The following is a 287,212-nucleotide window of genomic DNA, read 5'->3' on the forward strand; positions in this document are numbered from 1 at the left end:
CCCAACAAGGTGGGAGGGGTGGAAAGCTGTGGGGAAATCATTAAGACCACTGTGCAAGGGCTCAGCACAGAGCTAAATATAGCCCTTATCTCTGCTCCCAAAAGATAAGAGCCTGTGTCCACAGCCCGCCACAATGCCCTGCCCTGACTTCCACCTACCTTTGCTTTGGAGGCAAACTGCAGGCAGCAGTTGTGAAACACGGTGTCCTGCTCAAGGCAAACAGAGCTTTTATCAGAGGCCAGAAACACACCCCAGTCACCTCGCATGCATACCTCCAAAGCCTGCACAGCTCCAACGCTGACCCCCACCACCCTCAGCGCCTCTGCAGTGCTAAGCAGCCAGCAGCTTGCACAGGGAGCTCACAGCAGGGCAGAGCAATGTGCACAAGTCAGGCTGGGGGCTTCCCAGTGTTGGGGCTCATCCATTGATCTTCCACCAGGATCTCTCTGGGAAATCCCTTTTCAATATCCCGCGATCAGCAACGCTGAGCGGGGCTGTGCCGACTCTGCCTGGAGAGGGTGAGGAAGCAGTGGAGAAGACCCACGGGCCCTTTTGGGTCTCTGTCCATTGCTGCTGGGCGAATCCGGGCATGGTGCCACTCATCCCTGCTGCATACCCACTGTACGCTCAGCACATAAAATATTGATCTACAGTGTCCTGCAGTGGATGTATCTCCCAGCTCCTTTAAAACTTACCACTGCCTTTATCTAAAAGCAGAAACCCGTGAGGCTAAAGCAATGTTTTTCCCCCCTCAACAAAAACCCTTTATGCCTTGCAGAGTAATAAGTTTAACAAACGGCAGCTTGCAGCAGGAAGTCTCTGGGTGTAACAATAGCTGTGTGTGCTTCCACGAGTTAATTAAAACCAAATGGCGACACTTCGATCCTACTTTTATGCGCTGGAAAGGAGGCAAGAGAGAGCAACATTGCTCACAGCTGTCAGAGGCTAGATATTTTGGGGAAATAGAGGGAAGTGCTGTTTACCCCCAACTTTGTGATGGGATCAAGGTAGGCGCGCCGTCCCCACCTCACAGGAGGCTTTACAGCCCAGCTCCCCAACCTGGCCGGCCTCCTGCAAGGCGAGGAGGTGTCTGTCAGGGCACCGGATCACCCGATGGACATTTTTCAGTGTCAGCAACACCTCCCAGCTCTCTGCGTGTGCCTGCTTGGGATGGGCCAGTTGGGTCCTACTGATGGTTTTTCCTAACGTCGCCTAACTCATCTCAAGAGACGACTGTCTCACGCCTCTGGGAAGGTCATTTTTTCCACTCCGCGCCACAAACATCGCCAGGAAAGAGGATTTGGGAGCGCATCCTCTGGAGATTTCTGCCTAGCGCCAGCACAGCCCGGAGCCGCGGCCACAGGGACGCGGCCGTGTGCGCGCCCACCCCGTCCCCGCACACCGAAACACCCCGGGCCGAGCCAGCCGAGGGGACGGCTCCCCGAGAAGCCCTTCTCTCCGCCGGGAGCCCGGCCGCCCCCCGGCCGCCCCTCACGGGCCCCTCGGCGCCATGGCCCCGGCCGCGCTCCCATTGGCCGCGGCGCGGGCCGGGCGGGCGGCCGGGGAGGGGCCGCGCGGCGCCGCCGTCTTAAGGCAGCGGGGCCGGGGGCGGCCCGGGGGTAGCGGCGGCGGCTGGGGAGCGGCCTCATGCACTGCGCCAGGTACGGGCCCTCGGGGGCTCCCCCCTCGGCTCCCCGGCAGCCTGTAACGGGGAGCTAAGCGGGCTGCGGTGGGTTTGGGGGAGCGCGGCGGGTGGCAGCAGGGGTGGCACGCAGGTAGATGTCTGCGGGAGCTGGGCTGTGTCCTAGGGGCGGCTCAGACTTTTCTGATAGCCAGGGAGCTTGCACAGCAGCAGGTAACGCCTTAAGTCTTCTAGCAGCTGGCGCGTTGGACACTTGGAGGGGGGGGCAGCGGAGGGAGCCTGTGTAAAAATAGCGCTGGAGGCAGAGCGGGGGCAGCTGGGGGGCTTGGTGAAATGCGGGTGTAAATAGCTCCTCGTGCTCTGACCTGCTTTGCCTTCCTGAAAGTGAAGGGGGTAAGAGTGAGCAGGGGCATCTGGAGAGGGTAAAGTTGGGAGAGCACATTCAGAATTCGGTCTGCCCCTTCCTTTTTGAAGGGGAAAGGAACCAGCCCCTGTCACCTGCCCCTTGCTGCCTGCTTCCCAGAGCTCCCCTTGCTGTGTGAGCTTCCCAAGCCACTTCCATGCTCCCAGCTTCAAAGCGTAAGTTCCAGGCTGCCAGTGCTAGCCCTGAAAGCGAAGACTTGTGAATGGGGTCTGGGGATCAGCAGGCTCCAAGTGAAGAGCAGAAAGGTGTCTGGGGTGTGAAACAAGCTGAAAGGGGCAGTTCGTAAATATAGGTAGCTCAATCCGATGGTAGGTAGGTAGAGGGCTCTTACTGCAGCCCTGAAGCTTGGAAAAAGCTCCAAGTAATGCAAATCGGGCTGGATATTTCATGCCTCTGCCTTCTGAGCATTTGGGAGTTACTGACGCTTGTGAGGGAACCCAGGTTTTCAGCAGCTGTGGGAATTTCCTTGACTAAAAGGACACAGCTAAGTAACGCAGATGAGAGAGGAGCATTGGAAGCTGCCTTATTTTAAAGGAGGAAGTGACCTACATAAAGTGTGCGTGAGAAACTTGCTGAAACTAGGAAGAGCCGAGCGGGATGGTGTTAGCAGACAGGTGGATCAGCCGACTGTCCTATCCAGCTGCCCTTGAGCTTCAAAGAAGGCTCGAGGAGGAAATGCAGAAGGGGTTAGCTGGTGGGTGTGTTGGGAAGCCAGCCTCGCACATGGGCATCAGCTTGCTCAGAGCACTTGCTGAATGGATGCTGTGAAAGACTGCTCTGAGCTGCTCTGTTGGTGTTACGGGGTGGGGGAGTTAAAGCACTGAACTGGAGAGTGGCTCTGTTGCTTTTTCTTGGCCCAGGGACAGCTATCAAGTACTAGAGCTGGCTGTGCTTGGTTTTGGCAGCACGAGCTCTGGTGCAGCATGCGGTCAGCAGCCGCTGCTACTGCTGCTGGCTCACAGGAGTCTGCACAGTGGAAGTAGCTTTGGAGAATGGTCTGCAGCCTCATGGGGAAGGTACACTAAGGGAATATTCTGGCTCTAAGGCACAGGTGAGCTGTGCCGCACCCCTGGGGGAACAGTCTGGATGCTAGAGGAAGAGATACCATGGTGGAAGGGCACACAGTCTGCCCCTCTGGGGGCCAAGGACTTGTTTCCAAAGGTTCCTTCTGCCTCGAGTAGGTAAGCTGGTTGTGGCTGAGCCCTGTGGTTATACTGATGTTTCCTTGGGGCTCAGCACAAGTGCTGTGGAGGCTTAAGGTATGAAAGTAAAACCTCCTGGCCTGTCTGAGCTGGCCTCTATTTTAAAATACTGTAGAGGGAAGGAAGCTGCTCCTCTGTAGGTGCAACGTCAGCTAAGTCTGCACAAGTCTGCACCCTTCTGCTTTATCCAGCTGTTGCCATCCTTGCAATACCACGTGGGCATTTCTTGATGGAGCAGTTAGAGCAATTCTTGGAGGTGGTGATGAACCAAGTATGCAGCTCAATCCAATGAGTGATTTTTTTTTTTCAGCCTCTTAACGTACGTGACATTTGGGGTTCTATAAAACCCAAGGTGAGCTGCATACAGCAGCTTGTGACCACATGAGCTCCTGCCCCTATGAAGTCGTCAGATGCAATGGGGAGAATTTTTGGTGGAGGGAGGGGAGGGCAGCAGGAATACTGCTTTATGTGGCACTGGAATTTGATAATCTCTGGGTTTTGTGGACATAAGCAGGACTGAGACGTGGATTTTGCTTTGGGTTAAAAAATGTTCTAGAGCCTGCTATTGCAAGCCTAGTAGGGCAGTGTCTGTATGTCTTCACATGGTAGCTCTAGCAATTGGAGGTGAACTTGTTCTTCAAGGGCACAACAGACTAAGGTCCAGACAGTTCTGCTGCAGCACACTTCCTAACATGCCTGTAAATTATGCTGTGCAGATATCCAACTCTTATGAAGCTTGAGGGACTTGTGGGGGTGATGGAAACTAAGTGTCTTTGGGATGGATGGGGAAAAGTGGCGTAGCAACTGTCTGACAAGTCATTAAAATGCCTCTCTAAAATAAACTGACCCTTTTTCTCATCTTCCAGAGTATTAGACTATTTTCCTCACAAACAAGCGATGGCTGTGGATGTAGCAATGCAGCTGTACCTGTGCTCTTCACCCCTGCGAAGAGAGAGGTGTGCCTGCAAAATTGCTCCAAAGCCAAACAAGCCATTGCGGCCATGCATCCAGCTGAACAGCAAGGCGGTGCTGACTGGACCAGAAGAGGCAGCAAACTCCTTCACACACAACAAAGTGAAGAAGAAGGTGTCGTTTGCGGACAGTAGAGGCTTTGCTCTGACGATGGTGAAGGTGTTCTCAGAGTTCGATGATCCCCTCGATATTCCTTTCAACATCACCGAGCTGATTGACAACATTGTGGGTCTGACAACGGTGGAGAGGGACAGCTTTGTCCTGGATTTTGTTCAGCCTTCTGCGGACTACCTGGACTTCAGAAACCGTCTCCAGACGGACTGTGTGTGCCTTGAAAACTGTATGTTGAAGGAGCGGTCTGTTGTGGGCACAGTGAAAGTGAAGAATCTGGCTTTTGAAAAGAGCGTGAGGATCAGGATGACATTTGACACCTGGAAAAACTTTGTAGACTACCCATGCCAGTATGTCAAGGATACATATGGAGGGTCAGATCGGGACACGTTTTCCTTTGACATCAGCTTGCCTGAGGGAATTCAATCCCACGAAAGAGTCGAGTTTGCCATCTCCTTTGAGTGTAATGGCAAAGTGTACTGGGACAGCAACAGAGGCACAAACTACCGGATCATACGGTCGGAACTGAAGTCTGCCCAGGAAGCCATTTGCCCCCCGCGTGGCCCTGACTTTGGCAGTGCCTTTGACCAGTTCGGGAGCCCTCGCTGTTCCTATGGCCTGTTCCCTGAGTGGCCGAGCTATTCAGGCTACGAGAAGTTGGGGCCTTACTATTGACCTGAAGGCAAAGTTCTGACTGTTGCTGGCGTGTCTGCAGGCCTGGGAGCCCATCTGAATATGCGTTGAAAGGTGGAAGAAGTGAGGCTCCACGGAGCTCCACATAAGCCTCCCAGCGAAAGCGCAGTGCTCTGCTGGCGTCTGGCTTATAAATCAGGGACACACCTCTGGTGTAATGGGCTGCCTTCCCTGCCTGAAGTCAGATAACTGGCTCTCCAGATGCCCAAAGGAACGGGAGACGTTGCTTGCCTGTCTGTTCAGTGCTGCTACTCCTTCCTCTTCTGTAAAGCTGCTACTCTCCAGGGAAACACTACAGTGCTTGTATTGTCTGCCTAAGCTACCTAGTGATGGCTGGCTTGTGTTGCTTGCTAGTTATTTTTTTTTTTCAGAATATGTTCTAGTATATATAATTTTTTTAAAGTGTGCTGTACTTCAGCTGCGGGGTTCTCCTTGCAAAGCTGGCCTGTGCCTGTCAGGAAATTAGGAAGTGGTTGGCTTGTGGGGAGCAGTCATCTTCTCATGCGCTTCCTCATGCGAGGTCCTTTCTGCTCGAGGCAGGAAGGGTATTTTTGGAAGTGAAAATACAACTGATGGTAAGAGATGTAACTTGCAGCCTGCTGTATTAGGAGACATATGTGCCTGTGGGAGAGAATCTGATATGCTTAGTCACCAGTTTTATCAGCTGATCTTGAAAAGCTTTCCTCATATGCTCGATGTTACCAAAAATAGAGATTAGCTGTAGCTGTGTGGTGCTTGTAACACAGCAGTGGGTTGACAGTTCTGACTGCCTTCTTTAAAACCTTCCCATCTTTCAATCACAAGTGACCAATGATGCTTTTTTCCCCTCGATGGACATCTGAAATCAGCTCCTGGCCTTGCTGGGCCCCGAGAATGCAAGTACTTCCTTCTGTGAACTGTATGGCAGAGTTTTGCTCAGCCTAGGGTGGCTGGGGCCCTGGGGCTGTGCTCAGGTGCTGTGGGAGCTAAACGCAGAGCGCAGCGACTCTGCCACGTCCCGTTAAGAAAAAGTGACCGTAATGTGCCTACTGTGGTGGAAGTGCCTTGACTGAGAACGTGGTGGCATGCGTGGTCTCAGCAAGGGTTTGAGATAAACAGGCTTTGGAGGTGATGCTGCCTCTTTTTATGATCCAGTGGTTTGTTACTCCGTGCCACGGACTACTTGGTAGCTAATGGAGTGGTGGGGCTCACCCGCAAGGATGCTGTGGCTGTGCTGGAAGGACGTTAACATGCTGTACTGCCCTCACTGCTCTAGTAGCTGCTGCCGTTTCAACCCGTGAGTGCCCAAGCTTTGTGCTGTGCTCACCGTAAGAAGATGAGGTGGCCAGCTTGTGTGGTGCTAACAGCCTCACAAGGCTTCTTGCGTTACTAGTTGGGCAGAAAATCTTAATCCCTCATCTCAAAGGGAGGGTGCTGAATAGTTAGTAGACATAGAGGTCAAGGGAATCTTACTTTTCCTAGTGCATAAGCTTTATAAGACTTTGGGGTGTCTATAGTAGCCTCCGGATGGCTGGAGAGTGGGCTAGACTACTCATTAACTTTCTAAACCTAGCTTTTAGTTCTGGAGACTACTGCATAAATTACTTCAGCTGTTTTACCCTAACCTGGAAGAGATACAATGATAGCTGTCGGATGCTGGAAGGAACAGAAGAGCTTGCAGGAAGAATAGCCAGCTTTCAACTGCTGCCTTCTCAGAACCTGACATCAGAGCCTGTTATCACTCTGATCGCTCATTCCAGGTGGTAAATCTGCTTGCTAGCCCAGAGCTCATCAGGTTTGGTTCCTCTCTTCAAATAGCTTCCTGAGTCAGCTCTTCTAGCCTGTGTCTGGTGTCTCTTGGAGGGACTGTTGCCTAGCTTGGTTCGAACCTGTTTTTAAACTTAAGTCTGAGTGACACTGTTTTTTTTCTTTTTTTGACTTAGTGTACGATGTTAATGCTGTAAGACACTGTAGAGAAGTCGTGCTCTCCTGGCGTGCTCTCATGCCTACAGAGGGCAGTTTGTGGGCTGAAACAAGGCATGTATGTTTGGGTGCTGCGGATGGTGGTATCTCCTTTGGGGCCTGTGTGCTTTCAGGCTGTGGAAGCGGTGTGCTTAGGGAATAGAATGGAAGATAAGCTAGAAGAGCAATACCGTAAGTAAAAGCTAGGCTGGGAACTGACTATTTGACCAATAGTAGTTCAAAAATACTACTTGTGGCCTTTCCCCTCTTCCCTTTCTCCGTTGCCAATGTGAACATAGAGGTAAGGGGTTGCTCTCCTCACTCTATGCCTGGAAGTGCCTTGTGGGTTTTGTGCATGTTTGTTTTTAAAAGATATTTTTGTACACAACATTCAAGTGGAAAATGCACTTTATAATTGCAATGTAATGAGTCTTTTAAAACCGTGGTTCTGTTTTTATCTGATTGTTAAAATAAAGGTGAAACAATGTTAGCTGTGTGCCTTGCTGTCTTATTTAAATACCCGTGGGGCTAGGGAGGTGGTTTGGACACGAGACCAGCTTCCTGCAAGCAGCGTTGGCAGGGAGGAGCACACGTCCGCAATGGACTCAGCTGCCTGAAGCAGGAAGGAGCTTGGTTATTCACACAGCCTTCCTGCCAACACAAACGCTTCCAGAGAATGCTCTGCAGCAGAGGAGAGGAGCCAAGCTTTTGTAGGGGTAGTGGCTGGAGCCCTGGCAGTGCAGTGACATGACGCTCCTTCCTGGCAGCAGTCTGCTTTGCTAGCTCAAGTGCAGGTTATGTCCCAGGTGCTGGAGGCTCGTTCCCTTCTGGAAGGGAAACTGCACTCCCAAATGTATCAGTTTAGGCTAACAGTAACAGAGATGTGAGGCTGTTTCCAGGTTCCCTCTGATCTTAGATATGCTGTGGAGTTTCCCCACTAACCAGGGTGTTCCTGAACTGCTCTTTACCCTGCTTACAGTAGCAGGAACAGCCTTTTCAGGTTTTTCTGCATTTATTTCAGGTCACCCTCTGCCGAAGTTCAGTCCTTCCCCCTCCACCTGTCCTCATCTGGGATTTCTCTGCCTGGCTACTGATGTGTGAGGGATGCTGGGATGTGTGTTGTGCTAGGAGGGTCGGGCTCTGTTCTTAAAGCAAGATCAGAAGGAATGTAGAACCTTCAGCTCCAACCTAGTTCTGCCTGTTGTCACTGCAATGTGCTGTTATCCTGCACTGGCAGGCAATTTTCCCTCTGCAGAAAGGGAACAACTAGTGTAATGCCACACAGGGCCAGGTTTCACCTGTCTTTGACCAGGTCTTGGTGACTTCCTTAAGTGTTGAATTTTAAGCAATCAGCTCTGGGGCTCTGGGTGGCCTCTGCTGTTCATCTATCAGGTAAGAAAGAAAGCTGGGGGGAGGGAATAACAGCACAACACAACCTTTGTGAGGGCTGGCAGGCAGTATTTCCTGTCCTGCCATGAAGCCTTGCAGAGTGAGCTTAGCCCCTGTTCTGTACAGAAGTAGTCTGAGGCTATTTTGGAGCCTCCTGCTTTCACAAGAGGAACTCTCTTTCCTGGGTGCCTTGCTCTCTACAGCAGCTGGGTAAAGCAAAGCTTTTGGTTTCTCAGGTTCCTTCCCCAGTCTTGGCATCACAAAAACAAATGCTGACAAGGTGAGACGCAAGATGTTTGATCAATTTTTAAGGCTGCTCTCTGCTACAGGGGAATAAGAAGCCTGCATGCACCCAGGAAGATGGGTGTAAGCCATTGGCTCAAATATCACCCTGACATTGACATCACCCTGATATTGCACACTATTTCCTGCTGGTCATGTTGCTTATCTCATCATCAAAGGTGCTTCAAGTTTTAAATGTTTTTTTTACTAGCACTGTCCTATTAATCAAGCACACAGCACGGGTCTCCTTTTCAAAAAACCATCCATTTTTTTCCTGGTTTCGGGGGGGGAAAAAACTCTTAAAAATATTTTTGCCCTGCCCCAGTGTGTCAGCAGGTGATTCAGGTCAGTGCTGCTTTTGCATTTGAACGTGCACCCAGGCTTATGAGTGAGGTGACCACAGTCAGACGTTTCCTGTAAGTTTTGTGGCTGAAAACCTCATGTGACAGTTTCTGCTTCAGAGATAAGGAAGTCCGAGCTAACCCTGCTGACATCTGGGGGAGGTGAGGAGACGTTAGAAAGGCCAAAAAAGAGCTCTTGTCCAGGTGGTGTTTGCTAGAGAACGTAGACACGGGGACTGCTGCGTTTATAAAGCCCTTGGTGGCAGGTGTGATTGTGCATTTGCTGTTAAAACATACGGGGAAAACATATGCAGATTTCTTAGAGTGCTTCTGGGCATCGTCTCACACACACACAGCCTGTCCTCTGAGGCTCCCAAACCCCTGCATCCTTGGGGTTTTCTGTGCCACCTCTTAACAGAGATAATTAAGCTGGGAAGTCACGTTGCTCTTGGCTGACAGTGGCCTTGAGAAGGCCGGGTTTCCGGAATATATTCCCTGTGGACCAGTCTATAAAGGAGAGGTCCATATCCAGCTCCCTTTGCCAAGCACGTTCTCCCCCTGGCCCAGGGATGCTGCCCTACAGGGGAACAGCTCTGCTGAACCGCTGCCACCAGGGCAGCCCTATTTACAGGACATCAGATTGCAGTGTCTAGATGCAGTTATATCAGCAGGACGTGGGATCTCTGCACCACATCCTGGCAGAACGTGGTCAAAAATGTTTAAGAAGATCGTCAAAAGTAGGTCCAAGCAAAGGGCATGACTGCATTTGCTGCTCGGGGCTGGTGACAGGCTGAAAAAGCTCTTTCTGAGGCTGCTTGTGTGCTGAAGAAGGTCCTTGAGTTCAGCTTTCAGCTTAGCCTGCGGACCCAGTCAATCAGAAGTTGAGGCTCTGCTGCTAACTGCACCAGGCATCAGTGCTGCTCTCCTCTGTTCTCCCTCGCTTACTGTGACACTCTTTCCAGAACAAGCACCCCACACCAAGTACGAGGGTAACGTTGGTTTTACAGTGTCTTCCCCAAGCCCGAATGTGGTCTGGACTCAGGAAGGGCAATTGTGAGCAGCGAGAGGAGGTCACGTTAAGGACCCAGCTCTCAGGAGCACCCTGCACCCCTGGGAATGGCACAGAGCTTTCCCAGAAAGACAGCAGCTCAGGGCTGGGCTGTAGATCACCCAAACTATCCCGTTGTTTCCACAGACGTGCTCTGACTGGGACATTTGGCTGGCTCTAACGCAGTAAAACCTATTTATGCCCACGTTGCTTTTTGATAGAGCTTTGGGCTGACGGCCCTGGCCAGCAAGGTTCTGCCACACCGGGAAGCTGCCCAGCCTGTCTCTGTCCTCCCCCTTGGAGGGGTGGCGTGCCAGACAGTTGGCTGTGTTTATAGACTTGTTATTGACATTTACACGACATCTAAAAAAAAGGAAAAGAGTGTCTTTGTTGGGAAATAATTGCAGCTGGCACGTTCCTTTGGTACAGTTAAGTCCGAGTACTCACCAAGGAGCAGTTAAATACTTGGACTCCTGGAACAGGGATACAGACAAGCCCTCCACTGATGCATTAGTCACAGATCTCTCTGCTCTGCTGCTGCTATGTAGTCTTTTACCTATAAAGAGAAGTACAGAGGAGGAAAGGCCCATGAGAAATATGCTCAAAAGAGCGTAAGAAGACAGTGAAATATTCAGGGTATCTCTATAAATGTTTTCATAGCTCCCAGCTATTTCTGGTGTGGGGGTCTTTTTGAGACCACGGTGAACTCTTTATGTTTAATGAATTCTGATGTGGAGAGATCTCGGGATGTCTCCTGCTCACAGATGGTTCAGGTTGCTGAAAGCCTCATCCATGTGGATGTTGATGACCCCAGTGATGGAGATGCCACCCAATTTCTGTGCCCTGTCCTTGGCCTGCAGTGCTCTCCTGGGAAAAATACATGGTCCTCACAAATCAAGGGGACTCTGGGCAACATTGCAGTCTTGTCAAAGTACCTGTTCGTTCCAGCCTCCCACCGGATTCAGGACATATGGATGCGAAAGGACAAGGCAAGTGGCCACAGAGCAAAAATATTTCAGAGCAGGAAAGTACTACCCCATAGTCTGCTCCAAGACAGAACATACAGCAGGGTCCTTACCATTTCCCAAGGCATCCCGCAGCAAAGGTTAGAGCCCCGTTCCCCATACAATTGCTAGAAAGCCCTGCTGTCAAGCTGAAGACAATCCACCTTCCAAAAATACCCATCAGGGTCAACCTGAGCAAAGCAGAGCCCTTGGTTTCACAGGGCCGAAGCAGGATGAAGACAGCTGCCATGCACTGACCAACACCCCCCGACACCCCCTTCCCAGTGAGCACAATGTTCACAGCAATCCCCTTCGGCCCCGGTTTCCTTCCTAGCACTCAGTAACTATCAGTAGGGAGCTCATGATCTGCTGTGCTTGCCATCTTTACGGTCCCTGGCAGAACAAAGCAGTAGCATTACCAGCAGGAGTTTTATTCCTAGGTGTTTGTGCAGTGACACTCCAGTGCTATGGAGACAGCCCTTTTTGTACAGGAAGAAATATAACAGCCCTCTCCAGCCCCACTCAGGGTTTTATGACAATTCCCTTTTCCCACAGTGTTCCCGTGGACACCTGACAGGTGCTGGTTCTGCATTTCTCTACTTGCTGTGATTAATCGGCTTCTGGGCGGCTGTCAGAAACGCAGAGTGTTTCTTCCTCCAGGAACTCAGCTGAACGTCTCCTCGATGGTATTGCAAGTACCACCAGCGTAGCTCCAGGTGATGTGGTGACAAGGACAACGAGTGGCACCTTCAATCCCTCACTCAACAGCACACTCGGTCATTGAGGCAGGAGTTGGACGAGGTTGAAACTGGTGTCCCTCCTGGGCTGAGAACTACCACAGCCCAGCACTGCTTTCTCCATGAAGCCATCTCCAAGCAGTTAACTCCCACCAGGAGGCAAGCTAAAAATAAATAAATCTGTTGAACCCTCCACTCCTCCGAGGAAGCTTCTGCAGGAGAACTTCGCTCCAGAGACCAAAACAATTCTCACTTGAATGCTTTATAGCCGTGCAGGCAATTTAGCAGGCATGTACTAACTTTTAAGTCAACAAGAGTTCTTAGACAACGAATGAGTCTGCACGCAAATCCTTCGGTGCTTCTAAATGTCCTGCTATAGCAGCCCAGCGCTGGTAAACAGTGAGCCACAAAGACAGCAGGGAGGCACTTGGTGGGGGTTGATACCAGGATGACTGAGCATTTTAATCGTTTTTTCCCTTTTTTAGTTCTGATATTACCGAAAGGAAACACAGCTTTTGTTCAAGCAAGTTGTCTTCTGAGCATTATTTCTGCTTATAGGAAACTAGGAAGGAAAGCAGAGAAATGGCCCTCTGAAGACAGAGCGACATGTCAGCAAGGAAAGAAGGTCTCTGAGGGCCTCGTCTTAGCCACAGTGATGCTGCGGGATGTGTTTGTGGTCTGGGTGAGGAGACCAGGAGCTTGCACTGGCCATCCTCCTGTGAGGTGGAGAAAGTGGTCTCACATTGAATGGGCTGGGACAAGACCCTCGTGCTGTGTTACACAGCTGGGTGTCAGAAATGATATGTGAGCACTCACTCTTCTGTGTGCTCAAAGTGTTAAGTCCATAAAAACTGCAGCTGCGGTTTGTCAGCTTGAGAAAACCCTGCCTCGGGATGATAGAGTGGCAGCCAGCCTGCACCATGAGCCAAGCTGAGCCATCGTGGGCTCTCAGGTTCCCTCTATCTAAATGCAGCAAGGATCACACGGCGTGAAAACACTGCTTGGCTGCCCAGACACTGCAGACGTACAGCCATGCTGCAGAAGGTGCAGATCCTGTGAGCATCCCTAAGCTCACTGTCAGCTTGAGCCATGCTTTTTCTGGGGCTGGGGATGGGCTGCAGGTCAGCCCTGACTGACCCTCTGATCGGTGACTGCCGGGCTTCTCCCGCTCAGTAGTCCCTTTGCTGAAATGGGGACGCAAAGACCATCTGATGCAGATCTTCTCGTGTCAGCCAGCTCCTTACAACAAAGCCCCACCAGAGATGACAGGCAGCTTCCCCCATCACGGACGGGTAGGAAAAGCAAAGAGAAAGAAGGCCTCAGCTCAGCTTCCTGACAAAACGAGAGCTGCACCAGTCTGAGAAAAGCACCCATCTGGCAGGACCCCGAAGCTCCACCTTGAGGGGATTTGCATTTCTGACGCTCAGTCTGCCTGCCTGAGAGAATACCCTTGCAGGAGAGGCTGCAAGCAGAGAGACTTGTAACCCGGTCCCGTAACTTACTCTAAATAAGACACCACCCAACTCCTGCTGTAGCCAAACCAAAGAAAGGCTCTTTTCTTCTGAAATGCACCGGAGGTCATAAGCTGGCTTGTCTGGTGTTGTTTTTCAGCTCTTCTGCTTGTGTTCATGCTTGGCTGTGTCTCCCTTTGCAAATTCCACAAGTGGATCGCCTTTGTTTTCTTAATGATATGAAGAAGGAAGAAGTTGGGATATGGCCTTACAGGGAAATAAAAGGAAAAAAAAGGAGATGTAATTTATTGTATCTTGCACCGACTGGGCACTGAGAACAACTGGGAGCTTCAAAACCATCCGAACCTCCATCAGCAGCAGGATTTTGCAAGGTACGGATGACCCAGCAAGGGGAACGGCTGAACAGTGACCAAGGAGGGTTCCCAGATGCAGTGCAGACCCCAAGATAAAGGAGACTGCTAAATCTGAAGCCCAGGGAGACGCCCAGAACTCAAGTATTCCCATCGATTGGAGGGAGTGATCACCTCACAGGCGGAGCCGCCCCGCGGCCTAGCAGATCAAGCTGTAACTGCAGCCCCGGGGAACCAGACTGCTCCAGACTGGCGCGGTTATTGAGTTGTGGGGATGAATAATCACCCAAACAGCTTTCTCCAGGAAATGCAGGGAAGAAATGTCACCAACCACGCGAAAATTGAGGCCATATGTTTCTAGAATGCCCTTTGAAAGGCATGTGCTTAATGAAGCTGGAGTGAGTTCAAGCGCAGATCCCCAGCACAGCAGTTCCTTCTCTGGTCCGAGGGACTCTCCAAGCTCTCTTCTTCGGAAAAAGGAGAACGCTGGAAAGAACAGATGCTAGAGAACTGCCCACTCCATCTGTCCGCAAAAGCAGCTCCTCCGTGGCAGCACCATCGCCTTCCACTTGGCAGGTGCTGACTGGACCGGAGCCGTAAGACAGGCTCTATTTTCTATGGGTCAGAAGAAGCGGTCACCTGGAACTACCACGTAGCCCTTAACAGAAGACACTTTGCTATCCATTTTAGCTGCTGATCTGAGAGCACAGAGGTGCCAGCCCCTGTTCTCTGTGCTTCATTCCCCGAAGAAGCAGGGTGAGCATCGCTTTTTCTTCCATGAGGCCAGATCTTCTTCCTCCGTGCAGTTTCAGGGAAATATGGGTTCTTTCACATCCTGAGAGCTAGCATTTCCCAGCCCTTGGGAGGCCTGTCCCTCGTTGTCTGTCTCTCTGTGTGCCATTAATGGAACTACATGCATTTGTGCCGGAGCCTCAGTGGTGCTTTGGCTGGTTACCCCATCCCGAACAGCCCTGGCTACAGCTCCCACTGCTCCCGAGGGCACGTACCAAAGGCTGGGAAACTGGGAGAAGGCAGAGCGAGCCCTAATCAAGCAAGACGGCTAGTTATTACCGAGCTGTTATTTCTACTGCAAGAAACCCTGGAGCTGCAAAACTGCTTGCCTCATGTATGTTCATTAGCAGCACGGATAAGAGCAGCATTGATGGCAGACTATAATTAGATCTCTGGGACCTTTCTGGGCTGCCTTTCTTTGGCATTGTGCTACTTTGAAAGCACTTCCAATTTCTCATCTCATTCTTTATTTTTTTTTCTTTTTTTTTTTCTTTTTAAATTCTTTTCTGAATGATTGGGATGGCATTTCCCTATTCAGCAGACTTGGGGCAGTTCCTATTATTTTCTCCATTGTGGCTTGCAGAGCTCTCCCCAGCTTGGTGCCGCAAGACCCACACCACGGAGCAAGAAAAAGCTGCATTGTTTGACTGCCCCTGGTCCCTTGGGCTGTGGACTTGGCCTGGCTGCAGTTCTCTTCTTAGCACTGCATTGCTAACCTGCCACGCAAGCCTCCTTGCTTCAGTTAAGATGCCAGGACGCAGTTTTGTGGGCATCTTCCTCTGATGATGACTGTGATTTTCTTGGAATCGCTTTCTTAGCATATTCTGCTCAGCCAGCCTGGAGCAATCCCAGAAGAGCTGAGCGCAGAAAGCCAGCTCGAAGCACATACTCTTGGCACGGTGGCCTACATGGAAATTATTACTCCTCCTTTGCAGTGCTGGAAAACAAACTCAGCATCATCTCCGTGAAAACAGGAGAGGAAGAGCCAAGGGAAAGACCCGCAGCACAAAAGCCAGGTGTTCACATATCAGCACTGCTTGTGGCAAGGTAGACCCAGGGGCCTCCCTGCTTTTGGCCTCCCCTGTGCTGAAGGAGGGTATCTGAGGGAGTGTGTTTGTCCACCTGGTTTTGAACACAAGTCCAAACCGACTGAAGTTAAAGCATATTTTTTGAGAGGGGCTCTCTTTGAGGTCAGAAGCTCACTCAAGACAAAACATTTTGAGGAAGAACTTTTTTTTGACTTCCTACATTCTCATCAGAATCACCGATCTCACGCTGATGTGCTACCTGAAGTAGATTTACTGAGTGCCTGCCTCTTTCCAATAACTTGAGGCAGCGATACAAACTCTAACCCCCACAACGTAAGTTGATCACGCTGTTTTCTGCAGTGTCAACACGTATATTATCCTGCTGCTTGTGCTTCAAAGCAACGTGAATTTTGAGAAGCAATTTTACTTCCATTCCATAGCCTCCCTTTTGCTTCCCTTCCTCTTCCCTAATCCTAGATTGCTTTTCTGCTGGTTGAAAGTTACAGCAGTTTAAATTTAAAGCTCTGCGCTGAGAAATGACTTTGTGAAACTACGCGTGCTTACACACGACATTTGTTCCCTGTGCGAGATCCAAGCCAGATCTTCGGAGGTCCGTGGCTCTCATATGGCTTTACTGGTTGTTACTCCTCTGAACGCGAGAAGAACCAGTCTAGCAGAGGGAGCAGGTGTTTTATTCTGGGTGATTTTCTAATTACCTATCAGTTGTGCACATGCGAACCACAGTACCTGAAGATGCAGCAAAAGGGTATCATTGGCAGCGCATGGCCTGGCTGTAGCTGGGACGTTTGGTTATATAAGCAAGAGGTGAAAAATAAATTACAAGCTTGAGCTTCAGAGCCCAGCACAGGTTCTGACCCACCTCGCACTGATTAGCAGACAAAAATTGGAGATCCAGATCTCCATCTGCATGTATAGCAGGAAGACCTTCTCTAAACTAGGCAGTATGATTCTAGTGTCCCCGCTGACTTTCAATATGTAGTTGATTTTTGACCCACACTTGCCTTTTGGTACCCAACTCTTCATCTCCCTTGTAGGTCTTACATGTTGTCTACAGCAGCTTGTAATAAACCAGGCATGGCAATGCCGGCAGAAGTACCTAAGCTGTAGGACAGGAACATTTCCAACTAGCACGGGTTAAAGACAGGTTCCCTCTCTCCCAAAACGACCATGGGTTTTCAGCAAATCCACTCGGAAGAAAGAAGAACCATCCACAACCATTTCTGGCCCGTGGCATTTGACAAGACACTGCACAGTTTGCGCTGGAGTCAAAGTCCATTAGCGCAGCAACAAAAAGCCAGCAGCACCTGACTTTCTAATGTAACCTGATCCCACAATTTAATGTCCACACTGTGAATTATTAACAGCGTTCCACCCAGCGCCTTATCACGGGGAGGCTGGAAATAATCACCTCCTTTCAAGGGCAAGTTCAGTTGCCTTTGTCTGACCTAGATTCTATAATTTCCCCCCTGCCCCCACCTGAGCATTATTTACATTTTCAAATAGACACGCTTAACACGTGGATTACCACCCTTCCATGAAAGGATGGACAAGGGAGTGAAGGTCACTGCTCCCTGTCTTTTGGAAACGGACAAATTGAAAGGGAGGCAGAAAGGGTGTGCATTTTCTGTGTTGTTTTTTAATACGGTTTGGCACTGAAAATGCACATGCTGGAAAAGAAATTGAATGTTGAGAGGATACTAAGATGGAGACTAATTTGTGGGGTTGAGAAAGACAAGACATTTCAAGGGCCCCATCGCCCTCCCAGCCTCCTGTCCGCTGCCTCACTTTCCCACTGCTGAAAACAGTGAAACCCACTGCTGGTAGAGGAACCCATCACACCACCCTCACTTCTATCAGGGCTGATCCATGCCCCAAATTTCTCCCGAGATTTCTCACGTCCAAGTGGTACCTGGGCAGCTGGATGCTCTTGCTGCCGGTGCAGGCTGAGCAGCAAGCCATGCCGTGACGTGAGAAACGTGACAGCTATGCTGCGCAAGGACCTGGCTTCTTGCCTGATAATTGGCTCAAAGAAGAAGGAAAAAAAAAATGTTTGCAAGAGTATCGTGGAGAGACATCAAGACGGGGCTATTAATAACAGGCGAGACATAACCTGCAGGCCACACCAAGGACGTGTCATAGGGCCTCTTGGTGAGGCCAGCCTCTGGTATGTGCCTGAGTGGGGAGGTAAATGCAACCCTCACTCTTGTGGACCTGCAGCTACTCAACCTTTACACTGAATATCGTGGCGCTTTGTGATGTTCTTGGGAAACACCCCAGGAGTGCTTCTCCCATTTACCAATGACATTCACTCTGTCCTGTGCCCATCCCTACCACTGTGAAGGATACCACAATAGGCAGGCATCACCCTTAATCCTCACTCAGCTGAGCTGCCATACCTAGAAACAGTCTACAATAGTCCTTAGCTCTCTCTTGGCCATTGCTAACCAAAACAACCCATTGGCAGCTCTCATGTGGCAGCGCTGAGGGTGTTACAGGAGCATACAGAGGCTCCGTGTCCAGCCAAAGTGGGCTGTAAATCCATCAGACAGCAAGCTGTGCTTGCCTCTGTGACATGTGAATCCTATCCCTGGTGATCACATACATTATGCTGGGAATGTGCCTGCCCAACCCCTGCAGCTGCTCAGTGCCATGGAAGTCCCTCCATCCACAGGACTGCCAATGCAGATACTTTTTCCCCTGAATATACTGCATTTATTTGTAGCACCTCAAGAATTTTCCTTGCTTTGTTTTCTGGCCACCTTCCTAGGTTTTTTTTGCAAGGCAATTTGGGTTGTTATTTCATGCCAGGCTACAAATCATGGAAAGTTATTGCTTGAGCTACAATGGGGTCTTCACTTGCCACTGAGATGTGCTGTCTAAAACTCCGCTTTGTACAACCCATATTTATATACAACCCTGTGGCATACAGACCACAGGCCATCTTTCTGAGGGATCCAATCTGCTATCAATCACCTCACTGACCTCAAGTGATACTATACTGAGCACAAACCATTCCTCCACGGAGTCTGAGTGTCTCCCTTTCCTGCCAGCACCACGCAGAGACAATGGCGTGTTCCTACTCAGCAGTATTTTCTCTTCTATAAACCACAACTGGCTTCTAGTTTACAGCAACGAAAGCAGATCTCTTTATTTCGCTGTTTTACTAGGAAATAAAATTATTTCTTAGTATTTACCAAAAAAATCCTTCCCAGGTTTCTTTATGACCAGGAACGGGAGGAAGATGCTGCTCTAGTTTCACCTCCTTGAGGAAGTGTTGGGAGTACAGTTAAAGAGCAAAGCCTGACACAGTTAAACGAGAGCAGTGGTCAGGTTGCTTTCAAGACCAAATACATCAGCCTACAGAGCCTGCTGTGCCTCCTGGACACTAACCTCCCCGAGAATAGCTCTTGAGGCCAGCCTCTCACTTCCCATGGGGTAGCCCCCTGGGAAAGCCAAACTGCCTGCATGGGAACCATCTACCAGGCCAGTTCCCAGAGTAACTCCCTCCCCATGTCCACCAGGCCTCTCAGACCGGTGGGCAGAGACCTGCAAAAGCCTCAGTTGCACGTGCAAACCAAATCCTCTCATCAGAGTGAAAGCAGGGATGGCCTCAGGTGTGAGACCACCAAATGTCACCCCAAATGCTCACTGCTGAGACAAGATGCTCCACACAGGGCAGACACCCAAGGGCACAGTTAAATACATCTCCCTTTATCGAAAGGAGATGGGAAGAGACAGGCCAATGATCTGGGAGGGCCTAAAAGCCATGCAGAGTGTCAGGAAGGGCAGCCTGGGAGAGAAGGCTGACATGGAAAGGTAGATAAACCCAATCCTGTTCCTTGTCAGTGGCTTTGCTTGCCCCTCCTGCTACTTGCAATACACAACCACCAGGCAAGTAGCTAGTCAGAGAGTGGGTCTGCCTTTGGGCTGGAGGAGGAGGAGAGAGGGATCTGGAGAAGGATGCAGAGCCCAAAGGCCAGAAATGCAGGTGATGATGTCCCAGCAACACTGAATGGGGATGATGGGAGACTGAGAGTTCCCAGCCTGAAGGAAACCACAGTGGGGAGGCCTTTTCCATCTGTATTACCTGCCCTCACAGATCTGAGGACCTAACAGCAGGATCCTCCTGGACCACCATGGTCATCCTGCTCCACCATAGTGCTCCAAATTAGAGGAGAGCAAGGAACTAGTGAGAGCTTACTCCCCCGCCAAAGACAGGGGAGGAACCTCAAAATTGAGGCAGGATGCACATTTCTCATCCACACAGCAAGCAGCTCTGCCCCACATATTCCCCTGAGGAAAGGAGGAGAAAAATGTGTGTTACGCCCTGACCAGAAGCCAGCCAGCAGCTCCCAGCCAGATCGGTCATAAAACTGCAAAACAGCCTTGTCATTTAGCCAAGCCATACTTTGTTCCTGTGGAAATAATTCAGTAAAGCGTACGCAACACCAATCAGAAGGCCCATGGGAAACACCCCTAAAGACAGGTATAAAGTTCTGTCAAAGTTTCTTCCAGGATAGGTTAAGAACACCTTCTAAGATCATAGAACCATAGAATATCCTGAGTTGGAAGGGACCCACAAAAATCATTGAGTCCAGCTCCTGGCTCCACATAAGACCCCTCAAAAATCAAACCGTATTTCTGAGAGCGTTACGATCACAAATGGCCGATCACTGCAGTGAAATTTTGTAATGCAGCTATTTCTCCAGATGTCTGGATTCACTTTCACTTTTACTTTCCATACTGTTTTGAGGTAAGGAACAAATGAAAACTCTGTAGTTTTCTTGGCACAAGCAAATCGCTCCCAACACGGTGTTTGAACTTACCCTGAAGGAGGTCTGAGTGTCTGCAGGGAATGTTGCCAGTAGAAGGCACAGCTATGGTTTTCACCCCACTGAAACCCAACCACTTGATTTAGGCCTTCTGTTTGCCCTTCAAGGAGGCTTTTAACAAAAAAGAAGGCTTGGTACAGAAAACAACAACTCTACTGCACTGGAGTCAGAGGCTTCCTTGACTCACAGCATTGGCAGAGCTGGACTTCAGAGTTGGACGCAGGCCACGGGGACCTTAAAATCCCAGTGAGGTTTGAGCCATGCTGTCTGGAAAGGCTCTCCGCTGGGCTCTGAGCCTGCTGCTCATTGCTAACTCGGGACAGGGTTATTACCATGTATTGGCTCTAAACATTTTCTCTGTTTAGAGCAGTCATATTTTCTCCAGTTGTTGCAAGAGCCTTTCCTCTGCTGTTAACCCTTCCAACAGGGACAGTCGAGAACGTGCAGGATATCTGTCCTCCCCATTGGTGTGAATCCCACATTTCCTTGGTTTCTCCCAGGAGGAGATGGAGAGAAGACAGCTCTCCTTCGTACTCCCTCTCTTGCATGGGCTAAGGAGTACACGTGCCTGTTATTCCTTCCTCTGAGATAACATGAACAGAGTCCATCAAAGGTACAGGTTGCCTGCAGCAGCCACTCTGCCTTTGGCAATGTCAGGTTAGTGATGCTACTGAAGCACTGAAATCATTGCCTTGTGTGGAGGTAACTAACTCCGATCCACACCATGGCGAGGACAGATCCGAAGAAGTTATTCAGTGATCAGTGTTGAGGCTGGGAGATGATAAACCTACAAGCTGGCAGTGACTCTAAGACAGAGAAGTACAGCGCCAAGTTAACACAACGCCCCAGGGCTCTGTGTGTGGATGAGGAACAGATAGGACTACACGTCCGCAGGCTCTGAAGACCAGGGACCATGGCGGCCCTCCTGGCCTCTGGCGTCGCACACACTCAGAACAGAGGCCCACCCTACAGAAGGGCCACACCAGGAGCCCTCACACCAGGCAATCTCCACGCTGCTTTCCACCCAGCAGCCACCACCACACGTGCTGGCAGCCGGCCCCTCTGTGCTTCGTTTGGATTAAATTGTTTCGGCTCGTGTTCTGGGACAGCCCATGGCTATGCAGGGACAGTACAGCAGAGGGAGGCCTCCTGGCCCCAGGGGTGAGGCAGGCTGCTTACCCAAGCTGTAATGCACGGCCTACTAGGTACCACCACCATCCTGTCCGACTGACAGCTTTTACACAGCCTGGGATCGGTTATTTACTTTTGCATTTAGGGAGAAAACCTTTTAATTTCATGTCCCCATGTAACAATGAAGTACGAAGGCCATGCTGAGAGAGAAAGCAGGCCAAGGAGCTGAGGTGGTACCAGGGAAACCTAGAAAGGCAGGGGAAGTGACGTCTCCCACGAGGTGAGGAAGAAATGGCATCTCTCTTAAGCAAGGTCATGAGATTGAGAAAGCAGCCTCTGAAGGCATGAAAGAATATGTGCAGCTGGACCTTGGTGTAGAGGAGCCAATGCTCCTACAGACAGCAGAAGCCCAACACTGAAAGGAGTTGGCAAACTGGCAACCCTCTGAGGTTAGCAACCCCTTTGAGCTATCCCAGAGAACCTCAAAGGATTTTGGAATGAAAAAAGTAGTTAGCAGATCAAGGGGTCTGGAAAGAGAAACAAGCAGTGCAGCCTTTTGTATGAATGGCTTCAGTGGCTGAATGCCAACAGAACAATAGAGAAACCAGTGACAGAGAAGAGGGAAATTTGGGCACCTGCCCAAGCTACTGAGGAGCAGGTATGTGATAGAAAGATCAGTCCTACAAAGCTCTAAGGCCCAGCACTGCTTCTCTGCATTTGTTCTTTCAGTGAGGTGTATGCAGGATGGAGAAACCAGGCACCTAGCCTAGCCCACACTGATGGGTCTGAATGTGACTGCAGAGGAATGCTGTGAAGCAAAAGCACGCACAAGATATTAAGGCCACAGTGGACATTTTGGTTATGATCACCAGGTTTTAAGCCTGTTGGCAAGGTTTCCAGACATTCAGTTTTCCCGTGAAGTCATCTGACAGACCAGGTCTGGAGCCAGAACCTCACCATCTTCCATATAGGGAATTAAACCTTGTGTGATTCCACTCCCCCCGCTCCCTACATTTCAAAATGCTGTTTAAAAATAGGATGTTTCTGAGTTCAGCCTAGTGAAAACCATAGGAACAGTTGCTACTCAAAACAGTGTTGCCACGAGTTGTGTATACCGAAAGACTGTAAAACGAATGCAGAAACCCAGTGACCTCAGGAGAGGTAAAAATGGCTGCAAAAGGAACCCTTTGCAATTCAAAGGATTCACTTCCTTAGCTGGTGCCTGCCAAAGGAGATGAACGCTTTTTAATTATTCAGCCCCCCCCCCCCCCCCCAAGTCATTAAGTATACTAGTAACAAGTTAGCTGAAGTCCTAACATCTTTTTTTTTTTTTTTTTTGATGCACATATTACATTTCCTTTCAAAAATATCTTCGCCATGCAAATGAGCAAAAGCCAGCAGTGTTTGATTGGGTCTTTGAATGTTTGGCTTATGTGCATTTTAGGAGAGAGAGAAGTATGCAAACATGGGAACAGAGCCAGCACTTGCAAAATTCATGAGAAAAATTACAGTGTCTGCTTCTGTGGAAGCACTGGCTCTGATGCATTTATAATTACACAAGCAACCAACAGAAAATAGAAGTATGCAGGATGGCCACTTGCACATAGCTGTCTTTCCCTTCTTCCTCCAGAAGCACAGGGACATCAGGTCTGAGCAGTTTCTTGGCCTCTGATACTGTATGACCAGATCAAGACAGGTGAATAAGTCATCTGCAGTCTATCCATCAGCCAGAGCCAACTCAGTGAAAGAGAGCTCCTATGGAGGTCAGAAGTCTGCAGGAGGGAGGAAACTGGTGCAGTAGGCGTTCAGTCTGCTGCAGCAGAAAACACCCATTGCAGCTTCTCCAACAAAGAAATGGAGGCTAAGCATGCCAATAGAGGGAGTCCTCCTCTCTGGACTTCACAGTCCACCTGATGGTGCAGGACCACTGATGATGAGAGCTTCCCTATCACTGATGGCCCCTGAGAGTGGACAAGCCAGGCAGAGAGATCAATGACATTCATGTTGCTCCATGCCACGTGGCCAGGCAGTCCATCCCAGCAGTTTAGAGCTCATTTCCAGGACAGAGACAGAGGAGGAAACAGGTTCTTCAGGTCCCAGTGCCAAGTCTGAGATGATGTGACCTACTGCCACAGCCCCACAGTGACTGTAGGTGAACACCAGGTAGCAACACCATATTCAAGCATACCAATATGGGATATAGTGAGGCTGTTGTAGCCCTGCTTTGGTCCACTGTAAGGCACTAAGATCATACAACTCATCTCTTTCCCTTAGATTCTATCACAAGACCCTGCAGAATCAGCTACGCCTGCAGATGATGGTATGCCCAAGGTATAAGGCCAGTGACTTGCCTCTGGCAGAACAGGCGCTCTCCACTCTCAACTCTTGACAAGTTAAGCAAAGTGGCCTTGCTGTCTTTTGTCTACCTAAAGACCTCTTCTATGTTGCTGGGAGGACAAGCAAAGTACAGATCATCTTCGAGTCAGCTACTTGGCTCCAGACAAGCCATGTAAAACTGAACCCAGAACAAGAGCAACGCACCAGGAACTGGAAGGCCTTCCCAAGAAGAAAAAAGGCTCTCAGAAGTGTTCAGAAATATATACAGCCTTATATATACAGGCTATACAGCCTTAAAGCCTTGTGTTGTATGGCAACACAAAGAAAAGAATTTCTGTCCAGAATTAAGTTTCCTCTTCAAACACATAAGAGGGACTGGCCCTGAATTTCTCAACAACATTGAAACTCAAAGCTTCCTTCTTGGTTGTTATTTTCTGTTAAGCACAAACCTTAAACTAGGTGTGCTTCCAGCAGTGCATGTATTAATTATTGCATCTGGCTTAAGTGTCGGATAATCATTATGAAAATGCCTACAGTCGTGTAAGTGTCCATTGGAACCTATTTTCTGAACATTACTGTGCTCAGCTGTGGAGGTATTAGCATTTTTCATCCTCCACTGCTAGCTGTGCTTGTCACTCCACATGAAGTTGTCTAAACTCACCTGGTCAACAGTTTTTTCCAGTCCGAGCTGGAAAAAAGGACATCTGAAAATGTTCTCTGCATGATGGAGGGTCTCATCCTGAGAAAGGTCATTGTAAAATACAAACAGCAAAGAACAGGGGACTCTTGTTTGAGCATGCACAATGTGGAAATCTACCCTCAGCTAATTCTTATAAAGTAAACAATCTAAAACACAATGTCTCTGCAAAACTAGTACACATCAGGGAACTGCAAATACCTGAAAATTGGAATAACATGTTGAGTAAACCCTACTTTGGTACCTTCTTATATTTCTCTGGCTAGAGAACAAGAAAACTTTCTATATAAGAATAAATCAATAATTCACTATCTCAGTAGTACCCAGACAGATTGAGAGTCTGTTACAACAAACATTGGCAAGTTTAGAAAAGAACCTAGGGCTAAAAAAAAAACCAAAACCCAACAACAACAAAAAAAAAACACTAACAACTTGGGGAAAACAACTATGGTGCTTTTTTGCTTTTTTTTAGGATCCTCAGGAATAGCTGAAAGTTAAAACCGACATGAGCATCTCATGAGGTAGTACTTATGGCTGTGCACACCCTCCTGGGTTTATTTATTTATTTCCAGAACTGGCTTCCAACTGGGTTTACTTGGGAAATATTTGTCCTGCTCATCTCTGACTGCTTGTGTGGTCCTGGAAATGGAACTTGGGATCACCTTGCACCCCTAAAATGGGGTCTGGATACAGACACCAAGCAAAAGTGTTAAGTTCAGTGCTTTGCCTCAACCCTTTCCTCAGTTTTTGCTTCTCTCAGAGCATATTCAGACTCTGCCTGCCTGATGTGACATTTTCCCAGGTGTCAGGATCTCATAAGCACCTTGAGTAAAAATTTCCCCACACCCTTCCTCTCCCCTACAGTCATGGCTCAAGAGAAAGGTATGTCTCTGTCCATCATATGTACAGAAACCAACCAGTCCAAGGACTGTTCCCACCTTCTTGCTGAGGAGTGTTGTTTTTTTTTGTTTGTTTGTTTGTTTTGACAAATTATTATTTTGGGGGCCTATTTACATATAATATCTGCTCACTCCTCACTCCTGTTTTTTGACATCTTCCTTATGGAGGCCCCCAAAATGGACACAGTGCTCCTGATACAACCCTACAGACATCAAGCAGAGGGGAACCAATCATTTCCCTGCTCCCATAACCTGGGTGGAAGCTGAGGACTAAAGACACAAATCTCCATAATATCAAGGATAATTTTGGCTCATCCAAAAAATGGAGTGAAGCCAGATGAACACCATCTAGAATGTGCTTAGAGGTGAAGTTATCCTGAGAGGCCATGGATCCCTGGGATTTTGGCCTGTGCGCAGGGTTTAGTCAGTAGCAAAGGTGTATCTGGGTTTTTAGTTTTTGCTAGAATTATATTTGCATATTATCTATTCAGAAGTCCCTTTCTTTCCAACTTTGTGAAATCTTATTTTCTGAGTCCCTTCACTCCCTGGAGAGTCCCTTTCCTACTGAGACTGCCAGTACTATCTATTCTCCTGGGGAAACTGGATGCCTGTGGCCTGGACAGGTACACTCTTCTCTGGGTCAGGAACTGGCTGGAGGGCCGTGCCCAGCGGGTTTTGGTTAATGGAGTTAAGTGCAGCTGGCGTCCCGTTACAAGTGGTGTCCCCCAGGGGTCGGTACTGGGGCCTATCTTGTTTAATATCGTTACTGATGATTTGGATGAGGAAATTGAATGTACCCTCAGTAAGTTTGCAGATGACACCAAGTTGGGAGGTAGTGTTGATCTGCCTGAGGGTAAGGTGACCCTTCAGAGGGATCTGGATAGGCTGGACTGCTGGGCTGAGGCGAATGGGATGAGGTTTTACAAGGCCAAGTGCCGGGTCCTGCACTTTGGCCACAACTCCATGCAACACTATGGGCTTGGGGCAGAATGGCTAGAAGACTGTGAAGAGAAAAGGGACCAGGGAGCACTGGTCGATGCTCACCTGAACATGAGCCAGCAGTGTGCCCAGGTGGCCAAGAAGGCCAACGGCATCCTGGTTTGTGTCAGGAATAGTGCAGCCAGCAGGAGCAGGGAGGTGATCGTCCCCCTGTGCTCTGCTCTGGTGAGGCCGCACCTCGAGCACTGTGTTCAGCTTTGGGCCCCTCACTACAAGAAGGACATCGAGGCCCTGAAGAGTGCCCAGAGAAGGGCTACGAAGCTGGTGCAGGGCCTGGAGCACAAGTCCTGTGAGGAGCGGCTGAGGGAGCTGGGGGTGTTTGGTCTGGAGAAGAGGAGGCTCAGGGGAGACCTCATTGCTCCCTGCAACTGCCTGAAGGGAGGTTGTGATGAGGACAGGGTCAGCCTCTTCTCTCAGATAACTAATGATAAGACTTGAGGAAATGGCCACAAGTTGGGCCTGGGGAGATTTAGATTAGATATCAGGAAAATCTTTTTCTCTCAAAGAGTGGTCAGGCGCTGGAACAGCCTGCCCAGGGAGGTGGTGGTGTCACCGTCCCTCGCGGTGTTCAAGAAGCACCTGGATGAGGTGCTACGAGATGTGATTTAGTAGCTTAGTGGGTAGTATTGGTGATAGGAGGGCGGTTGGAGTAGGTGATCTTGTAGGTCCTTTCCAACCCCGTGTTTCTATGATTCTATGATTCTACTGTGGTTGAGATGAACTGGAATGAAACCTACAGCTCTGTGGAGAGAGGGTGTCCTACAGCCATCAGAAAAGACAGAGGGGGAGACGTTACCCACAGAAACATCTACAGAATTCAGAGTCCAAGAACCGGCTGCCAGCCAAGCTCTCCAGGGACCCTGAATGAAAACTACTACCAATGGTAAGATGCTGATGGGGAAAAAAAAGCGTGCTGTCATGCTGAACTTTGGGAAAGTGTCTCAGGTGGCAGCCTGAAGCCAGCACCCCATCCCAGCTCTATTTTCAGTCTCCTCTAGAATAATATTGGCTACTTTACAAGTTTGGTATTGACACAAAATTTGTTCCCGATATGCCAGGTAAATGGGGATCAGTTTGCCACGATGCTGTCACACAAGGTCAGAGTCACCTGTGAAATAGCGCAGGCCCCAGGCCAAACACAGAGACAAGGCAACAATAGCATTAGCTGCCTAACCCAGAAAGCCTTTGACTGCAGCATTATTACCTAAATTTAAGGGTAGCAGGACTGGTTGAATTATTCATTGCAAGCAAACGCTCTGGCAAACCTTAGCCTTAGTTGTGCTAGCTGTTAACAGACTGTGGGCAAACTGCCTTTTTGTTTACTGATCTGTTTGTTATGCAGAAACATACGAGCTGCTCATGCAAAACGCTTTTCATGCATAGCACAGTTCAGCCTAGGAGCTGTCTGCCAGTCCTCTACTTCCGCAGCTCCCTGCTCATGAGCTGTGCTGTGTCACAAAGACAACGTGTCCCTGCTGCCTGTAGTACCAGGACATCCCACCTGTGAGTAGAGAGTGGTGCAGCCCAGGGAGGAGGAGGATTCTGCCTGTGAATTGTGTGGGTAGATTTCACTGTCCTTTTTTTTGCAGATGCTTATGCATTTATTTCCTTGTACCCATTTTCCATGCTTGTTTGCCTCCAGAAGGTTATCCTGTTTCTCCAGTGCTTTATTTTTTATTTTTTATTTTTTTTGGCCTGTCTGGGGCAGCAGACTGTCTCCTGAGTTCACTGTTAGATGAAATGCACTGTCCTACTCACAGCCACTGCTCTGTTCCTTTCTGCCTTCAACAATCTCACAGCCATTTCCAACTCTCCTGGCTAAAAATCAAAACAAAGCACACCCAAAGCTTGTGGAGGAGGCTGGTGCTGTGCTATCAGTGCTTCAGGTACATCCCTTTGGAGCCTTGTGCTGCTATTTTCACAGGCAGAGCTCTGTTATCAGGGACAGCAGTTAGCACAGAAAAACTACTTGCTGGCAAGGGAAAGTAAGTCTCTTTTTTTTTTTGGTATTTTTCTTTTTGTAACAGAGGGACAGTTCTCTTACCAACCCCTTTCACCTACACTCAGCTATAGCAGTGTCTTGCAACGTTGGGTTCGGTATCCAGCACGCTAGCACCTACACTTGTGCATACACAGCTGGACAGAAAGCAGCTCTGTCCTGCTCTTGCAGGAAGTGCTTTTTCATATTCTACCAGAGGAAAGCAGACAACAGTCTCAGGCTTTGTACCTTGTACAGAAAACCACAGAAATTTAGCAGGTTTAGCAGGTAAAAGTTGTCCTGAGGGACAACAGCACCTAACCCTGAAAGCACCAAGATGCAGAATCTGAAATTAAACATTTTGCTCTAAAAAGCTGAAGAGCTGTAACTCCTTCATTCCAGCTTCAATACTTGCACCACACCACTACAAAACAAAACCAAACCAAAAACAAACAAACAAAAAAATCACTCTTTCCTCACTTCATCAAGTGCTTCAGAGATTTTTTCCCAGCTCTGAAACTGTTCAAGACTAAACATCAAAGGCTAACCACCCTAATGTGCAATTGAGTTCTTGGCAAGTAATTTATTTGCCACAAATATCAGCTCCTTCGCCACTCCTGTGCAAACAGGAAGCATAACAGGAGGTGATCCCAACCTTAACAATGATACAGCAGCTGTCACCATTCATTTTCACTTAAGTGAATAAAAAAGAAAGGGAAAAAAAAACCCACAACACAAATACGAGGTCTAGCTGTCTTCCTCCTATGCTTTTTGGGAAGGCTAAGCAGCTCTGAGCGAGCAAAGCAAACTAATGTCATCATTGCTCAAAGCCTTTGGTGTTTGTGAGGTGGTGCCTTGGCCTCACAATTCCAATCCTCCTCCTGGCTACTTAAAATACCCATCTCTCCAGCAAAGGGTGTTTGGAAGCTAGTATGCTGCGCTGGTGAGCAGCACAGCTTCTCCCTTGCAGCAAAGGCCAACAGGATAATTCATCCTCAGGAGGTACTTGTCTCTTCCTGTTCAGCTGACTGGGCTGTGGGTTTTCTCTCGCGGCATCGTTCTAGTGCCCACACACATCTGAGCAATAGCGCTACTGGAGATATCTCGAGCCTCCAATCTGGCCTCCGGGCGTTGCTTCAGGACACAGAAGGACTCCTGCAGGTCCCATACGGTATGTGCAGGCTTTGTGCAGGTAGCTCACATACTGTAAGGACCAGACAGCTATGTTTAGATACCTAAATCTTTCCCATAGCAGGCCCTACAGATCTCATACCTAAGGAGCATAAGATAGGGTGAATTGTATGTTGTTTGTGCTAACTTCTTCTGAGTAAGAAGAAATAAAGTGGAACTGGAGATAGGACTGGGGTGAAAACTAGATATCTACGGAAAACCCAGCAAGCAGGGAACATTTCTAATCAAAATGAATCCTTCTTTTTCTTTGACAAAACAACCTCCTACTTGATCCTCATTTGCCAACTAAGCTCTGCCCAAAAATACACAGTTCATCTTGCTTCCTTGAGAGATTCTGTAGAGTATGTCTAGAAGGAATCATGGACTCCTTTTCTGTTTCAACACCTGTCATTTGAGGTTGCAGCCTGCAGAGCGGATCACCAAACCTGTTTTGAACCAGGACACTGGAGACCTCTGCAATCCTTTGAGCATGATGTTGTATTCGTAGAGCCTGGAAGGATGTCTCTTGCTGGATACTTTTCAGGCCATCTGTACATGACACTTGCCCACCAGACCTCCCTGCAATACTCACAAACCTTACCTGAGATCTAGTTTCTTCTGGATGTTCCTCAAGGAACTCTTCATTGGTAGCTGACTGCTTAAAGTTATTTGACTTCCCGTAAGAGAATGACTTTCTCTGAACAAAATTTAAGTTAGACTTCTGCAAAGTCAGCTGTACGTTATGGAAAATACTCTTCTTGCTCTGCCTCTGTAAATAATCAGAAAGAGGCTTCTCTAATTCGCAGCACCGTCTGCCATAGGTGGTCTGGATCACCATCGCCATTCTCCATCTTCGGAATGCAGAGTTCCTTTGAATGGCATTTTCTTTAACAGCACAGAGGTTATACCAATTCATCAAAAGTGGTATCTCACAGTCCCAACAACTGGAGTTTGTCACTAGGCAGGAAGCTTCCTGGCACTGAAGTGAGTCAGATCTGTTTTAAATGCATGTGAAAAAGAAAACCAGAAACGATGCTCCAGCAAGTGAGGAAATTCTCCCATCTGAGCAGGCAGGTACCTCTGTATCATCACCCTCAGCAAAGACATAAGCAGTGAACTGAAAAGTGGAAGGGACATCCTGTTGTGAGCAAGAAAGGTAGGAGGGAAATAGGGAACAGCTGCAGCCCTTGAGAACCAGTGGTCAAAAAGATCATACACTGCACATGCGTAATGTATCCCAGATTCCACATATCATCCTCATGGACAGGAGATGCACAGAAAAAAACAACACGTACTGGATCAGTTGCAAAAGGAGAAGCATCACTCAGTATTTATCTGAGACAGCTCACACTTCTTTAGTCTGTACAGTTTGTAGTGCTGTTTCCCTTTCCAATCTCCTCCCATCTCAGCCTTCTCTCACCCCCTCATTACCTCCAAGTCTTGACCTTTTCTGCTTGCTGCCACATCCTTGCATAAATATTTTCTATGGAAATATTTCACATGCAGACAGAATCAACCAAGCGCAGAGTTGTTCATTTACTCTCAGCCAAATTGCTCCATTAAACAATTAAAAAAAAATTCCCCTGTCAGTGTCAATCAGTATCCACCAAACTGGACAGGACTCTTGGTTAAAGGACAGGAAGAAGGCATTTCTGTTTGCTGCCTGAAAGGGAGCTAAATCTTAAGCTGTGACAACGATTCCATTTGCATCTTAAAAGAGCATCTTCTGAGGATCACTCATTTTGGAAGCCTTGATCCAACCAACACTTGCAAGAACACCATCTCCCAGCCTAAACTATCTCAACCTGTGCCACCTTGTTCTGTGCTAATAACAGCACCATCGCTGGGATTGCTTGACAAAAGCAGCTGGTGAGGCTGATATGGGTTCTCCAGAGTTCTGCTGTGCTCTCTCTGAAACGCTGAAGTTACTTTGCTTTGTACACGACTACCACACCAACATCTTGCTCCTTACTCAGTTTGTCATTTATCACACGCTGCTGTACTCAGCAGCACAAAAGCACACATACTCAGTACCTCAGTTTCTTCTACAGCATTTCCAGTTTCCAAATCCTCCTGAAATTATATGTGCACATCACTTCTTTTCCCAATCCTTCAAATAGCCAGCTTTCAAAATGTTTTTAAAAAGTTACAGATGATATTTTTCCCTCTTTCAAGGCCAAAGCAAGAACAGAAGTTTTCCACGCCTGAAGGCTAATGACAATCTGTCAGAAAAAAAAAGGCACGTGAATAGGCTTACTCACTGAATCTTGTAAAGCATTCCTGTACTAGCCCCCACACAGCAGATCTGAAGAGTTTGAGGAGGGTCTGAAGGAGAAACGTGGCAGTGTGGCCTTGGCAGATTAGCCCGGGAAACAAAGCAAATGCACAGCTGAAAGAAAATGTTTCCAATGTTCTCAGACATGCCAGCAGGCACCAAATCGATTCTCTAGGACAGAGCATAAGGTTGCTCGATTTCTTTTACAGCCACGCTCCACCCAGTATTCTCATCTCAAATTCCCCTTATCTGCAGGGCTGCCTGTTTACTGAAGGCTGGCAAGTGTGGTGGGTGACCCGCTCTGGGGTTTTATTCCCAGCAGAACACAGGCTGACTTTCCAGACTAATGCATATCAAGAAACTGTGTTAGTAGGAAAGAACAGCCCTCTATCAATATTTTCTGAAGAGTAAAGCTGGTCCAACAGCTCTATCTGCGGCCAGAAATGCGTGGAAAATTGCCTTTAAACTAAGTTATAGTTAAGCTATAACACCCTCTTGTACGAGGCATTAGGCATCTCAAAAAGCCTGTTCTCAAAGTTCTCCCCTCTTTTTAGGTCTCTGTCATCTTCTTCCATGTCTGCATAAACGTAAATTAATACAAAATGTCCAGTAGTGTTTAAGTAAAGAAAAGGTGGCTTCCTCAGTCTCAGAATGCTGGCTGCTGTGCCGGACCATAAATTCCATATAAAGTGTTTTTATCCCGATCAAAGCACGCACAGTTCAACTACTTGTCAATTTAAACTATGAAATAGTGTGAAATAAAAAAAAAAGGGACATTCCACAGCAGGGAGACTTCGAAACACACTGTTTGCAGCCATCAGTAAAAATAAGCAATGCCCAAGCACCATGTTTGCTAGACGTTTAGCTGCCTGTAAAGGTGTGTCACGCTTCTTGGCCAGGCTGCTGTCCAGAACCAGCACCCCGTCCCAAAGCTGAATGTAAGCACTGATGAGGCAATCCCGGCTTATTGGGACATCTCTGGCTCACAGAGGTCCATTTGGCTGTGTGCGCTCTTTAAAAATCCACATAGTTGTAACAGGAAACGTAAAGGAGGTCAGAATCATCTGCAAGTGTTTTACCAGTGCAAGGTTATTACTACCAAAATTTTTTCAAATGGAAAAAATAAAAGTAATTAAAAAAATAGCAAGCACTTAGACAGGATAGTAGGCAAAAATCACTATTCATCTGTGCAACAACATTTATTCTGACAATGGGATTCCTAGGTACAGTCTGAACAAGTGCTTCTGTCTGCCAGGGTGTGCTGTGACAGGGATATTTCGTTGCTGTTCAGCGACCCACGCTAAGACTTGCACAGGACAGCACAGCACAGATGGGTGCAAGGGAAAGACAGGACTGTGCAGAAGATGAAAGCCCAGTTTATGTGAACACAGGGGAGAACAGTTATCCACTCGCAGGAGTTAAGATAGCAGGAGCAGGGCAGTACTGCCCACAGGGCGCCCCCGAACTATCTGCCTGCAGATTTGCTGCCCGGGCCGTGCAATCACATCTGAAACCAGAACACCCCCACAAGTCACCTCTGCCATAAAGAGGCTTCCAAGGCTCTTGTTACTCATTTGGAAAAGCCTTTCCTAAGTGCAATGCCATCACGCTCCTTTAATTTAAGGAGCACTTTCACAAAGCTACTTCAGGCTTTTCTCCCCAAGCACAAAACCCTCGTTTAAAGAACTCCGGGGCAAAAGCAGTCAGTCAGCGTCAGAGGCTGTGGACACAGACCGAACGAGGAGGAGCCCAACAGAGAAGTAACTTCTCATCCTCCAAAGTCCTGGCTGTGTGTGCAGATCATTAACCCACGAAGCAGGAAGGTCTTCTAAGACGAAGCGCTAGCTGGCTCCCCGTTACGACTCCTCAGCTAGGCCGCAGCCAAGTCCAAGGCAGAGCAGAAGCAGGCGCTTACTGCAGCAGGATGGTGCTCTACACATCTAGCCCGTTCCCAAAGGCTCCAGCTACCATCTGTGTGTCCTGACACCTGCCCCCCACAGGTAAGACCTCCAATTTCTTTTTAATGAGACTATTTTTCCTGTGAAACCTTTAAGCTGTGGTGAAAAAACACTGCCTCCGCACACACGCTGAACAGGCCAAGACTGCAAGGAAGTACCAGGAGTTCTTCGAGAGCACGAGAGCATCAGATCGAGGTAAGCTGAAGCTTTTACCTATTTCCGCTGCTGGGAGCAGCCCTCCTCCTCACTGCTATGTTAATCTCTGACAAAATCCGGAAACAGCAATGGCTACCTTATTGTTAGACAAGCACAGACAGGAGCACTTCCTATGGACAACTGACTTGCTGTGACTTGTCCCTGCAGCCATACCTTACCGGCAGGTTCATCGGAGATTACAAACTATTGTGACCTCTTCTTCTGCATGCAGCTAGTAATATTTACTCAGACGGTGGCGATGAGACAGAGGTTATTACTCTTTAATCTTTCTGAGAAACCTTTTTTCCCCTCTAACACAACCCCAAGATTCTGTGAATCCCTCTCACATTCATACGTGCTTATTAAGAAATCTACTTAAAAGCACGTTCTTGTTGAAATGTCTGTAACAAGTTTGCCAGTCTGCAGTAGTAGTGGAGTTGCTCAAGAACAGCTCCTGAAATGTGAAATTTAAACAACAACCAAGCAACCAAACAACCAAACAACCAAAAAAGCCTCCTAATACCATCAGCAGGATAACGTCTGCATGTTTTGTTTTGTTTTTCCTGCATAAAAAGGAAATTGTTTCTTACAGTTGTCAATTAATTTTTCCAGCATGACTCATTGAGAGCAGCCCTGCAGAGAAGGACTTGGGACTTCTGGTGGATGAAAAGCTCAACACGAGCCAGCAGTGCGCGCTTGCAGCCCAGAAGGCCAGCTGCATCCTGGGCTGCATCAGCAGAGAAGAGGCCAGCAGGTGGAGGGAGGGGATTGTCCTCTACTCTGCCCTTGCGAGGCCCCACCTCGAGTACTGCGTCCACGTCTGGGGCCACCAGCACAAGGAGGGTGTGGAGCTGTTAAGAGTGGGTCCAGAGGAGGGCCACAAGAATAGTCAGAGGGCTGGAGCACCTCTCCTATGAAGAAAGGCTGAGAGAGCTGGGGATGTTCAGCCTGGAGAAGAGAAGGCTCCGGGGAGACCTTATAGCAGCCTTTCAATACTTAAAGGGGTCTTACAAAAAGGATAGTGAGGGACTCTTTACTCAGGTAGATAATGACAGGATATGAGAGAATGGTCTTAAACTAAAAGAGGATAGATTTAGACTAGACATTAGGAGGAAATTCTTCACTCAGGGGGTGGTGAGGCACCGGCACAGGCTGCCCAGAGAAGCTGTGGATGCCCCATCCCTGAAGGTGCTCAAGGCCAGGCTGGATGGGCCCTGGGCAACCTGGCCTTAGTGGGTGGCATCCCTGGCCACAGCAGTGGGGTTGAAGATAGATGATCTTTGGGGTCCCGTCCAACCCAAGCCATTCTGATTCTGTAACTTCCCCAATAGATACGAATATTCACAAGAGCAGAGAGACGCCCAGCAAGGTTCTCCTCTGCACGCATAAGTGAAACCTGAAAAAATGTTTGTCTGCAACACAAACATCACTACTAAAATCACCCTACCACTTTTTATGATTTACTTATTTATTATTATTATAATTATTTACTCAAATGTCTCCTTTGCCTTTAGTATAAGAGCATCCAGGAAAACATATCGTCTGAAGTGTTGTGAACTAGGTGCATTCATGAAATTTGAGCCACCTAACCACGGTAATGTTGCTAGTACACCAGAAAAGACTGATCATGGGCCATGCTGAGACCTCCAAGATGGTCAAAGTCATGTTTTATGGAATGAATTCAGTACCTTATGTTTTAAAATATACCAACTTATTTTAATACAACTGTTTACATTTCAAATAAACAAACAAACATTGATAAACTTCATTTTAAAAATCACAGAATCAAACATTCTGCAATTCTATGAAATTTTTTAATTAGTTTACAGTCAGACATTAATATAGTTTCGGTTTAAAAAATGTCTGGAATTATTCTACTAATTTCTGCAACTCTGTTAAAAAAAACTACTCCGGCAATAAATAGAAAGCAATCTAATATTTAACCCTTATTTCAAAATATCATTCTGAAGTTATTTAACAAAAATAAACAATTCTGGACTTAATGTAAAATTACAATAGCTTTTCACTTAGGAAAGCTGTAGTATAATCCGTAACAAATAATTCTTTCATTGGACTGTGAGCGTGGTTACAGACCTGTAAATAAGACTAGTGATAAAGTCTGTGACACTGCCAGTCTCCTGAAGGGAGATTTGCTGAGCTAGACTCATTTTTATCATAAAGAACCTTTACCACGGAAATTCAGAGACAAAAGAAATTACTATGTTTTTTCACAATTCCAGAAGAGAATATTATCTCTACAGTGAACAAATACATAATCAACAGTTTGTAGCGAATACAGGACTAGAATTAAGTGGTCAAGAGTAAGTGTATCAGAGATTTTATCTTTCTGAAAATACATCAAGTATTCCTACAGAAAGAGGAAAATGTGAAGTTCAACAAAAGGCTACAGGTAAAACAAATATTCACTTAGAAAAAAAAATGAACGTCATTCTAAAGTAGCTGTCCCCAGGTGCCCACAACAGTGCCTGTAGCTATGAGTGGAAAGAAAACTGCTTTCTTCCTACAAATCATTGGAGAATTGACCGGTATTTGTCTCTCTTACATGAATTTATAAGAACATTTTCAGGTTACCACTGAAACAGTTGACAGAAGAACAAGGGGAACCAAGAGGAGGTTGACTAGACAAGCAGTAAATGTCCTAAACAAACAAGGCTTTATTATGAATTATTAGTTCTGCTTCCTTAACATAAGCAGCAGAAAAAAATAAAAAAGAATTATAATACAGGGATACCAAACAACCTTTTTTTTTTTGACCAAGAGCAATAAAAATTCTGCTTTTCAGAACAAGCCATTCTAATGCAAAGCTGATCACATTAAAGTTGTACTTTGTCATAGCCCACTGAGATAAAGTAAATGAACGGTTTGGCCACATTTGAGTATCATGTTATCTGGGGCCTAGGAGGAAAGCAGAGGAAGTTGTTAATAATTAGATGTGACCTTCACTAATAAAACTATATATACACCTTCCAACGTTAGATTTCAGATAAAGGCATAGTTCTATGGTAGCAGAGGTAGGAGAAGGTACCAAAAATAGCTGAGCAAGTCTCTAACTATGAATGAGAAGCTTCTTGCTTTGCTTTAAACAACAACCATGTAACAGAATTTTGAACTTGGTTTGAACTTACTTTTATTTCACTTCATTTTTAAGTCAAAATAGATGACAAATGTTTAAATAGGCTGTCCTTCATTTGATTTAGCTTGAGTGTAGCAGGCACAGGAAATATGATCCTCAAAGTGAAGTCCCAAAGCAACTCCTCTTTTTAAATACGGGTTAAAAAAATTAATGCCATACTGCATGAACGAATTTTTTATTCAACACACAGCTCCTATAATTGATGTGGTCAAAGACAAGCATATCCTTAAATTTAAAAAAAAAAAAAGAAAAAAAAGAAAGAAACCCACACTACTTCTCTACTGCTTTAGAATTGATGAACATGCTCCCATTTCTCAAAAAATGCTTTGTGAAAAGCAATTATCAGCAGGAATCCTAATGAGATTGCCTTATCAGCAGAGGCCAGCCCAGCCAATCTTTATTTCAGCTCTTCTAGCAACATCTTGTTTGGATGCAATGAATAATGATATACTAGATATCATTATAGTATGGAATAATGAATAAATACTACCCACAAGCTGGTGTGGAACAGTAGTACACACGCCTAATCGATCTTTGCATGTGTTTAAATTCCATGTCCTTAAAAGCTTACCACTTTGCCTGGATTTTGCATATCAGCCTTATTACTAGAAAAGGTGCAAAAACAAATAACAACAACAAAAAAAATCATCAGTATAAAAAAAAGTTGTAACACAGGCTTCAAAAAGCTTCCATACTCCTTTTTTGAACAAAGACCATTAATTAAAGTGCCTTCAGGTTCTGAATTGCAGACAGATTTGCAGAGGTTACTGTTTGATAAGCTGTTAACAACCTGTAGTGGGTGTCTGAGAGCAGTTCCTAATGCAGAACCCGTGAACTGTTAGTTTCTGTAACGGGGCATCTGTGGAGCAGGGGCTCCCTCTAAGGGGGCTGAAGAGGAGACTGTCATGAGCTGTCCTGCGTGCATTTTCTCATTCACTCGCAGTTCACAGCCATCCTGCAGCATCCTTATAGCTATCCTTGCAATGTTTTTAGAGTCGTCAAGTCCACTGTGAGGCCTCCCGTCATAGGTCATCCCCAGCTTTTCGAGCATGATTGTCAGCTTGGTCTGGTTCCTAGGAACCTGATGGAGAAAGCAAACCACATTTAAGAATTAGGTTCTGTACCAAGTCTTTTTAATCTAACACGCTGCAAAATAAACAGATGCAGATGTTAAGTACCACACATTACTTTCATGTTGCCTGTTGTTGGATCACTAACGATTTCACTTCAAAGCACCTTGCTGAGACAGACACTCGTTTTTATAGTGGAGATGTAGTCAACAGGAGCTTGTCTAGACTCAGAACCATTTCAAGAGCTTCTTGCCATGACAAGCACCAGCTCAAGATGTGCCAACACTGGCAACGGTGGAAGTCGTGGTCCAGCAAGGTTTAACGAGACTTATAAAGAAGGAATTACCAAAGTGGTGTAGCAGAGGGAATCAGACTCGTTTTCTTTTGCATTCTAAGGGATTAAGAAGCATCAGGATCCTGATTCTTACTGACCCCAAATTTCTGAACAGATTGGCAACACCAATACTTGCCCGTGTCTACACAGATGAACTACATCTCTTATTAAATGCCAACCTCCTTTTTCCTGAGGTTATATTAAACATAACAAATCCCTTCAAGAGAAGATTGCCAGCCAGGTCCAAATCATATTCAGAGAAATGGTTTAGCTATGCTGACTGACTAGTAATTCACCAGAATCTCCAATAACCCACTTCATGGCAATCTGACAGTGACGGAAAGCAGCAATAAGATCCAGCACTGAACCAGTGTCACTTTTCTCTTGACAATTTGATGCAACTGTAGATAGGTCCTAATCTCTTCCTGTCCCCATTACTCTGTGAAAAGAGGAGATATCCGACCGTAGTGACGCAACTTTGTTTTGTATTACATGAAAACAGGAAACGATAATTGCAAAATCAATACAGGCTCTTTTCAGCTACTTTAAGATCCAAGAGCACCAGTATGACATTTTAGATAATCCTTCATGCAACAATGAACACATCTCCTGCTTCTTAAAAGCAAGACTAAAATTAAAATGCAGTAGATGATACCATTTTCAATTAGTAAAATGAGACGTGGGCATGAATGACATTAGAAAATTAGGCTCTAGGCAACTAGATTAAGTTACACTATTTTTATACCACACACGTAACAATCACAGGTACAACAGGACATTCAAGATAAACAAAAATTTCCTGCAAGAGAAAGCAATTATCCATACAAACCTTATAGAAGTTCCCATATGATTTGCGAATATTGATCCACTTTTTGGCAAACGAAGGGTATTTAATACGGCTAACACGGCACTGGATATTCAAAAATTTACTCATATCCCAAGATCTTAAAATATCAAAAGAAAAAAAGAGAAAGACATTAATAATGAATAATTCATATACTCTCTATCCCACCTATTGCACATCTGAAACACAAAATGATGTCTTTTCTTTCGTGTCAGTAGAAGGAAAACTGCTTAGATTAGGAAAAGCTGTCTGCAGTCATGGAAAGGAATCTTTTAGCATGAAATTCTTAATGATAGGGAAAACAAATAGCAAAAGGAGCAACATTTTCACTAAATGGTTTCAGGATGGTTGAAACAAAAAATAGCATGCCAACTTCCTCAGCTACCACATTAACTCCAAGATAGCCAATATATCAGAGGCTTATACAGTCCTTGCAGAAGGAAATTACAACTTAAATTTCCCCGATTGCTCAGGTATGCATACATTTATCTCCATAACTGATGATATTGAAACAAGACCGTAATTCGTTTTAGAAGAACCAGACCTTTCTGGAAAGAAGATGAAGTTGTAACCCTACACACTTCTAGCTTTCCTTCCTGAAAGAAAGCACCCCAACAAGTTTGTAAGCTTCAAGTTAGAGTAAAGCCATTTTTCCCCTCTCCTGAAGCCATCTGCACAATCTCACTGCACGTATTTTCTCAAGGGGACTCCCCTTGAGAATTCCAGACACGTTCTAAACCCATTAATATAACTAGTCTTATACCAGTTTTGCCTTAATGTTGTCTTTTTAAAAATTTACTATTGCTTCCAAAGAAGCCAAAAGGGCCTGTGATTGATGGCCATTGTCCAAATCTTGAGGAATTCTGAAAAAAGAAGAGGGGCTGTGGCCAAAATAATTTTTTCACTTGGTAAATTGGACTTATTATAGGTTTTGTCGTGTATTCATTCATCTCTTATGAAGACTTTTTCAAACCACTCATGTCATAGGCTAGAATATTTATCTGTGTTTTACTTGAGGAAAGTGTTATGGAGTCACAGTAAGATTCCCCATGCTCTTTTTTCATAAGCTCCGGTTTTCTTTCAGGGTTTCTCTCTCTTCAGTTCAACACAGTCATTACAGCAGTGTCTTGTTCATCCAGCCTAGCAGAAGACTTACTCCAGGCAAAGAACAGACATCTCAATGTGAAAACGTATCATTCACCGCAACAAGGCATATACACTTTGAAGCATAACCAACATCAAGCAAAGACCAAGGTGGAAAAGTAGCAGTTCAAGGACTAGCCAACTCCTCACGCACATGGGCTGTCAGAGACACAGTCCTCTAGGTCAACACACAAAGCTTTCCAACTAGTCATTTCTCCCTGACTGATAAGCAGCATAATCCATTACTGCTCTCTGATGAAATATGCAGAATGTATTAACAGTAATACTAATACACACAGGATACAAATCAACCACCACAGCAACCTCAGCCTCTGGAGAGCATGGAAGCTGGTTAGAACCGAAATTGCAAAATGTCACTTCCAGGTATTACGTGCAATATGAAAACTAGGTGGAAACAGAGAATTGCAACAACAAGAAAGGATAAAAAGTCTACTCAATGTCATTTAGTTGCGTACAGAAACCTGGAAAAGAAACAGTGCCATCTAATGGACTTAAGCTTCATTTCAAACTGCTCAGTTTAGCTTTCCTGACTTACTTGAAAGCTAAAATTGTAATATAAAAATGGCAAAATGGCAGCGTCACAATCCACTTTTAACAATAGTGTATACATAATTTTGCAGCTTTAGAGTGTGCTGAAGGTTACATAAGGACATACCCATCTGTCAACATGCAATAGCTGTACTTTGTTCCCAGTTCTCGCTGCCTCATCCACTCTATGACGTTCTGTAGAACTTGAGGAAATGTATCAGCTTTATCAATGACATCCTAATAGAACAAAGAAAGCAAAAGCAAGGAACACTTAAAAAAAAAAAACAACAACAACAACAAAACCCCACAAAAAACAACCAACAAACCCTCACAACATGAAGTGTGAGAATTATACTGGTATATAGGCTGTATACCAGGATTATACTAAATCACTCACTAGAGTTGGCTTCACAATAATCTTAGAAACAGACTACACATTAAAATAAGTGGGTAAGGGGACAGATTCTTCTGAACTGGAAAAACAAAAGCACCACAAAAGCACCACTAAAGAGCCAGACCTCAAATGGCATCTATAAAAGTAAATAGATGTCCTGATTTCAGCTAGGATAGAGTTAGTTTTCCTCCTAGCAGCTGGTATGGTGCTGTGTTTTGGATTTAGGATGAGAGTAATGCTGATAACACACTGATGTTTTAGTTGTTGCAGAGCAGTGCTTACACTAAGCCAAGGACTTTTCAGCTTCTCACACTGCCCTGTGAGTGAGGAAGCTGGGGGTGCAACGGAAGCTGGAAGGGGACAGACCCAGGACGGCTGACCCCAACTGGCCAAAATGTATTACAAAATGAATGCTTTTCCCTACAGCTCCTAAAATGCATGAGTGACCAGCTAAGTGAAATCAATTCCAGGGTAACAGTTGGGAGAGGGCAAAAGAAACAAGGATTACGTAAATAATCTTCCAGAAAGATACAACACAAGTCTGAAAATATCAACACACCTCTTTTTTTTTCATTTTTCCCCCAAAGAAAAGAAAAAGTAGAAATTACCTGGGTGATTCCTGTCAGACCAATACAGAAATTTGAAAGTTTGGGATTGACCTCTGGCTTCACATACTGCTGAAACGTATCCTCCTGTTACAAGAGAGTCAAACGGTGAGCAGCAGCCCGCTAGGTAGCCCGCAATGCAACTTCTTTGGCTTGCCCAGAGCTCAAAAGGCAATAGCAGCTACTTGCCCTGCTGGAGGCAAAAAGGACTGCACACCTCCCCAGCTAAAGCGAGCATCCTGACTGGCATCATGAGATTCCCAGGGGGATGGACGGATGGCTTGTCAACTGGGACAGCCAGTAGGCACCACTGAGCAGGGATGTGGATGCAGGAAGGGAGAAGGACAGACTTCAATAAAGAGGAGGATGTGATAAAAGGAGAGCATGAATTAAAAAAGAAAAAAAAAAAGCTGCTTCCCACTACTCTACAGGTAGCAAAACATTCTTGGTAATCTGCACAATCATCTTTCCGCAGTTAGAGGCATGCATGCAGCTATAATCTCATGTTGCATCGCAATAATTACTGGAAACCCTCCTCCTCTTAAAACTTCCTGGTAAATGTACCATTTATCAGAGGAATCTGCAGTTTCTCCATTTCACAGAGTCATAGTTACAGTTAGATAGCAGGTTAGGTTTTTCCTAAAAGAAAGATGTACAGGAATAGAGCACTTATGAGGCTGCAAAATTTCTACAGAGTATTTTTAAATCTGGGTTAGGCAGCTGCCAATCTATAAAGTAGGCTGCAGGAACAGTCTAACTTGCTGAGAAGCTGAGCTCACTGAACCCTCCTTTCTAGAATTCTGCATTAGTCTCCTCATTGCCCCAGAGGAGACCACAGACCGTCCTAATTCTTGTTTATGATGAATCTCCAAAGTCTTGAAAATAGCTTTGTGGATCTTAAAGAACGTAGAGGAGGAGAGGGAAAAAAAAAAGACACAAAACCAAAAAAAGACTGAGAAACTGAAAGTTCCCTCCTATCAGTAGAGGGAACAGTAGAGGATTGATCTTTTCCAGCTTCTTTTAGAAAAGTTAGTTTTGCTTGTAAGAGGCTCAGAGGATAGGTCTTTAAGAAAAAAAGTGTTATTTTTAATGAAGCTCAAAATCTACCTAAAAACTACTCTAGACTTTCTGAAGCAAAGTTACATTAAAGAACAGCATACTGACACAGTAATTAGATCACTTACTATTTCCAGGGTATGTGTGTTCAGTAAGACAACAGGAAACTCAATTATTTCATGTACGAATTCAGGTGGGTTTCCTTCTTCACAGGTTGCTTCAAAGTCAACAACGCAGATATAGTCATAGTAGCTGTCTGAATTAAGAGCTTCCTTCTGCATCAGCTTCTGTTTCTTGTAATAATTCTTCAGTCTCTTCTTCAGCACATCTTTTACTCCTCTAAATAGAGGACGAGAGTAACTAAGATTAATTATACTTTTGTTTAATCATTTATTTCACTGTTGTAGCACTGAAGCTATATTCAACATTCAAAAGCTTACTGTCTATAACCTGATTTTAAGCACCAACGCCTATGAAGTCTGAATTCGACTTTACTCTTGGAAGAAGTTATTTTTGAAGTTTTACATTGCAAGTGAAATGACAGCAGCAGCGTTGTAGCAAGCGATATTGTTAGAAAAGCAGTCCACTGATCCGCAATGAAAAACTGGAATCAGACTATTAAACTTGAGTTTGAGAACATCAGCCTCTCCTGCAAGCACCAAACTCTCTTTTCCGTTTTGGTTTGTTCTTCTAGTTTAATTCAATAACAGTACGAAAGCTGACGGAAGTCAGAATTACTTTTTTTTTCCCATCTAACTTATAATAAAATAAGTTGAAAGAGGTGATGATCTACCAGCAAAATAACCTCAGAGGAAAGGATGATGCGCGGCCATCTGCTCAGCTCTCTCTGTTAGGGGTGATGCTCCATTTGTTTACATGCAAGACGTATTCTGATCAACTTAGTTGAATTAATTGACTAAGAAACCACTAAGTCTAACTTAATAAAACAAAACAAAACACATATTTAAATCTTTCCGCATTTACAACTGAATAAAAAACATAAATAGAAAATTAATAACCTAGGAGGAAACCACAAACACGTCATTTGCTATTTGATTTCTGCTTGGTAATTTTAGAACAGAATAAATGCTGAATAGCCGTACAAATCCAGTCTGCTTCACTATAAATTTTATCACATAACGGTAAATAATTTCCTCCTGAGAAGCCAAATTCATTTAATTAAAGGAGGAATTAGAAAAAGTCATTCAGCTAGCACATTAGAAGACAGACAGGGTGGAGGTGGCAGGCTGCACTTCCCGTGCACAGCTCCTCCCCTGCCTTTTTGCTTTCCAAATGAATCTCTGCTCCTTCTGTCTTTTTTGTCTGGGCATTATTTCTCCTAGTTTTCATCTTCTCTGGAAAGCTCGACTTTTCCCTCCAGCCTTATTCCATTGCATCCTTTGTACTCCTCCTGCCTTTAGAGCATCCTAGCTCCAACTTCTGACTTTGCTGACTCCCAAATACCACCGCTACTCCCTTATTACTGTTGCCAACAGAAACACACTTTGTTTTTCCCAGCTGACTTCCGTATTTCCTATGCAGCAGGAACCACTCTCTATAAGCCTAGCCCCTTCCTCTTCCTCCTCCCTGAGCACAAGCTCAGCTTATCGTACATTCACCTACTCCCAGTATTCTCTCACACCCTGTCAGATTAGCAAGCAGCCCACCTAAGCCTAACTGTTCTCTGCATTGATGACATTCCCAGACCTACCACGACAGAGGTTTTAGCCAATATCACTATCACAGCCATACTGGTAAATAAGATTGTTTTTGAAGAGGGCTTCTCCCTGCTCCAGGTTTGCAGTGCCGTCCGAGAACCCATGCCGTTCTCCAGACCTGCCTTTCCCCCTTGTACAAACACGTGGCGAGGTGTGACTTAGTTACACATTTCTTCATGTCTGCATGACCAGTTGAGGCACATTTGAGACCACGTTAACAGTATCACATCCGCTAACCCTACAAGGAAAGCTCCATCGAGACCGCACATAGAACACCTAGGGGTTGATGGCATGTCTCCTTTTCACTTTGTGGCGCGTGTTTAAACTTAAAATAATCATGCTCAAGGGTAAATCAGAAGGGCTGAGACTTGGCCTGACCTGGTTTCAAGTTTGAACTCTGCAAGTTTATTTCTAAGCTCGTCTCGGGTCATTCTGTTGATGTAGCCATTGGTCATGGCGATTTCCTTGTACACGGGGTCGCTGAAGTCACTCTGACTGGAAGCTGGGCTTTTCCCCTTCGTTCCTTGATCGCCCACCCCGCTGTGCTGCTTGCCCTGGGAGGAAAAAAAGATCTGAAAGTCAAAACGGATGGTGGATTTTATGCATAGCTTTGGTATGTAAACACATTAAAACACCGCACCGTTCCACTCGTGACCAAACCGAGTGCTTAACTAGCTTATAGAGAGGTAAAAAAAAAAAAATATTAACATCGAGGCCTGCCGCCCGGGCGCCCGAATCACCACAACGGCAGCGCGGCGGGGCGGGCTCCGCGCATGCGCCATGTTGGGTGGCGGCAGCGGCCGCACCGCCCGCCCCGACCGGCCCCGGCCCCGGCCCCGTCCCCCCGGCCCGGGGCTCACCGGCGGGCGGGCGGCGGGCGGCGGCTGCGGGCGGGCGGGCTGCGGGCGGTTCTCCTTCTGCTCCTCCTGCTGCTCCTCCATGGCGGCGGCGGCGGCGGCGGCGGGGCCCGGGGAGGCGGGCGGAGCGGCGGGGCCGCCCCCGGGGCGGGGAGAGCGGGTGAGGCGCGGCCCCGCTCCCGTCTGCCAGCCCCTGAGGGGAGCGGGGGCGGCCTCAAATCCTGTCAGGCTGTGGGGTGCCGCCGGCCCTTCGCCTTGGTGCTCCGAACGGTAGCAACGCGGTAACAACGCGACCTGCTGGCCTCACAAACGTGGCATGCCCTAAACCCAAGAGATAAAAAGCTTCCCCAGAAGTTTCTTCACAGGATTACCGGATGGTTGAGGTTGGAAGGGACCTCGGGGTGTCACCTAGCCCAACTTCCCTGCTCAAGCAGGCTCACCTCTATCAGGTTGCCCAGGACCACATCCCAGGTGGCTTTTGAAGATCTCCAAGGAGGATCTTGAAGATCTCCACAGCTTCTCTGGGCAAGGTGTTGCAGTGCACCGTCACCCACACGTCACAGAAATCCTTCCCGATGTTCAGACAGAACCTCCTGTGCTCCAGTTCGTGCCCACCGGCTCTTGTCCCAGCACCGAGCACCACCTAAAAGAGCCTGGCTCTGTCCTCTTTGCGCCCTCCCTTTAGGTATTGATGGTGACAAGATCCCCCCAGAGCCTCCTTTTCTCCAGGCTGAACAGCCCCGGCTCCCTCAGCCTTTCCCCACAGAAGATGTGCTCCAGTCCCTTCATCATCTTTGTGGCCCTACACCAGACTCTTTCCAGCAACCCCGTATCTGTCCTGTACTGCGGGGCCCAAACTGGACTAGGCACCCCAGATGCAGCCTCACCAATGCTCAGCAGAGTGGATACATCACCTCTCTTGACCTGCTGGCAACAGATTGCCTAATGCAGCCCAGCTTTACCATTAGCCACTTTAGTGGCACGTTGCTGACTCAATGCCTTGTTGGAGTGGGCAATAGTACACAGATATTAAACCAAACAAGGGACTCCATGCTCATAGATTCATTGAAACAGGTCAGGTTGTCAGCTCAACTCCAAATCTCTTGATGATTTCACGAGTTATTTGCTAGCAATGCTTCTAAAAGCTCTGGCTCAATTCAGGAACAGGGATGTGGTGAAGAAACCCAGCAGCCCTGATGCAATGCCTTAACCTGCAGCCTGGTGCATGGACAGGAGAAACTCACGAGGAGATCCAACCAGAGCAGAAGCTAGGCATCAGTCTGATGGGGACTGATGTTGGCCAGACCCTGTGCATATGGCCACCCTGTAAGAGCCAACGATCCTGACGGGTACAAAAGGCTTGTCCAAACACTAGTTCACTGTCAGCTATAAAGGGGAGTCCCAGAATCCTAGGGAGGGCATGTTGGCTGGCATCCCTCATCCACTCTGATCCTGGCCAGACCCTACGGGCACACAAATCTTGGTGATTACAAGAGCACGTGTGTGAGTGGAAACAACTGAAACCTGCAAAAGAATGTGAAAGAGAGTAAAATGCACTTGTCAACCTACGGCTGTAAGGAAAGCCACCCAGATAGAAAGCCCACCCAAACGGTTTTGCTGCATTAGCCACCAGCAGAAGTAACAGCATCGTTTCCCGGTAGCATCAGCCAGGCCCCACCTCCAGGCAGGCCTGGGCACATTTACTGAGAAAGCCAAAAAACGTTTTTGAGCATTTGCAGTCAAACCTACTGCCAGAAGCCTGCAGGAGAGCGTAACAAAGGCTCCTGGGGGCTTGGCAGTGACACATATGCTCCAAAGTCCTTTTGAGATCCCTACTTTTTTTTTCTTTTGTTTTTTAAAGACACTGCTTGTCTTGACCAACCAATATGTGCTTTCTGTACAACAAGGAAGAGCAGATATCCCTATTGCTCTGGTGTTTGCAACCAGCAAAGCAGGTTTGAAAGCCAGTGTTGGTGGCAGGGTGCGGGGACAATGGGATTCCACCTGGCCCCATGCCCTGGCTGCACAGGGAGCATCTCACATCAATGCAGAGCTGCTCCCAGCACCACTCGCATACCCAGCGGGGATTACTGGGCACCTAGGGGTGCGGGCCCAGGGCCCCACCACAGGGATCATGCAGATTCCTGTTGGCACTGCTGGCTTACCCAGTCATGCATTGTCTGGGGCATGGCTGCAGGAGAGGCACGGGAAACATGAGCTCCTTCTGCAACGCAGCACCTCCATGCCTGATGCTGCACACATACATGCTTGCTCTCCTCTAGATATCCCAAATCAAGCTGCCTGGCCCACCAGGCATTAGGGCTCCTAATGCTTCTCATGGCTTATTCCAGCCAAGAAGCCACCTCACCTTCTATAGCCCCCAAACCTCCCTGCAGTCAGCCAGTGCTGTCAGCTCTGCCACAGAAGGGAAAGATGCTTATAGTTCTTTATTCACCACAGGGACCACAGACAATTCTGGACAGGAGTTTACAACAAATGGTTTTATGCTTCCCTCTCATTGGGCTGCAACCTTAAGACAATAATGAGAACAGGAGCTAGCTGACAGCTCCTTACTCCCTGTAAAGTGGAACTCCACTCTAGCACTGATGAGTAGCTCCCTTCCACATCAAAAAATAAAAGCAAAGCTACAATTAATCCCAGACCCTTCCAGAGGCAGGGCCCAACGAGGCACCGGAAGAGAAGAAAACAAATCAAACAGCTGACCTCTCCTTGAGATTTAGATCACTTTTATTTTCAGTCATTTTGGTGAGGATGTGTGGGCGTGTGGGCGTGGTGCATGTACATCTGGGCATGCATGTGTGTGTGTGCAGAGTCCTGCCCAGGTATGTAAATCATATGAATACCTGCAATTGTAGTTCATGAACTGAGCCATGAAGCATGTGATGAGTGCTACACTGAGGCCTGTTCGCTCGCCTCTTCTTGTGCTTATTGCAGTGCAGCATCTCCATCTCCCCCCCATTGCCCTTCCACGGATGGCAGCCCAAGATCCCAACCAAAGGCTGCTGGGGGAGGCGAGCTGAGCTCCAGGATTCCCTCACCTCACTTAGTCTGTCCAGAACATCATCAGTTCCCTTTAACAAAGCCAATTCTGTCCCTTTGCAGCGAGGGACCTCTACTACTCTGACAAACTTTAACCAGGTCAGAGGAACAAAGGGACGGGAACAGGACAGGGACCCCGTGTAGTGTCCAGTGCTACAGCACAGCTAAATGCTTCTCAGGATGCTGCAAGGGAGATGGCGTGTTTCCATAGCCCCCGGCCTCTTCCGTTTGATTTTAGAGACTGCAAGGTAGGTTAAATCCTGATTTGGTCTCTCTTTCTGTTTTGCTTTAAAGCTGAATCCCCAAAAGTCAGAGCAGAGACAGAATGCAGAAAGGAAATTAGTCAAACCCGTCCTAGCCTTGTGGCAGGTTGGAACCAATCTTACGTCTACGACCTTTTTGCCTTTAGCACAGTTAAAGCAGAGGTAAGCCGCCATCCAGGATCTTCTGCTGTTGTCAGAGGCCTCCAAGTACTCCCGCAAGCCCTAAGAAGAGCTAGGTATGCAGCATCACCCTTTGGGCTCTACCTCAACGTATTTGTGTGCTGCTTAGGGACATGCAATTTCTCCTGTGTTACACAGACCCAGCAGAAGGCACAGCTGCTGTTGTGGGAGTTTCACTTGGACGGATGCAGGTTTGAATCCCACATCTTGCTTCAAAAGTGTAACACGAGGCACTCCGGGACACGCTCCAGCTGCTGGAAGTCGTACAGCTCTGCTTCCAAACCTGTATGTACCAGTTTCAGTAGGAAATCAACTGGTCGGCAAGCAAGAGATCTGCAAACCAATGAGCAAAACCAGCAAGCAGTCCGCTCAAGTCAAGCGAGCATCTAGTACCAGGAGATTCCCCTCCTATTCCAAAGGGGTCAAAAGTCACTGTCAGCTCCACAGAGAGACAACTGATACCCCAAGTCCTTCCTACCCTCTTCATAACAAACTTTCAGGAAAGGCTGCAGGGTGCTCCACAACGGCCTTAGCCATTTCTAACAGTTCAGTAACTCTCCGAGCAGGGACAAGAACAGAGTAGGAATACGTGCTCTGAACTGCATGTCTCTGCTCTTAGGGCAGCACCTTTAAGCCCTCTTTCCTTGTGGTTTGACTCATGAAAAATGACAGATCCTTCAAGCATACAGGGCACTCATCCCTGGGGCTCAGGGATGTTACGTGGGGTCTAGGAGAGGGGAGCTCAGCAAAGGGACACTGCGTGCAAAGGATCCCAGGACGCATCCTTAAAAGAGAGCAAACAGCAAAACCCAAAGGGCTAGCAGCCACTTGGCACGGTTCTCCTGCACAGATCTCTTACCTGACAGTTGCAAATGGGAGACATTTTTGAGCTGCATAGAAAATTAAATGGCTTTTGCATATTTAAAAAAATACAAACGAAAACACGGTCACACCAGTTACTGAACAGTGGGCGGATGAGCGATCACGACTTCACATTAAATAGACCCTACTAGACTGATCTCTGTACTGCCGTACTCCCGGCGTCATGGCTTCAGCGCACAGCAGCCCGAGTGCCGGCAAAGGCCGGGTAGTGCCGTGCTCCTGCTGAGGTGGCACTGCCCCAGCAGGAGGGCCGCAGTCCCAAGGAGTAGGCGCTACGACAGCTGCTCTGTCCTCTTGCTCCTTCGACACTCGTGCACCCCGCACCAGACGGGCGCGCTGGGAAACGGGCCTCCGGCTGGAAAAGGATTCCGGGTGGTGATTTCTTTGCAACGTGGATTCCATGCAACAGCACAGCAACAAATTACTATTTTCTTCCTACGGAGGACAGAAAGAGAGGTGAGTAGCGGCAAAGAGCAGAAGACGACCTCCCAGCACGGGAAGCGACAGCACAGAATGCTCTAACCATACGGGGCTCTCCGTGTTTCACTGGCAGCAAAACAGGACCAGAGAGTTTCCTAGCATTATTCTGAGCACCGTTCGGAGAGATTTCACTCGTCTCCCGTGCCATCTGGCCACCACAGGCAGTTCCCAGTGGGTTCAGCTACGGCAATCAACCCATGCTTCTTGCTGACACAAAGGTTCGAATGCCCGTTGCCAGACGTGGCAGGTCAACACATCAAACCCGAGCCCAGGCTCTCTCCCTAGCTGGAACAATACCCAGAAAAGACACTAAGGTGACTGAGCTGCAAACTTTTATTTGGCAGCTTTCCACCCTGAAGTTAGGAACAATGGCTTTCTTTTTTTTTTTTTTTTTTTTAACCACCTGGCTCCTGCAGTCTCCCACTAGAACGGATTCTGCCCTGCATTTCCCCGTGTTAACTCCCTGCCCAAGGGGCTATTTGCAGCCTCGCACTCAATGCCAATATTTTAAGGACCAGAAGCCAGGGAAACGTCACCTGTGCAAGAGCAGCAGATCCCAAGGGGCTACCTGTCAGTGTCCCACACTACTGCCAGGGACCACCTGACGATCAGTATCAACCACCCCAGCTGTGGGAGAAAGGGCCTCTGGCCCCATACCTCCCGTCACAACCCCAAGGGTGAAGAGCTGCACACTAACACAAGCATTTGTAGTTCCCCGTCTCTCAGACCTCCTCCAGCGTTTTACAGAGGGATTCTATCTCTGGAAATGCCTGCAGGCAGCAGGACACACGCTGCGTCACTAGATCTCTGCACAAAGATGCCTGGGTGGCTTGGCGAGAAGGACCTAGATCTAGGTGTCTGCTGCTCTAGTGGCCACAATGCACGGGAAGCGCCACGACTGCAACTCCAGAGCATCCAGCCACTGCAGGGCATGAACTTGAACTGCTGGGGGCTAGCGATCAGCGAAAAATGGCAGGTGACAGGAGCACGCTGCCTGCTCTTCCATCCCTGCGTCACGCAGCACACCCTTACCACACCGTGGCGCGGCATTTGTGAACACAGACGGCAGGAAACATTTCCCAGGTTGCTTCTCCTCCTGCTCTCTGCAGGCCACTGCCCAAGCGTGCCGTGTGGGACACAGCCAAGTGTTTTGGACTGAAGCAATTTTAAAGGCTTCGCAAAACCAACCCCCTCCCCCACAAAGCCTTGGCCAACTGCCACGGAACTCACTTGTCCAGGAACAAATCCAGGGAATCCTGCTACAGCTCATTTCAAGAGACTTCCCTCCAGGCAGGTCTGAATTAAATGGTATCAAGAACATTTTTTTACATTCATCATGAGATCCAAATGGGTTTTCAACACACAATCAGTGGGTCCACAGAATCCTATCCCCAGCGCTTTCCCTTGGGCCGGTGGCCCTGCCATCTGCAGCAATCCTTTTGCTTCATGTCTCATTGCCGTCCCCAACTTCCAGGTGATTGTGTCCGCTCCAGCCACGAGGTCCCCAGCAGGGAGCTACCCCAGCCCCGCAGCATCTCGGAGTCCAAAGTCCCATTGTTCCCCATCGGCATGCAACTCCACAACCGGAGAGATGGGAACAGTGTAGAGCATCAGCCACGTTCTTCCCAGCGGAAAACCTTTGGCACCAGTACTGATGATTTATCTAGAGAAGTAAAGGACAGAGAAACAGTAATGAGGCAAGCGCGGCAGGGTTCATAATGCTTGTGACGAATAACTCGAGACACACAATTTTTTTTTAGGCTTCTAAATACGGAGGGTGGGATCTTTAAAAGTAAGACGGGCCTTTTTGAGAACACGAGTTTCCTTGCCAGCAAACTGCGAAACTGGGACACAGCCGTTAGACACTGGGGAGGTCGGGATGGAGGACAGGAGGACAAGCCACAGACATGACGCTGACACGAGACTGAAACACTGCAACCTGGGGTCAGAAACATGCTGTGTCAAGCACACACACAGGGGGACCAGAAGCATAAGCGATTGTGGCCTGTGGCTTGGAAGCTGCCAGTCAAGGCAGTGACCTTCTCTCCTGACCCAAGTGGGCACTTCAGGGTCGCTGTAAGGCAGAATTCAACAATCACTCCTCACCCAAGCTGCTCTCAAGCACGATGAGCTCATTTTGGGGTGGGAGGGTACTGAGCAGAGAGAACAGCATCCAAAGCTACTTTCAGATACTAAAGTGAAAGTAACAGGCATCCACGTGCAGCACAGCAGCAGCAAGGTTTTCAGCTTCTTTCTTTAAGCTACCTGCCAAATTCCCTTGCGCCACTCCAAGGAGAGCAGGACTTCGCTGCATGTCTGTTTTGCAAGAAAACCTATGCATCAACAAGCCAGAGTACTGCCCAGCTTATGAGTGTTGCTCCACATTTGTTCCCACCACAACACAGGCCTGTTTTCCGCTCTGTGAGGCGAAGGACATACCGGCTTTTTGGTACACAGGAGGACGGGGCCTCTGTCCAGAGGGACATCACAACGTTGTGAGGCTGAGCCAAGAGCAGTGCTTGTTCAGCAAGGACAAATGCATAGCCCTACATCTAGGACAGGACAACCCCACAGACCACCACGGGCTTAGGGCCGACTGGCTAGAGACCTAGTGGAGAACGTGTTGAAGCTAGCAGTGCATCTTTGCGGTGGCGAAGGCCAAACCGAATTAAAGACAACTCAGACTGGACGTAAGTAAAAAAGCTCTGCCCAAGGAGAACAGCTTAACTTCAGAGCCCAGAGAGGTGGTGGCACTTCCGTCCTTGGCAGTCATCAACCCTCACCTATACAAGGTCCCAAGCAACTTGACCCAGCTGTGGGGGTGGCCCTGCGTGGAGCGGGGACTGGATAGAGACCTCCAAATATTCCTTCCTACTTGTCCATGGCTGTTATTACCTCCTTATCTGTCCTGCCCACCGTGCATGTCTCGCATCTGCCACGGCACAGCTCAGGGAACACCTCAGCCCACTTTACTCTGACTGTGACCCTTTAAGCAAGCTGTCTACATCCACAAATAATTAAAACTGTCCCTGGGCTGTGGAGCTGTTACCCTCCAAACAAACCCTTAGTGAGGACATGTTTTAGGCTTTCCGGTGTGTACTGACAGGGGAACGGGGGTCTGCTTTCAAGGCTCACTTGGAACAAGGGCTGATCACAGTAGGAGTGGGGGGGTAAACCAAGGCAACATTAACTCGCTCGCTGCCGTTCTTGGGACAGATGATCTCCGTCAATCCCTCTGGTCTTGGCTGACTCAGCAGTTCTCCTGTGAACAAACGAAGAGAATGAAAACATTTAAGGACTGGCAAGGCAGTGTTTGCCAGACATCCTTTCCGCATGCCCTTCCCCTTCTCCCCACCAAATAAACGTCCACGATCAATGCAAACGAGCGCCGTATGAGGGTTAAGCAGTCCTGTAACCCAAGCAGGTCTCATCCACGTAACCATGGGGAACGTCCTGGTGATTACGGCCTGGAGACGTGCTGCTCCACAGAAAAGTAACATCTGCCACCTTTCCTGTCTTTGCTTTGAATCGCCCCACGCAGACTGGAGAGCTCCTCAGGGATTCACAGCATCTAGACGGAGCCTAATGAGGTGGTGGTTTTTAGCAGTGGGTGTTTTAATTAGGCTTTAGGCAGATGGGATCCAGAAGCCTACCGTCAAGCTGCGCGCAAGAGAGGACACTGACCTGTAGCATCAGCAGGGTAATTGTCAGGCAGATAAATCTACAGATACGAGTCTCATTGTTCAGGTCTGCATCCTACAGCCGTCCACACCCACGAGGCTACCTAACAACCAGCTGTCCTCCAGTTCCAGCAGAAGGTTGCTGCACAGACCCTGCCGCGACCACCTTTGGTACACACCGGAAAGCACTGGCAGGTGTTATTTTTGCAACTCTTTCAATGCTCTTCCTTTAAGGAAGTCTAGGGAGGACCTCAAGCCAGCCACAGACAAGCATGCGTGACCTTTTAAAAACCCTTACGTTATCTCTTGTTTTAGCCCCAGCCAACCCTAACCATTGTGGCTGTGTAGCTGCTGACTCCAGCACTGCAATTTCTGAGCTGTCCCTCTTGGAGCTACCTAGGAGCTGGAGAGATCCTGCCATCCTGATACAGCTGAGCAGCCGCAGCGCGTATCCTTCAGCTGCCAGAAGTGTCTGAAAGCAGGTAAAAATACACAAGAGGATTCCCCTCTCCTTGGGCACACTTGTGACAGCTGCTGTGGGATTGCTGTTATTTCCTGTCGGGGCTCGGGGCCACCCTATACTCTGCTGAGCGTGCAAACCCCAGCTCCCAGCCATCACCTGTAACGTTATCCCAGCTCTGTGAGGCCGTGGCAGCGGGGGGGCCCTCACGGCACACGGTCTTCCTCTGCCAACCGAGCTGCGTCGGCTGTTACTCGAGTGCCGAGTTGGCAGCTCCCCACTGCTGGCACCCTTACAGCACGTAGCCCAGGTCGAGACGCGGGTCAGCACAGTGAGACGGGAAAGCCAGGTGCCGAGATGTGCCCCGCTCCAAGAAATGCTCTGAAACGCTCACATTTCCTTCCCGCTTCTCGTCTGAACCGTAAGCAGGCTGCAGTCATAAGCCCACACAGGACTGTCTATACCCTTCAGCTGAGCAGCTACCACGAGCTGTCCCCACTACAGGTGAAGCAGACCTGCACCTCCTTGCTTTTCAGAAAGCAGCACTTGGTATTGTCAAAGCAGAGAGGAGGGTTTGGCAGGAAACAAACACAGGCACAGCTCCTCTTAAGAGAGGAGCCGCCTGGGAGGCTGACAGTTCTGGCTTACCCCCACGGTCTGCAGCTTGAATTCCCGCTTGGTGTGCCTGCCTACCCTCGTCTCACACCCACGCTCAAACCTGAAGCGGGAGAGCAGGTTTTAAGCCACCCAGACACGTCTCCCAAAACAGAAGAATCGTGACAGTATTTGCAATTCAAAATTAAATCTGCACGGCAGCGTCCTCAATTACGTGAGCTGTCACGCACTGTGAGCAGCGCCGGGTCCCGCCGAGCATGGAAAGCACAGGGCTCCCTGTCCCAGTCACTGCCGGGTGTCCAACCCCAGGCTGATATCCCACATGCTGTATTACTGACATTACTAAAAACACAGGCGCCGAAAGGCGAGTCACGAAATCAGGCACCATTACATGCTTTAAAGGCAGGGCTAATACCCATCAGAGCTTACACCAGACGAGTGAAGTGAGACTGGTCTGGCTGCTTGAGCCTTGGCTCCCGTTTCCATCTCCCCGTTTCAGGGATCCTTAGAGGGAGATTTCTCAAGCAGAAGATATTACTTCAGGGTTAAACATGTGCCTGATTTGCAGGCAAGCCCTTCCCCTCAGCTCCTCAGTCAACTGTCCTTTTCTTCATGGTTTCAATTCCCCCTGTAAGTAGCAACTGAGGCTGCCGTGAACCTCCGTGTGCTTTGTGCTAACGCAAACTTCACCAGCCCAAGCTGTGAGCCCGAGAAACCCACCAGTGAGAAAATACAGACTCCGCTCCAAGGAGGTGGGTATGCAACGAATGCACAATTTCTTCCCCTTCCAATCCAAGGATTTTCCCTGTCCCACTGCCCACCCCCTACAGCATTCTCGTTCCCTTGTCTCGGCAGATTGCCATCTTTGCTGCGCGAGCTCATCACAGTGCTAAATCAGGCACAGCTATCTAAACTATGCTCCAGATCGCTACTAAGCAAAAGTGCAGTACAAATCCCACCTCGACAGGTAATCAGCAGAGCTGCAACAAACTAGAACTGAGACTCTGCTTGGATGCAGCTCCCCAGGTCCAGAATCTTTTGGAGCTTTCAGAAATGTTCATTCCTATTCAGACATCATTTGAACTGCAGAAGATTAGAAATAAAAGTCTTCAGGCTTGCAGCAGGGAGGAAAAGAACAAATTAAAGGAAGTACTGCACTGACACAAAAGAAAAAGCCAAGTCTTCCGCACGTGGGGGTGTTTGCTTGGTTTAACTGTAAGGTTAAGTGTAGCTGGAGCAGTCCGTGACTCCAGGGCTGCAGCACATTACGTATTTTGATTGCACATTCCTTATAAGCACGTCACTGATTTTACTGGACGCCTCAGTTCTGCCTGCCCCCTCTGAAAGGCTGCCCTGCGACAGCACATTAACCAACCACGAAGCTTATTCTCATCTCACCGTGGTCTGTTTTAGCATTAATTTCCACAGAAGACGCTTCTTTGCTGCTTCTCGGTCTGCAGTGGCACATACGGCTCAGAGGAGCTGCATCTGTCCCACGGCCACCCTCCTGGTATTTTGGGACAGGAGGAGGTCTCCACAGCTGGTTGAAACGTGCCGGGCAGCACGTTAAGTGTGAGGCACAAACGTAACTTGCTGTCCACACAGGACACACGGGAGACACTTCCGCTGTCTGCTGTCATCCATGCTTTTCTGTGTTCTGGGGCCTAGGCACAATTTTTGGTCAGACACAAAGTCAGGCCCATGATTCTTCCTGCCCTTGCTTGGCTGGGGTTTGGAGAGGGAAGCCTCCCTCAGAGCCCTTGCCAGCAATCAGGCCACGCATGCCGCAAAGCACACTTCGCTGGCCTTTAGGAAATACCCGTGAAATGCCAGATAGCCCTGACGAATCAGGGGGTTAGGAGGGAAGCTGACAGTAAGAAAAGTGAGTACTTGCAAGAGTGTTCAGTTACCCGGTGCTGGCAGCCAGACGAGACAGGCTGTAAGACTGCTTGGCTGCCTAACAGGCAGAAGGGTTTTGCAGACAGGGGAGGAAAATCCCACGAAGGCCATTTGCCTTCTGTTGCACTTTCCACACAGTTCCCGGTGCCACGGGCACGCTAAGTGGCACCAGGTTCCCTGTTCACGTGTCAGCCACCTACAGCAAGGGCACAGAGCTGAGGGAGTGCTCCAGCCTGCCAGGCCACATCCTTGCCCCCAGAGCTGCCGGAAGGACACGTTTGCACAGCACCAACCTGACGGTATTTCTCGTTTTCATGGTGTCAGTCAGGATCTAGGCTCCACAGGGACAAGCCAGTAATGGATGAGCAGGATCCTGGCCCTCCCTGGCTGCGTGGTGCTGCTCACATCCTTCTCTCTCTCCAGTCTGCTTGGGACCTAGATATATCAGCCGTGCCTCACGACAGGGGCACGAAACAGGCAAAACCAAGCTGTTCCTATATCCTGCCCTGCCTCGGCACTGTCCACCTCACTCCACTGCACGCCACAGAACTGCTACAGCCATATATCCACTCAGGGACTGCCCGCTAAAAAAATGCTGCTCTCCATTGGTATGAATTTTTAACACGTGCCTCAAAGCGCCGTCTACAACTCAGGCACAAAAATATTCCCCAGAAAGTCAGAACGCTACACCGCCCTTCATTTATTGCCAGGGCCCTGAGCAGCCTCATCTACACGTCGAGGTGGCCCTGGGTTGGATGGAGACCTCCAAGAGAAGATTTCATTCTCTTCTCACTTCAGCCACGAACACAACAGGGGTTGAAAGCACAGAGATCACAGAAGGGAGAAGAGCAAAGTCCACAGTACGAACAGAAGGCTCCACGAGCCTCACACTGCAGTCCTGTTTGTAGGAGCTTAAAACAAAACAAAACCAAAACCAAAACCAGCACGTGAAGGTGCCCCAGTAGAGACACCACTGTGGGAAAACCAAGAGAGAAGAAAGCTCGGTTGTAAGCTCCGGTCACAACAGCTGGCTGGTGAGCAGAGCCACCCGTCAGGTGAAGCATGCGCTCAGGAACAGTCAGCCTGGGACTAAATGTTTTTAAAGGAAGAAAGGGAGGGCTGGAAAACAAAAAGCAAAGCTTGCTCTGCAAACGCGGAGTAGGACAGCAGGCCTGTCACAAAGCAAAGGAGCAACACACACACACATCCCCCAGCCCAGAGAAAAGGGCATGGGGAACAAGGAAGAAGGTGAAGCTTTAAAAAAATGTGCAGCCATGGGCCTCTCAGCCAAAAATCTATCTCTAGACTTCACAGCTCTGGCTATGGACACATACACGGCTCACCATGAACATTTACTGCAGCTGGCTGTGCAGGAAGGTACCTGACCAAGGCTCCTAATTCACCACCTCCCATTTTAGCCATTCAGAAAAGACAAGAGGTCAACAGACACCAGCTAGAGAGCTGGAGGCTTAAGAGGGGTAAATACCTTCCTCCTTCCCCAGCTAGTGACCGTCAGCCAGTGCTTAGCCCCCCGCTGTCACAGCAGCAGAGGATGCTGACACAACCCAGTGGTTGCAAAAGCTCTGGGGAAGCCTTTGGCACTGGACCGAGCGTACCCTGGGTGGAGAGCTTGGGTGGAATGCGTTTCAGAGGCTTCACTCAGCAGGTAAATGAAAGTCATTATTCAAAATGCCAGTTTGCATCTCATTTACATCGCAGTAGTTTCCCTGACATGAGTTATGTGAACTCATCCCCTGCTAATGCTTCCAAGCAAAGCATTCCCAAGCAAAGTGCAAAGTTTCCAAGTACGAAACTTAGAAAATATTATGTTTGTCCCAAAACATCATTTACTAATCTTTTCCTCAGGCCCACAGAAATTAATCATAGTTAGAGCTGAAATTCAATAAAAGAAACAACAAAAAAGAGTTCCAAACCCAGACTATTCAGTACTTCTTATCACCATACTCACAAACCAGAACGGAGAGAGCAGCAGTAAATCATCAAAATAACTGCATCAAAATAGCCATCAGGAACAGCCAGGAAGGCGTGAGCCCTTCCATCTCCTTCTGACAGCACGAAACAAGCAGCTCAGAGAAATGAAGGATGGCTGGCACCTACCTAATTCCTGAGTCCGCACGGGTAGCTGAGCTACCCATCAGGCACAAGAAATCTCTCTGCTCTTCCTGCATCTCACTGCTCACAGAGAGCATTTCTGCAAAGTCCCGTTGTCATCTCAGTAACAGATGGGCCGTGAGGAGAGGAGGCTGTGATTTTTGATGTGAACATGACGACGTTTCTCTGCTCTGTCCCGCCAATCTGTTTCAAACAGTATTTCAGCACGAGTAGCCTTCCTCGCCCAGCTTCATCCTCACCTGTCCTGTCAGGCACTCAGTCCTTGCACTTGGACACCTACCTGGGCAATTTGCTCTAGGGAACCTGCTTTGGCAGGGGGGTTGGGCCCGATGATCTCTCAAGGTCCCTTCCAATGCCTACAATTCTGTGATTTCCCAGTGCAGTGGGGCTGGGGGTAGCCGCTAGGAAGTGGCCAGAGGTGACAAGTAAACAGGACAGCACCAAAAGCTCAGGAAAACAAGAGCAGGCGCTTGGGAAAAGCTGAAACAGAAAATAAGGAATCCGCCGAATTTTGCTGCCCTTCTAATATCTGCCCTAAAAAGCATCTTGCAATCAGCAGGCTGCAACACAGCATTTTCAGATGACTGCAATATGAAGTCATGAAAAATTGATTTGCCTCATTAACATTTTAGGGCCTTATTAGCTAGAACGAAATTGATCGTCAAGGCATTTTAAGGGCAAGTCACAGCACAATGAGCTCAGCATGAATTATCCTCAGCCCGGAACAGAAAGAGGTCTGTCACTGAGTAACCAAGTCCAGAACCTACCTTTTGGCTATTTTTAATTCCACCCGTCCAACCGTATCTGCCACAAACACTTCCTCGTTCTGCCAAGGCGAGGGACCGGCTGGAGAGCAAGCTGCAGACAGCCCCGGTCTGTCTGCTCTCACCCAGTAACAGCAAGGCTCTGCAGAGCATCCACCTGGATACCAGACACCTTTTGAAATCAGTAATCCCAACGCTATTACTCCCTATCACGGAGGAGATGCTGAACTTCCCCTCTCAACCAGACGACTAGCATGCCATACGTACAACTCAAGGGGAAAAAAGGGGAAGAGGAAGGAGAGAAAAGAGCCTGAAAGAGCTCTTGAAGCCGTTCCTATGATAAAAAGTAGCTAACAGGCATGGTTCTCCAAGGTTGGTAGGGAGCTACCAACACCGGTCAGCGTTCCACTAACTCTGGCTGTGTTTGGGTCACAAAACGTTAGAAGCTGGCAACGTGAAAAGCCAGCTCCTGGAAGGGACCTGGGTGGTGGGAGGCTTACCAGGCCCAGCTCTGTGAACTGCCAGCAGCTGGTAAGGCAGAAGCAGGTCGCAGTCTGATCAGCTGCTAAATTTAGAGGAGAATTAGGTGACGCCAGAGGACATTTTTCCTTGCAATGCTTTGGAAATGGCACTGCACCCAGAAACGGGATCGTTTTTCTGCGTGCTCCAACACAAGGACTAGGAAACATCAACTACCGTGAGGTGGACTCAGAGAAAACCAAAGGACGTGGTTCAACACCCACCAAAGACTGCAGAGCTCCCTGCTGCGTTTTGCTGCAGATTTTGTAATCCGGGGTTACTAAAGAGGGCTCACAAGGAAAACACTTCAGACAAGTTTTCCACTCAGCTGGCTTGTTCCTTCCCCACAGGTTGCCCACACGTGCCACGGGTGAAGGTAGGATCCTGGCTGTGCAGTTTGTCTGCTGGAACAAGCGTTCAGCAAAGCCCAGCTGCTGAGTGAAACACCTACAGTTTTCCTTGGGGTAGGCTTTTACACGCCACCACAATGTGGTTTTTTCATCATTATTACGATTTTAACATTTACCTGCCTTTTGCCAGACAAGAGCAAACCAAACACACGTGCAAGACGTATGTACCCGTGTAGCCCAACAGTTTTTCCTGAGATTAAGTAAACTTCTCCCCGATAAAAGTACTTGGCTCCATCAGTTAGCCTTGCCGTAGCGCCGTTCCAAGGCATCAGTGTGTTAGTAAGCTCAATTGGAGGGAGCTGAGTTTTCAAACCTGCATGGCAAGTATCCTTTTCCAGATCATTTAAGGTGAGATGCATGCACAATATTCCTCTGGAAAGCTACTCTGGTCACTCTAGAGCTTTCCTCGCATACCATTCAGCAGGAAAATCACGGAGTCTGCTTAAGCAAAGGAATAAATTCTTTCGGCATCATTGACTGGTCTAAGGAAAAGTCTAATCACCTTAAATCCCTTTCAGGCTCAAATGGTAGATCCTATAAGTCTTTACTTGTTAATTGCACCAACGCAAACTCATGTTTAGATGAAGGAGGGAAGTCCCATTTTTAATCAATTAACTTGACTTTCTCTTGAAGCCACTCTACTGTGGAATTTGATCTATGGATGTACATCACAACGTTTATTCTAGATTTGTTCTCAGCTTGAACAAAATGCCTCCTTGCTGCTTCTTCTACAAAGTCATCCAATCTCTGCTAGTTATTAACTAATTAGTTATTAACTGTACGCTGACCACAGCTACGACTTAGCTGAGTAGGATCCTGCGGGATCACAGAAGCTTCCCTAATAATGAGGGCATCAGCTCTAACTTGCTTTTCTGCATATATATTTTCCCCTCTACACCAAAGTTTCTTCAGTATGTCCTTAGGTCCAGTGTTTCTTCCTGGTAAGACAGACCATGGCGCAGATTTGGCTGTACACTTGAAGCTACGTGGCTGAAATCAGAGCACCAAGACCAGCGGCCAGCTCTCCTTTTGGTCTTACAGGTTAGGGCTGGTGTTGGCTATAAAGCACTGCTGGTGCACGTGGCAATGCCCAAAGCACCACTCTAAAAACATCAGAGCCTAGATTTCGCTAGGCGAATGGAAGTGGAGAATAGACCTATTAAAAAAAAATAATAAATTTTCCCCATCCATTTGATTCCAAGTATTTCTGTTATTACCAAAACTGCTGTCTTTGAAGTCTCAGCGAGCTGCTGGATTTGCACTGCTCAATGGTCAGGAACAAAGCGCTGTCTGTCCTTTTACTATTAAGAGCTTTACAAAACCTTTTTCTACTTGTCCCCTTCTCCAGAGAGAATGAGAACTGATCTTTTTTTTTTTTTTCCAGCAAAACCCCAGCATTTCCAATCATTTAACCACCTGAACCCTCCTGCTTCCTAACACTCAAACAGGTGACAACTAACAGTTATATATCAAGGCAGTAACTAGCTTTTGCTTAAAAACACATTTTCCCCATGTGAAATTGCTTATTTATGGACTTTTGCTTATTGCTTTTGCTTATTTATGGACTTAACATTACAGATTGTTTTACTACCTCTGCTGAAAGCAATTCTTGGTAGTTTTTATTCTGCCGTTGGAACATCTTCCAAAAAGATAAGTCATGCGAGTTCAGAAACACTGGCTTTGCTACTTCACTCCTGCTGCGTTCATTGCCTGCTAAATGCCATCTGGTCTTGGGTTCTCAGGGCCCAAAAATAAACTGCAGCATCCTCCTTTGCTACTTAAAAAACATTTCTCCCATGGCAGTCACGTTTGCTACTGAAACAGGAGGGAGCTCTGGGGGCTGTGAAGAACTCATCGACCTCCCAGGGAAGCAACAGCATTGCCAGGAAAACATTTCACACCTCCAGAGACCTCAGAAGAGAGGACAAGCAGGACTGGAAAAGCAGGACACTTGCTCTGAAACGCCGTCCAGTGCTCAAGTTCAGGCTCTAACCAGGCTCGCTCGGAGGGGAGGTGAAGCAGATAGAGCAGCTCAAGATAAGGCCTCTGCAGATAATCAGGCAAACCGCTGGCACACAGAAGGAAGAGACGACAAGTTTCGGAGTTGCTCAGAAGCCATGTGTTGGTTTAGTCCACTTTCCACAGGGCAATGGCACAGCCACAGCCAAAGAAGTAAGAGCAACCACACACAAACTCACACAAAGCACTGTTACAAGAAAAGCAAAGGCCGTCCCTCCTTGGATTTTCTTGCAAAAGGGAGTTTAAAGGAGGGAGCACTAGCCTGACTAGGTTAGAGGCTTTCTTTCCTTCTACAACCAACGAAAGTTTGTTCCATAGGGGAAAAATGCAGAGAAAAAACAGACACAGCGGCTGCTCCTATTTGCACACATGAGGATTTTTCAGGCTCGGTGACGGTGGAAACGTGTCCCACATTTCTGGGCTTTGCTACTACCTGCAGCAGCCAGAGGCACCCAGGACCCCTGTCAGTGACCTTGTTGTTCCCCCACATCTCAGCCTCCTGCATTTTTCTTAAACACACAACCCAGGAGGACAGCCCTCCAAGCAAGGCGAAGCTTTATTAAAAATGACTGCTGATTCAAAATGAGTTTTAAATCCTTTTGTAACGATGACCGGATTAACTGCATCTCGCAGCGTTATGCAACTGGGGATAGAGCAGCACCCAGCAAGCAGCACTAAGTGCCATCCCCAACGGGGCCACAGCTCCGCAGCCCCAGCATTCACCTGCAGCACTTGTAGGGACGGGGCTTGCTGCAGGCACCCCACGGGAGCAGAATCGCCTGCAAGTCTTGCATGACGCAGAATAGAAGGATTTAATTCTTCTTGTATAGAAGAAGGTGTTTTTGTGACCTAGCTTTCAGCCAGAGGTGCTGTTTCAGTGTAATGCTTCAGTCACATACTATCAAAAAGGCTGGTAAGGGTGACAAACCTCTGACCTGGACCCTGGCCACGGGCCTGGCAGGGAACACACGACACAGCATTGCGCCATTACCAGCAGCGAGCTGGAGGCTGGGCACGGACCAAACTCCAAGTGCCTCCACCCAAGCATCCAGCCTGCCCCCAGGGGAGGCTCAGCTCCCTCTCACCAAGCACACCCAGCCACACTTGCAACTGTTGGCTTTTAAAGGAAGCACGTTTCAGCACCTGAGAAGCGCAGTGCCAACAACCCACGTCACCCATGCAGAGCCAGACTACGTGTTACCCAAACCACAGCATCATCATGCCCACCTCAGCAAAAAGGTGGATTTTTATGTATTTTTTAAACCAGATCCCAATGCGAATCACTAACTTGAGCACCGTCTCACCTTGTTTGGCAACATTTTCCTAACATCGTGTTCTGCTTCATTGCAGGCGCTCCAAAACATGCATATGTGTATGAACATCATGCGCTAGGCTCCCTGTTGCTGTAGATGAAAGATATGGTTTATTTTAAAGAAGCACAAGTAGCAAGTTAAAAATAAGAGGCAAGAAGCTTCGTAGTAGCTTTCTTGTTACAAAAAGAAGAGAAAGCTACTTTTTTCAGCTCCCAAAAGGAAGGTTCCCAAACTTCTCTTTCATCCAGAAAACTCTTTACTTTGACTAAGCCTTTGAGGGACAAAGGCACTGCTTGGGAAAAGGCCCACATAAGGCTCCGTTCCTGATCATTTATTTCAGCATCTCACCCTAGGAGGTTCCAAGCTGACCATAGCAGGCATTTGCCGAGTTGAACCACACAAGCATCAGTTAAGATCTTCCCCAAATCCAACAACAATCACACCAGCGCCTGAAGGACTCCCTCTGGGCACACGCGTGTTCCTCTGGGAAATTACAGGCTTCTCGCTTACTGAGGTTGGCGTGAAATTGTCACCAGGGCAAGATCACAGGCTTCCCCTTCTCCAGTGCGAGTGAGACTCCCTGCCCCAAGCTCCTTGCAGCACAAATTCCAGTACAAAGACCTGACTGGACCTGTTGGTGAGGCCAAAGCACACACAGATTTCATGCCCCATGTAGCCCTCTGGCACTGTCACAGAGTTGAGCAAAAGTATCTGGAGATGCCTGAAGTTCCAAAGTGAGGCTCCTATCAGCTCCATTTTCAGTCACATCTGTCCACTGAAAGCTTTAAAAAAAGTATGAAATAAATTCTTGCTCAGCTGAAGTCTGGGATACTGTAGCCAGAAAGTGACAGCATCTCTTACAGAATCATGGAATATCCCGAGCTGGAAGGGACCCGTAAGGATCATCGAGTCCAACCACTGGCACCACACAGATCTACCCCAAAATTCAGACCTATGACTAAGAGCACAGTCCAAACGCTTCTCAAACTCCAACAGGCTTGGTGCCGTGACTGCGTCCCTGGGGAGCCTGTTCCAGTGCGCGACAGCCCTCTCAGTGAAGAACCTCTTGCTGATATCCAGCCTGAACCTCCCCTGTCACAGCCTGACACCATTCCCTCGGGTCCTGTCACTGGTCACTAAAGAGAACAGATCGGCGCCTGCCCCTCCACTGCCCCTCGTGAGGAAGCTGTAGGCCGCCATGAGGTCTCCCCTCAGCCTCCTCTTTCCAGGCTGAACAGGCCAAGTGACCTCAGCCGCTCCTTGTTTAAAAGAGAGTTTAAAAGCTTGAATTCTTGAATCCTTATAACCTTCATGACACCGAGAGCTCCAGGTGCCCCAGCGGGGCACGATTCCAGCAGTGCATTGTCAAGCCTGGAGTGGCTCAGTCCTGTTCTGTCACGGGGGAAACTGGAAGGACATCTGTGAAGGAAACTGAGAAACCACAGGCATGCCTGAACTCCCATCGTGCATAGTCACGTCCCTGCCTTGGAGACAGGGAAACACCATTTTCCCTATGCTGTCCTCCTAGAACACGAGTGGGGTGGAGGGGGTGCCTTAAAATCCACCACACAGGCACCCACTAAAGCTCCAAGCTGCTGAAAAAAGTTAACTGCTATCGGAGGGAAGGGCTTTTTAGCAGAGCCCCAGAGCAAAGGGCAAGGTGGAGAGATGGGATGTGCGAGGGCTAAGCGGGACGACCACGCAGCCCTGCACGGCGCTTGGTACGAGCTCAGCGTGAGCAGACCGCCCTCAGAGGCCCGGCACTGCAGCATATGTGCACCACTTTACAGAAACCCACCCAAAATAGATTTAAGCTGTTCCGTGGTAAAAATAACGGCGACCAAGAAATGTTGTGTCAGATGACAAGAAAGGGAAGCTCCTGTGGATAGATTTCCTAAATTTAGCCACTTTGATGGATAAAAAACTCATTTGGACTTGAGTTTTCCATATCCAGCGTGCACACTGTTCTCTTAAATAAGGATGTCAAAATCTCACTCAGACGAAGAAAGAGTCTGTTCAAAGGGAAGATGCAGAGAAACAGGGAGCTAAAAATTCCTCCGGTTACGTAACGTGTCTGTCCAGGCCTGGTGCTGGGTGCAGGCTGCCTGCTTTGGAAACCCGCCACCACACACCCAGCAGTCCTGCTGGAAAAACCCAACTGCACCCAGCCAGAGGGCAAGAAGCACCGCTCAGACGGGAGAGGAAGCACACACACGACCCTCTGTCTCTTCCTCTCTTTGCTGCAGCACAGCGTTATCTACAGGAAACTACTCCAGCGGGGGTGCCCTGGCAGCCTGTTTGCTCCTCTGTGGGGACGGAGCACGCTGGCTTCCTGAAGATAAGGCCGAGAGGAGGCTTCCCCAGGAAAGCCAACCTGTCCAAAGGGCTTTTTGGGGACTACTTTGAGCCAGCACTGCCCATCCCAGCTTCGCTGCCTGCTCCTGGAGGCTGCTCGGCGATGTGGTGGTGCGGGATGTTGTCACCCATAAAGCTGAACAGCAGGATGGAGGCTTGCTGGCTCGCCGTTCACATTATTCACACCAGCATGCAGTGCTCTTCAAAACCACTTTGGGTCCGCTCCACTGAGTGATGGCTCCACACAGCTTTTGCTCCAGTTTGTATTTACAATTCCCCATGCCCTTGGGCAACTGCTGGGTGAGTCTGCCGTCTGCAGCATACCTTCCACCCTACAGACCTGCTGTGTGTTGAGCAGCTCAGCTGTCCCCTTAAAGTCTCTCCTGCTCCAGCTCCTTTGGGTCCCATCATGACTAAGACTCCCTGCTAGGGAAGGGCATTGCAAAACAAATATATTGGGCATAAATACCCTGAAACATTCCCTGTCATAGCCTGCAATAAGTACAGCTGCACCTCACCGTCAGCTGAGGACACAATCCTGAAGCGTGCCATGGTCAGGAATTCGACAGACAGCAAAGGTATTTTTCCCTGTAGTGTAGCAGAGAAGGAGGATGTGGATAGAGGCCAGCAAGTTCTACACACAGCATAAACACACAGGGAGAGCGTGGAGGGTGGAAAGACATCGACATCAGGATGGTCAACACAAGGTGCCTGCTTTTCAGAGTGGATCACAATTCGTAGCCATTATCCCATGTTTGGGTCCATCACTCCTGCTTGATCGTGGTTTATCTGAGAATTTTCACGACAGCAACGAAAACACAGCCATTCGGATAAAGGCAACAGGAACGCTTACAGTAAAAGGCTGATGTCAGGCTGAAACTCTCGGACAGAGCTCCCTGTTCCCATCCACCACGCTGCGCACTCTGTGTCTGTATATTTCAGCTCTGCACAGTGCTACCTCCTTGCTTTGTAACATCGTTATTATTCAGGGAAAACTGCTTGCCGTCCATACCTGACCACTTCATCTCAATAACAGGCCCCACTGAGAGGAGGAAGATATTAAATGTTCAGCAACAGGGCTCCACAACACCTCGAGATGCAACAGGACGCTGCACCACGCAACACTCACGGGCCGTTTTGAAGTCCTGCTGTGCCCACTGCACTGCTTCAGAAGCTACACGACTGAGACGCTCGTTTCTCCTGTTGCAGGAAGCCTACTCGCCACTTGTTGACCATACTAGCTGTGAGGGTATTTGTTTTGGGGGAAGTCTGGGACAAATCAGCCTCTCCAGCAGACCTGTGCTGACAGCCTTGCACCGACACACAGGCAACAAAAGCACTGCACACGTCTTTCAATACCAAGACACAATCACTGTGCTCGCTTTCAACGTTATTCCACTGTGTGGCTTCACACGGCAGAAACAGCAACTAGATAAATGGGAGGCGAATTAGTCAAACATCTCCGTCCCAAGCCAACCTCTGCAGATTTTGGTGCTGTAGAAACCACGCCGGATTCATTTTTCCAGGGAGCTCATCAACAACCCAACCCTGCTACAGGGCAGAACGTGCCCCTTATCGTAGGGCACTGCTCGCTCTGTAGTGCTGGACGCTGTAGAGGAAAATGTGCAGAGGACATGTCCTGTGAGGAATTCAACACACAGAAATTGTACAGTCACTACACATGGATCATTCAAGAGAGAAGTCTTGAGCGAAGTGGGCCAGGATCTTGTACTCCATTAGGACAAAACCCTACAATATTGATTTTATCATAAAAACGATTCTTCCTGGGCTATGCAAGCATCACCTCCAAGTCACCAGGTGGGAAAACCAGACAAATAGGGTCAAGGGTTTGAGATCCAGCCTTGGTTTGTTCTGAAGGTTACCCGCCTCTACGATTCAGTTGAATCTGATCCTCTGATCTTCACACAGTGCTAAGTCTGACTTCCTCGCAGAAGTGCCTAGCTCATCCCAAAGCTGTTGCGTGGTTCACGCAGAACATGCCACGCTGAATGGTCAATTCAAAGAAACCAACGTCACCTTGTGAAGCCTGGAGGTCCTAACCCAGTGTCATGCCCACCCCAAGGAGCCCAGGCTCCAGCTGACACTGCTAAATAGGCGCACTCTGTACGCCTTTGGGGGGGGGAGATGGGAGAAACACAGAGCTCTTGAAAACGATCACTGGTAGGAAGATGAAAAGTGGGGGCAAAACCAAAACCCACACGTGAAATTAGGGTTACGTACTAGACCACAACCGGCACAAGCAGCTCAGAGCAACGATGAGCTCCATACACAGCCCACAGGCAGGCTGCCCCTAACCACAGCGCTGCGAGATGCCGCTGACCGCTTTGGCAACCCTATCAGCGCGCTCAGCACCAAGCCTCAGCCAAGAAAATACCACAAGTACAACACGACTTCAGCCTCCTCGGGCACAGCCAGAAACCCTCAAAGACACTGCAGCTGAACACCTCGAGTGAAATTCAACTACTGCTTCTCGCGGGTTCTCCCCAAGCCAACCAGCCCGGGAGCACATCACGGGTCTTGCATCCGTGAAGAGCTGACCGCATCTGGCACCAGCCAGCACTGCTCACTGCCACACCCGCCCACAGCTGTAAGGCCAGTAAACGTGCCACGGCCAAGGAGAGGTGGGTTACGGGCCCCACTCAGCTTTATCCTGATCATACAAGTGACAATGTCCAATGTCTACGCTGCAGGGAAGACTTGCCCCTCTGATTCAATCGTGCCACGCCACTCCACCGAAGCTGCACCCTTCAGAGAAGCGTGACAGCCCAAATAGATGTAGCATCTACTTTGAAAATAAGGCAAAGCGAGACTCCACCCTCAAATGGGGACAAGGAAAGGCTGCCAAATGCTAACATCATGCTCTGTAACAAGGAGGTACTGCTCTACAGTTGTTGGTACAAAAGCCCAGCTGCTTATAATTTAATTAAAAGAACAATTAGACACCTGACATGAGCCTTTCATTGAGCAGCTCAAATTGTGGAGCATCTTCCGAACCCTTCTGAGAAAACCAGTCCCACCTGCTCCCTCCTCGCTTTGCACAGCACTTGAGAGCGTGACACATCATGCAGGCTCTGGCCTTGCCATCTCGTGACTCCAGCCCAGCCACCAAGGGAGCTCACCCTTGCTTTTGATCCTGCTGCAAGGATGTCAGGCATGGTTCACTCTGGGTCAACACCCGAAGGGAGGGCGCAAAGAGGACAGAGCCACGCTCTTTTAGGTGGTGCCCGGTGCCAGGACAAGAGCCGATGGGCACGAACTGCAGCACAGGAGGTTCTGTCTGAACATCGGGAAGGATTTCTGTGACGTGTGGGTAACGGTGCACTGCAACACCTTGCCCAGAGAAGCTGTGGAGATCTTCAAGATCCTCCTTGGAGATCTTCAAAAGCCACCTGGAGGTGGTCCTGGGCAACCTGATAGAGGTGAGCCTGCTTGAGCAGGGAGGTTGGGCGAGGTGACACCCAGAGGTCCCTTCCAACCTCAACCATTCTGCAACTCTGATGTCCTCTCTGTATTGATAACTTACAACAGGGTCAGCAAGGCAGATGGCACTTCCCTCCCACAGGAGAGCTCCTGCTAAAACTCAGCTTGTCTTGCTCGTTACAGCATTGTGTCATTTTTCTGCAGCAGACACAGCCCTTGGCTTTCTTGTACCTGTGTTCATACAGGCGATTTCAGAGGCAGGAATAAAAAAAAGCCACTGGTCAAACACGATTGCCCTCCCACCCCAAGTGGACATCAGACATGAGCACACCTTGTGCAGAATGCAGCTCGGAAGAACCTGAAGCAGCCCTGACCAGCCCGGTGCAGAACAAGGTCCCCCCACCCATCTTTTTATCCAACATCACCCACCACCTCTTCACACACTCCTGGGGGACTCTCAGAGAAGCAAATGGGCTTTTACAAGTCTCTGGCCCAACCAAGGTTGGCAGAATTCACCCCTCAACCCAAACCACCACACAGAAATCAGCTAGCTCCCTGGTAGCCAGTTGTTACGCTGCTCCTGGATCTCTTTCCACCCTGCAGTAAGCGTGCACGCGTGTCTTGTCTAACTTCACGGACAGGCCAGCTAGAAATCCACTGCTCTGCAGCCCCTTTAAAAACCTCTGCTGCAGCAGCAGCACAACAGTTAGCAGGCGCAAACAAGTCAAGCTTCGAAAGCCCACTCACGCTTTGTTCGCCCAAACAAAGCACACGTGGCTACTACTAGACAGGAGGAAACCCTCCGTCCTCACCCTAAGTCACTTAATAGATTATGTGACATTAACCTAAAAACCCTTCAGTCCAGAAGCTAAAAGACCATCACATACAAAAACACAGCATTTCCCAGCTAAACCGAGGTCTCGCTGTCTTGGAAACAATTCTCGTTGGTCACTCCATGCAGGGATGGGTCTTTCTTAGCCTGGAAGGCATCCATTTATTTACATACAGTGCAAACAAACAAAAAAAAAAGGTAAAAAAAGCAAAAACATTCAGCACACCACTTACTGGACAAGCAGATGACTGCAGCCTCAAAGCACACAGATTCCAGCTCGGATGCCAATTCAGTTACTGATTCACTCAGCCACAAAACCGTTTCAAACAAGAAGACTTCCTTAAAAGGACCCTGCCAAGTCATTTTAAAACAAGCTTTATTTCGCATTTTTTTGCGATAAACACTCAGGAGACCGAATCCAGAATCTCAATTCTTATTAACCATCACTGTGCACACGCTAGCTTGTTCTTGGAGAATTTCTGCATGTTAAACAATGAAATCACAGTGTGCACACGCAGGCTCGAGAGGGCAGGGAGGCAGAGGAAAAGCAAGGATTACCCCACAACTCTTGAACACCCGAGTCCCCTCCTTGAAACGGATTCCAAGGAAAATTTTGGATGCCCAAATAACACGCCACCAGTTTCATGCAGGACGGCACGGATTGCACAACCAGACGCACAGCCAGGGTGAACTTCCATTTTTGAGCACAAATCTGGCAGCGTCTCCACAGAAATATTTCCCTTATTAAGGTCAACGGGCTGCAAAGCAGTTCCTTAACGCAGCCATAAAAAAAGACCACGGCCCCATTTAAGAATTAGCAGCACTGTAACTACCAGGGATTTCCACTGGAAGAGCTTGGAAGGAAGCACAGGAACCTCCATCGCCACGCATTTTCGTAACACGAGAACCACCCCTTGTCCTACGCGCTGCCACAAATGACACCGGCCGTGATTCACGCACAGAAGAGCGAGCTGTGCAGCACGACTTCAACTTACACACACCTTCTGTTCAACAAAACAAGGAGAAAAAACTCCTCAGCTGCACGATTCCCATTTAGAGCTCCCGGCCAGCCTTCTATTCACAGAGCAGACAGAGGCACCATTGGCCAAGGGGTGTTTGGAGGCCTGGCGTGCTACCCCGCGCTCCCAGGCTGAGCGATGGACTCATCACCAGTGCCTCACCTTCCCAGCACACCAGTGCCACCTCCCAGGGGGAAGGAGACCTTTCCCACCCCAAGGGAAGGCAGTACAACACAGCCAGATCCTCAGGAAAACACCCTTCAGTTCCAGCTCTCCTATCACACGTCCGGGCCTGCTCTGATTTTCGTGGGTTGGCAAAGATGCCAACTGTCCTTGTGCATGGGCTGGCTCCCCTTCACATTTTGCTTTTAAACATCATCTATTCTACGTGGAGAGAAGCAAACAGCATCTCATTTTCACGACCCGGAGGAAAAAAATAATAAAGAAACTCAAAACAGACCCAGTTATTCACACTTGCCTACGAACCAATTTCAGCACCACTGCTTACTTGACTCAGATCACGCTCTGGCTCCCCCACGATTTCAGGATACCTGTAAATAAAGGGTGCTTCAACATACTTCCAATGCGGGGTGGTAAGGGCCGTGTGTGTACAGAAAACGCACGCTTGCAGAGCACTGCTTACAGCTCAGAGTAGCTGTTCATTTCACACAGACATACGCACCAAAGCACCTTTCCCACAGCTCCAGCAAACTCCAGAGCAAACCCAGAGGGGCAGGAGGACCCAGGTTAGAAGGCATTTTTTGTTAGGAGAGAGAGGAAGGAGAAGAATTTTTAAGAAAACCAGCTGACAGATGCACAGTCCGTGAAACCCTTCTAGGTGAGGCACTGAAACCAAGATGGAGTATCCCTCTTTTCAGGGAGGAACGCCTCCTGCCAGAGTCGGGGGGCTCTCATCCAAGAGAGGGCTTTTTATCCAGGGCTATAAAGACCAACACAGCCATTGTCTACCGGCAGGAGCTTTCCTGCATTCACGGAGGCCGCACTGCAGGCCGCGTTTTGGGGGCAGGAGGGAGGACACCAAGGGACTTTTAGGCATCTCTGTGTGTTTACAAATGGCTCCAAAGAAGCTGCAGGGTAAAGGGAGTTCGGAAAAAAACGCCAAGCCACTCCAGGAAATCAAAATCAGGACAGGACAGGGCCTTCTCAACAGTGAGGTGGCCAATGCTCAGGGCCAGAACCCAAAAATCAGAGAGAAAAGACCTGGCCAAAGGGGGACATAACACCCCCCTCATCTCAGAATAGGGTTATTTTAAGCCTGTCTCCTTGGAGCTACCCTAATATTTTCTCTTATGACTCAAGTCACCAGGAAAGGGAGCTAGAGAAGAGGAGGTTAAAAAAATATAAAATTAAAGCAAGCTCAGATTAACAGCACGAAAATCCCTTGAAGAAGGTGCAAAGAACCAGAAGAGACGGCAGGAAAGAGGGGTTTCGCCTTACCTGGAAAAGTGTGCGGGTTTGGTGACCCTCTTTTAAGGCACTTTGAACAGAGGACGTGCACAGTGTAGTACAGGCCCGGCCACTCTTGGAGCAGGACATTCAGTTCTTCCACTAACGGGGTAATAGCTTGCCAGGCCGTCCAGATATTTGGTAGGGACGCGTGGCTAGCAATAGACAGAGTATCTGGCTGTAGAGCCCCCCTGGCGGGCCGGTAGCTCACCACCACAGGCACCTTTCCCCGGTAGGCATAGATCTGGTACTTGCCATCCGACCGCTGAACCACGTGGCTGTTGATCTGAACGCTGTAGCGTGCGAACAAGCCGGGCGGGAAAATGAACGGAAAGCTGTACTCGATCTGCAGCTGCTCGACCACAAACGACTGCCCGCTCAGGTTGGCACCGTTGATCCACGCCTCTGCGTGGGGCACCTCGTTTTTCACGTAGCAGGGGAACTTGTACCAAGCAGCAGCACCATTTAGGGGCTTGCATTTGGGTTTGTTGACACAGTAACAGAGCCCCATCTTCTCCAGCAGCTCCAGGATGAGCTGCAGATCCTCCCGGCTCTGGATGTGGGGCTTAAGGAGGAGGCGGATAACGTGGGCGGGGAGGAGGCCATGCAGCAAGAAGCCCTCCACGTAGTGATGGAGCTGAGTGGCCCTCAGCTCGTCGATGTGGGTGTCACTGAGCAGTTTCTGGAGCAGCACGGTGGCATCCTGCTGGCAGAAAACATTGAGGATGTCAATAAGCCGCGGCAGGTTGTGGAACACGTACTCCCGCAACGTGAGGTGCTCCTCAAAGTAGAGCAGCTTCCCACTCTCGTGCAGGTAGGACAGGGCACTCTGGAGCCGATCCTCTGTCAGGCCCGCCTGCAAGCCCAACCGGGCAGAGTCCCACCAGCTAAGCCACAGCTGCTGAGCTTGCGGCTGGAAGTGCAGCTCCTCCAGCACTTGCCAGGATTTGGGCAAGACCCGGTGCAGGTTTGGGAAGATATCGCGGTGCTCGGCCACCGAGAGGAGCTTGTCCCGCAGGCGACGCACCTGGCAGCGGTCCCGGCAGCTGAAAGGCAGCACCGGGGAGAGGATCTGCGGGCGGTGGTTGAGAAGGTACTGGAACTGAGCTTTTTTCCGCCTCAAGTTCTTGTCCGAGACCCCATAAAAGGCAGTGTGAGGACTGGAGCAGCGCAGGTCAAAGTCCTGTCCCAGAGCCTCATCCACCTGCTGGACCAAGCTCTGGAGGCCCTCAGCATCCCTCTTCTCCTGCTGAGCGATCTGGTGGTGGATGTCCAGGCACTTCTCCTCCAGCTCCCGCTCCGCACAGAGGTCAGCGTGGGTTCCCACCATACACACCACAGCATGGGGCACCTTGGAACCGAGCCAGTGCAAGAAGTAGCCCACAGAGGGGTAGAAGCGCTGAGGGACGTAGGCACTCAGATTCACCACCAGCACGTACAAGGCTCCAGGAGACAGGAAGAAAGACTGGATCACGTCATAGCTCGGGTCTCCCGCCAGCTCATACACAATGAACGTCAGGCCCCTCTCCGCATCCGCTGTCCAGTCCATCACCTCGATGCCCTTGCTGCCGGACAGTCCCAGTCCTGATGGTACCTGGGAGGCATCCAGCGACGGTGCAGGGCACGGCGTTTCTCCTTTCCCTCGGTGGGAGGGAACATGAGAAGGAACGTCCTGCTGCTCAACGGGGAAGTGTTCTGGCTGTTGCACAGCAGGCACTCGCACTGAGGAAGAGTCCTCCAGGAAGGGGCAGCACACAACTGGCACTCTCCCAACGTCCTGCTGCTGCCCGGGGCAACCTCTGGGCTGGGTGTTGCCTGCATCCAGGCTCCCCAGGTCCTCCTTCTGCCCATCCTCCTCCATGAGGCATCGCCTCAGCAGGGTCTTGCCCGCATCCTTTGGGCCCATGAGGACCAGCTTGAGGCGGGGCTTGAGGGCAGGCTGGGAGTGGGCCAGCTCCTGCTGGTAGGCTGCAATGTAGGGGATGCCTTTCATACAGACCTCGTAGGGAGGCTGGATGAGGGGATTGTCTTTGATTTTCCACAGGGTGACACGGGAGAGCTGCCCAAAGCCCTCGGGCAGGATGGCAATCTGGTTGCCTTGCAGGACCAGCTCCTCCAGGCTGTGGAGGAGCACGATGGAGTCAGGCAGGTAGCGGATGCGGTTGTTGTCCAGCCAGAGGGTGCGCAGCTGGCGGAGCTGGCAGAGGTGAGAAGGCAGCACAGTGAGCTGGTTGCGGCTCAAGTAGAGCTCCTCCAGCCCCGGCAGCGCCAAGATGGCAGCAGGGAACTCCCCCAGCAGGTTGGAGGAAAGGTTCAGCATCTTGAGCCGCTGCAGGCCGCCGAAGCCAGCGGGCAGCGCCCGCAGCTGGTTGCCGTCCAGCATGAGGCTCTCGAGGGCGCCCAGCTGGCAGAGGCCCTCGGGCAGGGCCGCCAGCCCGGTGCCGCTCAGCCAGAGGATCTTGAGGCGGTGCAGGGCAGCGATGCCCTCGGGCAGGGCCCCGAGGTGGCGGTTGCCGGAGCAGTCGAGCTCCTCCAGGGCGGCGAGCTCCAGGAGCGGCGCGGGGAAGGAGGGCAGCTGGTTGTGGTCCACGTCGAGGGCGCGCAGGTGCCGCAGGCGCCCCAGGCCCTCGGGCAGGCGCCGCAGGCGGTTGAAGCTGAGGTCGAGCTCCTCGAGGCGGCCCAGCTCGGCGAGGCGGGCGGGCAGCCCGCTGCCCTCCGCTCCCAGCTCGTTGTGGCTGAGGCTGAGCTTGCGCAGGCCCCGCAGCCCCGCCAGCGCCCCGCCGTCGCCCAGGCCCCGCAGGCGGTTGTGGCTGAGGTCGAGCTCGGCCAGGCGGCCCAGGTGGCGCAGGGCGGCGGCGGGCAGGCGGCACAGCCGGTTGCGCCGCAGGCTCAGCACCCGCAGCCCGCTCAGGGCGGCGCCCACCTCCTCGGGCAGCTCCTCCAGCCCCCGCCCGCTCAGGTTCAGCGCCTCCAGCTCCCCCAGCGCGGAGGCCGGCGGCGGGCGGCGCGGCCCGGCGGTGGCGGCGGCGGCGGGGGGCTGCGGGGGCCCCCCCGGCGGCCCCGCGTCCGGCTCGGGCTCCGGCTCGGGCTCGTCCCGCAGCTTCCGTGCGCGCAGGGCGGCCTCACGCCACAGCCGCGCCGCCTTCGGGGGCTCCGTCTGCGCCATGGCCGGGGCACCGGCACCGGGAGCGGGCCCCCGCCCGCCCTACCTGCCGCCGCCGCCGCTGCTGCTCGCCATGGGCGCGGCCCCCGCCGCCGCAGCGGGCTCGGGGCTCCTCGGGGCTCCCCGCGGCTCCGCGCCGGCACTGCCCCAGCGCCGCCCCTGCACGTAGCCGGGGCGGGGACACGGGCACGGACCGCCCCGCCGCCGGGCAGGGTGCGCTGGGGCCGGGCTGGGCCCTGGGGACTGCGGGCCCTGGAGCCCCTGCGATGGAGTCGCCGCGGCAGGGCTGCCCCGGTGTCCCTGCTGTGCTCCAGCAGCGTCGGCTCGCAAAGCCTAGGTCATCCCTGGCGATTCCTTGGGGTAACAGCAAAACACCCGGTGCTGCTGGTGTCTGCGGCGTTTCTGCACCAAGCGAAAGGTGTTTTGTTTTTTTTCATCCAGCCCTGCAAACAAACAACAACAACCAAAGTTAACCTTCCTTTTCCGTTAAAGTGTCTTTCTGTATTGGAAGCCTGTGACCCCGTAGTTATTCAGGGTAACTCTGCCATGCTCCCGTCAGGCTTTGTTTCCTTCGGTGCACACATCTGGCCAGATCCTAAATGCTGCTTCCATGTCCTCAGCTGAGCTTTGCTCCTACAGCCCAGAGAAATACGCCCGGGAATTTCCACCATGGCTACGGGGGGGGAAAACAAAGGTGTTTTATAGCGGAGCAGGCAGGCAGACTCGGAGGCTGTGAGCACTCAGGTCTCCTGAGTCGTGAGACCTTGCCCTTACAAGCGCCAGTGGTGCTCCATGCCCAAATGTCCCGAGGTTTTGAAACGGTGCTGTCTTGGGAGGACTGCAGGGATGCTGCTCGCCTTTGTAGGGACAAAATTCGCTCAATTATGGCCGGCAGCGTGAGGGACAATAAAAAAGGCTTTTTAAAGTATATTAACAGGAAAAGGAGGACCAGAGCAAACATTGGTCTGATGCTTGATGAGGGCCTCACAAACAGGGACGCAGACAAAGCAGAGACGCGATTCTGTGATTCTGTTTAATGCGTTTTTCACCTCTGCCTTCAACACCAGCGATGGGCTCTGAGCAAATGTGCTGATGATACCAAACTGGGAGGAGCTGTTGACTCTGATGAGGGTGGAAAGGCCTTGCAGAGAGATCTGGGCAGACCGGAGAGCTGGGCGATCACCAACCGCATGAAGTTTAACAAGAGCAAGTGCCGGGTCCTGCACCTGGGACGGGGCAACCCTGGCTACACGTACAGACTGGGCGACGAGACGCTGGAGAGCAGCCCTGCAGAGAGGGATCTGGGGGCTGTGGCTGACAGCAAGCTGAACACCAGCCAGCTCTGCGCCCCGGCACCCGCCCTCGGGCCACCCCCGACCCCCGGCCCCAGCCCCCGGCCCCGGCTCCCTTCCGCCACGGGCCCGGCGCAGGCGGAAGCCGCCGCCGTTGCCACGGTGAGGGGGGCCGGGGCGGGGCGGAGGAGGCCGGGGCGGGGCGGGGCGGAGGAGGCCGAAGATGGCGGCGCCGCCGCGGCGCTCGCAGCACCACCACCACCACCACCACCACCCGCCGCTGCCGCCGCCGCCCGGCCCGGCCTCCCCGCCGCCGCCGCCGCTCGCCGCCTCGCCGCCGCGCAGCCCCAGCCTGGCGCCGGCCGAGCTGGCGGCCGCCGTGCAGCGGCACAGCCTGGCGGGCCCCGAGGGCGAGGCCCCGCTGGACGCCGAGCGGCCTCCGGCACCGGAGGGCCCCGAGGGAGCGGGTGCCGCCGCGCCGGGCCCGCCGGCCGGCTCGAGCAGCAGCTCGGCCTCCTCCTCCTCGTCGTCGTCCTCCGCCTCCTCCTCGTCCTCCTCCGTGGCGTCGAGCCCGGCGGCGGAGAGCCCCGAGGCGGCGAGCGGGGCCTTCCGCGAGCTGCTGGAGGCCTGCCGCAATGGGGACGTGACGCGCGTCAAGCGCCTGGTGGACACCGGCAACGTGAACGCCAAGGACATGGCCGGCCGCAAGTCCACGCCGCTCCACTTCGCCGCCGGTGGGTGCCCGGCGGGGCCGGGACAGCCGCTGGGGCGGGGCAGGGAGGGGGCCGCCGCCCGCACAGCCTCCCCGAGCACCTTCCCGGCCTCCCGGGGGGTGTGAGGGGGGTTGCGTGGGCTAAAAGCACTGATACGTTCCTCCGCGTTTGGCACACAGGCCCTAAACTATAGCGTGTGCGCTCTGGGAGCGAGGAGCAAGCTCAGGGCACAGCTGGCTTGAAGTCAAGGATCCCATCTGTCTTCTCTGGAAAGTTAAGGACTGCTGCAATTCAGCTAGGTTTGTCAGGAGTCGTAGTCCACACCTCGTAATTTCTAACTTTTCTTTTTGGTTGGGTGTCCCTGCTGGCTGATCTTGCCTGCTCTGAGCTGGGTGAGATGAAGTGGGACAGCTGAACTCGATGATAACGTTACAGATACATCCAAGGAGATACTGTGTTCCTTGGCGTAGAGAAGAGGTGTCTCGTTAGAAATAGCATCATAAAACAAGCCAACAGCGAGGTTCAACAGTTCACCTCAACTGGAAGGAAACGTAGCTTCCTAGCAAGCGTCCCTGTCATGGGTTAGTTTATAAAGAGAACGTGGAGAAGAGAGTTTATAAAGAGAACATTTTGCGTAGGGACTGCTCTTCAGTGGAGGCACAGCGTGAGCTAAGTCCCCGATAAAAATAAATCAGGGAAGATGTCTTAAATCATCAGTCATAACTCAGGACTTGCACAATACCTGGGTCTGTGGTCAGACAGAAGGCTTTCTGACACGTGCCACAGTGCTACTGGACTGGAACTTACGTGGCAAGGGGCACAGAGCTTGTTTGAGCTTTTAAGTGGTATTCTGTTATGTATGAATCAAAGTAACTAGCGAGACTGTATTGAGGGGTCTATACCTAAAAGGTGGTTTATGGCTCTAAAACACCATGTTAAAATTGTTAACAAAAGTGAACGCTTTCAGGCACAGCGTTACTTGGAACTCTGAATAGTGCTCTCTGAGATAATGCTTTCTGAGCTTTTGTAGGTTTCTTGTCACTTCAAAGTACAAGCGGCATTTTGTGATGCCCCTAAGGGAACTTTTGGTCCTGAGCTGTTTCCTTTTCATTCTTCTCTAATCCCTGAGATCTACGAGTAAAGCACGACTTTATGCAAGCTGAGTTTAAAACACAGTGATCTCCTCAAGTGTGGAAATGAATTAATTTTCACGAAAGCTGGAATGTAATGCTGGTACAAGTGCATGCGTGCAGATAAAGTGCCTAATGTTTTGAAGCCTCATCTTGAGTCTCTTCTCACTTTGGATTTAAGCTTAAAATTAGACATTGATACTTCCCCTTAAACTCTGAGGTCTCAAGTTGTAACCTCAGTGGTAGTACAGACTGGAGCTGCAGTGATAGCTTGTACTTTGAGTAGAGAAGTAGTGAACAAAACTTACTTGGGGTAATACGGCTTTGAAAGGTGACAGTGTCCGGAAGATGTTAGTGTAGTAGTAGTAAAGATGCTTCCTTGCAACATGAGGAAAACAGTAGGTGAAGTTCTCATATCTGACAAATTTCTATTGTCTGTTTTTCTAGATTTAAAGACCTTCCTAAGCTGCCATACGTATCTGCTCTCAAATCACTGCATTCTGTCTGCTCCAAATGGATTTGATATGTAATAGCATTCGGCTAATATCTAATTACAGAGATCCTGGGGCCCTGTAATTTGCAAAGGCGCGTGAGGATGTTGTTGAATGCAGCTTGTCTCAGGCAGCGTGCATCTGCTAGCGATGCGGTGTGTTGACTTCATCTCCCTCCCTTGTGTTGGCAAAAGGAGAAACAAAATCCATTGTCTTATGAGTGCAGAGGTCTGTATGTTAAGCTATGTTGTAAATAATAGCTCCTGTTTTATGAGACACATCTAAATATGGATTTTACGGACTTCATAAGGGGGGTATGAGTAGAACAGTGCAATAAGCATTGTTTTAAATGGCTTCTTCCAAATTTCTTGAAACTAAACTCTTAAGGCAACAACAGAGAGTTCCAATTTTGTTTTATGGTTTATGGCAGAGGGATTATTTTAGTAGCTGGTAAACTTTCCTTCTTCCTATATTTGGGGCAGCTAGATTTTTTTTTTTCCCGTGAACTTGACTTCTCCCTAGCTTGGTTTTGTTTTCTTGTTACTATTTTGGCAACAATTTCAGGCAGTTGTTACTTTCTCCGTTTTAAGAGAAGGGCAACTTTAGTTCTAGTTTATTGTAAAAAGCACTGAGTTAAGGAAACCTGAAACTTTCTGAAGCTTCTAGTTTCAAAATTACATTTATCTTGTTTCACGTGGCGGAAGGAAGAAAAAAAAGGGTGACTTCTGAGAATATTCAGGATCCATAGGATATGTAGAGATAAGTTGAGAATTGAAATTTATGTAACCAATTATGTTAAGAAAAAAAAAAAGAAAAAAAGAAAAAAAAGCTAGCGATAGATCCAAATCTGTTTTGAGAAGTTGGAGTCATCTGTCCGTTATCTACTTGTGGATAAAATGTGCGTGGTGAAGTTGAAGCAATAGTGTTATCCAGATTTTCTTTATCTGGGGTATCTGGAGTTGTCAGTTACTCTGAATGAAGGGGAATGGGCTCTTGAACTCTGTTAAAATGCTCAGTAGCCTGCTGAATCAGTCTGACCTGCTTTGGACTTGATATGGAGGCCGTATCGGGGTGATGTACCTTCTCTTAACAGTCAGAAAGAGGTTGAAAAAAGGTTCCTTTTCCCTTCATCTTCCAATTGTCTGGAACACAGCCTCTCCTGAGATTCCCGAATGTCCTTCAGGAGGAGTGGTGTTCTCCTTTACGTTTGCAAGCAGTTTGAGGGATTCTTCTGTGGAAGTACACGTGCTCGGAGGGAGGAAGACTCGATAATATTTGTCTGTGGTGTGGTATGCAGGGTATTTGGGTCTCTGGTACCAGTGTGGGCTTTGGATATTGTCCACCTGCATTCAAGAGTCAGAATAATAAAATATATATATAGAAAGATTTGAAAGTGATTAAGTTACTTAAAAATATAAGTAAGAAATTAAGTGGGGGTATAAATGTATTTGTACTTCTTGCATTCTATGAAAACTACCTTGCTTATAACACTAAAAAAAAAAAAATAATTAAATTAAAAAGCACCAATGCTAGGCTAGAACAAAACTGCATTTGGCTCAAGGTTTTATCTGTACGGTGGCCAAAATCAGATGTCTAGGGAAGAGTTATAAGCTTGCTCTGTTCATATATGATACCTGTCTAAATGCTCTGCATGTTTATTTATATACAGCCGTAAAGTTGCTAGGTTTGTGACTGTCCTTATTCATTCGACATGTAAGGGAAGGGGAGAAAGATTGGTTGACACCATGAGAGCAGCATACCCCTCTCTTTACAAGTTACCAAATTTGTACGGTGATTCCAGTGATGTCCTTGTGATGACCTGCTGCCTTCTTCTCAGATCTGAGGTGTATTGTGCATGTGGAAACTCCTACAGAAGAATGGGGCTCACCTGCATGGGGGCTGACGTTAAACTCCTGTAGGCTTAGTGTCGGAAGGAGAGGGTTGCCACGGTCTGTCACCTGTCTGCCTGCATCTCTGAGTTGTAGACGTTGGCCGAGAGCTCTGAGGCTCCCTTTATGAAAGGGAAACCTGCAAGTTACAGCTCTTCTTTTCCAGCCGGCACTGCCAAATTGCGTCCGAGTGCCTCTCGGTATCTTAAGAGATACAGTTTGTTCTGATTTGATCTTAAAGCTGTGGCTAAGGTAGCCGATCAGACTCTGGTCTGCATTTCGTGTGCTCTTAGACTTCACTCACCAGATACATCCCCACCGTTCTGTTTAAGGCATGCTGCCATTTCTTTCTGACTAGCCTCGAAACCCATTAAATACTGAGAAAACCTAGCCTTCCCCCCCCCCCCATGAACGGTATATGTCTTAATTTGACAAAGGCCCCATCTTGTAAGGTAATAAAAGACCAGCTTGCCCTAGCTTTAGGGGTGGTTTGGAGACAACAGGATTCATGGCAAATCCCAGCTTTTTCCCAGAGCCAGCAAGGATCTGCAGGAACCTGCTTGGTAAAGAAATTGCTTCTTCCTGTTTGAAAGAAGGTTTAGCCTTCTAAGGTTGGAGCAATTCGTGCCTCTTGCCTGACCTGGTGGAGGGGAGGAGTGTAAGACTAGCATTGTCTTTGCAAGTGTGGAAGTGGGATCACAGTGTGAAGTGCTTTTTGTGATATGAGCCTGAACTCGGTTCAGAGAAACCTGTTTTAGGGAGGCCTAGATCACTTGACAAGGAGTATCATCAGTGATATTCCCTGTTTTCTTTCTGCTTCAGCCTATAGTAATGTGAAAAAGCTGTGGGGGTTGGGGAAAGAAGGTTTCTGTGAGCACACTTTTGATCCCACTAGTAATAACAGAAGTCAAAGCTTTTAATGGAGGTTAACAGATGTAACTGTTCTTTGGAGAAATTCTGGAATAAATAACTGATACTGAAGGATCTTATGTGGGCTGGAAACTAGAGGATGAAATTTAAGAAAGGAGATGATCCATTTGATCTACTGAGTGTTGCTCGAGAGATGGAAAATGGCAAGAAATAGTAATTTATTACACACCTCCACTCTATGCAGAGACACCCGAATTGCCTGCTGTACCTAATGGCACAAGGTAAAAGGGAGTAGCTTAATTTGCCCTGGAAAGCCTTGATTTTGAGGTATCTTCCTGAACTCCTCTTGCTCATTTTGTTGCAGCTGCCTGGTATATATGTGCCATAGAAGAGATGTCTGACCTGACTCAAGCAGGTGTTTGTGAAGCTAAGTCACTGATTAGTTCTGCCCTGTGCAACCTAAAGTAGGGCTAATAACAGCTCTGAGCTGGATTCACACAGATAGTACAGAGCAGTAGGGATCCTGTAGTTGACTACGAAATTTTCTGCCAGTCTTAGAGACTCAGAGCCTGCAAAATGAGGATTCATTCATTTAAAAAGATGAGTTCATGAATTACCGGGCTTGACTCTGGAATTCTTCCATGTTTTTGCTGCGCTTGTAGCATGTGAACTGTGTTTGCTTATTACTTCCTAGGAAGTTTTTCTTTATGACTGGTAACTTGTTCTCTTGAACGGTCTTACAAAACTAGAGAAATGTGTTTTTTTTTTCTCATTCCCATTTAAAATCCATTGAAAGAATTTACAAGAGGATATAAACGCAAAATGTCAGACTTCCAGTAACACTGAACCAAGTTCCCTTTTCCACAGCTTTAAGGCTCCTCGACCTACTTAGTTAAATCAGTCAGTTTAACTGTTGTCTACGTACTGAAACAAAAAGATACGAAATTGCTTAGCTTGCACTTCACTGCCCCCCCCATCTGAAACTTCTGGACTATGTGAAGCATCCATATCATGGGCAAAGCTTGTACATTTTATCTGCATGAGAGAGCCCAAACTAATAAGGGACCCTGCCCATGGGTGAATATCCAGTTTGGCGGTTACTGCAACACCAGTGTCAGTGTGGAGCTGAGGTAAATCTCATCAAAACGGGCCTGCCCTCAAGGGCCTTTCGATGTAATTCTCCTCCGCAGCTACCTTTTTATTATGGATGTTTTCTGTAGGAACATTATATCTGATTGCCTTTTGGGGTCTCTGATTCGTAGTCCTTCCTTGAGGACTTCCTTAGATTCTGTAAATCAAAATTGCACTGGAAATGCAAAAAAAAAAAAAATTGAATTTTTAAAAACTGGAATTTTTAAAGTTATTTTCAGTGAATGACATAGGTTTCTTCAGTTTAATCTGAATTGCTGCTTCACGTGTCACAGATGGCATGTCATGTGTCTGTCTTTTTTTGTTTTAATTGCAGCTACGTTGTCAGATTTGGTCACGCGATCATTTTAAAGACTTTCTGGCACTTTGTCAGTTCAAGTTTTTACAAGTTTGCTTGTGGTGTAGGTGTGGTGGGGGAGCTAGTCCCATAACTGGCCACTCTTTCTTCCAAAGATGGTGTGTGGTCTGCAGAAACCTCAACCTTAATCCTCCTTTCTTGAGGATTGAACAGAAGAGTTTCTTCAACAACTATACGTGTTTGTTGCTGGCATTTTCAAAGATACCTTTGCGACAGACCCCGTGTCCAGCAATACCTTGAAGTACATATGTGGTCCTGAAAATTGCAACACTGAACGATTTGAAAAGGAATCTGGGTTTTCAGGCACTGTCGGGTTGTTTTTTCCTCTAGAGATAGAAGGAACACGTCAAACAGATGTGCGTGCAGTTTCAGCACTGTTAGTAGTCATTCAGTCTTTAAAAACTAAAGGTTGTTGATTTGACTGCTTAGCTGAAAGCATCCCTTTCTAATTCCCATCTTGCTCAATTTTCTTTTGCCAGTTAGACGAACAATATAAATACGGGAACCTTGAGGGCTGAGGGCTTCTTGGCATTGATACCTCAGGTCTGTTAGCTTCGCTGTGGGATCAGATACCGTGTTTGCCACTGCATGCATGTCAGCTGTCATTTTCTATTTGAAAACTTATATGTAGTGTTCCTCAACTGTTTCGTAGCAGAAGCAAGCAAATAAAAGAAATCTGTGCAAGTGCTAGCACCTGCAGTGATGTGGATGCAGTGAGGGCAGTGTGGATGGGGATCCACAGCCTCTGTGGGCAACCTGTGCCAGTGCCTCACCGCCATCTATTGAAATACAGGTTCTGTCCACGGACTGCATCCCTGAGGTAACAAAACCATTCGGATCTGGAAACTTCCTACATGAGTTGCTACCTGCACAGAGGATGCTGCCTTCTGGAAGTCATGTCTGTCATTGTTTTAGCAGCATGTCACTGTAGCTGGGGGAGAACTGACGGCTTCTGTCTTGCATCTTGCAGCTTTGTGTGTTAATTTGCCTTCCAGAAGATAAATCACGTCTTTGGTTATGTTTTCAATCTCTGGCCTGTGTGTGGAGTTAACACAATCTATAAGCTGCCTCGTCAGGATGCAGTTTCACTTGCTGCAGCATTTAATTCCCTTGCTTCATAAACTTACATGGGTTTCTTTCTGCTTAAGCTGGTTGGTATCCTGTGAAGGTGTCCATGGTATCTCCACTGGAAGAGACTTCTTACTGTGATAGTCTTCTAAAATCTTCTAAATACCACCCAACCTTTGAGGTGCAACCTAGTACAAAAACGAGCAGTTGTTTGAATTAATTGTCCCTTTTGAACCTGATACCTAATTTTTGTTCCTGTCCTCTAAGGCGGTGGTCTCCAAAGTAAGTATGTGAGGCAATCCGTTGGGGTTCAGGAAGAAAATATTTTTGTACCATTAATAATAATAAAAAAAATTAAAAAGGTGTTTAATCTATATTAGCTTCTTTTTTAATTTCTCTTTTTTTCTGTAATATACATGTACTGCTGTACTAATGTATAGTTTATAAATATATGTCTATTGGGGGATGCTCAAAAAACTTTTTCCTCATAGGCGTGCCTGATCAAAGAAGTTTGGAGACCACTCCTAAGGCATTTGGGGTGCTAGAAAGCACAGCTGGGTGCTAGGACCTTTCTGAGTTCATCTTGGACAAACAAGCTAAAGGTGTCAGGGCCTGGCATGCTGCTGTAGGATTTTGTAGCCTGTAAGCCTAATGGTACTGCCTCTATGGAGTCTTTTCCCTGGCTATAACAGAGGCTTTGTCCCCAGGCTGGGACCTTCTTGAGGCATTATTTACCAAATAAGGTCTCAGTTCTGCACGTGTGTAACTTCCTAGCTTATCTGTCAGCTAAAAGTTTTTGGATTCTGTAGAAGAGAAGGAATGTAGTTTGATTTCAGATAAGGTTGTTCTGCTTGAATACTAACAGCTTCTTTAAGTTTTATTAATGTGAGATCTTCTCCAAGATGGAAATGTATATTAGGAGGTAGTATGTAAGACACTTGCTTCTGGTACATACAGATTATACTGAATTTGTAATATTTATGAAAAGCTTACCTTGAAAAAGACTGGCAAGCCTGTTGTAGAACTTGAGGTAGTGACACCAGGACTTTATTATAATACATCAGTGTTCACCCTGTCGTAAATGTGAGTAAATGGATCTTCCAACTGTTGCTTGAGTAGGCGAACCTAGTCTCTCCTTATGGCGAAATGAAGTGAAAGGTAGAGGAGGGACATCGGTAATATCATTTTGTGTCTGTGCACTGGAGTACGGGGTGAGCAGCTAGTTTTAAATATTAAAACATATTTCTTTTTGCAAGGCAATTGACCAGAAATATGTTCTCTTACAGGATTTGGAAGGAAGGATGTCGTAGAGCACTTGCTACAGACGGGAGCCAGCGTTCATGCTCGTGATGATGGAGGGCTGATACCCCTTCACAACGCCTGCTCTTTTGGTCACGCTGAAGTGGTTAGTCTGTTGCTGTGTCAAGGGGCAGACCCAAATGCTAGAGACAATTGGAACTACACTCCTTTGCACGAGGCTGCCATCAAGGGGAAGATAGATGTGTGTATTGGTAAGTATCTGTCGATTCTTTTGTTGAAACTTCACCAGATATGTTCTGTGCAGTTGTAATTGTTAATGTGTGGGACTCGAGAGGGAAGATACTGCTTGCGTTTAAAAGCTAGCTTATTTTAAACCACAAGGTGGGTATAGTGATAGTCATTTAAGATTAACTTTCTCATGATGTCTACTTCAACATTTGTTGAACTTGTTGAAAACTTTACGTGGAGACAGTTGGTCGGGTCTCTTCATCTCTTAAGTTAGTCTTCAGAAAGCGAATGTGGAAGTCTCTCTCTCTCCCTCTCTTTCCTTACACAAGAAAACTAGCTTCACCGGGTAATGTCTTTGCTTTTCGAGCTGTTCTGTGTGTCATCTTAGTGGCTAGAAAGATGGTTAATCTTTCATTCTGTACAGTATGGAGAAACAGTCCTTTGAAACTTTCAAATACAAACTACAGGACACCATTGTTCACAGTGGTTATTTATCTTTGGTGTGTGCTGTACCCTGGAGCCAAAGCAAATTCAAATAAAATTGAATACTTCAATCATTTTAAATGCGTCTAGACCACATAAAGAGCTTTTCAGTCAGGATTTTGTTAACTTTTTGATTTTTTTTCTCAGTGTAATTAATATTTTTTTTTCTAAATAGGAGCTTCTGTTATTTTTTTACTCTCAGATCAGTTTCTTAAACTTATCAGTGCTGGTTCTTCTCATGCCTGCTAACGTGAATACAATGGTCAGGTTGCCATATTTGTTTTCTCAGTCATGAAAAGAAAACCTTGATTCTTAGTAATCACAGTTAAGATTATGAACATGAGATTTGTGCTACACATTGTCCAGATAACAAAATACAATTTTTAGCAATTCAGATAATGTGTATTTGCCTAAAGACTGCTTACATAAAATTCCTACGGAGAAAGCTACAAAACTTACGTGGCACGTTCTTGCATTAGTTTTATTGTAATACTTACTTCATTACTTAAAAGGGAAAAGAAAAGGGAAAAAAAAAACACAAACTGAGGAACACCAAAACAGGAACTTTCTTTTTTTTTTTTTTTAAACTCTACAAGAGATGTGCTGGAATTCATTCATTTGATCTTGTGCCTGAGGTGTACAGTAAGATATATTCTGTGCTGAGAAATTACATGCAGAAGTTAATGAGTATAGCTGATAAGGCATCAGTAGCTCTTCTGCTGTCCACTGCAGTTGTAGGCTTCCTTTGAAGCACCGAGCAGAGCTGTGGGACTACTTGCAGGTCTCCTTACAGAGCTACGTGCAGACAGATTGGAGTCGGTCGACTTCTTTTTTTACTTCCTCCTACTAAAAGCAAGCATGAAGCTGTTGTGCTCTGTTTCGTTACTGCTCTGTGTATGTTAGCACAGTCAAATGTTTGACCATCAGCATGAGAGTTGCCGCTGAAGGCAGTGTCACCGGTCACTAGATCTGTTATTTACTGATGCTGCTTTGGAATTTAGTTGATGTCATGAAACTCCTAGGGCATGAGTATAGACAAAGAAGTCTACTATTTCTTGTTTGCAGGGGGTTTGTTTACAACTTATTTATAGCTGGCTAGATAGTTGGCATGATTCTGTTTCTCCGTAATGGCTTTATGTATAATTTTTATATTAAGATTTTCAGCCTTTGTCTTCAAAAGGCCCTGTAAAGGAACATAGTATATACAGGGATAATGGAACAAAGATTGCTTAGGGCATTTGTTCGGATTAGGAATACTCGAATAGCTTTCTGAAATATATTGTACAGTGTTAGTATTTACATCTTAAGTGTAGAATGTTACAGTAGATATGATGGATTTTAACAGGCCGATTTCTTCCCATTCTTAGCGTTCCTTTTTTCAACAAGTGAGGTATAATTTTTGAAACAATTAACTGAAGAATGGTTTCTGGAAATCCCAGCATAATGTGGAATTTACTGCTGAACTTAATCTACCTGAAAAGCAGCAGACTATGTAGGAATTATTCATCTACCCTCGTTTTTGTGTCTCTCTGTTCTTAGCATCTTCCAAATGCTAAAAGTGTTACGCTATTAGTGGTCAGCTGTACAGCTGAGCTTACACTACTGCCTTCAAACACTGCCACTAGGAAGCTTATGTGAAAATAGGAACTGTCATAAATTGATGAAAACTCACCGGAGTATGTACAAACTTCTCCAAAATACCTCAAAGAGAGCAAATAACAGTGCTATGTGGTTTCTTATGCTTCTGTGACTTGATCGCATATTTGAATTATAGAATCATTAAGATTGGAAAAGACTCTTAAGGTCATCAAGTCCAACCATCAAACTAATGCTGTCAAGTCCACCACTGAACCATGTCCCTAAGTGCCACGTCCACAGTCCCAGGATAGTGCAGAGACTTAAAGGGAGAGAATGCAAACATGCTGACTTTCGGAGGAATGTAGGCTATCACTGTGTGGTGGTTGCTTTTGTGTCCTGGGTCTGGAAGTATAGGATGTCTTGAAGGGTGGTAAGCAGTGCTCAGCTCATTTGCTGATGAGCACTGTATATATCCAATATGTATCTAGTCAGTGCAGTTTTAGTTACTGAGTACATTCTAAAACACTTTTTGCTAAATGTAATCAATTTTCAGAATAAATGTATTGAAACATTGGAAACAATTGTTAAGGTAGAAGCTATGAATACTGCAGAATGGTAGGGTGGGTTGCTTCATCTGTCAAGACTATGTATTCTCAATGTCTGTGGACTCCTCCTAGAGCTAATGAAAAAGTGTTTTTGCTTTTCAGTGTCACATTTTCTCATGGAATAACGAATGAATGGCGATCTCTGCGAAGTATGCTTGGAAAAATGCTGCAAAGTCAGGGTAGTGACTGTTCTGCAGATCAGGCTTGAGGGAGAAGGGGTCACATATTTCTTTATCTAAAAGTCTACTGGGAGTCAAACCACAGATTTGTGTAGCTCACTTTCTTTGACAGTGATATGCAGCAGATACTTAGGGAATCTGGCGTGAGTGTACACTTCTTTCTCATGGCAATTAGCAGTTTAGGAACTTAATAAAGAAGAGGCTGCATCCAGATGATGTTTGCAGACAAAATTCTGGAAAGGTGGATCTAATCTCTTCTTAAACACTGCTATGCTTTTGGCTTGGAAGGTGTTCTGTCGCAATGGAGTTTTACAACTTAATTGTGTTGCAGAAAAAAATAAACACCTCCCTTTTCTTTGAAACATTAATTGATTGATGTTCATTGCAAGCCATTCAAGACTTGCAAGAAATAAGGAACAGTCATTTCTATTTGCCCTCTGCGTATCCTTCATGATTTTATAGGCCTTTAGGTATTTCTCCCTCATGTCTCTTTTTCCAAGCTGAAAAATTTGGTCTCGCTGCATCTTATCCTGTTGAACATTCTTGTATTTTTATATTTTTTTATATATGTTTTTTTTTGAAGGGCAAAAAGTTGGTATGGGTGGCACAGACTACAAAACTATGTGTAGTGTACTTATAGGATAACTTAGTTCTTTAAGTTGGGTTTTCTGGTTGGTGCTACTCCCCATTCAGTGTTCTGCAATGCATTTCCTGAGTGGTAACAGCTCTTTTAAAACAGCGTGTGTTTGTGTAGTTAAAACAAAGTAGGCTAAAAATAACCTTAGGAAAACTGCCCGTGCAGTCTGACCAGGCTTGTCTTGCTGTCCACTGAGGTTGTTTCTGCAAGGCAGATCTCCAGTTAAATGTTGAGAGCTACAGGACTGTTAGCCTAAAAGTGATCTGAAACATCATCCGCCTACCTAGATTTAAAGTCATCCTTCACAAATACGCAACCCGCGAGCATCTTCTACAGTGATGCCATGATTTATGTCTCTGAACATACAGGGTACTTTGGTAATTTTAGGGGAATCAAAAATATTAGCTACTGAAAAGCTCCATTTAACGCTACAAAACTATAAAAGCTTCTTAAAATTACTTTAAGAATAGAGTAGTTCAATTGGAGACTACCTGCAAAGATCATGGAGTCCAACTGCCTCAGCACTTCGGGGCTAACCCAATGTTAAAGCATAGTATTGCGGTCATTATCCAAATGCCTCTTGAGCCTCTTCCAGTGTAAAGAAATTTTTCCTCCTATCTGGTCTGAACCTCCCCATGTGCAGCTTTGTGCCATTCCCACGCATCCCATCACTGGTTATCAGGGCCGAGAGTTTTGATAGATGAGCTATGAAGAAAATCTCCAAGCAGCATCAGGCACCCATATCTGCATGACAAAGGTCTTGGAGTATGAGGAGCCTCAAAACGAATAGATCGTGGGCAGCAAGACTGTAGTGCCCTACCACATTTTTGTGAGAGGGCCAAGCCTTCAGCTCGATTAAAGTCTCGATTAAATCCTCTTCAGAAATTTAAAATTGGCAGTATGCTTGCTAGTAGAGAGGATGACGCTTTGCACAAATGAAGTGAAAGTGAGCCTTGCTTCTGATGAGGAAGACTCATTGATTATGCCAGTAAAATGACTTCTTGCTTTCCTGTCTGGAACCAGTGGTGCTGAAGGCTGGTAAAACCTGTCATGTTAGTATGCTTAAGGCTATCATTTATATTATGCTGTTTGTATTACTAAAAGTTATTTAAAATCAGCTTCATGTAAACATGCCTGCTGTCTCATACACTGTATATTTTGGAATCTGTCTGGCTTTCTGTTAGGTTTGAACTGTATTAACAGCTAATGTGTTGCAACCTATCTCTTGCAACCTAACCTTACCCGTTTTTTTTCCTCTTTCCTAAAATTAATCTATCAAGCAAAATAGTCTCTTTGCCTCATTTGGCTCCTTGGTGCAGGACAATCTACATGGAACAAGTAGAGTCTTCTATTTTGTGATGCTTCTTAACAAACGTTGATTGAATTGCAATCTGGTTACTTGCAGCAAAGGAGGCAGTACAATCATATGCAAAGCACTGCTGGAAAACTTTCTGTAACATATTTGTGGGAAGTAAGGTCTTCAAAAGTACTGATGCTAGCTATTAGCAGACAGGGAGAGTGGGAGGAAGGAAGAGGAAGCTTCATGGTATCCGGAACAGGGTAATGAAGCAGATAGTGCTCTTCCAGGCACTGAAACTGTTTGCTGTTAGGTATCTGATATCAGTTTATTGTGACTTTCTAAATGTTGTGCAGAAATACTTAGCTTTATGGGATTATCCTGCTGATTACTGTAGCAATGTCTGCTTTTAGCTTCTCGGAGGAACCATGTGTTCTTAATGCAGTTCATACGTGGTTTAAAAACAATCTATAGATAAATGTGTAGCTCTTAGGGCATAAAAATGGGGCCAATTCTAGCAGAACTCATGGCTATTTTCCTATTTTTTCTAGTTGAAAGCATTGATCAAAGTATGACTATAGGACAGAAAAGGTTTTGCTCGTAAAATGTGCAGGCAGTTAAATACTTGTCGTTTAATAAACAAAGGCAGGTGCCTCTAACGATTTCCTTTTACCACAAGATAAAGCAAGTGCAGAAAATGAACTGTGGGTGATCGAAGCCTACTGAAAATACGGAGTGCTTGCCTCTTGGTCTGTGTTCTTTGTTTTTAGTCTTGCATGCAGCTAAGGCTTGTGATGAACATATGATTTACTGGAGTACAGGGATCTTAATTTTCCATGCTTATACAAATGCACCATGTTTCTTGGAGAAAGCTATCCCTTTGGTTGGGGCGATACAAGGATGGTGCAGGACACAGGTGCACCTGGAAGAGGAGCCCACTCAGACTGGTCGATGTGGGTCCCACTCCAGGGAAGCATGCACAATGGCAGCGATGCTTTAGGTGGCAGATTGGCAAGCAAATATTCTACACTGCAAAAATCCCACAAAGAGATAATGCTAAAAAGGATAACACTATTACTGTCCTGTGTCAATAGGGCAGGGTGGTAAGCAGCTCTGGGACTGGAAGAGAAATGGATATAGTGCCCTGTCCTCTAAGAATGGAAAGCAATGCAAGTTTTCTACTTAACATGTTATAAGATAGCTGGAGGCACGTGTTTCTGAGACTGACAAGTGTAGTACTGCTAGCTAGTCACTTGCTCTGCATCAGTCTGAACTCGATGTACTCTTAGCTTCCTCAGGTTTGCCTAAGAATTAGATTATGCTATTAGAAATAGATTTTTCTGCCCTTGCTCCAACATGGGGTCTCTCCCATGGAATGCCATCCTTCCTGAACTGATCCTGCAGGGGCTGCCCACAGGCAGCAGCTCTTCAAGAACTGCTCCAACATGGGTCCACCTGCTACCAAACCCTTGGCGCATAAGCCCAACACAAGGTGCTGTGATTTTACCTGGATTATGTTGCATCTGGCCAAAGTACCATCCAGTGCTGTACAAGATATTGTACTTTCTTCGCTAGAAAACATACGTTGCTTAAAACCAACCATTTAAGACCATGTGTGTTATAGGTATTTTAAAGCTGCAGATCTCTAGGAACTGACTTGTAGGATTACTTGGTGCTTTTGCCTTTTGTCAGAACTGTTATTCCAGTCCGTGCCCTGAGCAGTGGGAGTAGGGAAGGCAGAACGATGGGAAGTGCTGGGAGCCAGCATTGACTAACGAGGTCTTTGGCCGTTAACGTTTGATACACCGGTAACGAGAACTGTTGCCAACAGCAAAATGATTGCTGTCAGCTCCTGTCTCTGGCTTATGTCCATAGCTGCATGATGAACTGTCTGGGCAAGAGAGCACTTCCTTAATCGTCCTTGTTGCCTGACCAAATGTTTGCAGCCATCCAAAGGAGGGTAGGCAGCACGGCGTTGGGGATGGCAGTTCTGCCAGCATAGGCTACGTGGAACTGTAGCCCGTGATTGTACTGTTTTGCAGAGGTCTGCCTTATTATTCTACAGAATCCTTCAGTGACTGGGGTGGGGATGCACACGGGAGGTGATAAAGGCTCTCCTGCTCTCTGCCTCGGAGTGTTATCTGTTCTTATCCTACTAGAGATGTACCTTTATCCCCCTGGAGGTAAAGATACCCCCTTGACATGGGCGCCCTCCCTTTCCCCTCTCAAGCTGTTCTGCGCAGCCCCTTTGGCTCAGGGTTGTTGAGGCTAGCTGGACGTCATTTCTCATCGTGGCATGGCAGAGCCCATTCCAGTCTGCCACCTGAGCACTGACACCCTTCAAAGCAGCTGTGCTAATACAGATCTTTGAAGTCTTCAGCTGTTAACTGTTTGCAAACTCCTCTGTTGCTGGAGATCCAGTCTTCTGCGGCTTTTTGTTATTTCTCCTACCTGCATCCATATTGTCTATTGTATTTCTTTGTGAATTCCCTTGGAGAGTTAATTGCTCATTATATCTTTATTCTTCCTTTTTTCTTCTGCGTGCTCTGCTCTTATTAGATGAGGAAACTTTTTCTTGGTTGAAAAAAATTAATAGTTTGGATTCCAAAGTATTGTCTGGATGCCTTTAGTATGTGGAGATAAATGAATCTATTTCTTACATATGATTTGGAGACATGTCCTGTATGGCACTAGTACTGAGATAGATCTGTGTGTTCCTGTGACCTAAGGTTAGTGAAAGGCTGACCAACTTTGAAGGTAGCTTTTTTTTTAGAGAGATGGGAGGTAGTGCATATGTTGTAAGACAAAAGGAGGACTCTTCCTTAAGCTGTTTTCTCTGTACCTTGATACTTTGGGAGTAAGTAGATAAAACTACAGTAATTTGGTTTGGAAAGGACCTTTCGAGGTCTTCTTCAGAAAGTGAAGTTAAAAAGGAGGAAGTAAAGATACGTGTTAGAGCTGGGGTAGCTGGAAGGGACTGTGAGCACAACACAGTGTGACAAAGTGGTAAAGTAGCTGGTGGGGAGCGAAGGGACAATGTGAGCGGGAAGGTTTTGTTTAGCAGTGCTATGATGAGCTGAAGACTCTGGCAATGCAACTGAAAACACTAGGCAACTTTAAGTACAGACACTTCTGGAAGGTCTGCCTGGTTTGGGATTTTTTTTTCTACTTTCAACAGTCAAAGGTTTGGATGTGTCTTTTTTTTACTTATGTGCATCTGATTAGAAACCAAATACGAACTTTTTCATCATCGTTTCTGTGAGTATGCTAAAGAAGCTTGTGGATGATGGCACTAAACAAACTGTAAGTCTGACCTTTGATCACGCCTGTCTTTGGATTTTTATTCCCATTCTACTCCTGTTGTGTTCGTGTCTCTACTTTCAATCTGAAATGTTTTCTTTTGGTGCACTTTTAACTGAGGCAGTATGAAGGAAGAAGGGCTAAGTGCTTAGGAAATTAATGTCTTGTATTTAGACAACCCCCAATTTCCCCTCCGCTCCCCCCTAAAACCCACTTCTTCCTTCTGGCTGTATAGCTATAGTGGAAGCTTTTCCCATACCTTGCTGGTGAAAATAGGAGGGTTGAAACTGCCTAAAAGTAGAAATTTTTGTTGGTGGTGGTCTTATAATTTGAGAGCCAAACAAGATAGCGTTGGTTAGCTTCACAGTTTGAAATAACTGTGCCAGGAGGACTTGGGCCAAGAGTTTAATTTTAGGATTCATCCTGCTCTAGCAAGTTGGCAGTAATCTGAGGGGATTCGTGGCTGTAGTTCATGATCCATGCAATAATGTACATTTTTTTCTTTGGTGTGAAGACTGTCTGTTATCACTAGTACTGATCTAGTATAATAGTGTAATTAAAGTATTTCAAATGGGATGGGAAGATCAGAAAATGTATTGTAGCAGTCGTAAAGAGGATAAAAATAGATTGTACAAGAGCTTTGTACAGAATTATATGTTTGTTCTATAGTTAAGCTTACAGGAATTGATATCTGTGTACAACATGAAGATTCAATTAAAAGAAGAGCTTCTTTACATTGTTTGTACGTCGTTTGTAGGAAATGCAAGGATAGCCAGGTACTGCTTCTAGATTATTAAGGGCTCTGCCTGCAATGCAGAAAAACAACAGCCCCAATGTTTTCATTGTCCAAAGCAAACAGATCAGCATTTCAAAATACATTCATTAACAAGGTTCCAGGAATGAATTTGTGTGCTTGCAATCCTTATATTTGCCTGTTAACAGCAGGCTCTTGATTGAAGCTATTGCCACATCTCCTTTTAAGGCTACTCAGAAAACATCCTCTGAAATCAGCGTGCAGTGTTTGAAATCCAAAATAGATACAGTTAGCTACAACGGCTTATTCTGTTGTGTTTCGTTATAAAGGGAATATTTTTCTCAAACAGGAGATCTGTCTTGATATTTTTATACGTCCCTGGTGCACTGAAAAGGAAATTTCTAGACACTGTGTCTAGATCTCGAATACCCTGTGGTTAGAAGAGACTTTGTGTGCTAAAGTGCTGAAGGTTTTGAACAAGCAGGAGAACATTCAATTAGAAGCCACCTGTGGTTTACCAGGTATTAAAGTACAGCTGCATTACAGAACAGGCTAAACGTCAAATGCTGTATTTCTTTTGTTAGTTCATGTTGATGACAACGTTGCTCGCTTGGATTTTTATTTTGTGTGTGTAAGAGATTTTGGAGAAGTGTGGAAAGGATAAAATCAGCTAGTCGGTATGGGAAATGTACGAAACAAGATTGCCTTTGACCTGAATTCGCTTTCTGTATAAATAAGGGCTGAATCAGTATGCAGATTAATATAACTGATTTTTCATCTTGAGATGCCGCTTCGTACGTTTCACAGGGTAGATCTGTTGGTAGAACTGTACCCTTGGCTGTTGGAGAGGTCGGAAGGGTTATGACCGCTGGGATCAATGACCCCAGGAGAAAGAAGAAGTCTCCTGGTTACTGCAAACGAGTTCTGACAGGTTCTTATTTTTGAACCCAGTGTGGCCACTTCAAGTGCTTGCTCCACAGGTAGTTGTTACTTCGGAGTTTCTGTAGGCATCCAGCTTAAGCACCTTTAGTCAATTTTTAATGTATTTGTCAAGGTTTTTAAAAACCTGATATGAAAATTATATGTTGTAAGCCATACCAACAATTCTGAGGGTGCTTCACTACCCTCAGAATAAAGAATTTCTTCCTTATATTTAATCTAAACGTACCCTCTTTAACTTTAAAGCCATTCCCCCTTGTCCTATCTCTACACCCCATGACAGAGTCTCTCCCCGCCTTTCCTGTAGGCCCCCTTTAGGCACTGGCAGGCCGCTGTAAGGTCTCCCGGAGCCTTCTCTTCTCCAGGCTGAACAACCCCAACTCCCTCAGCCTGTCTTCACAGGAAAGATGCTCTGGCCTTCCAGTCATCTTTATGGCCCTCCTTTGGACTTACTCTGAGAGGTCCATGTCCTTATGCTGGAGACCCCAGAGCCAAACATGGTACTCCACATGCAATCTCTGTTGGGTGGAGATGACCTTCCAACCTCAGCCGTTCTGTGGTCCAGCCAAATCCTCACCCACCAAGTGGTCCATCCGACAAATCCATCTCTCTCCAACTTAGAGACAAGGATACCATGGGGGGCGGTGTCATATGCTTTGCACAAGTCCAGGTAGATGATGTCTGTTGCTCTTCCCCTATCCACCAGTGCTGTAACCCCATCATAGAAGGCCACCAGGTTTGTCAGGCATGACAAACCCTCAGTGAAGCCATGTTGGCTGTCACCAGTCACCTCCTTATTTTCCATGTGCCTTAGCCTAGTTTCCAGGAGGATCTGCTCCATGATCTTGCCAGGCACAGAGGTGAGACTGACTGGCCTGTAGTTCCCCAGGTCTTGCTTTTTTCCCTTTTTAAAAATGGGAGTTGTGTTTCCCTGTTTGCAGCCACTGAATTTCGCTAGGCTGCCATGACTTCTCAAATGTGATGGATAGTGGCTTAGCAACACCTTGTTCGGTTCTTCTCTCACGTAACTTTTTGTCCCAGACTCTTTTCCAAAAGAATCGTCCACTGTCTTCTCATCCAGGCTGTGGTGTTTTCATTTTTTTTTTTGTATTATTCACTCTCTTAATAGACAGCTAGTTGCTGGTTTGCTCACTTATGGCTTCACTCTTACCCTGATGCCTTTTGGGACGAATAATTTTCCTCACCTCATGATCCAGGAGAATAGAGGCAAAACATGCTGAGTATGTCTCTCCATACTTACTTTCTCTGTTTCACGCTGTTTAGAAAAAATCTGGAAAAGGGCCTGGTTACCACCTCCTGCTGGAGCGTGCCTGACTGGCTTGTGACACTGGCTCAGAGTCATACTTGCCAGTGAGTAAGATCTCTAAGGAGGTGGTTGCATGTATGACACAGATGGCATCTTTGAGAAATATCGGTGCCAGGTTTTAACAATCCTCTTTAAACATGTGCTAGAACCTTTTATCTATTTATTTATTCATTTTTTTTATTTTTATTTTTTGGTGCTTTCCTCTTGACATGGCAAACTTAAGAGGGAAAAAAAAAAAAGGAAGTAATACAAACAAACCACCATCAACAAACCACCACTTATTTCCCTCCTTGGAAAAGCCCGATCTGCCTATTTGAATCTTCTTCCATGTTTTTGAAGGGATTGCAGCTTCTTGAGAAAGCACGAAGAAGTCAATTTATTTCATTAAAGCACCAAACTTTTGCAAAAAATCAGCCTAAGGCAAGCATCTAGCATAGGACCCATTAAACTGAAATACCTGAAATTTGGCAATGTTATAAGCATTTAAAGCCAGAATTGTATAAGAAGAGAGGCTTGACTAAAAGCAACACTACTATCAGTTAAGACTTGAATTTAAGAATAAACTTATGAAAAGCCTTTTGCTGACTAAAGTGATGTATGTAACATAATTTTATTATTTACTTTTGTTCTGGGTTTTTGTTTTTGTTGGAGAATCCCATCAAGGAAGTGTTTTTGCACCCTGAGCTACAAGAAGTATTTACAAGTATTTCTTTGCCTTAATTTTTCAGTCCAGCTTTATCCAACAAACAGGGTTGCACGAGCAACAATAAACGTCTGCTCTTTTTTATTATTGGTGTCCTGGGCATTGAGTCTCTGCTTTTCTGCACACCGTGTTGTTTACTTTGCACAAGTGTGAATAGCAAGTGTGTAACTGTCAGTCGGAACTGGTAATACGCTGTGTTTATTTTGCATCACATTTGGGGAAATAGAAAGTTGGGGCCTTGTTTGCCAGACTTCTCTTGTTGTTGTGGACTTTGTTATCAAATTCTGTAAAAAAAAGAAAAAAACCACCATTATCTTGAGTGGCTAAACTGCATTGTTGTTGTTTCTGATCAGAAGAGTTTATAGCTGAAAATGTCGTTTCCATTTTTTTGGATGAGCTTCCGTAGATGGTAATTCACTGTATTAATGCCTTCCTAGACGTATGGTTGCATATTTTTCTCCAAAAATTTTTAGGGGTTAATCAGTTTTGTGTGCGTGTGGGGAGAAACAGTGAGAATAATAGTCTCTGAACATATAGGCTGTAAGATACACATCTTAACCTTATTTGCTGTGTTTTTTGAAGGCAAGCTGTTATACTGTGGTTAAAATTATTTTTATTAGTGGTGAGCCACTAAAAAACTGGAGCATTGCTGCTTTACAGTATGGCATGGATGGCTTTGGATATTCACCAGGAGGAGGAACAGGAGTGGTAACAAGCAGCAGTAGTGATAGTAAAAGACAGGAGCAGGTTCCATAGTTAGCAGACTTCCCAGCGTGAGTCAGTGAAGGCACAGCTTCCCAGCTAGCAGTCAGGAGGGGGACCCAAAACTGAGTATTGCAAGAGATTCAGGGTTCATGTTTATCAAGAGAAGTCATATGATCCTACTACATCTTGACTTGCCAACTTAGCTTTACTCTGGAGAAGATCCTTTGCTGCAGTGCTTAGGAGAAAAAAAAAAAGGGAAAAATAAAGAAAACTGTGCAATGTGTGTTTATGCCTACATCATGCCGAGGAGACACTTAACAGTAAATAATCTGTGTATCCCTGAGGTAAGATACTGTTTCTGCTTTCCCTGCACAGTACTGCTGCAGCACGGAGCTGATCCAAACATTCGGAACACCGATGGGAAATCTGCGCTGGATCTGGCAGACCCTTCAGCAAAAGCTGTACTCACAGGTGAGATGCATATGTCTTGCAGTGGTGTTCCCTGTACTTCATTTTGTGCGTGTAAGTTCAGCATCTTAAAAGCCTTCTGCCTTTTTGGATTTTCTTCTGTGTAAGAGAATTTTAAAACTGTGCCTTTTACCAGATTTCATTTTGGTGTAACTGTTGTTAATCTGCTGTGCTGCTGTAGGTTTGCTTATTCTACTTATGGCAAAGATGTAATTGTCATAACATCATTCATTATTCAATGCATTTCTGTGTTGTTGTTTTTTTTAATTGCTAACCAATATGTGAATTGAGTAAGAGTCCCCAGCCCTTACAAAAAAAAAAAAAGGAAAAAAAAAATCAGGTCAGTCATTTTAAGACCTTCAGTGTTGAACAAGCAAGGACGTTTGTATAACTATACAAGTACCTGTGATCTGAAAGACAACCTGCTCTACCGACTGCAGAGACTAAGTTACCTTATATTTTGCATGCAGATCTGCGTGCTACCCTTTCCTTCTTCCTGTTCATGAGTCATTTTATGTAGAAGTCTTTGTCACCCACTGATTTTCTTTTTCTTCTTCTTAGGGACTACTAATTGCCAAATATTGCTTTTCATGAAAATATTCTACAGATACAACTTTATTTTTACACAGCTTTGGTTTTTTGTCGGTTTTGTTTGCTTGCTTGTTTTTACAAATTAACTGTTGTAGCATACCAGTAAGCATTAAAATTTTAATTTAGTAGCCTGTCAAATCAATATTGAGAAATATGTGCTCCTCTGTGCAGGTTTTGTTATGTAGGAAATACTGTTTAGAACAAAGTAATCTTGGATTTAAAAACAAATATAATTAGATTTATAGAAAGGAATTCAGCAGCTGAGCTTCATTTAAAGAAATAGCTGTTTCCCTTTCCTTGTCTTTATTTCCCCTATTTTCTCTTTTTATTGACAGCATAACTTATAGGCTACGTGCTTTACAACACCCATATTCTTTCTTCAGATGATGATCAATGCACACCAGCTCCTTTTACTTTGTCAAGAACACTTCCTCCTCTTCTCTTTCCAGTGCATTGACTGCTATACGTAATTATCTACATCTCCGCAGTGATTTGAGAGTACATTTAGAACAATGCTTTTTAAATACATACGATTTAGTTTAATTATTCAGTGTCAAATTTAAACACGTTTCTCCAGCGTTAACACTAACGTTAGGTGTGCTAAGCAGGCTAATACAATTTTTGGCTGATAATCTTTGCAGTTATACAAATGTTGAGGATGGAATGGGCATAAGGGAGCCGAAGTAACCAAAGGTAAAAGGTGTTGAGGGACATTTAGTTGTGGGAACTTGGTATATGTACGTTATGGAGGGTCCTGGCTCGGCTGTTCTCTTCAGACTGTGCTCAAAGATTAAATTCAGGGCATAGCAAAAGACTTACGGTCTGTGATGATGCTGTGTTGACGACTTTGCATGCCTTCCCCATTGACTTCTCTGGGCTCTGGATCAGTACCTTGTGCTTTGGGCAAAGGAGAGGGCAGTGTGTCTTCGCAAACCAGTGAGATGGCTTAGAAGCAACCCTCTGGGAACGTCTGTTCGAATGCAGCAAGCACTTTGCCCCGGCCTCATCCATAATGCCTCATGCAAGAACATTCACTGTCTGAGCTCCTGAAACGAATGGATGTTAACATATAAAATGCATGTACACAGGGACACTTACGCTATTTAGGTGTTTTATTGTTAACAAGAAGAGGTAATTTTGGGGTGTGTTTTATTCTCCCTAGCAAGAAAAATCAATTTTCAGTTTTATCAGCTTTGTCCTCAAGGTGGCTCTGGGCTATGCTGGGCTCCGTGTGCTGTGCACCCAAGCTCCAAGCTGTGTAAACAGGGTTTGAATCAGGCTTAAGCTGCTGCATGCTTCACAGTATACTGAAAAAGCTTAAATGGCACGCTGGATGCCATTTAAATTGAAGCTTTTTTCCAGTTTAATTTTTCTGGATGCTGCCTTGCTTTCTAGTATCTCTGTTAGGCCGCTACTTTCTCATTCATTTTCCATACGCTATCATCCTCAGGTCTGCCCTCATCTCTTTGAAAGAAGGAGGCTTAGGGGATTTCTTAGGCTATATCTGGATTGTGATAATCTTTAGCTACAGCAATGCTTTTTAATTAGGCGCATCGAGACTTTAAAGGTATTACTGGATTGAGAACGAGTAGGAGATATTAACTTAATTTTCGGTATTTAGTGTTGAAAGCTGGGATTCTTAGAGCTTTTAAAAGCGAAGTACTTCTGAAAGTACAATCTGTAATTGTTACTGTGTCTTTAAGCAGCATATATGCCACTGTTGTTTTTATGACGTTATTTTTGGTGCATTTTTCTATCAGGGTCCATGACAATAATAAACTTTTTTCCACACTGCTGCTCTAGTGAGGGCAGAGTTCCTTTTATCACTATTTTTTTGGATCAAGTTCACGCATAGATGTTAATCATTTTGCAAATGGTCTATGTTAATATTCTCTCTTTGACTTACAGTTTAGAAAAAAGTGAACAGAAAAGTTATTGATAACTGATGCAGTCTCTTCAATTTGACAAAGAATTCTGCATGGGTTTTAGAAAGGATGCTCCCTCTGCATAAAGAACATTTCTGGGTGTTCTGGCAGCAAATGCTGAATCCACAATGATTTGTTCTTTTCTGCCTCCCGGTCTAGAATAATGTATAGTATCTTTTTCTCCTGAATTACAGACAGGATATGTAATGCAGTGGTTTCTGGGATGACTTCCAGCAATTTTCTTATAATGTCCTCTTCTAAAACGCGTGTTTTATAAATGTTATGCAATGCAAATGAAAGGCTAATATTTTGATGGAAATGAACTTAGAAAATTTCTTTCTAAACTGCAATGAATGTTATGGAAATCAGATGACAAGTTCCAGCTGCTAATAAAAGAAAGTTTAAAAAAAAATAATAAAATAATTTTTTTAGAAATGGAGAACCTGCATTTTACTGCTGAAATGGGAAAGCAGTCTTTTTCCCCTTCTGCAGGATAAACACCATTTGTGTGAGCCAAGCACTTCGTGACTGAGAGGGCAATGATTTTTTTTCTCCTTTCTTAGTATCCTTTACTGTTCTTAAATCAGGTTGTCAGAAAAGGATTATAATAATCTTTTTCTCTAGGCCAAAGTCTCCAAAAATATATCCCATCTGATAAACAGATGTGTAACATCAGATTAATATCCTAATTATTTTTTGTTAATTTAAATGTGTTTGGGATGTGTGGTTTCTGAGATGGGGACTCATCCTCGGTGCTGTACATAGCACTGTGGGACTCCCATCCAGAACAGAGCGTTTGGGAGCTATTGCAGTGCAAGTCATATTAGTCTTCATTATTCTCTTGATCTGCTTATTGCCCCTTTAAACATTCATATCCCTTTGTCTTTCCTGTACAGTATATGAAGAACCAACAATATTGTTAATGTGAATGATTTCTTTTTAATTTTCACACAATGATGCTTTTTGTCACTTCTGCATATTTTCTGCTATTTGGAAATGCTTTCCCTCTGTGGATGGTTTTTCTTGGTACTCGAGCAGTTTCCAAAGCTGTTAGCAGGAGCTAAGGTTGGGTAATGTATTCTAGACTGTTCCACATCACTATTTTGCAAGGTTGGTTTTTACTGGCTTCAAGCATTAAATCCTTGAGAGAGGTCAAAATGAAGGAAGTTTGGAAACTCCTGTCACTCCAGATTAAAGAAAGAGTTTCTGGGGGGAGGAAATAATGTCTTGTTTGTTTAAAAAAAAAAATAATAAAATCTGAAGTTAAGACTCTGATCATCCTACTCACTATGGAAATGTCTTTTATAAACAAATTACTTAGGTCCTATTGAGCTTTCTTCACTTACGTTTTTTGGATGTGAAGGACTGCTTGATGAGTTAAAGTACGGCTGGGCTAAGGTTATCAGAAGTGCTAATGAGGATTCGTGTTTTCATCTATTTGTCAACTTTTAAATTTAAATGGGGAGCATAGGCCATTTATTAAAGTATGTTCGCACAGATTTTTGAAGTGAACTGCCACTTACGTATGACTTGCCTGCCGGGAAGGGAAAAATCTGGTATTTCGCTACAAAGGTTTACTGATAATTTTTAGAATGGAAAATGGGCGCTAGGCACACCTAATCCGTTTTAGAATTACCAGGATGAGAAGAGAGGATTTTAGCTTGGGTTAGTCTTATTTTTACTGTTTGACTGTCTTGAATCCCAAATTCCTTCCTTCTGGGTTGGTAATATTTCCTTTCAGGTGTTCTTATGATTCTGAAAGCGTTCTGGATTGGATAGCCACTAGCACTTCCTTTTGGGTTCGTGAAAGTATTTTTTCACCTGCAAACCTCCTCTACCTTTGCTTTTATTGATCTAACTCCTTTGCAGTGTACTCTGAGATCAAATCATTTAGACAACATGTAGCTTCTGTCTTTAAAAATATCACAAGCAGCACTTACAGAAAGAGAAATGCTTGTTAAAGTAAGGAGGGCAGAAACTGCTAGAATAGTTTGGGCTCTCCATTTGTCTGGATCATCATCCTTTCTGACAGTGACCAGGGTCTGCAGCCTTAGAGAAAAGTGCAAGAAACCCATCAGCTGAGGAATGAATATTCTTGCCCTGTGGAAAACTTTCACCTTATTTTTAGATAAGCTGTTGGCATACATCTTAAAAGCAAGAGGTATTAAACAAGTACTGGAAAAGGCCTTTGCTTTGAGTGTGTCTTTTTGATTATGTGTGTAGCCCTCAGGCAGGTCTGCTGTCTTCACTTTTACCAGGACAACCTTGGAACGAAAGATGCCATCTGCTCAAGTTCACTAGTACAGGTGTCGTATCATGCTTTTATGTTTGGAGTCCTTGGTGATACTTTACATCTACTTTCTGGAGATTTATGAGAACTATTAGCCTCCCGTCAGGAATGCAGGGGACATTGTTTATCTAGTCTTTGGAATGACTGAAGTAAAATGTACTTGTAAGGTGGACCTAACCTGAAGTCTACTATATGAGCAGCCCTCATTTAAAAGTTCTAACTGTATGGGTATATAAATCTTTGAATCAATGTGTAGTCTCATGTTCTTAGAGATTATTTTTTTAAATTATATTTTTTACAAATATAACAAGATAGTCAAAATTAAAATAATCTCATTCAGCGTATGGCTTAGTTCCCACTTTCCCCTTTGAAAGAAATACACAGGTTTTTGAGGAGGTCAGGAGGAAAATAGCTGCCTTTCTCAGTTCTGACGTGGCCACATTTCAATTTCATTTTACATTTCTTTGTTTTCACCTTAAGAAGAGAGGAATGAACGTTTATCTTTCTGTTCTAGATGCCATGCAGTACTTTGTGCACTTGTGTTTCTTCCTCTTCAAGAAGAGCTGTCCTTGTTCTTTACTGTCTACATGTAAAGTCTTTTTTTAGTGGAGATAAGGTTTCACCTGTGTCAGTAACAATATCAGTGATTCTCTTAACACTTTCCAGCACTACATTATTCTTTCAAGCTAATATATCTAGATTTGAGCGTTGTGTTCTGGTATAACATCCAGTTGACTTCCATAGCGATGCTCTAATTCATAGAATCATAGAATATCCCGAGTTGGAAGGGACCCACAAGGATCAGCGGGCCCGATTCATGGATCCCCAAAGGACCACCCAAAAAAATCAAACCATGTGTCTGAGAGCATCCCTTCCCTTGGCCGACTAGCAATGCCATGCTTGATGCACCCAAGGGTATGGTTGGCCCTCCTGACCATCAAGGTACACTGCTGGCTCATGTTCAGCTTGCTGTTTCTTCTAATTTCTTGTTTTATCTGGTAATTGAATAATTTAAATGTTTCCTTCAATGTGGTAGGTTAACACCAATTCCAATGTGTTTCATCATAAAGCAAACAAGTTACTCCTGATTTTAATCATGCTTTGAAGTGTCTGGTTCTTGATAGTTACTTGCTCCCCATTTCATAACTAATTTATTGAATTTCTTATTGAAGGACTTTGTGCAAGGATTTATGTGAACCGCTGTGTATGTTCTGCTGCCCAAATTTTCTGTTTCCATGCCCTTATGTGCTTGGCTTTCTTTCTAGTGTATCTCTGCATGATAACTTTTATAGTACTTAGTTTTAGAATAATGACGGGTTCTCCCTTCTGTATCTTTGTTCCCCATGTTAGAGGTGAGCACCATCATCTTCATCTTCTGTTTAAATCTAGTTGTTTGTCTTGAAATGACTTCTTTGGAGTGTGGCTGGCTGACCGGATCAGACAACTTTTATTGTCTGTATCCTGAATTTAGATGATGAGTCGAAAGTCTGTAGAGTCTGTTGTGTAGGTGGTCAAATAAGATGCATTGCGGGATTCGGGATTTTATACTTCTATGAAAAGCATGGTTTTGATTTACACCGTTCCCTTTTCCAGACTTTTTAATCTTTCAGCTTTCTTTTTTTCCCTTAATTTGGGATTATTTTAACAAGTGCTCTTGAAGTGGAGTTAAACTCTCCCCTTGTCAAATAAACAAATTATCATTTCAAAGCTTTTATGAAGCACCTGAGTACAGCCTTTCAGTTAGTTACCTGATTCTTAGCTCTGCAGTTTGCATAGAGCTTTGGATGCTTTGAAAGCTTTCAGAAATCTGATGTACGCAAATGTATGTGGTCCACAGTACATAGTAAATCTTAACAATATCAAACTCAAAAGAAGGTTTCCTTCCTGAAATTTGTTGTTACTCAAATGGATAGGATAACAAATAAGATCTCTAAAACTTGTAAATAAAGAGCCCAAAATGTATTTTTCCATACCGTAGGGAAGATAATTGCAGAAATGTATAAGAAGCATTTCTGTAGGGCATCAGAGCATTGTCTTGTTTTTCTTGTTTTGTTTTGTTTTTGCCTTGAGCAATGACCAATCTTATATGTTAGAGAAGAAGAAAGAAATTTCAGTAAATATTGATTGGATAATTTTGTTTGTTCAGTTTAGGTTCCTTTTTCTTCCTTCTGAGTCAGATGTTTGTTGTTTTGTAGCACAGTCAATGTTGTACATTTCTGCTTATTAGTAGTGCCTTCTAGCAGTCCTGAAACCAAATAGTGCTTTGTTGTCTACTACACTTTTCCATTGTCCATGGATAACTCTTCTGGATTGTTGTATCAAAGTGGCCTTTTTAAACTGTATAACGTACTGTATGGGATAATATACCAGAGTACAGTGTTAAAAAATGAATTGGTGAAGAAGGTTGTATGCTAGGACTTCTAAGTTGTCTAGTTCTGTTCATAAGCAGGATAGCCATACTGTAGTTCCAACTATTTTGATGGATTTTTTGTGTTGCCTTTGATTGCTTTAAGCAATCATGGAACTATCACAGTGGGTTTTTTGAACTAACTGTATTGTTCCTACAAACATATGCTCCCACTGCTTTTGTTTTTCATGCTGTAACTTGAACAGCAGTCTTGTATTTGTACTTTTTTTCTCTGAAAGTAGAGCCACGTTAAAACTTTGAAAGTGCTGAGCACTCACAATTGCAGTCTTGAAGTCTGAATGTGTAAAACATTTAGACCATTTTTTTTCTGGTCTGGACAGCTGAATCTGAAAGAATGCTAATGTTGTGTAAGGAAAATATCCTGACTAGGAAGTGGGAGAGGCAGACAATCTAATTTTACCTTTTATACACTTATTAGGACGCAGACTTTGCTTACAAGACTGCTTACTGTTCCCCGATGCCTCATTCTGCAGGAGGGATAAGGATGGCTGTGCTCTGGGGAGGAATCAGGATTGCACAGAGAAGCAAAATGTTGTCCATATGGCTTCTGTTTCATTTGCTGCAGAAGTTGAAAGCAAGAGTGAATGGTGCAAGATGGGGAAAAAATCTTGAATGTATGGTTAAAGCAGCTAAATATTTTCTTTGGAAGTAGGGTTTTCTTTTTGATTGTGCTGTGAAGTTTCCTATGTAATTTTGCGTCAGCATCGCTGACCAATATTTCTTTGTGATCTGAAGTTTCATTCCGATGCGCTGAAAAACAAGCTGTTTGCTGTTCTAGTTCATCTCTTCTCAACAGATTTAAAGATTCATGTCATCCTGCTTTAAAGCATTTAAGTTTGAAGTGGATCATGTGTTGTTTAGCTGCCTTCCAGCCCAGGAGGTGCTGTTAGAAAAGGCAGAACATGGCAGTAGCGGTAGGCTGTTCTGCACATTCTTTCTAAGCTTAGTGATATCTGCTTATGTGGCTGGTTCTCGTAGTAGTCTTTATCTAGCTCTTTAGTCTTCATCCTGTCCTAACCAACCTCTGGTACCAGTTCCAGGACCCATAGCTGTTCTCCTTAAGCTTCTTGTCTTGATCCCCACTTCCTGCAAACACGTGCATCTCGTACTTGGGGTGTCCCTCCTTTACTATGCCTCTTACTAGGCCTGTTGTTTCTTTCCTGAACCTTCTTCTAATCCTGGTTGCCTTATAAATTTTTCATGCAGAGTGTCTGTGATCTCTTCAGCTTCTCTGTCCAGCTAGCATCCTGACTCTTTATCCCTTTCTCTTCTATTTCTCCTCACCTACGTATTCCCAGTTTTTGGTATGACTTCATTCTTTTCTTGAGCTAGCAAAATAACTCCTTTACAAGCGTTAAATAAGTGGCGAGATACTAAATGATTGAATACTGTATAGATATTGTTATGTTTCAGACCGCTTAGTTGTAGCTCTCCAACCTCCCTCTTCTATGCCAGTCACTTTTTAGCTTTTCATATTCCACTTTCACAAGAGTTGTTTGAATTTGGAGGAGAATGCAAACTTAAATCCATTAAAATAATTCCTTTCTCTTTTAAAGCAATTAACCCATCTAGGCTGGCTGTGTCTTGAAAGGTCCAGTTAGAATAATCTCTGTAAGAAGCATTGTTCTGATGTCCTACTTCCAAGCCTGTAGTCAGCTGAGGTCCTCTGGTAAGAAGCTTTGTCAAACTCAAAAGTATACATTTAAGGAAGATTTTCTATGAATAGATATCCTAATTTAATAATACCACTAAAAATAAATCCATAAATTGTTCTGGTTGGTAGGGATATGGTCAGCCTAGACGAATGTGTTTCTTCCAGTTCTTTGAAAGTGGAAGAGATGAAAGTAAGTCCATACAAAAGCTCTTGGTCCGGTCACATTGCTGCTCAGTGCTGTGGCTGTGCTGGGCTCTTTTTGTACTGTTTTTGTTCTGACGAGTGTGCTTGTTCTTGCCAGCTGTGAAGCACTCCGGCTGCCTGGCTCACAGAGCGTGGGGCTGTGCTCCAGTTCCTGTCCATGGTGAGGCACCTGGCTTGCTTAGAATATTTTTTTTCTTTTAATTTTACTCTACGTATGGTAGACATGATTTAAATTCAAGGAGAAGATTTTTCAAAAAGTAGTTAATACTCCTGACATTTAAAGGGAATTGGGCTCCTGAGTTATGTTTTTTTTAATGTAAAAGATCAAGTTTTTTTATTGCAAAGGAGAGAGAAAATTGCTTTTTGATTCCATTGTTTTCTTATGAGGTTTTAAATGTCTAAAATAACTTCTGTTCAAATTTATTTTAAAATGTCTTCACCTATTGCTTTTGTGACTCTTCTGTTTGCAAACCGTTGTGCTAACTCAAGTTGCCGTGGCTTCATTAACCTAGGATTTAAGATTGCAGTTGCTCTCACATAGTAAGAAGTCCATTTTTAACGATATGATTGAAAATTCTGCCTTAGATAGACAATTTATACTTACGGCTGTGACAGTCTTCTTTAGGTTTATCTGCAGCTCTCTGAAACTTCAGTGCTCCTGCCCTTTTGCTGATGCTGCCATTCTCCTTGCAGGGTTTGAAGCCCAGTATATACATCTGTCTCAGGTATCCCATTTCACCGTTAGGGTGCTGGATCATAAACTGAACACAGATGTGCACTGGACTATGCTGAAGCATTTGCTGCTTCCAACAGTTCTTATGTGCTTTCCTGTTTATAGAATAAATAAAGCAGGTGTCCAGCAGTAAGATTTAGTTTGTTGCACATTTCCTCATTCGTATGCTGAACGCTGGCCATCCTTTGCAGAGTCAGGGATCTTGTAGGCAGGAAAGCGTGGTATAATCCTAGCAGAATGCATGTATGTGCAAGTTCAATTTAATGTGCACAAGAAGTTCTCCAGACATTAGAGGGGAACACATTTTGATGTAAACAGACCCCAGCAAGTATCATCACATTTTTCAAACTTTGCTCAAAATTCTTCTTTAATCTTGACCATAATTTGTCTGTCTGTCTTCTCCCTTTCCCCTGACCTGTCAAATCCAATCTGCAGTTTTCAGCAACGTACAGTTTAGACAAATGAGATTGGATTTTTCAAGTTGACCATGGTAGGCATTTCTTCTAACTTTGGATGACCCAAATGTTCTATCCTTTTTTAAGATTCCTATTCTGAGATATCCAGATGTTAAAGTTTCTTTTCGAAGGACTTTAAGGAAGTTCTGCATTTTGGTAAAATACAAAATGTGTATGAGTTGTGTGGACAGCACAAGCATTCTTTGTCCTGTAGATGTGGTGCAATTATTCTTGTGTAATTTTAAAATTTAGGTTGAGATGTGCAGTTAGAATTTCAGCCTGAAGGTTTCAAACTTGGCAGAATTACAATGGAAACCAGTTCTTAAATCACAAATGTTAAATAACCTTAAGTTTTCTGGCAGCTACCAGAAGTGCTACAAGCTCTATCTACAATTAGTATATTGAAAAGAATCATATTTCTTGGGTGCAGCTTGTTTTGCTTTCATGTGCTTCCTAGGTGTGACCACATACCTTGATATGTCATTTTGGAATGAATGAAGAGTGTAGGCGATTTTCATAACTAAAAATATCCGATGGAAATCATGTTGGTCTGATTTATTTGATGAGGTGATCTATGATACAGCAGGCTCAGATGCAGTTTACATTTCATGTGGCAAGGGGTTTGTTCTTGGTGTTGTACAGAACTTTCCAAAGATGACTGAGACACTGATGCTCAGTATCAGGTAACTTAAGGTATCACTTTGTCTGGCCTGTGTTTATAGACCAAAGGCAAGAGATCTGAGTGGGTCCATCTGAGCAGAGTGCGTCTTTCATGCCTTAACTCCAGCCCGGTGTGGTGTGGGGAGCATTTTAATTCTGAAGTACACACGCACACACATTTTTATATTACATTTTAAAAAAAATTTATTTTATGTACTAAGTAACAACAGCATATTTTTTACGTAGCCAAGGTTTGTCACAAGCATTTTTTTCTGTTAGTGTAAGAGGTGGCTTCCAGAAGGGATGCTTCTCGGTGAATGAACATTGTACTGTTTTAACTTACTGAAATAAACTAATCAAGTAGCCATTTCAGTGGTGACTAATTAGGTGTATTAAAACACTGTAGTAAGAACATCTTAAAAGTCAACTTTGCAATACTATTCACACTGGATGCAATATAATTAAATTGCTCAGCAATATAAGGTGTAATTGAAAGCCTCCTGTCATGTCACACAGTTGGAAGTAGTGGATTTATTGAATATTTTGTAATGGAACAATAATTTGCTTTAAAAAATGGATCGAGTAAGGAAAATTCATTTAAACTATCACAAATAACGTAACTATTTACTATGATTAACCAAGATTCAGAAGTTCTAGGTTTTAGTCTCATGAGCTTGTGTTTTTGTCTTTACTTTTCCGGGGGGGGGGGGGAAGTCTTTATCAGTTGGTTTTTTGTGTGATTTTAATTATTCATTTAAAAAAGTCATCCTTTTATCCTCCCAGAAGGCTAAAATAAGAAAGGAGAAAAACTACTCATGTAATGTTTGTCTTATTTCTTAATTTATCACTTGAAAGCAGGCTGATCTGACAAACACCTGATGCACAAACTTGAATTTCGTAGAAAATGATATATTTTAGCAAGTCTTGGTAGAACTTAAACACCTTATTGAAGAACTCTGAAGTTACTAGGCATTTCAGTTTATTTTTCATTTGCCATGTGGTGCCAGTATGTTGATCTGTGATTGAAGAATACGGAAAATTTAGTTTAAGATGAAGAACAATTGGTCTGAACTCCTATTTCTTTCTGAAGGTTTTTACTAGCTTATGGAGACTGGAGACTTGCTTACATTTTCAGTCTAAGTTGAGTTTTGTTGTCTCAACTTGATGTGGCAAGATCCAATTTTTCATCGTGCAATGGTCCCGTTACTCATCAAATTGTTCTGGTGACAGATAAATAAATGCTAAAATCATTTTCTGGCCTCTCAACCTCCTTTCATATCTCTTTGAAATTTTATTTAATCGTGATAGTACTCTTAAGTGCCTTTGCAATATCTAATTTGAAGTGTGTGCATGACAAGAAGAATATGCCAATGAAAATGGATATTTCCGCTCCGAGTACCTTTCTTTGTACTGCCATGGGTGTTCAATATGAGAGCGCAAACATGGAAGAATTTTACAGAACTCACAGAATTTTGCAAGTGCTATTTGTATGTTGGTTTCGAAGCATGAGAGTTTGAAAGAAGTGGTGAATTTTATGTCAGCTGAGGGTATGAATGTCTTTCTGAGATTCTGATACACTTTCAGTTGACCATTATGGAAAAGCTCTCTTGCATTTGATTTGTGACCCAGTCAGTCTTCTAAAATCATCTGTTTTCTCAGATAGTTATGTATTCTGTGCCATTCTAACAGTGGAGGGACTACAAATTTAAGCAGTTAACTAAGGCCATAAGTTGTCTAGGAACTTGACGAGTTTGTCAGAGATGCAGGTGGAGACATCTCAGCACTGGATCAATGAAAACGAAAGGCTATGATTTTTTTTTGTTGGCTTCTATTTACATTATTATGTATACTAATGTTTGGAAGTAGGCTTCTTTGGACAAAATATTCCTATGTAGTAGTGCTATGTAAACTGCTAGAGGCGTGTAGATGAAATTGCATGAATACAAGTGTCACGTTGCACTATGATTTTTTCCAAAGTTTCAGAAAGTAGATCCCCTCCCTTCACCAAAGGAAAATGTTTTTCTTTTGTTTTGTGTTAAGCTTTGGTACCATATTACAGCTGTAATCATATGGCAGTACTCTGTAAACTTCAGTTAAAAATTTATGATAACTGTCGCAGGTCCAAGAGACTCAAGTCTCAAAACTAAAGCAAGTGAGCAAGCCTTCTTGGTCTTTTAACAGCGTAGAACAAAGCGTACTTCTATATGACTGAAATTCCTTTATTGATTTGAAAAATTCTGGAGTAGATTATTAATTTAAGAATCTTAAGCTAATAATTTTTAGGACTTTGAAGTTAACTCGTTGCTGTTCTTGATTTTTTTTTTTCTGTTTCTGTAATGATGGTCAATTATTTAAACATCTTGGTATTGTGATTCATCTTTAAGTCAGTGTAAACTTCTAATTAATATAAAATTACCTGCTACTTTCAGTCGTAATCTTGATTGGGTTAGTAAACCACTGCTTGTAGTCTTACTATTTATTAAGGGTACAGGCTCAGTAAAGATGAGTACTACAGAGTAAGCCATGCAGTAGACATAACTGGCATTGTACAGATACTTTTTTCATGATAATAAGGTTTGCAGATCTCTTGTATTATGTTTGTATTGGGTTTCAAGGTTTTTTTCAGTGAAAATAGTGTTCTTAAATAGTTCTCAAATGTATGTCCATTTACTAATACATAGTCTGTCAACTTGCTATCTCTTTCTTGAATTCCAGTGATTATAGCTTTTATTTAAATCCCGAATTAAATTAGAATAAAGAAAATCTTTTTAATTACATAGATGTAAACTATATTTCATATCTATGTAATTAATGAATATAAATATGAATTCACATAGATGTGAATCACATATGCTGTGAAAAGACCTCCTTATCATCACCTTTTCATTATGACTTTGTTTTATGTCTTGTCACCTAAAATTATCCAATATCTGAATGAATATGGTCAAGAACTCTTGTGAAAATGTCCTACTGAAGTCTGCCTTTTAAATCACAGAATCATCTAGGTTGGAAGAGACCTCCAAGATCACCGAGTCCAACCTCTGACCTAACACTAACCAGTCCTCCACTAAACCATATCACTAAGGGCTACATCTAAACGTCTCTTAAAGACCTCCAGGGATGGTGACTCAACCACTTCCCTGGGCAGCCCATTCCAATGCCTAACAACCCTTTCGGTAAAGAAGTTCTTCCTAATATTCTCTTTTGAGGTATGATAATCAAGCTGTATTTTCTTGAAAAATTTCAGAACATACTTTCCAAACTTAATTTAAAAATATTAAAAAGCTCCCAAACTGATGTGTTGTATTACTCTGTAGAACAGTTTTAGTGCTTTCCACTGAGTGGAGAAAGTTCGATGTATTTTGATACAGTTCAACGTCCTTGAGTCAAGCAAATGAAGAAATTTGCAGAATATTTAAAGCTTTAAGATGAAGTAAGATTTATATTTGAGTTGGAGAGATGTTTAATGTGTCCTTTCTGGAGTAGCTGGTAAGGGCTACTGGATTGCAGACCTCTTAGGAGTCGGATGTGCAAATGAGGCTTCTAGTAGTTCTGGAAAACTTTGACTACTTGTATTTGTTGAAAATTTCAGGCTCAACAGATTTATTAGCTTCATTTCATGCTTTCTAGCTATTCGTTGTGATCATTAAATAACAATCAAGGCTGTTTCTGTGCAATGGGAAATCACTTGTTATACTTCAATTTTTCCTGTAAGAGCAAGTATTAGCATATAAATTGAAATTTCTAATTTCTCCTTGCGTATGTCCTTAGGGCTCCGTCCTGCCAGATGCTGAGCACTCCAGTTATGATCCAGGAAAGATCTGGGGTTGAATGGGGGTTTATTTAGGCAGTTCAAGGTTGTTTGTGGGAGCACTGCTACAGAGTTTGCCCTCTCTTGGGACAAAGCTGGGGTCATTACAATGAAGGTCTCGTGGGGTGCTGCTCTACTCTGGGGTGCTGCAGGTAACTTCTGAGGGCAGTGGCTGTTGTCTGCATCTTGTGAGTAGACAAATAAAACCTTTTCCCAGATTTTATAAAATATGCTTTAAACACATAACTTGTTCTATGTTTATCTTGTGGTTTTTTTTTTTTTCATAGTTTGACAGCTTTTTTCTTCTGATTTCGTGGCTACAGTTGGCTCTTGTAGGTGGTGGACTCTTTCTTCCCATGTTCTATGTTCATCCAAAGCCCAGCTGGTGAGGCAAATTGCAGCTTGTTTTGGTCTGTTCTCTACTGCTCTTCTGAGGGTAGGGGAGGAAAAGGATGCTGTGTATTAGGGCTGCTATCAAGCTCTTGTGCATTTACTGTGTTGAGACTCTTACAGAACTATGGTTTTCCCTGAAATTAGTTTGAATTTATAATTTGTACATGGCTCCTTATCAAACTGTCATGAAAGCTCAATCTATAATACAGCCAATATTAACTTCATATTAAGACTTAGGCTGCATATTCATTTAGCGGGCAGTTTTAAAAGGTATGATTTCATTGGGAGGTAAGAAATCACCCGTGCCTTTGAAAATGCGTTAGCTATGGTCTTTCTTTATCATTACTTCTTTCATATATGAAGAAGCAGCTCTGGCAACACAGATTCATCCTTCTGTGTTTCACAGACCTGCTTGATTTCAGTGTGCTTTAGAGATTATTATTTTTTGAAATTAAGGCTTACTATGTGATTTGTACCTAATGTGGTACAAATACATAATTCTTTCTTGTAGTGCAATGGGGCCGTTCCTATGCTTAAAAGAACTATATAATTAAGTGCTTTCCTTGGTGTGAGGTGTTGAACAGTTTCTAATTTTAATGTAATAGTTAATCTGTTGTTGGTCTTACACTAGAGAACAGAATTTTAAATTGTTACCATATTATTAATGCAAAATTTTCATGCATCTGGCAAGATTTAAAAAAATTAAGCAAAACATTTGGCACTTTGGAAATGCATTGATTAAATCATACTCAATTATGTTGCAACACTTAAAGAACTAGAATTAAAAAAAAAAAACAGTAAACCATGACATGAATATATGTTTATTTTGCTGTTGATTATCTTTGTATCAGAAACCTTTGTTTTCTGTGATGCTTTTTTATTCTTGCCCCACAAGGCTAGGTGTATTTTTGTTCAAATAGAAGAAGAGCTTTCAGTGGTAACTTAGAGCCTTGTATTTAGATGTGTAGATATAATGTGTAGATGCTGCTGTCGTTTTAGTTTTCCCTGGAACTGCTTACAGACCCAAAATTTAGACAAAAGAGGATATATCCTCTGTGATTGACATAGTCTAATCATTTCCTTTTCTTGATAAAAGCAGGCTCTGTGCTGATAACATATTCATCTGAAATATCGTAAGATTAGGCTTTCCTTTTTACGGATAATAAGCTTAGTTCTCTGCTGCTCTGCTCCAGACTCCACAGATCTTGCTACTTTGGGTAATAAAAGCACTTTCCTAATTTTAAGATCTTATTAGGGCCTATATGACTCATGTTTTTTTCATTGTTGTATGTGTTAGTCCTTTTAATTAACTTGGGGGAGGATTTGCTGCAGTGGAAACGCTGTGATAAGGTCCGCAGCTAAGGTTGATCTTTGAGGGTTGATCACAGGAAGTTAGTTGTAGGGCGTAGATTAGCAGTGGAAAGCAAGCTATCTTAGTGGAAAAGAAAGGTTGTTTCTGGTGGGTTTTGGTATTTTTTTAAGATAAAACAAACCAAACAACAATCAAACAAATGATTAGACTGTTTTTAACTACCTCTTTTTAGCAGTTCACTGGGGAAATGTTTTCGTATTGCCAGGCTTATTCCTTTGGAAAAAAAAAACAATTTTCTGTGTCAAGCAAACTAGATGTGGCTGAGAGATTTATGATAACTTGGGTGCATAAAAAGGGATATCCTAAGCTTTCCAGAACATAGCACAACTAATTTGTATTAAGTCTAGATGAAGTCTTTAGAAGTAGAAATAAAATGCCATTGGGATTTAGTTAACCCATAGGTGTAATGGTCCACCTCAACAAATCAACTTATTTCCTCATTAAAACCTTAAGTCAGTTATCATCTATTACATTTTTTTAATTCAATACAGTTATTTCAAACAAGCTTCTACAAAGCTCTCCGTTGTCAGTAGTTACTAAAAGGTTACACCCATAGTAATTGAACTTGCCAGCATTTGTTCATAATAGCAAAGTTCAGACCTTAGAAGGCAGAGGTTGTTGGCTCTGTGTAAGTAGCAAAGCTCATGTCACCACGTCTGCATCTTCCTCAGTTTCCTGCATGGTGCCTTTTATATTTTTTTTTTTCCACAAACTTAAGTTTCTTAGAAATGGCAGGCTGTTCCCTACATTTCTTCTTATTCCCTTTTGCATTTCTACTTGGTGCACCTCCTTTCCAGACAAGGTCCTTCCAAAAATTGGAGGCTTCACTTGCCTTCCACAGGTCATTTTACTTAATAACATGTGGAGAAAGCAAGCAGATGTGGCTTTTTCTGGTGCAAGAAGAGAATCCCATTGCAGGAGACAGTGACCGGTGTATTTGCAGTTAAAATGGGAACAGTTCATGCAGTTAGCAGAGTACCATGTACCATCCGGACTGCAGAAGCAAGTTTTCCTCTGAAGTTCAGGTACGATCAAGACTATTGGACTACTGACTGCTGAAAAAGGATTCTTTTCCAGATCCAGGATCTGAATGATGGCACAACCATGTGGTTTATCAACCGTTCCTCATGGTTTTGTATCATCTACAAACTTGCCCTTTGCCCTGTTGCCCAGGTCATAAATGAAGATATTAAATAGTATCGATCCTAATACTGACTCCCAGGGTAATCCAATAGTGACTGACATGCATGTGGGTTTCAAGCTGATGATCACAGCTCTCTGAGCCCAGCATTTCATCCAATTTTCCGTCCATCTCACTATCCACTTGTCTAGCCTGTACTTAATCAATTTGTGAGGATGTTATGGGAGACAGGGTCAGAAGCCTTACTGAAGTCAAGATAAACAGTATGCAATGCCTTCCTGTCATCCATAAAGCCAATCATCTTATTGTAAAAGGTTATCAAGTGCCTCAGGCGTGATTCTTGTAACTCCATGCTGACAACTCCTGACAACAACCTTCTCGTCCTTCACGTGTCTAGAAATTGCTTCCAGAGTTATTTGCTACAGGACGGGAGTGAGGGTCACTGGTCTACAGTTCCCTGGGTCTTCTTTCTTTCTCTTTTGAAGAGGGAGTTGAGAATCGCTTTATCTACTTGACAGGAACCTCTCCAGATCACCACAACCTTTGAAAGATAATTGAGTATTCAGAGTTGTGTTCCGTAGGGTTAGTGCAGTGTCTTCACCTGCAGAGAGCTTGCCCTGATGAGGTCTGAGCGCTGCTGCAGGGTCTGTGATTACTGGGGTGGTAAGTACCCTGCTAGGGAGACGGGGGGGAAAGAGACTGTGGCCTTCCAAAATGAGATGCTGCCCAATGGTGTCTTGTTGATGGATGCTTTGATTGTACCTTTTGTTTCTGAAGGGATTGTCCTGTTCTTAATGGCAGTCTCATTACACAAATTAACGTTAGATCGCTGCAAAATCAAACAATAAGAAGAAATCTGCATTTGGGGTGGAGGGGAGGTTTGTACAATGCAATTTTCTTCTGCTGATTGCAAGGTAAGGAAGTCTGAAAAACATGAAAAGATTGTTGAGGTGCACTAACGTTTTTTTTGAAGAAACTAAAGCAAAGCTCCTGATTGCTACAGCTTTGATGCTGTTAGCTTTAGCTCCCACTAAAATTCTCAGATTACATTCTGCTGCAGGGGGATTTTTTTCAATTTTCTTTTTTTCCCAAGTTGCAATGGAAAAGATGTAAGAACAAGCTGTTTTCTCAGTGTCTGAAACCATGTATTTTTGTTGAATTGTTTTGGTATTATAGTTGTCAGAGCAGACTCTTCAAATTTGGCACGTGTTCATGCTGGATTCAGAGGTGTGCTTTAAGCTGTCCCTATGGTAGTCCACCCCAGTTGGACTAAATTGTATGTTTCTGAAAAATTTCCATTTGCAGAACCTTCAAATTGCTTCGGTTGGTTCTGTTATCACTTTACTGCTGAAAATTGGCTGCTTCATTGCTGTAGGAAGTATTTGTTCCAGTATGCTACCTTAAGGAAGCATTCTGGTCATGCACCAGAATATGCTACCGGGCAGGGAAATGCCGGTTGATTGAGGACACCACACAAGCACATACCAACAAGCTTTAAGTCTAAATAGTATAAGTCTAAATAGTATTTAACAAAGTTTTGAAAGCAAGTTACGTTGGAATGCTTCAGCCTGGCTGTGAGTTGTTAAAGACCTATTCAACACAAGCAGTCGCTCATTGAAAATATGGTATACAGAGTTAAGTAATCTTTAGTGAAGTGCTTTGAGCAATAAAAGAATTAACAAGGATGATTTTTAAAGAATCGCATTCAATCGAAATAAAGGAAGCAATTAACTTGAAATTACTGTTTCACGTTCTGTGTAGACTCGGGGTTTTAGTTGCATTTGCTTTGCATTTCTTTCCTCACATCAGCTAGCGGCTTTTCCCTTGAAATATTTCATCTCAGAAATTCTTGCCATTTCTTGGTTTCTCCAGTCAACAGAAAAACACCAGTTGTTGCAAATAACATTTGGTCAATCATATGATTTAGTAACACTTATCCAAGACTGCTAGTTCTTGTTATACCTGTGCTCTGCAAAATGTGTGAACTGCTAGTTAGAAAGGACGCGATTCACAATTTGCTTGTTTTGCAGGTACCTTTGGCTTAATTAAACCAAACTCAAAATCTTAGGGAAGTGCATATGGGGACAGGGGTCATGAAATACCTGACAGCTGAAAAGAAAGGCATGAAAATGCTTAGAAATGTCAGAATTGAAACTGCCCAGGCAACGCTGTGGTTCTGTCTGTCCTAGCCAGTAACTGAGGCTCCTAATATGCCGATAGCTCCAGGTCTGAGTAGGGGTGGAACAAAGCAGGTCCAGAGTAGAAGTCAGCGAGTGGTAAGTTGTAGGATTTGCATTTTGCTTTCAAATACAGCAGGAGTAGGAGGTAGGGCAGAAAGCACTAACTCTGTTTTTAAGTAACCAGGCTTTGTAAAGAAAGTATCGTCAAAGGCTCTTGCAACGCTAAGACTCCTGTCTTTGTCCCAGACCAATGCTGATTTCCAAATGTTAGTGCATTTGGAAGTATCGCTTTGCTAGTCGTTGCTCCAGGAAGCATGTTGAACTGTATCAGAATGGGTAGGGAAAGGCAGGTAAATATTGTCAGGCTTCTCATTCTGCTGTTCTGAGTTGGGGTGTGCCATGGCAGAACTAGGTAGTTTTTTAAAAAGATTTTTAATCCAGGCTAACTGCAGTCTGGTTCAGCCCGGTGGACTCAACAGCCACTAGCAGCGGAGTGTATTAAGTAAGGTGTGCATCCTTTGAGGGGATTTTCTGAAAGAAATCCCTGTGGTGCACTCTGGGGCTGCTACAATATATGCACACAAGTGCTGTAAGTTAGGAGGATGAGATGACTTTGAAAGTACCCTCCAGATTTAGACTAAAATGCTTGTGTAAACACACCAAAATTTATTTGTTGATAAATATTAGAGGTATCTTTGTCAGCACCTCCTGTAAACTCTTCCACGTTGTTGAACTAACCTAGATTTTACAGTAGTTTTATGGTTGGCATTGCCTTTGACAGAGATAAGGAGAGGTTATTCTGTGCACAGTCAAAAGTGTTTTCTCAGAAGTTTAGCTTTTTCAATTGCATTCCTTTTCGTTATGTCAACATCTGATTTATTGCCTCTAATTCTTTTTATTCCGCCATGCTATTTTTAATGTTACACTATATTGCTGAAGCAATCAAAGCTTTTTTAAGAGCTTGAGGAATTACATCAGTATTACATCAGTTCACCCATAACAATACATTTATCGGTGGCTAGTGGGTTAGTAGCATGGTACAGGGGAGTCGTAAGTGTTCAGAGTGATTTGGATGTAAAGTCAGTGTTTTTTAGTGTTTTGTTTTGTTTGTATCTATGATGATATTCAGTGAGATTTATTGCATACCAAAGAAATATTTGGACACCTTAATTCACCCTCAGGGTTTTTAATGTCTCTGTCAATATTCAAGTTATTTATTCCTGGCTGTAACCCTTCTTTCTCTTGTCCTGACTCCATCCCTGTCCTTCTCTAGCAGTCTCCAGCAGGTTGAAGCATACCTCTCCCTGGCTGGCAAACAAGGAGAGGTTAGAGGAGGTTTGAGAGGTTCAGAGTACAACTGCCTGACAGAAGCGAATCTGCATCATGTGGAAGCTGAAAGAAGGGCTTGTCCCATCTTGCCTGACTTAAAAAAGTTTTGGCACTCCAAGTAATGCAGATAGAGTACAGATTTTCATAACTCAGTACTCACGGTTGCTTACTGTTCCTACAGAGTATTGAGTGCTTTAGATAGACTAATAACTTTATTATTATTGATCTGCTTCACCGTTATACAATGCACGTGTAAACTATTTCAAGAAGGAAGATAGGCTACAATAATGGCACCAGGTAGGGCAATTGATTATGTGGTTGCAGAGGTGTGTTTTACTTGGGGTTTGTGCTCCTCGGTCAGCCTCGCTGAAGAGGCAAAATGGGCACGAGCTGAGCTTTAGATTCATGAAGCAGCACGCAGTGTTGGTTTCTGCATTCAGGAAATTGTGAATGAGTAATGCAAAAAGAGGTCTAGAGATAGATGGTACCCTCTTCCTTGAAAGCAATGATTATCTGACATTTATTGAAATAAATGTATCTTTGCAATGGAGCAGGGCAGCACAGTGAAGGGCAGCAGGCAAGGATTCATTCCAGTGCAGTCTTGAGCTGCAGAGCCAAGGGTGTTGTTTTGCAATAAAGGAATGTGATAGCCCTTCTTTGTAGCTCTGGTTTAACAAAGCCCATTAGACATGAGAATATCAAGGTCAGTAGGGATGCTCACGTGCATGCCTGAAGTTGAGCATACTTTAGTGTTTTCTACCATACTATTTGGGGACTCAGAATAGGTATTTTATAATCTACAGATTCACAGTAGTAAAACAAAAAAAAATTGAATGGGAAAAGTACAGGTGAAGAGAGCTGAATTAAGCTGTTTGGCAGCATAAAGGATCATCACACCTGACCTTCAGGATCCCTTTTATACTGCCAGAGCAAACAGATCTTTGTACGTTTGAAGATCAGATTTATGAAAACCAAAGAAACGGGACAATTTTTAAAACTGACGTAGAGGAGGTTGAACCCCATAGAATCTTTGATATCATCAGGTCTGAGACCTCTGTCGTTACAGATGATCATAACATAAAATCCTTTCTAATAAACTGACTGTGCTGTACAGCGCATGTGTTTAGAGTACCGAAGATAAAAGATCTGCTGATAACCCTGTTCAGAAATCATTCTTGTCTTGGCTATGAACCTAATAATTTCCAACCTGAAGGTATGCATGGCCATTTTATAGCTATTAGTCCCAGTGCTAGAAGTGACGTTTAGCTTACAGAGATCTCCAAGTCCTCTGTTGCTCTGCATCAATTACAGGGAGTTTGAAACGTGACTGCAAAGAAAAGACAGAAAGATGGCCTTGCATCAAAGTAGTAGAGCATAGAAAACACCTCACCTTGTGGTCTAAGCTTGAATATTCACTAAAAATCATTAAAACGTATGATGAATGTTGCATTGTTTTTAAAGTTTGTGCAAATAACACAAAGTTAATGGCATAGTGCTATAGCAGTGAGTTGAGCAGTTGATGTAAGTCCAGTAAGGATAAAGGTAGCTCTTCAGTGTAAAAGATGTGCAAAAGATGTGAAGACTAATAAAGAAATGTGATGTGGAAAAGGCTTCTTGGCTCACTGCACTGTTGGAAGAAAAATGAACATTAGAGTAGCAACCCCTAAAGCAGAATCCCCTAACCTGGTCTGGCCCGATTCTGTTGCCCCTACAGGGCAGACAGCGTGGATGTTGATCACTCCAAATCATTTCTCCTCTGTTGTATCACACTTCTGTTGTTTGGTTTCATGAGATTTGCAAATAGCAAAGTAAAAAAAAAAAAAAAATCAGTGTAATGGTAGCCTTGGCACTACTATGGCTAAGGTAATGACAGATCACTGTTTGAACTGAAGTTTATCCCACTGAACTGAAGGTATTAGGAATAAATCATTGAAGCCCAGAGTAAGTTGATTCCCTCCTTTGAGCCTTGTGGTTTGCCTTTCAGGGACAACTTGTTTTATTTTCCCTTCAGGCTCTTTAATGTTCCTACAACACCTGTACTGATCGCCATCTGAACTAATATTTTCCCATGTATCTCCATGGATATGGTGTTTTCCTTCTTTTAACTATCAGTAACTGCATCAAAGATTGGTTTAGGGGTAATTTACCTTTCTGATGTTGTCACCTAGTGTGTCTGTCATCTTTCCTTGAGAATTGTTTTCAACCTGCACTTGATGTTGAGGTCAAGCGTGTGCATCTAAAGTCGCTTGAATCGATCTCCCTTTTCTTAAAAGGAAGTTAGTTGTCTTTAGCAATGAAATGTCTGCAGTACATCACAGATGAAGCATCTTTCAGAAGCAGAATTAACATTATGAGGTACCAATCTAGAGTAGATGAATGAGCCAAGGGAAGCTGAAAAAGATAACTGGTGTTTGATGACTTCCTTCTTTGGAGAAAGCTGCAGTACAACACAGAGAACAGCATTGTTTTTTCAGGTGTTGGGGAAAAACAAGCGTGGAATTTTACTCTGAGTACAAGCAGTGCTTCGAGGCTTTCTGGATGGCGGGGGGAAGAGGGACTGGTAACGGAGTGTCTCGATATTTAAGGACCATTTAAAAACATTTGCAAACCAAGAATACTCAAAAGATATGTCCAGGAGGCTGTTGTTCATAGGTACTGTTTCTTTTTGCCAGGTATCTGTTCTTTGAATAGAAGTTACATAAAACCCAGTACTGCACTGCAGTGAGAGGACAAGGTTGAAGCTGTAGCAGTAGCATTTTCAAGCATACATTTTGAAATGTTTTCATCTTAATGTATTTTGAAATAGTGACCTATCCTATAAGGGCGGAGGTTTTTGAATGGACAATTTCCTTTCTAAAGATCTTTATTTTCAGTTGGTCACTTAAGAACTGAGCATTTACTCTTTTGAGGGCATTCCCTTCTGTTTTGAAATTAAACCTTTTTGTATTTTCTGCTGTTTCATTAACATTTACAGCCTTTAAGTTCATTTGGGTATTTATTGGCCATAGAGCATCATGGTTCACCTCCTTCTGTGCTCTGCAAGTTTCTTTTTGCTTCTCTTTTAAGAATACAATGTTCTTACTATTTGAACTTTATTTTGTGTAATTCCAAGAATATTCTGGCGGACATTCAGAATTCAGGTTTTTTTTTTCAATTTGGGCAGGGAAGCAGCTCTACCCTTACACAAGTAGCGGGCTCAGGGTGTTCTAGCATTACTAGTAGCTTTTAACCGATTGCTGTCTTCAGCAAAATCATCACCTCTTTCCGTGCTTGTGTGTTTTACGTAAGCCAAGCCAGATGACATAAGTGGCTGACGAGGCTGCCAGCTGTTCTGTGAATGTGCATACTATGGCTGTAGATAGAGAAGCTTGTCAATATGACTGTTGTAAAGAGAGCAGTAAAAACCTATGATGCGTATCAGTACTTTTGAATGCCTCTTGGATCTTCATGTCTGCCACCGTCAGCCATAAAACAGCTGCTTCCATGACAAATGGCTGATTCTGAGCCAAATTCTCCAATTTCTGTGTACAGTCTGCTTTTGCTGATGGTACAGTAATGTGGGAGAGGGAATAAGTAACAAAATCCAAACATGGGATGGCATTAAATCTGGGGAAATCAGCCTATTTGCTTCTGAAAAGTTTTTGGATGGATTTGTGCAGAGAGCTGGACTCGGTCAAACATGCACTTTGCTTTAGGAGTTCTGTTCCTGCCAGCAGGAGAGAAGGGAGGCAGAGTCTTGAGACTTCCCCAGTGAACAGCTGAGAGCCGATTCTCTTTGAATCTATTATTTTTTAATAAATTCCAGCCTATAATAATATTTTTATAAAAGCTATTTCTTGATGGCCATATTACTCTTGCTACTTCATTGTAGTAATAACAGTAATTACTACTCTAATATCCTCTGCTTAGAGGATTAAGCACCATCACTCCTCCAGTTAAATATTACTTTCTTTTGCAGTCAATGACATGCCCAAAGTCATATGCAGATTGGTGTGCATTCTGCTCCTCTCCGAATTCCTCTTGCTAATTTTAGGATCTATGGTACTTTGTCCCAAATGTAAGACACTGTGTAGGCTGCACTGGTATCTCAGTTTGACATCTGCTGTTACACAGACCAGTTAGGAGCAGTCTCGTTTCAAAGCACGGCCATTTTGATTTGACCTCTTTTGGGAATGACTTCCTGCTGTGGCCAGGCTATTGCAGAAGTGAGCGCAAGGAGTCAGGATTTCTGCTTTCCTTTGCCTGAAGGATAAATTTCATCTGGTGAAGACAAGTCTGTGCTGAAATTGAACAGGTAATCTGGTGCTGAGAGACTGCTGCCGGTTAGCTGAACCATCCAAAAAATTGTGTGTCCATTTTGAAGTGGTAGAGAAACTTAGTTTTTCAGAGTAGCTATGCATTCTGAATACTATGGCTCAAAGCAGCCCCAGTGAGGACATGTTATTTTCTCAGTGGTACACTATTTTGTATGGGCTTTACTGTTAGTCCCTTGTCATTAGAAATGAGGAGACATTTCTTCTCAGAAAGAGCAGTCAGGCATTGGAACAGGTTGCCCAGGGAGGTGGTGGAGTCACCGTCCCTGGGGGTGTTCAAGGAAAGGCTGGACGTGGTGCTTGGGGACATGGTTTAGTGGGTGATGGTGGTAGGGGGATGGTTGGACCAGAAGGAAGAAAAAGGGGGAAAACTGCTGAGCAACAGCAGCTGGGAGAGCAAGGAGTGAGAACCAGCCCTGCAGCCCCCAAGGCCAGTGCGGCAGGAGGTGCTCCAGGCAGGCAGCAGCAGTTCCCCTGCGGCCTGTGGAGAGGCCCCTGGTGGAGCAGGCTGTCCCCCTGCAGCCCATGGGTCCCACACGGAGCAGATCTCCACGCTGCAGCCCGTGGAGGAGCCCCCGGTGGAGCAGGTGGATGTGGCCTGGAGGAGGCTGCGGCCCATGGAGAGCCCCCGCAGGAGCAGGCCCCGGGCCGGAGCTGCAGCCCGTGGAGAGGAGCCCACGCAGGAGCAGGGGTCTGGGGGGAGCTGCCGCCCGTGGGGGACCCGTGCTGGAGCAGCTTGCTCCTGGGGGATGGACCCTGTGGTACGGAGCCGTGTGGGAGCAGTTCTTGAAGAGAACACAGCAGAAGAAATAAGCTGTTTTCATAGTAGTGCATCCTGTTCAAGAGCTACCTCCCTCCTCTCTCCTTCCAAACAACCTCCTCAAACAGGGAAATTATTTGATCCCCCATAAGAGTCAGTAAAGAAAAATCATAGAAATGCATGTTTACTATTGACACAAGCCATGAGAGAAAACCAGCAAGAAAAACACATAAATAAATACAAAACTATGTTGTATGAAAGCAAGCTCCAAAAATATATGCTCCACCATCCAGTCCTTCTCTGAGAAGAACTCAGCAGTGAACATGAACAGACTACATTTTGCAAACTCTCTGATTTTCCCATGGTAAATAAAACATGCCAGCAAGCTGGGGGTACAGTACCTGAAAATCTATAGATTGATTCAAAACTTGAACATTTATCGTAACAAAAAAAAAGAAATCTATGTACTCATATACAGAAACCATTATGAATTTTGTACCGACAATTTGCACAGATTTAAAGGTACTTTTTTTTTGCTAGTACGTTACTGTGAGACATATGGCACATATGTGCCAACCTATGTTTTTGTTAACTTTAAATGTCTGAACAATACAATCATTCCTCTGTACATCTCATATCTAAGCATATGTGAGAAGTTTGAGAAAACAAAAGCTGCCGCCCCCTAAAAATGCACTTGTGTTGCCACACTTGTCCTGTGGCATTTACTCTGGAGGGAATTCAATCCTGGTTAAACCATTTCTGTACCTCCCAGAGAAAAACACAAAGCACTTCCAACATCTGTAGGCCACAGAGTAGCAAGCAGAAGGAAGGAAAAAGACAAGCGAGAGGAACTGTGCTGCCTCTGCTGACAGCATCACCAAGGATAAGCAGCAGAGTGAATCAGCACAACCCACAACAAACCGATGACCACAATCACTCTGCTGCTGCCTCTTCTGTGCCAGGTGCTTCTGTCAGAGACGCCTCAGCCTGGTCTCTCTCATGCATCTCTGCAGTCACCACCAAACACACTTGTGTATCTTTAACTCTCTAGAGAAATATTTCAGGGGCAACCTAGTCAAATTCTAGAAAGACGGTATTCTTCGTAAATAGAAGAAACACAAAGCAAACTAGTCTCTCACACAGCAATGAACTCATATTTTGGAAGCTAAAGAAAACTACAGCACATTATCTTCATTACCAAAAGCACAGGTATCATTAAAAGGAAAAAAAAAAAGTCAGCTTACTTTTATGTTATGCTTCAGCAAAGCACAGCAAGTAAATTCTTACCAAAAGAATGTCAAGACGGAAATAACAGTTTGTTACAGAGAACAATTTTGTCATACCAAACAGGATAGTAACATGCCAACAGTTCATTTTAAATATTTTGAAAAAATACGCATTTTCTCCACAATAAAAATTTTCCCTGTGTTAACACACTATTATTTCCTAATTAGAGCCAAAAGACAGTTGGAAAATAAGGGACAGCCAGGTACAATTTGGAGGAGAGAGGAGAAAGCAGCACAAACGCGAGAAACCTGTAATCACTGTCCAGTTGCAAAACTATGAGTTGATTGCCAATGCAGAAACTTGGTGGGATGAGTCACCCAACTGGAGCGCTGCAGCTGGTGGGTGCAAACTGTTCTGGAGGGACCGGAATAGTTTTTGCAGAATAGGACCTAGTATATGGGATGGGTTGGGAAACTGCCCTCAGAGACAAAGGAGCAAATGAGAGCTGGGAGACACTTAAAAAACATTTTTCTTAGGGCACGAGAGCTCTTAATCCTGACACACGAGAAGTTGGGCAGGGGAAGCAGAAGACCAGCTTGGCTAAGTCAAGACCTCTTAGGCAAACTAAGGCACAAAACCGAAATGCACAGGCAGTGGAGACAGGGATATTCCTCCTGAGAAGGTTATAGGGATATGGCCCATGACTGCAGGGAGGGGATCAGGAAAGCCAAGGAACAGCTGGAATTGAATTTGGCTTAAGATATAAAGAAAAATAACAAAAGTTTTCTGTAAGTATGTAGTACGACAAAGGAAGATAAAAGTACCTGTACTCCCCCAATGTGTGAAAGAGGAGACCTGGCTACAACTGACATGGAGAAAGCTGAGGTATTCAGTGACTTTTTTTCCCTCAGTATTCACTAGCAAGTGCTCTAGCCATACCAATGATGTTGCAAAATCCGAAGGCAGGGACTAGGAGAATGAAGAACCATCCACTGTAGGAGAAGATCAGGTTTAAGACCGTCTAATGAACCTGAAGGTGCACAAGTCCACATGACATGATGAAATACATCCACAGGTCCTGAAGGAACTGGTGGATGAAGTTGCTAAGCCACCATCCATCACATTTGAGAAGTCATGGCAGTCCAGTGAAATTTGCAGTGGCTGGAAAAGGGGAAACAAAACCCCCTTTTTTAAAAGAGAAGAAGGAAGACCTAGGGAACTACAGGCCAGTCAGTCTCACCTGGCAGGATAACAGAGAAGACCCTCCTGGAAAATATGTTAAGGGACATAGAAAACAGGGAGGTGATCGGTGACAGCCAACGTGGCTTCACTTAGGGCAAATCGTGCCTCTCAAATTTGGCGGCCTTCTACGACACAGTGACAGCATGGGTGGATAGGGGAAGAGCAATCCACCAATTGCTCTTGGACTGTAAAATATAAAAAAATATATAAAAAAACCATGCAAGAGTTAACACAGGTTTTCTCTGTTGTGCCCTAGTGTATTTTTTTAGTATGAGCTAACTCAGCATTACTACTCCTTCCAGACAGCATATGCCATCAAGAAGAAATAATATTATTATCTTCACCACCACCAGCTTAGGTCTCTTGCTTATCTAGTAACTGAGAAATTTCCATTTTTTTTCCCGTCCTCTGAGCATATCTCAGCAAAACAGAGCAAAGACAGGTTATAAAAGAACTCTGTCTATCTTCACGGGTTTCAGCAATGAAAACTGCCAGAGAAAGGTCATTGTCATTGGATCGCAGCCCATGTTCAAACATAAAATCATGCCATTGCAACAGTTCTAGCATATGCTTCTAGCATAAGAGGCTTTACTATACTTGAAATGTTTCTGCATTTGGATAAAGGACACAAGGCTGAAATTGAACAGGCAAGGAAATATTCAAAGGGAGTGAGTACTAGAGGTTTTTGTTTTCCCTTCCTCTGCTTAACAGTCATATTGATAGTTCTCAGCCCTGGCAGTGGACTATGTAGGAGTCATCAAACAGTGTAAAGGCAGTTTGACTTTGTTTTTGTTGATACAGTTCTTCCATTTGCCATTTTGGCCCAAATAGAAGACTGTGCTTAGCTATGGAAGTACTCATCATCCCTGAATGCACAGATGGTGCTTCATGATAAAATTCCCCTCTAAGTATCAGTGGTGTCATCTGACAACTTGAACCACACTTGAACATACGGTACTTCCAGGTTTTAGGGAGGGATGCCTGGCCAGCAGTTAAGTAGCAGGGGCTCAGCAAGTCATACCTGTCCTTTCATTCCCTTTTTTCTCACCTACAAGATACTGCTCCTAACCCTAGCAAAGAGAGAAAAAGCAAAGACAGAGTATGCTATATGGTAAGGTAAGGCTACATATGGTAAGGAATGACAACGCGCATAATGTACATAAGCCAGAAATTATTTTTTTTCCTGTGACCTGCTAGCTCTTCAAGAGGGAAACATTCATCTACCATCTTGCAGTTGTGGGGACAGACAAAAGTGGGAGAACTCTGGAGACGGAACTACCTTTTTCCTGCCAATGATCAGGAACAGGTTTTCCTGTAAAGCTCAACATGATTTCAAGAGAAAAAAAGATCCAGGAAAAGACAAGATTTACTGAGTAATTAGACCAACGATTTCCAGAACACTCATGAGAGTTCTCATCTAATTCCGTGAAGATACTGCAACATTTGAAAGCAAAATCTTAAAATAATTATCTTTAGCATTTGCAGAGAAAACCTACAAGGACTTGCAGTGCTGTGGTGGTTTTACCCTGCTGGGCAGCTGAACTGCACCATAGCTGCTCTCTCACTCCTCCTCCTTAAAGGAAAAGAAGAAGGAAATATGATGCAAAAAGGGCTCAAGGGTTGAGATAAGGACAGGGAGACGCTTTGGCAGTACCATCACAGGCAAAACAGACTCAGCACAGGGAGATTAGTATAATTTATTGCCTATCACTAGCAGACTAGAACAGTGAGAAGCTAAAAGCAAATTAAAAACACCTTCCCCCCACCGACCCTCTTCTATATCTTCCAAACCAAGTGGCACAAGGGAACGGGAAATGGCGGTTACGGTCCGTCTCTAACACTTCGTCTCCACCGTTCCTTCACGGTCCCTCTCTGCCCCTGCTCCACGCGGGGTCCCTCCCACGGGATGCCGTCCTTCCCCAACTGAGCCTGCGGGGGCTGCCCACAGGCAGCAGCTCTCCAAGAACTGCTCCCACACGGCTCCGTACCACGGGGTCCATCCCCCAGGAGCAAGCTGCTCCAGCACGGGTCCCCCACGGGCGGCAGCTCCCCCCAGACCCCTGCTCCTGCGTGGGCTCCTCTCCACGGGCTGCAGCTCCGGCCCGGGGCCTGCTCCTGCGGGGGCTCTCCATGGGCCGCAGCCTCCTCCAGGCCACATCCACCTGCTCCACCGGGGGCTCCTCCACGGGCTGCAGCGTGGAGATCTGCTCCGTGTGGGACCCGTGGGCTGCAGGGGGACAGCCTGCTCCACCAGGGGCCTCTGCACAGGCCGCAGGGGAACTGCTGCTGTGTGCCTGGAGCTCCTGCTGCACTCACCTTGGGGGCTGCAGGGCTGGTTCTCACTCCTTATTCTTCCAGCTGTTGTTGTGCAGCAGTTTTTTTCTCTGTCTTAAATATTTTCTCACAGAGGCGCAAACAACATCGTTTATTGGCTCAGCTCTGGGCAGTGGCAAGTCCCTTTGGAGCCAGCTAAAACTGGCCCTTATCTAACATGGGGCAGCTTCTGGACTCTTCTCACAGAAGCCACCCCTGCAGCCCCCTTCTACCAAAACCTAGCTAAGGAAACACAATACAGACGTTAACCCTAAACAAGTGAGAGGTAACAGAGGTTGACCAGAAGACCTCCAAAAGTTCCTTCCAATCTCAACCATTCTGTGATTCTGTAGTATTCACAAATCATCTTTATCCAGGCTATGGCCAGTTGCACATTCATCTGTCCTAGGTCCTTTTGTCACAGGTCTCAAAGGCAGGGTGCCATTAGCTAGTGTTTTCACTGTTTATCAATACACTGGGGATTTGTGTGCAATTGTGATTCTATATTGCATGCAAATTGTTTATCCTATCTAGTTTTTCAGTTTGATTAAAAATATTTTCATCAATTTTTTTGGTGTAATGTTGGATAACGATGGCTTTATTTAATGTGTGACATTAATTTTTAGGGAGTTGTCCTCACTGTGGAAAACACATAGTAGCATGATAAAGGAAAAACTGCTTTGTCCAGGTTGTTTCAGCTCCAGTTGGTTTCTGTGTTAGCTGACGTGTTGGAGGGGAGGAACAGAGAGAGCTCACTTACCTCGTTCCTTAGTGTAGATGCATTGTAAAAAGCACTGTCAGTTCATGCCATTCGGATAGCTTTTTCAGTTTGCAGTAATCAGGTGAAATTGCAGCACTTCTGGCAGAGAGTTAAAGCAGAGTCTCTAGTCTGCTTCAGGACTGATTTGTTATGTTAGCCTTTTTCAGAATTTGGGATTTGCCTTTCTCAAACGTGCATATATGACTGTGGTATTTCGGACTCATCTGGTAAGTTTAAAATGTCAAGGTTTCTAGTGGATTAAAGCTGGAAGTAGATTATTCCTTGCAACTCTTCAGCATTGAAGTTGTTCATGCTGTATTGAGATTGTCAGTGTGACCCAGCGGTAATGACAGCACGTGATCATGTGGCACCAGTTGCCACATGGTTAAGTACGAAGATGTGATCTCTCAGATGGGAAGCAGGATGAGCAGGTTGGTAGTAGAGGAGAGCTCATGGAGTCTAGCTGCAAAAGGCTGCTTGTGCTTTCCTGGCTGCAACTGCTAACATTAAGCCGAAAAACACAAAAGAAATACCTGAGGAAATATCTAAGGAGCCCATAAAGCTTTCAGCCTGTCACTGTTGATACACGCCTGTCTTTTATTCTCCTGAAAACAATGTTCTTGTATATGTGTGTTTATGTCTCCAGCCCAGTGCTGCACTCTTCCATCTTCCTGCAGTTACTTTCAGCTGCTCCCGTTGGGTTCATAGTGGCTGCTGATCAGCGTGCTGTCTCCTGTCTTCCACTGAGATCCCAGCTGAGCTTCCAGCTGCCGATCTGCTTACCCACTGAGTAGAAACAGCCCCTGATGAGTGCCTGCCATGTGGAGCAGTGGTCACTGTAGCTTGCAGCAGTTAATTGGAGGTCTTGTAGATGACTGTTTTGTCCCTCAGGAGGGAACAGAGAGCTAGTTAGCTGCATGGTGGTAGCTGCATTATGAAAAACTGATGTACTGGGTTAATGTGGCAAGGTTTTGGTAGTAGGGGGCTGTAGGGGTGGCCTCTGTGAGAAGAGTCCAGAAGCTGCCCCATGTTAGGTAAGGGCCAGTTTCAGACTGCTCCAAAGGGATCTGCTACTGGCTGGGGCTGAGCCAATGAGCAACATTGTCCTGTGAGAGTGTATTAAAGAAAGGGGAAAAAACCTGCTGTGCAACAGCAGCTGAGAGAGAGAGGGGTGGGAGCCAGCCCTGCAGCCCCCAAGGTGAGTGCAGCAGGAGGTACTCCAGGTGCCGGAGCAGCAGTTCCCCTGCGGCCTGTGGAGATGCCCCTGTTGGAGCAGGCTGTCCCCCTGCAGCCCATGGTGTACCACGGTGGAGCAGACTTCAGGCCAGACCTGTAGCCTGTGGAGAGGAGCCCATGCAGGGGCAGGTGATCTGTTGGGAGCTGCCACCCATGGGGAACCCACATTGGAGCAGTTTGCTCCTGGGGGATGGATGGACCCTGTGGTACGGAGCCGTGTGGGAGCAGTTCTTGAAGAGCTGCTGCCTGTGGGCAGCCCCCGCAGGCTCAGTTGGGGAAGGACGGCATCCTGTGGGAGGAGTGAGAGAGCAGTTGTTGTGGAGCTCAGCTGCCCAGCAGAGTAAAACCACCACAACTAATTGGCTGTGGTTACCAGCGGTGGCCTCCTGGTTCCGGCATCAACAGAGCAGTGGTTTGATCTGGAGCTAGGAGCAAGCTGAAGACTTAAAGGTTTAAAGGACGCTGAGCAAGCTGTAAGTAATGAGCTTGATCGGGTGCTGTGAACGCCAGACAGTGAATATTTACCAGCTTTTGCCTGACAAGATTGTTGCCCAGAGAGGTTGTGGAGTCTCCTTCTCTGGAGATATTCAAAAGCCACCTGGATGTGATCCTGTGCAATGTGGTGATCCTGCTTGGCAGGGGGTTGGACTAGATGATCTTCACCTTCCAACCTCAGCCATTCTGTGATCCTGTGAAGATGATGAGCAGCTCTGTCTGCTCCCCATTTTACGCCCCTTCAGAGACTGACAGACCGACCATCTGTGGGCTACCCAGCGAGAGGAGGTGAACAGGACCGGTGCTCTTCTTGTGGGCTGCCAGGCTAAGAAGCCACAGCCTTTCTGGCTTCTCCCGTATTGAGAGGGAAGGCAGGCCGGGCAACATCTCGCCTGCACAGCATGGCTTATGGAGTACTTGCTTGGCAGGATATGTCTGCTCTTGTGGCAGCCTGTCCTTTGGGCTTACCATGAAACACATAAAGGAAACGCTGATTTGTGCTGCGGTGGAAGGGACAGATAGCAAATAGGTGAGAATTGTTTGCATTGTATTTGTTGAACTGCGGTTCTGGTCTTCTATGGCAGGGTCTAAACAACATTAACTTTCACACCTCTGGCAGACAATATTTGTGCCATCCCAAATACTGCTGCCAAAAATCCTATATTAACACTGTGATTGCAGGGATGTTTTTCTCTCAATTACTCTCTCAATCAAGTTAGCAATTACTAAGAGATTTGGAAGAGGAGTTCAGGCTATTACCTGCGCTTTGTTCTGAAGATGCCCTTTTACAAATCTACAAATCCTAACCTGCACAAAGGAGCTCAGTAAGTGATGTTATTACTTTGGTTCAAGTCAAGCAGTTTGACATTCTTTGAGCAGAAGTACTGCTTGAGGATGATAGTCTGTATTCTTGTACTTCAGCTCAGAATTTGAAATTCATCTAAGCCATAACCATGCATGGTTTGTTTTCAAATGCTTTGAAAATGAATGTTTTATTAGGTGGCTGTGGCCAAATGCTGCAGGATGGCCTTTGATAGGCTTCATCACTGTGACTTTAGCCGTGTTGGCAGAGCCCTCTGGTGGGAGCACAGCCTGTGCCAGGAGAAGCTGGTTTTGCAGGCAGAGCCACCCACTTCTCCCAAATGCCATTAACCAGCCTTCTCTCTGCTTGGTGGCATCCCACCAAGTGTTTGCAAAGTGGCCAGGGGCTTCCCCTTCATCCAGTTCCTAGCCAGGAGCTTCAGAAGAGCAGAGCCCTGCGGAGGATACTTGGCCTTTTTTATCAAATTGGTGGTACAAGCGGAGGTACGAGTGCCTGTATAATTTTAGGTATTGCTTTGCAAAATGTTGACAGCTCTTAGAGAGTTACAAAGTTAGCCAATTACAAGATGATGTTTTCCTAATCCGTATCACAATGTAGGAGAGCTGTGATGGATTTCAACATTAGTTTGTATGAATTTCAGTAGTATCTGTAAATACTTTTTTCTACCTCTAAGTAAAAGTGACTGATGTACTTAGGCATGCAATGGGACAGTTTGAAGCCAAGAACCACAGCCTTCCATTTCTTTCGGTCAGTAATGCTTTCAACAAGCAGGGTCTTTGAGGAAAGGGCTTTTGTGTAACACCTTATTGAGCAGGAAGGAAAAATGGTATTATACTTGTCTAATACAGTAGCATTCAAAAGCCTGGTTAGAACTGCTAAATGCACTGCCAAACCAGAATCTGTAAACAGGTCTTTTAATCCGATTAGGTCCCTGAAGTGTTGATATAATATAGGCCAATAACACTCCTGCAGGAAATCCAGCTGTTTAAGATTGTTGCACAAGTAATGCAGTAGTAATAAAACGTCTTTTTTTTTTCCCCTTAGTCACATGCTGGCCAGAGCTTTTCATTCAGCATTGATTCGAAACACTCACAACTGTGCCCAGTATTTTATCTTCATTAAAATAAAGAAGAGGAACACACTTGGGGGCTCGAACAGGCAGTTACCTGTGGTGGGCAGGAACCCCCCTGAGGAAGCTGGAGAGAAGCACTAAGACTAACACCTTTTTGTGTAATTTTACCTCTTTCATCATCCAGTTTTCACTAAGAAATACATACAAATTCCTCCAAAAGCTAACCTAATCATCACGGCCTGCATTTGCAGTGCTAGTTCCAGTTTTTCGCCTTCGTGTTCAAGTGATGTGCTCCATTGTTGGGGTTCAGCAATATGTAACCGCTCGATTAAGAGAGTCCTCACACAAGAAGCATGGCGTGGTGGAACTCCGTGCCGCGTGTTGTCGTGAATTCCCAACGCTGAATTTGTTTCAGAAAGCAATTAAATTTTATAATTCATCGGTATTGTTGGATGCAGATACTGCCTTTGTCTGAGAATTCCTCAGGGGCAGCCAGGCAGAGGGGATGGGAGGTGCGTCACTGGGTGTACGCACCATTTTTCCTTACCCTTGGGTGAAGGCAGGATGCTGAACGAAACAGGGGTCCTTGAGGCCCTGAGGAGGGCTGGTTTTGTTGTGGGTTTTCTCTTCCTGTTGATAACTGGAGCTGTGATGGGGGGAGTCCCGATGAAGGAAGACTCTGACCCTCCTCCTGCAACCTACAAAGCTTCTTGATTGAGGCATATTTTATCTGCGGGGCTTTCCTGTTTACCTGGAGTATGGTGTGTGATCTCCCATGGCCTGACTGCCTTCCCTGCCTGTAACGCATGTAACACTGGATTCTTATTACAAATACACATAAGAGATAACACAAAGGGGTTTTTTTGGTCTTTCTTACAGGGGACAGCCTTATCTTCCTGTTGTTCTTATAGCAATGTGATTAGCAGCTTTAATTCTCTGGCAGGTGTTAATATGGTATATTTTTCAAGCCCTCCATGTTTTGGCTACTAGGATAGCCTCTGCTCTATGATTTTATGAAGCTACTTTTTAAGTAGCTGTTTTTCTAAATTCCAAATTTAAATTCTTAAATTTAAATTTTTTTTGCGTGCCATCATATTTCAGCTTGGTAGAATACTGTATTATTTCCACAGGTTTATTTCCACATGCTCTTTTTAAGCTATTTATGTTTAAGAAATCTTTTTAAGATATTTGTTTAATTTTTGTTGTGGGAGCAACAACCTACCTGAGCTGTCTGTTGTAACTCAAAATTTCACATGCAAATGTTGCTTTAGTATTGCTCGTGGTTCTCTCTCGTCTCAGAGTCACGTAGCAATCACTTGGAGAGTTCATCCTCTTTTGTCTGTGCCTTTTATTTCAAACGCATATTTTCTTGGAAAGTGGCAGCTGATATGGTGTTTGTGATTTTTCTGAATAATCGTTGCTCTTCTGAAGAACTTGGTGAAGTTGAATATTACCATTCGAATAGGAGGTTCGGAGATGGGTAATTTGTACCTTTTAAAAAGCCGCACTGCCTTGCTTTTGTCTCAGAATTTATTATGCTTCCCAAGTATAATGTGACATACTGAATAGGGCAGGGGGTGGGGACATTGTCTTCAGCTGACACACTGTTATCAGCGGGACTGTGTTCCTGGACGTAAGATTTTGCAGTCATTGGTTGTCCGAAGAAAGCCTTTCCATTTGAGGATTGGACAAGAAGATGCGTCAGTTTGCTGCCCGTCTCCAAGGTACTGGTGATGCTGCCTCCACAAGCTGGCTAACGTCACAGCTCCATCACCCAGCGGGGTGTGGGCTTTTTTTCTCCTCTCCTCTGTTTTAATTCTGTATTTGCTTCCTACTGCATTTCTTAATCTGTCTTCCGCCAAATGCTAACAGCATGATATTTTGCAATCATTTAGGTGAATACAAGAAGGACGAACTCCTGGAAGCTGCTAGGTGAGTGCTGCTTACAATATAGAGCATATTTTGGGGGTAGAAGCAGGAAAGGAAAAGAGATTTTTGAAACAGCGATGTTTTGTCATTGCTTTCCCATGGAATGATGCAAATAAGCCACCTCATTAGCAGAAATCTCTTTGGACTTTATAGTCTGCTACAAATGGAAAAGCCCGTTTATGTAATTGAAATCCCCCCCCCCCATGGTGGTTATAAGGTTAATACTGAGTTTTTGCTGTAAGCTGTTTAAATACTCTTTATCATTTTGTGACTGTTCTTTTTAGGGGCAAATTAAATAAAATTAGCCATTATCTTTTCTTCTGTTTTTTTACTGCTACCTTAGGATATATTTTGAAAAGATGCTTTACCAGAATAGAACATATGGAAGCCTATACAAAAGGTGTAAAGTTCAGTCTTATATTCCAAAGATGCTTTCAGGCTTCCTTCTGACAACACAAGACCATATTTATAGGCTGTTTACCCTTCTAAAAAAAATCGGGATATTGGTTTATAGTTATTTGGAATGTTATGGGTCGCATACAATGAAAATGTATTTAATTCAGAACAAGCAGTTCAGCAAATGGCTTTCAGAGGATCTGTAAAATTAGATGTAGGAAATACAGGATGAGATTAAGGAAATAAAATAAGAGGGTTTTTTTTTGTATCATCTATTACAATACTATTTCCTGTAATCACGCTTGGTCTTGAAATGTTCAGAAAATCCATTTGACGTTCTCCCTGGAAGAGTACAGATTTCAGTATATGATACTTTGATGTCCAGCTCTTTAGCAAATATTTTGCAGAACACTGTCTTTTTCCCCCTTTTCTTAATTCCCTCCTCTCCATTTACAGGAGTGGTAATGAAGAAAAACTAATGGCTTTATTGACACCTTTAAATGTGAACTGCCATGCAAGTGATGGGCGCAAGGTAAGTTAATACCTGGTTTTTATTTCCGTTTTTTGAGAAACACCAATTTAACCGTATTGGGAAACACAGATGTATAAACCCAGACAGTGTAGGTGGGTGAACCCTAAGTGATGTCTTTTCACCATGAAATTAAATGCAGTTGTACTAGACAGTGGCAGCTGTGACAAACCAACAGACAGCAGACATGGATTTTAAGTGTGTCTTTTCTTTTAAATGTCAGACCCCAGCTTACACATAAAGTGAAACCATAGGATCTTTTGTAACAAAACCAAAATCTACGGTTGCAGATGAATAAAATAACTAAAAGAGGGAAGCTATTTGTATTTGAATATTGTCTGGGTGAGGCGATTCTTGTTCAGCTTAGCACCTAATGTGCTGGCACACAGACTGGCAGTGTGTTGATATGATTAACACCTTCTGCATTTTCTTAAATTTTACATTATTGTTTTGACTTTCTCTGTCAGGGACATTTAAATGAGTTAAATTAAGGATTAGGCTGAAACTGGAGGAGGGAAGAACACATGCAGTATGAAGTAGATCCTATGATTTATGATGTTTGAGACATCAATATGCCGGACTGTCTAGACTGGTAAACTTACAGACGTTTTTATTTATTTATTTACTTATTTATTTCTAAGTGTGCCAGAATGTTCCTAATCGATGTCTGTTAAAAAGGTCTCTCACGCATAACAATACATCTCACTCGTGGAGAGAAATGGCAGTGTTTTCCTGTATAGCTTTTTATTTTCTGTGAAGGGTGTTGGAGCATAGTATAAACCTCTGCCCATTTTGGAGCTGGAATAGCACAGTGCCACTGATGAGTGGAACTGAAACCAGTTGATGCTGCCTTTCCATTAAAAGACATGTTGCAGATTGTAAGGATGTATTTGTGAAAATAGTCTGACTTTTAATATGAAATGTTTTATCAAATGTGATACCTGTAATACCTAGTATGTGGAAGAAAACCTAGTCAGTTTTTAACTTGTTTATATTTATGGCTGATCAAAAGTTTCTGAATCTTCCAGGTTTTTAAAGCAATTAATTTTATCATGTGGGGGACAATCAAATGAAGAAGGGCTTTATTTAGTGTATCTATGTTGGAGCTGATGGAATATTTTCAGTATTTTAAGGTTAAACATATTGCCTATAATTCTTGGCTTCCTTTTTCTTTTTAAAAGAATTTTTCTGTTCAAATGAGAATACATTTGGTTATTAATAGTGCACTGTGCTAGAATAATTAAGCACTGTGGTATACAGCAATGCATTACTGTGTAATTGAGCCCCTATAATTTCTGATCTAAGGCCAAAGGCAGAGTTGTGATTTCTGCTGATAGGGAGAGGAAGCAGGCCTTGCAGATATGTCATCAAGAATAATTCACTCTAAAAAGAAAACAAAAGGCCTTAAAATTCTTATTAAGCTAGGAGAAATTATTTATGTATTATTGTGGCCTCCGAATCAGTTTCAAAATTTATGCCCAAAGCTCAGCAAGCATACTGCTGTTGAAGTTAATCAATGTAGGCACTTCAATAATTTGTGTGTTTGGTTGTGCTGGTGATTTTACCCAACTGGGTAGCCAAACTCCATCACAACCACTTTCTTGCTCCCCCTCCTCAAAAGAAGAGGGGGAGAAGAAAGTATGCTGGGAAGAAGAAGAAGAAGAAAAAAAACCTCATAGGTTGAGGTAAGGATAATTTAATTAAAGGGAAAAGAAAGGGGGGTGGGGAGGGGGGGTGGCAAAACCAGCAAAGACTGCACAGAAACACAGAGGAAAGAAAATTCTGTACTTCACATCAATAAGTGATGTTTGGCCATGTCCTAAGAAGCAGGGCCCTTTTCAGCCTACAGCTCGACATTCTTGTCAGTGAAGATCTGCTGATGTAGCTGCCTCCAATTGACCCTGATATGCACTTGCTGAGAATATGTCCCTTTTGGAAGCTGTTTTTTGTATTCCTTGATGTGTTTCAATATTGTTATTTTTTGAACTCACGTAACGTGATTCTTTCTGATAGAGACACAGAGCCCTCCATTCCAAATATGATTGTTTTTCTTAGTTATTTTTTGCAGATCCTTTGATTTTCAAATCTCAGACTTACCACAGACTTAGCACAGTGTCAGGGTGAGGAAGTGCAGCCTCCATGAAGTGATCTGAGCATCTCTGCATCATGTTTACTCTGCAGTGTAGACATACGCAGAAACTCCTGTTTGTTTCTTTTGCTTTTGCATTCCTCAGGCTTGCACATTTCTGAGACATCCAACACTATTTTGCTAAGGGATCACTTTAGTTTTGTAGGTGAGAAAATTGAGTCCCAGTAGTGATTTTTTTTCTGCATAACAGAACGTAGCAGCATTTTTCATACTTGACGGCTTGAATTTCTAGAAGTTGTCATCTAACACCCATTGTGCTAGAACTCCTGACAAAATAGCAGAACAGTCAGTATATTGTTGGTCGTGGTATTGTTTACTTTATTGCTGTATGCATTTTACCTATTTTTTTTCCTGAGGATCTCTTCTGTGGAATTTTTAAAATGACTCATGCATGCTAACATCTGGAGTTCCTGAATTTCCTAAACACCACATCTGCTGGGATAGCGTGCTTCATAGAACAGATGAAAGGAGTGGAAAACCAGGACTGTAGCTTGCTGGTCTGAAACCAGCTTGGGTTAAAAGTAACAAAGACTTACTGCATTGTGTGTGCTTCTTGCAGCCTTTTTGAAATGTATTGATAGGCAGAGTGATTCCTGGTGGACAGGAGTCCATGCTGCTAAAACAGTTACAGCTGGTGCTGATAGCCATTGATCCATCTGTTAATTTAGCATGGAGGTCAATACTGAATTAGGAGCGGAATCCAATGTTTCTTCTTCCCCTCCAAGAGAAAGTTTGGATAGATTACATGATTACTGTGGAGATGTTCACATTACTGAAGCTCTTCATCTGTTGTCTGAAGAGAGAATTCACTCTGTTGCTACTCTTGCAATTATTTTCTGGAGTGAAAAATGAAGGAGGAGTGTGTGCAAAACAGAACAATTTTTATGTGTCAACTAAAACATTACTGCATATCAAGGATCTATGTAATTTATGGAGTTTTGTTTTGATTGGATGGCCAAGAAAAGTGACCAATAATATCTCAGAGAAGCAATTATTTAATTGAGCTAGGAAACTGATTTTGAGTAAGTATTGGCTTGTGTACATGTTGAATGAGGGCACAAATAATGCTGCCCTTTTCTGAGCTATACAGTGCAGTGTATGCAAACGGAAGTGTTATGCAAGGGTGAAATGTCAAAAGAAATGTTTGTTTTCTTTCAACCAGTCCAATTTGTTTGCTTTTTAAAAAACAATGCTTGAGCTAAATTACAATAGTTATTTTAACACCATTTAGTCTTGTTTTGAGTTTTTCAAGAGGAGAGTGGGGAAAAAAATGTTAGGATGTGGTGTTACGTTTAACGTAAAATTTGCATTTTACATTACTTCTATTTAGAATGTTTTGCAAAGTATTTGCTCTGTCAAAATGGAACTTGTTTAGACAAAATTCTCATGAGCACATGCATATTCCTGATGGGTCTGAAATTTTTCTATGTCCCTCCTCTGAGCTCTGCCAAACTTTGTTTGTGTGGTATATAGATATAAAGATATGTAGAAGACAAACCGCAGTATTGAACTTAATGGAAAATACCTCCAAGATCATCTGGTCCAACCATCCCCCTACCACCACTGTCACCCACTAAACCATGTCCCTAAGCACCACGTCCAACCTTTCCTTGAATACTCCCAGGGACGGTGACTCCACCACCTCCCTGGGCAACCCGTCCCAATGCCTGACTGCTCTTTCTGAGAAGAAATGTCTCCTAATTCCCAACCTGAATCTCCCCTGGCACAACTTGAGGCCGTTCCCTCTAGTCCTATCGCTAGTTATCTATGAGAAGAGGCTGACCCCCAGCTCCCCACACCTCCCTCTCAGGTAGCTGTAGAGAGCAATGAGGTCTCCCCTGAGCCTCCTCTTCTCCAGACCAAACAACCCCAGCTCCCTCAGCCGCTCCTCACAGGACTTGTGCTCCAGGCCCTTCACCAGCTTCGTAGCCCTTCTCTGGTCACGCTCCAGGGCCTCGATGTCCTTCTTGTAGTGAGGGGCCCAAAGCTGAACACAGTGCTCGAGGTGTGGCCTCACCAGAGCAGAGTACAGGGGGACGATCACCTCCCTGCTCCTGCTGGCTGCACTATTCCTGATACGAGCCAGGATGCTGGTGGCCTTCTTGGCCACCTGGGCACACTGCTGGCTCATGTTCAGGTGAGCATCAATCAACACTCCCAGGTCCTGTTCCTCTTCACAGTCTTCCAGCCACTCTGCCCCAAGCCTGTAGCGCTGCATGGGTTTGTTGTGGCCAAAGTTCAGGCCCTGGCACTTAGCCATGTTAAACCTCATCCCATTGGCCTCTGCCCATTGATCCAACCTTGTGGTGAATTTTCCAGAAATGTTAAATATTGAATATTTTAAAACAACAGGTTCCTATCTGCTACTGGAAGCTGAAGCAATGTTTTTTTTTGCCATGCAAGCAGTATTTCTTATATGTTACAACAGTCGCAGCATACCTGAACTCATAGGTAGTGCCAAGAGAAAGCTTAACTCAACGTAACAACCACGATACATTTCATTTTAAACCTATCTCTCAGCCTGCTCATTTCCTTTGGGAAGCTGTTGTGAACACTTGAAAGATGTCTCATGAGGAAATTGATATTGCATCCTTTTTTTTTTTTTTTAATACAGAACTGTCTGAGCTAGTAAAGGCACACTGGTTTTAGCAATTCAGATTAGAAATTTTCTCTACAATGCAGACTTCTCACATCATTTCTTAACAGCTTTCCAGCATGAACTGTATCCAGCTGACATGGTAGCTATTAGTAGTGGAAGGATAGATTTATTTATTTTATGTTGGATTTTTGCTGGAATATAATGCCCTGCTCCTGTTCTCTATTATGCATACTGAGGTCACACTGCTACTAAAATACTTGTGTGTCAGTCACTAAGGCTATTTTCCTGTAAAATAGGATATATCCTTCATATTTTAAAAGTATTATTTGCATTGATCTCTGCAGCTACTTCTCGTGTTTACATTCTGTATGAACCACTTGAAAAAAAGAGACTACCATGGTGTTACATGTGAACAGCTTGTCTCACAAACTTGTTGGGCATGAGGCAGAAATCATTACCAAAAAGCAGCACAGAATGTAATTCCCCCCCACCTACATTGTTTTTCTTCCTGCAGCTTCTCTCTCTGCCCAATTCCTTTGAAACTAGAATCTTAGAAATTTCTACGAGTGAGTAAGGGAGCCTGTGAACAACACGCTGCTATTCTTCACCCATCCTGCACTGCTGATGAGTCAGTGATCCCATGGGGAAAAAACATCTGCATTTATTTAATAAAAATTGTTTTTAAAGTGTATGTGGCCCTACTTGTTTCAGTATATTCTTCTGGCTCCTAGTGCCCTTTTCACTCTTCATTTGGTTTTCAGTCCTTACAGCTCCCAATACTAGTGTCTCAGTACTTACTATTATGCCTATCCAATACTTTTTTTTTTTTTTTTTTACTCTGCCTTTCCAGCCCAGGTGTAGGTCCAGAATGTATGGTCCAGAACACCAGTAGCAGGCCTTTGCATGAATGCTTTTGATGCATAGAAAACACCTTTTGCGTATGTTTGAGGCTTTAGCCCATTCCATCATGTCATAAAGGATTTCAGGTTTTGTGTGCGCTGCCTTGTCCATGTTTATGGATAAAGGGTAACATGTAAGAAATCCAACTGTAAGAAAGTCTGCAATGCAGAGCTGTGCACCAGCAGCCTTGGTCTGAAGCAACCCCTGCTCAAGACCTTGTGTGTGTGCATTTAGTGGAGAGGATTGAGTACAATGCTCCCTCAGATCCTGCTGTGGGACCTCTCTAATAAGGGCTAACTTTCTGTTGGATGGAGTAACAGGTTCCTTCTCTTGCCTCCTCTGCTTCCTGCTCTGTATGTACAGTCAGCTTGATCAGCATGTAAACAAAGGGCTGATTAAAAAACAGAAAATGAATTATATGAAAACTGGGTGAGTTACATCTCCTCTTACCAGGGAGTCTCCAATCTGCTGTTGGTAAGTGGATTTGCCAACCCATGTTTCAGAGTTCTTCCTGTCTTCAACCATTTTCAGGAAAAAATCTGCAGTGGTTTGCTTTCCAATTCTGAGTCAGTCAATCTATGTTTTCACATGCTTTTACTTTGTAGTTATTAAGCCGAGAAACTTTAACAGCAGTTGAGATTCTCTTGTAATGAAGTTGTCTCTAGGAGCTGGGGGGTTGAAGAAAAATGCCATGTATGTCAGAAATACTGACGTGCTCCTATACCCTCTTTTATGTGTGATCCCAGCTTACTTAGTCAGTCAAGTATGGTGAAAGTGGATAGCACAAGAATCCCTCCCCTAAATTTGTAAAAGTATAAATGACTTGGCTTCATTTCTATCCCTGGTGCTACTTAATACCCTGCTTAGCCTAAGATGATACCTTCTGCATAAAATGTAAAATTGATCTGTCTGCTCTAAGTTTCTGTTACAAGATCTTAAATATTTTCTTAGTTATTTTAAATATTTCAGTAAGTATCCCTTCCTGTGTTCTTCAGATATTATTAAAAGGATAGTCCATCATGTCCAGGAAGAGAACTTCTGCACTTGAAAACTGGAAGGAGAATACTTACGCTGTAGTCATTTTCCCTGTATTGGTCTCTGTAAACCAGGAAATTTCATTTGTTAGGTCTTAATCAATGTGCTTTTCAGGAAACCTCCAAATTTATTAGGTGTGCTCTTTTTTATTCCTGAACTATTTCCCCTTGATGATTAGCTTCCCACAAGGGACAGCTTCTTGCTTTATGCTATTATTCACCTACTGTTTAGAGAAAACAAGTTAGATTGGCAGATTTGGAAAGAGCCGTTTAATATTTTATGTACCTTAACTAAATGCTTCAATCTGGATTTGGCTCTGTCTGCTCACAAGCATCCAGAAATTGAATAGCAATCATGTTTCTTCTATTATGATTTTGAGAGTTGAGTCCTTCCCTTCCAAGAGCTTGCTGAAGTTAATGTTTGAGTTGAAATTTGGAGGTTCGGTCTGTGGACTGTATGCATTTGATTTCTGTATGTGGATGACTGTAGTAAATGCTGTAGGTGCCATTTCTATTCTTGGTGTCAATTCCCTCAAAAGTCCTTGCCTTGTGATCTTGAGAGTTACTGAGAAGTAAATGATTCTGCTTTCTCATTGTTCTTCTCTTTCAAACCGGATATTAGAATATGTTGTCTTCCTCTGTTGTCAGACTTACTACTTACTTTTATCCTCGTTTCCCATCTCTGCACGTTACCAGGCACCTGTCCCAGGAGCTGTCACCATCTACCTTAAAACCATCAGTGAGGATTGTGTTAAAAACCTGTTGAGTGCCCACGTAGGCTTTCACTAAGTGATAAACGTATCACTTTGTTTATCTGCATGCAGATGCTTACTGACCACTTCAGAAAACTCCAAAGAGGTTTGTCAGGTGGAACTTCCATTAACAGTATTTGTGTTGACTCTTTTATCATGTCTATCCATCTGTCCACTAATTCTAGCTGTTACTATATTTTTTGTGGTACAGGTGCCAATGTTACAGGCTGTAGTTCCCCCAAAAAATCTTTTAATGACTGGAATCATTTTTGCAACTTTATGTACCAAGACAATCTTAAGTGAAGGTTGCGTACCACTAGTAATTCACCCATTTAATTCTTCAGTGCTCTCTTGGGTGAATGCAATCCCATCCTAGCAATTTGTTGATTTTTTTTTTCATCATGGGTATTGTTACCTCTTTTATGCTTAATTCAGTTTCAGAGAAATCCTTTTCCAAGCTTCACCGTACTCCCAAATACTCACTTGCTTACTCACCAGGGCTCTGGTGTGACAATTACCTATGTTTCTTCTAAGATGCATGCCATGCAGAGTTCCTTTAGTTCCTCCACAATAACTTGCCTGTAGGATCTCTCATTTCTTACCCTAGTATCATCTTGCCCCCACCAGACTGTCTGGAGATTTTTGTGCTTCTGGTGGGTCGGAAGAAGTTTTTTTTCGAAGAAGAATTCAAACTAACGATAGTTTGAATTCCTTTCACTAGTTGTTGCTCAAATCATCTTTGCCTGCCTAATTGTATTTTTACCTATAATCTGCTGGATTTCGTGATCCTTCTGATTTTTCTTTAGCTTCTGAATTCAGCTTTTTGAATAATACCTTCTTAATTCTAGTAATCGCTTTTGAGTTGCTGTTTAATCACACTGGCTTCTTTCACTTTTTCAAGCACTTCCCAACAGAAGGTGCATTAGCACTGGTTCTAGTATGGTCTCTGTTAGTAGTCTTCTCGCTGTTTGTAAAGACTTAATTCTCTTGGTCACGGCTTTTAGTTTATATTTACCAAACTTCCTAATTTTTCATAGCTTCCCTTTCTGAAGGTTAGTGTGGTCATGCTCCATTATTTTTATCAATCCTTTCCCCTGTAGGTGAGTTGAATGTAAGTACGTTATAGTCAGTGTTACACAGCAACTTCTCTTGCAGGTTTTTGACCCAGCTCCTGTTTGTTAACTGGTGCCAGCTCAGTGGTTGCATTTACTCAGATGGCTCTCCTAGCCGTCTGAGTGAAACAGCCATCTTGGTAAAACAATCACTGATAACCTCCAAACATTTTGTCTCTGTTGTGTATTTATGTGTGACACTGGCCTGGTCTATATGGCAGTAACTGAAGTTACCCAAAGCCCTTGTGTTGCCTGCTCTGGCTGCCTCACTGTTTCCTCTCAGCACATCAGTTACCAGTTGCTAATATAACCCCATCACTGACTTCACAGGTTACATGGATTTAGAGTGGTGGGTTTCATGCTAAATGAAAAGAACTTCAAACACGTATGTGCAAGGAGAGTTGTATTTACACAATGGTTTTAGAAATGGTTATGTAAGTTGATGAAGCAGGTAGGAGATGAACAATGAAAGGGAAGAAATATGCCAAAATAAGGCATTGTAATTTATGGTGAATGTGTCAGTGATGGACAAGAAAATTGAGGTTATTTGGTTAGTCTCCCCTAATTAATGTAATATACTTCTACTTATAAAAGATACTTTTTACAGATGGAATTCTTTAGAATATTCTATTTCTAATAGCCATAACTTCTCAATTTCAAAGCGTATTAGGAAGTACAAGATATTCTCTTTTTCCTGTATTTTGGAAGGCTGTATTAGTTCTGCAAAGGAAAAATGAAATCTACTTGACTGGATTATAAATGCATTAAACTCTAAAACTTGTGAATAATCACTAATGCAAAAAAAGAACATTTTTTGTATCTAATTTTGTGAATTATTTTAGACTTCTTATTTTAATTTGATTCCAAAATGTGAGTTTTTTTTTAAACTCTGAGAATTGGAAGTGAAATGCAATTAACTTGCAAGTATTGTTCTTAACAGAGCTTGTTCTCACCCCACATTCAATAAAAATGAGCAAAGTGCTGGCTTGAATGTCATGTTAGCAGAGAGAGCAGTCAAGATAACATTCGGAGAGTTTTTTCTTTCTTATTAATATGGAAAATATTCTAAACTTAAGGCTGAAATGTTTATAATCGCAAGGTGGAAGAGGGTGGATGGGGGAAAGGTGTTTTTGGTTTCTTTCCTTTGTTTCTCACTTCTCTAGTTTGTTAGTAATAGGCAATAAATTTCTCTAATCTCCCTACTCTGAGTCTGTTTTGCCCGTCACGATGATGTCCCCATCCTTATCTCACCCCTTGAGCCCTTTTCATCATATTTTCTCCCCCTTTCTCTTTGAGGGGGTGAAGTGAGAGAGCGGTTGTGGTGGAGCTTGGCTGCCCACCCAAGTAAAACCAGCAGAAGACTGAGGCTGTGAACTGTACTGACTGGCACTAAGGGACTTTCAAAAACTCCGCAGAAACTCGGCTGTCCTTGCCCTGTAACGCAGGCCAGTAGTAATAGCACCTCTTCTTCCCTGTGCACTAAATTTAAATCACATCTTCCAGGGTGTGATTTACAAGAAAGTTCCAGCTGTTGACATGACAGAATTCTTCATGCCCGTGTGTTTGGTCCACCAACCCAGATGAGTTTGTTCCCTAGCTGCTCCTTCGAGTACTAGATGTTTGAATAACCTCTAAAGACTCCAGTAAGTAACACTGCAGGGGCAGTTTCTTTTTATCTCTACCTTGGCAGTAGCCAGTCATGCCTCAGCACATCACCTCAGAGTTGTCCCTTTTTGACTTACATTTCTAACAGATTCTGTATGATGAAAAGAAGCAACAAAAATGGCCATCGTGGATACAATGATACTGTAAGTAATTCCCATGTAGAATTCTGCCATACCTTTTGGAGTTTACATCTCTCTTCAGCGTTAAATATCATTAGCAGTGTTCCTTTAGGAGAAGAGAGCAGTTCTTTACTGTTGTTTCATCCTTCTGTAGCTCAGCAAGCCACTATTCCCTCAGTTACCAGCATCTACCACAGAAGAAAAAAAATGTATGCTCCTCTACTTCTGTGATAATCCGTTTCAAAATCCTCTCTGCATGTTTTGCTGTTTTTTGTCACTGGGTGCTGCCAGAGATATATTCTGAGCTTCTGAATCTGGGAAAACTGCAAATGCTGATTCACTGTAGATGCTTCTGAATTTCTTTTTCATAATGCAGTTCCGTTCCCAGCTAAACCTTCATTTGCACATAGAAATGGAACAGATTCACCTAAGGAACAGTTTTCTGAGAATACTGTGGGTTTATGAAGAATGTTGCTCAGCTTTTCGGACACATCCTGGTTTAGCAAATGCATGGTAGGTTCAGATACATGGAAATACAGGACAGTTTCAGGAGCTGTGGGCTTTTGCTTTTTAATTCTTATTTATGATGACATCATAAGGATCACTAGTGCACCTTTTATGGGACCTGCTGTTTGTGAAATCAGATGATCAGAGGTCGGGGTGGTAGATCCCATGCAAAGATTTAAGTGTTTTTCCCAGCCCTTTACCTTTACCCGCTTGGTCTCTGCTTTTAGGTCAGATCTTTGAATGCTCACTCTGAAAGTAGTGGCACCAACTTAGTATGGAGGTGTTAGGGAAGACTCTTAATTAAACTTTGGGAAGCTGAGATCCATGTCTTTATGTCTACTTTTTCTTGTGGATCTGTGTAAGCTTTTAAGTTCATTCTGAACATGATTGCTGCCTTGTGTCTCATGCTATCTCATTTTCTTCTGGCCTCTCATTTAGTCCTGGTATCTTTCTCGTAGGTAATTATGCTCTTTGAGGTTTGACTTTGGTTCTTTTTCTCTGAAGTAATACCTTGCTTGCCTCAACTTCCAACCTTCTCTTTGGTGGTGCTGTTTCAATGCTAGCTGGAGTTCCTTACCAGTGAAGTGAAAACATCCATTTCTTCCTTCTGTTGACCTCTAAGAGGCAGAGAAACTCATTATTTCTTGTGTTTACCCCTCTGCAATATGACGCTTCTCATCTTTTCAGTTCTTCTCAACCCCAGGAATCTGTGATTGAAAAAGCTCTTAAATATGCCCCTTACTTGTCAATACTTTTCCAAACCTGCAGTACAACAGTGCCTCCATGGTACTGCATAGAACTAATTCCTAGTCTTGTCACACAGCCACGAAGTCCAGAGATACGGACAGAAACTTGTTGTATTGTCCCTCAAAGGTCAGATCTACTACAGAAACATTTAGGAATCAGTAGTTTGGAGGTTACAGCCCTCTGAGAAGGAACGTATTTAAATAGGAACATATTTAAATACTCACTAGAGATTAATAAAAAATATTTCTGTTTCACTCTTGTGTGTTGTTATTTCTTAATCTACTTTATCAATATTTATGCAGCCTGGAAGTGTCCAACACTAATTTGAAAATAACATTCCAGAGTTTGTAGAGGAATGTTTTCTGAACCTGTGATCCACAAAGCAATGCTTTGTAGCTGATACGCATTCTAAAAGGCATGCCATTCATAATACCTGTCCTCCTCTGGGCTTTGTACCACAGCCCAAGTGGTACATACCTGAATACATTTCTGAAGGTATTGTTTCAGAAAATAATCTCTTTATAATGTGGACGTCTTTCTTTGTTCTTCTTCTGTCGGCTCAAAACGATGGATCACTGTTTTTCAAAGAGAAAATGATATGCCAGAAAGAGTGAGTTCTAAATTAAGATACTATGGGACTTGCAGATTCTGAACTGATGAGCCATTCAGTTCATTTTCGTGTGGTCATGTAAAATTTTCAACATAATGGTATTCTGAATTTTACTATATTAAATCTGTTCAACAGTCTAGTATTACTGTTTGTGTTCTGAAGATGAAGCAGTTAAATTACCACTGGAAACACAGTTGAGTGAAAAATGTCTTCCTTAATCCTTTTTTTTTAAAAACATAAAAGTAGTTTAAGTTCTTCATTTTTGTGCTTATTTATCTCCAGAGTTTAAACTTATTGTAGCTAGCTTATCTATAGTTAGCAGGCTGACATAACTTGTTTTCCTGGAGCAGCATCTATAAGTATGTCCTTTAGGGCTTAACTGTCAATCATGAAATTGAAGAACATGGTACCACTATAAAATGACCAGGGAAGTTGCACAATTTGACAAGTTGGATGGCTGAAGCTTACATGCCATGTGGCTGGTGAACAGAAGAACACACCCTTCCTTGCTCAACAAGAGCATCATTCTCTTGCTGAGGTTAAGGACTTTTGTTCCCCATAGTACCTAGTATGGAAGAGCATTTTAACATAAATATTAAGTAATTATTTCAAAATATATGTTTCTAGAAGGGAGGGACTTGTTTGTATGTGATAGTAAGTCCAGTTTCCATGCCACGCAAACCTGTCAGAGAGATATTTTCCCAAGAAAGCTTACAACCAAGCCTAAAAATGAAGGTGTAAGATGGTGTATTGGGTTTATGTGGCACAGTTTTGGTAGCAGGGGGGCTGCTGGGGTGGCCCCTGTGAGAAAAGCCCCGAAGCTGCCCCATGTTAGATAAGGGCCACTTTCAGCTGGCTCCAAAGGGACCCACCGCTGCCCAGAGCCGAGCCAGTGAGTGGTGATGTTTGCGCCTCTGTGGGAGCAGATCTAAGAAAGAGGGGGAAAAAGCAGTTGTGGTGTAGTCCAGCTGCATAAAACTACCACAGATGGGCACAATGTGCAATATTAAAATGGAAGACATACTTTGCAAGGGGGTATCTAAGCAGGGAAGCAAAACTCCGATCATTGCCATCCTGGAAAAGCTCAGGAATATCTCTTCTAGACTATGATGTTGTTGCAACTTGTTTTCTCATCCCATTAGTCAGATTATAAATTAGTGACAGGAGGTATTTCGCTTGCATCTGGAATATGTTCCTGATACACACTCATGATTGATGCAGTTCATTTTAGAGAAGTCTTTGAGATAGCAGCATGAAGCAGATGCAGACTGTTGTGACTTTAAAAAAAGAATGCATCATAAATTCTAACCCAGTGAAGAGAGAGAGTTGTTTGCCTGCCACGAAGGTTTTTGCTTAGTATGCCTGATTCAGGTAGTCATCTTGACAGGCCTCAGGACATCTTTCAGAGCAGTCAGTTTTATGCAGACTGTGAAACAAAGGTGCATTCTGTGATTAGAAACCTTGCTACTTGTCTCTCAGTTCAGAGGAGGTGAAGCACCATTTTGAGGGAGTTTGTAAGACAAACTGCAAAAGCTAAAAATGTAATTTTTATTGCTGCGCCTCTCTGCTGGCCACGCAGTCTGATTTGAATAAAGGTGTTCTGTTTGATAGAAGTTAAATGGGGATTTGCTACATACCTGCGTTTTCCAAGTTACCAAACCTGAAGGTAGATTAGAGACAAGGTAAGAAAGTCATATATAGTAAAGTGTATGGTGATCATTATTTGATTCCTCCTCCCCCCTCTTCTTTTTTTTTGGATGCCTTTTGTCAGGAGGGTGTTATAAAAGAGTTGTCAGTAAACATATGGTTGTTCTTAGGTGTCTAATCAAAGGGTATGTAATCAAAGTTGTACTTGTCTGTCAAGAACCACCCTTACTGGTGAACGTCCATTTGGGGACCTTCTGAACATGGGTATAGCCATTATATGTCAAGACGAGAGCTGGTCTTGGGGACGTCTGATAGATGGTATTGCCTTTTTATAGTGAAAATGCCTTTCTTGTAGAAGATGAAATTAAGTGATGATAATTTTAAATCACTTCATCTTATTGTAAATTAGATGCAGGGCAAGACGTATATAAGAAGATTCTTGTTTGTTGATTTTAATAGCCTTCAGGATGACAACTTGTGAATGAGAGAAACACGCTAATTAAGATTGTTATCAGATAATGCAATGTAGAGATTCTAGTGGCAGAGAGCAAGAGCAGGCAAGAACAGGCATTATTAGTTCTTACAGCAGCTCCGCTAGCTGTTATTTAACAAGCAGGTAATACATGATATAAGAGCCTTATGTAAAATCCTTCAGCTTTAAGTTACCCATAATATTGGCAATCCAAAATTACTCTGAATCTGAAAATGCATGTTTTGTTCTGAGGCTGTGGGCATGTTACCATCTCTAAGAGCTACTGAAGGCTCTTTTGCATGATAGATAGGGATATGGGTGGTGCTTAGAGCCAGCGCTCCCATGTTGCCTGCGGATGATTTGTTGAAACCAATGTTCTGATTTTAGTAGAAATAACTCAGCAGCCTGCAGATCTGACAATCCCTTGGTGCCCCTTTTGTTTGATACAGGGGGACAGCAAGTCCAAAGGTGGCTGACCTTGACCATAAGGTCCTTAAACCAGCTGTTGGTAATAAAACAGTGTGAAAACACCAAAGGCTCAATGAGAATATCAAACTGTTGTATGTACGTTGCTTAAATCTAAAAATGCCTTAACACATGTTCAAAAAGGCTGCAGGAAAAAAAAAAAAAAAGCTTTAATATAAATTGTAGGTATACAGGCTGTGTTTGCTATTTTGTGTACAGGGATCTTATTTGAAATGCACGGTACCTGCACTCAATTACAGATGCCATAAAAATTTCGAATAATGTGAGCATCTTACATGAGAGTCTTATTTTACTTGCTAAAAGTAGATTTGCTCTCTTTTTAATTACAAGACAATGTGATTGGCTTGGTAATTGTGAATATGAGTCTTGGAAGGTAAATGCCCTCTAGGGATTCTTGTTAGGAAGTCTCTTGACAAGTACTGCAAGACATGGGAGGAGGGGTTAATTGATAGCTCAATTAAATCTCTTTCCTTAATATTAAATGATTGGGTTGATATACCTTACAGGTGCAGTATACAGTAATACTGTTAGTGATAACTAGTTCCTACTTTTCTAGTGCTCTAGAAAAAGTGCACTGATTTTTAAACAGCAGTCTCTTTATGAACATCATTCACTTTTGGGGTGGGGAGGACTAGTAATCCCCGTGTGATGACTAGTTCACATAGCATGACGTTACGTTTTAGGTACTTAATTCCTGTGGTTAGCGTCCAAGCTGGTAGCACTGGATTAATATTTTAAATTAGTAAATCTATATTAAACATAATATATATTAAGTGTGATATCAATGAATGTTCTGTCTCATGGGAAAGGAAAAGTCCTTAAAAATGACTAAGGTAGGCACATCCTGCTTCCTGAAGCATATGGAAGTGCAATGTTTTTAAGAACCTTTAAACCAATGTAAAGAGTGACTGTCAAGAGAGGCTTGGGGATTTTGATTCGCTAGACCTGACTACAGTGCTGACTTCAACAGTGTTTCATAAATTAACTGGAAGAGATTTCAGCCCCATCTCCAGTTAAGAGTGAAGAGAGGAGTGTTAGTTAGCTCTTTTTTGTAGAGGTGGCTGCAGCGTGGCACACAGCTTCATTGAAGCTGCAGTGGATCAGAAGGCGAGCAAGCCAAACATCAGGTGTTTGGCTGCAGCTAAATAATTCCTGGTGTGCTGGGGGAGACATGGTTCATTCATGAGACTGTGGTGTCTGTGTGACCTTGCTCAGGGAGAAGGAAGTAGCTTGCATTTCCGAAAGGCAGGGATATAAGTTGTCAGAAGATTTGGGATGTCATTGCTTTGCTTTGCTTGCGTTGTTAGTCTTACAGCTACAAGCTAAAAATGTTCTGGCTTTTTTCTCTAATGAAGTTATTTTGCAAAAGTAGGTTTAATAATCCTAGAAATACAAAATACACGGTTCCAGCTTGAGTCATGTTTTATCTTTAAATTTTAATCACTCAACAAGATTCCAGGGCTGACACATCCTTATTGAGAACATCCTTATTAATAACGCTCAATAAGAGTAAAGCAGCATCTTGTAAGTCTGCCAGCGTTGTTTTAGAAGTAGTATGCAGATAAGCATGGATGCAGCTACTTTAATCCTAGTGAGGTTAAAGGATCCTGCAGTGGTCTGCATCCTCTTCCAAGATTTAGCATTTTCTCCAGTTTCTTTTGGCGATCAGACCTTTCAAGAGACTGACTTTTCAGCAGTCCATTTCAGATCATTTTCAGATTTTCTGAGTTATTAATTCAGTTGACAAACTGGACTTAGTAGCCAAACCAAGGCAATTGTCAAAAATAGCACCTGAAGTATTTTTCTAATGTCAACAGTGGCGTAACCTTTATCCACATTTTCATTAGTATTTATGATGTGCAGGAGCCAGCTGTTTTATAATGGGGGCAGATTTGAAAGAACTTAATACCTTTTGGATCATCCCAAATTGTTAATTCAGTAATAGAAGCCTTTCTGGAACAGAATAATAGATCCTAACAAATACAAATTGACTTAAAGATTTGGCTAGTTTGGTTGGGGGTGGTTTTTTGAACTACGGAGACACTTTAAGGAGGTGAAGAATGTTAGAGCTGCTTACTTTGATGTCCATTTGTAGCAAACAGAGGGTGTGGGCAATTCTGAAGGTGAGTCTCATAGAAAATCGCAGAACTGCTTTCTCAAATAAGCTGCGTTACGTGGACATTTTTCTTGGAGACACCCTGTGCTGTCCTTACTGACAGTACAGCCTGTGTCATCGCTTTGCACACAGGACATCTGGTAGGTGCCCAAGTAGGTACTGTTTCTGGGACAAAGTAGCTCCAGACTATAGTAATAAACTGTGTTGAGACTCTAGTGAAACATAACTCAGTCTATTCCTAGTTATGGTCTTACTAAATGGGTATTAATTCCTGGAAATCTATTCCATTTATGAATATATAGCACTTGCTGCTGCTTACAGATGAGGCTTTGTCTTGATTTTTTTTTTAAACCTTAATAGCAAGAATGTGATGTCTCACCTGTAATACTGTATAATGATGTCTTAATGCCTGCAGTAAAGCTGTACTTGGCTTAATACTGTGAGATAGATAAGTCTTGCTTTCTGTTCAAGTTTTTTTAGGTATGGGGTTTTACTGGGATAGAAGTGCATTGTTTGTTGTGTGTCACAAAATAAATAGCAACAAAGATCCCTTCAAACTCCTCTGCTTCTCAGCCTTGGGAGGGAGCAAACTATCAGCCATTCGTGGAAGAAATAAGTTCCTTCAGAGTGAGACAGCACACAAAATTTACTTCGTTATAAAAAGCTTTTAAAATGATTGAACTTTGAGGGGATTTTTTCTTGTCATTTTTATTACTGTTGCTAATACTAATTAGCTATGGAGAAAGGTGCTATTATTATTTTGTTACTAGGTACGCCATTAGGGCATTACTGCTGAGGATGTATTTTGCAGGAAACAGCAAACTGCATGCAGTTTGCTCTGTGTGTGTCTTATAGCATAGCACAGAACACCAACAAGGTACCTACACTTGTTTGGTGCAGAGCTGAAGACAAACATTCCTGCTAGGGCATAAGTGCATTCGTTTTGTTCTGCAGTCTGATTCTCGTGCGCTTACTGCAACAAGACTTGCATACAAGCAGTTTTGTAACCTGTGAGTATGCAGCCTGAACTGCATAAATTTGTTCGTGAAACTGTTTGAAAAAATGTATAAATAACTTATAGCATTGAAAAATAATAAAAACCAGACACATAGGATTAAAGAAAAAAAAAGAGCAAGGTTGGGCTATCATTTTAAATAACTTCATCTGATAAATTTGCTATTGCCTTAAGTGATACATAGATTCTTCCCCACCTCCAGGAAGGGGTTTGGTTTGACAACAGGAGGAGCGTGCGTGTGCTTTGTATTTCTTGACTTGGCTAATTACAGAAGGAAAGTGTAACCTACCTTGATCAAATATGTAAGAGAAACAAAGAGTATGAAATGGTAGGAAGTGAAGTGCAGAAATATGTGTCTCCCATTCTTCATCTTGTTTTGTTTTCCTTTGCAGTCGACGCCTTTACACCTAGCAGCAGGCTATAACAGAGTACGAATAGTCCAACTTCTGCTTCAGCACGGTGCAGATGTTCATGCAAAGGACAAAGGGTATGTAAAATGAATTGATTTATTATCTGTTTGCAGCAGTGCTTTTCTGTTAATGAAGATGAGAAATGATTTCTTTGCTTGATGTTGCAGCAATCTCAAATAGTTGGTTAAGAATGTGACATCTGCTTCAAAAATATGAATGTGTTTAATGACAAGTAAACTTTTGTTACAGTCCCAATAACAGATTAATTGTGACTGCACTTGTTTTTTCTTCTACACCTTTAATTTTTTTCCAGTCCTTATTCCTTGTGTCCATGCACAGTCTTCCCTGTGAAATCATGGAATTTCACCATTATTTTAGGAGAGGGGATAGGGAGAAGATGCTTGAGATTAATGAAAAAAATGTGCATTGTAAAATTTCTCTGTAATCTTGTTACCTTATTGCATGTGTATGGATGTAATTGCAAGTAACATCAATGATACTCAGAGGCTCACAACTAGAGGCACTTGGAGACCTGCCTTGGTTGACATAGCCAACAAAAAACAAGATATAGCAGAAGCTAAATTATTCCTTTTTTTTTTTGCAGCTAGCACGCTAGTTAAGTAGATTACAACAAAAATTGTGCAGCATTCAGAAATCTCGAACTATGTGTTACACGTTGTTAGCTGTACATTTCTGTATTCTAAGGTGAATTCTTACAATGGTCTCATAGGAAAGCTTACTTCCAGCATTGTAGACATGGGGCTCCTGGTTAAAGACATGCATATCAGAGTTTATAGAGGTGAGATATTAATGAGAGTGCTCTCTAGCCATCAACATACTTGAGGCATTTCCTATACCCCTTCCTTCTCTAGTTTTAAAGGAGATTTTAAATTAAGATCTTACTTTTTTTTTCTTTTTTCCCCAAACCAGTCAGTCGTAAGCTTACTTAAACTCTGGAAGATTGAAGTACTGATTGTAGCACTGTTGACTGTACATTCACCCTTAGTGTCTTTTTTTGATCAGAATTGTGAAATACATCATAACACATTATGTAAGTCACAAAACCACAGCAAAGCTGCATGGAATACAATCCAAAATTGTTAAGCGAGTTTTAGGCATTTCACACGTTAAGAAATTTAAGTGTCACTTGGTAGAAAATTCCAGCGTAGATGTTTTAATGTGGTTGGAATGATCTAGTTGGAAAGTATTGCTGTGTGAAAAGTAGTTAAGTAGACCTCAAGTAGGGGAGAAGAATAAAGGGAAAGAAAAGAAAAACTGTACATGTACTTTGTATTAAACGTGTAAACAATTCAAACACTCTAAGGTATGTGTAACAGCTCAGTGAGCTCTCTCTTTCTCCTTTTTAGTGGCATCACGTGATTAGGTGTTTTTTCTTTTTTTTTTGGTTGTTGGTTTGGTTTGGTTTTGCTCATTTTTTTGTTTTCAAAATTTATAAGTAAGCAAACTAGTGTGGTACTCACTTTCCCAATGCTCTTTTTGCTAATTTTGCAATTCTGGGGAACATACACAACATTTTTCATAAATGGTGAAGGGTTAATTGTTGTTTGCAGTGTATTATACATTCTGATTTGTTAAGCCGTAACTAGCCTAGCTTGTTTGGCTTGAATTAAAATTATTTAGTTCTCTGTAATAATTGTCCCCTTCGCATCTCCCTTTTGAGTGTGTGGCTCTTTTATTACATATCTTGTGCTTGTAATGTCATCCTTGTCATTTTCTTCACTAGTATCATTTTTGAGTATGACCTCCTGTAGTGTAACTATAAAAAAAATACATAGATCTTCTTATAATTTGACTGTAAAAAATGCAGTGAAATCAGGTCGTCCCACAGTTTGGAGCAGCAATTTGTCTGCTGTCTACGGATATTTGTACATTTTCATAATATACCCAGGAGTTAGGTTAGTATTATCTGAAGAGTTCTGACTTCCACACAGCATTTTATATAAACAGGAGTGCGCATTTAGGCAGAAATAGAAGACTGACTTCTACTAAGCAAATTGAATGTGGAATGGGAGTTTTTCCCCCCTTAGTGGCTTCAAGAAAGATCATTTCAAAGGCAATTAATGCTAATCTTATTGGTAGATTAAACATCTGTGGCCTGCTAGGAAAAAATGCTTTAATGTCACTCACAAGTAATGTGTTGTTTGGGAATGCAAGGTTTTTCCAGTAGTTTTTGAATCTTAATTTTTAAAGATGTTAATGATTAGGTTTTATTTTGTTTTCTGTTCACCTCTCAGTAAAGAGAAAATAATACCTTCTTCAGCAATGCTGCCTGAATAAATCTGTCATTTGCCTTCTTTCATACAGTGGCCTTGTGCCTCTTCACAATGCATGTTCATATGGACACTACGAGGTTACAGAGCTGCTACTTAAGGTAAGCAGAAGGATGGAAAGTAATTACTGTAAATTTAGATGTGTTAGGTGGACTGTTCATACCAGAGTTGAAAAGGAAGACTCTTTTTCTTTAGTATCAGATTTCAAACATCCTGTATGTAATTTCAGAAGCCTACGACTTCAGATCTATGTGTTTTTTCCCTACCTAATTTCTTTAGAGAGATAGTAGAGTTTCTTTTCCACCCACCCCCCCTCCCCCCCGGAAAAATCTGCTGTACTTAAAAAATTAGTTCATATAGAAATTCCCATTTTGTTGAGGATTCATGGTTTTTTTTATGTGTATAGGTATTTTTATAATTCACTTTTGTGTGTGTATTCATACATGAAAGAACAAAATTAGTTTTTGTAATGAAATGAAAATTCATATGCTTTTTTTTGTTGTTGAGGGTGATTTCCTACTAATAAAAGGCTTTTGTTCCTGTGCTAGCATGGTGCCTGTGTTAATGCTATGGACCTCTGGCAATTTACGCCCTTGCATGAGGCTGCTTCCAAGAACCGTGTAGAAGTCTGTTCCCTCTTGCTGAGTCATGGTGCGGATCCCACATTAGTCAACTGCCATGGCAAGAGCGCAGTCGATATGGCTCCAACACCTGAACTGAGGGAGAGGCTGACCTGTAAGTGTTTTCAGACTTAAAACAGTTGTTGGTTAATATAAAGGGATGTTTTCCTTTCAAGGCAGCTTCTTCATAAAGCATGGATAGATGCAGAGCAGCAGAAGAAATACACATGTGCTCCTCACTTTAAATAAGCAGATAACTCTGATAGGCCATTCATGATGATGTCTACTTTTTTTTCCGATTTAAAATGTGTCAGGCAAGGAGGCACTGCTGAATCAGTGACTGTGGGTGATTTTTATGCTAAAAGTCTAATCAAGTCACATAGGAGCCTCTACGTGAACAGGCTTGTAGGAACCTGTGAACAGTTAGAGTGACTTCTAGAAGACATATAGCTTTGATGTGCAAGCTTGAAGAGATGGAAATTCCAGCACCTTTTTTTTTTGGTAGTGTTTGCAGTCCTAATGCTGTTTACAGAAAAAAATGCCTCAGCTCCAATTGAAATTTGTCTGCTTTTATTTGCCCTCTTTTGGGGGTTTGTTTTCTCGTTGTTATAAACTGTAAAGATAATTAAATGAGACAAGTATAGAAACAAAACATAATGAAGTTGCAGAAAACATCTTCCCGAAACATAAATTCTGAACTCGATTATACATTGCTTCAATCGTAAGCTTTTGGTTTTTTCTGTTGAATATAGCAGAATCCCCTGGCAGACTAAGAATGTGATCTTGCGCTGCTCAAAATCACAGGTTGTTGTCACTATTTTGTGAAGGTGGTAACACAGAAATGAAAACGTGCGGCAGAAAGCTTTCCTCTAGGACAGAAGAGGAGGGGGTTAATATTTTCCAGCTACTTCTCTACTCTGTTCCAGGCTGGCTTAGGACATTGTGCTTCTGGCTTTAAGCAAATTAATTTACCATTTTTTAAACTAAAAAGCAAAAATACATTTAAACTTTATTTCTGTATTTTTAGTTTCTGGATGGGGGTGGGCTTATCCATCTTGTTTCTCATTCCCACGTTCAGACCTCATCCTTGATAGCCTATCTCACATTTGTACATTTTATGGTAAACACTTTTCATCTTTTTCAAGTTGAAAATACTTTTTAACTAAAATGGACTAGTTCCTGAAATGATCAAGGTGTGGACAGAAAATAACAAAATTACCTCTCTGCATTTGCAAAGATATAACTACTATCAAAATCTTCGGAGCAGACTGGCTTCAAATGCTTAGCTGGCTAACTTTCTTTAACACCAATAGTTTAACGGTTGTATTTAAACAATACGTTCAGTCTTTACCTTGAATTACTTGTAGTTGTAAATACAGTAGCGTTTTGGAAAACCAACTGTAATGCTTTTTTTCTGCAGAAAAAAAGGCTGCAGTAGCTGTGTGCTCACTTGAACACATACATAGATAATTGAGAGGTCACATATGCATTTAATATGAAGTGGGTGGGGGATAAGAGGGAGAAAAACTAAGAATTTTACTCAGGGAGTCACTGCACCGCTTCTTTGGAATACCCTTTTGGTTTCAGGAAACCATGCTCTTTTCATGTTACTATGCATACCAGGTAAGCCACTATCTGAAGATGTACAGAAATACTCTTATTACCTCTTAACTGGTTATAGGTACCTTTCTCAAGTAGCATCTGTAAAGGTAACTTGTTACTGAATATTCAATGCATCTCTTTCTCCAATAGATGAATTCAAAGGACATTCTTTACTACAAGCAGCAAGAGAGGCAGATCTAGCCAAAGTGAAAAAGACACTTGCTTTGGAGATCATCAATTTTAAGCAGCCACAGTCACATGAGACTGCACTGGTGAGATTATAGAGTCAATCCTCGTCTTTTACAATAAATGTGATGGTAGTGCTAGTTGAGTGGGTTTATTTATACATTATGAAAATCTATTCATCATCTGAGATAGAGGATTTGCTATCAAACACTTTATATATTAAAAATATTTCACCATTACAGAAATAACACCATATAATTTTTAGCACTTATTTTTTCTTTTTTCCTAGTAGATCACAGAAACCTTCTGGCCAGAGCATACCTGTCCTTGTTTCACTTCTCTTCTGCTTTTCTCCCCCATTAGCCTATTTTATTGTTGACCAGTTAAGTTTTTGCTGGGGTTGAAAAGCTCTATATGGAACATATTCTTATATGTTCCATATAGAGCCTTTTTTCCATATTCTTATATTCGTTATATGGAACTATTCCAAGAGCTTTATTGCATATTTGTTACATAATTTGTAACTGGCTGCATAACAGACTTGCTGTTATGTTAAGTATGTTCAGTACACACTGAAATGGAAGAAGAAACAATTTTCAAAGGCTTGATAAAATAAAGCAGTGGAATCTTAATGGAACCCTTTGGTATCCCTCTGAAGAAGGCTAAGATGTTTAAAGCCCTTTCCCTTAACCTCCTTTGGGCATTGCATGCTATACCTGTCCTGATATCTTGTTAATGCATTTGGGAATTTACTACTTTTTTGGTGACAAATAGCAGTAAAATGAAAATTGTTTTTTTCTGATGAGAATAATTTAGCATTATTCACTTGCTCGTATTTTGTTTGGTATGTTAAATGTTCAGGAAGAAATATGATGTGTTTTGTTTGTAAATTCTGTAGTCTGATGTTTAGCAGAATAATTAAGAGATGAAGTCTTTGATCTCAAAGCTCTTTTTCATCTGTGTAGTTGAAATAGTACTTTATATTTACTTTTTTGCAGCACTGTGCTGTGGCTGCTGTGCATCCCAAGCGGAAGCAAGTTACAGAATTATTGCTCAGGAAAGGAGCGAATGTTAATGAGAAAAACAAAGAGTAGGTTTCTGAAATTTTCAACTTTTTTCAAAGGACTCAGTCATACTAGGAGCATAAAACTAATATCTTTTTTTTTTTTGTCTAGTTTCATGACACCTTTGCATGTTGCAGCTGAGAAAGCCCATAACGATGTCATGGAAGTTCTGCATAAACATGGAGCAAAGGTAAATATGCTTAAATGCATGTAATTTACGGCAGAAGGCAAGAGGGAATGTTATATTGGTTAAATACAGTTTTAGTTTTTGTGATAGTTGTTGCATTTTCTTCTGTATGTCTTGTACTTCTCATGTTAACCATGAAGGGTGTTTATCCTAAATCATTACAGGATATTCAGGAACCCCATTTAAAAATTAAGTCTTCTCTCCAAGTAACTGAATATAGGCTTTAGGTGTTTAGATTACTCATTTTTAATGAATCTTCAAGTGCCATGACAGTATCTTTGAAGGTGGTGCTTTGTTTAAAAAAAAAAAAAATAAGGTGGCGAACTAATGAAAAAGTGGCTTCCATCCTGTTTTGTTGTATTGCTGGATGGTTGGATATATTTTATAGCTAGCTCCTTGCCTGAACTTACAGATACATGGGAAAATTAATATGTTCAGAAAGACATCGGGCTTTCTAGTGGTACAGAAAACAGGGATTAAAGTCTTCTAAACTGGAATGATTGTTGTAAAAATGAAAAATAATAATAATAAAAAAGGACCTGCAATAATGCAAGTTCACTAATATCTTGGGCAAATGTAGAAACGTCATGGATGCTATTTGGTTTATTGTATTTCTAAAAGATACTGTTGAAACCATTCTTCTCCAAGAGAGAACAAGCTGCTTTAAAGTTATGTTTGCATGACAGAAGATAGAGTCCGTCTTTATGTTGGTAGCAGAAATGGCTTCGTTCTGGTCTGCTAGAAGGATCTAGCTTTATGGATCTTTACATAATATAATTATTTCTGTATGTTGGAGTAGCAAGTTTCAAGACTCTGACTCTGGAAATATTTGCCATCTACCTAGACCCGTGCAACAGAATCAAATGCTTTTGAATAACCTCACTGTATACTATAATTGTGAACGTGCTGCTCAGGCACATAGTTCAGTGGTAGACTTGATAGTATTAATTTGATGGTTGGACCTGATGGTCTTAAGGGTCTCTTCCAGCGTACATTATTCCATGATTTCCTTCCAAGATTTCAAACTTGGTGAGGGTGCATTCAATCCCACTGTCTATGTCACTGATAAAAATATTAAACAGCACTGGTCCCAGGACAGACCCCTGATCCCCAATCAGAGGGAAGGCCAACATGGCAGATGACATGGTGGATGTCTGTTAGGGACTATCCAAGCAGGATGAAGAGGCAGATGAAATGTTCTATAAGCAGCTGGAAGAAGTCTCACAATCTCTAGATCTTGTTCTCGTGGGGGTCTTCAACTTACCAGATGTCTGCTGGAAGTACAATATAGCAGAGAGGAAAATTTAGGAGGCATCTGAAATGTGTGGAAGATAATTTCCTGACACAGCTGCTGAGTGAGCCGACTGGGAAAGGCACCTCTCTGGACCTTTTGCTTGCAAACATAGAAGGGCTTGTGTTGGATATGAAGGTTGGTGGTTGTCTTGGGCATAGTGATCACAAAATAATAAATTTTTGATTCTTGGAAAAGCAAATAGGTAGGGGGGTTAGCAACAAAAGGAAGACTAAGGAAAATCTCCATCCTGTATTGGATGTGAGGTGAAACATAGTGACAAAGGATGAAGAAAAGGCTGAGTTGCTTAATGCTTTCTTTGCTTCAGTCTTTAAAAGTAAGACCAGTTGTTCTCTGAGCACCCAGCCCCCTGACTTGGAATATAGGGGCAGGGAGCAGAATGAAGACCCCATAATCTAAGAGGAAGTGGTTAGTGACCTGCTACACCACTTAAATGCAGGCAAGTCTGGGGGACCAGATGTGATCCACGCAAGGGTATAGAGGGTGCTCACCAAGCCCCTTTCCATCATTTATCAGCAGTCCTGGCTATATGGGGAGGTCCCAGTTGACTGGAGGCTAGCAAATGTGACACCCATCTACAAGAAGGGCCAGAAGGAGGACCCAGGGAACTAAAGGCCTGTCAGTCTGACTTTGGTGCCAGGGAAAGGTTATGGAGCAGATCATCTTGAGTGCCATCACAGGGCAGACACAGGACAACCAGGTGATCAGGCCTGGTCAGCATGGGTTTATGAAAGGCAGGTCCCACTTAACTAACCTGATCTCCTTATATGACAAGGTGACCCACTTAGTGGATGAGGGAGAGGCTGTGGATTTTGTCTACTTAGACTTTAGTAAAGCTTTTGACACCGTTTCCCACAGCATTCTCCTCAAGAAACTGGCTGCTCATGGCTTAGACGGGCATACGCTTTGCTGGGTGAAGAATTGTTTGAGTGGCTGGGCCCAAGGAGTTGTGGTGAACAGAGCTAAATCCAGATTTCAAACAGTCAAAAGTGGTATCCTCCAGGGCCCAGTACTGGCCCCAGTTCTATTCAGTATCTTTATTAATGATCTTGGATGAGGGGATCCAGTGCACCCTCAGTAAGTCTGCAGATGACACCAAGTTGGGTGGGAGTGCTGATCTGCTTGAGGGTAGGAAGGCTTTGCAGAGAGATCTGGATAGGCTGGACCGATGGGCTGAGGCCAACTGTATGAGGTTCAACAAGGCCAAGTGCCGGGTCCTGCATCTGGGGCACAACAACCCAATGCAATACCACAGGCTGTGGGAAGAGTGGCTGGAAAGCTGACTAGCAGAAAAGGACCTGGGGTGTTGGTCAATAGCCAGCTGAATACAAGCCATTAGTGTGCTCAGGTGGCCAAGAAAGTCAAACAGCGATACTGGCTTGTATCAGAAATGGTGTGGCCAGCAGGACCAGGGAAGTGATCGTCCCCTTGTACTCGGCTCTGGTGAGGCCGCACCTCGAGTACTGTGCTCAGCTTTGGGCCCCTCGCTACAGGAAGGACATCGAGGCCCTGGAGTGTGCCCAGAGAAGGGCTACGAAGCTGGTGAAGGGTCCAGAGAACAGGTCTTAGAGGAGCAGCTGAGGGAACTGGGGTTGTTTAGCCTAGAGAAAAGGAGGCTTGGAGGAGACCTTTTTGTTACCTACAGCTACCTCAAAGGAGGTCGTAGCAGGGTGGGGGATTGGTCTCCCAAGCACCAAGTGACAGGACAAGAGGAAATGGCCTCAAGTTGCACCAGGGGAGGCTTAGGTTTGAAATTAGAAAAAAAAAAATTCTTCACTGCCAGGGTTGTGAAGCATTGGAACAGGCTGCTCCGGGTTGAGTCACCATCCCTGGAGGTTTTTAAAAAACGTCTAGCTGTGGTGCTTAGGGACGTGGTTTAGCGATAGGCTTGGCAGTGCTGGGTTAGCGGTTGGACTTGATGATCTTAGACGTCTTCCAACCTAGTGACTCTGTGATTCTACTCTGTGAATATTGCTGTAGCTCTTTGAGCTCTTGGAGACAGCAGCAGTGCAGGGAGGAAAATTCTCTTCAGTGTCTGATGATACATGACCATTTTGATTTCTCGACTGAATATATATCCAGGATGAGGAAAATGAAATAACAGAAGGGATTATGCATGGGAAATGCCATATAGGGTGGTATCTGTCCATGAAAAGCCTTACTTAAACACACTTTTAATTTGAGAACTGCGTTCTGCTTTTATGTTTTAGTTTGAGTAATGGACTGACTGTGTATGTACTAAAAGGTGAAGAAACCAGATCCAGAGACAGTGTGATGTGGAATAAAAGCCGTCAAATCTGTTATTTTTAACTCCTTGCAGATTTGCCTGTAAAGTAATTAAGAACTACAACCTTTTCATTTCAGGCTGCTTATAAGGAGGACCAGTTGAATATTTCTCGTTTGTTTACTTAGTGCAGCTTGAATGATTTGTCTTTTCAGCATGCAGTAAGGCAGTGCAGCTTGGATATTTGATATTTTGTCAGAATTTAAACTTTAACTTTGAATATGAAAGGGTGTATGTTTTTAGACCTAGTATTGAACAGTTGTTAATCCAGACAGATGTCTTAACAGGTATGATTTTAAGGAGAGTTTAATCTCTCTTTGTATTTCTTTCAGGAATTAGATTTATATTGGCATCTCCTGATTGTCAGGTTGTTTTAAATATTCAAATTGATTTTCATTTGGAAATAAATCCTGCTGCATTCAGCCTTAGTGCAATACATTCTTGGGTTCATTTTAGACAAGTGCTGCATGATTGGTGAGAGCAGATCTGCTTCAAAGTGGAGGTACTACCATTGAAATTGCCCTGCAAAGTCTAATTCTCTTTCCTGAGGGAAAGAACAGCGTCATTTGGTGTCTGCGTTCCTCATGGTCGGCTGCAGCCCTCTTTGTCCCAGAAGTGAACAGGCATGTCTTCAAATGGCAGCAGTTTTTCTGCCCCAAGAGTTGATTGTTGGCAAAGATAATTATTTGGAGGTGAAAGGAGACCTGCGTAAGATAATATTAACATTTTCCCAGTTCACAGTTGGTACGGTGTGGGTGTCTTGCTAAGCAAAGAGCTTTTATTTAAAACAAAACTTTTAGGAGAATCCCATGAGAGTGTCATGAGCTGAGCACGGTCAGAGGAAAGCAGAACTGTTCTCCTAATCAATCTCACTGTGTGGGGGGTTTGTGATCTAAGAGATTCGTACCTCACCAGCCTGTAGAATTGTTCAGAGATACAAAAGATTTTCAGACAATATCAAATCACAGACCACTTTATTTATGTGGTAGCTCTTTGTTATTTCCTATGGCTTGATATTGCTGTATTGCAGGTATTTATATATTTTTAACACTCTCAGGTAATAGATATTGGCTATGTAGTTACCTCCTCCCAGATTTAATTTCATGGAAATACAGTCTTAACCAGAATGTTTTTTCACTAGTTTTCATGGAAAGGTAGTAGAATTTGCAGGCTGCATTTTAGGTGAGAAAACCTAGAAAAACCCTTGACTGCTGCCATCACAAAAATTTTGAGAAGGTAAAAGGTAAAAATGTTGTTTTTTACAGTAACAGAGTCTATTATGCATGCAGTTCACAGCCTGCAGTCTGTAGGCTTGGAAACAGATAACAGGTTCTCAGTTACTGCAGAGAATACAGAGTAGTTCTATATTTCATAGTGATTAAAAAAAAAAAAAAGGAAAAAAAGCTGTTGGACATCTGCATTTAAGTTTGTCATGAATGGTTGCTAGGTACAAAGTATCTTCTTGAAAGGTTATTTTCTATATTTTTTTTCCTTCTTCTTAAAACTATTATTCTCTTCCTTTCTCTGATACTGAGCCCATGGCAATGCTGCCAGTTATTTAGATTCTCTGTTAGATCTTGATAGATAGGTTTCCATTATTATTACTCCATTTTGTCTGCTTATATACTCTTATATTGGATAGATTTCTATCCACTTTAACTTAATATTTCTGTAAAATTACAAACAACGGACTGTGTATACATCTTCTTTCACCACCCCTCTCCCACACACCCTTAGAATTCTTAATCTGACATCTTTGTTTTAATTCTTGGTAGTGAGTGTTAATTCCTCTTCTGAGGATGACAGATAATAGTATCTTTAAAGGTAGATGATCTTTGAATTGTTTAGTTAATTATTTACCTCTTTCTCTTCTTCTGTGAGAGTTGTTTTTGCACAAGGTTAATCTTTGTCAAATTTGTCAAGAGTTTGATCGCTATTTCAAGTATGGTTTTGGGGATCCTGTGTTTTGTAATAGCCATGCAAACAAATAACCTGTTTTTTTTAAGACAAGAAAGCATCTGCAGAAAATTATCTTTGCATTGGAGTGTTTATGTATTTTGTCATTTGGTTGCGTTTAGTTGCAGCACAGATAAACTTATATGCCAAGAAGTTCCTGTTACTGCTCTTCTTATTAAGGGCATGGACAGGTGCAGGCTTTTAATTCTAATAATGTTTTATATTGTTGCTGATTTTTCAGATGAATGCACTGGACACACTTGGTCAAACAGCATTGCACAGGGCTGCTTTAGCAGGTCACTTGCAAACCTGCCGGCTCCTGCTGAATTATGGCTCTGATCCCTCCATCATCTCTTTACAAGGCTTCACAGCAGCACAGATGGGAAACGAAGCAGTGCAACAGATACTAAGTGGTAGGTAAAAATTAAGGCTTGGATATTTGAACTTCAGCTTCTCCCTGTCTTTTAAAGCTGTGGATCTTATTTCCTTTTCAACGCAAGAGACTTAATATAGTTTCTTCATCCCTCCCTTCTGCCAGTATGTGCACACATCTACGTTGTTCTGTGTGATGCTTTTTTAGGAAACAGACTCACAGCTGCTCAATTCAGAGATTTTGTGCAAAATGGGGATAAAATATCTTGTGGATTTATATCATGCTGTTGTATGGGAATATTAAAGGAAGTCAGGTCAATTTTTTAATTTTTTTTAATAACAAGTTCCAAGGAAACTAAAATATTGACAAACATGAGAACCCTTTTTCCTCTCATCAGCTACCCTTTGGGTACTCCATACTTTAGCAGTCAAAAGCAGAATGTTACTTGTGTTTTACAGAGTGGGAGCAGAGTCCTGTGAGATAAAGGCACTTGCATCAGATATAAAAACAACCTAAGTATTTATGCGATCAGTAATTAGAGGGTATGATGTTTATGGTTCTCTTATAAAAGATCCCAGGGTTAACAGTTTGGGGATTTTTTCTAACAGCGTAACCACTTCCTAAAGAGAATTTCTGGTCTTTGGTTCCAGGCCCCTCACCAGCTTCGTAGCAAGTACAAAGTGCAAAGGTATTAATTCAGGTGCTGAAATGAGCATGTTTAATTCTGGGTGTGCAGTGGGGCTTCTTGCAGTTTGCTGAAGTAGATGAGAAGGTGCTTTTGAACTTCATCAAATCTTTGAATCCGTCCCAGTGAACGCATAGGTTTTTTGAATGCAGAAACGTCGTTCTTACCATACATGGGATTAGCAACACATTGAAATTCCATTGGGCAGAATGATGTCAGCTCTAGAGCCTAAATCTGACTTTTACACTGAAACTAAGGCTCCTTATTCAGCTATTTAGGCAATATGAACTTGAACTTCACTACTCCTGTAGCATTTTTACAGATGCCAGCAGACGTCTTCCTAGTTTGAAAAAATCGAGCACAAGTTAATATAACTTAATAACCCTAAAACTTTTTTTTCTATATGTAGAAAGTACACCTGTGCGTACTTCTGACGTGGATTATCGGTTATTAGAAGCATCTAAAGCTGGAGATTTGGAAACTGTGAAGGTAGGTTTGAGCAACTCCTATTAATTTTTCATTTTATTGTTGTGCAAGGCTCATGAAAGCCTCTGCTACAAGGGTTGTGGACGTCATGCCCAGTGGATGATAAATCATAAAAAATGTGAAGAAAGATCTCTTAATATTTTTTCTGATAAGCTGGGCATTGAGATGTGCTGAGGTGTTTCTCTGAGTTGTGAATTCTCTGAGAATTATCGCTCATACAGCCATAATTCCTTGATAAGGACCCTGTGAGCCTGAGAATCACGGTTTAATAGAAACAAGCCTTAGGTGTGTGATTCAATCAGAAGGCAAGCAAACAAGTTAGCAGGTAACAGACTTAATGTTTTAAGCCATCCTTATCTGAAGAAGATTAACAGTCATGCCATGGAATGCCAGCATCACAGGAAGGTTTGGTCTTCTCTTTCATACTTGATCGATGGGCAAAATAGCCTGCAGATAGACCATTCTGCACAGTCTCACCTTGAACTTCAATGCATCAATATTAATACACATTAATATCCAAACAGCACCTGTTTTGTGCACCAGCAGCTCTTTTGACTGCCAAATTCAATATTTCTAGTTTTATGAAGACAGCATGAGATGGAAATGGTGGCTCGTCTGGAGAAACTTACATGGGCTTACATGGCTTGTCTGGAGAAACTTATCTGGCACTCGATAATTCATTTTTACCCTTCTAATATGTTACGAATGTCTTCATACTGCTTCCATCATTTAAGACCTATTTGTTAGAAAAGTACTTTCATACATTTAGAGAAGCTTTATTTTTAATTCTGTTTATATGGAAAGAAATTTCCGGAAACTTAACTTCTAAAAAATGGTATATACAAATAAATGGACCAAATTTTCTGTTAGGGTATTTGATGGGGGCTAGTTCTTTTTGTGTATTTTCTAGTTACTTTGGTTTTTTTGTGTGTTTTTTTTTTGTGTTTTGGTTTTGTTTTTTTGTGTTTTGGTTTTGTTTTTTTGTTTTGTTTTGTTTCTTTTTTAGTTCAGTAGTAGATGTTGGTTTCTTCTTTTGTCTTCCAGCAACTTTGCAGCCCTCAGAATGTGAATTGTAGGGATTTGGAAGGCCGTCATTCGACACCACTGCACTTTGCTGCAGGATATAACCGTGTATCAGTGGTGGAGTATCTGTTGCATCATGGGGCAGATGTGCATGCCAAAGATAAAGGGTACATTTTCATTCCATTATGTGCTCCAATGGTTTCAGTTAGTATGAGATTTCTACCCCCTCTGTTCATTTGGGTTCAGATTTCAGCAACCATCATATTTTTTTCTCTTGAAAAGTTTTCTTTTTTTCTTCTTATTCCTCATTGTTCCTGAAGTTCGTTGTAGGGAGACTGTGGACTATTAAAGTTACATTTAACTTTCTGGGAAAGCCACAGTCAAGCACATATCGGGTCGATGTAATCCTTGATCCTTCTCTTCCCCCTTTTGTCCATTTCAGAGACTTTTGCTGTGCTTAAAAGCAGCCTCTCAGTTATTTCAGGTGACAAATTAGTTTTGAATTGTCTGAGATAAAATACAAGGGTCATTTATCTAATTCTGTTAGTTAGCTTTTATTATTAACTAGTTATTTATTCAGTTAAATAAGATAAATCATTTACACTTTTTTCATTATTCGCAAATTGATCGTGTAGGATAGTGTGATTGTGTTTGATCTTTCATTCCAATATGTTGGGCTTCAGGGCAGGCTAAAACATTTCCAATACTGAATTTTTAGGCTCTCCCTTGAAAGTAATATTTGGGCATCTTTCTGTGGTATCAGCTGTGCTAATATAGTACTAATAACTGTGCTTCAAATCTGTTGTATAGCTGTATACTTCTTCTGAAATTTACACTCTAATATTCAAAATCAGAATGTAATGATTCTTGCAATTTATTTTTTTTGCCGCTGTTAACAGTATTGAAGTTGCTTGAAGCGCTAGCAACATTGGTGCTTGTTAAGCATTTAGAAGTCTCCTATATGGGATGTGAAGAAGGATGATTATGTTCATTTCATTGATATTTTAATAGCAAGGAAATAAAGCCATGAAAATTGGAGGCTGAAAGATGCAGATTACGGTCCAGTGGGAGTGGGTATTTTATCTATTGAAATTTTGTATGATTGCATGTTGGATTTTATTGTCTGTAGCTACTAAAAAAACTTTCTCTTTGATTAGTGGCTTAGTACCCCTGCATAATGCCTGTTCTTATGGACACTACGAAGTGGCTGAACTCTTAGTGAGGCATGGTGCTTCTGTCAATGTAGCAGACCTGTGGAAATTCACTCCTCTACATGAAGCAGCTGCAAAAGGAAAATATGAAATCTGCAAACTTCTATTAAAAGTAAGTGATCTGGAGTTCTCAAATATGTCTTTAAATGTGTTTATGTTTTGTTTTTTGCTGGAGATCAGAATCAAAGTTAATTGCATTCAGTGAGTTCTTTATGGTTCTTTCAGTATTTTCATTGTTTGTGCAATGTCTGTTCACTTACAAAGAATCATCAGAATGGTTACTTTTTCTAGTAGGTTTATTAACTTGCTCTAGCATGGCTTGCTGCTACCATTAGCAAAGTATGACAAGACTCTCAAACTGGAAAAAAATGAATTTGTTTAAAAAAAATACACAAACCCTTACCCTATTCATCCCTGTCTGGAACAGTTCATGCAGTTAAGTGAAACTTTGTGAATAGTTATGCAAGAGTGTGTTACCTAGCAATAAGTGAAGGTGGGTTTTACATGGTGCTTGACATATGAAAGATTTTAAATTGTTAATGTATAATCTGTCAAGCTTCTGGAGGAAATGAAGATTAATGTACTGTGGATTCATTATAATCAGAAGAAGCTGTAAAACACATGAGATAATGCCAACGTGTTTCCATGAATTTGAGAGATTTTTTAACATAAGGTCATAACCTATCTTGGGATGGTAAAAGAGGGTTCTAGAGGGGGTTTTCTTACCAATGCTCTTGCCTGGTTTAGCCCTGTGGTTTCATGTCTCTCTGAAGTTCAGCATTTAAAATATGAATATGGGTAGTCTTAAAAGGTTCTTCCCCTTGCACTGCTTTTTCTTTTACTGCTGCAGAGCCCCACTATTTCTCACCTATCTCATCAATTAATTCATTTGATTACCCAAAAAACATTTGGAGGGATAGCACATCAGTGTGAAACACATCTGCAGTGGAAACCAGAAGGTATTCAGAAATACCTGTGGAGTAGGCACAGTGATGGCCCTGGTAGTACCACCTGAACACCAAAGTTAGCTCAAGCTATAGGAGCATTCATAATCTGTCAAGCATAGTGTTGCTTCATAGGCACTGGAGGTCTCTGGAGTTTTCTTACCATTTCATTAGGAACATATCCATCTTTTATGTTCAGCTTGAAGGGTCTCGAATGAATGTACACAGGAAATAAAGAAATGGTGAAATACTGCGTTTAGAAATCACTCTTGCACGACAGCTAATGTGCCCTTAAGATGACACAGTTTTGTAAAGGCTCTGGGTGTTCATGCTTACACTGCAGTTTACTCAGGGCTTTTACTGCTGTGTGTCTCATGCCAGCTGGCAGTGCTGTCAGTTCTGCTGAGCTGTGGATGTTCAGGTTGACTTCTCCTGACTTGTGCTCTTCCTGTCCTGTGTTGCTTAAAGAATGAAACAATAACATACAGACATTTCTGGAGAGACTTTCCTTTTCAACACCTTGCTTTAAAATAACGCCTTCATTTGCATCTTTGCCTTTGAAGGAGTCTGAGAGGATACTACGTCTTCACTTAGATATTTATTCTGGAAAGTATCTCAATAGTTCCATTTTTGATGTATTTAAAATTAAGGGATCTAAGCTTGAATCTGGGAGAAGTTATTGCAGTTTTTAAAAGGTTTTGTGAAAAAAAAAAAGTTATTTTCCCGAAAGCACTAGAAATGTGGAGTTCTGTGTAATCAATACTGTCCCTTTCTGTCCCTTGCTGCTTACCCTTTTCACCCTGAACATTGCTGTAATCCTTGTAAGTACAAGGCAGTTGATTCCTTCTGCTCTCCTCATCCGCAGTCATTCTCTGTGGATCGTATTAGCACATCTTTGCCAGCATCACCAGTGAGAAATGGCAGGGTAGACTTGCTGCTGGTGGATAGATCACTGTGCTTGATTATTCTGAAGGAGCCAGCCAGAGAACTACAACACCAGCCCATGCCTTACTTGTATTTATTTTCCCCACTGCTGCTGGCAGTGAACAAGAACAGAGCTGTCCTCCCACAAAATGGTACATAGACATGACTCATGCCATATGCTGTACATGTTTCTTCCCCTCCTTGCCCCGTGACCCAGTACGGCGTTCTTATCAGTGACTGGTTGGCGTGTTTTACTAGTGCAGGTATACTCCAACAGTCTTCCAAATCCACTTTCTCCACTGTCCCTCCTAAATGTTCTCTTTACTGCTTTGCAGGACCTGTAAACTGCTTAAGATGGTGCTGTTACATAACAGAAAGTGTAGAAATGAGTATTTTTCTATTTACTATCTCAAACAAGTGCCTTTCGATAGCAGCGTGGTATTTAGTGACATGGCCTGACTTCACAAGGTGAGGATGGCATACTGAGGAAACACATGAGCAAACCAGTTTGAAGGAGTAGGGCAGGGCTGATACCAACAGGTAAAATACCAGCAGGTATTACCAGCAGGGCAAATACCAACAGGTATTTGCAGTGTGAAGCTTTTTTTTAGCATCTTCTGTGGCATTGGGATATGACTATATGCAGGGTGTGTTCTTGAAGCTACTTCAGTTGCAAGAAAGACATTGGCAGCTCTCACAGAGCACTGCCATTCCTGCCTGTGGACCTGAGATTCATACGGGTGTGCTGCAGACCAACACATTAGGCTTTAGCTCCTGAGTTTATTGTATACAACTGTATACATACGGACATAAGCAGTTGCTACTTCATGATGGCAGATTGGCAAAATCCCTCACTTCCTATCCAGTGCCACAAAATAGTGATGTGCTTACATGTGCTGCTCATGGTTGTGACAGTAGTATTCCACTTTGCTCTTTGCAGCATGGAGCTGATCCAACAAAAAAGAATCGGGACGGGAACACTCCTCTAGATTTGGTGAAAGAAGGAGACACAGATATCCAGGACTTACTGCGAGGAGATGCTGCTTTGCTCGACGCTGCCAAGAAAGGGTGCCTGGCACGAGTGCAGAAGCTGTGTACTCAAGAAAATATCAATTGCAGAGACACCCAGGGAAGAAATTCAACTCCGCTACATCTTGCAGGTGGGTGACTTACCAGCTTTCACAGAATCAGAGAATGATTAAGATTGGAAGGGACTGGAAGGAAGTAATCTGCTCCAACCCCTCTGCTCAAGCAGGAACACCTAGAGCAGGTTGTCCAGGAGCATGTCCAGGTGGCCTTTGAAGGTCTCCAAGGAGGGAGATTTTTGTTTGGTTTAGCTCTCCTAATACTCAGTTTCTTTTCTTGTGTCCTTTCTACAGCTGGTTACAACAATTTGGAAGTCGCTGAATACCTTCTTGAGCACGGTGCTGATGTTAATGCCCAGGACAAAGGAGGATTAATACCCCTACATAATGCAGCATCCTATGGGGTAGGTACAGGTACTTTTGCTTGTGAGCAGACCAACAGAGAACTCATAAAAAAACATATTCAAAGCTGGTTATTTTGCAGTTGTCTTGCTGTGAACAAATTCAGCCTCTGATGGCATCAAATACTTGTTGGGTTAAGTTGCTGTTGTGAATCCTGTTTGCAGTCCTATAGATCTAACTAAACAGTACAGATTCAGGTTTAGCAGTTTAGAAAGACCGCTAGCAGGTAACCTTTATGCAAGCAAGCGGATGTAAAGCATTGAAAAGCATTAAATTTGGGTTGACTGCTGAAACAGGCAAGATCTCAAGTTGGTGCTGAAAGACTTGTATGAAAGGAAGAGGGGATCATATCCAGGTGATGGCAGGGAAGTGAAAGTCTGTTAGAGCTGGTCTCTGGCAGGGAGCTACTGCCAAGCAGGACAGGCTATGAGTCTACAGCATGGAAGCTGCCATGTAGCACAACCCAGGGGTGCTATCAATCTATGATAGAAGGAGGGTCAGCTTCCAAAATAGACAATGCTGAACTGTTGAAAGGCTGCTACCAAGTTTGCAGTATGAGTGTTGCTCTGGGGGACATGTCTGCTACAGTGGGGCTGCAATAGGTGATTCAAACCATTTTGGATGAGGCAGGCCCTCTTTTCTCCATCTGTGCATGTACCACTTGCACAGGTGCCTGATAGATTGATTTTAAACAGACGTTAATTGTGGATGAGGTGAGAAAGAAACGTCTTGCGAGCAGTTGTACAGAGATGGTGCATGAGAAGATCCCAGGAGCATGCTTATGGTTAGAGAGAGGACATGAAGCTCAAAAACCAGTGGTTTTGATGGTCTAATGGTATGCTTTTCCATTTCTTCATGGCTGTGGCACAAGAAGAGCAAAATGTTGTAGAGGTGATCTTAATGGATCCACAGTACACTTTTTTTGGAGAGCCACGTGGAAAAAAGAAAAAGAAGTGCAGGGTTCACCATGTTTCTAAGCAGAATGTATCAGTAAAATACAGCCTGCATCATTTGCATTGATTCTCTATGTCAGTCTGGGCTTCCAGTGTCCTAAAAAGCAAAAAGTTCCAAATACTGGTTTAGAAATGCCATACAGAATGCTTTTATACTGCTGGGTCCTAATACCAAGCAATATTGTTCATCAGCATCTACCGTAAGTACTAAATGCCCAGGACATTGCTTAGATGTAGAGATATATTCTGATGTGAAGATTGTGCTCTTTTAGAGCACAGCAAACCAAAGCACATGTTCTAAGTGAAGGTAGAATGTTCCTTACTGGCACGTGGCAATATTAGATTGATTCAAGCTGACAATCATAAAAAAAAAATCATAATGCCAATCTCATTTGGTTGCCTTGCTTTTTGTAGGAAAAGTGAATGAGGCTGTTCTGATGCTCTTCTGTATGCTTTTCCTGTGGTGCCCCACACTTCTGAGCTGTCATCAGCCCACTCAGATCTCTCTAATGGGAGGTAGAGAGGAGAAGAGTACTGGTTTCAGATGTTCATTGCTGGCAGGTTTCACAGACCAAACCTTTTCCTCATAAAGTATTTTCTCTTCGGTTCTCCCACCTGGTGCTTCATTCAGCATGTCCTTCAGTAGGGTTTCATGTCATGTGGCAGAGAAGACACACGAACAGCAATTGCTTTAAAAGTCTGGAAGACGGGAAAAATAATGTCAGCAGTCTTTTCAAACCACAGTTATTTGGAGAGCAAGCGTTTTCCTAGGGCTGCTGAGAGGCACTTAATTGCTGTTGAGAGGGAGAGTGAAATCCATTGGCAAAAGTATTTGTGCTTCTGCTTACAAGTTGCATGTTTCATGCTCCTACCTACTCACTCTGACTACCTGCTTTTTTATTTCTAAGCTATATTCCACAAGTAATTTTAGTGGTCAAAGAGAGGGAAAAAAAATATTCTCCAGTTTTCTGTTTTCTTATTCCAACACAGGAAACTTCAGAGATGGATATTGATGGAAGCGTGAGGTTGTAAGATCATTACTTTTATAGCACCTGTAAAATAGCTGTCCCCTTACAACATAGTGAGTTTTATCAATTACATTTCTCTCACAAAATATGATTGGAGAAAGAACAAGTTTGTGTTGCCTTGGATGGGTTCAAGGTCCTGCAAGAAAGACAGTTCAGTAAAGCTCTGCATGCAAACATCTGCGTGGTGGCTCAGCAGTACAACACATTGGTGTTTAGAGCTTCTAGTGTAGTATCACAAATGTTGCAGCACCATAAATTTATGTTTCCGGTTCAAATCTCTACAAATGTTTTGAAAGCTAAGTCTATAGATGTTATGCTGGGTAATGTATCAGGTCTGATCCTGCAGCTGGCACATACTACTTAGCATGTCCTTTGGGTGATTTGGCACAAAGATAATTCTGTGCCTTTGCTTGATCCCATATGTTTTATCAGTGTCATGTTGATTAAGGTGTTCTTGTGTTTTCTAGCATGTGGATATTGCAGCATTGTTGATCAAATACAATACGTGTGTAAATGCAACAGATAAGTGGGCATTCACACCACTGCATGAAGCAGCACAAAAAGGAAGGACGCAGCTCTGTGCTCTGCTGTTAGCTCATGGAGCAGATCCAACCATGAAGAATCAAGAGGGTCAGACACCACTAGACCTGGCTACAGTAAGTTCTCCTTGGAGTGCTAGCTGCAGACTACTCTGGCAGATTTGCTCTGCACATTAAATGTATTTCTGTGCCTCCATGGCATCAGTGGTCCTCAGTTTTCACTGTGTTGAGGTAGAAGGGAATGAACATTTCCAGGATGTGTGTGTTTGTGATTTCTTTTACCCACAGGCCCAGTCTGTTTTCTTAAGCTGAGACTTTAACATGGTTTGAGATTTAAGGTTTCCCTCTGCTTTCAAATTCGCTCCTGGGATCTGTCTTCTCATTTCCAGAAATAAAGCTATCTGAAATGTCCCCAGTGATAGTCAGTCTGCGTACTGTTTGTAATTATTTATTTGAACCCAGAAGGAAAATGAGATGAGGCAGAATGGGGTCATTTAGAGGATGATTATGTTCAGTGCCTGCATATTACCTCAGTTCTTTTTTTTGAAGAAGTCCAAAACAACATCCTAAGATTAGTGGGTGGCTGTCAAACCTTTTCTAAAACTGGCACCTGAAATTTTCTTGTTATTGGTGGCAGTGGCAGCTGGTTAGAAAGCCTAGTAAGGTTGTGTGAATATGTATGTCCCAGCTTAAACATTCTTAATGGAATTGATACTGCAACCAAACGGGATGCTGTGGCCAGTTCTGGTGCAAGAATCTTTTAAAGGATATTGATTGACTTAGGCAGAGTTCAAGATAAATCCTCCAGAATAATCTGAGCTCTGGGAAACCTGCTTTGTGATGAGAGATACAGGAAACCTATTTGATTTCTCTGTGGGAAAGTGAAGGTATTCTTAATCATGTTCTATGAGGACCTGCAAAGAGGAAATTCTTGAAGAATGAGGGTCCGGCTTAATTTAGTCAACAAAGACATTTTGCAATCCAATTTTAGCCAGGTTTATACTTGTCCTGTAGCCCCTGTCTTTTTTTTTTTGTTGTTTGTTTGTTTGTTTAAACACTGTAAGAGGTTATTATAGCAAATAATACATTGCTATAATATACTATGGGAACGGTGGAGTTTTTCCATTGAAATTTTGATCCAGTGCAAAATGCTCGACTAGTAATTGAGACCAGCAGAGAAACTGAGGTGGCATTGCATGGCCTAGGTTGCAGAGGATTTCCGATGAAGTTGCTGCATTGCTATTCCTGGCTTTAACACCTGTGAAGTCACTCTGCCAAAAGGGAAATTAGATGAACTTTCTTACAGAGATTTAGAATTGGAAAACTCAATTCACATGTCTGAGCAATGAATCAGAATGTTCTTGCAACCATGAATTCCCATGTTACAAAAATTGGCAATTTTATTTTTAACTGGGGGAACAGAGTGATCAATTTAGGGAAAAAAAAAAAAAAAAAGAAGAAGAAGAAGAACAAACTCTTTGCAGAGGTCAGTGGCCTGTGGTATAACAGCACCTCACGTTGAATGATTTTGTGTTTTTCAGGCTGATGATATCCGAGCTTTGCTGATAGATGCGATGCCTCCAGAAGCTTTGCCTACGTGCTTTAAGCCTCAAGCTACTGTTGTTAGTGCCTCCCTGATCTCACCGGCATCTACACCATCCTGCCTCTCTGCTGCCAGCAGTATAGATAACCTCACTGGGCCACTGGCAGAACTAGCAGTAGGAGGGACATCAAATGCTGGCGATGGAGCGGCAGGAACTGAAAGGAAGGAGGGAGAAGGTGCATTTGCTGCTGGACAACTTTGCATTGCCAGAAGTACAGTAGTTTAGATTCACAACAGCTCTTGCTCTATCTGAAAAGTATTTCTGATTAGCCAGAAAATACTTCACCGCCTGAACTGTTGTCCACGTTGTAAAATGTCTGATGCTTGTTCTGTTTTCGTGTGCTCCTTCAGGAACGTTGTTGGCTATTCATCTGTTTGCTGTTGGTGATTAGGTCTGAGTACAAAGGCAGATCTTATTAGGTCCCCAGATGTATGTTGTTGATTTTATCCAGAAAATCCAATGAAAATTAGTTTGATGACAGAATTACGATAGTGAAAGCTGGGGGATTTCATTAAGGCTTTTTTAAACCTTTTGATTAGTAATCTAGAATACATGATCTGGCTGATTACATATAGCAAAAATACACCCAGTCTTCCTTTCCTTCTTCTTGCAGTATGTACCTCTGCCACAGATCATTTGTGCTTTTTAATATTTCATTCTGAGGGAGGGAATAGTGATGAGCTTTGCACAGAGGTTTCACACGATGGAAGCGATTTATTTCTTCTTGACATAGAAAAGTTGATTGTACAAAAAATCAGACTGGAATTTTAAGAAAAAAGTGATGGTTTATTTGTTTGTTTATTTAAATTCAGGCGCTTGGGCTAAAATGACTTGTTTTTCTTATTACAGTTTCTGGTCTTGACATGAACATCACCCAGTTCCTGAAAAGCCTGGGTCTTGAACACCTTCGGGACATCTTTGAGACAGAACAGGTAAGTGGCAAGTGTTTTTTGTGTTTTAAAGATAGACTAAGCTAATAAGCCTTATCCCTAATTTAAAAAGAATTGGTAAATGCTTTTCAATGAAGTAGAGATGAAAATCTCTGAGGCTGTTTGATTCAGGTATCAGCGGTTTTCACTTTCTTAAAAAAATGATGACTGCCAGTTTCTCAAGCTTACATTGCTTTAAGGTATTTGAGGCCTATTCTTATGTACTGTTTCTTAGATTTAACGTGTTACAGTTCAGTAGACTTTTTGTGTGAACAAGATGGACGGACACTAGTGGAAATGAAAGGTACAAGTGCAGGAGACTGGATTTGATGGTGTGTTTCTTCTCAGGCCTCTGCTGCTAATCTTTCATGATGGGTCAGGAAACAAATAGTTGAAATGTAATGTGTTACAGAAAAATCTCCAAATGTTCCCATGAAATCTTACAGAGGTATCTCCCCAAAGTGAGCGTGTTGTTATAATACTTTTTTTTATGCTTAAAGAAAAGGGCCTATGCTTCAACTTGGAACTGGTTCTTTTAAGAAGCAAACCAACCTCAAAACAACCTGTATTCTACTTGTTTTGTTATTTTTCACACCTTTCTCTTGCCATGCTGCTTTTGTCCTACTTTTGCTTCCTTTACTCCTAACCTGTTTTTAAGATCTTGCCCTGCTAATAAGATTTAACAGTGTAAATCAGATTCATCATTTTGAAACTGTTTAGCTCCTCTCGTAGGTTTTTCTTTCTGGTGAAAGTAAGTTTATCGTCCCAAGCACTGCACTACCTTCATGTGCACCTCAACTTGGCTCTAGCCAAATATCCATATTGGGTCTGTGCTGGTGCTGTCTAATACCTGTGTGCTTTCTGTATTTTTTTTTAATGTTGTGCATGTGATGAATGTCTTCAGAGGCTTTTCCACAGCAGTCTCATTAGAGGTGTTTCTGCTCAATTGGACAGATGCTCAGGGTAGCTGTAATTCCTTGCTTGAATTGCTTTCCTGTGGATTAGTGATACTCAGTTTGTAGTGTTGATGTCTGCAAGTCCAGTTGTGCTAACAATCTACCTGCTTTTGAACCAAGTTGTATGGGTTCCCATTATCTGCTGAGCTTCCAATCCCAGTTTAATGTGTAAATTTGGAAGTAGACTTTATACAGTTATCTCCTTCATATTAAATCTTTTTGTGTTTCACAGAATCACCTTGGCACAGAATTGCTTTATAGCAATAAAAAACACATATTACACCTAGTGGTTATTTCCTGCTCTTTTTAACTTTAAAAAAAAAAGTTCATCTGACAGCACATTTTATTAGCTTTCTGCTTCCATCAGTAATCTCCATGACCTTGACATTTAACACCATGTGGATGTAGTTGTATATTACAACAGAATAGTCATGCCTGTCCTCACAACACTATTTCCCAGAGTAGTGGAATACTTGAGCATGACTTAGCATGGCAGACTCACTGGCTTAATGCACATGTGGATATATATACACACAGTAACAGTATACACCATAGCATACTGATGCGAAACATGTTTAACATTTATTAGTAAACATACAGAATACTTGTTTCTGTTTGTGTAGTGAAAATTTTGAACTACAATAGAAGGTGAGACCTTGAATGCTTCAGAAATATTCTCATGATTTGACTTGTCCTAGCACCTCCATGCATCCTGTTTCTACATAAGCAAAAATGTTTTTAACAAGCTTCTGTGAAAACCATCTCTTGTTAATTGCTGTAAGAGAAGTTAAAGTTCTACAAAAATTTGGGCTGTAGCTGCTGCGTATGGTCCTGTAATAGGGAGAGGCTTGCCAGAAGGTGGCAGCAATAAGGAGAGCAGTAAAACATAATAAATATATATATATAAATATATGTATATATATATATATATACTGTCTTGGTTGAAGCATGAATACACTCTGTTTTCTGAACTGATGTGTTCAGGCTAAAGCCTTGGGAATCAGGCAGGTGATTTTTGTGGTCTTTCACCTTTCCAGATAACCCTGGATGTGTTGGCAGACATGGGACATGAGGAGCTTAAAGAAATAGGGATTAATGCCTATGGACACCGCCACAAATTGATAAAAGGTGTGGAGAGACTTCTAGGAGGCCAGCAAGGTAAATATGACGTTTTCACTTGTTAGTCTAATTGTAGCATAGAACAGGCTTCCAGCAGTCATCTTCTGTAAATGTAGGCATCAATACCAGGAAGTGAAAGAATCTGGGTTTGGGAAAAATGTACTTGCTGATAAGCCTGATGGTTTGGTGGCTTGTGACAGATAAAGAGTATATTGGGTTGATAAAGGATGGAGTGACTGCTTGCCTTCCCAGAGAATGGACACCCCTGAGGGAGCTGTGGAAGCTGTGACCATTTGCAGGGACCCTGTTTGACTGAGGAGGGAACTTTTGGGTTGAATTGCCCTACATACCTACCCACAGGCTGGCTGTATCCTGAAGCGTGGGCTTGATGGAGTTCTTTGCTGTCCCACACTTCTCAGGTGCTTCTCTTGAAAGCACACGGGAAAATCCAGTTGTCAGACGTGCATTTTCCTTCTCTGTTTTAAGACTAGTTTTTTTTGCTGCTAGCAAAAGTGCTTTATCTTTTCAGGGTTACTTTTCTGCTTTGTGCTTATTTTGCATTTCCTGCTATACTGGGGTTATATAAGCAGAAAAATTATGATGCTGAATAGAAAGAAGTCTAGTAGTGTTTTCTCCTGATGATTTTTACTCCTTTAATTTCTTCTGTTTGTAGGCACCAATCCTTATTTAACTTTCCACTGTGTGAGTCAGGGGACCATTCTCCTTGACCTTGCTCCTGACGATAAGGAGTATCAGTCCGTTGAAGAGGAGGTATTGCAAATATCTTTCTTGGTGGAATTTTTCTCTTCACCTAATCCTTAGAGTTAAAGCATGTTGAAAGTGATAAAATATGCTTTGGTGAATTGCATAGATCTGACTTGGAGTTTAGAGCATTTTTGTTTATTTGTTTTAATTTATACTGATTATGGATTTTTTTTTTCTGTTTCTTGCCTTTTCTTTTTTTTTAATAAGCGGTGTGGTTGCTCACTTACTGCTATCATAATTTTGCTTTGTTCATGTTGTGTTTTGGGTGTCGTCTCATAACTAAGGTTTCCACAGTTTGCCAGAGAAAGGCAGGCCGTGAGTGAAGACTGTGGGAGATGAAGGCCTCACAAGCTTGTAGGAATTCTCTGTGCTCAGGCTGTGTCTGCATCTGAACACGCTTTTTTTCTCATCTCAGTGGTTTACTTAATCTGTAACACAGATAAACATCTCTTGGATAATTGAGAGTTGACTATAATTTTATCTCCCCCCCACACCCCCACCCCGCACACTTTTATTTAAGTAAAAGCAGATACCATTTTGAAAGAAAAAGCATAACAGAAAAGAGAATTTCTGAAGAGTTGTGTTGGAAGGAAACGTTTTATTGTGCATTCACTGTTTATGTGTAGTGTTCCTACATTGTAGCACGGAAGCGTTTGGAGTTTTTTTTTTAAAAGTCTGGATACTCAGGGTTGCTGCCATCTTACCATGGAATATTTTTCATTAGTAACTCTGCAGTCTGGAGTCTGCAGATTTTTAGTGTAAACATGTCTGGCAGAAAGTGTCATGTGTTTACCAGAGTAAATTGGGATGTTTATTTGACTTGTTACTAAAGGTTGTTGCTGTAGCTATAAATACCTCTGGAAAAAACAATTAGAACTGTTGAAATTCTCAGGAGCTGCTATTGACATAAGAAAATTTACAGTGCAAGCCTTTTCCTACCACTAAGAAATACAGACTGTACGCTAGAAACAATGTATATTAACACTAGAACACTGTACAGTAGAAACATTTGGCATTACTTCAAAATGATCATCTTGTATGTGCATTACTTTTTAATTTTTTTCTAATCTAAGGGAGGTTTAGATTAGGTTTCCATTTGTATCTGATTTTGATAGCAAGTGCCAATATTCTTCTCTTTCCTATCTAGATTACAATTATACAGTCTTTTTAATAGAAACATCCAACTTCTCAGACAATATTGTGGAATTGTGTAGTGTGTTGACTGCCTGAGAAATAAGGGTGTATCTCAGTTTTAAATTGATGTCTTTTTTTGACACCTTTTAGCTCGTTTTCAACCAAGATAGTCTGTTGCTGCCAGTGACATATTAAGATACTGCATGAATATTTTGCCTTGCTAGCAAGTGTTGTGTGCCAAACATTCAGTTATGTTTATTTATGTAGATGCAAAGCACAATCCGGGAGCACAGGGATGGTGGAAATGCTGGCGGGATCTTCAACAGGTACAATGTCATCAGGGTAAGTTTCAAAGCCTCATAATTCTATTTAGTAAAATAAGTTGGAACTTATGCAGGCACACAGAATGGGATCATCCTTTTATATTTGAAGTTCTTTGTTAATATAATATTCAGATAAAGAGTTAAAGCAAGCACCGAGTACTAAAATGACTGATTGTGTGCTTGGCACATGGAGTGAGGAAGAAGTATCCTTGTGCTGTTAAAGGAGTCTGAGGAAATGATGGTTGTGATGAAGATAAAAATGCTGAAGAACCTGACTTATGTTTCACAGCCTGATTTAATTTTAGTCTATCACTTCTGTATGTGACTTTGCAGCACGGATCTTTTCCCAGGCTTTTATTTCCTTTTTAAAGTATGTTTTGGGGTAGGAGGAAAGGATGAGTATGACTTTTTACTAAGAGTTCCTATCATCCTTGTGCTACTTTGGATCTCAGCACATCCTTCCTTGCCCCTGCCAACTAGAAAAATAGCTGTTTGCAAGCACTGATATGTCAGAAAATGGAGTGTAAGCTTTCGAAGGGGAAAGTACACTCTTGGATTCCTTTTTTCTTTTTTTTTTTTTCTTTTTGCTGTGCTTTGGGGGGAAGTGAGGGGAAATCAGAACAGAAAGCTCCCAAGTTCCAGGAAATCCTTGCTACATAGCTGTTTGAAAAGTGAGCTTGTACAGAGCTTTTACAGCTTAGCACAGGAGATCATACATCCTGACTTTTTTGAAACAAGCTCTTTCCACCCTGCTCCCAGTCCTTTACAAAAACCACAGTGATATTAGAGCATGTGGCTGAAACTATATTTCAAGATAAATTGAACATCTTGAAATATAGTTTCCAATATTCACACTTCTCTTTTCCTCAAGAGTTTTCATTTCATGAACATTAAACCTAAACCAGACAGCCAGCCTCAAAAAGCTATCTCAGTTCAACAGAGGCCAAAGCAAGGAGCGAAGAATTGCAGGCGTTCTGTAGTTCTTGGTGGTATTACATGCTCTGAGGGGTGAAGCCCGAAAGCCTTCCTTAAACCTGACAACTTAAGCTGCAGTTCACAATAGATTGAACATCCAAGCATGCGTTGCTGACTTGGGTTTAAAATTTTAGCCTTATATGCAGAACAGATGTTTTTTTTTTTCATACCATTCATGTGTCTTACTGAGAGTTTCCCTGTAGAATTTCTGCAAACTCTGTGAAACTGTATTTCGTTTCATTTAAATGGTATGCTTAGACCTGTTGTACCACTGCAGATTCAAAAAGTCGTGAATAAGAAGTTGCGGGAGAGATTCTGTCACAGACAGAAGGAGGTCTCAGAAGAGAATCACAACCATCACAACGAGCGCATGTTGTTTCATGGTAATGAAGTGATATCTATTTGTACGTGCTGGTATTAAAAGAAAAAAAAAAGGGAGAAGCATACAAGAACCAACAGGCAATGTTAATGTGGCTGTTCACCATCCTGTACAGTAATTGTATTTCTACATTAATAATGCAAGGGTGAGGGGTGGTAGAGGTAGTCTGTGTGGTTACTGCAATCCCAAAAGGCACACTGCATACCAAAAGAAAAAATATTTCAAAAGCAGTATCTCAATCATTTCCATTAAAGCTGCTGGTAACTACTGGGAGGATGATACATTGCTGAGAGAAAGACGGTATCATCTAAAAGAGAGGAGCACCACACAGTAAAAAACATTTTACCCTGGCACTCCAGGCCGCTGTCTGGGAAAGGAATCAAAACCAACCATGAGTTTGAGCAACGTGTTCTCTAGAAGCATCTAGAAGTGCCTGCAAATGACAACTGCCTGAGAGTCCTCCTGCCCTAGATCCTTCTATAATTCTGTGCAGGACACTGTTTTTGTGTATGATTGTCCTGATAAACTTGCCCCATCTTAGTGAGTACTGACTGATGGAGAAGATGTGCATTGACAAGATAAATTGTGCTGAAATTTGAAGTGTGGGGGGGAAGTCACTTAACGAGGTCTGTAAAATGAGTAAGACATGAGTCACATGTGGTATTTTGGTATATAACAGTAAATCCCACACATCACTGCATCCTGCTGGGTATCGCCTCCTTCCAGCTGACTGGGTACACTTTCCGGTATCTAATGGTCTGTTTGAGGCAGAAAAAGCTCCTCTTGACATAGAGTCCAGTATTACTACTTAACAAATATTGTGTGGTAACACATCCTTTTGTGTATTCTAGGGTCTCCTTTTATTAATGCAATAATTCATAAAGGATTTGATGAAAGACATGCATACATTGGAGGAATGTTTGGAGCTGGAATTTACTTTGCAGAGAACTCCTCAAAAAGCAACCAGTACGTGTACGGGATAGGGGGAGGCACAGGCTGTCCCACACACAAAGACAGGTCCTGTTACATCTGCCACAGGTATGTCTTCAGCAGGGTTCCCTATAGGTAACTCTGGCTGTCCTGTTTTTTATGATCCTGACACAGGATGAATTGCAGGGGAAGAATAGCCACTTGAGCTAGGTCATGGCAGGAAAAATGCAGCTTTCCATTTGTCAAGGCCAGGGGAAAAAAAAAAAAAAAAGATGTAAATGCAGCAAGTCCCACAGAAAGGTCAAAGTGAGTGTAAATCAAAGTGAATTGCGGCTCAGGAAGGAGACTTGACATATCAATTTTGGAAATGAAGACTCAGGCAAAAAGAGCAATTAAAGTCCAGGCACTCTCAGAAGAAACAAGCAGTGCAAAGTGGATCAGATAATTTTGGAGGTGGTGAACAGGACTTAATCACAGCTTTGTTTTATTTTGTACTGAAGTAGGTCAATGTGCTCTTTGACACACCTGTCCTCATCCTACTGGTTTGAACACAGAATTTCAGCTTCTTGCAACAGCTATATAGAAAATGAACTAGAGCAAGCCTGCATACAATGACTAGACAAAGTGTGTGTTTTCCTTTCTGCATGTCAAGAAATAGTTTTTATGATACAGCCTTAGAACTGGCTTCTAAAATAGTTTCTACAAAAACACTTGAGAAATTAATTGCAACAAAGTAAAAGTCTGAAATCACTCTGGAAGCATACATCTCGCAGTAAGATATTTTAATGCAGTGTTTTTTTGTTTCTTTTTAGACAAATGCTCTTCTGTAGAGTGACCCTTGGGAAATCCTTCCTTCAGTTCAGTACAATGAAAATGGCTCATGCCCCTCCAGGGCACCATTCCGTTATTGGCAGGCCAAGTGTGAATGGACTTGCATATGCTGAATACGTTATCTATAGAGGAGAACAGGTAGGTGAGTTAGCAAGGACTGGGTTTGTGAAAGTGCAAAGATCTTCAAGTTGGAGAAGGGATGTGATTTATTTCTATGCTGGATGTGTTGTGTTAATTTGATTGATCGGATTTTTTCACTTAAATGCAAAAAGTAAGCAGTGAGCTGTATCAAAGCAGTTGCTATGCCTTTCCACTGAGCTGCTCCGATTTATATCGGGTAGAATGGCCTAATTCCTCCTCTGCAGCACTGATAGATTCTGTTAAGAGATATGATTTTCTTCAGTGGGCACTGAGTCTTCCATTGTATTAAACTGGCATTACTGCAGTAGCAAGAACACGTGCGTTTCTGGGGCTCTTACAGATATTGAGTATTCTGGGCTTTTTACCTGTAGATCATAAGATCACAGAATCGTAGAGTAGTTTGGGTTGGAAGTGACCTTAAAGATCATCTAATTCCAACCCTCCTGCCATGGGCAGGGACACCTTCCACTAGACCAGGTTGCTCAAAGCCCCATCCAGCCTGACCTTAAACACTTACAGCAATGGAGCATCCATAACTTCTCTGGGCAGTCTCATCACCCTCAGAATAAAGAATTTCTTCCTTATATCTAATCTAGATCTACCCTCTTTTAGTTTAAAGCCATTACCCCTTGTCCTATCACTCAGCTCCCTGACAAAGAGTTCCTCCCCAGCTTTCCTGTAGGTCCCCTTTAGGTACTGTCAGGCTGCTAAAAGGCCTCCCCGGAGCCTTCTCTTCTCCAGGCTGAACAACCCCAACTCCCTCAACCTGTCTTTGTAGGAGAGGTGCTCCAGACCCTTGGCCCTCCTCTGGACTCAACAGCTCCTAAAACAGCATATCTTGCCAATGCTTTTATTTCAGAGTTTATTTCCAGCCTTTTGATCATCTTTGTGGCCCTCCTCTGGACTTGTTCTAAAGATCAGTGCCATTTGTGTGCTGGGGGCCTCACAGCTGAATGCAGTACTCCAAACGGGGTGTCATGAGAACAGAGTAGAGAGGGAAAATCACCTCCCTTGACCTCCTGGTCACACTTCTTTTGATGCAGTCCAAAATGCAGTTGGCTTTCTGGGCTGCAAGTGCACATTGGTGGCTTCTTCTTTGTTGAGCTTCTCATCAACTAATACCCCCAGGTCCTTCTCCTGAGAGCTGCTTTCAGTACATTCACAGCCCAGCCTGTATTTGTGCTTGGGATTGCTGCGACCCAGGTGCAGGACCTTGTATTTGGCCTTGTTGAACTTCATGAGGTTTGCATGGGCCCACCTCTCAAGCCTGTCCAGGTCCCTCTGGATGGCATCCCTTCCCTCCAGCTTGTTGACCACACCAAACAGCTTGGTGTTGTCAGCAACTTGCTGAGGGTGCATTCAATCCCTCTGTCCATGTCTCCAACAAAGATATTAAACAGTGCCGATCCCAATACTGACCCCTGAGGAACACCACTCATCACTGCTTCTAGCTGCCTATAGAGGGCCTCATCTGCTTGGCCTTCTTGATCAGGTGGCCTGTAGCAGTCCTGCACAATCATAGAATCGTTAAGGTTGGAAAAGACCTCCAGGGGCATCTGGTCCAACCATAAGATGTCACGTGTCCCTGCCCTCCCTGTAATCCCAACCCATAAGCTCTCTGTCAGCTCCTCATCCATCCCCAGGCAGAGCTCCATGCACTCCAGCTGCTCATTGACATAAAGGGCAATTTCCTCTCTTCTTCTCCCCTGCCTGTCCTTCCTAAGGAGCCTGTAACCTTCCATTTCAACGCTCTAGTCATGTGAGCCATCCCACCATGTCTCTGTAAGGCCAATGAGGTCATAGCCCTCAGGCTATGCACACATCTCTAACCCCTCTTGTTTATTCTCCATGCTACCTTCCAGAAGGATTACAAGGAATTAGTCACAGAATCACAGAATCATCTAGGTTGGAAGAGACCTCCAAGATCACCTAGTTCAACCTCTGACCTAACACTAACCAGTCCTCCACTAAACCATATCACTAAGCTCTACGTCTAAACGTCTTTTAAAGGCCTCCAGGGATGGTGACTGAACCACTTCCCTGGGCAGCCCATTCCAATGCCTCACAACCCTTTCAGTAAAGAAATTCTTCCTAATATCCAACCTAAACCTCCCCTGGCACAACTTTAGCCCATTCCCCCTCGTCCTGTCACCAGGCACGTGGGAGAATAGACCAATCCCCACCTCGCTACAGCCTCCTTTAAGGTATCTGTAGAGAGTGATAAGGTCACCCCGTAGCCTCCTCTTCTCCAGGCTGAACCCCAGCTCCCTCAGCCGCTCCTCGTAAGACTTGTTCTCCAGACCCCTCACCAGCTTCATTGCCCTTCTCTGGACTCGCTCAAGCACCTCGATGTCTTTCTTGTAGCGAGGGGCCCAAAACTGAACACAGTACTTGAGGTGTGGCCTCACCAGAGCCGAGTAAAGGGGGACAATCACTTCCCTGGTCCTGCTGGCCACACCATTTCTAATACAAGCCAGGATGCTGTTGGCCTTCTTGGCCACCTGAGCACACTGCTGGCTCGTATTCAGCCGACTATCAACCAGTACTCCCAGGTCCTTCTCTGCCAGGCAGCTTTCCAACCACTCATCTCCCAGCCTGTAGCGCTGCTTGGGGTTGTTGCGCCCCAAGTGCAGGACCCGGCACTTGGCCTTGTTGAACTTCATACAGTTGGCCTCAGCCCATCGGTCCAGCCTATCCAGATCCTCCTGCAGAGCCTTCCTACCCTCGAGCAGATCGACACCTAACTTGGTGTCATCTGCAAACTTACTGAGGGTGCGCTCGATCCCCTCATCCAGACCATCAAATAAAGATATTGAAGAGAACTGGCCCCAGTACTGAGCCCTGGGGGACTCCACTAGTGACCGGCCCCCAACTGGATTTAACTCCATTCACCACAACTCTTTGGGCCCAGCTACCCAGCCAGTTTCTAACCCAACGAAGCGTACGCCAGTCCAAGCCACGAGCAGCCAGTTTCTTGAGGAGAATGCTGTGGGAAATGGTGTCGAAAGCCTTACTGAAGTCGAGGTAGAGACCCCATCCGTAGCCTTTCCCTCATCCACTAAGCGTGTCACATTGTCATAGAAGGAGATCAGGTTGATCAAGCAGGACCTGCCTTTTGTAAACCCATGCTGACTGGGCCTGATCGCCTGGTTGCCCTGCAAGTGTTGTGTGATGACAGTCAAGATCATCTGCTCCATGAGCTTTCCTGGTACCGAAGTCAGACTGGCAGGCCTATGGTTTCCTAGGTCCACCCTCTGGCCCCTCTTGTAGATGGGTGTCACATTTGCTAGCCGCCAGTTGACTGGGACCTCCCCCGATAGCCAGGACTGCTGATAAATGATGGAAAGCGGCTTGGCCAGCTCTTCTGCCAAGTTCTCTCAGCACCCTCGGGTGGATCCCATCCAGCCCCATTGACTTGCTAAGTGCTGTAGCAGGTCACCAACCATTTCCTCGTGGATTGTGAGGGCCACATTCTGCTCCCCATCCCCTTCCACCAGCTCAGGGTACTGGGTATCTAGAGAACAACTGGTCTTGCCACTAAAGACTGAGGCAAAGAAGGCATTAAGCTCCTCAGCCTTTTCCTCATGTTTATGTGTTTATAAAAACATTTTTGTTATCTTTAACAGCAGTAAAAAAAAAAAAAAAGGTTCCGTAGTGCCGGCGGAGGGGCACGGGGCTGGCGGGGCGTGGTGAGGAGGTGGTGCTGCGGCTCTGAGGGGACAGCGGGGAGGGGTGTCCTGCCGCCGGCACTGAGGTGGTGGGGAAGTGCCCTGTGAGGGGCGCCCGGAGGTCCTCGGGCTCAGTTCAGCCCTCGAGCGGCTGCCATGAGGTGTGGTGCCATGCCTCGGTGACCCGCCGGTGCTCGGGGGCGTGAGGAGCGTCCTCCCGAGCACCCACCGGAGGCGCAGCAGCCAGGCTTCGCCTGTGCGCTTTGGCGAGGAGTGGCTGCTTGGCTGGAAACCTATCTGGGGAAAAAAAATAAAAATAAAAACTGTTGGATCGCCTAAGTGAAGAGGCAAAACAGCTCACACGTCCATGTTGGCACAGGGCGGTGGGACCCTATTCTCTTTAGTGACCAGTGACAGGACCCGAGGGAATGGTGTCAAGCTGTGACAGGGGAGGTTCAGGCTGGATATCAGGAAGAGGTTCTTCACTGAGAGGGCTGTCGCGCACTGGAACAGGCTCCCCAGGGACGGAGTCACTGCACCAAGCCTGTCGGAGTTTGAGAAGCGTTTGGACTGTGCACTTAGTCACATGGTCTGAATTTTTGGGTTGACCTGTGCGGTGCCAGGAGTTGGACTCGATGATCCTTGTGGGTCCCTTCCAACTCGGGATATTCTATGATTCTATGATTCCATGACCCTCGCTGCTGCTCCATCGCTCTGAGGGGGGAAGGAGGCATGCTGGGATCACACGTGTCTTTTCATATTCATATTTCCATTTTGTCATACACAAACCCAGTGTGGAAAGACAAGAAAATTCCCTCAGTAGGGAGAATCCTGAAGGACAAAGTTGAGGCAGTCCTAGCCCCCTCTCTGGGCTTGCAGTTATTTTATTTGCAAGCAACTGAAGGTGCTCCCTGAGCTCGGTCCATCCCAGGTGCAAGACTTCACATTTGCCCTTGCTGCATTTCATGAAGGTTCTGAAATATTTAAATCTTTATTTCTAGTAGCACATTAACTAAGGTAACTGCATTGAGCAGTTCCCACTGTTCTCAGCACTAAGTGCTGTCTGGGTTTGAAATCACCTTTTTCTTTTTTGCTCTTTGAACACAGAGCTGATTCTTGCATTGTTCTTCCACGTAGGTCATTGTTTAATGAAATCCAGAATGTGAAGTTGCTGAGTATACCCTTGCATAAACAATATTTTTTCTTGACTTATTTCAGGCATACCCGGAATATCTTATTACGTACCAGATTGTGAAACCAGAAGCTCCCTCACAGACAGCAACAGCAGCAGAGCAAAAGACCTAGTAGCTACAGATCAGTGAAGAAGGATATGAATTCAATCTTGGACTGGGTGGATGTGTGTTTCACAATATCAGTATCATAAAATTCTTAACCTGCAAATAAGCTGTATGTCTTTTATAAAGCATTGCTGTCTTGATGAATATGGTATGAGTAACTCTTGCATACTCAACTGCTACTGTTCCTTTTGAGGAAGGTTTACAAGAGACTGCCTTTTAATAATATATCTCAGGCTCCTAGTCTCTGCAGTTACCATGTGTAAAATAATGTTGTTTTGATCTAGACTTTGGAAACGTGCAAACAGAAATCTTTTTCACAGCCATCTCACATGTTAAAAGTTCAGACACTACTGTTTTGGTTATTTTATTTGCAGATAAATTGCATTAAGCCCGTAATTTTCTTTTCAGCATGCAGCACTCATTTTATGTTTTCAAGAGATGTTAGTCAACTATTTATTTTCCTTTTGTATTCTGAAGTTGAGCCAGAACCTTCTTAAAGATATTTTGCACAAAGTCAAGTTGACTAAAACCATTAAAAATGTAATATGAATTTCATCTGAGAAGGGGCTAGGTCCAGTTCTTCAATATAGGGTTTTTTGCACATCTCTGAGCAAACAGTACTAATGAGTGAGTGGAACTTCGGAATGGAAACAAATCGTGTCAATTTGCTGCTTTGTGTAAATTTCCAGGGGTGACCCATAGGAAGTGTTTGGAAGTGTAAAAAAACAACTCTTGTACTTGAAAGAACTTCATATAGCAGGTCAGTGCCCTCCCCTGGTATCTCTAAAAGAACATTTCACAAGGCTGCTATTAAGTACGTGCGGTTCGTGAAATGTTCCCCAGTTACAGTGGCATATGGTTTTGCTGGAAGATGGTGAAAAGTCAGAAGGTTGCATGTACAAGAATGTGTCTGGGTCTCATTCCTCTCTTTACTGAGACCTAGTAACTGGGTTTCAGACCAGTAAGGGAGAGCGTTACAGCAGTTTAGCGTCACATCTGTGTGACATCAGAGTTGAACAACTCGTGATTTACGATTTTTTTTAAAACATGGCTTTTACATTTTGATGAGAACAAACTTATAATAATAATAAGTTAGCAAGTGGATTTGTTTACAGGTGTACGAGAGAGCAAAGCTAGGATTTATTCATCCTAATCCCCTTCCATGCAAGTTCCCAGGTTTATTTTGTTGGGTAGGAGAAAGTTATTTTTAATCATTGCATAGCAGAGCACCAAACAACTTCATAAGTCTCCCTCATGAAGGATATAGATTTACCAAAAGTGGAGATCAATTTCTTTTTTTGAGTTGTTTTTACAACTTCAGAGAAGGTTGAAAATCAAGCCATGTTAGTTTGTTTTCTGGTTGTTTTGTTGTTGTTGTTGTTTTAAACAACCAATGTCATGTGTTTCAGTGTTGAGCACATAATGACTGGAGATAAAATGTTCCTTTGAACAGGCTGTACATTTCCCTGTCAACCAGCACTGCTGAATAACTGATGATCCAGTTCATGCATTCAGGCTTTATCGCCCCTTAAGCAAGGAAATGACAGAATAGTGTGCTTTTAGTTTACAAAAACGTGCTCCCTGCAAGTGGGATTTGCTGACGTGTTTGGACAAAACAGACTTAAACCTGAAGAGCTTTTCACTTTCAGCTTTAAGACACAAAGTTTTCATTTTTAGCATTAAGACATTAATGTTGCAGCAGGTTATCCTCATAGAGGAATTTCACCCATTGTAAAATTAGTCATCTGATGCAGTCTGGCTACCTGCACATTGTCTGTTTGTAATATCTATAAAGAAAACCTTAGAAATAGCAATACACTAGCAGATCTTGAGCTTTGGATTTTATTTTTATTGAGCTGGCACTGGATTTATGGTTTCCACTTCATTTTGTGACCTGATGAAATATGTAGCTTTGAAGTCCAAGCCAGGCTCTAGCCTAGACGTCCTTTTAAATATCATTGATAAAATCGGATGCTTGTATTTTGGCTACTTGTTTAATAGTGTTAGGGTTGGAAAGATCACCACTAGGCTTTGAAGATTTGTATTCATCATTTAAGTTTGGGGTTTGTTTTTAATTTAGTTAATAATGGAGTGGGGGGATGTGCCTATCTACACTAGGGTTTCAGATAGTGGTGTGAGTGAGTGTTGCTCACCATCCCCATTAGACATAGTTTTAAATGGTAAAAAATTGTGCTGCTTAAGTGAGCAAAACGGTCAGTGTGGGTGTGGAAGTTCAAAGCTTTACATCTTTGAAAAACAAGAACAAACCTAAAAACAAAAAACCCACCATGCTCATACCAGGTTTTGTTCTTGTTTGTTGCTTCCTGTGTGCTAATTGAACTACATCTGGATTTCTTCAGGAGCCTTCAGCTTCTAGAGGATAAAAATATGTTGTTCAGTATTTTTGAACTGCCAGTGTTACGTATCTGGTGTTCTGTGCAGAGTAAAGGTGCTGCGTGAGGAAATCATTTTGCAGTGGCTTTTGTTTTGTAATGGCATGATCTCCTTTCTGTTTGTGGCCAGACACAGAGGAAAACCAGCTCTGATGAGACTGTGTGGCATAGAAGACTGCGCAGGAGCAGCGTGTGCCTCTGCTGGTGTACCTTGTTGTAGTTCCTTCTACAGTTTAAAACAAAGTGAGGATCTGCCTATTGGTATTAAAGTTCCCCATGAAAAACCTGATCGTGGTTTTGATGGTAGAGCTGCAGCTGGCAGGCTTTTACAGTGCAGATGTTGCTGCTGCTGCTTTAGCCAAGGGAATTAACTTGAAGCCTCCTTCTTCTAGAGAATGGGGTGTGGCAGGTTGCCCCATCCCCTCCTGAAGAGGGCAGTCCACTGATACGGGGGTGCTCCTTTGCAGCACTGGGTCACCAGCGGAGAGTCACAGTAGGAACTGAGGATGCAGGAACACACTGGGCTGAGCCATCTCATAGGCTTGGGGGGCTGGGCACCTCCCACTGACTCCAGGAAGAGCTGTTACCCATGGGACAGCATCTGGTGTACGCTGGGGAAGGAGACAGTTGCCTAGTTGATCTGTCCATGTCCTGCTGGGGAAATGCTTTGAAACATCTGTGCAGTTCGTGACAGGACTTCTGTAGGCAAAACAGAAAAATACTTCACCATGTAGCGAGGACAGGAGGTTCTTGCTCTCCATTGCTGAAACTGTTTCCATGAGACAGAGGCATTAGGTACTCGGTGCAGTGACATTGCAGTCTGAATGCTGTCAATGAAAATGCTGTTGGAATTAAAAACAGAATACAGTACCTTAGCAAATTGTATCATTTTCTCATCCTTCCATCCATATGCCGATCTTATTGTGATCCCAGCTCCATGAAACTCCATTTTACAACTCCATTGTACTAGTTTCATAGTTTTGCAGCCACTACTGTTCTCTAGTCCAAGCAATGAGAATTGTTTTTTTTTCTGACCTCTTGTGTTTTGAATGTTTGCATGTGATGTGATCAAATTCCACTCCGTTATGCAGCAGGAATTTATGTTGCCTGCAAAATTCTATACTTTGATAATGGAATACCCCAAAGCAAAATTTTACACTGAAACAATAAGAAAGCCTCCCAAGATGTTCTGCGTTGCTGTCTTTGGTGGGCAGCGGGCACAGAATAGGTGTTTTATGTGAATCTGAATAGCTTCTTGAGAAGGGTGCTCTGGCTCTGGAAACCAGCCCGTTCTAACTGTTCGTTGAAGCCATAAGCGGAGGAGATACCTGCTCCCCGTGAATGTGTGAGGTGCTGAGGGGTGCTGACATGTCGTGCCACTGCACAGCCTGTCTACTTAGATAGCACCAAATCTTCTCAGAAAGTCTCCTGCATCCCTTCTGTGAAGGAACACCTCCTGTACATGCACCACCTAGAATTTCCATGAGGGACTACAAAGAGAAATTATCCAGGGACAGATTTTTCCAAAAGATGTGAAAAAAGGATGGGTCCCAACCTCAAAATAGGCCGATTAGTTTTAACATGGCTAATCATTCTCAGAAGCTGAAGATCAGGAAGTGTGTGAACTTATTTTTAATGGGATTCTACGATTCTCCCTTTCCATGCTGCTCTGAAAATCTAGCGCAGATATCCAGAAGGATGTGTATCCCATGCACGTTTCAGTCATTTTAGGTTATGCTGCAACCCTCCTGGGTAAGACGTGGCAAAGCGTGGATTCAGTTCACTCACAGGTAGCGAGCGACTTGGGAACCGTGGCAGACTTGAACCCACTGATGGTCAGAGGCGGTGCCTTCGGCATAGTCAGGAGCATGCTCTCCTGATCTTTCAGAGCACAGAGACAGAGTGGCAGTGTCCCCACCAATCTGAACGCATATCAGATACAAAACCTAGAGAATCAGAGGACAGCATATGCTGCTTGAAACTCCTGGAGGAAGGTAAATGAGCCCTTGAGTCGGTAGGAAACAAGAAACACATGCATTCCTGTTAACGCATAAAACCCGATGGCATATTATTCGACTGGCTGTGATATATCTAGTTCTATCTTACTGAACCTCTTGGCGGCAATTTCTAGTGTTGGTTCCATTAAGTTGGTTACTAATGTAGCTTGATTAGAGATCTCTATTACAAGGTAAATTTTTGACACTGTTTCTTCTTAACATCTGCGCTACTTGCTTCAGCTTTGGAAATTGAAGTATTTTCTTTGTTTTTCCCTTGCCACAGTCCTGTGAGCTTACGCATCTTCATCGCTCCTTCTGCCAACCCAAGCAGCAGTGTACCTGGGGGTTGAGTTTTTAGACTTTTTTATATAACTTGTCTTCATAACTAGCCTTTTTTATTTCCTCTCTTGGTTACCAATTGCCTGGAGCTGGGATATCATTTATTTATTTCCTCCTTTACCCTCTCTCTAAAAGAAGACAACGGGCAGGTTCTCAGCCTATCTACATGGTGGACCTTAGGTAACATCGTTGTAACAACTGAGTTTGAATTATAAATGTGCTTGGCTAAATGTCTGATCTGCAATACTTGTAATAGTTTAAAACTCAATAAATACATTTTTAACAGTTGCTCTGTAAAAGCTGAGTGTTTGCACAAACTGCTGTTCAAGACGCTCCTAGTGGCCTTCGGACAAACCCGCTCCAGACACAACTGTTGAAAACTGTTTTATTATTATTTTCTCCAAACAATTTGTTTTCTCCCTCCCTCAGGCAATAAATAAAAAGTTGATTTCTAAAAAACAAAAATAATAATTATAAAATAAAAGGAACAAAACCATACATATGTACACCAGCCACACAGGCATCTTAACGTTGGATTGGGCTGAGGGGGAAAGAGGTAAGGCTACATGTGGGTTGAAGACACGGCATTTCCTGGGCTTGGGCCACAAGCAGAGGTGCGCAGGTGACCGAGACCCTACAGTCCAGCGCAGGTGGATGAATGCTGTGCAAAGAGCCTGGCCTGTGGCATGCACTGGTCATGGGGTGGGGAAATCTTGAAAACAAGAGATGGAGGACAGCAATCAGAGTAATCAACAGCCTGGGTTGCTGCCCTTACCCCTTCTTTCTCTTCTTTAAACTACAGGAGGCTTGGCACAATTTGTATGGGAACCAGAGACCCACAGAGACACAGTGGCCAAAAAACCAAAACCAAAACAACAACAAAACCCACACATCACTTAGCGCTGCATCTCCCCTTCCACGCTCTCTTGGAAGACTCCGGACTCCTAGCCACAGAGACTGCTCTTCCCCCAGGAATGGGCTCAGACAGCGACCCGGGTTGCCTGCCAGCTCTTGCAGCGCCCCTTCCATGCGCTGCCAGAGGTGAGGCTGACTGCGGGCACTCCTGCGTCACCGCTCCTGCTCGCCCTGAAGCCCTGCCTGCAGCAGCAGCAGCGCTTGTTGCTCTAACTCAGGTAAGCAACGCCTACCACATGCACCTGTGTCTCCGTGCAAGGAGGAGAGTCCTGTGCAATAGAAATAATGTATGCTCCCTTTTCAACCCAGATGGAAAACCCAAATAAGGTAGGGGTAGAAATGGGATGGAAGGGGAGGTGTGTTTTTAATACAGTATTAGAGGGGTGGAAAGAGATGAAGACCAGGCACTTCAGGAAACCCAGTGTACTATTTTTTTCCTCCCCCGAAACTGCGCCTGGCCCATGTCAGGGTTTGTGGCTTTCACAACTTCCATGCTTTCAAGACATAAAAAGCAATAAAAGATGAGATGAGGTAAGAAATTTCTCTATGAAAAAGACATCGAGTCCGGGGTGAACGGCAGTGTCCAGCACTATTGCTTAACGTTACAGGGCTCCCTGCTCGCCTGCCCTCCCCACGCCTCCCCGATCTGCCTGGCTGGCCTCGGACCCTGAGCTAACAGCTGGGTGACATCGTGATGGGGCTGTGCAGGTACGGGAGGCTGCTGGGGGTGGCGTGGACGCCGACAGAGACAGGGAAGCTGAAGACAAACTGGGAGTTGGGGGTGGAGGTGGCCTTGCCCCGCTCCCGCAATGTCCCCGAGGGGCTGGCAGCTTCCACTGCGCAGGAGGTGGCCAACACCTGTGACTCAAACTGCAGCAGCTGCCCCATGAAGCTGAAGTTGGGGGAGATGATGCTGCGGCGCTGCTTGACGAATTCGAAGGCCTCTTCCAGCCTGACGCGCTTCTTCATCATCAGGTAAGCCAAGCAGATGGTGGCCGAGCGGGAGATGCCGGCCTGGCAGTGGACGAGGACCCGGCCGCAGCACTCCTTCACCGAGTCTGCAGGGCAAGAGGGAGACGTCAGGCTGACACCCTTTGAACGAGCCCAGCCCCTGGCCAACATGCAGGTGACAGCAGACCTCCCACCGACGGAGCGACTGGCCTGGCCTCTGAGCCAAAAACTCCAGGTCCCTGAGGCAGGAACCCCACCGTGGGGTGGAAAACCACACGGACGCAGCTGCTCCGAGCAGGCACTCACCGATGTACTCGATGGCCTCCATGAACCACGAGCTGATGTCGGCTTTGTGGTTGTCCTCCACGGGGATGCACTTGTACTGGTAGTGCCCCTCGAAGTGGTTGGGGCAGTCGGAGGAGACGTTCAGCAGCGCCGTGATGCCCAGCGCGTCGAGCATGTCCCGCCGCGCAGCGTGGTAGGCGCTGCCAAGGTAGAGGAAGGGAAGGATTTCTACGGGGCCACCCTGTTGGAGAGGAAAACAACACGTGAGCGCAGGACAGCGGTGGGCAGGACACAACACCGGATGGCTTTGTAGGCCCAGAGCAATGCAGGAAGCTGGCTCCTGATCCAACGTCCTCAGCAGGGCCCAGTTTTCAGAAGGAGCACGTGCTGCCTTTTCAGAGCAGTTAAACCCACCTCAGCTCCCCCTCCCAGGATCAGTGGGGTCTGGACCTGTCTGCTCTCCAGGGAGCACAGAATGGCTGGCCTCGGGAGCACCGCCACGTGTTCCCAGGGGAGGAGAGGCAGGCAGCTTGCTGCCACGAGTGGGTCTCGGCTGGGGAAGAGCAGGGAGGCTGAAGCAGGACCCGACTGCCATGAGGGAAGACAACCGGGGAGCGGGCAAACCCACTGCACATGGGGTTTCTGGACCTACCTGGTCGTGAAGGGGAGTCCCACAGGAACTGAAGCCCAAATCCAGGGGCTCGGCGCTGCTGAGGGGTGAAATACTGCTCAGGGTCTTGGTTTTCGCACAGAACTCAGGATACTCTGAGGCAAAACGCTCATAACCCCCTGCAAGAAGAGAGACCAGAAGTGTTACGGCCGCGCTCACAGCACCACCGAACAGTACAGCTGGAGCTGATGCACCTCAGCATGCCCTTCGCCACTAGATGATGCTACAGTGATGCATCGTGGCTTCCTGCCCCAGGGTGAGCAACCGGGATCCTGGCAGGTAGGGGGGAATCCCTGGAGCCCAGCTGTTCCCATGGGCCACGGCTCTTCAATGCTCCTGGCTGCCCAAAGTCTACGCCCCAGGGTTTAGCCCCCTACAGACAGGCATCCTCATCCTCCAACCAAGGACAATGCTCTCGAAGACAATGGAGAGCAGACTTGCTGCCAACATCCTGACCTCAGTGGCTTCCCACACTACAGACCGTTCGATTTTCTACTTTCTCAGAAGTGGTAGTTCTGCCACAAAACCCTCCCAAAATCAAGGTTTTCCGCTGTCCCAGCCAAACCCTCCATCCCAGAGCCAGCAAAACAACAGGCTAGGGAAGCTCTGGCACCATCTGGGTATGGCAGTGCTAACACCACAGCACAGCTGCTCTCCAGAGAGAGATGTCCACTGCCTCCCGAGGCATGCAAGTGAAAGAGCATCTTGCTGCTTTGACCCACTGCCAAGGAGATAAGCAGGGGTGACCTCTGATCTTCCTAATGGGCAGGCAAAACAGAGCTGCCACCTGTTGGCTTCCTGGGACAGGGAAACTGCGGTATTGGCTGCAGATAAACACCTCTGGGGAAATATCCTGCTGTCATTCAAATCAAATCAACAACCCTGACATCCTTGTAGAGTCTGATCTTGAGCCTAAAAACCAAGAGAAACTGGGTATTGTACTATCACCGCCGGAATCCAGCTGGACAAAGCCCCGTGCTCCAGGACAGATGCTGAAGACACCCCCAACTGCGGGGTCTGTGCTTGCAGGTTTGAGCTTGTCAGAGCACGTGTAGAAGGACACGTATTCCTTACCACACCTTAGCTGTAAGAGTGCACTGATCAAGGCTGGATCTTCGAAAGACCAACGGGAATGAGAATATCAGCGCACAGCTAGACGCAAGCATATCCAGCAAAGCCACCCAGGAATCCTCTGGCAGCTAGAGACCAAGCCGGCACCTCAATGTCCTTTGTGGCCTCCTTCCCCTCCACAAGGAAGGATTTTGGTCCCTTAAAGCAGAAAAATGCATATACACCATTAAACGTGCACTGACCCGCTCCTATGAGCGGGGCACTTTGCAGTGGCTGCGTTTCCAGAAACTGACAGTGCTTTGCAGTCCTGTTGGTTAGACTTGGAGGAGCACCCAAAAAACAAGTGTCCATTACAGATACCCTCTCCTGGATCTACCAGATCCCGCTCTCGTGGCCGTCACCCCATCAGAAGATGGAGAAGCTGCCCAAGGTCATGTGGGAAAATGAGCTTCCTCCTTGGATAGGCAACGTGACCCCTTCAACAAGTCAAGGGTTTCTCCTGAACGTTTCTCGTCTCTCTCTAAAAGCCCGATCAGTGAAGCACCACGTCCAGCAGCTCCATCCAGTGCTGTGCAGTTCCCTTGGGGCTGCTCCCCATTATCACCTCTGACCACGAGATGCCCGGCTGTACGTGCAAAAGGGTCTGCAGGCCTCCGCAGGATCCCCTCCCCAGGGACCACACAGCACTGGTGCCCATCATCGACCACCACCTAGCTGGGCTGTTTATCAGGGAACCTAGCAGAAACCTGGCTTAAATACAACAGATCTGGGTTTTCTGTGTCCTGAACCCAGTAAATTTGCATTTAGACACACACAATGCTAGGTTAACATGGGTATTACGAAATCAGAGCAAGCTGGATCATTCAAGTAGTTCCATGTGAGCAGGAGGTTTCTGGTGCGAGGACTAAGCTTCTAAGAGCCTGTTCCTCAAAACAACATTTTTGTTTGTTTGTTTGTTTTATTCCTTAGAAATACAGGATCAGGAACCCCAAACAACCTCACTCGAGAACAATGGAGGCACCAGAAGCCTTCAACTGACCCAGGCCATCCGTGAAGAACAGCATTTCCTGCCACATGCACGGCTCCCAGTACTGTGACAGCTCATGGCAGAGCACCCAAAAGTGCGTTCCCCAGTGAGCACTCGCTGTGCAGGCACTCCCTCAGCAGCACATCGTATCGCAGCCTTAGAACAGCTCCTGCTGTTTTTACTGTAGCTAGCACAACAGAAATGTTAGCTCCTCCATCTATCAACCCTCTTAATGGATCTGCTGCTCTGTGTATATGCATTCTCGCCCCTGCTGTAAGTAAACCAGGGAATAAATTAACTCTAAGGTTGTAAAAAAAAATAAATTTAAAATAAAATACAAAACAAAACAGAGCTCATCCAGGAATCCAGCTGAGCACCCTCCTCCCCTAAATAATCTTATGGCAACTCTCAGGACCAGCAACTCCAACTGTTCACAGCACCTCATTTAATACATGCTGATGCTGAGAGCATTGAGGAAGAGGGGGAAGAAGCCCTGATTGCAGCTGCAGTAGCAAAAGGAGCACAGAGGCAACACCAGGGGTCTCCCCCCTGCAAGGGGGCATTGGCATGACAGCGGGTTTTTGATTTTTGGTGGGTTTTTGCGTGCGTAGGAGCAAGTATCTTCTCTGTACCATCAAGCCGGGGATGAACTCGCACAAAGAGGGGGAGATCCTCCCTCTTCCATTTGCTGCACCTTGGGCTCATGGATTTTCGCCCCTCGCCCCCGGGACTGAGAGCATCAGCCCTGGGCAGCAGCACGGGGTCGCTCAGCCCTGGCCGCCTCACCCTGCGCCTCCCCCGAGCCTCCCACCCCAGCGGGCGGCGGCAGCGCCTCCAGCTGCCCCGGGACCCCACCGCCGGGCCGGCTGCGCCCTCCGGCCGCCACCCCCGTGGTCCTGGCAGCTCGGGGAGCGGGGGCTCGCCCGGGGGGACACTCGGGGACCCCCGGGCCAGGGGGCCGAGAAGCGGGGGGCCGAGAAGCGGGCCCACCCCCCCCCCCTTTTGATCCCCCTTCCCCCGGTACCTGCGAGCAGGCGGATGTCGGCGCGCGCCGAGTCGCGACGGAGGGCGCGCACCACCAGCGCCACGGTGCTGTCGTCGCGCAGGGCCTCGGCGCGGGGGCTGCGCTCGTCGTACACCACCACGGCGGCGTACAGCCCGGCGCGGAGCCGCGCCCGCACCTCGCCCTCGGCCGGCAGGATCTGCTCCAGGCTCACGGCCCCCTTGGCCCGCCGCCGCACGATCGTGTTGCAGCGCACGTTGAGCGCCCCGCGGATGTGGCCGGCGCTGTGCGCCAGGAAGGGGCGGCAGTCCAGCACCAGGCACCGCCCGGGGCCGCCTCCCCCGGGCCCGGGGCTCGCCTCGTCGCGGCCCACCAGGCGCCGCAGGGCGCTGCCCTCCATCTCCCGCAGCCCCTCGGTGGCCACCATGGCGGTGGCGGCGGCGGCGGCGCTGTCCCCGCACCCCCCGGCACGGCGGCACCTTTACTACCCCCCCGCCCCGCCCCGCCCCGCCGCGCCGCGCCGGGCGCCTGAATGGACGGAACGCGCCCGGATGGGTGGGCGCGGCGACGTCACCGCCTCCATTCATAAAAAAGGAAGAAAAAGGGCCCGCTGCGCGCGCCGGCCATCTTCCCTCCCGGGGCTTTTTTTTTTGTGAATGGGGAAGGGCGGCGGGCGGGAAGGGGGCAGGGGGCAGCCCGCGGGAGCCCTGCTGGGACCCCCCCGCGGGGACCCCCCCGCCGCAGGGACCCCCGCCTGGTCTCCCACCCTCCTTTCTCCCCCCCCCCCCTTTACACACACACCGCGGGCACGTGCGCTCACACGTGCGGGCACACAGCCCGCTGGGCGCACGTCTGTGCACACACACTCACTCACACACACACACACACACTCTCACTCACACACACACACACACACACACTCACACACACACACAGGCACACACACACACTCACATTCACACACACACGCGCACGCTTCTTTGTCCCGTGGCTCTCGTTCATGCCTGACCGGCCGGCAATGCAAGGCACATCAGCCCTTCCGAAAGCTCCGCAGGGTCCCGCTGAGTAAATGTCTGCCGCCGCCACGCTTTCCTTTGTCAGAAAGCGACGGCTCGCTAGCCGCGTAAAAATACTACAGCACTCAGCCCGCCGGAAGGCTCTCTGCTTTGATTCCTTGCGCGGAGGAGACCTACGCTAGGCTAAAATACAGGAGCAAATTCGCAGCCCTGAAGCGACGCCCGGAGGACCTTCCCATAACCACCACCCAAACACTGCCAGTCGTTTAATCCAGAATTCCTCTTTTGGGCTGCTTTCAGACCAAAGCTTTGATGCAGAACCCCATGTCAGTAGCTGGGACTGGGTCATTTCCTGAAAACAGGCACTACCAGTCCCTAATGAGTCTGTTTCAGAGAGCGCCAGAAGGTGCTCATCTACCACCACATGGACCTGGAAATGGTGAGAGAAGGGTTAAGGGTTTATCCAAGCCCATCTGCCCCAGTCATTGCTTTCCACAGAGGGCAGCATTTGAACAGGCGGGTTGAATTCCCCTCCTCTGCATGCATGTTAGCTCTTTATTTGGGTAAGGCAAGGTAACACCTTGCTGTGCGTGCCTTCCTGGGAGGGATCCAGCCTACCGTGCACGTTGAAGGCCTGAAGCTGGTGCCAGTCCTGTGGCCTGGATCTGCCTCTCCCTTACAGTCTGTTCTCTGACCTCTGCCAGGTTCTCCCCTACGTATGTGTCAGCCTGCTCGTTGCACTCGTGGCTTTCATGTGCTGTGCCAGCCCTTCTCCAGGCGAGCCAAACCAAGCTGGCTGTGGGGCACACATGGCTGCCCTTTATGTGATACACCCCCTCCATGAACGTATTTGAACCTGTTACCTAACACAGTAGGGATGGAAGGTTAGTTTGCTCTACTCCGACGTGAATCAGACACAAGGAAAGAAGAAACCCGTTTCTACTGAAGTATGCCAGACACTGACTTGCCAGCAAGAGGCCAGGGACATGCTTTCTTCCTTCAAGTGCAGCTATCAATGAGATCAAAATGAGAATGTGATTTCAACCTAATTCAAAATCACACTCCCATACCAATGTGACCTGAACTCAAGTTGGACTGGTGAAGATGTCTCAGGACGTTTTACTCGAGAGCTAATGCCAAGATATGCCTTTTTCTTCGCTCCTCTTGGGCAGATGTCAACCACTCCCATGCGATAAGCTAGACTGCTGTCTTCAATGCCTTCTGCACTATTAATTCCTGCTTTGATACTAAAATTACCTGACCAAGGGCACAGAGAATATGTCCTTGGAGCCAGGGCCTGACATCCTGGTTTTTCCTATGTGGACCAAACTGGTCTGAGGTGGGAGAGGAAGGGAACGCTGACGTCAGTAGAAGAAGGAAGAAATTCAGCTACCTGTCCCTGGCTGTTTTCATGAGCACTGATGGAAGATATTATTTCAGGATGGAGTATGGATATACATGCATGTGCCCATGCCTCTGATGACTTCCAAGTGCTTCCACTTGTTTTCATTCCACTCCCAGCTGTTCATCTCTTTATGTCTTTAAGGAGGTGGCAGGTTCCCAGCTCGGACCTACTGGAAGATAAAATGCACCCGGCCAGGCTGCTGGGGATGCCATCGTGCACCTACACCAGGCATCCTCACAGTCGTTCTCCTTGTTGGTCATGTATGGCAGTGACACTGTGGTAGCGCACCCAGAGGTAGAGTGCCAAAACCATGCCAAGTCAATGCCACCCAGCCAGGATCCACCACTGTAGGGATCTCCCTTGCCACAATTGGCTCAGAAGGAAATCTAGTTAACTTTGTCCATGGAGGCACTACAACGGGACAACCAAGAGCCCTCAGAAAAGCTCGCAAGGCAGAAACCACAAGGCAAAAGAAGCAATGTGATTACCTGAGGAAAGGGAGGTGTTGGGGGAGAGAGAAGTCTACACAGCTTCATTTCCTGACTTTGCAGTCTTGGGGAAGTGTGAAAGCTAATGTTCCTGGCAAATGGCATCTCTATAATGCAAACTGAAATATATCCTGCTGGAAAACAAACAACAAGAGAGAAGGGGTGGGGTGGGGGAGGAGGGAGAGGGACAAGGAGGGAGCACAAGAGACATTCATTTCCTTCACAACGGATTCAAAGAATCATCTTTTATAGTGCCCTGGCCAGGAGAGGCAATTGTGGAAGGAGGCTGGAGGGAAATGAATTGTCAAAGATGCACGTATTTGGATGATTAAATGTCAATGTGTACCTTGAATTAAGGAAAAGGAATTTACACCTCAGCTCACTGTGGAAGTGAAAACCAAATTAGAGCCAGGCTGTAAATTTGCCGGCCAATAGATACCAATTTGTTTGGCTATCTAAATGCCCAGAGAAACGTTGAAACACGATTCCCCCAGGTGGCCAAGGGCTGCTGGGGGCAGCTGGCAAGCTGCTGAGTCCAGTAAGCCCTCTGGGCTCCTCCCGGCTTTCCTGGCTCTCCTCCCCTGGCTCCTGGCCCCACTGCACACGTGTGGGGTGCTGGCATGCTGCTTTACTCCCTGTGTCTCAGCTCCCCGGCAGATGTGCCTGCCTTGGTGCCACCTGGGCTTGAAGACAGGCTGGTATTTTGTCAAGATGCAGTTTTCCTGAGAGCCTGGTTCCCTCCTTCCTCCTGGTCAGACAAGCTGCCAGCTGCACGGAGAAAGCACCGAGCTGTGTGCCTGCTTCCCTCAGCGTGTGGCAGAAGCTGCAGCGTAAGGAAGCTGCCATCATCCCTCAGCAGCTCCCAGCTGTTAGCTGAAGGGCTGAGTGATTTGTCCTGTTGTGCTCAGAAAGTCTGCGGTACAAAAGAAAGGAGGAATTGAGGTCCTACAACTTGCACGGCTGCGCTCAGCCACAAAACCTAGCCTTGCTGGACTGCAGCAGGGTCATTTTGTCCCTATGCAGCACCTTGCTGTGCTCTTCTTGGCATCTCCCTCACTATTTTTTCATCTTCCCCTCGGTGAAGGGCAGTGCAGCGGTGAACGAGTTAACAGAGTCACGTTAATACGTTCATGTTCTCTTTTTCTTTAGGGCATGCTTGCATATTAATGTAGGGGAATTGCAATGAACCTGTCTAGGGAGGCTAAAGGGAAAATTATGCAATGTCGGATGAGAAGGCGGAGGAGGGGATAATGTTCATTTCCACTGCTCTCCTCTCCCTCAGCTCCCTCTTGCTGAGCATGAGACAACCTGGAAGTGAGGGGAGCACCTGGACGCAGGTCGTGACTTGGCCCCACCTGCATGCCTCCCGCACTGCCTTCCCGTGGGCTTGCTAAGCCCGTGACATGCACCCTGGCCACGCTTTTATTTTAAACCCAGAGCCACAAAGCAGAAAGGTTGAGAGCTCTGGGGCTGTTCAGCCTGAAGAAGAGAAGGCTCCAGGGTGACCCCACTGCAGCTTTTCAGTACTTAAAGGAAGCTTATAAAATGGATGGAAAGCAACTTTTTGCTCGGGCAGATAATGACAGGACAAGGCGGAGTGGTTTTGAATTGAAAGAGGGCAGATTTAGGTTAGATGTTAGGAGGAAAACTTAAACTGCAAAGCCCTGAACAACAACCCAAAAGCCTCTGACAGCACGTGTAAAATGCAAGAAGTCCTGCCAAGTCTGCTTTCTCTGCTCTCTGACAAGGCCTATGTTCATAATCCCTACTCCAGTGAACCGCCCTACAGATTTTATCTCACGAAGTGTAAGTATTCTTGCTCTTGCCCTGCAGTAGGTAAAAGAGTGAGGGTTTATATTCATGGAGAAATCAGCTGTAAATCAGCTACGTAGGAGACTAATAACTGGGCTCCTAATCCGTATAGATGGGGGGATGGAAAAGGAAGGCTTTACTGCTGAAAGCAAAGGAGCCCTTTCTCAGAAGAGCCATGGGTGCTCCGTATACTCACATGGCTGCAGCTGGTTTTTGCCTATGCAAATCTGATCAGGGCAGGACACACTCAAATTAGCCGGATGCAAAGTGGTCCAAACCATCTTCTGCTTCTGGTTTGGTTCACTCACTCTCTCTCTACCTTGTCTTTTGCCACCGCCTCCTCCCTTCCTGCAAAAGTCAAAGTGACTCAAACCACATCGGATGAAAAATAAGAGCTCTAATCCAGCAGAGTCAATGAACTGGAGCGGGATTTTCAGAGGATATAGCTCCTGCTAGGTGATTAGCTGAGGCTCTTAATTCGGGCTGCTTGGGGGTGGGGAGGTCCACATCAGGCCTAATTGCTGTTCGTGGGAACTGTAATTGCCTCCTCAAAATGCCCATGCCCTTTTTTTAGGGTCTGTTTGGTTTGGTGGAAAGATGCGGGGAGGGGGGACACACTGCACTGTTTAGGGGTTGGCTGCTGGGGGCATTTCCAAGGACCAGATGGTGGGTGAGGGCCAGTGGATCTAACATGTCACTCCAGCTCTGGTTGGGCTGGAAATGAAATATTCACTGCTGGAAATGAAATGTTCACTGCTGAACATTTCTACAGTCTTGGTGGACAAGGGCAATGCACACCAGTAAGCTACTTCCTGACGCAGGAGTTGGCACGAACTGTCCTTGACTTTTAGTCATTTTTTGATGCATCCATCGTGCTGTGCCAGCTGTCAGAGCCCATCAGTGCCCCGTGCCCACCTCCTTCTGCTCGCCTGCCTTCTCCAAAAGCCCCGACGCTGGTCACATTCCAGACATCAGGCTGCACACGGTCTGTATTCATGTTATGATGACCATGGATTATAAAACAGGTGTAGAAGCGAGGTGGATAAAACAAGCATAAGGGAAAATCCCAAAATTTCAAGGGCTTCCCTCAGGGATTAAACTGATATCTTTGGCTGCAGAACTGGGCGTCGCAGCAGATCCACAGAAGAGCAAGCTGATCCCCTCCTCTCGGTGTGCTGCAAGACAGATTCAGTGTAAGGGACCGGCTTTGGAAATTATTACGGTGGAAACCAGTAAGGCAAGTGGTGGCATTTAATCTTTAACACAACCTGTGACTTTTTGCCTCTAATGCCCATTGGATCGATCACATGTGGCGGTGAAGCCAAAGCTCACTCCTGAAAGCTCTCTGGCCCCCGTTCAGTATTTAATCACAGGCATGCAGATCCCAGCAGATGCCTCCTTTAGGGACATCGCTGTTTGCAAACTGAAAGAGAAATGCCGCACTTAAATCTCCCGGTGTTTGGTTGAGCGCTGGGCCTCTACGGCAGGGCTGAAGCTGGGCTTTGAGTAATGCTTGTTGCTGGGAAGAAGGAGTTAGGGAAGAGACATTTTTTCCCATCGGCTTAGGATCAGAAATAAGACACTGTTATATAAGTGTGGCTGCAACCTATTTATACATCGTGTCAGACTCATACAGTCAGACTATGAACGACAAATCTTGCACTAATTTCTACGAATATAGCAGTGGTCCATAGCTGAGTTTTGAAGCAGCAGTGAAAATGCATGTCGTTGTATGTCAGCAGTAAGTGGGACTCCCCTTCAAATTATACCGAGGGACGGGTGACTTTTGTGCCTGCTTGTCAGTGTTCCTCGTAGAGGCACACTGGGCGCACGTGGCTTACCCCTTACACCCATTTCTGATCCCAAACGTGCCAGATCACGCGCGGTGTTCACCAGAGGAATGCCTAGCTGCAGAATCCTGTGCATGCCTAGAGAGATCCAACACCAGTAGGATAAATGCCTCGAAGCAAAGCTGATTAAGAGTTATTAGACATAGGGAGACTGCCGAGCCAGAGATGTTCAGAGGATGCAAGAGCACCCGGAATCCAAATGGCATGCACTGGCCCTGTTTCTGTATATTCCTCCCTAATATTAATGCTCAATTAATTGTCAAGTTGCTGTCAAGTTGTCTTGGGTCAAAATGGCCAAACTGAAGCTAACACAGACGTGTCTGTGTGGGTCTAACCTGGTGGGCATGGCCCGACCCTTGCCTGGGATCCCCCTCAAGATAATTACAGCCATATATAAAAAACAGTTTCAAACCTGGAAATGACTCCTGAGGCACAAAGAAGCAGTCATTATAATTACGACCAGACAAAATCCCAAATCAGGTTCAAGTTTAAAGCTAGGTTGTGGTTTTTTTTCTCCATCACCTTCCAGCCTCGGCTCTGCAAATAATTGGATACCACTGCTTCTGCCAAGATCCCTCTCAGGGCAACTCTGCTGGCACCCACGGAGACCTTGGAGACCTGAGCATCCCACCCATTCATGGGAGGCCATGGCAAGAGGAGAAATTCTGTGGGCCTCCTTTGTGCCTCTGGCTAATCTCCCTTCCCTGCCTCACAGATGATTTCAGCTCCCGCTGAGCTTTCCACAGAAATCCGGAGGGGGACACGTGGCCCTGGCCTGTCACGCCCCGCTGTTCCTCACCAGAGATGAAGCAGCCATAGGGTCAAGCATGGATGGCCCGGGGGCTCAGATGCGACTGCAGCTGCTGTCAAGATTTCCTCTGCGCCCCCAGCAGAGCCCTGTGGCTGATTCACCTCCTGTCGGAGCACATCAGGCATTGAGTCACCCACAAAATGCGTCAGATCCTTGTGTCTGTGGAGGGCTTCGTGGGCTTTGCCCCCAGCACCCCCACTGGACGTTGAAGTTGGGCCTTCTCCGGGAGGGGAGGTGGATGGGAAACCTTTGCTGGCAAGGGTCTGTCCCTGCAGAGGAATGTAAAGCCAGGCTCGACAGCTCTCTCAGACTCCTGTGGTTTGCATCTCAGCGATTTCCTCTGCGATGATAATACCTTGTAAAAAAAGACCTGAGATGAGAAAGGCCTGACCCTGCTGCCTCTGCAGTCATGACAAGACCCTCATAGCTCCAGAGGCACAGAGGGAAGAAGGCCTTGGGCTTTCACGCCACTGCCAGATGCTTTGTGGCCAAAATCAACTTCTGCAGCAGTCGGCATACACACAGGTAGTCACGTGCCAAAGCGTGGCTGGCAAGAGCTTAAGACCCCGAAAATCTCCTTGAGGAGCATTCTCCTTCTGCCCCCTGTTTTGGAACAGGAACAGCAGATACAGTAGGACTGTCTGCTAAACAGATGACTTCAGTACATGTCCTGGCCAACCCAACAGCACTGGGAGCCCTGAAGGGATGCTTGAGCTCCAACCATAATGTAGGGGTACAGAAAGTCCACCTACACCGATGACCTGGTTGCAAATGCACTTAGCAGCAGACACCTTGGAAACAGCACAAACCAGGGCAAGCGAGCCAGCACTTCCCAGGTGACTCCTCCAGTCCCAGGCAATTTGTGCCCAGGGGACTTCCTGAGCCAGCACTGGGATCTCCGTCCCTAACAATCTGCCGCAGATGTTTCCTCCATGAATAGACCGAGGTGCTTTTTGAACTCATGCAAATGCTCAGCGTCCACAGCATCCTGCAGCAAGGAGTTCCTCCGCTTCCTTGGGCAAGAGCCACTTCCTCGGGCTGGCTTTGAACTCACCACTTCCTTGCTTTGCTGCTCCTCCTTGCTTCTGTCCTGGAAGAGACGGGCATTTCATGCCTCTCTCCCTCCAGCCGTGGGAGCAGAAAACTAGCTTTTCACTTGCTGCTTTCTTCGGGAAACTTGCCCTGAATTAACTGACCAGAACAAAGTTTAATTTTGCCAAACTGATTCAGAAAAATATTGCCCTTTTTTTGCAGCCTCTTTGGGTTATCACACGAAGGATGGACAGACAGGTCTCTACTCAGCTTTCAGAGAGTGCTGCTCACTAATTAATGTAAAATATCACCTAATAATTTTGTCGGTATATCATCTTCTGAGAAAGATGCCAGGTAGCACCATGCTCTTCTCAGGGGACGGAGCAATTTCTGTAAGTCCTCCCGTGATGTGTGAGCGCTCTCCAGGTTGATAATTCTTCAAACCCTGTCATATTTTGAGCTCCAGCGTGGTGAGCTCGTGGCATGTAAGACCTAAGACATAACCTGTGCACGTTTGTGCTGGTGGCCTCTGCCAACACACATTTGCTGGTGGGTGATGACAGTAAAGGGAGAAGTGATAAAATGATCACCTCCAAATGGAAAAAGGAATGAATAGGAAGTCTCTAGCAAGCTTTACATATCGTTACAAGCTTATATGAAGCAAAATATACGTGTGAGTCAAGCCATGTGCACACACAGACGTGTATGCATTGCAAATGTCGGTCCTTGGGTGTGTTCTCGCCTATTTTCAGCATCACTGCCACACATCCCCAGCGCACGGCTCCAGCGACACAGCCCCAGCCATCTGTTTTGCCAGGACAGCTGGCAGATAGCAGAGGCCAGCACGAGCAGCCTGCCTCCCTTGGCACCAGGTACTGCCAGACTTACTAAGAAAGGCGATTTCAGCCATGCCAGATGAAAGCCACTCACTGCCCCAGGCGGAGGCACTGTAAGGGTGGGCACCAAGGCACCACGCTCCCCCAGCCCTACACCAAAACCCTTCTCTGCTGCGAGGCAGCATGGTCCCAGGGCAGGAGAAATCCCCAGAAACATCCATTTTCACCCCGGCATTTCAGCAGGGAGAAGCTACAGGAGAGCTGTCCAACCTGGTCCTCCTGGGGGTACTTTCCCTGGGTAAGATTTTTTTTTTCTTGTTTTATTTTAAAAAATGCAATATTTCCTCTAACTCTTTCAGCATCCTTGGTGTGACTACTACCCAATGGCTGAGGGAGAGCGCGGTGAGCAGTGATGCTGAGCACAAGGAAACCCTAACACTGGGAAACGCAAAGGGGAGGAGGAAGGGAGGCCAGCAGCAGAGCCCGAGGGGCTCTCCAAAGGTCAGGGAAATGGTGGCAAAGTGCAGGAAAGAGGAAGGAAAAGAAAAAAAAAGGAGGAACCACCAGCCCCCTGGGAAAGGTGTGGAAAACCACATCCTCAGTGCATTTGTCCTGGTGTTGGCTAAGATAGAGTTAGTTTTCCTCCTAGCAGCTGGCACGGTGCTGTGTTTTGGGTTTAGGATGAGAACAATGTTGATACCATGCCGATGTTTTAGTTGTTGCAGAGCAGTGCTTACACTCAGCGGAGGACTTTTCTGCCTTTCATACCACCCTGCCAGTGAGGAGGCTGGGGGTGCACAAGGAGCTGGGAGGGGACAGACCCAGGACAGGAATTTTTTCCCCAGTTCTCTCCCTCATCCAGCGGGGAGGGGGGCGGGCTGAGTGAACGGCCGCGTGGTGCTGAGCTGCCTGCGGGGTTAAACCACAGCAGCGCTGCTTTCAAATGATGCCTTAAAACAACGCGCCCGGCAGTTTCTCACAAAGGTAGCCCTGAGACCACCACATTGGGAACAGGGGCTCGCAGGATTTTTCTGGGGGAGGGGCAGGCCCATCTGCCAGCATCAGTGATGCCACCGGGCAGCTTTGTCTGAAGAAGGGAAACCGAAACAATTTACCCAGAAGCAAGGACCTCAGCTGAGCTACCTCCACACTCAGGGAACCTCATTAATCAGGATTAGTCCTTGGGATCCCCCACTGATGTCAAAGCCAGAGGGGCGATTGCGACCCACTGTGGTCCCTGCACCCTCCCTGTGTGGTGTGCTGGCTTCTGTTCAACTCAAGACTCCTCCTGGGGTTAGGAGCCTAGTATATGATAAAAAAGGGGAATTCCTGACAGAAGAGCTTTTCAGAGCTGTCCATCCCAGCAGAGGTGGCATTTGTTTGGGTTTGCAACAGGTCACTTCACCCCCAGGGAAGGTTTCTGTAAATGTGGCCATGCGACAGCTTTACAGAAAAATGTTGAGATCCACATACACCTCCTGCAGACCTGCTGGGCCGAGGGACAACCTGCCTGCCCTTTATTTGGAGAGCAAATAATTGGCAAGGACATGTTTTTGCTTCCTGATGTGGGTGCTGGCTGCCCCATTTCTGTGTGCTTGTGAAAAACCACACAGGTCTCAGGGAAAAGCTGAGTTTTCCAATTCCCATGAAATCTGCTGTGATAATTTTTCACCCTTCCCTGGGTGTTACACACGTCCCTGTCAGCTTTGCTGATGGACAGCCAAGGAAACCCACCCTGTGTCACGGAGTCGTCCTGCCTTATCCTGTCCTGTCCTGTCCATCACGAATGTGCAACGGAGGAAGAGTCCACTTAAAGCACAGTTTTTCTGAATTTCCTTGATAGAGCCTGTTGGGGAAAAAAAAAAAAAGAAAAAAGAAAAGCTACGACAAAGCAGTAGGGACTGTGAGGAGCCTGGAAATAACAATACTATCAGGGAAGAGTATCCTTCCTCTCCGGGGAAGTGCAGCCAGGACATACAGCAAACACTGGTGAACATGTGCCCATGGCTGTGTTCTCATGGGGACAGGAACTGGTACTGCTGTTTTAGTCATACACACGAATTTTTAGTTATACGTATGAATTGGTAATGCACATGATTTTTATTTATTTATTTATTTATTTATTTATTTATTTATTTATTTATTGTGACAGTCTCACTGATTTGCGGTGAGGGTGTTTTGGGGCACACACATCTCAGCGTTGCTGGTGGTGTTGCACGGTGAGCAAAGGCACGCTTAGCCGGCACAGACGGGCTCCGTGTTAGCCCATTTCCCTTTCTCTGACACAGGAGAAATGCATCTTGCATTACTGCTATTTCCTACCCACTTAGAAAGGAAGAAGTGGGTGGTGGCCACATCCCTTTCTCTGAAGGCCACCCCCCAGCAAAGGGGGGGCCCAGGGCTGATAGGGGGAAGCAGAGGAGGCCCACTACATCACTGCATCTGTTTGAAGCATGTCAGACTTGTCTTTTAACCATCATCACAAAGCCAAGGGGCAGTGCTGCCTGCAGCAAACCCTCTTCAGCCTCATCTAAGCACCACAACATCTTCCTGCTTCTTCACTGCCCAGCAATGCTGGCCGCAGTCCTGCCTTCTGAGGGTATCCCTGCCTTAGTTTGAATCTTAGCAGGAAAATCTCCTTTGTCCTTTTTTTTTTTTTTTCCCAGAAGCTGTGCCGCCTTGCATCACCCGTTACTCAGCAGGAAGTTTTGTGCTGCGATAACAGGTGCTGGTGGGGATGTTGGCTAGCTGCTGTGGTCACCGGCTGGGAGAAACAAAGCCCCGGCAGGGAAGGCTGCCCAGGCTCATGAATGGCCACTGCTTGCACAACATAACGAGCAAATATCATTAACAAGAGGATGCAGTTTCTTGGCTTCGGGCCCTCCCCCTCTCCATGCACAGAGGCAGATGTCAGGGTGTCAGGGCAGCATCTCCCTCCGATGCCCTGCGTGCCTGCAGCTCATGAAATGCTCTCCAGGGCAGTGCCAGCCCAGCGTGGCCCCTCTCTGCCTTCCCTTAGCCCTGCAACCTCCAGGGCAAGCCATTTAGTATCCCTGTTGCATGGCCTCTTCAATTCCCCAGTATCCCAAGCAGGGAGATGATGCAGACATGCATGTACTTAAGCCCAGACACCCACTCATACAGCCCGGTGTCAGCTCAAACAAATATTAGGCCATGCTGATTTATTTGGGCCCTCAGATGCTCTTAAAGGCTGCTTCTCTTTGACATTGAGGGGTGGGTTTCTAGCATTACCATTTTGTTGGTGGAAGAGATGTTAAGGCTAGGGTCAGAGAAAAGAAAGGGCTGGAAATGTTCTCCGTTTCCTGGAGGCGGCCACATTTCCTAGAGGCGGAAAAATATTTTTCCCCCACAAATCGCTCAGTCAACCAAAAGATGAGTCACTGGTCTCCTGCATTTCCACCTGACCCACTTTTGTCTTGTCAGGGCAGACTGCAGAGCTTCTGATTCTAGGATACACGTATGCAGAGCCGTGGAGCTGCAATGCTTTGGGCTCCACCTGCTTGGAATAACCTGGAAAGAGGGAAGCAGCTTTTCAGCCCCGGGCTTCCCTTGAAGGCAGAAAACAACATCAGTGCCTGGGCCACCATCGACATCGGCCCTCTCCAGGCTGCAGTGAGGAGGTCCTGGGGGGGCCCTGCCCGATCTCCTCACTGCCGCAGGGAGGTTGGACACCCAGCAGCTCCGAGATAAGCCTGAGGTCTGGGTCTGTGAAACTGTTACTCCATGGTTAGGCTTCCCCCCCGGGAAGTCGAAAGGAATAAACAGCAGATGGGGCTGCCTCTTCTGCTCGCCTGCTAATGGGTTTCAGCAGGCTGCTCCTAATTTGCATCGCTCCTGTCTGTGGAAAGGTGCTGTCATGAGTCAGGACATTTGTGCAGCCTGAAGGACTCTCAGAGATGCTCGGATGGCTGTGCCCACCAGCTGTCTGCTCACCTCCTCGCTGCTCTGTCCAGTACGGCCTTTCCTTTTCCAAACCAAGGAGCAGCACTGCCATAGCTAAAAAGGTTAGCTGAGAAACACAGGATAGTGGCAGAAAGCAGAAATGGCATCCCAGGCACAGAAACAGCCCTGGGCAGCAGCATAAATAAACTCGCGCTCACTCTGCTTTGTGCATGGTGATGTAGGGATTTTTTTCCACCACCCAAGAAAAATTAACTGTCCATCCAAATTGCACTTTCCATGTCCAAGGCATTGTATTTCCTATTTTCCTAGCCATTACATCTCAAAAGGGGGATGTAAAAGCAGGGGACTTGCCTTGCAACCAGATCAGGACTTGCTTTCCCCTCTATTTTCAGGCCGGTGAGGCAGGGGTTGTTCTTTTACCTCCTGTTATAACTGTCTGACTCTCTTTGGCTCCCTGTGCAGTATCTCAGGTGCCAAAACAGCCCAAGCCTTGGCTCTGCCAGCCTCAGCCAGTCCCTGGTTGAAGGCACAGAGGAATCCTTAGGAGAAACTCACTGAAGTGGGGCAGTTCCCACAAGGGCCACTCTGAGGCTACAAGACCAGCTCTGTCTCAGGCGTTCGAGTCCCACAGGTCTTTTCAGCTCCTTCCTCAGGCTGGTCCTGACACGGGGTATGCCCAAGGGCCCTCTGCACTCCCGGCTGGGCCCAGCTATCTCAGCCTCCAGCCTCGTTTTGCAGCTTCCTCTCAGGGCATCTTTCCCTGAGGGCAGAAACCGCAGCTAAAGGGGAAGGCTGGGCTTATTCGGATCCTAAGGGTACGAGGATTATTTAGAGCTCCAGCTCCACTTGTGCTAAATGGAGGCGATTTGGTGTTGTGCTTTAAAACCTCCCCTAATCGGGTGCTGATGGCTGCAGGAGATCCATGTACACGCACAGCCGGTTGCGTACCCCAAATAGGCACACAGCCCCCTGCAGCAGGACAGTGACACTGCCTTTCTGCTTTCCTTAGTGCTTGACAAACACCGGGAGCGATCAGCACCAGCAAACAAGTCACGCAGTTCCTGCCCACAGGCTGCGAAATGTGGCAGAAGGAGGGCAGGCGCCTCAGTAAACAGCTTCCAGGGCATCTGACCGCCGCGCCGGCTGGGGGCTAGGTGCTAGAAGCTGATGAAATGGCCTGTTTATGTTCTCAGTGCACATGGCCCTAATTACTGGTGCCTGTGCGCTAATCCGTGCTCTGCAGGCAGGCCGGGAGGTGAGGCTGGGTGCCCAGCCCAGTGCTGGCAGGGGACGGCTGGAGGTTGAGGTGCCCGTGTCCCACACGTGACAGGCACCCAGCCTCTGCCGTGATCACTACCCCACGCACCAGGGCTTCACAGCAAGGAGCGGGGGAACCCTCCCAGAGCCAGCCCAAGGTTCACCTCCTGGTTTTTGGGCACGTTTTGGGTGCAGGAGCTTTACCTGGGAGGGCCTCACGCTGAGCAAGGCAGGGCCGAGGCCTATCCCTCCTGGCGGCGGCCATGCCAGGATCAGCCGCACCCTGGCTCCCATGCGAGGAGGTGATTCTCCCAGCCAAGGTGCCCTCACTCCTCCACAAATGCTTACAATATTTGGCACTCGCCAGGGCCCTGGCCCTGCGCCACGATTTGGGGCGGTGTGACAGCTATTTGGTCCACCCTGGAAAAAGTGGGAGACTGTTTGGAAGTCGGGGGGTTGTTTATTCAACTCTTCCCATGAGCTCTCCTGACAAATTGCAAGCTGTTTAGTGCAGTTTTTCTTCTTCCTTTTATTTATTTATATTTTTTTAAATGGGAACTACAGCTTCAAACACCGTTTTTCTCATATACACCTGCATTTGGTCATCTGAGCACACATTGCAGCTACTTGTAGCCTAGTAAAATAAGCAGTGCCAGGTCTTTCCAGGTTCTTTTCTCTTCCCCGAGAGCAGTCTGTGGCAGAGTCAGGCCACAGCCATCCTATTAAGCTTCCTTGTGCTCCAAAGCAGGACATCCAAGCTGCTGTCTGGGTCTCCCTTCCAGCTGCAGACTAACACCGTACCCTGCTGCTGAGGTTTGCATCTAAGAAACAAGTGTAGTCCTCAGGCAACCTGCAAAGATACAACCCGTTCCTCACCTCAGACCCTGAAAGTACATAGCAAAGTATTTGCAGGAGAGTGCAGGCACATCCGGAGTCGTGGACATACAAGATGCTGCATTCGGCTAAGTCTAAGAGCATAAATGAAGCTGGTCTGGATTTACATCAGCATGAAGGAGAACAAAATTCAGGCTTTAAAAAAAAGAAAGGAGTCAAGGAAACCCTACACAAATGTAACAGGTGTTAAAGAAAGATCATGTTTTTTCAGTGGTGGAGAATAAAAATTTCTACCGAAAGTCAATCAAGTGAGCAAGCAGTGCACTTTTCCCTGGTCTTCATTTTGGGAATCACATCAAGCCCCTGAATCTCCCTTTAGAGATGACTTCTAGCTCCACCATTAAATATCACTGCTGGAATTGCAATGAAAGGGAATCAGTGGATTCAGTGATATATGGTTCTGCCATGAGACAATAGGGTTCACCTGAAAATACGGTCATAATTTTTCTCTGTGCCTTATTTCCCTGCTTCCCACACTTCTGTGCCTCTCCCTTTATACTTTAGTATTTCAGGCTGAAACCCTCCACTCACTGTGTCCCTGTTTTTAGCAGGAGTAGGATGCGATCACAAAGACAAGCCAAAGGGAGACACAAGACTTTTTTAAGAGAGATTTAGCAGCCCCGAGTTGCTGGCAGTGCAGTGAGCATCCTGTGAGTGAGATGTGAATGGCGTGCCTGTATGCACGAGAACTGCCCCCCCTAGGAAACACGGTAACGAATATAAAAACCTGATCAAAACACAGCTGGAAACAGGCTGCTGGGGCTCAGAGAGAGAACTGCCAAGTCGCCATCTGCTTCCTTCCAGTAAAATCAAAAGAGGGGTAATGTTATCTGGGGAAGAAAGTTGTATTCATGTGGAAGATGTCCAGGCCAGCAGAGGCACATGTGAATATACCTGTTTTTGCAGGAGCACATGTGAATATACCTGTTTTTGCAGGAGCCTGCTAAATGCAAGCCTTCTCTCATATACAAACCAGCTCCAGCTCATGCTTCTCCATTACCTGCTGGGTCAGATCCCCAAGCTGGGAGGCTGTCAGTCACCACTGCTCCTCCACAACCCAGCATCTCCAGTAGCCCCAAGGCGCTGCACCCCACTCCCCCGTTACCCACAGCCCGTGCCACAACCTGAGCTTCACCACTCGTATTCAGCAGGGGTGCTCTGGCTGCTTCCATCTCCCTGTGGATAGTCTGTGTTTGTGTTGAAATTCATGTGCATTAGCTATTTTAAGTGCTAGCCTCTTTCTCCAAAAAGCCCTTGGGCTGGAAAGCTTTTTGGGTTACCTCATGCACCGCTCCCGTCTGGCTCATGCCAGTTCTTAATACTTTCTGCCTCTCCAGTAAAACAACAAGTTTTGCCTGCAGATCCCAGCTTATCCATTGCATGCCTTAATCAGGTTTGCATTGGTCTTGAATGTGGTATTCAGCCATGGAGAGCAGGGTAGTGAGCTTTCAGACTTATTCACTTGGGCCTAGCAATTAATAACTAGCACGGTCAATGGTTAAATGGCACTCAGCACCATACATAGGCACAATAATGGCACAATTAAGTCTCCTGAATAGACACTGAATTACTTCCTTAAGGTGGCTGCTAGAGCTCATACAGTTCAGAGAGTTTTTAATACTAGATGCTAATGGTCAATGCTCAAATGCAGGCCTGGGTTAATTAAATCATTCCACATCAACCAAGCTAGAACACAGCCTAATTGGCATTTCCAGTTTATTGCTAATACGCAACCCCCACTAGACCCAGAATTAATCAGTATCATTGATTATTCTGCCCCTACTTACAACACTGGTTCATTCGACCCCCTCAAAACAGAACGCTTGGCCAGTGCATGCAGTCTGACAGAGAAAAGCAGACAGTGTGTGGGTGACTGAGACCCTGCAGAGCTCTTTCTTAGCTCAGCCAAAGCCGGGTAAGAAAGACCTAGAGCATTCACTCCCCGGAGACAGCCAGTTTTGCAGTAGGAAGGTCCTGGAATGAGCGATCTCACCTGGAGAAGCAACAGCTGAGTAATGCGATTCAGAGAACACTGAAATTACAGGTGAACCCTGTGTTCTGCAACAGGCTTTGAAGCCACGTGTCTTTAGGCCTTTCTACATGCTTGTTTCCCCATCCATAATAAAATAAGTAAAATAGCTCTTAGTTGCCTCACAGGGTGTGTGAGGTGTACTTAATTGACATGTGCAAGCAATTTAAAGGTTCTGGGAAGAGGGGAGAATTGAGAAGATCTAAATGGCTCTCATACTCCTGCATGATGCTGTGGCCTTGTGTACTGCACTCTTCAAAGGATGAAGTATCCCATGTAAACTCCTCCCTTTAAAAGCAAACCCTAATTTGAAGCCTGACAGAACCATCCTGCCCTTTTTTAATCTCAATGCACGAGGTGTCTTTGTAACCTCGAAACCTTGCTCCTTGCCATGCAAGGGTCTGTTCTGACCTGAGGTGATAGATGTACTTTTTGCATGCAGAAAAACAGTGCAGGTCAAATTGTCCTTCCAAAGAATTCACCTTAAAGCAATGGAGCAGAGGTGAACCAAGAGAAAGTTGGATGGAACCTGGGTTTACAGAAAGCTGCAGCGCCCTGCTCTGCACCGCAATCAAGAGATGATACAAACACATCACCAGTCCTTGGATGTGGCTTCTAGTTTTCTTATTGGGTTGGTTTGCTGGTAATGTTATTAAAGATTCGCCTAAGATATGAAATAAGCACTCTTTTCCGAGTGCCGTAAGATTTAGTTTGTTTTCTATCAGCGATCTAGACTAGCACAAAGTGCAATATGAGACTCTTTTTCCTTGTGTTCCTTCTCCCTGTGCTGCTGACCCTCTGTATGATATCAAAGTTTAATTTTCCTTTGGCTTTGCCTAATTGTGGCCTTCAGAAAGCACCGGAGATTTCAGCCACTCTGAGACATTGCAGCACACATGGCTGTGGGTATATATCCACAACTCTCTTGAACACACCAGTGCCAGGCCTATATGCAGACTGCTGGGCTCTGGTGTGCCTGTATGCACGGAAATGAGGAAACCAACCTTTCAGAGGTCTTTGCTGCCAGATTTGTCCCTGCCCAAGGGAAAATAATCGAATGGTAGTGATAGATATATTTGGCATGCCAGTCACTGGAATATTGTTCATCAAAATGATGGGGCTGTTTCTCTTCAATCTGGTTGACGCTATAAAAGACCATAAAAGAACCTCATGATGAGATAGTGGGGCAAGTGGCTCAGCTCCTTGTTCCCTAAGTAGGCAGTGGCTCAACCTTGACATTAAATGTCAACTGTTGCTAGACAATACCTATCACTGGCAAATAACCAGTATTTTGAGAAGGATATCCTTTGTTCAGAGAGCTCAGGACCCCTCCTGTTCCCCCAGTGAGGCAGAGAAATCACTGGCATGTGATGGAGATACAGCTAGCCCTGTCTAGAGATGTTCAGGCTCTGGTAAGGGTTCTGCAAGATAGAGACTCCATCTCATGAGCAGTTGATATAGGGATCAGTTCCCCTCTGTTTTTATCCTGCCTCCGCTTCAAACCCTGGGATGTGCTATCCTATATTCTAAGATGGAAAACTCAGCAAGGTCAGAGATCTCCTCTAGGTAGCACTCGTAAATAAGTCAGGGCTGGGACCTGCAGGCTGCTGCTGTCTCCCAGGGCAGCAAAGCACACGGTTCAGCCTCTGTCCCAGGAGACCAGTGAACGTCCATCTGCAGGAATGGGTGACGTTGTAGGTCCAGGCTGCCCTTGTCAACTCATGTGTCATAGGCAAGGGAGAGACCCAGCCACTGCCAGACAGTGATTCCTCCTTTCTAAGACAGTTCAGATGAATCACCATCATCCCATCTGGTGGAGATATCTGCTTCCCTCTATCAGCCACAACAGGAGCCCAGCTGTCCTGCTTTGAGACACTGAATGTTTGGTATTACCCATCTGATGTGAGGCCTTTAGCAAATCTGGATCTTTAGATCAGGTCGAGATTTACTGAGCACCTGTGGAGCCACTGGGACTTGATGTTTCCTGGAGATCTTCACATCGGTGTAAGGTATTTGAGCCTTTGAGGCTGGGACAAGGACTTTTGATGATAGAGGAGGACAGCCTTTAGCACATCACAATTAAGCACCACCACAACGCAGTCAGAGTATATGGACACGACCCAGGCTGGAAGCGTTACTCGAGTGACAAGCTACATTGACCTGCCAGGGAAGACAAGCCAAGATGGCTAATTTAGCATTCTACAGACCAATAGAAGGCATTTATTTGAAGGTTTCTTCTTAATGCAATTAAATTGGCCTCCCTGGCTACAGCTGGGCTATCTTTACCACTGGCCTATATTACTCTGGCTCAGACACCAATACAAATAACCAGGGCTGGATGAAATGAGAAGACTTGGCTTGTTTGAGGACAAGCTCTCTGGCTTGCTGGGTGATTTCAGGTAAGTCAGACTGTTTCTCTTCACCTGACTTTCCTCATCTCTTCAGTGAGAGTAACTGCTCCAACCTCAGGAAAAGTAGAGGCTGAGGGTTGTTCTCATGTGAGAATTTTCATTTGCTCTCACTCCGACGAGTGAGAGCACTTTCCAAAGCTCTGCTTTTAAACTTCTGTAAAAGATAAGTGGGAGTTCAGGACAAGATGAGCACACTGGCCTAGCCAGGGAACAGGAAGAGAAAATCCCGAAATTAAACATCTCCCATTCTCCTTTGCATAGCTCATCCCACCTGTGACACAGCTTAGTCAGCATGACATTTGCAAACCAACTGGATAAACAACTGAATCATTAAAACCAAAATGTAAAAACACCAAAACCCGAGCTACAAAATGCATTTATCCTTGCACTCTGGTAAAGTACCTTGGGTGTATCAGATTTAACAGGTAGGTCAGACCAGCCACGTGCAGCATGGAGAAAACACAGAGCAGCTGCTGCATACCTAATGCAGCCAGTTAGAAAACGCCACAGAAGTTTCTTGCCACTGCAACACACAGATTTTGGGAGCTACCATAGACTCGTTCAGCAGTAATGGTCCATTCTTTCCTCCACAATGAAAAGAAATTAAAAAAAAAAAAGGTCAAAAAGCAAGTCACTTGGACTTGTCCCCAGCAGGCCTCAGATGCTCATTTGATGGATAGATCACCTTTGGTGACATGGTAAATCCTCCTGAATTGCGCAAATGGATTAGGACTTAAATTTGCTGCAGCAGCTTATGAGATATTGAAAAGATGGAGAAACCAGCTGGAGACAAGGCAAGGGATACAGTGAACATCAATATATTTAATGAAGGCTACTGGTGATCATAACAAGGAAGGAAGAAAGAGAGAAAGAGAGAGAGAGAGAGAGAGAGAGAAAGAGAGAAAGAGAGGGAAGGAAGGAAGGAAGGAAGGAAGGAAGGAAGGAAAGAGAAAAAGAAAGAAAGAAAGAAAGAAAGAAAGAAAGAAAGAAAGAAAGAAAGAAAGAAAGAAAGAAAGAAAGAAAGAAAAGAAAGAAAGAAAGAAAGAAAGAAAGAAAGAAAGAAAGAAAGAAAGAAAGAAAGAAAGAAAGAAAGAAAGAAGAAAGAAAGAAAAACAAAGAAAGAAAGAAAGAAAGAAAGAAAAAGAAAGAAAGAACGAAAGAAAGAACGAAAGAAAAAGAACGAAAGAATGAAAGAAAGGAAAAGAAAGAAAGATAGGAAGATAGGAAGATAGGAAGAAAGAAAAGAAAGAAAAGAAAGAAAAGAAAAGAAAGAAAAGAAAGAAAGAAAGAAAGAAAGAAAGAAAGAAAGAAAGAAAGAAAGAAAGAAAGAAAGAAAGAAAGAAAGAAAAAGAAAGAAAGAAAGAAAGAAAGAAAGAAAGAAAGAAAGAAAGAAAGAAAGAAAGAAAGAAAGAAAGAAAGAAAGAAAGAAAGAAAGAAAGAAAGAAAGAAAGAAAGAAAGGAAAAGAAAGAAAGAAAGAAATGAAAAGAAAGAAAAAAAGATAGGAAGATAGGAAGATAGGAAGAAAGAAAAGAAAGAAAAGGAAGAAAAAGAAAGAAAGAAAGAAGAAAGAAAGAAGAAAGAAAGAAAGAAAGAAAGAAAGAAAGAAAGAAAGAAAGAAAGAAAGAAAGAAAGAAAGAAAAAAAGAAAGAAAGAAAGAAAGAAAGAAAGAAAGAAAGAAAGAAAGAAAGAAAGAAAGAAAGAAAGAAAGAAAGAAAGGAAGGAAAAGAAAGAAAAAAAGATAGGAAGATAGGAAGATAGGAAGAAAGAAAAGAAAGAAAAGAAAGAAAGAAAGAAAGAAAGATAGGAAGATAGGAAGATAGGAAAATAGGAAGAAAGAAAAGAAAGAAAAGGAAGAAAAAGAAAGAAAGAAAGAAAGAAAGAAAGAAAGAAAGAAAGAAAGAAAGAAAGAAAGAAAGAAAGAAAGAAAGAAAGAAAGAAAGAAAGAAAGAAAGAAAGAAAGAAAAAGAAAGAAAGAAAGAAAGAAAGAAAGAAAAAGAAAGAAAGAAAGAAAAGGAATCACAGAATCATCTAGGTTGGAAGAGACCTCCAAGATCACCTAGTCTAATCTCTGACCTAACACTAACAAGTCCTCCACTAAACCATACCACTAAAAGAGAGAGAGAGAACACCTTCAGCCAGGCTGATTTTAAAAAGATACACCAAAAAACCACCTTTCCAAGGTGGGTAGGCATTTAGTCGCATTGACAAACCTTCTTCTGAGGTAGGTCTTTCTTTACCTCATACTACTCATAACCTCATCAGGACAGGACAAAGTATTGCAGCAGCTCAGCCTTGCACTTAGTACATTAATACCATGCAGTGCATTGCAGTCACTGTCCAGGGTTTGTTTGTAGCTGATAGCACCAATAAGGTGTGAGGTTTAGCCTTCAGAAAGAAGATTTAGTAATAATCTTTGCCATTGATTTCAGACCACCTACCATGCATCTTTTCAATCTGCCATCAGAAAACACTGGATATGAGGGCTTTGACTGATGTTATGGCTATGGCTAAAGAGGCTGCAAGTGCAGTGGCCTGCTAAGATCCTCTGTATGTTCCCAGACATGTGGTCCAGCAGTCAGGCTTCCCTCCAAACGGATCACTCTTGATAAAGTGTTTCATAGTTATTTGATTGACTTCATGGCTCAGAGACTGTCCCCTCTTATACCTACAAATATTTTGGTGATCAAATCCTGGATACACTCATTCCACAAGCTAATTGCTGCTGCAAAATCTGACTTAGACAATAGGACCACAAAAGGAAACATTTTAGAAATTGAGCTATGCACACGCATAGCATTGGTCTGAATCAGGCCCACAGGGATGTTCAGCTCCAAACTGCCCAAACTGATCAATTTCCTTGAAAATATATTGTTCTTCCCAGACATACAAATGTAAGCTTGGATCCAGAACAGAATCAAGAAAAAAAAAAAAGGAAGAAAAAACAAAAGAAGAAAAGAAAAACACAAACAAACAAACACTTTTCTTTTTATCTTGGGGCATATCTGTGAGCCCTATGGAAGAGTCCTCAGCAGCAAGATCTATTGCTAATGTGAGGAGGCAGAGAAGAGATGTGTGCCACTTTGCCTGAACTGCCCCTCTGATTTGAAGGCACCATCCCTGCCTCCTGTTGACATTTTCTCCCCAGAAGCTAAAATGCAAATGAATGACTAACAATTTTATAGAGCTGTGCATGTTATCATGGTTGTGTAATTAATCCTGAGCCAATCTGATCTGAGGAATTAATAATGCCGCTGTTGCTGGGGTGGAAATCCCTGTTACCTGCAGCAGGGATGGATTTGCTGTTCATCTGCAACTGCACACTTGCAGACACTTGTGATACAGCAGCAGGATTTATATATAAGGTATACACATATAGGGCAAATATGCATAGAACAGGGGACAAGGAAAAGACATGCATCAGGAAAAGACATGCATCAGGATCCAAAGTTTTAGTGGCTCTTCTTTTCAAAAAAGAAGGCTCACCGTGGCCTCTGCACAAGACTTCAGGTATGGTATGACAAAATCTTTTGTCCATACATTGCTTCTAAGACCTGGAAAGGCACCTACAACACTTCGGCATTTCTACCTGTTCAAGGGACCTCTTTACTTAGCTTCTTCTCTTAAACACCTTTGTCCAAGAGATCCCTGTTGAGAGGAGCAGAAGGAACTAGCCAGGTTAAAGGGAAGCAACCTGCAGGCCCAGAAAGGAGAGAAGTGCACATTCCCGATCCCTCTCCATTTTCTATCTGCACTCTGTCACACAGAAGAATATTGATGAGATGCTCAGGTTTTATCTGAGCAACAGAGCTTGGTTTGGTTTCAGAAAGAGAAACTTGTACCTGCTCTGGGCACTAAGTCACATGCAAGAACACCTTCAACATTTGGCTTGTGACTCCTCCAGTATCATTGCCCAGGTGAGCTGTCTGGGTTTGATCTTTCAGGCTCTCCTGCTGTTGGATGCAAAAATCTATTTATATTTGGAGACATCAAGACCCACTTTACCATCTTCTCCTAGAGGGTAGTTTTGGTCTTTCCTGCTCAGTAGCTGATATGAGAGAGTCTTGATCCTGACGGTGATCTAGACAGAGCCTCTAAGAGGTCTAAATAAAATGCTGAGGATCTGAACTTGAAATGTTCAGTCCAATAGGATGCTTTTATCCCCATTAATCTCACACTCTGTGTTAGATGTCCATTGCTTTTATCAGCCTTCTCTTTGTTCTTTCTCCAGAGTCAACAGACACCCGTCCCACCCAGCCAACAAGCATGCCTGAGACTGATGTAGCTTTGATCCGCTCCTCCAGAGAAGCTGCCTGGGAGCAGAGCCCATCTGGCTGGTGCTCTCTGCCCAGCTGGACAGCACCTCTGGGCTCCACGGCACCTTCTGCTGTGCCCAGAGTACAACGTGAGCAGCGTACACCCACTTCAGATGGCAGAGCAGATTCTCTCCATACAGAGGACACTGTGTTTTCACTGTCCCCAACTTCCTTTCCTGACATGAGTTTTGCAGACTCCTTGGTTGCCATTTCCTCTGGTGTAAGTGCCAGATATGTCCTGGCCACTGGAACAGGCAGGCTTGAGTGTACAAAATTGTATGTGGCTTGAGATGCTCTCCTGTTTGTTTGTTTGCTTTAATATCATTTGGTTTCTTCTACAGCCAAAAGTGAAACCCAGACTTGAACTGTTGAAAAAAACAGAGCCCTGTATAGTTGAGAGGTTACACAAAACCTGAGTGATGAATTTTCCATCAGCACTCACTCTGTTAAGTGATAGAAAAATTCCCATGTAGTACCTGCCCTGAGCAGCCCTCTGCTCACTTTCAAGAGAGGGAAAAATGCTATTTGTCCTAAACACAGATGCGGTAAAAATAGAAATTGAATCTGAGGCCGTATTTAGCATTTCAATTAAATGACCTCATTTTTAACGAGCATGCCTAGATGATTCACGTATTAGAAAAATCAGCCTACATACAGAGCTGTCCAAATGGGAAAAATGCAGCATGCTCAGATACAAGTGGAGGATTTAATGCGTCTGAGGTTCAGCTCTTCACACTGCTGACCAGATTTCGGTGGTGGTCTGCCTGCTTGCTTGCCTCTTCTTTTTCCAAAAAAAAAGTCAGCGGAGAACTGGGCAGAGGCAAGAAGTAAGGCACACGCTGATAGGATAGGAGGAAAAAAATCTGCCCCAGGAGAGCAGGGCAGCCCTGAATCAGGATCCAGAGATATGGTAGTATCTCCTTCCCCAAAGGATGGGGAAGCTTCCACTTGAATGGGACAGAAGATTAACTCTAAGCAGCAAAACTCCAGCCCTAAAATTATCATGGAAATGAGGAGTGGAAACAAAATGATTGTGTTAGCAAGCTGGTTTGAGCACTAAAATAAAAGCATAATTCTGTCAGAAAGGACAGATATTTCCTGCAGAGTTAATAGGGCTATAGGAAGTTGCTCTTAATAGTCCTTTATTTTATTTTCCAGTGCTTAAATATCCCCCTGTGAATCTAAAATTGTGTCTCTCTGATGAATACCCATTCACTATCTGTGTGTATGGGTGTGTTTGTGTGTGCTGATGACACCACAGGTATCTGTGGAGGACAACTCATTTTCTTTGAAAAATGTATATTCACTGAGAAGTCTGAAATATTTTTAGTTCACAGAAGTTTCATCAAATCTCCAAAACGGGTTACCACGTGATCGTACTTCTTGGCAGTCACAGCCACATCTCTGCCTTTGGGTAACGTACACATTCTCTAGAGGAAGCAGAGAGGTATCATGTCTGTGTGGCTATCACGCCTTGCCAGTGCAATATCCAGGACAGGTGACAGTATCCTTGTTCTGACTAGATTCAGGCACTGAAAGCCAGAAAATCAAAAGATGTGCCATTTATGTCCCTTGGATCTGCAGGCAAGCAGTAGTCAGTGTCACCATGCTGTTGGCAGGGCAGCACAGAGCCAGAAATTTGGCTCCTAAAAGTTGTCCAGTAAAATTTCCCCTGAACTCTTCATGCACATGGCAGGATTTTACAGATTCCCAGGACACCAGAAAGGTTCAACCTCTTCTGATCAAGGAGGCTGGATCCACAGGATCCCATCTTCTCAGACTTCATCCCTTGGTCTCCTAGCACTACAGACCCTGGTGGGTCCAGCCTGCCACCCAAGGATGCATAAATCGTATGGCATGGCTGGTATGGCACCATGCTGTGGCCTGCACTTCATTAGAAGCCTCCTGAGTCAGTTAAACATGATTTCCCCTTCAGAAATCCATGGCGACTACTTACAATCACCTTCCTGTCCATGTGTCTAAATACGATTTCCATTTTTAGTTTAGGATTAGTTGAGGTGAGGCTGCCCAGCCTGTCGTTCCCCATATCTTCCTTCTTGCTCTTCCTGAAGACAGGAGTGGCACTTGCTGTCTCTCAGCCTTCAGGAACCACTCCCAACTAACATGACAGCATGGCACTGGAAATGGGGAAGCAGCAAAATTCCAAAGAATCAGAAGGTACTGAACAGGCAAAACTCAACTGATCCTAGTGTGAGGGAATGAGGAGTCAGGCACCTGGCTTTCCCTGGATGAAAGACCCAGGAAATGCTCTTTCCAATCCTCTTCACACCCTCAGCTGTTCACCCTGCTGTTATCCTCCTCTATTCCTGCCTGTCACCTGTGAGACAAGCTTCCAAGGGTTGCTGTTAGCCAAGCTCTTGATGCAGCTGGGCCAGCAATATCCCCCATGCCAAGGAAGCCAAGAGCCCAGCGCTACAGGAGTCCAAAAGACAAAGTCCTGTCCTACAATTGCCCACGCTGCCGGCCCTCTAGCAACCAGCTTCTAAGCAGTAGGAGGGCCTAAGTTGGCCCTGCTGTGGCTAGGCCAAATATCCTTGTGGTGGTCCCTGCTGTCACAGTGTCTGGCACCGTGGCTGTCCATTCAGACATGCTCAAGCCCCTCGGGATGGAAATGAAGAGATGGGATGAAATGGAGATTTGCTTGCCCCCACACACACCTCCCCACCCCGGCCCTGAGGCTGGTGGTCTTGCTGGCAGGAACTGAGTAAGCAGAGAGGCCTGGAGAGGAGGAAAGAGATCCTCTAGGAGATCTGGCAAGTGTTGCTTGGTCCTCAGAGCCTGGCAGGTCTTGTCAGCCTTCTCAGCACGAAGGGTGACATGTGAGGAACCACAGGGCCCTGCTGGGGCTGGGCAAAAGGGAGGGTATGCGGTGTAGTCTCCGTGACCCATGTGGGTGGCTTTTTGCTCCCGTGTTTGGAAACGCTATCAGTGGTGGCAGACACTCCCTCTGAGTGCTGCAAGCCAGGCTCCCAAACCACCTTCAGGCGTTCAACACGTCTCCCCATAACCTTCTGCCAGACAAAGTTTACCGTGGAGAGAGCATTTACAGCAGGAGAGGGGAAACAAAGGCAGCAATAGGGTCTTCAGCCAGTGCGTTGGTTCTAGTTTGTGGGGTAACAACCTACAAAAGTATGAACAAAGGAAAGTTTGGAACTACTTTTGCTTCACCCTTTTGGTGAATGAATCCCCACTGGATCTTGGAGGGACTGTGCACCTAAATGTGTGTGAGAAGTAGCCGTGAACAGAAAGTCTCCAGGAAGTACTCCTGCACTCCTAACTGGACAAGCAGTATCCAGATGCACAATATTCAGAACAGCATCTGCCAGAATAAGTGATCCTAAGACCCGTCTGATTTCTCAGTTGGAGTCATCTTGGTGATAAAGCATATGCTGAATAGCCCCAGTAATACCACCTGTGGAAGACAGCAATGATCACCTGGGACAGGTGAACGCAGCCATGTGTATTTGCTTTCTTTCTGAAACTAGTCATTAGAAAGGGTGTCACTTGCTTTCAGCTGACAGCAAGCAAGGCGTTGCTACAGGAGTCTTTGCATGTCAGAACTTTCTCACGGTCAGAAGTGCTCCTGGGCATGGGAAGGGTAGAGAAAGGAGTGGTGTCGCCCTCTGAATGCGTGTCTCATGCATTGAGGAAACACTTGCACAAGCCAGAAGGAACAGGAATTGTGCTGAAGTGATTGCATCAGGCCCTTTGCATCAGTATCTCACCATCCCAGCCATTTCAGTACATCTTTCTCTACCCTGACCTGCTTCTCCTAAAACGAGGAGAGCTTTCCTTTGGATTTGTCTGGCCCTGCTTCCTGTTCATGGGGGACCTTGTGCTCTGACTTCAAACAAAAAAACAAAAACCTGCCAGGCCCTATCCTACTATGGGAGCTGGTCTGCCTCTAGGTGTCTCTGACTGTTTCAGAGTAATGGCAGCACCTCACATCTGAACTGGAGAGGACAACTCAGAGGGGCAAGATATTGCACTGCTTGTTGCCTCCACAGCATGCAGCTATTCCAGTTAGGGTTACCCATGGACTCACAACCTCCTCTAGTAGCTATTCTCTTCCTCTGCTCTCAGTCCTGTGAAGTTGTCCCTCCATGGCATCACTTCTTTGGAAATCCTGCTGCACTGCTCCCCAGCCCTCCTCCCACGCCCCTTCAGCACAGCACACCTTTCTGGACAGAATCCATTCAGTATCATCATTAGAAGGTTTGTTGATCCCCAGAATAACACCTGCACATTCTTTAGCAAGCACTGAATTTAGTTCATGGCTGCTTCACCCTATGTATGCTTACATTGAGTCACACTGCGTGCTGACTCACAGAAAGCATTCAGGTGGAAAGTGGCAAGAACAGTAGGATGCATTCTGGATAGCCTGTCTCCCACTGCGAGGTGGAGGAGTCTCTTCTGTTTACCTTAGAAAAAGACCTCATGCCTCTACCTGCATCCATATGGACCGAAAGCTTCTGACAGAGTTTTCTAATTTATAGGCAAACACAAAACAGGATCTAGAGGTTGGACATGGACTCCAGAGAAATGTAAGGCTATAAACAACGTCAAACTTTTTCTAAACATCTAAACATGGTTTCTAAACCATCATTTAATATCTCAAGTAAGTACTTGTCAGAAGAAAAACACATGATACATGAAATCTTCTAAGGAGCAGCCCTACCATGTGCTTCCAATGTAATCTCCATCCTTCCCCATGTTCTGGCCAATCCTTCCTTATGTTGTGGTCCGACATCACTGTATTCTGCTGATGGGTACCAGAGACATAGCACCTTTGCTCTGAACCACTCCCAGAAGGGATGAGCTACCTGGGGGAGAGGGGACACTAACCCTAGAGCCCTGCCTCCATACAAGCATCACAAGTCTACCAGGGTCTAACAAATCACTTCTATCTGTTCACATGCACAGAATGCACTGCCATAATTCTGTGGGGTACATCCAGGGCACTCTAACTGAGAAAGGTCAGTCTGGTGCAGTCTGGTGACTTCTTTGGAAATCTTTCCAAAGTAGTTGGTCTCAGACTCTCACACTGTCACGTCTCATGCAAGCTCCTTTTTGACAGGGTTTGGCAACACAGGGCAGCCTCCACCAGAACCACAGCTGCAGACAAGACCAGATAAAGCAGATAGAGTGATTTATTTTGCTGGAATAGCTATTTCATATTTTCTAGCTCGGCTGTTTTGCATAGCTTGCAGATATTGCCCCAGTAAATCTCTCTGGGTGTGTGTTAGAAAGTCCCCTGCACCTGCACAATATCTAAGCAGCATTAAGTAGGCCCTTAATCAAAATGTCACAAGCAAAGCAGATGCAATTTCTCTATCTGTGTTGGACCCTGAGGCCTCTGGAAAACTGTAGCAAGGTCCTCACAGCTTCCAGGATGAATGAGGGCCGTGTTAGAGGCACTGAAGGGATGACAGCCAGCTGTGTTTTGCTGGCTGCACGTGTGTTTACCTCATTCATTCATATCTCACATGTAGGGAGCTGTGGATTCAATTAGAAAATAATACCTGTTTGCAACTGATTGCCTGAGACATCAGCTATAATAGCAGCTGGAGAGAGTTAGATGTCTGAATTGGTTCTGTGTTGCACTTCCTAGTTATTATGCTTCTAATTATGGCAAACCTGCTATTTGTCAACAGTGTTTTATCAAAGGTGGGGAGACATGACACTCATGCTTTGGGAGGTGGCTCAGACTTTCTATTAGGTATTACACAAGACAGAGCCTGCTGTATGCCTGCTTACATTTCAGAGAAGCATCCATGCTTTTTCTGTGGCAGTGAGAATGTGTAGACAGCCTGGGAAAAGTTGGTCTCAGAGCTTGGTGGCATATCTGTTTCTGTTCCTGATGCACAGGGAACTTACACATGTGCCAGCATTTTATTTATTTCTTTTTCCAACTGGATCAAATCTGTGAGAAAATCTGTTCTGACAGCCATTAATGTTTTCATTCCAGTCATCATGGCAGCAAACAGCCAGGGAACAGCCTAGAGCCCAAGACAAAACTTTGCTAACAGGTTATGTGTTTATAAAAAGAGGACAAACAGCACTTCTTGTTCCTGTTACAGCTGTTCAGCAAGGACTGGTCAGTGGATCTTGGTACCTTGGTCCTGAGGACTCCCTAAGACACTTTTCCTGATTAAACTGTTCAGAAGAGCAGCACTCATCCATTACAGTTACATGTTCTGCTTGGTTGATGTATAACATGCAGCAGGAGCTCTCAGGTCGTCTAGTCCAGCCTCCTGCAGTCAGAGGCAGCCATCCAGTAGGTGTTCAGTCCTGATAGGGACACAAGCTGTGCACTCAATGTTCTATAGCACCGATGTTCTATAGCCAGCTTAATATAGCCAGCTCTACCAATAATAATTGGTATTATTGCAAAGCAACAAAAAATTTGCTCTAGGAAGACAGCAAGAGAGCTCGAGGTTGTTACCAATGTCCTTGGTGCCTGCAAAGGAAATGGATTCAGTGAGAGAAATTTCCATGTGTGCCTAGAAAAGAGATCATATTCCTACTATAGAAGGCAAAACAGCAACTAGCCCAACCTTGATTTTGTTAGCCAATTTGATTTGAAGTTCTTCCTGACTCCAGATGTGATGGTCTAAATCTGGGCAAGACATACCAGTTAGGTACTTGGAGAGTTTGCTAACACCTATAAGCACAGAACCATCCTCCATACTTAGCTGTGGTCAATCCAACATTCAAGCAAGGTGTTTCACAAGTTTCTTTAAAGCACTAGTTCTGTTTACCTTTTTCATGTGTCAATCCTAATCACCGGCACCGCCTCAGCCACTGATAGTCTATCTCAATACATGCAAAAGTGTTTCCTTTCAGGTTGTCCTTGGTAGGGGCAATGAGGGGCATACATATCACCGGCTATATGATGAGCCAACCTCTTGCTCTTGCAAGATATGAACACCTTATGGGATATGAACATGCCCATTTCGGGTATCAGCCTCCATCCAGGACAAAAGGAGACTGAAGATTCCAGAAAACTGAAGCTTCAAAACAGCGCACTGACTTCCCAGAGAGCTCTTCTATGAAGAACAAAAAACAGACTGTCCTGTGAAAATTACAGGAACCAGTTCTGGGAAGGGCAGAGTCACAGTAAACAGCTCTCACCTTCCTGTAACCCTACTGCACATGCCTGTAGCCTATGCTCAATTTATTAGGGATATATAGTGATCCCACAAAGAACAAGTGACTACAAAGTTAAAAAACACCAAAAGGCATGTAGCTAAACCATAAGCCTAAGTATTAACATGGAATGAGGTCTCAAGGTATTCACTTTAACCTCTGAAACATTGAGGTCCCAGGATTCTGTGGCTCTGAGAAAACCTATTATTTTATTTAAAATATCTCCAGAAGATAGAAATTTATTTCCTTCTATGTGGAAAACCTTGTCTGTTCTAAAGGCATTTATTGACTCTTCTAGATCTTGTGAAGGCTGGCAATATATGAGCCACATGGTTCATCAGCTGGGTTATGAGACAGAGCACATCCTCACCAATTTCATGGATTGCACCAAACCGAGGGAAGCAGCTGATACACTGGCAGGCAGGGCTGTCATTCGTAGGGACTGCAGTGGGCTGGAGTGCTGTGCCAGAAGGAGTCTCAAGAAGTTTCACCAAGTGCAGACTCCTTGCAGCTGGGATGAAGGAATCCCACGTACCATGGCAGACTGATTGGAGGCTGGCTGACTGGGAGCAGCTCTGCAGAAAAAGACGTGAGGGCCCTGGTAGACGAGTTGGACAGCAGTCAGCACTGTGCCTTCAAGACGATGAAGCCCAACCATATCATGGCTTGGATTAGCAAAAGCACAGCCAGCAGAATGAGAGAAATGATTATTCCTCTCTGTTTCACACTGAGGAGGGTGCATCAGGAGGGCTGTGTCCAGTTTTGAGATCCTCCAGTGCAGAGAGGTATCAGTAACCTGGAACAAGTCCATCAGAGGACACCAAGAAGGTCAAGGGCACATGGCATATGAGGATAGAGGCTGAAGGAACTATGCTTGTTCTTTGTGGAGGGGAGAAGGCTATCTTCACTGTAACTCCCCCATTTGGTAGAGGCAGACAGCAGCTGGATTCAACCCCTACACACGCCTTTCTCCTCCCCATGTTAAGCACACCCAAATCCCACAGCATCTCCTGCTACATTTTGTGCTTCTCCTCAGCTGACTGCATGTGCTGTGCTTGGGAGATGTGCTAGCCCTGCATTTGTGCATGCCACCACAGAACAAAGAGCTGGGGTCTGGGAGAAGAGGGAAGGGAAACAAATCACCACCAAAGCACCGACAGCAGTCCGCATCAGGATCTCTTCGCTTTGCAGAAGCTAAGGGTTATGACTAGAAGAGGCAGAGAATCCACAGTGCTTCTCCCCATCCCATTGCTGACATTTACCCATATGAACTGCCACTCTGAGGAGGGTGAGGTCTTTTCACCTGTATTTCAGGCACACCATAAGCTATGAGCAATCATTTGGACTGGATGGCTGTTCTGCAATCCACTGCCTACTCTGGGGGATTAGTGTACCTAATGAGTCTCCTGCCTCTTCTAATTGTTGCCCCTATACAATTAATGAAAAACCTGCCTCAACATGACCCAGTATTCTCTCCTCGCACTTGTTAATTGCCACTGGTCCTTACTCTTGTGCACGTGGCTGTACCTGCTGGAAAATGTTCTCTTGCTCAGATAAAAATTGTAACACAGTCATTTAAACTGGGTGGCTTTGTTTATTCATTGAGCCAGAAAAAAAATATCTGGAGAAGAGCCAGCTAAGCTTACAGAATGAGATGAGGAGGTGAGACAGTAACATTTGATTCAGGCTTATGCCATGCAGAAGAATCCAGAAGACATGTTACCAGTGGGGGGGCCCCAAAAGGAAGCACTCCCATCGCTGGTCTTAAGAAATGGACCATTTGGGGATACTGAGCATGAGTAGACTCCAGAGAAAACAACAAAACCTGTAGGTATAAAGCTATTTTGAATGATCCTTGGATATGACTGAAGGAGTCTGTTTATGGCTGACAGAACTGACGTGACTGAGGGAACCTGGAATAAGTCCCTGAGGTCCAATATAAGCATCCCAGCCATGGGTACCTGTATTATGCAGTGTTGGCCACAACTCATTTGCACTCTCTTTTCTCTTTTGTCTACTGATCCCTCTCCCCAAATTTCTTATCTCCCATGACATATTTCTGGCTAGTTGCTCTCCACACATGAATGGTTGAATGAGAAACCTCCGGACAGTCTTCCTTTTTCAGATATCCTCTTCCAGAATCCTCAGATGTTGCTTCACCCCTAGTGCTCAGTTAGGGGATTGAAAAGGGAGTGAGGATCCTTGGTTTATATATTTAATTTTACCAAAGACCATGATGAGAAAGGACAAGGACTGTAAAGACCCTCCCCTTGATGGGGTCCCCTTGACCTCCCCTACCAGGTTTGTCGTTGGGGTGAGGCAAGCCCTCAGACAGAGGGAATTAATTTTAGACACCACTTCCTACAATGCCCCCTTCTCACCATTAGTTATGTTGGTGACAAGCAACAACCTTAGACTGCAGACCTCTGAAGCCAGATAGAATGACTCCTATATCTGCATCATGGGGTTTATGTGAAACTGAAGCCACCTCTTTTCTTTCTCTCTTATTTTTATTTTTCCATCATTTTCTTTCAGGCTTTCAAATAAAAGAAAAAAAAAGGGACTTTGTGGACTTAGGTGTACCACTGGGTACCACATGCAGCGCACTGTCCCAAAATCTTGCTCAGATTCATCTGAAAATTTCCTCTTGACCCCCTAACAATTTGGATACCAATCAGCTTTGGTAGTGCAGATGCACATATGTTTCAGATCCAAAGAGGAAGCAAAAAAAAAATGTGCCTGTAAGAGGAATCGCCACATCTCCATTGCACATGTACCTTAATCTGCATTCTTTCTACTTCAAAGAATTGACACTTTTTACACAACAGACTGTTTCCACAGGCCAGCAGTACACAAAGCACTCTACCTTGAAAGGGAGGGTGAAGAATATCCGTTTATAAACCACATGGATCAGATAGGAAACATTAATGTGTGTTGACCCCCTATGCATCTCAGCAATGACTGTTCAAATTACACCTTGAAGAGAAAGTAGAGCCACAGAATATGACTCTTACAATGAACGAGCTTCATCCAAACATAATAATTAAGCTATTGTGCAACCACTCTGCTACTTAAGTATCTGTAATAATTACGCCCCAGGAAAAGTAAGCCCAACACTTGTTCACGACATTCCCTTAACATATGGGGTTTTAGAAGCCGAAGTTGTCATTCAGTATTCTTGTCAGCTTAGGAAAAGCATCTAAAAGTACAAGGCCATTGGCGGAATATCCCTCTGACAAAGTCATTCAATACAAAGGCTTTTGAAAATCATCCTTGAAGGGAAATTTGGTGGCAGGTTCATGGTTCAGACATGAGCTTCTGTAGTTGTACAGTCAAATAACAGCCACCAACCCATGTGAACCAGTGTCACCAGCCCTTGCTGTTAAGTCTTGTGCTCATCTTCCCCTTGTGACCACCACATTTGCATTCTCAAGCTAGAAGTCCTTCTGCCTTCATAGATGGGCTATTTCTTCTGGATTTCTTATGAATCTTTACCTTTCCTTTTTAAAACTGTTTTACATAGCTGGATTTACACAGTGGTATAAGCTGGTATAAGTGGTATAAGTGGTATAAGGGTTAGAAAGCAATTGCATATAACAGCCTGTACAGTTCAAGTAATCAGGGAGACACAGAATGGGGTTTGTTGAATTCTTCCTGGCATAATTTCACCAATTTACTGCTTGTAAATTACTTACAAACCTTTGTGTCCAGCCCAGTATTTGCTACGTGTGTATCAGCCAGTGGACCCTCAGCTTCGTCTGAGTGTCTGTGCATTTCTTATTTAGGCTGTTTGACTGGTCACCGAAGTCACCCATCGTTTCTTCCAGCTCACTGCGTAAAGACAAGCCACAAATAAGACCGGTTTCTGTTGAAACTACCTGTGCCTGCCGACAGACCTGAGGTTCTCCACATAAGACAACCTATCCCCAGGGGACACTTGGCAAGTTATGAACAAACCTCTGCAAGCCAAACACTGTTTTGAATTTCCACATTAGTAATGCCGTGAGCCTGAACCAGAATAGTATATAGAAGCAGGAAGAAACCCTTCTTGGAGAAGTGGGCTCTGAAGTGGACGCAGCTCCATGCTGTTCCCTCGGGTCCTGTCGCTGTCCCCAGAGAGCAGAGCTCAGCGCCTGCCCCTCCGCTCCCCTCGTGAGGGAGCTGCAGGCCGCCATGAGGCCTCCCCTCGGCCTGCTCTGCTCTGGGCCGAACAAACCAAGGGACCTCAGCTGCTCCTCATACGTCTTCCTCTCTCTGTGCGTTGCTCCTCTCTACCTCATCAAGAGCAAATCAGAGGAAAGATATAGCAATATTGCATCCATTCATTGCATATGGAAACAACTCAAAGTCTCTGGGACTCTATGATGGCTGTTACCACTCTCTTTGCTTACTGCACGCTCCATGCCATGCACTGCCTTGAAAGCAAAATAGACTAGCCATACAGAGAGGATGAAAAATATCCTGGACAAACCCAGCTAAGCTACCAAATTTGGGAATGCCTCATGGAGCCCAGCCCAAATTCCAGGCCTCGCTTAGTTGTGCTCCTCTTGACTCATAGAGCAGAGTTGACAAACTACCCACAAAGACCTCTGAATGCTCTCTGTAATTAATTAGCCACAGGAAAACCTCTGAAGAGAGAGAAGGGAGCAATTTAACACAGCTCCCAGAATGACACAGGATACTGAAATGCTGAAGACTCAAACCTGTCCCTTCTTCTCACCAACCTGCACCTTAACAAGGCATTCCAGAGGCCATCCCTCTGAAGAGGAAGGTCCCAGCTCCAGGATACATGGTGTTTTTGTGGTTAGTTTTCTGAGTCATGAATCTGGCTCCCTTCCACCTTTCAAGTTTTAATCAATAGGCAACAAAAACAAGCAGGGTTACTCAACGGAAAGCTTCCCATCAGCCTTCTGTGGCAACTAAAACAGGCTTCGTTCTGTTGCTGATCTTGTTGAGATGCCAGTCTTTCCTGAGACATGGTCTGTTGCTCCTCTGCTGCTCCAAACACCCTCTGATATCTGAAAACCCAGATCCAGACTATAGTATGTCTTGTGTACAAGACTTGTTCCTTTTTTCCTCCTGCCACCCTCCCATAGCTTTACGCATATGACATGACAGGAGAGCTTTTCTTATGCAACTGTGCATCCACATCCTATTTGATTGGTATTTCCCCCAAATACATCTGTTAAAAAGGTCTGAGAATAATTTAAGTCCGCTGAGCAGAGAGAAACTTTCACTGTGAGGGGAATTCCTCCTCTCCCCTCCAGCCTACATCGGTAGTGAGTCTGCCTCATTCTGGGCCCACGTTTGTAGCCATCTGTCACATTTAAGAAAATGCTGAATGAATTCATCACAACATGGTGTGCAGCAAAGAGCATGTAATTTCCCAGCCATTTACTTAAGTTCCCGGCTGTCTGTGAAATCAGCTTCAAGCAGAAAATACATCAGAACACTCAAAGTCCAGCAGTGGCATTGCTGTCCAGGTTGTGAACATCAAGAAAATTCCCAATCCATGGCCAAGGTATAGAAGTGAGGATCTGCAGGGAAACTGCTGTAGAACAAATAGCGTAAGGCCTAGAAAGGCAGTATTCATTCTGGGTGGTCTCTGCTAGGTTTTCTGTGCTTGCAGACACTAACACTGCTGTTGAACTCCCTGTCTGTCTCAGTTCTAATTCTACTACTGTCTTAAAAACCAACATCTGTGTGGACATGTAGCAGGTTTAAAGCTGGTGGGCTATTCCAGACCCTTAACAACATATTGGTCCTGGCCAAACTCGTCCCAGCTGCCTTTCTACAGGGTTTTGTGATTATGCAACTGCAAGGTCTGACTTAAAGGTCCAAACTGGAGGGCACGTCCAACTCTTGAGGGCAGCAGGGCTGCTCTCCCAGAGCCCTCTTGTGGCAATCAGGGAGAGCCACATAAAATGCCCTCACCTCCCTGAAATGCGAGAGGAAGATGGGAGGTGTCCTGTATGGGTTTTGCCATGCCACAATAGCACACTAAGGATTGAATTTAGAGCTGGTCTGTGTAGTTCAGATATGAAACCAGATATTTAAACTACACCAAAAATCAGGCAAAATTAATCTCAAGATAGTACCAGCGCCAAAAGGGAAAATCCAAAGATGTAAGGGGGTCAGTACATATGCATAAAGGCCTCCTCAGACCCTCAAAAGCATGCCTTAAATCAAGCCATGTGGCACTTGTTAAGACCTCTTTAAGATCACAGAGTCACAGGGTGGTTGAGGTAGGAAGGGACCTCTGGAGTCCTTCTTGTCCAAACCCCTGCTCAAGCAGCACTACTTAGAGCCACTTTCCCAGGACCTTGTCCAAAGGGCTTTTGAATATCAGGATAATCTGTGGGAATGGCTCAGTGGGAAGGAATTTACATCATCAAAGGAACTAGCTTATATCAAACCACCAAAGAAACAGGGATGGACTCCACCCTGCAGCATTTCTCTACACTTTCAAAAGGTGGTCTTGTTAGGACAATGCTGCAATGCTTTTGATGACAAGACCTTCATGAAAAACGGTGGCATTTCAATATAGAGTTTCTAAGTTAGACAAGACAGCATTTCTTGAAAAATATCAATGTCACTAGCTCAAGACAAACAATCACATCTTAGAACAGGCAAGGAGAGCCCTAAAGTAAGTACGTGGTTTCTTAGTCACTTGGCTTATAGAAACTTGCTTTGAAAAAACCTAATAATTAAAAAAAAAAAAAAACAGTGGGAGAGCTGATGTCACTAATCTCATCTTACTGCTCCCGCACTACCCCTAATGGCCTCTCAGATCTGATTCTCAAGGAAGGTGTCAGTTCATAGTGCTCGACCTCTGCAGAACATAGGTTTCCATCTTGCTCTTTTGCAGCTTATACAAAGGAAGTCTGTGGAGCTTTATGTTGTTTTTATTTTATTTTATTTTTTTAAATGTTTATTGCTGCCATCAAAAATGGCAAATTCTTCATGGCCAGGTAAATAAATCAGAAAGTAGCAGGCTTGTAATACATCTTTTGCACAAAATGCACAAATCAGGATGTTACAGCAATTCCTGATCCTTCTCACTGTTCTATCTGTGCAGTGCCAACAGCTAATGGTGTTTGTTTGGAAACATTTTCTTTAGCACAGTGATACAGGAAAAGGCTACATGATCAAAAAAACACCCTGGCAGCCGAAGTACCAAAAAACTGCCCTTCTTCTCAACAGAAGAGTTTGGTGTGCCAAGAAAGGTGAATGCAGTTTTTACCCCTGCTCTAGGTTCTGATTAGAAGAGGGTGCACTTTAATTCAATTAGCATGAACTTTTTCATGGGACAGAAATTCCTCCAAGTGGACTAGAATCTTGAGCTGGAACACTTCCTCTGATACGGACCGCTTGGTCTTGACTCAAAAAGTCCACTGGAAAGACTCCTTCAGAATATACTGGCATGTAGTTCCTGTGAATAATTAATTATATGTGCTGTCAAAATGCAGGTTTGCATTTATTTTCTAATAACTCATAGAAATATAGATTTACTTCATTGGATTTTATACGATTTTATTTCACAGGATTGGCGACATGATGACATCCTTATTATATTTAGTCCAACCCCTGTTAGCCAAAGAAATCCCATCATCCTCTAATCTCAAGAGGGGAAAATTGTTCCTCCTGAATCACTGTTTCTTCTTCTTCTGCCTGTTCAGAAACACCAGCTATAAGACAGTCAGCAATGCTGTCAGTGCGTTTCCAAGTCCTGCCTTGATTTTTATAAGATCACTCTGACAGCTTATATTTGGTCTTTTTTCCTCTACAACCCCCAGATGCTTTTCTGCAGTACTGTTCAGACAATTATTTTCCATTAAAAAAATCATAGACGGCACTCTCACAAGGTCTTTAAATCCATCCACCTGGTTGGCATTGGGAATTTGACTTATTTTTCTGTAGTGAAAAGTTCTACACCTGTCTTCTATCAGATTTTATCCTGTTGATTTCAGACCTTCTCTCCAGTTTGTCGGATCATGCCGAACTTCTAATCCTTCCTGTCACAGCATTTGTGTTCTGCCACTGCAAATTAAATAGCATTCCTCCCAATCGTTTTTTCAGATCATTAACAGGAATTTCAAATGGCAACTGTACTGGGATGCATTCCCTGCAGGTGTATCTGTAAAGCCCTTATCATTTGACAGCAGACCACTGATAACTACCCTCTTTCTTCTTCCTCTTCTTCTTCTTTTTTTTTTTTTTAATAACACATTTATCTTTAACAAGAGTTTCATCTGTGCTATGATTCCTGAAACACTTAGAAGGGCATTCTAAAGGGAGCTCCCCGTGCATTACAGCTTCTTCCTTCTCTTTGAGACTTGGGCATCAGATTCAATCAAGTAGAAATTACTTTCTTTTTAATTACCAGCATGCAACAGCTTCCTAGAGCTCCCTGAATCAAGCAGAAAAAGGAAAAGACTAACTCATAGAACAGGACTAGGAACAACTCTGTCCCCCTCCACTCTCTTTAGTTAATATTGTAAAAATGAAAGTACTCTTTTTATTTTCTGAAAAGTGCCTCTCAGTGCAGTTGATGCCTCTGTGTTGGAATGGTTTTGTGCATTATCAAGGTGATATCACTCACTTACATGTGCGTCTCGTGTGAGTGACAGAGTTTCTCTTAGTAACAAGGAAGGAAATGAAGTATACCACGTGCACAGAATTAGGGGCAGCAAGCAAGATTATATCTGGAAAGACTGAAAGCTGAGAACACAGTGTATTTAGAAGCATCTAAAACTATTTGTGTGACTCAATACTATTTTCCTAACACTGAGAGCAGCATGTGGTACCTCTTCCCCCTTAGAATGCTCTTTTTGTCCTCTTGAAACTTTTTACTTCTGGATGAGAAAGGGGAAGAAAAATGAAGGAGGGAGACTTTCTCTCCTGTTTAATTTAAAAAAAAAAAAAACACTTTGCAGTTCTGCAGCAATTCAAAGTGTCTTGGAGATGAGTTTGGAGGCACTGGACTTGGACCTGGTTCACTATCAGCTCTTGTACAAAAGACTGAAGTTGTTTAAGTTGTTTGTTATCACTAAGTGGTCCTGACTGAGCCGGAGGATTTGCCTGTCCTGGAACAAAGCCTTTTCTTTCTGTCAAAGACACTATTACACAATCAAAACTATGGCAATGTGTGGGCATGGCTATGAAAACTGGAATGCCTAATACAACAATTTGGAAAGCCAGAAGGGGACCAAACAGTAGCAGTACAAAGAAATGTTAAGGTCAAATGCTAGGGACTCCACCATAACAACTTATTCACCTTCGTATTACAGAGTATTACAGAGGTCCTTGGCCAGCCAGAACTACCAGGTGATAGTATTTTTTTTCCCCATTTCCCCATTGTCTTCTCTCATAACAAAGTGCTCCTTCAGACAAATCTCATCAGATGGGATCATGTTGAAAGTGATGCCTGCTCTTGATGCATGGATTTTGGAGAATCTACTGAACAATCTGTCCCATAGTTTAACTTCCTTCCCAGGTAGTAAAGTTTGGTGTCTCCTGTCTTTTCTTAACCTGTCTCACATCCAGTTCCAGCCATTACTTTTACCTCCGTCTATTGGATCAACCAGAAATGCTAAGAGGGTTCACGGTGTTTGGAGATCGTGACTGAGCTACCTCTTTGCCAGCACATTTGAGCCCAGAGCTTGCAGGGAAGCTTAAAGGAAAGCCAGATTCGTGTCACAGTGTGTCTCCGCAGATTCAAATGGACCTCATGCCAGGCAGATGAGTAAGCACGGATAAAGCTGCAGTCATGATAATAACATGTCAGTACCTGAGCCAGTACATTTGAGCCCTTCAATGATTCAATATTTCCTCTCTTATCACTCTCTCTGACCAATTTTGCTGACAAAATTAGCATCTACCTGCTGTATGCTTAGTGCTACCAATCACAGCACAGAAGGAAATGTTAATTCATCATAAATGGAAGCAAAGGGACCCCACATTAAGCATGAAGCAGCTTATACTTGTATCGTTGCATCAAAGTGAATGGTACGCTTTGACTCATCTAATAGAGGGCATCACAGAGAAGAGTCTGCTGGGTAGAATAGAGGAAACCAATGTCTAGATAAGAAAGCATCTAGTGACACCAGGAGCCACCTCTAAAGCTGTGCGAGTATCAACAATGGCATGTGTTTTCCTTTAAATCCCCTTGCACATCATGGGATCCACCCCTGCTTCCTTCCCCTAAATTGCTTTCCCCATGATTAGCATCCAAACAGAAGCACATTAAGGGGGGGTTAAGCAATGACTGGGTGAAACCTACAGCTTGCCAGAGGTGCTAGCTGCTGTGAGATGTTAAAGCTCACAATGCTGCAGAGCCATCGCATGGCCGTGGCAGACCGGGTGTTTTCCTTCAACAGCTATCTGGGAGCAAAGCGCACCAAGCACCTTAGGCAAATGTTATTATCGACCCTGTTCATTCACCATTGTTTTTGCTACTACTCTATACCTAAGTGAGGGCACTATGACTCAGATCCCAGAAATACAGTTAAAAAATGCACAGACCATGGCATGAACAGGCATGAGCTCATGTCTCAAGCACGTGCAGCAAGACAGGTATAGTGCAAAGACTCTACATGTTGGCTGCTGGGCCTGCCTAGGGTATATGGCAGGGAAAAGCTAAATACTTTTATCTTTTTGCAGGTCCCCTCTTTTGTCACAGGTCTTTTTAGCTTTGAACATCCATCACAAGCCTCTCAGGAAGAGCACTCTCCTTGGCAAAAAAATCATGTATATGCTCTAACCTTTCTAGTAGTGCTTGTTAGCACCTTTTTAGCATCCCGTCCTTTTTTTGCATTTACTGGATATGCAAAAGATCAGTAACGGGTTCTCTTTCAGATTTTCAAGCTGACTGGTTTGTTAATTCAGCAGTAAGGTCCAGTTGCCCAGGACCAGGACCGTGAGTCAGGTCTCCTGACTTTCAGGTGTCCTGAGTGCACACACACACACACACCCAACAGCTCCAGTGAAGTCCAGCTCCGGGCCTTCAGTTCCCATCCGAGCTGTGTTGTGGCTGTCCTGTGGTTCTGCTCTTGTGTGTGAGAAGTGGGGTCTCAGCTGCAGGTGGATTTCCTGAGGTGAATGATCTGGTCACCACGAACTTGCCGTGAATCATAAGTTCACCAGGAACTTGCCTGATGGTCTCTATTCTTGGCTTAACCTGGCTGTCATCTCGGCCTGCCTTGCCTGAGTATTGTGAGCTGGGACACTGCTTCGCAAAGCCTCTGCCTTGCTGTCTGTGTAACCATGCCTGACACCTGTTCTTTAGGGCAGAACTAAGGCTAGACTTCACTGTTCCTGGACACTAACTCTGCTACTGAGGTCTTCAATCTCCTTAGGGAAATTGTTCCCACCCATGCTTCCTTAGCTCTGGTGCTGGTGGAGTCCTCAAAACAAAAAGAAAACAGGACAACCAAAGCCTAGAATGCTGTGCCAGCATGACAGCTATTATTCTGTGACACTATATTTACTTACAAACCCCCTACCACGTGTCTGATAGATCATTTGGAATGTATGCATCCAATGTGAGTGAGTTGATGTAGCTCTTTCCAGATGGGGTTCGTCTCATTCCAGGATGGATATATAAGCTGGGCAGATGATTCATTCTCTGCAAGGCATCAGTCTTTATGTTCTTCACAGTCGTATCAGAACCTTCAGAAATGGTACTTTGTTGTTGATTAGCTCCTGCTTAAAACAAGGAATTATGAAAACAGTACCTCATTGCAATAAATCTCAACAAATTTGGAACTAAGCAACTAACAGCAGAGAGATACAGGTGTGCTACACCACATTCCTTCTGCCACTCACAAAACAGAGGAACAAATGGAAGTTTAATGCTGTTGTAAATGGGGAAAAATCCCCTGTGTCAGGAAGGGGTTAAGTTCCATTGGAGTCACCCAAAAAGGAAGATCGGGGTAGATTTCCAAAGCTTACTTCTTTCGTATTCTTTCCCCAAACCTTTCTCTGAGAGGTAATCTCTTTTTTTTATTATTTTTTTTTCATTCCCACCGAGAATAACAATCTTTTTGCTTGACCAAGGAAATAATAGGTGTCTACAAAAGAAAAGAACTACCTTAAACCGCCTGGGCAACTAATCACCTTAAATTTGCAGAAGCATCTGTTATGCTGTTTGCATCCTGCAAGAAGCAAACTTTCATTAAGAACTGAGTAGAGAAGATGACTTTAAATCTGCACGGACTCACCAATAGATTCTAGCAAGCATGAACTTTTTAGCCTTGTCCTATTGAAACCACCCTGCAAAATACATGTGCACATACAGAGAGAATTTCAGAGTAACACGGCTTTCAAGTGCTTACAGGAGCTTTGATCCTAAGAATGGCTGCAAATGGGGAAGATGAAAATAGTCTAATTATTATTATTGTGGATAGAGTTAGACTGTCTGACACTGGAAAGTGTTCTTGGACTTCATTCAGATGTGTGTCAGTAAGGTCACAAGGACTAGAGACAACATGGTGCAAAATGAACCACAGGCTGGACCTTTCATCTAAAACCGATGTCCATGTGAGCTCACTCAAAAACATGTCCAGCATGGCACAGAGGGATTAACAGGGATTATTGCAAATGCTCTGTACACTTGAAGGAGGCAGAAGAAAATGCAGAAGCTACTAGAGAAGACAGTGAGAAAGCAGAGCCAGAGCCATGGATGAAACTGTAGCAAGACCTCTGAAAAAATAAATTGAATTTCTTGGGGCAAGTACTGGCCAAAAGAGGCTTCGTCTGTTTCCAGGTTTCTTCTACAGGAGACAGGATGCTATTGTCCTCCTCAGAAAAAAAAAAAACACTCTTCCTCATTAAAATGAAAGGGATAATTTGCAAAATGCAACATTGCTTCCCAAAGTCAGGACAGATTATCTGGCCTTGCATGCACTGTGGTGTGCATTTGGTGCTCCAAAATGCAAGGTAACTGGCAGGTGAAGGCCTTGGTCTCTTGCAAAGATAAGAAGCTCTGATAGGGAAGGTGAATGGCTGCTTCAGACACCATTTCCAGACCCTCAGCACATGACCTGGCTCGCCTTTCCTGGCATGAGTTGTGAGACACACATGTTCTCCAAGGCACCGTCTTCCAACACAGTAGGACCCAGGTGGACTGAGAAATCTTTCCCACATTTACGAAATACAAAGGGAAAGAGAGGGAGCAGATGTCAAAAAATAATCGTGTAAATAATTAATTTAACAGTGGTGGGACCAATTCCTTGTTTTTCTCACTGCATCTGGCTGTGCTATTATCTGGAGCAGCCCACCAGCACAGAGCAAGCAGAGATGTGTAGAGTGGGTGGGTTGGTATGGCTCATCTCATACATCATCTGAAGCTAACCGCTGGGACTATGTGGAGCTTGTAGGCTGCAGGAGATTTAATTATGAGGGGAAATATTTTGCACAGGGGGACAGAGCTTTTACCTTGGCATGCTGCATTTCTATTGCATGCCTTTGACATTGAACATACATGATCTCCTTCTTCCTTACAGCCCAATTTTTTTTGGATTTTAGCAAAGCATTCAATACTGCCTCTCACAGTATCCTTCTGAACAAATACATAGAATCATAGAATCATGAAATGGTTTGGGTTGAAAGGGCCTTTAAAGATTATCTAATGGCAACCCCCCTGTCATGGGCAGGGACACCTCCCACCAGACCAGGTTGCTCAAAGCCCCATCCAGCCTGGCCTTGAACACTTCCAGGGACGGGGCATCCACAGCTTCTCTGGGCAACCTGTGCCAGGGCCTCAACACCCTCATAGTGAAGAATTTCTTCCTAATATCTAATCTAAACCTACCCTCATTTATCTTAAAACTATTACCCCTTGTCCTATCAAATACAATGGGTGAACAATTGGCTGATGGGTGGAGCTCAAAGGGTTATAGTAAATGGAGTTATATCAGGCTGGTGGCCAGTCACTGGTGGGGTTATCCAGGGCTCTATTTTAGGGTCAGTTCTCTTTAATGTTTTTATAAATGATCTGGATGCAGGATTTGAATGCATGCTAAGTAAATTTGCAACTGATTCTAAATTATGAGGAGTTGTTGAATCCCTCAAGGGTGGAGAGGTCTTGCAGGGAGATCTTGACAAATTAGAGTGCTGGGTAACCATCAACCATATGAAATTTGACAAGAGCAAGTGCTGGATTCTGCACCTGGGGTCGGGTAATCCCAGGTATACGTACAGGCTGGGGAATAAGAGGCTGGGGAGCCGCCCCATGGAATGGTTTTGGTTGATGGCAAGACGAAGATGAGTCAACAGTGTACCTTGGCAGTCAAATGGGCCAACTGTACTCTGGGGTGCATTGAGCACAGCGTTGCTAACCGGTCAAGGGAAGGGATTGTCCCGTTCTACTCAGGGCTGGTACAGTGTCACCTCAAGTACCATGTGAAGTTTTGGGTGCCACAATATAAGAAGGACATTAAATTATTAGAATGTGTCCAAAGGAGGGCTACAAAGATAGTGAAGGGGGCAAGATGTATAAGGAGTGGCCGAAGTCATTTGTTTTTTTCAGCCTACAGAAGAGGAGACTGAGGCGAGACCTCTTTGTGGTCTGCAGCTTCCTCACGAAGGGGGAGCAGAGGGTGTTTTTTACCCTACTGTACAGCTGAGCTCCACCACAACTGACCTCTCACTCCCCCTCCTCAAAGAAAAAGGGGGAGAAAATATGATGGAAATGGCTCAAGGGTTGAGATAAGGACAGGAAGCTTACTCACCAATTATCGTCATGGGCAAAGCAGACTCACCATAGGGAGATTAATATAATTTATTGCCTATCACTAACAGACTAGAACAGTGAGAAACTAAAGACAAACTAAAAACACCTTCCCCCCATCCACCCTCTTCTATGTCCTCCTGCCCAAGTGGCTCAAGGGAATGGAGGCTGCGGTCAGTCCACAACACTTCATCTCTGCCACTCCTTCATGGTCACTCTCTGCCCCTGCTTCAGTGTTGGGTCCCTCCTAAAAAAAATGCACAGCATTTTTTTTTTCCCATTCTTAAATCTGCTTTCACACATGCACAAACCAACATCGGTTATTGGCTCGGCTCTGGACAGCACTGGGTCCCTTCGGAGCTGGATGAAACTGGCCCTTATCTAACATGGGGCAGCTTCTGGAATCTTCTCACAGAGGCCACCCCTGCAACCGCCCACTACCAAAACCTTGCCACGTAAGCCCGACACAGCCAGGCACCTCCAGGAGGGAAGAACTCAGCCCATCAAGGAGATGACCAGGGACCTGAAACACCCCCACCACTGGTGGCAATCTCAACTCCTACCCGACTCTCTGGGCTCAGTGAATCTAAGCAGTGCTGGACTTTGGCTTCAGCCTGATTCTGAGCGAAGTCTACAAAAGTGTCACCACGTACAGCTCATTGGAACTAATCCAGTTACAGAAAGCATCCTGGTGTGTACCCCTCAGTGTCAGCAATGGCCTCGTTAATGCACACCCATCAACCCACTCTCCTTCTAAAGCAGACACCAGAAATAGGCTGTGGCAGTGACTCAGGAAGGGAAAGAGAAAAGTCATTCTGACTCAAACACCAAGGTGGGCTGCTGGAGGATAGCACATGGGACCCTTCTCACTAGCACTCACAACTCTCCACTTGCCAGCTGAAAGAGATCCCCCCACAAAACCTGCAGCATACGGGAAATGTCGCTTGTGCTCTCGTGATGGAGGAGGTGATGCTGTGCTGACTCTGCGGTGTGACTCAAAGGCATCTCGTCTCGAATAGGTCCCAACAGTGGGCTGGAGTCCCAGGAGGTTTATCCAGGCTGCTGGATAACCTGTGCAAAGGCTCACTGGCCTAGAGGGCAAGCAGTACAGTACTAAACTCTCTACTCTTTCAATACACCCTGGGAGCACTCCCTGCCCTGTAGTTTCACGTGAATCATGGCTCAGCACTGCTGCAGGATGGGGCAGTCAGAACCACAGCCAGGATGGGGATTGTCTCACAACTGAGCTCACAATGTGGAGCAGATCTAATTAGGAAAGCCAAGCTAAAAAGCACTGATATTTAACTGCCTTCCTAAGCTGGTCCCACTCTTGTAAGCACCAATTGCCCATCTAACAAGTATCTCCTACGCAGACAAAAATCACTCTACTTTTCTACTTGCTGAAGGCACAGCTGAATGAGAGGATTTTCCATGGAAAAGAAGAGAAAGCTTGCAAAAAGATAAACAGACACATTTCCCAAGAAGACAGCAGACCTTCGTTGCCAGGACCTAAGTACCAGAGAACAGGGATTTCCCTTTTCTGTCCCTGAAGCATAATCATACTAGCAGATAACTGCCTACTCAAACTGGTGTCAGGCAGTGAAACAGGCTTAGCCCACCTCTCTGCCCACCAGTGCCTGGAAAGGAGAAAATGTAGACCATGACTGGGGAGGTATCTGCCCCAGCCATCACTCCCTTTCAGCATGAGTCAGGGGAAAATCGCTCCTTCGAACTAGTGACAGCAGTTCCAAGACCAATTGTGTGTCCATGACCACCAACAGCACTTCAGTTCCTTCTGTTCCTTGTTCTTCCTGAAACATTCAAAACCACGATGCTCTTTCTACCGAAACACAGGGGCAACTGGAACCTGAGCTAAGCAGAGGATTCAGGCTACCCCAGTGCTTGATGTATTTACAGCAGGAGGTTTTGACTAAAAAAATTAAAGCTTTGGTCAATGCAACCTCTAGCTAGAGCTAGGAAAGCCAGACTGTGGGCTGGCTTCCTTCTACCAGTTGTCACATTCTGCTTAAAAACAGGAGCAGTCCTGAAGATGTCAGAGATTTTTTTAAAGCAACATTTTGGCTCACCTCTTCCTGCGAAATAGGCAACTCACCTGAGCTGCAGCTTTCCACAAAAGGTAAAGCCTGGGCCATGCAGACACCAAGGACATTGCTGCTTGAGTGAATAATGCTTTGCTTCGAGCTTAATCCCGCAGACAAGGTCCTTTAAATTAAAGCGTCAAAGAAATCTCTATGCACCTTTCTGCACCTGGGCTACTACCACTCTTTCAGGGGGAGGAAGACACACTGCTACCCAGCTCATTAGCACTGTGCAGAACCACAGCAAAAGGCTTCCCCAGGTGACAGTGCACACCCAAGTGTTCAAAATGCAGCCTCTGTAATCGCTCTCTCAGCCTTGCTTTTCCTGGCTTTTCACAAGTAAGTACCACCTAGCATACCTCAAAGGCAAGGCCCTGTGATTTAAAATAAATAAATAAATAAATAAAAATAAAAATAAAAAAGACTAATACCACTGATCTTTATTTTTAAAAGCCATTTAGCATCTGACCACAGATGCTAAAGAACACAGATGCCACAGAACAACCGGATCCATATTTTTAAGGACCACATAGTAAAGAAAAAATAAAATAAATAAAATAAAATAAAATAAAATAAAATAAAATAAAATAAAATAAAATAAAATAAAATAAAATAAAATAAAATAAAATAAAATAAAATAAAATAAAATAAAATAAAATAAAATAAAATAGAGACACATTGCGTCACTTTTATTGGGAAATCAAAGATATCTTGAAGTTTATTTAATTCAGCAGTTTGGTAGCCTTCTGGCAGTATTTCTAGTCATATGAATGGTAGGTACCTGTGTGTACACAGGCGCATTCCTCTGATCTATTTCTGACCTTGATTATACCAGGATTAATCCAAGCGAGTCCACTGCTGCCCATGAGGTGTTTCAGATTTATGCTGAGATGACAGGAGTTTCCTCTGACAATCTAATCATGTTAAGCATCAGAAAGCAAAACTATGCACGTCAATTTTCTGCAGTGTCCCTCCATGCAGTGTTCCTCCAAGGAAGGCACTTGGCCCCTGTTTCATTCTTATCCCTGGGGGACTGTGGTTTACATTCGCTTTGGGATGGGTAAATTGAGTGCTTAGATTCTTCTTTTTCTTTTTTTTTTTTTTTTTTTCTTAGCACAGAACTGCAGACTTTGGGCCCATTTCCATTGCTACAGCTACTAGTTTCTCATGAGTTTTTCATATTAGGCCCTGAATAAAAAAACAAAGAAACATTTTATTTCCTGCAAAAGGGACAATGACAATTTTGGAACTAGGAATAACGCTTCTTTGTACAGCTGCAGCAGAGGTGGGAAGTCATGGGACTTGAGACACCCGCAATGTTCAACCATCATGGACCACCATCTTGACACAACAGATGGAGAAATATGCATGTCCCTGCTAAGCCTAGAAACCTGGAATAATCACTTATGTGTCTTCTGAGCAAGTTCAAGGGAAAATTGCATCTGGAAGGACCAACAGGTCTTACTTTGCTTTGGAAAGGCTGTCAAATCCAATTCGTTTGTGTGAAATACCATTTCCCACTCCTTACCAAAGGAAATGCCTAAAATGAATTAACTGTAAGAAAGCTGAGACTGAAACGTCTTATATTTCAGGAACCCATAACGCAAGCCAGAAAGTGCATTCGATGTTTTTTGAGTGTTTCAGAAAGGGAGAAGCCAGCAAGGAAGAGTGGCTGATATCATTCAGCCAGCAAATCCATCCCAGTAAAGACGACAGATGTCATCTGGCTCTGACAGTTCTGATTAGCTTTTCTCCTTATGAACACTTTGTTTGAATCTTGTTCTTTTACTTACTGATTTTTTTTAATGCAATTAATACCCATTTCAGCTTTGCTATTGAGAGAATCTTTTCATTTGCTTTTACAAACAGAAACCTGAGGTCTGTTCTAACCAAAAGATACACTCCAGACACGTGAAATATATTACTTCAATGTTCATTACAAGGAGCAACAGAAAAATTACATCAGCTAGTCATACCCAGGAAGAATTTATTATCAAGGTAAAAGAAACAAATTATTACAGCAAGAGATTTTTTTTTCCTTGCTGATTTATAAATAAACCTTTGCAGCACTCACTTAAATAAAAGTGCCAAGGGAAGAATACAGTTTCATTTGAATACATACAGAAAAAAAATATAGAAAAAAGGATTCTTACACTGCTGTCTTCCAGTTAATTGCACCTACCAGAGAAAAAAGGTGGGTTATTAAATGTGAAGGGAAATGGAAGAAATAGAAAATTATAAAGAAAAAAATCCATGAAGAAAAAAAACTTGAAATATAAAATTGTTTTAAAAGCAAAGGAAAAAAAAATGGATTCAAAGTTACTAAAACAAACTTCTATCAAACCAAGACAGTTTTGACTTTGTTGTCTGGGGAGATTCTGCAAGATTTTTTCATTTTTATTCTAACTGAGTTGCGAGAAAATGCCAACGCCTGGAGAATCTTTACTTGATTTCCTCTTCTTGCCATTGTGCCAGGGGAGGTTTAGATTGGATATTAGGAAGAATTTCTTCACGGAGATGGTGGTCAAGCATTGGAACAGGCTGCAAGGGAAGTGGTGGAGTCCCTGAAGGTATTTAAGAGATGTGTGGATGTGGCACTAAGGGACATGGTTTAGTTATGGGACTCAGAAGGTCAGGCTGATGGTTGGACTTGATGATCTTGAAGGTCATTTCCAACCCAAATGATTCTATGATTTTCAACAAGGCTTGAACAAAGCACTGATATATTTTAAGACCTCTATAGCCTTTAATTTGACTATGAACCCGCAGGAGAATTCTAGTCTCTCCCTTTGCTGGGTTGCACATGCAGACAGTACTTTAAAGCAATACTGGTTGTTAGATGTGTCTGCTTGAACTGCAACATATAGACACATGAAGAGTCATGACATAAATGCAGAAGGAAATGAATATCATGAAAAGATCACACCTACCCTTAACTTTGGCTGGGGAGCATCAGAAATCTATTTTTCTTTGGTTCAATAGGAGAACTGCCACATGTGGTAGGGAAAACCAGCATATTAATCCTGCTCCACCTCTCCTTGAGTCTTTCTGTGCCCTTGTTAGTCAACCTGGTTATACTTTGCAACATGCCTTGTGATTTTCTAAATGCTGGACTGGACATCCATTTGGGAGCCGTTCCTGGCTCCCTGCCATCATTTTGCAGTAACCAGCTCTCACACAGGAAATCACTTCAGCCCCAGGCTGGGGTCTCTCTTGGAGTAAATCCTCCCTGTCTCTTAAATGGCATCAATCATTCATAGCCCTGTCCTGTTCAGAGCATCTGCTTCTCATTCTCTTCCTTAGTTTCCTCTTGATTAATTGATGAAATCGTTGAGTGTAGTTGTCTGGGAAACAGCCATATCCTTAAGCATTTTGGCCCCCTTAATGGGACAAAGCAGGAAATCTTCACAGGAACCCTGAAGGGACAGAAAGAATCAAACAGGACTCAATCTTCATCAGGACAACAGAGGCCAAGTCACCAAAATAAAGACAGGCTGTTCTGGTGCTGCCACAGTGTCTAAGGGCAGAGGTGAGAGCACAAAGAAGGGAAGGACCATCTGCCTTTCCTGCCATACTCAGCATCCACCACCCAAATACAAATACACCACTCTCCAGGCAGTTTTCCCTCAGGCAACGTCTACAGTGGTTCTCAAATTTGTATTCATGGCATCTTACAGGTAGCAAGAACCTGGGGCAAGGCAGAAGTAGGCAGCTTCGTGCTACCACTGCCTGCCTTCTTCTACCGCTGATGTTCTGTGCCTTAACTCCTTGGCTGCATGATTGTGACAAGCTTAGGCACCTTGCAAGTCACCAGCACCTCAACCAGTGAGAGGCACCACAGGAAAGATTCAGCTAACGTGAGCACAACAGCATGACAACTTCTCTGGAAATTTATGGCAGTGCTTACTCATCCAAACAAGCCCGACACAGCACAGTAATAGCTTGCAGAGAGGACCTAGGGGTAGAGACAAGTGATATTAAAGACCATAGCAAGCTGCAAAGCTAGAAAAGAGGCCCTGGAGAGTCTGAGCTTCAGCACTGTGGTGTTTTTCTAGCTCTTCAGTGCCTACACATCATGTTTATTTGTGAGGCCCAGGCTGCACAATGAAGACTGTGCAGTGTGAGTCAAATCCTGCTCACAGGGCTTCCAGGGGACCAGTTTCCTCCCTCCTTTGCCAAGGCACCTGACAAGCCCACCCCCTACTGAAGAATGAGCTTGCTGGTATGATGATATAGCAGTCGATGTTGAGACTCTATCATTAAAGACTTGATTTACTGGCAAGCCACAAGACAGCAACTGAGATATAATGCAACGAATACAACTACATAGTGGCATAATTTCATTACTCATTAGAAGCCTAGTGGACCAGAGCGTATTCTCTGAATGAGCTCTGGCTTCATTCCTACACGAGACAGGAACCAGCATCATGAAGACACTAAAGGGGGCACAAGCTGGGGGCTCTCTTTCCTTTGTCTCTCCAGAGTTTTTGGATCAGATTCACCATTTCCCTAAGGAGGACAAGCTTTCAGGGTTAGTTAAATCAATAAAAGAAGAAAGAAGGGACCAACCCATCACTGTCCCGTTGGTCCAAGACTGTGCATCCTGAGTCACCTCTGCTTTCCCACTTAGAGCCCAACCTACCTAAGAAACAGGGCTTGCAAGCAGAATACTGAACATTCAAAGGAAAGAAAAGGGGGAGGAAACTTGTGGGACTAGTGCCTACAGGCTGGAGCTCTTGGGTTGCCCAGAGAGGTAGTAAGTAGTGTCCAGCTTAGGGGAAAGAGGCTTGCTGTAGGAAAAAAGAACCTGCTTGTCTTACAGGCGGAAGTCTATGAGGATTTTAGTAGTTATGAATTGTTACCTGGGCAGTGTCTAATGATAGCTAATAGCGAACCCAGGAAAAAAAAAAAAACAGCACTTCCTTATTCTCTTTTGCCTGTGATCACAGTGTCCAGCTGTTATTTTTATCCTCCAAAGTAATATAATGGACAATTCCACTGGACATTTCCAAATGGACATTTCCACTCCCTTATTTTGCCAGAGATGTCACCATCCTTATTTTCTCTATATATACATAAATGTGTTTATATGTTAAATCTTTCCCCTCCCACTGCTTCAGTTCTCAACTAATGTCAAGAGGCAGAAGTCAGTAAAAAGTTTATTAAGCAGACCTTTCTGTATGATCAATTTTGCAGAGTTATACATAATACACCTTTACTTCTTTTATTTTTCCTTAAATAAAAAGAAAGGAAAGGGGAGTTATTTTAAATTTATGAGCTGATGAGACAGTGAGTAATGGTGAATCACTGTTTAATATTTTAGGCAACCATCTGCAAGGTGAGCTGTACTCCCATTTCATATTGCTAGAGCAAAGTCACTTCAAGTTTCGTGAATGGAATCAGTCTTGTATCAACCCCCAAAAGCTGTATTCAGCACCAGAGACAATCATCTTCCACAAAGGGATCTTAATACACAGGGGAAGAAATATCACAACTCTAACTATAAGCTGGAGTGAGGATTAGGGGGTGGGGCTGAATAATAAATTGAACAAAAAAAAGCTGAAAAGGAGGAAGCTGTTTTTTTATTGTTGTGTTTTGTTTTGTTTCATTTTTGGTGGTGGTGGTGTGTTTTTGTTGTTTTGTTTGTTTGTTTTACAGGAAAGTTACAGGAAATAACTTCTTTCTTGCCATACTTGGAGTCCAGCGCTCCTGGCAGTCCATGTGCTGGCTTGTGATTCCTTTGTGTGCCTCCTCTTCCAACACAGCAATACTAAACCTCTGGACTTTTCCCAGAGGAAGCATACACCAGCTTTTCTCTCCTGGTTCTTCTTTCTTCCCGCACAATGACATATGTAGAAAGTCTCTGTGTCTTGGTGTCAGAGCTACCCCATAAGGAAGCACAACATTACTTGCACGGAAGGAGGATATAGCATCTTCCTGTGCAAAGGAGGTTTGCCTGTAGTCTGGCACCTGCAGACACACACTTACAGGGAACACAAGCCATGCAGACCAGTCACCTGCCACATTTACAGGGACAACGTTGGAGTAGTAAACATGCAGAGCCAAATGTGTCCCTTCCAGTGCTCATATTCTACCTGTCCCACAGAGCACAAAACAAAGTCTGAAATCCCAGGTGGCTCAGGAGAGCCTCTGTTAGACCTGCTATTTCCAAGTTTCCCTCTCCTGCTGCTCCTAATGGTGCTGTCCTCATCGTTCTCCTGGTTTCATCTGCTCTCATGACAGCATGGTCTCTCCAGACCGGCCACTTAGTCTCTTGCCTACCGCTCATACCCAAGACAGGCCCAGTATCTAGGCCCAGCCTCTAGGCCCAGCCTCTCAGCCCATCTTTCTCCAAGGGCATCTTCAACTTCCCTTCCTTGATTAATGCATGTTAAGGTTGACTAATTTCATAGCTTCCATCTCTGTAGCTGCTTTACAGCAGGGGAAAATGCAATTTCCTCTTGGTTGGCAAGTATCACAACAGCTTTGTGAACCATGACAATGTACGTTGCTTACTGCTGAAGCTCCCACAAAATCTAATGAGATATGAATAACAGTTCTGCAGTAAATGTGAGTTATTAAATCGCTATGGAGAGCGAGTGCTACAGAGCGGGGTGTGGCGGGCCTTGGTGACTCAGCCGAAATATGGCTCTCCACACAGCACGGGCAGATAGCAGCTGTTCCAAATACAATGACATCAGTTCTTCTGGGACTTGTTTCAACGGCGAGGGTAAGAGCTTCACACCTTCTTCTGCACTTTTTATGTTGGGAGGAAGATCACTCACGTCCATTGTCTTTACAGTGTTGCAAATGACAGAAGAATTTATTCTGGTGCATCCAGTGCTTTCACAATGTTTTATTTATGTACGCATAAACAAATAGTTTAGTCTCCACATTGGTTGAGGACCTGTTATATTTCTTCCACAGCAAGTGCTTCAACAGCCATGCAGTGAAATCTGATGTCAGATAAAGTCATTGGTCATTCTCTCTCTCCCTAAAAATAACCTGCTTCATACTGTGCAATAAAAATCTGAGGAAGCTGAGATGAGACAAATTAGACCAGAAAGATGTCTCCCTCTCTTCTCATGGCAGTGGTTCACTACCCACATTATTATATAGTATGCAGACTTTATTTCCTATCATTATTTTTCAATGTCTGTTTTGCATCGGACATGTCCCTGTTAGCTGAAGAAACTTTCTGGCATGTATTGTCTCACCCCTGACAGCACATGGAGACACCATATTCGGGTCAGTTTCTGGATTTCTCACTAAAATGGGCAGATTTGGCACCATTTTAGTGCTAAAGAAGTTCCTCATGTCATTCAAGATTCTTACCTCAGAGATATGGTCTGGCACTCGGAGAAGTGTAGATTTGTTTTCTGAATGCTCTGTTTCCTCCATAAATTTTCAAAAAATCTTGCTCTCAGCCTTGAAGAAAATGTCTTGCAGGACAGCAACATTAAAAATAAATAAATAAATAAATAAGTAATTTGAAGCACTACCTTCTTTTGTCTTTATGGGCCCTACAAATGAAGGAAAATAAAGAAATAGAGAGCTTTCCACCCTCTCAGTTTTTCTGGGCTTAATAAAAGTCTCCAAGCAAACACATTTTCCTGAGGTTTGAGGCGAGAGAAGCGAAGGAAAGAGTGGATAAAAAAAAAAAAAGAGGATCTTCCCCATTTCTTTAACATTTAAGGAAGGGAAATCATATGTCTTTAAAAAAAAATTTGAAACTCTGATATTTCAAGATGTCCCTCAAGCTGTAAATGCTGTGGTATATTCAGGAACTCTTTCTCAAAGTTCTTTCTTGATCCTCTCCATGCATTCACCCACTTTGTTGTGCAGTGAGCACAACCTTACTGAGTGACCACTTGGCTAGACAAGGGCCTCCATCTTTGCACCACACCAATCCCCTTTTTTCATGGAATCCACCATGAGACAGAATAAAAAAAAATAAAAATAAAAATAAAAATAAAAATAAAAATAAAAATAAAAATAAAAATAAAAATAAAAATAAAAATAAAAATAAAAATAAAAATAAAAATAAAAATAAAAATAAAAATAAAAATAAAAATAAAAATAAAAATAAAAAAGAAAGGAAAAAAGAAAGAGGAAAAAAGAAAGGAAAAAAAAGAAAAAACACCATGATAATGCTCCAGTACTAGCAGGACAGTCCAGCAAGAGAATGGAAAAAGACACCCCTTTACCCGCATATACGGTCACTTTGCTTTTCTTGATTTGTCTGAATCTCCTACTATTTCCCTTTCTCCACTCACTCATTGTACCACACAGAGCTGTGATCTGAAAGCCTCGTGTGTATTCGTCAGTGCTTCAGAGAAGATGATTCACCTTCCCCACTTTTTTATCTCGCATCAGCCAAGAAGTCAAAGTATGCATAATACACCATTGTTGTTCTCAGAAGCAGGCTTCTTGCTGTGATATGAATGATACCAAGAAAAAGGTATGATTTGAATTGAAGTAGAGGGTCGGCAGGTAGCATCCTAAAGCTTCAGAACTAGCAGATTAAATATAACAACAATGAAATCATGTCTTCTAACAACCAGGAAGAAAATAATAATAATAAATACAATAGCCTTGACTGCAACACTGCGTGGAAAGGTGAAGTTTAGAGGGTGTATTTTCCGCTCTGGACAGAAACTAAATAGTGCTGCTTGTTTTACATCCTCTATAACTAATTGTATCTACATCCAAGGTCTATCTTCTGCCCTGCTCCCACCCTGTACCTGGGAGAGCTGTACTGCCAAACAAGAGAGGAGCTCTGGGAGGGCATCTACCTTACAGGCCAGCAGCCACCCTTGCTTGGCATAGAAAAATTGAGGAGAACTGGGACAAAGGGTGCATCTGGGTCAGACCTAGCTCAGTCTCTACCACAGATTGTTAAATCCCCAAAGGGTATCAGGTAGGCTTGCCCAGATGCTTTCTGTAAACCACGTAGGATGGATTAGTCCCTGTGACAGGAAAATCCGAAAAGACATGTCTGTTTCCCTTGATGGTGGTGTTGTCACCCTTTGTCCTACTAACTCAATTGCAGGTATGGAGTCCTGAACACAGCTGTTAACTTCCCTCCTACACTGTGCTCATGGAATTACATTATCTATCATAAAGGATGCCTTGTTTTTTCCTAAATTGTCACTGGATTTTGCACAGAAACTAGGCTGGATGGAAGTAAACAGCCTCCCCAGTGCTGTTGGATGCCTGCCAGTGGAGCCAGATTCCCACACACAGGAGCCGTATGATGGACACTGAAGGCATGTCTCCCTGGGGACCATCTTGCACAACACAAAGTGGGGAATGCTCTCACCTCTTCTAAATTTCAACTGAGATTGTTTCTTAGTTAAGGTGGAGCTTATTTATCCTTGCACAAGAAGCCTTCACCCAGTGTGTGCATGCTGGTGATGGTAGGAAAGTTGTAAAGCTGTGTAAGATGTGCCAGAACCTCACAGGGCTCACAACAGCCTGCTGTTAATGTGATGCTACATGCTGGTGTAGAGCAACTGCCATCCTTGACTATGTACTTGGCTGAAGATCCTTTAGCACTTCTACCAAACACTGAATACTGCAGGCACGCCCTTCTTTTTCCTATCATCCTTCTTCATTTTGGGGGCAAGGGTAGCCCTCCATCCTTTCTAACCTGTCTCATCATGTAACATTTGGGGTTTTATGGCCTAGCTCAACTCTTGTTTTTTTGGCAACTGAGGCCACTGCTCTGCCACCTGGTTCTGACCACCACTTTCATTGCATCTAACCTGATATTTGTGTGATCATTCAATAAGCAGGTTCAGGGAAGTGAAAAAGCAGGGGGGAGAAAAAAGGTTAATTTTAAGTGGAATCAGTTTCCCAGACTACAGTGATTTGAAGGGAGATAGAGAGGAAGAGGAGGACATTCTCAGGGGAAAAGAAGCCTATAACGTTTCTGGTGGCAAGACTTGTCAAACTATTCCCTAAGTTAGAGACCCCTCAGCTCTGTAGTTAACAAAGAGAAGGATATATAACAGCTCCCAACCACCCTTCTTGGGTGGGATAAGCATCTTAAAAGACAAAGGTGGCGTGAATATCCTCCTACACTTGCAAGATGTCTTTCACTACTCTAAGCTGTGGTTCTACACAGGCTGGATTGATTCTTCAGTTGTTTTACTGCCAGCACAGCTATTAATCAGTTCTACCATGTAAGAACCCTCAGTGACAGCGACTCCTTGGCAGTTCCTCTGGGCAGCTGTATCACGTACCCCTTTGCATGAAAAAGACGGTAACCTGAAAAGCAATGACTCGCATAACCACCTGGTGTACTTGGAAAAAGCAAGCTTTCCCATAGCAATTGGCTGAGAAACAAGCATCCCACAAGGCCATCAAAGAATTGGCATGCTCCTGCATCAGGCAGTCAGGATAATATAACAATGTTTTATTCGTCTGAGCATAGGCCGAACTTCATCCCTAGAGTTGTTCAGCAAAACAAGCTCTGAAAACAGTGTTGCTGGTATAACTACAACCTCAACATAACTTTCAACACAGTATTCTGGCCTCCTGTGTCCATTAGGATCACATATTACATCACTGATCAACAGAGAAATGCAGTCAGGCATGTGCCATGTAGACATGGCCAAGAGAAACCCAGAATTAAAGATCTTGGTGTCTCCTGGGAAATACTTACCAGAGCTGTCCACACAGACATAACAATCAGGACTCAAAGGAGAAGAAGAATGAAGAAAGATTTCTGCCCAAATGTCTATATAGACTGGTGATGCACTACTGAAAAAAAAATGAGATTTGCCGATGTATGAATGAATGTGTTGATTGAGTTAATGGCTTCCATTGATCATGTCTTTCAGGTACACATCCACCAGAGACCTCACTGAAGTCTGAGTGCACAAGGAGAAATGAAAGGAGCAACTCATTTTGTTCTCATTTAGTTAGAGCTGAAGACACACGAAGACACACGAAGCCCACCAGGCTTGGATACATGACAAGGTCCCATCAGGACTCTGCAAGTGGGATTTATCTTGCATTCCTTTAGACACCTATAACACAGGCATTTCTTTTATGTGTTCTCACAGGCTCCTGTGATAGTCAGTGGGGAAGAGGAGGTGGTAAGAGACAGCTCCTCAAGAGGGAGACCTCTGAAAAAGGTCCATCCATTGGAGAGTGACTGTTGCTTGTTCCCTTCAGACAAAGATGGCACACCCAAAAAATTACATCTGCAAATGTCTCCTAATAAGAACCACCCTGCAAGGCTCGTAATTGAAACAAGGAGTACAGCAGAGTATTTATTATATTCCTTCAGTTTGTCAGCTTTTTCTTTAAAACAATTGCTCCCTTTGCCTTGCAGCTAGAAGCAGAGTTCATCTTACTCTTTCGTTGGTAGGGACAATATTTATTAGTCAGAACATACAACAGCTAAAAGCCACCCTACACTTCATCACCAGGTCAAAGCATCTCACACCACCATCATTCAAACAGAGGCCCTAGCACTGCCCATCATGCTTTCTAAGTTTCCTCTATATTCTGGGAGAAGGCTCTGTGGTATAGGAATTTTCCAGTATGGATTGATCTGATTCTTTTCTTGTGGCTGAAGAATGTGGTGCTGAGCACCAGAAGCAATGGTTTACCTACAGAAGTGTCTCCAAAGCCTGCTATTTTTGGAAACAGCCTGCTTAAAAAAGGTAAATGGGTTAATTTTTCTTGAGAAAAGGCCAGTGGAAGTTAACGGCCTGCCTTGGTTTACTGTCTGCTACTTCACTGCAAATGCACGGGACACTCAGCTAACAGTCAATAGAGACCAGTGTGAGTAGGGACTACATGCATGGTCTCCAAACCTCATCACAAAGCCTGTTGATAAATAGAGAGCTGCTCTGAAAACATAAGGAATTTGCAGTTACTGAGTGAGTAGGTCAAGACAGATTCCATCTGTGCTCCATTTTCTGCAGAGAATCATGCATACCTCCAACACTCCACTGTTAGGTCTTAAACGTGCTCCATCTGCTGCCTGTGATGGTTACGTAGACCATAATGAATGTGCTGCCACTTCCAGCACCCGGCAATGATTGATGCTGTGTTAAGAGGACATCAGTGTTTCCGGTCTATTTACATTTCCAAGGAGCTTGGCTGGGTTTTGTGCTATCATTTTCTTTTGGTATACCAGCTGTGGGAGACCAAAGGGTAAAAAAATTACTGCAGCACTCAAGCAAGGAAATGCTACTGTTGAAAAAACATCCTATTTATGCCACATTTTAAAAGGAGCCCCTCTTTAAGAGTTTTAAAGAGCTGCTACTAGCAACAAATGAGGCTGCTAATTTGGCCTGGCAAGTGGGGTTTGCTAAACACTGATTCAACGCATGTAGATTTGAAATTGGAATTCTACTAGAAAAACCATCATCGGTGTGTTTTTACAGTCCCAATTCCTTTTTTTTTTCACATCAAGCCTGTCTCCTCCTTTCTCCCTCTGTCTTCCACAGCTGTCAGCTGTCATCAGCCTGGAACAGAGATGAGCCAGTAGCCAGCCTCGCAGATCTGACCCAATGTCCTGTGAAACAGGTGCCCAGGCCCCAACTCCTATTTGCTCCCCAGTCCCTTGGTTGTAGAGGCTGCCCGTAAAGGGAGGAAGAACAATTGACTTCCTGGGAAGCTGGCAAGGGATGAAATGCTTCACACACTGGTTCACACTGAGGCTCAAGAGCCTGCTTCTGACACTACAGATCAGATGGGAAGCAGTAGCAGCTCCCACAGGGGCTCTCCTGTTTCCTCTCTGCTTCACCAACCATGCCAAAGTGATGGCAATTCATGGGGACAACCTCGAGGAGCTGGATGCTACCTCCAGCACAGATCTCTGCTTCAGGGCAGAGCAAGCCCTGCCCAGAGCTGTGCAAATAAAATTCTCTTTTTTTCCCACTCAGGTGTTTTTTTCCCCATCACAGGTTGTGGGGGAGATTGCAGTGGTGCCAGCACTAAAAGTCTCACACAGACTGAGAGTCCTGGTTCCAAAGTGAGCTCTCAGAGGAAAGGTGGTCCTGCTCTGACACAGTCTTCTTACTGCTCTAACATCCCCAGTGGCTTTGCCTGAGCTATGCCCAAGAAAAAAAAAATCTTAGCGCCTGCAATACAGATACTAGAATATCCTCTGGCTTGAAATTAGATATAGGACTCCTAATTCACCTGCACAAAAAGGGTCATGCAAGGTGCCATGCTGCCAGCACCTTGCCTCCTTATAACCAGACAAGCGCAGAGACACCTCTTACCTGTTACGACTTGCCAGGTAACTTAGGGCCCATCCTAGGACAGAATTTTTATATTTAAAACATGAAGCTGTATTTACATTGCACTGTGCTCCAGCTTTCATGTATTGAAAACCAAATATTTAATGGAAAAGATCTAACCCAGCAACCTCTTCTATTTCATGTTTATATTTATTAACTATCTTACATGGCTCGCTACTGTAGAGCACAGGAGACGAAGATCCCATTGGAGAGACTTGCAAAAATCAGATCCCAGGGTTTTTTTTTTAGCAATTGTTGGACTTATCAGAATTAATTGGACACTAAGGAGCTGGGGCTGCCTTTGCCAAAAGATCTGAGCTGGTTGCCACATGAGAGCAGTGCAGCAGGAGAAGGGCAGGTTTCCTACCCCGCCTTCATTGATCAGTGAAACTGGGCCAAAATTCACAGAGAAAGAAGTTGTGTAGATCCAGGCCAAGAAGCCACGTTTTGAAAACTGCTTTCTGAATGACTCAGCGGAGCCATCTCCCAAGGTGCTGAAGCCTGCCAGAGGGAAAAGCAGATATTGTTGTTGGGTCACTTATTCACTATCTTGAAGTACGTCACCAGCCTTGGGAAGCTGTTTTTTGACTGGAATGCAACTTGACTTTTCTGTTTCTGAGGAAGATTTCCAGTATGCCTTGCTGCTGCTTTGTCAAAGCCCTTCCGTGACAGCAAAGTTCGGAGGAGAAAGCAGAGCAGGCCAACACATTTTGCTTCCGATCCTGGCCTACTGATGTTTTTCCCTCCCAGGCGGGGAAAGCTGCAGTCACTAAAGCCCTCTTCATCAGAAGGACACACTGAAGTCTTGCTCCCTTCAGAAATACCTCATTCCACTCTTTCTTCCATCCTCTATTTCACAGGTATCAAATACCTTTTTCTTTCAGAGATGACCTCACTGATACAAAAGTTGTTAAATATTAAGTGGATTTTAATTTACTTTAAAGCGCTTACCTTTAAAGTCTGCTGATTCTATTTCAGACCTGAGGAAGAACCAAAACCATGTCATTTATCCAGCAACAGCCATTGCTCTAAGAAGGATGTGTTCTCCCCTGCCCTTTAGGAAAAACCAGTCAAGGTCATTGACATAGTAAAATGACTTTCAAGGGACACAGTAAATGGTTCAGCTCTTCAAGTTAAGACTTACTCAACAGAGTCACCATTCCTGGAAGAGATACTTGAGCCAGAACAGGCTCTTCTCTGTGCTATTCCTTCATACCAATGTCATGGCCATGCAGATTTGAAACCCCCAAAAGCATCTCCCACCTCCTCCATGGAGCAGGACAACAGGGCTAACCTTCCAGCAGTGGTAACTTTCTGAGCTGACTCCCATTTTCTGGAGGTTTGGACCCATTAGCTATGCTAGGCACAAAATGCTGTTAAGTGGGTGAAAGGCACTTTCTGAACTGATACAGGAGGAATTGCGTAGGCCAAGGGTATGCCCAACACATTGGCTATGAGGTGGTCCAAACCTGTAATCCCCCTGGTTGTTGTGATGACAAATGTGAAAAGATTAGCTCTGTTCTACATACCCATGCAAAAAAATATACAGTCTGGCTGGTCCCAGACTTTCCTCTCTCAGACTTGGGACAAGGAGGAGGTCTCCTGCAATACAAATACATACGAAAGGGAACACTGGTACTGCAAGCATCCACCAGCAACAGCTTGGAACAGTCAGCAGCCAGGAGAAACAGCATCTCCTTGGACTTTCCTACCACATGGCAAAGTGTAAGCTCTTTATGAGCCCAAAATCTAAAAATCATAACCTTCCCAGACAGCTAACACCACAGACTTGAGTCAGAGATTTTAATTTTAATCTTCCCCACCACCTCGTCCTCTCTCTGCCCAAATTAAACTCTCCATTTTCCATTCACATTAATTACAAGTTACTCTCTTTTCCCAGAAAGGGTAGCTATTTCTTCAGTCCTGCGAGTCACCCACTCTTATCCCTCTAATGATTAGCATAATTAAGTTGAACCCAGAGGAATTGGTCCTGAGCTGCTTCTATCTGGAAGCAGCAGCAGCTTCCATTCCTGACCTGGGAATGGACTTGCGTGCTAACAAGCACATCTGTCCTCTACTTGCAGTCAGCCTAGTAAAAGATTTGAGCTGTTCCTACAGATCACACTCCACTGGCCTCCTAAGGTAGGATGCTAGACTGCTTTTCGTAGGCACTTTGCCATAAATAAATGTACATCATTAAGAAACAGCTTGACAGTAAAAAGGTCAGAATGGCTGCATATGAAAATTGGTGTCTGGATGCACTCGGGTAGGATTTGCTCCATCAGATGAAGCACAATTAATGCTAATTTGTTGCTGCTGCAGCCAGCTTTCCAGCCTCTGATGTCCTATGGGATCAGGGATTACCACTGAGCTAACAGGATCATCTGAAAACAGTTACAGTCTGCTCCAGGAACCAGTTTTACACCCAACACAACTATTGCAAACCTTTTTTCTTATTGGCATAGCACAAAGTTAGGTAATTTTGGCCAGCAATTTCTGTACTGATTTCATTCATTTATGCTCACTGCTAGTTGGAAAGCCATCCAGTATGAAGTTATCCCCTGCAAATGACTTTTTTTTTTTTTTTTAAACACAGATTAATTACGGGGGTTTCAAGTACTCTGTGCTGTCACATTCAGTGGTTTGTTAATCTATACTCAGACCACCTGGCTCTAGTGTGCAAAAACAGCTGCAGATGTCCTTTATCCACAACTGCCAGTTCCCTGGGCTCAAGGCATCTTGCAGTGATCAGATTCAATATAAACTATCTGTATGGTAGAAATATCCAAATACCATTAAAACAGAAAGTTCCTGTCCACTTTTTACAAGTTACTACGCAGTGGAAGTGCAGAGGGAAGAGACAATGTCTTTAAAACCTCCAGCTAATGCACTGTGCTGTCAACAGAAGACAGTTCGGAGTATACCGATACGATCTCAGAGGCAGGGGGGTCGTGTTGTTTTGTTTTTTTCATTTATTTGTTTGGTTTTGTTTGTTTTTGTTTTTAGTTCCTCCTTCCTGTGATAACCTTTCACCCCAGGCTCTGTGCTCTTTGTGTGTTTATCAGCAAAGCCCATCCATATGCCCTTCAAGGGAGGAATGACTCATACCTGACTCACAATCACTCAAGCAAAGCTGCAACCTTTAGTTCATTTCCTGGGAGAAGCATCTGTTAGATTCATCGTGGAGGATTAAGCATTTCTCCTTGTCATTTTGTAGATGAAGGAGTTTGCAACTGGATGAGGAAGGGTCAACAGATTCCCTGCAATGGATGGCAAACAAGCTTCCTTGGGCAGTTGAAGCTACGCGCTGGGGACTGGGAAGATGCTGTTTAGCAACTCCTATCTACTCCCTCCCGGTACGTGACCCTGCCCTTGAAGAAGCACCACTGGTTTCAAAATCACCCCTCCTGTGACAAGTATGCAACTGTGTGAAGCGGGCAGCCTGCATGCTCCCTGCCCACATTGCCCACACCTCGTCCCTCTCTCTCCCTGGCTGCCGTCAGGAAATGGCTCGTGTGTCTGTGCTTCCCTCACTGCAGAGTCACAGCCTGTAAGTTTCCTACCTGGCAATAAATAAGAAATGTGCTGTGATGCCACTGCAGAAAACACCTTGGTTCACTGAGCTTGCAACTTCTCACCCCAAAAGGCTTCCCAGTCCCTTCTGCATGCCAAGGCCCCTTCCTGGGACATCTTTTCATTCCCAGAGGACAAAAAGGAATAGATTCATCGGGCACATCAACCAAGGGCACTGCTGAAAACCTATTTTTTGCTATCTTCCCTCAAGGGACTTCTTTCATATTTGTTCCTCCCCACATACATGATTTGCTTCATTTAACTTCAGACTCCTAAAGACACTTGTGTCTACCAAGTAACTCTCCTTTTATTCTTTTTAGGAACAGAGAAAGACCAAGCAATGTTAATGCCATGATGCATAAGTCTTAGTAGCAGAGGAACATGGCCTCTGAGGAGTCAGTCGTGTTGCTGTTTGTATGCAGACATCCCAAGGAGCCAGCCCTGCCATGGTATATAGCAAAATATTAATAAGGATACATAGCACATTCCTCTGCACACCACTGTCTCCCTTCTTGGCTGAATAATCACAGATAATTCACTTGTCTGGATATGACTCACAGCTACTTTATTTCACACAAAGCAAACTCTAATTGCATGTTGTATGTCTGTTTATGAAACCCAGCACTAACTGTTATTACAAAATTAGTGCAGAAAACTCGAGGGGAAGGAAAACCACAGTGAAAAACCAAGTAACAGCCCACAAAGGGGTAGGCCAGGCTGTACCAGGTTTCTCATCTCTAGGACAGGCAGCTTTTCCCCACAGATACAAGCATTTCTTACTCACATAGTAATTTAGAGGCAATGAGACAAGTGGGGTCCTTCTTGCTTTGTCCTCAGATGGGCTGAAATTGTTTTGGCAACAGACTGCAATGGGCAGTTGGTCTGTCTCTATTTGTCTGTGTATTTTGCTCAAGAAGCTCCACAGTAACACCAGTGCAGTCACACGTGCTGGCTCTGAGCTACCAGGGAAGAAGGTGCTGTCCTCTGCCAGGGGTTCCAGCTTTCATGGCACTTTCACAAGGGTTTTACATTCATCTGAATGGGCAGGGAGTGAAGCAGAACATATAATGCCTGGAGAAAACAGAACTGATATGACAGACTTAGCACTTTTTCACATTTCTAGGTAGGGCCAAATCAGGGACCTTTGAATTTTCATTTTTGCTCAGACCCTAGCCCCATCTGCTCCACTGCCCTCCTTCAAAGCATTGCCATTGCCAGAGACTTTGGACGAAGTTGGGTGACACCTTGTAGCAGGCAGACAGGGAATAATCTAGCCCATGGGATAAACTTCATCCCTACTTCTAATGCAATGTCTAGACTGTTAAATAAAACAGAGCTAGGGAGAAAAATGGACCTCAGAACCCTAGTCGTCCAAACTACCTACTTGTTCTTGCACAACAGGTGTGATTTTGGCCCATAACAACTGTGTCTTTCCCCAGAACAGAGCTCAAAGGACAGCACACACCAGTGATCACTCCCAGCAGCTATAAGGACAAGGTCAGGTTTGACTCTTTAATCATGTGTGTTCCTCTGACACCACCCCAGCTGGCTGTACTTCCTCACACTCATACGTACCATATACTCTCAGTTTTGTGCTATGAAAACATTGTTCTTAGATGCTGAAACACAGCCCTATCATTATTACTTCAAACACTTTGAACCAGAAAAACACCCTTACAGAATGAATACAACCATGTCTTCCTATGGATGCATTTCTTCTGCAAATATTTACAGCCAGACATGGCCAGAATGGTGGGCTGAGGGCAAATCATCAACCATCCATCTACATCCACAGGGATGAGATGGGATTTCATCTCTGAAGATGGGAGCTGCTAGATTCTGTGAGAAAGCACCCACAGGCAAAAAAACATGAAAGAGAGAAGTAATGTCATACAAGACCTACCATGCATGTTGGGGGGGCTGATTCTTGGCAACAAGGAGTGGTTAGACACCTGGCTGGACAGGTTGCCACAGGGTGCTGTGTTCTCCATCATTATCAACATTTATACAAAGATGAGGCATCTTCTGGCAAGGAAATCACAGATCAGCCAGAAGCTTTCAGGCACAAAGCAGAAGACATGGGGGGGAGTCACTGCTGTGTCCTATGAAGGTGGACAGCCTGGAAGAGTTAATGGCCCTTTCTGGCTTCAGAGACAGAGGAAATATTGTGATTTAATCAAGCAGAGAAAACCCACACAGGCAAAGGCTTACCTCTAGAAAACTGCCAAGCCTCTGCAATTAGGCTGCAGATAAAGTGCCCAGCCCTTTACTTGCACCACTGTCAATCACAGGAACTCATTCCAAGAACACAGGTGCTTGGGGTAATTGGGATTTGAGCTGTAAGCAACCATAGAAAAAAAAAAGACAGGATGTGTATGAGGCAGAATTTGTGTTTCCAAGGAAAGAAAAACACAGAGGAAGAGCTGAGTGATTATTCAGGCCCATGAGGGGGTAGTCACAGTGGGGGAAAAAGCATCTTCTCTCCTCAAGTGCCTCTTCCCCTAGCCCCGTGCTCTCTGGCTTCATTCATGTTAAGCACAAGAATATGAATGAGAAGCCTGTGAACTGCAGAGGAGGAGGGGAAAGGGAGGAGAAAGGATTTCATGCTACCAGGGCAACCGGCACCATGGCAACAGTTTAATTAATGAGTTGCTGATGAACCCTACCAATAGGATCCTCCTGAATTCATGTTGTAGTAATTACCAGAGTTTCATTCATCAAGCCTTGGCCTCGAAAAGCCCGCAAGCTCAGACAGACAGAAGAGAACAGCCTGCTGAATCAATGGGAGGAGAGCGCGTGTCTCGGAGAGTGCTCCATTACTCCTCTGAGCCAGCACCCTGAGCACTCGAGCATGGAGACCACACGCCATCCGATCCATTCTACAGTCCCACACCACCAAAGGGCAACCCAGCTGGCCTCGTGCCACAAAAACAGGCAGCACTCATAAGCAGCCTGCAGAGCTAGTTGTCCTCCTCCCTGCTATGCCTTCAGCCTCCAGAAGATGATACAGAAAAGAAGCAAGTGAGCAGGTGATTTGCTTCTCCGGCTGGAGGATTTCTCTTTTCACACCAGAAGACAGCAGCATAACAGCTGTGTGGGGATCTCAAGCGGAAAGAGAGTTCCTGATAAGCACAAAGAGGTCTCAGAGAGGTGGGTATGTGCCATGCGCTCCAAGGGCTATTCCATCTGTAAGGAAGATAAATAGAAGATGCCATAGATGAGATTCATAAAGGAAAATTGCTGCTAGAGGTGAGCATCAGGTCACCTGATTTACCTGTCCTCCTCAGACAAGAAGAGGCTGCATGATAATGCAAGTGCTGAAAACACATCACACCACTGGTCTGCACTATGTGCTCTCAGCTCCTGCCAGCACAGAAATAGCATGGTACTGGAGATCTCAGTCTGGACAGATGAACCCTGCAAAAGACACTAACAGTTACACTGGGCAATGGATTTAGGCATCTACTGCAATGTTTAGGTGGAAACAAAGTGCTATATATCTATCCCCAGTATCCAAAATCTCACCACACTGACATTTAACTCAACTGCAAACACTCAGCCTGACTGCTCTACTGCTGCCAAATCTGAGCATTCAAGATGAGATCCACACCTGAAAACAAGGTACTCTTCTAGCTGATGTCCTGAAAGGTGTGGGTAGAGAAGAATGCTAAAAGTGTGTATACCAGGGTTTTTCTCACCTTTTAATGTTGCACACTGACATTTCTTACACAGGAGTCTCATTGCAACATTGCTTAGATACATTAAAAATTAAATTCGACTACCTTAAACTTTAGTTTGTGTTGCGAAAAACTCAGTGACCCTGGCCCTATTCTGACACCACTGAATCAGTCTTAATATCTGCGGTGAAAGAAATGAAAGAAAGAAAGAATGAAAGAAATGAAAGAAAGAAAGAATGAAAGAAAAAAAAAATGGTAAGGGAAACATTTTTCCAGCTCCAAGGCTTATTCTATATACAGTTTAAAAAGGAAGCCTCAAAATTTTCCCTTAGGAAAGGTCAATTTTCTTTTCAGAAAAAAAGAAGACTTTGTTTGTGCACTCTCCCTGATGTCTCTGATCTTCAGGGTGATTCCCACAGGGCAAGGGTTTGAGCATGGACGGTACTTAATGCTGATGAGCTGACAAGATGAGCCCCATGCAAATGGGCAGAAATCTCCTTGGAAAGCTGTTGGCCGCAAGTCCAGGGCAGCTGAGCCCAGTGGAGGGGTTAGAGCAGTGAACTAGAAGCTCTGAGCCCTCCTACCACCAGCAGCCCTGACTGGAAAGACCCTGGGGTGATAAATCGGCAGTGTGCTGTCATTGCAAATAAAGCAAACCCCGTCCTGGCCTACATTAGATGAGCGGCCAGCAGAGCAAGAGAAGTAGCTTAAAAATCATGCCAGCTGCAAGAACTGCAAGGATCACAGCACTTTAACATGCACCTCTGTTTGGGAATTCCCTAGCAGCCTTCCTGAGATTATGCTCTGACACTTTCTTGCAGTTTGTTCTTTATTTGTCTTTATTTCTGTCTTGTTTGTACATTTGCCTGCAGAGGATGAATAAATGGGAACAAACGCCTGGCTAGTTCTTCTTCTGAACAATGTTATTTCGGAGATCTCTCTCATTCTAATAAGATATATAAGTGACAAATATTACTGCTTCTCTGTGAGTATGATCTCATTTATAGTTAGAATAATCTTCAGTAACTCTACTGAAATCAAAGGAGTTACTTTCACTTTAAGGACTGGAGCTGAGATCAGCATCCACTTAATGCAACACTAATTATGGGTGTTATGGATTCCACCAGTCCTTGACAGTTTTGCTGACACTTGCAATTTCACCCAAGAGTGACATTTTTCTTAAAGCACTGAACCTTGGAGCCTTCATTTTCATTTGTTTCTTTTTTTCTTTCTTCTTTTTTTCTCCCCATTTCAATCTCAAGAGCATTAGAAAAAAAAAAAAGTCTGAGATGTTCCCACAGTAAGAGACAATTAACCGCAAACATTTTAGAGAAAGTTTTGCATTTTCTCTGGCAATTTCACATCTTTAAAGGTGTGCTTGGGTTTGGAATTTAGCGATGTCAGACTAATTCTCTTCTATGATACCATGTAGATATTTCAGCTTAAAATTCAGGAAATAGCTGGGTTTCTGTTTGAACAAAAATCACATTTGAAGGTGAGTCAGCTGCAAACATTGCTGAAGAAAACCAAGTTTCCAGTTCTGTTAAGTACAGCATGGTTACAGTTCAAATTTGGTTTGTTTTCAGCCTTGTTCCTGTGCTTCACAGCTGTCAGCACCACAAAGGCACACTCCTAAGCACTCTATCCTGCTGCCAACAGCCAGGAAAATGACAGCTTGCCATTATAGTGTCAGCCTGGGAATGATGAAGCAAGAGCAGTAGCTAGTCACTATGTGTAGTACATAACCATTTAAAGTTGCAAGTTCATGTAAGTACTAAATTGTCCCTCATTTCAGTGTGAAATCTGCTGTTAGGGCATAATCTCAAGTGTCCTGGAACAGTAATCTACAGCAATGCAATCTTGAAGATCTCTTAATGAAGAGAAACACTTAAAATTTATACTTTGCCACTAAAGAAATTGGCCAGGTCATCTATTAGTGCTGTTTTAGTACTGTTAACATATTATTTTTCCTGCATGAAGTTTAATTAATGCAGCGAGCAGTATATAGGACAAAGAGACAGCAGCAGGGCTATTCCCTGCTTGTCTCCATCTATGGATTGACACATTTATTATTCTATTTCAGGAGATAAGGCAGCCACCACACACAAACACATGCAGACACCCCTCAGCAAAAAATACCAGCTGTGAAAGGGAGGGAGGAAGTCTGCTCCTCCATCAGTTCTTCATGGGAAATTCAGAAGTAGGTTTGTATGGGAGGCTCCCAGGATCAAAACGGAGCTGGAGCAATCCTAGCAAGTCGACTCAAAGCCTGGGAAAACAATTTAATCAGAAGGGTCCAAGCCAACTCCACTTGGTCAAGCCAGATCCATGCATGCCTGGAAGGGGCACGTACCCAGGGGCTGGAGGAGCCTTAACAGAGCCCAAAGATATAGAAGAGAAAAGGAAGTAGCAGAATGCAGTACAACACCCCACCCTAACAGCATGGGCTGCAGTGCTTTAAGTAACGTCTTTGCCTTGCCTACAGTAGGGTGCAATCATCTGTACCGCAGAGACACAAAGCATGTTTATTTCTACACTGTTTAAGAGGTGTTTGGTTTTTTTTTTCCTAAGTAGTGCAATAAATTTTTTTCATTAGAGGGGAGCAGGATGTGGTATGGGGAGGTTGGAGAAAGCTCTCTGAAGCTAGCCTTTGCATTCAGCACGGAAGTCATCCCTCCATGTGTTATTCTATGTGAAAAATCAACTTTGCTTCACAAGAATAGTGACCTCGTTTGTTATTATGCAGCAGGCAGTACACGGAATAGTAAAAAATTCTGCTCTTCCACACCATGCAGGATCTCTTTTCTCTTTCATTTCCTTCTAGTTTTTGTGGTCTGTTCCTTTGCTCCATTGTCCACCGTCTCACTGCCTATTTAAAATGTAAATAGAATTTACAGCAGAAATAAAGGTAAATTCTACATGTGATGGAGAAAAGGCAGGATTAAAATATTGCAATTTCATTAGGCATTCCTATATGGCTAAATTTGGAGGTTGCCAGGTAAATATGAAACCATGCGAAGGCAAAAGCTTGGGCAACATCTGAATTTGCATGTCTCTCCCTTCCTCAGGCAAGCTATTCAGTGAAAGAGAAAAGAAAGGTTCGTGTCATTTGGAGAAGTTGTCCTAGGTCAGTACTTCTCCATCTGATCACAGCACAGGGGAAGGAACCGCAGAGATAAAGCATGTCTATCTTCTCCTTTGCTTTAATGAAAGGACCCTGGCAGGTCCGATTTCTTATTCTTGAGCATGTGCATATCCCGGTTTGTCAGTAAATATAGGCTATTAAAAAGACTATTACTTAAAACTTCTGTTTAGCTTGATTTGGCAATTGCCTTTGTCTGAAGGGTGTGGGGGGAAAAAAAGAAAAGGAAAAAAAAAATTTATATTTGTACATACCTGAAAGAGGGAAATAAGGACCAACATAAAACCATGTAAGCACAGAGATGTTCAAGGAGAGCATGTTAAAAGTGAGCAGCTCTGAGCAGTCATGTTTTTTCCTTCATTATGGGAAGAATATTGGGCAGAGAGATGCTACGCTAAGCAACACCATCCAGCAATGGGCTAAACCAGACCTGGTGCCTGGATCCTACAGAGACTTGTGCTCATGATGCATCAGGTTCTCCCCAGCAAAGCCCAATGCACTAATCCACAAGGAAATGAGTTGTACTTTTTGGCTCAAACAGAGCTTAGTCTACGTTATCTTCTTCTGAACAGAATTTACACAAAGATTTAGTTCTTTCTGGTGCCAAACTCATAATTCAGCTCAGTGTGGGGTTTTGCGTGTATGTGGTTTTTTTTTTTCTATATTACATTTCTGAATGCAGTGATTTATTGTTTCAGCCTTAATTGTGACCTCATTTTCATCCTTGTCTTGTTCCTCTTTAATTAGTTTCATGAAACTGTAATAAATTAGCCTAGCAATGTTCTTGATAAGCACATACTTGCTCACTTATTTCTTTCAGTAAAATCCATAAAGAATACATGGGACTGGTTTACTCCATCAAGCCACGAATATTTCGTTCTCCCTAATATCTGAAGCCCAAATTCACAAAGGCATTTAGGAGCCTAAAGCCCATATTAATACAACCTGCTCTCATATATGAGAAATATGAGATATGTATGTGTATATATATGAATATATATATATGTAGATGTATATATGTATATAGTATGAAATATGTATATAGGAGAAATATATATTTATTTTTTTTAAAAAAAAGCTACTTTGCTTCATTCTGCATGGGTCTCCTGCTTGAAGAACAGTTGAGTTGGCATTTGTCTGGTTCCCAGTCATCATGCAGGGCATGGACTATTGCATGCTCTCCAATATCACATGGAACCCTGGAAAAGGCACAAGTTTTGTGGGGAAACATTGAAAGAGTCCAAGCACTCATGCCAGAAGGAAGTCTGAACTTTATAGATATGCCCTTTATCAAAGCAAAGTAAAACACTCAGTCTGAAAGGACTCTAATTCCTCATTCATAAGACCACATCCTTTGGTTTGTGCTGGACATTCTGCACCAAATCTGGTAAGCAAGGTCCATGAGTAGCTTGTTTTCTTTCCAGTTCACCACCCATTATACAAAAGGTTGATTCCACTGCCTCCACTGCTGCCATCCTTACCGCACTGCACAAGAACCAAGTGCCTGCATACCGAAGAGGACTGGCTAGGCTATTGTTTACTGGAACTCACAGAAGGGACTGGGAATGTCAAAGAAAGCCTGGAAGAGCAAAGTGTGAAAATATCCTGTGCCTCCTAGCAATTCCACCTGAAAGACACATTTCCTACTCTGCTGGAAGGGGAGAATGCAAACAGATGTCTGTGCAGATGTACAGCCTAACTACAGGTGCATAGCATCCGGAAGGAAATGTTTTCAGAGGAGAGTGATATTTGTAAGCATCCTTTATTCTTAGACTGTGTTAGCTTCTGATATAGGCTGTTATCTATGTCCAGAACATAAAAGTAAAAATGAATAAAACACTTTAAATCCACTAAAAATAAATAAACAAGGAGAATAAGATTGTTAAAGACTTTAATGAACAATGAATCTATCAGTTGCTCCTAGAAGAGCTGTGTTATCATAGCAATGGGTATCTAACTATATAGTTGAAGTCATGTTTCAATAAAGGAGGTTGTTAATTATTTTTTGTTCCAATTTGTAGCTTCCTGGTCTGTGGAGGACCCTTATTCAGACTCCCTAACCAGAAATAAAAAAATATTTTTTACATAAAAATATAATTTTATATAATAAAATATATTTTTATATGAGAAAAATATATTTTTATATATATAAAATGTTCCCACATTTTTCCATTAGTGTGACTCCACTGGCATGTGCTACCCAGGGTAAATCTCAGTAAGATCTGCCTCTCCCCCCACCCTGAATACGTCTTCAGGCTTACCCAATTCGCAGTCTGTACGACTGCCTGGTTTAAGAACGATTATTAGCAGCATGCAGTCTAAAGCCAAGACCCCTGCACTAGAACTTAGAGGAAAGAGAGACGATTATCTAAGGCAGAAAACTCTCCAAAGCACAGCCAGGGATTTCTGTACTGGGAGCACCCTGACACGCTCACAACGCCCTGGTGCAGAAACGACCTCTGTATGGCAGAGGGGAGGAGAAGGGGGTCAGCCAGTGGGAACTGGATCCCAAACACAGGCATAAAATGAAAGATACACTTGTAATAGTCTGGAAAGCCACAAGCGCATCCAAAAACCCTGGGAAACATCACTTGGAGTTTTTAGATCTAGATTTAGCAAGAACATGCCCCTTAGGGTAGTCCCAGATAGGGAAGTCTCGTGGTCCAGCTCAAGGACGATGTAACCCTTCATTACCATAAACAAATGGTGGTCTCTAGGAACAGAGCCATCACACCAAATACCACTCCAATTTGTGAGCCTTACCAACACACAAATCAATTACCACTCGTAGCTGTGATCGTTACACAGCCCGTGTTCCCTTCTGCATTGTTTGCTCAGAATATTGCTCTCTTTCGTCATTAACTAGCAGTGATTTGGAAAGAAATAACTGTAATTCATACTCCAAAAGTCATCCTCCCATGTACACTCACCATTCCCAATTAAGTTCATGAAAGATTAATTCCTTAATGATTATGATTTGCACTGTTAATTAATTAGCTGCTTTTCCATGATGTATGCAGAAGTTTGCAGAATTACTTCAATCTCTTAATTAGCTTGCAGCAACTGTGAAAATGGTGAGTAACTCCCTTCATTCTCCTTGCCCCTTAGACAAATTATCTGCTGCTTGGCCTTCCTGTCCACCTCCCTTCCCACACCATGCAGAATCTCTTTCATCCACTGCTGCAAATGTTCATGATTTGCTTACTCATTTTTCTAAGAGGATAATATAACCGAGGAGCAGACACAGTTGACTCACATCACTTTCTTTCCTTGGGGAGAACATATTTTGATATGAATCCTACTTCATGCTCCCCAGGTTGGGCAGACCTGCAACTGAGTAGATATCTACTGTCCTGCTACACCAGAACGACACAAGGCTGCAGCTTCACTTTGTTTCAGAGACAAAATTTTGAATTTCTCCAAAACCTCTAGACAAAGCTCTAACTCTCAGCAGTGCTCTGGGTTAGTTGGGTGCTCCAGATCTGGAGGTGAAAGAGCATAGAGCAAGAGCCCTTCTAGCTCTCGCTGCATTTTGAGTTACTCAAATCAGTGTCTAAGCTGTTCTGAACAGCGGTCCTAGGCCCAAATTCCCACCGTGCTTACATTGCATCTTTCTACTCTGTATCTGGTTCCCAGCTGCCCATGGAAAAGGCTTGCTGATACCTCCCAGAAACTGCAGAGGTGTGCTCTTGTCTGCGTCAGCTGTGGTCACCACACAAATGGGCAGGAGGAGAAGGGACTGAAAAAAAACTCTGAGGAGAAGAGAGCGTCATTTCAACTTTGAGGATGGTTGCACATGCACAAGGATTACTCTGACTACAAGAGGTCTTTCTTTCCCAAACAGTTCTGGGAGGATCGCAGAGCTTGGGGCTGTCCCCAGACCTTCTTGGCTCCCTTCACATGGCGTATGAGACCTTGCAGCCCCTGGTCACCATCTGCTCAGGCTCAGAGCTGGGAGCAATCAGAGGAAATAAGAGCTGAGTGGCTAGGATGTGTCCCTCACGCCTCTTCATTGCCACTTTCAGAGGTATCCCTTGGCCATGTCCTGTTTCTCCAAAACCACCATTCCCAAAACAGAGAGAACCCACATCCCCAAACCCCTCTAACACAGAGGTCACCCTGACCACTCCAAACATGTCAGGTCTGACCCAGGGTTGAAGGATTTTTTAAAAGGTATTATGGCTGGTTTCAGCTCAGCATTTCCACACAAACCCAGAGAGTGTCGCTCGCTCCTTGCCTCTCACAACTTGCTTTAAGGACCTTGCCTCTCCTCCAGGCACTTCAGTTAGGCTCCTTAGGGATGACCTCAAAAATGAGGGTTAAATTCCAGGGTCTAGCTGATATCCAAAGCAATGTGCAAGAAACGATCAGGAACCACAGGAAAACAGCGAGCATCTCCCACGGAGAGATGCAGCAGGGTAAAGAGCTTGCGTGGTCTCACTTACCAGCAAGAAATTCAAGCTTGATTCTTGCTGAATAGACAAATTGACAGGTAAAAAGTTCTCCTTTCAGTATCGTATGTGTCTGTCAAGATGTCTCCACCTCAGCTGGTGACAGCAATGCTTGAGGATTCAAGACAGAAACCATAAATGAGCCATGTCCCCATACCATGTCAGGTAACCTTCCAGTTTAGATACTTCCTACCACTACACTAAACCATGTCCCTGTGCCTGGTTCCCAACAGGAGAAGCTGAACAATTTCTGGAGCATTTCTCTGCCCCTGTTTCCTGCTGTTATTAGTGCTTGGTGACTCACTGCACACAACCTGCCAAGCCATTGCTGCTGGAAAGCCCCACCAAACACAACACTGCAGCTTCATCAGAATAAATACTACCTATCTCCTTCCTCCACACAACCACCAGCACAGTAAAACCCATAACCAGAGAAGAGATCCCAGATCTTCAAAATGGGGCTCAGAGAGAGGCACATAAATGAGCCCTGCATGAATTAGCGGGGGGAAAGGGGAGGGGATCTGCAAGCAATGACACTTGCTACCTGCTACCAAGCCTCGCTCACAGCTTCTACCACCCCTGAGATTGCCAGGAAGAGGTCTGAAAGGCCAGGTGATGTGCCACATGCCCCAGCGTCACATCCTCCCCTGTCACTTGTGCTGCCCTGACTATGTATGTTGGAGCACCCAGGCCAGTGGAATGTTTTTTTTCAAACTGAATTATAAATGTCTCCAGCATGGCAAGGAAAGGAAGCAGTTGTGCATTGCTGATGCTGTGGGGATGAACACAGTACATTACAGTGGGATATTATCCAGCTGATAGCATACATGGTTCATTGAGCTTTTCCGTGCTGCACAGAAACAGTCATGCAAGCAGGAGGATGTACTGTGAGCAAGACTGCCACCACATGGTACAAGGACAAACCCAGAACAGGAGTGGGGAAAACCAACCTCACACCTCCAAACAACTCTGGCCTCTTTAGACAGTTATAGCCAAATCTTGATGTCTCTGCCTGATCAATTAATTTGGTCAGTAAGTGTTGCTCTTGCACATAGTCAAAGTGCTGATACCCTTCCCACCCCTTCAAGTTATTAAAATCTCTTGCAAAGAAACCAGCAGAGTCTTGCAAGTTAGGGAGCCCTAAGAAATACATGAGATCTGGCTATTCACAGCAGGGAAAATTTGAATTAAGTGAGCCAGTGAAAGAGTTCCCCAAAAATCACAGAAGTCTGAGCTCAGGGGATCCTGACAGCACTGATATACAAAAGCATAAAAAGGTCTTGCAGATCCTAAACTCACATTGTTAGTGGGCATGGAATTAATCCAAATCCATGATACTTCAAATAACAGCTGAGGAGCCTTGACCCCTCATGTTGAACTACAGAGCAGTTCAGATAACTTTTATACTGACTAGCCTAACTGACCCTGACTGCAAGATATGAGCCAACTCTGAAATTCTTGTCTGTAGTTCATCCTCGCTCCTGAAAATCTTAAAGTACATTGGGTGGGTTTTCCCAGGATACGCATACCTTCAGTTATGGGGTCCGAGAGAACACATCCTGCCATAAAACACACTCAGAGCAAAGTGCTGCATAAACAAAGTACAGGGAAAATGAAGATGACTGCCCGTCTTCCTTTTCACCTCGCCTCCACCCACTTTGTGAGAAATAGGTGGACATTAAAGGCATAGGCATCTGCCTTTGAGTTTGCAAAGTCTTGTCCTATACAGAAATAAGACTTGTGTTGCTGGATCAATTTACTTCTGTGCATTGCACCGATTCAGTAGCAGCTTTGCTCCCACTTCTGTGGACAATCTCTGCCCTTTGATGTCTGTAAACAGTTTTTGCTGATCCACCAACTTCACTGTTACTGCAGATCATCCATGGGGTTTAGCTATAGCACCCAAAATAGGTGACCAGCCTTCCAGGCAGGTTCCCTTAACACTGTGTCCTTTACAGCTTCTGCAGTGAGAAGATCTTACAGCCTGTCTTGCAAGCTTCTGCTCTTTGAGGTAACTTTTGACTTAAGAAATGCCACTGGGACCAGTCACCTGCCTTCAAAGTGGTTTTGATCCCAGGGCAAAACGCTAAAATGAAGTGCATTTCCCCTCCAGTGGGATGTGTTGCCCAGGTCAGCCATGCATCCTTAACACTGGCAGGCAGACAGAGACCAGAAGTCTAAGCCAGCACCTGTAAATCTGTCCGTGACAGATTAACTAGACAGATGTTAAAAACAGCAGCAGGAAGAACTTCTAGAAGAGTGAAAAGAGGAAGACTATGGTGGTTTCTGAACACCAGAACACCCTTTCAAGAGCTTTCTGGAGGCTCCAAGGATTACTAAACACCTTTTTCAAGTCTATGACAACCATACATACATATTTCTCCACCAAGCAGGAGGCTGCTGCTTTGTGTCATGATGGTTGGCATGAACAGATATCCCAGGAGCATGTGGGTAACTCACAACAGCTCCTTCCCTCCCATCCTGCAACATTTGCAGAGCTCCTATCCAGCAGCACTGCCCACAGGAGGGAAACACTCCTTCGGGCCGTGGTATGAGGCAGTAAATGCAGACACCACAAGGAGCTCACTCCCCTCCAGGCAGCACCCCACCATGTTACGCGCAGATGAGAGGGAGCCAGGGACAAAACGTGGGCAGCTGGCCAGCCAGTAAATTAATTTCAAAGGCAGGCAGGTGATAGACGGGGTTCACGTGGGAAAAAGGAGAGAATAAATTGCCCATCTGGGGCTGATACAGCAAAGAGCAGCGCAGGACGGAGTGAAATGAATGGGCATAGAGGGATCAAGGAACGAGAGCCTGAGTGGCAAGCACATAATTGAATCCCTGAGGCCTGGATCCTGTCTTCAAGCTACATGGGATTGCAAATGCAGAAGCACAGCTGAACTGAATGATTCATGGTGTGCGTGTGACAGACAGGACCCCCAAAGCAATATTTTATGGGTTTGGAGGTAGGAATGCCAATGACAGTATGGTGAGGGAATTTGATGAGATGAGGGCCTTCATCTACATCCTTCTGTAAATCTTTGAGCACAGCCCTTACGAGAACAGCCTGGAACAATCTGCCAAAATTAGACATGATGCCACAGCTAGCACCCTGGACCTGAGCTGGGAGTCAGCTTGTCAGCTGGCATTAGTCCCCTCTGCACCACAAACCCAGGCTTACACCAAAGGTTTATCAGAACACTTGTCAGGGAGACTAAAATGGTCAGAAAACTCAACTCTTACCCCTGCATCCTTCTCTGTCCTCCTTCTGTGCCAGGTTTAAGCTGGCAGAAATGGTCAACTAACCAGCGCCAAACTATTTTCAGGGTGTTCCTAATCTCACCAAGAGCATGGGCCCTCTAGTGACTCTGGGAAGAGGCTTTCAGCACTTCCCCTTGTGTTGTGCTACGCTACTTCCAAGTTGTCATTTGTTTTTGCCCCTGTATTTACTCAGAGGGATAGGCATGCTCCTGTACTTGTGGCAAGAGACTCACATATCTGGTGTCGGTACAGCTGTGTTGTGTCCCAGCACTGCCTGAAGCAGCTCAGGCAAGCCAGCTGCACCACGCTGCTGCTTCAGTAGAAAAAAAAAATCCTCCCCCTATAACTGGGGGCTGCAAGAGGACATTAAATACACATTATGGGTGACTGTAGCATCCTTCTCACCAGCCTCCTTTCGAGAGAGCCCAGCAATGATGGCCAAGACAAAGGCAAGCTGGAGCAAATGCACAGCCAGACTTTTATGTCCTCTTTTAGCCTGCAGCAGCCAGCAGGAACCTGTTCCAGTGGGAATTTTTGTGCTATTAAGGCCCCTTATGGTTTCTTGCTCTGTAATTCTATTTTTTTTTTATTTATATTTTTTTACCATTTACCGCCACCTGTGGCAAAGAGCATATTCCACACCACAGAGCTGAATCTTACAGTCTAAGGTATCAGGAAATCTGATGCCTTAATCCCAGCCCTTCTGGCACCATAGCAGGCTAAGACCTCTCCCTATATCTGTTTTAAGTGGATGGGGTGGTAGATTTGCTTATTTCAAAATTGTGAAATAATTTTACACTGAGAACTGGTGTCTCCTAGCCTGTACTTACCTTGCACGGACAACAAGCCCATGCTGCTCACATCCTCAAGCAAAGTCGATAATCATGTCCTTGGGCAGACTGACTCTCTGTGAGCAGAGACGTGATTTCACTAAACAAGGGTCCAAAATAGCTCTCCACTTGTCCCATCTTCATGAAAGAATGTATTTTCTTAGTAGGCTCAACAGTCTTACTCTCTGGAGGCACTGGGCGATGCCCAAAGTAGATGTTAATACACTAATTCGAATGCTTTCCATGGGATCCTGTCCCAAAAACATCTCTCTCCAAGAATTTTGTACTTAATTGTTCAGTGACACGCACCTAAGAAATTAATATCTTAAGAGAGGACTCCTACCTAGACAATCCCCTTGTTTTTATTTCATTCTGCTAGTACCTTTTCCTTTAAAAACACACCTCAAAGAAGCAAGGCAACCCACGCAAGCCTAAACTTTCCGGTATTAAACTCCCTGATGTTCACATTTTTTTCCCGGCTTTGGGACTACACTTCTCCCACGTAAAACCTTTCCAGGAGTTAAAGATTCCCCAGGGAAGGCAAATCCAGCAACCATCCAGAAAATAACATGGTAACAGAACAATGCTCCCTTCTCAAACAGCTTAGCAGGCAAAGCTGGGGCAAAAACTTGGGCAGGGCTGGGGAAGGAGACAAGCACAGAGAAATACCCCATTAAATGCTCCACCAGCCGTGAAACATTCTGGTTAGGCATCTTGCTTAAAATAGCCAAGCTAAAAGTTGATTGGGCAACAAACATCCCTTGTGTCAGGTATCAATGTCAAAGGTGTGTTCTGACGAATCAGATACCTCAATCAGCTTGCAGAGGTCACCTGGAGGAATAATAACATATTTGTCAGATAACAATGTAATCTCACTATGATGCCCTGTGGGGGCACATAGATAAAGAAAAGCCATGGTTGGGATATCTTGGAGGCCAACACAGGGACGGGAAGGATGTGTGTAGCGTGGTATGTACCCATATGAGACACAGCAAATATTACTGGGTTCTATATAAATCAAATATTATCGGTTTCATCAAATATTATTCGGTTCTATATAAATCAAATATTATTGGGTTCATCAAATATTATTGGGTTCATCAAATATTATTGGGTTCTATGTAAATCAAATATTGGGTTCTATGTAAATCAAATATTATTGGGTTCATCAAATATTATTGGGTTTCTCAAATATTATTGGGTTCTATATAAATCAGATATTATTGGGTTCATCAAATATTATCGGTTTCATCAAATATCATTGGGTTCTATATAAATCAGATATTATTGGGTTCATCAAATATTACTGGGTTCTATATAAATCAAATATTTTTGGGTTCGTCATATATTATTGGGTTCTATATAAATCAAATGTTATCGGGTTCTATATAAATCAAATATTATTGGGTTCATCAAATATTATTGGGTTCTATATAAATCAAATATTACTGGGTTCGTCAAATATTATTGGGTTTCTCAAATATTATTGGGTTCTATATAAATCAGATATTATTGGGTTCATCAAATATTATTGAGTTCGTCAAATATTATTGGGGTTCTATATAAATCAAATATTATTGGGTTCGTCAAATATTATTGGGTTTGTCAAACATTATTGGGTTCTACACAAACCAAATATTATCGGGTTCATCAGCTATCACTTGGCTCTGTGCCCCAGCTCATACACACAACCACAGCCCGTTTCACCAGGAGCCCAGAGTTTCGGCAACCGCGTACAACCGACCCCAGGGCCAGCGCCCTTCACGCTACGTGAAGCCGACCGCTGCGTTTCGCAGAGCCAGCCCGTGCTATCACCGTCCAACACAGGATGCTCCTAGGGCTGCCGAGACACCCCGTGCAGCCGGGGCGGCGTGCCAAGCCCGGCAGCTCTCCCAGCCCCGGTATTTGCCCGGTGCCCCCCGGCCCGTGCCGGTGCCCCGCCGCGCGCCCCCGCCCCGCCGCGCCCCCGTTCCGTTGCCGTTGCCGTTGCCGTTGCCGTTGCCGTTGGCGCTGGCGGAGATGGCGGTGGCGCTGCCGGTGCTCGTCCTGCTGCCGGCTCTCCTCGCCGGTACCGACACGGGGCGGCGGCGAGCTCTCGGTTGCGGGGACGTGGGAGCGGGGAGGGTCCCGCACCATGACCGGAGGCAGGGAAGGGGAAAGCCCGAGCCGGTACCGGGTAAAGGGTACCGGCCAGGAGCCGCTCCCGGGGGGATGCCGCGGGTGGAACCGGGCGGTACCGGGCTGGCTGTGGGGAGCGGCACCGGGGGCAGACAGCGGCTGGTCCAGGGCCGTGGGGACCAGACCGGCTTGTCCCAGCCTCTGGGGGGGGATCCGGGACGGGGGGAATCTCGGCGGGACCCGGGCGCCGTTAACGGCGGCTTCTCTCTCCGCAGGGCTCCTGTCGCGTCCCGGAGCTGCTGCGAGTGTGCCGGTGGGTGCAGCCTGCTCCGTGCTGGGGACCGCGGGCGAGGACCCAGAGACCCCCCCGGTCCCTAACCCTAACCCTAACCCTAACCCCAATCCTAACCCTAACCCTAAACCTAAACCCTAAACCCTAACCCCAACCCTAACCCTAACCCCTGGGTAGGGAGACCCCACAGCCCTCCGTGGGCCTCCCGGGGCACTGCAGCCGCTACCCTCTAAATCCCAGGCACTGAGGGGGAAGCCTCAGCACACTGCCAAGCCAGGCCACCCCTCTGGTACCCCCGCTCAGGACCTCCTTGCAGAGAGGCTGTGCCTGTCAGGGGCTGTGACCCCAGGAGATGCTCTGCAGAGCACCCCGAGGCACCTGCCCCAGCCAGTCTGCCTGTTACAGGGCTGCAGCACGCCTGCCATGGGGAGATCACTTCTTAATTCCCATGGGGAGATCACTTCTTAATTCCCATCCCCTATCAGCTAGGTCTGTAGACATCCTTCCTGGGATGTCCGCTGCCCACTTCTGACACAAGACGTCGGAAGGAGCTGCGTTTCGTAGCACGCCGCCGATTTGTCAATATGCCCTGACACAGCCACACGCTTGCAGATCAATCTGTGCTAGGCAGCAGAAGCCAAGTGATAATTTCCCATACAAGCATGACAGATAACGTGGCATTTTATAATGCTGTGCTACCCCTTGTTAAGCTCTCATTTGTGTGTGTGAATATGCCAGTATCCTTTGGAAGCTCTCAGAAATTATCCTGCTGAACTGGGAGGACTAGAGAAACCCATTTCAGCTAGTGTATGACTCGCTGTGTACCTGTATTCTCCAGCCTGCATGCGACTTGTATGGTGTGCCTGGATGTCCAAAGGACTACAATCCGGTTTGTGGGACCGATGGAGAGACCTACTCAAATGAGTGTGTGCTCTGCCTTTCAAACAGGTAATTCTAACCTTTCTTTCACATTGGCTTCCTTTACAAGTAAAACATGCACCCTCACATCCCAATTAACTGAACAATTAGTGGCTTCGAGTC

At 44.7% G+C, this 287,212-nt stretch overlaps 6 protein-coding genes and 3 long non-coding RNA genes across 23 annotated transcripts in view; 3 read left to right on the forward strand and 6 right to left on the reverse strand.

Moving 5' to 3' along the window:
• The first annotated feature begins 1,515 nt into the window (after positions 1-1,515).
• Positions 1,516-7,475, forward strand: PPP1R3B (protein phosphatase 1 regulatory subunit 3B). The gene is made up of 2 exons (XM_080588846.1): positions 1,516-1,661; positions 4,135-7,475. The coding sequence occupies exons 1-2, from the start codon at positions 1,648-1,650 to the stop codon at positions 5,024-5,026; spliced, it is 906 nt and encodes a 301-aa protein (XP_080444972.1). The 5' UTR covers positions 1,516-1,647; the 3' UTR covers positions 5,027-7,475.
• On the reverse strand, positions 5,879-31,725 carry LOC308193805. Its single transcript, XR_013949951.1, has 2 exons — positions 30,094-31,725; positions 5,879-10,601 (listed from the first exon to the last, which is right to left on the reverse strand). It is a non-coding gene; the product is annotated as an uncharacterized lncRNA (long non-coding RNA).
• A 3,887-nt stretch (positions 31,726-35,612) lies between these two features.
• Positions 35,613-45,830, reverse strand: ERI1 (exoribonuclease 1). Its single transcript, XM_080588845.1, has 7 exons — positions 45,648-45,830; positions 45,166-45,341; positions 43,198-43,408; positions 42,017-42,100; positions 41,142-41,251; positions 39,308-39,422; positions 35,613-38,155 (listed from the first exon to the last, which is right to left on the reverse strand). The coding sequence occupies exons 1-7, from the start codon at positions 45,726-45,728 to the stop codon at positions 37,913-37,915; spliced, it is 1,020 nt and encodes a 339-aa protein (XP_080444971.1). The 5' UTR covers positions 45,729-45,830; the 3' UTR covers positions 35,613-37,912.
• A 7,810-nt stretch (positions 45,831-53,640) lies between these two features.
• Positions 53,641-77,942, reverse strand: MFHAS1 (multifunctional ROCO family signaling regulator 1; the record flags this gene model as incomplete). The annotated part of the gene is made up of 2 exons (XM_080588843.1): positions 73,427-77,942; positions 53,641-53,771 (listed from the first exon to the last, which is right to left on the reverse strand). Exons 1-2 carry the CDS (start codon positions 76,599-76,601, stop codon positions 53,641-53,643), a joined length of 3,306 nt encoding a protein of 1,101 aa, XP_080444969.1. The 5' UTR covers positions 76,602-77,942.
• Positions 77,943-78,075: 133 nt separating this feature from the next.
• On the forward strand, positions 78,076-197,846 carry TNKS (tankyrase). 5 transcript variants are annotated; one of them, XM_080588842.1, is made up of 28 exons: positions 78,076-78,202; positions 78,395-78,624; positions 86,845-87,069; positions 99,929-100,024; positions 137,324-137,360; positions 138,210-138,285; positions 156,605-156,699; positions 158,948-159,014; positions 159,462-159,648; positions 161,286-161,407; positions 162,320-162,411; positions 162,497-162,575; positions 168,366-168,537; positions 169,592-169,671; positions 170,713-170,858; positions 171,849-172,014; positions 174,711-174,930; positions 175,150-175,259; positions 177,706-177,894; positions 179,319-179,556; positions 180,231-180,313; positions 182,304-182,424; positions 183,059-183,156; positions 184,552-184,626; positions 185,860-185,965; positions 186,813-186,999; positions 187,704-187,860; positions 192,750-197,846. In XM_080588842.1, the coding sequence occupies exons 1-28, from the start codon at positions 78,114-78,116 to the stop codon at positions 192,834-192,836; spliced, it is 3,630 nt and encodes a 1,209-aa protein (XP_080444968.1). In that variant the 5' UTR covers positions 78,076-78,113; the 3' UTR covers positions 192,837-197,846. The 5 variants fall into 5 exon arrangements, with proteins under 5 accessions (XP_080444968.1, XP_080444964.1, XP_080444965.1 ...); XM_080588838.1 differs by having other exon boundaries at positions 78,099-78,624; positions 179,319-179,592; positions 187,704-187,864; XM_080588839.1 differs by having other exon boundaries at positions 78,099-78,624; positions 179,319-179,592.
• An 83-nt stretch (positions 197,847-197,929) lies between these two features.
• DUSP4 (dual specificity phosphatase 4) lies at positions 197,930-203,965 on the reverse strand. The gene is made up of 4 exons (XM_080588844.1): positions 203,502-203,965; positions 200,362-200,498; positions 199,731-199,950; positions 197,930-199,531 (listed from the first exon to the last, which is right to left on the reverse strand). Exons 1-4 carry the CDS (start codon positions 203,905-203,907, stop codon positions 199,146-199,148), a joined length of 1,149 nt encoding a protein of 382 aa, XP_080444970.1. The 5' UTR covers positions 203,908-203,965; the 3' UTR covers positions 197,930-199,145.
• Positions 203,966-259,640: 55,675 nt separating this feature from the next.
• On the reverse strand, positions 259,641-278,675 carry LOC308195074. 11 transcript variants are annotated; one of them, XR_013951225.1, is made up of 5 exons: positions 270,304-278,675; positions 267,936-269,435; positions 266,357-266,429; positions 265,779-265,807; positions 259,641-263,716 (listed from the first exon to the last, which is right to left on the reverse strand). It is a non-coding gene; the product is annotated as an uncharacterized lncRNA (long non-coding RNA). The 11 variants fall into 11 exon arrangements; XR_013951222.1 differs by having other exon boundaries at positions 259,641-265,807; positions 269,185-269,435; XR_013951227.1 differs by having other exon boundaries at positions 266,357-269,435.
• Positions 278,676-285,713: 7,038 nt separating this feature from the next.
• SPINK2 (serine peptidase inhibitor Kazal type 2) overlaps positions 285,714-287,212 on the forward strand; it is a 4,581-nt gene continuing 3,082 nt past the window's right edge. The window contains exons 1-3 of the mRNA XM_080591909.1: positions 285,714-285,829; positions 286,155-286,192; positions 287,010-287,119. Coding sequence (XP_080448035.1) covers positions 285,781-285,829; positions 286,155-286,192; positions 287,010-287,119 — 197 coding nt within the window. The 5' untranslated portion in view covers positions 285,714-285,780. The remainder of the gene's footprint in view (positions 285,830-286,154; positions 286,193-287,009; positions 287,120-287,212) is intronic.
• The window catches only part of LOC308195080, an 8,432-nt gene continuing 8,366 nt past the window's right edge, over positions 287,147-287,212 (reverse strand). The window contains exon 3 of the long non-coding RNA XR_013951248.1: positions 287,147-287,212. This exon is cut by the window's right edge and continues 1,838 nt beyond it. This is a non-coding gene — a long non-coding RNA (uncharacterized lncRNA).

Source organism: Anser brachyrhynchus (genome assembly GCF_964034855.1).
Source record: "Anser brachyrhynchus genome assembly, chromosome: 4".
In the NCBI taxonomy this organism is placed as follows: domain Eukaryota; kingdom Metazoa; phylum Chordata; class Aves; order Anseriformes; family Anatidae; genus Anser; species Anser brachyrhynchus.

Bases quoted from the DNA above. Each gene is read 5' to 3' on its own strand.
- TNKS (XM_080588838.1), top strand. From the start codon at position 78,114: ATGGCGGCGCCGCCGCGGCGCTCGCAGCACCACCACCACCACCACCAC. The intron at 174,931-175,149 runs GTGGGTGACTTA...TCCTTTCTACAG, and splicing joins AACTCCGCTACATCTTGCAG to CTGGTTACAACAATTTGGAA. The intron at 187,000-187,703 runs GTATGTCTTCAG...GTTTCTTTTTAG, and splicing joins TCCTGTTACATCTGCCACAG to ACAAATGCTCTTCTGTAGAG.
- ERI1 (XM_080588845.1), bottom strand. From the start codon at position 45,728: ATGGAGGAGCAGCAGGAGGAGCAGAAGGAGAACCGCCCGCAGCCCGCC. The intron at 45,342-45,647 runs GTGAGCCCCGGG...TTTTCCTCCCAG, and splicing joins CGCCCGCCGCCCGCCCGCCG to GGCAAGCAGCACAGCGGGGT. The intron at 38,156-39,307 runs GTTTGTATGGAT...TTTCTCCATCAG, and splicing joins CATATGGGAACTTCTATAAG to GTTCCTAGGAACCAGACCAA.
- DUSP4 (XM_080588844.1), bottom strand. From the start codon at position 203,907: ATGGTGGCCACCGAGGGGCTGCGGGAGATGGAGGGCAGCGCCCTGCGG. The intron at 200,499-203,501 runs GTACCGGGGGAA...CTCTTCTTGCAG, and splicing joins CGACATCCGCCTGCTCGCAG to GGGGTTATGAGCGTTTTGCC. The intron at 199,951-200,361 runs GTAGGTCCAGAA...CCTCTCCAACAG, and splicing joins GGACTCCCCTTCACGACCAG to GGTGGCCCCGTAGAAATCCT.